The 288,358-nt window shown below is 39.9% G+C and overlaps 1 protein-coding gene and 1 pseudogene across 1 annotated transcript; both read left to right on the top strand.

Moving 5' to 3' along the window:
- The first annotated feature begins 11,952 nt into the window (after positions 1-11,952).
- Positions 11,953-31,661, top strand: LOC128066021 (tigger transposable element-derived protein 1-like; annotated as a pseudogene).
- Positions 31,662-77,043: 45,382 nt separating this feature from the next.
- SPEF2 (sperm flagellar 2) lies at positions 77,044-272,354 on the top strand. The gene is made up of 34 exons (XM_052659101.1): positions 77,044-77,107; positions 83,558-83,660; positions 91,920-92,151; positions 94,395-94,535; positions 96,109-96,173; positions 100,395-100,581; positions 112,072-112,260; positions 116,611-116,798; positions 121,945-122,113; positions 139,349-139,568; positions 142,725-142,879; positions 144,841-144,910; positions 146,485-146,546; positions 148,908-149,011; positions 152,395-152,651; positions 157,541-157,649; positions 159,500-159,657; positions 185,357-185,505; positions 191,653-191,780; positions 191,864-192,002; positions 195,494-195,631; positions 201,964-202,115; positions 204,952-205,132; positions 210,971-211,136; positions 219,305-219,433; positions 221,997-222,135; positions 225,443-225,672; positions 238,526-238,632; positions 239,731-239,913; positions 246,642-246,734; positions 253,670-253,849; positions 264,318-264,557; positions 264,747-264,869; positions 272,265-272,354. Exons 1-34 carry the CDS (start codon positions 77,044-77,046, stop codon positions 272,352-272,354), a joined length of 5,040 nt encoding a protein of 1,679 aa, XP_052515061.1.
- The last annotated feature ends 16,004 nt before the right edge of the window (positions 272,355-288,358 follow it).

The raw sequence follows: 288,358 nt of genomic DNA, 5'->3' as shown, positions 1-288,358 counted from the left end.
TTTCTATTACAGTACTCAAACCCCATGGATAGGAAGGTGATTTTTTAGGTGAAAAAATGCAATATTAAAAGGATTCATTTTTTATGGAAATAGTCAACGTTTTTAAGAAAAAACTAAAAACACCCTGTTTATGTATTGAAACACGAAATTCCTCCAATGTCAGAGATAAAATAGGATTGTTTTTGCTTAGTTCTTGTGCAGAGGCTTTTAATCCATACCATACCCACCCCTTTAAGTATCAAGGACCTGTCTTTTGTCCTGGGCTATTGTTCTCATGGGGCATGTCTCCAGCAGTACAGCCATGGTCCTTCTGCTGGATGGGCTATAGAAGACATGCAGGCAGCCATTGGGTTGGAAGGCCCTCACACAAAGAGTTTTAAAGACAATGGACATGACTCCTTTGCATAGGAGCTTCTGCCAGGCTCCGTTTCCCTTATATCCCCGACCACCTCCAAATTCACGATGTGCATCCCCCAAAGCCCCTCATGGAAACTCCCAGAGATGAGGCACGATTCTCTTCTCCTTCTAACCACTTCTGTGGCAAAAATTCTCCTCTAAGACTTCCCTTTTGATTCTTGGAAGCACAGTGTGGAATAAAAATGATTACTGTTGATAACTTTGCTTTTTCTGTATATTTATGCTGCAACATTTGTTCCCCTCAAAGCTATGGGTAGGGGTGTGTCTCAGACTGACCAGGAAAAGATTGGAAAGGTCAGGAGAAAAGGAAAATCTCTAAGATTAGTATTTCAAGACCTCTTCCCACTACACTCAGGAAAAACAAACCAAAAAAAAAAAAGCAAATCTGCAGACTCATGCTGTTCATATTTGTGCTTCAGCTGCAAGACTTTGTTTTGAATCAGGGCTTCATTTCAGCTAGGAAACCTGGTGGGAACTCTTCCTACCCCCTTCTATTGTTAAAAGTTCTAATTTTGAGGTTGTTTTGCTCCAGTGTGTATGTGTCTGCTCTTATAAGCCAACTCAAATTCCTTTGGAAAGCAAACATAGTATAAATAATGGAAGAAGTAATGAAAATCTGGTCTCAGGGCATTATGTCCTAAGGCAAAACTTTGCAAAGTTGCAAATAAACTTGTGCTCTAAAATACCAATTCTTTAAATATGAATTATTTTACTTATTTAATGGAGTGTTAAGCTTTGGAATCTGATTTTTTGAGATCTTTCCAGTGCAACTATTTTTCATTTATATGACAATGTTCTCCTCATCAGTAAAACAGGAAGAGTAATAATTTCCCTCTGATAAGGTAGTTGTAAACTTAGATAAGCTATATGTCAAGAGTTTGCTATCTTGCCTGGAACTTAATAAAAGCCAAGTGAATGCTAACTGTGGCCAGTATTGCTGTCATTGTGAGTTATTGACAAATCTGTTCAAAAAAATATTTAAAAGAGCTGCAGAGATACATGCAGATCATAACATGTAGTAATTAGAAGGCAGTGAAAAAGACTAAGAATATAGGTAATTATGATAGTCTAGGCTGATTATTCCTTTGTTATTTTGATTGTATCTTTAATAGCTGTCTCTGTCATTGGAATTATAGTCAATTTTCAAATAATATTTAACATTTTTGAGTTATTAAGAGGATGGCTTTTTGCTTTCTCATATCTACTAATAGTCTAAATAAAGGTTTCTCAAAATGTTTGGAAATAAATAGGCATTATTACATAGATTCTGACACACACATATGTGCACACACACACACACACATATGGCATAAATATTACCATGTCCTGGGCACTAGTGGTCACAAGCAGCAAATTTATAGTATCTCTCTAAGGAAGAGCCCATGTCATCTTCTAGAGAAAAGATGCATATACTAACCTGCACACTGATTTACTTAAATGACCAGAAAGCATCATATAAATGAAGCTACTGGAGAGATTTTTAGGAAATTCAGATTCCTGAGCCTAGGACAAAGCTATTGAGTCAGACTCTTCCAAGATGGAAGTAATCACAAGATTTTTCATAACCTGGCCTCTCCTGTTAGAATAAATAATAATATTTACTATAATAAGAGGTGTACTGTTGGTCACAACCAGAGGCACCTTATAATTCAATCATAGGGAAGCAATAAGAAGAATCCCATTAGAATTGGGTGCCAGAGAAATGGTTGTGATAGGCTAGAAAAAGCAAGGAAATTGATTAGAACTGCTAAAGTTAAGGTTGGAAAAGGAATAGGATTGATGAAGTATTCCTTCTTGAATCCGCAAGGAGGAACTATACATATGATAGATCCTGCTCTCCAGTAAACTTTGCTCTTCACACATAATTTCAGGGGGGGAAAAATGAACTTTATTTTGAATGTAATCATTTTGTATGTAAAATTGACAGAGAGAGATGTTTAGCTGATTCAATCATTCTGAATATCTATCTTGTGATCCTGGAGAATCCTTCCCCCAAAATTGACCTCACTTTTATTCAGCTAAAACTTAACCCACACCCTCTTGCCCAAGGTCAGATGCACAGCTGACATAAAATAAATTTAGACCCTCATCTTTCTCTCAAATTTTTCTCTAACTCTAAATCAAACATAAAGGAAAGGACAAGAAATCATTTTCACCAGAGTGAAAGCATCACACCCTTCTGCTTGCTAACAAGAATATTCTTCATCCCAAGTGTCTTCATAAATCACTGTCTTAAAGAAGAGAGAAAATTATACAGGACCTTTCTCTTCAGTGATAATATTTTTTAAATCTTTTTTTTTTTTTTTTTTAAGCTTAATGACTATGGGCACTGGGAGCAGCTGCTTAGACTAATAATCTATCCACCTTATTGTTAATTTTAAAATTGCAGTTTCTCCTTTAGTCATATTTTAAACAATTAATTTCTACCTGTTGAAAAGCAATTCTACTATTTGCCTTGTGTCTTTTCTTGGAAATTGATTATATATTTGTATTGCTTTGAGGCAATTGATATAGACTGAAGTTCCCATTTGTTTGTATCCAGCATTACACTTCATGGCATCTCTTGCTACTAGTGTATTGATTCCATTATCTCATAAAGGTTATTTTAATGTCTTAATGTATTTAGCTGTTCTCTCCCTTTTTTCTGAGATTCAAGAGGAAATGATTTTAATTTCCAAGAGCATAATTGACAATAATACTGGGCATTTCACAGAGTTTGCTTTTTCACCACAATTCTTACTAATTTTATCAATAAATATTGAATGCTTGCTCTGTGCAAATGTTCTAAGTGCATTATCTCACTTATTCCTCATCATAACTCTCTTATGTGGGTGGTAGTATTGGCCCTATTTTACAGATGAGTGCAATGAGGTATGCAGGAATGTTAAACCACCCACTCAGAGTCACACAGTTTAATAGATGCAGACAGGGGACTTGAACCCACATCTAGATGACTGTAGAGCTGACTTTATATTACCTTGCCTGTTTACTATCATTGTGCAGTAGTTTTAGTTTTGTAAATTCTGTATTTATAATAGCCTGAATTATGTTCCACAGGGACATCAGGTTCTAATCCCTGGAACCTGTAAACGTGACCTTACTTGGAAAAAGAGTCTTTGCAGATGTAATTAAAGAATTTTGAGAGAATGAGATTATCCTAGTTATCCAAAAGGGCCCTAAAAACAATCACAAGTACCCTTATGAAAGGGAAGCAGAGGGAAATAGACAAAATCAGAAGAGGAGGAGGAAATATGGAAACGGAGGCATGTATTGGAGTCATAAGGTCTAAAACCAAAGAATGCCAGAAGCCATAGAAAACTAATAAATATTTAAGAAATCGTGTGTTACTTCTTTGTTAATTCTATCAACAGAAGAGGGAAGGTACCTTGGTAATGATAACCTTACCTGCTAAACAGTCTGATATTTTTTCAAGTTGGCTCCATACTTCCATATTTTCCTTCATTATTTTAATGTTATTTATGGCTGTGCTGGATCTTTGTTGCTATGCATGGGCTTTCTCTAGTTGCAGTGACCGAGGGCTGTCCCTAGTTGTGGTACAAGGGCTTTGCACTGCTCAGGCCTCTCTTGTTGCAGAGCGCAGGCTCTAGAGTGAGGGCTCAGTAGCTGTAGCGCACAGGTTTAGCTGCCTGTGGCATGTGGAATTTTTTCCAGACCAGGGATTGAACCCGTGTCCCCCGCCTGATTTGGCAAGCGGATTCCCAACCATTGGACCTCCATGGACGTCCCTCCCTTCATTAGTTTAAAACAAAAGTAAGGTATACACATGGAACAGTGAAAATGTATAACTCTAGAGAGTAGATATGAAAAAGAAAATTAAAACTGAAGTCATTAATTCTTAACTCTTCATTTCATTTTTAACTCCTATCTAAAGCACATTTGATCAGCATATACCCAGAGCTTACTCTATTTTATGTCCTTGGAGCTGCTATTTCTTTCTTGGCCATGCTCTGATGATGCAGGATGGTCTAGTGCCTGAGAAGCAACCCAACTTGGAAGTTCCCTCGAAGTTCCCTGCAGTTGTGACTATGGGGAATTTACCGCCCCCCCACCCCCCACCCCCCACCCTTCCATCACCGGTGTCATACTGGCAGCCTCTTTAAGAGCTTCTTGATGAAAAAATGCATTCCCTAAAAGTTTAGCTTCCTACTTTTCTGAATTCTTGTGGGAGAAACTGGAGAAGGAAAAGCATCAGAATAGCTTCCTGTTACTGATCATCTCTTCCCTTTTTCCTCCTCTAACTTGCCAGCATCAGGATAAAGTTTTTACTTCCTTATGTGAAAAAAAAAATCTGCATCCATCAGTTATTTCTTTTAGTTTGATTTCATATTCCAATTACCTTATGAAACAATTCATACTTAAAAATATCTTGGGTGATATCAAGAACCATTTTCTAAAAGAGTTTAAAAATTGTTTTAAAATTTAAATAGAAAATTTAATATGTTTAAACATAAAACATGATTATTTTGTTACTATTTGCATTTCTTTTCCTGACTTTTGTCTTCTTGTTCTTACTCTTATTTAGTATCACCAAATTTCTACTCTAAATTTTCTCATCTGCCTAGGAAAAGACAAATAGCTTCTTAATATTCCAGCTCTTTCTAATCCATTCATAAGTATAAATGTACTGAAGCCATCAATTGTTATGAGTTGAATGTGTTCTCTCCCCAAAAGTATGTTCAAATCCTTATCCTTACTTTCTCAAAAACGTGCCTGATTTAGAGACAGGGTCTTTACAGAAGTAATTAAGTTTTGTTTATTTATTTATTTTTTATTGCATCATGTGGCATATGGGACCTTAGTTCCCCGACCCAAGATCAAGTCCAACTCTGAGTGGGAGCTTGGAGTTCTAAACACTGGAGCACCAGTATAGTCCTAGAATTAATCAAGTTGCAATAAAAGGTCATTAAAGTGGTCTCTAATCCCATATGACTGCTGTCTTTATTAAGAGAGAAATTTGGACACAGAGACAAACACCACACAGAGGAATAAAAATATGAAGATACACAGGTTGGTGATGAAACTGAATTTGTGGGTCGAGAAGCCCAGGAATGCTTCAGGTTACCCACAAGTACCAGAAGCTGGAGAAAGCAAAGAAGGATTGTTCGCTAGGGCCATCAGAGGGAACACAGCCTTGCCAAAACCTTGATTTTGGATGTCTGGCCTCTAGAATTATGAGACAATAATGTACTGTTGTTTTGAAACATTCTGTTTCTTTGGTGGGAAACTAATATACTGATAAATTTTTAAAAACCAATAACTAAAGATAGAAGTATAATAAATTCTGCAAACTAACACAAAAAGTATAAAGCAATTATCTTCGATAGAAAAATAAGTATCATATATTCTAATTTTTCATGTTTTTAAGAATGACAGTCTATATTAAATATCACCATCACAAAGGACCATGTGGAGTCAGAGAAATTGAGAAGAAACAATTGTGGAAATCAATCATTTCAATCCAGCATGGTTGCCTATGTCCCAAGATGTCTTACAGTTAACCACTCTATTAAAAAACAGTTCCATGATCTCAGAATTTTGCCTTTGTGAGGAATCTCAGAGATCATCTTGTAATTTTTGCAGGGATCCCTTGTGACTCACTAAGCTATACCACCTTGATGGAGCCTTCCTTAACCTTGGGAGAACTGACCCCACCACCATTTCTGACATCATGATTCCCTTGTGAAGATCCATTTATCTCAGCCCTTCTCACACTGTGTTTACAATTATTTGTTTCTGCTTCTTTCTTGTCCACTCATTCCTTGGTTTCTAAAGGCTATGAATTGACACAGAGTAGCTATTCCATACATATTTTTGGAAGAACAGAATTAACTGTAGTCTATAGGGCTTCCCTGGTGGCGCAGAGGTTACAGCATCTGCCTGCAATGTGGAGACCTGGGTTTGATTCCTGGGTTGGGAAGATCCCCTGGAGAAGAAAATGGCAACCCACTCCAGTACTCTTGCCTGGAGAATCCCATGGATGGAGGAGCCTGGTGGGCTACAGTCCACGGGGTTGCAAAGAGTCGGACATGACTGAGCGACTTCACTTCACTTCATAGATGTCAACAGACTCACAAAGCCACTGTAATCTGTAATAGTCTCCATTTGCTTCTTTGACAAACACAGTGGCATAATTCAGCACAAAGCTATTGTCTTACTGTTACTGCGGTCAGAAATCCAAAATCAGTTCTAATAGGTTCAAATTGCAGCACAAACAGGGCTGTTCTCTCTGGTGGATCTGAGAGGAGAGTTTGGTTTCTTGCCTTACTCAGCTTCTAGTGACTGCCTATCTTCCTTGGCTGGTTTCCCTATATTCCACCATCAAAGGCAGCAGTGTAGGGTTTTCCAATCTCTCTCTCAGACCTCTCTCCTCGCCTGACTCTGATCTTCCATCATTCCTCTTATAAGAGTCTTTGTGTTTATAGTGGGCTTGCCCACATGATCCAGATAATCCATCTCAAGATCCTTTTCCTAATCATGTCCACAAAGTCTCGTTTGCCATGAGACGAAACATATTCACAGGTTACAGGGATTACAAGATGGACATTTTTAGGGGGAGCATTATTTGCCTGCAATAGTCAAACCACCTCTTCTGGACTCTCCTTTGGTTTTTCTTGCCCCTTACAGTAAATACTCTGATGGCAACTGCATAGCATCTTCAGCCCAAGTTTATCCTCATGAATCTTCAGACTTCCATGGTAAAATGTTAAATGTCTCTACAGACACCATAAACACTGGGCTTCCCAAACTGAACTCATCTCTGCTTGTCATTTTTATCTTTTATTGAATATTGGCTAATCAGGGGAGGCAGAAGTCACTAGCTAGGAAGCTTTGGGACAAGCTTTACTTGTCTCTTTTTTTTAACATTTTAGTTTATTTATTTATTTTTTATTATTATTATTATTTTACTTTACAATGTTGTATTGGTTTTGCCACACATCAACATGAATCCGCCACGGGTGTACATGTGTTCCCAATCCTGAATCCCCATCCCACCTCCCTCCCGACACCATCCCTCCGGGTCATCCCAGTGCACCAGCCCCAAACATCCTGCACCCTGCATAGAACCCAGACTGGTGATTTGTTTCTTATATGATATTATACATGTTTCAATGCCATTCTCCCAAATCATTCCACCCTCTCCCTCTCCCACAGAGTCCAAAAGACTGTTCTATACATCTGTGTCTCTTTTGCTGTCTTGCATACAGGGTTATTGTTACCATCTTTCTAAATTCCATATATATGTGTTAGTATACTGTATTGGTGTTTTTCTTTCTGGCTTACTTCACTCTGTATAATTGGCTCCAGTTTCATCCAGCTCATTAGACCTGATTCAAATGTATTCTTTTTAATGGCTGAGTACTACTCTATTGTGTATATGTACCACAGCTTTCTTATCCATTCACCTGCTGATGGACATCTAGATTGCTTCCATGTCCTGGCTATTATAAACAGTGCTGTGATGAACACTGGGGTACACGTGTCTCTTTCAATTCTGGTTTCCTCGGTGTGTATGCCCAGCAGTGGGATTGTTCTCCATAGTGGCTGTACTAGTTTGCATTCCCACCAACAGTGTAAGACGGTTCCCTTTTCTCCGCACCCTCTCCAGCATTTATTGCTTGTAGACTTTTGGATCGCAGCCATTCTGACTGGCGTGAAATGGTATCTCCTCTTTTCACTTAACCCCACTCTAGTCAATTGCCATGTGTTGCTGATTTAACTTCCAAGTTGTGCCTCAAAATCTTTCTCTCATTACTCTTCATGCTATGTCATAAGTCAGTCTCTCATCAGTTAAAATCTGGGCAATAAAATTTCTTGTGTCTGCCTAGCTCTGGTCATGTCCTCTGTAATCCATTCTCCTATCTGCAACAATGGGCTTATTTCATAGCTGTATCTGACGCATTTAAAACTTTTTCTGCAAAACCAATACAGTATAGTAAAGTACAATTTAAAAAAAATAACTAAAAAAATAAATAAATAAAATAAAATAAAACTTTTTCTGGCTTCTCATCAGTTATAGAGTCACCACAAGCTCTTTCGCTTGGCACTGAAAGCCTTCCATGACGTGACTCCACTCTACCTGTCTGAACTCGTTTCCCTTCACCCTTCACCTCAAGGTGGAATCAACTCCTTGGATCCAGTTTTGCTCCAGGTTTTCCCATTGGATGAGACTGAAGCCCTTTCCTGACTGAGAACACATTCTTGCTCAGCTGTTTTCTACCCCCTCATTCTGCTTCCTTTGTTCTTGCTCTCCAGGTATGTATGGTCAGTACATACCTTTCATAAGAATCCACATCTCAGGGTCTTCCTTAGGGAACTCGGCCTAAAATACAATCTCATTCATCCCAGAAAATCCCTTCCCTCACCTCCCCCTGACTTTCCTTCTGCCTCATCAGCTTCAATGTCATCACATAATCATGTCTAGACTGATAAGGGAAATAACAATATTGAAATTACCTTTACCCATTATCTGAGATGGAGTTATTTACGGGAAGCAATCATTCAAACTACTGCAAATATCAATGGATGTGATCAGCTCTGTAGGACGATTTTATTCTTCCCATAGTTTACTCAGCATGGGGCACTAGTGAGTCATTTTCTGTGTTGGTTCCACCACCCTGAATCTGAAATTGCAGGAAACTGTGATGAGGATACATTATTTTATTTAAGTGAAAAAGCTCTTGGTAATCTTAGAGAAACAGTATTTTTCCAGCTTGTCTAACTCTCAGGCAATTCCAATGCCCTAAGTCTCTAAAGTAATTTTTAAATTTTTAATGGGAGAACATTACTTCTTTTGGAGATGACTCTACTAAAGAATAATACCACATATCATGATTTCCACTGCACAATGACACAGAGTTGACAAAGGAAGCTTCATTTCTTTGCAGAGCATAACTCTGCTAGGAAATGCTGTGAGAGTTAACAACCAGCCCTGTCCTGAAATCAAAAGGTCAGGACAAAACATAAAAATCAAAGTGGTTCAGTCTATTATGAACAAAAACTCATGTGAAATAAGTTTTTCCAGACATCCACGACATCACCAGGAACAATAAAAATTATCTGCTGTTTCAATTTGTGAAGATGTTAGGAAATTGGAGCAAATGGGGTGAAAATGGGGGTGGTTTCTTCCCTAATGTTCTCTGAATTACCTCTTCCTATTTTCTATGCTCCCTCCTTGGGGTAAAACTCTATACTTTCTCTTTTCTCACTGTAAGAAAATGGTGAAATGAAAAAAGAATTGAGTTGACATCCAGGAAGACAAAATATTTATTATCTGGAAAAACAAAATATACAGCCCATACTCTTTTTTGCTTTTAATTTTCTAGCTCTTAAAATGGAGTTTTGGGAGTTTTATTTTGTGTTGCTGCTTTTTTAGGAGCAAGCATGAAGATGAATGTGAGTATTAGAAAAGTAAAACAAATGCCTTACAAGGAGGAAGCAGCTAAATCAAATACTGGCTGGTGTGTCATTATTTTAGAGAAAGGAAAAGAAACTCTGTAAGATTTAGGGTCCTTAGGCTATATGTATATGTATGATTGATTCATTTTGCTGTGCAGTAGAAGCTAACAAAACATTATAAATCAACTATACTCCAATAAAAAGCAATTTAAAAATAAATATATAAAAATGAGTTTATTTATATGGCTTGTTCATGTGTCACTCTGTTTTGAGGGAGATTCATTCTTATGTTTTCAATAAATATGTTTACCTGTGGATTTGTTCCCTAAGATACAAGAAAAGTGATTCTTCTCATTCCTTTTGTATGAAACATTTATTGATGATGCTAACTAAGCTTTAAATTGAATAAAGGTCATCTCTTTAAAAAAAAAAAAGTAAGGTCTTTGATGGTGACAGTAACCTAATAGAGATATTTTTCTAACATAGGAGGCCTCACAATGAGGGAAAAACATAAAGTCCTGTAGGAGGCTAGGAATTTGAATCTGTTTTCTGCCTTATTTTTTGCTCATTAGGTGACTTTTGGCAAGTCATTTAGCCTCTCTGATTTGAAATTTCTTACTTTATGCCACCCCCACATATGTCATTTTGGTATAGTGAGTATTTTTTTTCATAATATAAATTTATTTTAATTGGAGGCTAATTACTTTACAATATTGTATTGGTTTTGTCATACATCAACGTGAATCCATGGGTGTACACGTGTTTCCCATCCTGAACCCCCCTGCCACCTCCCTCCCCATACCATCCCTCTGGGTCATCCCAGTGCACCAGCCCCGAGCATCTTGTATCATGCATCAAACCTGGACTGGCGATTTGTTTCACATATGATATTATACATGTTTCAAGGCCATTCTCCCAAATCGTCCCACCCTCGCCCTCTCCCACAGAGTCCAAAAGACTTCTATATATCTGTGTCTCTTTTTAATTAGTTACTTAAGAAACAGCTGGTTCAAGAGGAACATTCTGACTCTCTTCTTTCTCCCTGAAAACAAGAAGTAACTCTCTCATGTGAAAGGTAAGCTTCTCTGCACCAGAAGGGTTAAAGTCATCTTTATCACCAAAAATAGGGAATTTAAGGCCAAGTAGGCTATACAAAAAAAACCTGTTAGTCCTTAACAAATTTACTACCCCAAGTCCAAACTTATTTGTCCCGCCAATGTTTCACAAATTTATTGTTTTAAAGATATAAAACTTGCCTACTTTGGTTACTTCTTTGAGTCTCTCTCTTTTTTTTTTTTGGTAAGGCTCCCATATATACAGAATTAAATTTGTTTTTCTCCTGTTAATCTGTCTTATGGCAATTTAATCACAGGCATACCTCATCCTGGAAGAAGGCAATGGCAACCCACTCCAGTACTCTTGCCTGGCAAATCCCATGGATGGAAGAGCCTGGTAGGCTGCAGTTCATGGGGTCACTAAGAGTTGGACATGACTGAATGGCTTCACTTTCAATTTCCACTTTCCACTCTCCTGCATTGGAGATGGAAATGGCAACCCACTCCAGTGTTCTTGCCTGGAGACTCCCAGGGACAGGGGAGACTGGTGGGCTTCCGTCTATGGGGTCACACAGAGTCGGACACGACTGAAGCAACTTAGCAGCAGCAGCAGCAGCAGCATACCTCATTCTGTGGTTCTTTGCTTTATTGCATTTTGTAAATATTGGCTTGTCTTTACAGACTGAATATTTATGGCAACCCTATATCCAGCAAGTCTATGACACTATTATTTCAACAACATTTACTCACTTCTTATCATTGTGACATAGTTTGGTAATTCTCACACTATTTCAAACTTTTTCATAATTATTATAATTTTTGAGGTGATCTGTGATTAATCAACCCCAGGAACCAACCTTGGCTTGTTTACTATTTGAAGTTGCTATTGTAATTGTTTTCGGGTACCATGAAATGTACGCATAAAAGATGGCAAATAATAAGCATTATGTGTATTCTTACTGTTTCACTGACCAGCCAGTTCCCCATCTCTTTACCTCTCCTCAGGCCTCCCTATTCCTTGAGACAGAGCAATATTGAAATCAGTCCAGTTAAAAACCCTATAATGACCTCTAGGTGTTTAAGTAAAAGGACGAGTTATATGTCTCTCACTTTAAATCAAAAGCTAGAAATGATTAAGTGCAAAGAGGAAAGCACGCTGAAAACTGAGATAGGCCGAGTGCTAGCCATCTTGTACCATACGCTTAGTCATGTTGTGGATGGAAAAGAAACGTTCTTGAGGAAAATTAAAAGTGCTACTCCAGTGAACATGTGAATGACAAGAAAGGAAACAGTCTTATTGCTGATACACTGATATTATCTGAAGAGAAGATCAAATCAGCCACAATATCTCTTAAACCAAGGCCTAGGCCAGAACAAGGTCCTCTCTTCAATTTTATGAAGACTGCTAAAGATAAGGCAGCTGCAGAAGAAAAGTTTAATGCTAGTAAAGATTGGTTCCTGGAGTTGAAGGAAAGAAGCCATCTCCATAATATAAAAATCCAAGGTGAAGCTACAAGTGCTGATGTAGAAGCTACAGCAAGGTATCCAGCAGATCTAGCCAAGATCACTAATGAAGGACGATACTCTAACAACAGATTTTCAATGCAGATGAAACAGTGTTATCCTGAAAGAAGATGCCATCTGGAACTTTAACAGCAAGAGAAAAAAATCAAGCTTCAAAGGACAGGCTAACTCTCTGGTTAGGGGCCAGTGCAGCTGGTGACTTTAAGCTGAAGCCATTGCTTATTTTTATCATTCTAAAAGTCGTAGGGCCTCTAAGAATTATGCTGAATCTGCTATCTGTGTTCTATAAATGGAATGACAAAGCCTGGATGACAGCTCATCTGCTTACAACATAATATGCTGAATGTTTTAAACCCATTGTTGAGAGCTACTGCTCAGAAAAAAAGGCTTCCTTTCAAAATATTAGTGCTCATTGATGGTACATCTGATCACTCAAGAGCTCTGATAGAGATGTACAATAAGATTCATGTTGTTTTCATGCCTGCTAACACAAAACCCATTCTGAAGCCCATGGATCAAAGAGTCATTTAGACTTCCAAGTTTTATTTTTCAAAACATACATTTTATAAGGCTTTATCTGCCATCACTTCATGGGAAATAGATGGGAAACAGTGGAAACAGTGTCAGAATTTGTTTTGGGGGGTTCCAAAATCACTGTAGATGGTGACTGCAGCCATGAAATTAAAAGATGCTTACTCCTTGGAAGGAAAGTTATGACCAACCTAGATAGCATACTAAAAAGCAGAGACATTGCTTTGCCAATAAAGGTCCATCTAGTAAAGGCTATGGGTTTTCCAGTGGTCATGTATGGATATGAGAGTTGGATTGTGAAGAAAGCTGAGCACTGAAGAATTGATGCTTTTGAACTGTGGTGTTGGAGAAGACTCTTGAGAGTCCCTTGGACTGCAAGGAGATCCAATCAGTCCATTCTAAAGGAGACCAGTCCTGGGTGTTCATTGGAAGGATTGATGCTGAAGCTGAAACTCCAATACTTTGGCCACCTCATGCGAACAGTTGACTCACTGGAAAAGACCCTGATGTTGGGAGGGATTGGGGGCAGGAGGAGAAGGGGATGACCGAGGATGAGATGGCTAGATGGCATCACCTACTCAGTGGACATGAGTTTGAGTGAACTCCAGGAGTTGGTGATGGACAGGGAGGCCTGGTGCGCTGCAATTCATGGGGTCACAAAGAGTCGGACATGACTGAGTGAATGAATTGAACTGAACTGAACTGATCTGGATGGGCAAAGGCAATTGAAAACCTTTTGAAAAGGATCCACCATTCTTGATGCCAGAAGAACATGCATGGTTCATGGGAATAGGTAAAAATATCAACATTAACAGGAGTTTGAATAATTTGATTCCAATACTCATGGATGACTTTGAGGAGTTCAAGACTTCAGTAGAGGAAATAAATATAGAGAAAGCAGGGGAAACCGCTAGACCATTGAGGTATGACCTAAATCAAATCCCTTATGATTATACAGTGGAAGTGAGAAATAAACTTAAGGGCCTAGATCTCATAGATAGAGTGCCTGATGAACTGTGGAATGAGGTTTGTGACATTGTACAGGAGACAGGGATCAAGACTATCCCCATGGAAAAGAAATGCAAAAAAGCAAAATGGCTGTCTGGGGAAGCCTTACAAATAGTTGTGAAAAGAAGAGAAGCAAAAAGCCAAGGAGAAAAGGAAAGATATAAGCATCTGAATGCAGAGTTCCAAAGAATAGCAAGAAGAGATAAGAAAGCCTTCTTCAGCGATCAATGCAAAGAAATAGAGGAAAACAACAGAATGGGAAAGACTAGAGATCTCTTCAAGAAACTAGATACCAAGGGAACATTTCATGAAAAGATGGGCTCGATAAAGGACAGAAATGGTATGGACCTAACAGAAGCAGAAGATATTAAGAAGAGATGGCAAGAATACACAGAAGAACTGTACAAAAAGGATCTTCATGACCCAGATAATCACGATGATATGATCACTCATCTAGAGCCAGACATCCTGGAATGTGAAGTCAAGTGGACCTTAGGAAGCATCACTACGAACAAAGCTAGTGGAGGTGATGGAATTCCAGTAGAGCTATTTCAAATCCTGAGAGATGATGCTGTGAAAGTGCTGCACTCAATATGCCAGCACATTTGGAAAACTCAGCAGTGGCCACAGGACTGGAAAAGGTCAGTTTTCATTCCAATCCCAAAGAAAGGCAATGCCAAAGAATACTCAAACTACCACACAATTGCACTCATCTCACACGCCAGTTAAGTAATGCTCAAAATTATCCAAGCCAGGCTTCAGCAATACGTGAATCGTGAACTTCCTGATGTTCAAGCTGGTTTTAGAAAAGGCAGAGGAACCAGAGATAAAATTGCCAACATCCGCTGGATCATGGAAAAAGCAACATAGTTCCAGAAAAACATTTATTTCTGCTTTATTGACTATGACAAAGTCTTTGACTGTGTGGATCACAATAAACTGTGGACAATTCTGAAAGAGATGGGAATACCAGCCCACCTGACCTGCCTCTTGAGAAACCTATATGCAGGTCAGGAAGCAACAGTTAGAACTAGACATGGAACAACAGACTGGTTCCAAACAGGAAAACGAGTACGTCAAGGCTGTATATTATCAGCCTGCTTATTTAACTTATATGCAGAGCACATCATGAGAAACGCTGGACTGGATGAAACACAAGCTGGAATCAAGATTGCCAGGAGAAATATCAATAACCTCAGATATGCAGATGACACCACCCTTATGGCAGAAAGTGAAGAGGAACTAAAAAGCCTCTTGATGAAAGTGAAAGAGGAGAGTGAAAAAGTTGGCTTAAAGCTCAACATTCAGAAAACTAAGATCATGGCATCTGGTCCCATCACTCCATGGGAAATAGATGGGGAAATAGTGGAAACAGTGTCAGACTTTTTGGGGGGGGGGGCTCCAAAATCACTGCAGATGGTGACTGCAGCCATGAAATTAAAAGACGCTTACTCCTTGGAAGAAAAGTTATGACCAACCTAGATAGCATATTCAAAAGCAGAGACATTACTTTGCTGACTACAGTCCGTTTAGTCAAGGCTATGATTTTTCCTGTGGTCATGTATGGATGTGAGAGTTGGACTGTGAAGAAGGCTGAGGGCCAAAGAATTGATGCTTTTGAAATGTGGTGTTGGAGAAGACTCTTGAGAGTCCCTTGGACTGCAAGGAGATCCAACCATTCCATTCTGAAGGAGATCAGCCCTGGGATTTCTTTGGAAGGAATGATGCTAAAGCTGAAACTCCAGTACTTTGGCCACCTCATGCGAAGAGTTGACTCATTGGAAAAGACTCTGATTCTGGGAGGGATTGGGGGCAGGAGGAGAAGGGGACGACCGAGGATGAGATGGCTGGATGGCATCAGACTCGATGGATGCAAGTCTGGCTGAACTCCGGGAGTTGGTGATGGACCGGGAGGCCTGGCGTGCTGTGATTCATGGGGTCGCAAAGAGTCGGACATGACTGAGTGACTGAACTGAACTGAAAAGCAGCAGAACTAGAAGTTCTGAAGATGTGACTGAATGGCTATAATCTCATGATAAATCTTCAATGGATGAGGAGTTAGATTTTATGGATGAGTGAAGAAAGCGATTTCATGAGATGAAATCTTCTAGTGAAGGTGCTGTGATAATTGTTGAAATGACAAAGAAAATAGATTTAGAATATTACATCAACTTAGTTCATGAAGCAGCAGCAGAGTTTGAGATGACTGACTCCAATTCTGACAGAAGTTCTAATGTGGATAAAATGCTATCAAACTGTACTGCATCTTACAGAGACATCCGTCATGAAAAGGAAGAATCAATCAATGCTGCAAATTCATTGTTGTCTTATGTTAAAAAATTGCCACAACCACCTCAGTCTTTCTTTAGCAGCCTCCTCCCTCATTAGTCAGTAGCCATCAACATTGAGGCAAGACCCTCCACCAACAGAAAGATTATGACTTGCCCAAGGTTCAGATGATGGTTGGCATTTTTTAGTGATAAACTGTACTTAATTAAGGTATATACACTGTTTTTCAGACATAATATTATTGCACATTTAATAGAATACAGTATAGGGTAAATATAACCTATGTATCCATTGGGAAACCAAACAATTTGTGACTCCCTTTATTGCAATATTTGCTTTATTGGAGGTAGTCTGGAACAGAACCTGCATATCACCAAGGTATGCCTATAACTGGTCAGTCAAATAACCTAGAAGAAAAGAAAGAATACATTTTCTATGCCTGGAAAATATTGAGATAATAATAATCCTGATGTTAATTATAACAATGGTGACATTTACTAAGCACATGACACCTGCTGTGTGAAATGTTACACATATATCTCATATTCTTTTCTCAAAACCTTTGATACAGATATTCCAATTCCCATTTCATAGAACTAGTATATCTATTAAGAGGAATTTGTCCCACAGGAAACCTAATCCAACTGACTTTTACAATAGGAAGAATTGATTATTTTCCATAATAAGAAGTCTCAAACTCTGTTGATGCAGGAACTCAAGAAGTCAGCAGGGGCCATGGTATTGGCACAACTTCCTTCTTCCATCCTTGGCATGTGAATTTTGACTATTCTCACTTGACTTTCTTCCCACAAGATGGTTCCCAGTCTTCTAGAAATCAGTCTCTTACAGTGGTAAACAGTAACAAGAGGGGTTATTATGGCCAGGAAAATGTCCTCACAATTCTCCCAGACTTTCTTTATATCTTGTTGACCAGAAATGGGTAAAATATACATCTTCAAAACAATCTTCAGCAAGAGGTATGAAATTATTTTGATCTCTTCAGAACAACTTAATTGATCTTTGGAACAAAGGAGAAGCTCAGCCACTTCTAAAGAATAGAGCTTGAAAACAGCTGAGCAGAATTAGGGGCAGGGCCCTGGTAGATGGCCGAGCATCCTGACACATGAACAAACAGAAATTCATGTATGGCAAAAGCAATAGAATGTTGTAAAGTAATTAGCCTCCAATTAAAATAAATAAATTTAAATTTTTTAAAAAAAAAGGAAAAAAAATAAAGATAGGCATAAGATTAAATATATATATATATATATATATCAGACCAGTTCAGTCACTCAGTCATGTCCAACTCTTTGTGATCCATGGACTGCAGCACACCAGGCTTTCCTGTCTATCATCAATCTGGGAGGTTGCTCAAACTCATATCTGTCAAGTCGGAGATGCCATCTAACCATCTCATCCTCTGTCATCCCCTTCTCCTCCTGCTTTCAGTCTTTTCCATCATCAGCTTCTTTTCCAATGAGTCAGTTCTTCACATCAAGTGGCCAAAGTACTGGAGTTTCAGCTTCATCATCAGTCCATCCAATGAAGAGTCAGGATTGATTTCCTTTAGGATGGACTGGTTGGATCTCCTTGCAGTCCAAGGGACTCTCAAGTCTTCTCCAACACCACAGTTCAAAAGCATCAAAGCTTTGGCGCTCAGTTTTCTTTATAGTTCAACTCTCACATCCATACATGACTACTGCAAAAAAAAAAAAAAATAGCTTTAACTAGATGGACCTTTGTTGTCAAAGTCATGTCTCTGCTTTTTAATATGCTGTCTAGGTTCATCATAACTTTTCTTCCAAGGAGCAAACGTCTTTTAATTTTATGGTGGCAGTCACCATCCACAGTGATTTTGGAGCCCAAGAAAATAAAGACTCTGTTTCCATTGCTTCCCCATCTATTTGCCAGAAAATAATGGGACCAGATGCATGATCTTTGTTTTTTGAATGTTAAATTTTAAGCCAGCTTTTTCATTCTCCTCTTTCACTTTCATCAAGAAGCTCTTTAGTTCCTCTTCGCTTTCTGCCATAAGGGCGGTGTAATTTGCATATCTGAAGTTATTGATATTTCTCCCTGCAATCTTGATTCCAGCTTGTGCTTCATTCAGCCTGGCACTTCACATGATGTACTCTGCATAAAAGTTAAATAAGCAGGGTGACAATATACAGCCTTGACATACTCCTTTCCCAACTTGGAACCAGTCCATTGTTCCATGTCTGGTTCTGACTGTTGTTTCATGACCTGCATACAATTTGCTCAGGAGACGGGTAAGGTGGCCTGGTATTTCCAGCTCTTGAAGAATTTTTCACAGTTTGTTGTGATCCACACAGTCAAAGGCTTTAGCATAATCACTAAGCAGAAGTAGATGCTTTTCTGGAATTCTCTTGCTTTTATGATGATCCAACAGAAGTTGCAATTTGATCCTTGGTTTCTCTGACTTCTCTAAAACCAGCTTGAACATCTGGAAGTTCTCAGTTCATGTACTGCTGAAGCCTAGCTTGGAGAATTTTGAGCATTACTTTGCTAGCGTGTGAGATGAGTACAACTGTGTGATAGTTTGAACATTCTTTGGGAATTCTTTTTGGGATTAGAATGAAAACTGACCTTTTCCAGTCCTGTGGCCACTGCTGAGTTTTCCAAATTTATTGACATATTGAGTGCAGCACTTTCACAGCATCATCTTTTAGGATTTGAAATAACTCAACTAGAATAGCTCACCTCCACTAACTTTGTTCATAATGTTGCCTCCTAAGGCCCACTTGACTTTGCACTCCTGGATATCTGGTGCTAGGTGAGTGATCACACCATTGTGGTTGTTTGGGTCATTAAGTTCTTCTGTGTATTTTTGCCACCTCTTTAAAATCTCCCACTTCTGTCAAGTCCATACCATTTCTGCCCTTTATTGTGCCCATCTTTGCATGAAATGTTCCCTTGGGATTTCTAATTTTGTTGGAGATCTCTAGTCTTTGGCATTCTATTGTATTCATCTATTTTTTGGCATTGATCACTGAGGAAATCTTTCCTATCTCTCCTTGCTATTCTTTGGAACTCTGCATTCAGATGGGTATATCTAACCCTAACCCTTGTCTCCTTTGCCTTTTGCTTCTCTTCTTTTATCAGCTATTTATAAGGCCTCCTCAGAAAACCACTTGCATTTTTGCATTTATTTTCTGGGGGATGCTTTTGATCACTGACCCCGTACAATGCCACAAACCTACGTCCAGAGCTCTTCAGGCACCCTATCAGATCTAATCCCTTGAATTTATTTGTCATTTCCACTGCATAATCATAAAGGATTTGATTTAGGTCATACCTGAATGGTCTAGTGGTTTTCCCTACTTTCTGCAATTTAAGTCTAAATTTGGCAATAAGGAGTTTATGATCTTGAGCCACAGTCAGCTCCCAGTCTTGCTTTTGCTGACTGTATAGAGCTTTTCCGTCTTTGGCTGCAAAGAATATAATCAATCTGATTTTAGTATTAACCATCTGGTGATTTCCATGTGTAGAGTAATCTCTTGTTTGTTGGAAGAGGGTGTTTGCTGTAACCAGTGTATTTTCTTGGCAAAACTCTTTTATCCTTTGCCCTGCTTCATTCTGTACTCCAAGGCCAAATTTGCCTGTTACTCCAGATATCTCTTGACTTCCTACTTTTGCATTCCAGTCCCCTGTGATAAAAAGGACATCTTTTTTGGCTGTTAATTCTAGAAGGTCTTGTAAGTCCTCATAGAACCATTGAACTTCAGCTTCTTTGGCATTAGTGCTTGGGGCATAGACTTGGATTACTGTGATATTGAATGGTTTTCCATGTCATTTTTGAGCCTGCACCCAAGAACTGCATTTCAGACTCTTTCATTGACTTTGAGGGCTACTCCATTTCTTCTAAGGGGTTCTTTCCCACAATAGTAGATATAACAGACATCTGAATTAAAATCACCCATTCTGGTCCATTTTAGTTCACTGATTCCTAAAATGTCAATGTTATCTCTTGCCATCTCCTGTTTGACCACTTCCAATTTGCCTTGATTCATGGACCTAACATTCCAGGTTCCTATGCAATAATGTTCTTTACAGCATCAGACTTTGCTTCCGTCACCAGTCATATCCACAGCTGGGCATTGTTTTTGCTTTGGCTCAATCTCTTCATTCTTTATAGAGTTATTTCTTAAAACCAAATAATAGCTTTGCCCATAGTCAGAGCCAGTTAATGGCAGAGTCAGGATTTAAACCTGGCTCTAAAAACATACATTCTAATATTTTCTGAAATTCATCCCTGAAGTCCTAGTGTATCTTGTTTCCAATTTAAAATTTGTTACAGAAAGTCTAAATCAATTCCAAGGTACATGCTGAGAAGTCCTATGCACCAGAAATGCAGACAAGCTGAATTTCATTTGCCCCATCTTCTTAGACTCTTGGCTTTCTCCCATCTCAGCCCCTAACTCTGCATTAGAAAAAATAGGGTGGGTATATATGTATACATGTAGCTGATTCATTTCATGGTATAGCAAAGAATAACACGACATTACAAATATTGTAAGAATCATCTACAGAAAAAATAAATACAGCATGCCAAATACTGGAAAATTTTTTAATAAAAAATTGTGATGCTTCGCCAAAAACCAACCAAACAAAACACAGGTAATATCATTGGCCATATTCCCCTTTCCCTCAAATTTTCTGTGCAAACATCAGCAAGCATGATGCATCCACCTCTAATTTGTGATAGGAATCCAAGAGAGGTATTCAAATCACCCTCTAGGGCACACTTTCTGTGAATCAAGATGCCACTCAACCACTTCACTCACATGAGAGGCAGCCCTATTGACAAACGTGAATGATATGATTACTGAAGACAAATGCCCCCTCTTCCAGGTAAAGATGTTCCTTCTTTGAACATGCTATGAGCAGAATCAAGTCATAGACATGTTGAAGAATAAAGTGGTTTGATGAGTGCTCATTGAAAAACCAAAGCACAAAAAAGGTTTTCAAGGAAGAGTTAGAAAGTTGAAAGATCCTACGAGCAGAGGTGGGACTATGAGTAATCAAAGCTGGGCAAATAAAGTTGTTTCCTTAAAAGAGAAAGAAAAATATGTTTCCCCACAGTATGACTTAACTAGTATTTGCTCACTTGTAGCAGTTAACATAACAACGTGGTATGTATTTCATCAAATACCAAAGAACTCTGAGTTGGAGACACATAGGCAAAATATTTTTAGAGATTATCATTTGTATTGTAAATATCAGGGAACAGCATGAATTTATGAATTGAATTGTTTTTGCATTCTACTACATCATTACCTGCATTTAAAAAAATTTGTTTTATGGGTAGTCATATTCAAAAACAAGTGAGTTAGCATCTAAATTTAAGATAACTGTAAATGGAAATCTTCTTTATTTTCGCATGTTCAATACCTTGCCGCCTATACTTTGAGTTCATTCTGTAACTCTAGCTCTGACTCACTGATATAAAAATGGTGTCTTAATTGTGTAAATCTTTTCCCCAATTTTTTTGTGCTGCAATTGCCAGTAGTTAACAATCATGCCACCTTGTTATAAGTTATGCTTCTGGGAGTTCCTTTGCCTTCTAACTAGTTCGAGGTCCCACAGGGCAATGCCTTTGTTTGTAACTCATCCCCTGTGGTGATACAGTCCAATTTTTCCCAGGGCCTCTCCTGGGCAATGCAGCAGGATTGTTCATGAGGAAATCAATACTCCTCCCCAAACAGCAGGAATACTCTAAGTGCTTATTAGTCGTTCCCATGTAGTATAAATCCAGAATATCTGTCCAGGTTCAAGAAGAGGTTCAGAAATAAGGTTCTTCTTAATTAGAGATGTCTGATCCTCTCAATCATAACAAATATGTGTCTAAACTCATGTCAAAATCCTTCTCTTCTGTTGTGAGATTCCTAAATAAAGAGCTTATGTCATGAGACTAAACTGCCACTGATGGAACACTTTCAGGGTCCCACACTTTCAGGCATGAGTCATTTTCTGCTAAAAGTTGTATTTCCTTTGCTTTTCATCATTAATTAAACCTGTGTTTATGTTTGAGCTGCTACAACTTCTCAGCTGACAATATTAAAATGAAGCAGTATGGTTATCAAGTGACATTATTATTTTCTTAAACAAAACTTGACAAAAAGAAGCATAATTTAAGCTCATTGTTCACTTAGGAGGTAGATACAGTTACAGAAGACTCAGAATATATTTTTACAAAGTGTACAGAAGAGTAGCTTTACATCTTATAAATGAGCTGACTTACTCTTGTGTGAGTGAATGCTCAGTCCTGTCCAACTCCTTACAACCCCGTGGACTGAAGTCCACCAGGCTCCTCTATTTATGGAATTTTCCAGGAAATAATACTGGAGCAGGTTGCCAATTTCTCTTCCAAGGGATGTTCCCAACCCAGGGATGGAACCCATGTCTCTTGCCCCTCCTACATTGGCAGGTGGATTTTTACCACTGTGCCACCTGGGAAGTTTGGTACCTATTATTCCATAATAGTTGAATAAACTTTAATCTGATAATTTGAGGTGATTCAGTCTCTGCTAAAGTCATTTTTTAAATGAATATTTAAAGTCCTTGTGAAGCTTATTCAAAGTTTAGACTCATTATGAAGACTATTGTTGCCTCTCTCATGAAGAGACCCTTCTGCCTTTTCATGAGATGGAGTCTAGGTACAGAGAGAACTGTCAATTGTCTGCTCCAGAGAAAGTGTCTCTTCTCGGCTGTCTCTAGCTGGTCCTTGGGCTCTGGCCTCTGTCCCTGCTAGAGATGCTGCTCAAGTCTCTTTGGCTCATATTCTGCTCTCAGCCCAAGATAGAATTGTGATGACTATTGCTTCTGGGAAGCTAAGCCATCGCTCCCTACTGCCTGGGCTTCCTATCTTCCTCCCTTGAACTTCAGATATTCAGCTGCACTAGACTTTGGCCTCTCTACTCCCTAGCCTTACTATCTCTCTATACTTCTCTAACTCCCCTGACCATCCCTGAGCTTCCCCTCCTCACCTCGTGTCGTTCCAACCACCTTGATTTAATTCTGAATCACTTTCTACATCCTTTCTTCCCTCTTTCTCCCTGCCCCAGAGAGGTCCCACAGGAGAACTTTCTGAATCTGTTCCACACCTTACTGGAACTAAGGGGAAGCAGGTGGAGGCTGCTGCAGGTCCTCCCATGCCTCAACACAACACATATCTATGACATCACAGCAGCTGTGCCTCGCCTGTACCTGGCTGTTACTGACAAGGCACTCACTGGGGACTGGATAATACGAGTGTTGTGGACCAGTGGAGTGAAAGCCATCTGTCTTAGACTCAAGAAACATTGAAAGAAGAGGTCATAGTGCATTTAGGAAGGAACCTCCTTTCCTTAGCTTCTTGACTAGAAAGAGGTCTCCTCTAGAATCACATTCCTGGCCTCTCTGCCTCATCACTCCTTCCCAGAAAATGAGGAGTTGATCTGATGCTGAACTATGGAAAGAACACAGATGAAGTGCCATATTCCTTTCCCCCTCTCTGCAGCTTCTGACCTGCAGAACATACTGGTTTTTCTCTGTCCTCTTTAGGTAAAGGGGGCAGCCCTTGCCAGAGAGGCATACACTTGTCCCATCCAGTGACTGGGTGTCAGCCTAGTGAGGTAGAGAAATATCAGCCTATAACTAGAGGACCTAAACTGTGTTCTCCCATATTCATTTTGTCATCAATCTCAATTTCTCTAAATCTTGTTTCTCTCTCAATTTGGACCTCAACTGGAACAGGAAACAAGGTATTATTTAATAGTTGCCTCAAATTCCTGTAAAGACAGCATCTCAATAACTTTTGCTGTATAGGCAGCAAAGCCATATGGCGGTGGAAGGAAGAGAAATGTGGGATCAAGAGGGTTTTTTTTTCCTTTTTTTAATGAGAGTTACAACAGTGTATTTGTATGTAATAGGGTGATCCTATAGTAAGGAACAAATAATAGAAGATGCAGGAGGGGTGATAATTGCAGGACCAAGCCCTTCACTAGATGAAAGGAATACATGGCATCCAGGACCCTAGAAAAGCGATTGCCCTGAGATGAGAGGGAATGGTCGCCCATGGAAACACAAAGGAAAGCAGAAAACAGGTTCAGATATAATTCATGGTCTGGGGAGGAACCGGAAGTTATCTTCCTATTGTTTCCGTTTTCTCAGTGAGATGAAAGAGCAAGGTCATCTACTATTACAATATGGACCAGACTGTAAATATTCGGAGAGCTTCATTGATTCTATCAGCAGTAATTCAGTTTCACCCAATGTCCATGTAATTTCTTCAACTTTTAACTAAATACAAAGCTTCTTACCACTGTATGGATTCTCCTATTGTGTTTTTTTCGTTTGTTTTTTTTTACCGTAAATGACTTTAAATTCTTCTTAAATGTACAAAACCAATACAGTATCGTAAAATAAAATAAAGTAAAAATGAAAGAAAAAAAATGTAGAATGGGTAAATAATTAAACAGACGGAAATCAGTAAGTGGGTAAATAAAGTAAATGCATGCTGATTGTAAAATATCATAACCATGCTTCCCCATAAGAAAATTGCATTAAACTATATAACAAGGAAGAAATTCTGTCTTGTGTTTCCCTGGGTGGAATTTTGAGAGCAGTATACTCTTGTTTGCTAACAGCTTAGGTTCCAAGACAAACTATCCATCTTTTCAGCATCCTGACACTGCCTCAGAGGGGCTATTTAAAATATTACAATACATCTTCAATAAATATTTTGCAGTGATAAGCTTTTTCTTTTCATCTTGATGAGGAGAGACTCAGACATGGGGTAACCAAGAAGCTTACCTTGTGTTTTATATATAAAACAGGAAAAAGAATTTTGAAAGAAATCAAAGACATTAGTCAAATTTATGAGACTGGTTAAAAATATGTATGAAATGATTGGAGTCTTTAACGTTTCATTCAGTTACAGTTTAATTCAAGAAGACTAAGCTGTAACCTAAAACTACCCTGTCACTTAAGCAACAAAATTTAATTTCAAATTAGAAATTCCTTTTTCTATGCATTAGAAGCCAATGTAATTTAGTAGTTGAAAAGAGTTGGCTTGTTTGCACAAAAATAAATGTTAATGTTCTTGGGAAAACACATTCCTTGGAACAGACTACAGAACAATATCATATTTTAAAAAGTCTTCTGCACAGTAGGCAACAGTACTTCTATTCTCTCATTCGTCAGTCTTTGCTTACCTTTTAGGTAATCTTCTTTAGAGTCTGTACCTAGCTTTTTCATTGGTCCAGGTGCCCAAAGTTGTTACCTTCCTTCTACAGTCTAGTCTTAGCAACAGCAACAACGTCCTTCTCCTCTCCTTCTCCTCCTGCCTTCAGTCTTTCCCAGCATCAGGGTCTTTTCTAAAGAGTCAGTTCTTCACATCAGGTGGCCAAAGTGTTGAAGTTTCAGCTTCGGCATCAGTCCTTCCAATGAACATTCAGGACTGATTTACTTTAGGATTCACTGGTTTGATCTCCTTGCTGCCCAAAGGACTCTCAAGAGTCTTCTTTAACACAATTGAAAAGCATCAATTCTAAGGCGCTCAGCTTTGTTTATGGTCCAACTCTCACATCCATACAAGACGACTGGAAAAATCAGAGCCTTTACTAGACGGACGTTTGTCAGCAAAGTAATTTCTCTGCTTTTTAATATGCTGCCTAAGTTCGTCATAGTTTTTCTTCCAAGGATCAAGGGGCTTTTAATTTCATGGCTGCAGTCACCACCTGCAGTGATTTTGGAGCCCACAAAAATAAAGTCTATCACTGTTTCCATTGTTTCCTAATCCATTTGCCATGAAGTGATGGGACCAGATGCCCTGATCTTTGTTTTTTTGAATGTTGGGTTTTAAGCCAGCTTTTTCACTCTCCTCTTTCACCTTCATCAAGAAGCTCTTTAGTTCCTCTTCACTTTCTGCCATAAGGGTGGTGTCATCGGCATATCTGAGGTTATTGATATTTCTCCCAGCAATCAATCAGCAATCTAAAACCCACTTTCTAGAATGTTCACAAGAACCTCTCTCAGAAAAGATACAACAATCATGGAAGCATTTGTTTTAGAGATTTTTTAAGCTATATACTCCTCATAGATTGAGTAATTTTTTCCACTGGGCTCGTTGGAAGAATATAATCATTTTTCTCCCTGCTACTCTGTTTACAGGTATACAAGGTAGTGAAGTTCTTGGAAAGATTGAAAAGATTGCTTTATTAACATTGATTTCCAGGAGAAATTTTTTCCATCTGGTCTTTTGAACCAGGGATATTATTTTCCACTAGATGTGTTTAGTATAAGTGGTCAAATAGTGTCATGTTATTTTTCTGTTTTAGCTTTGTTTTTAGTTGAAATATTTAGTTTAAATATTCATGTCTTTTAACAGCATAGCTTTGATAGAACCCATTTTCCCCAGAAAGAAGTCCTAGAAGCAGAAAATGTCATCCATAAATTGTGATGTAGTCATCTCTTATGAACCGGAATCTATGTTTTGGTCTGATAAAGAAAGAAGAAATCTTTTCACTTGAAAATATATCTAGTCTTGACAGGCATACTTAAGCAATTGTCTGTGATTTTTTTCCCACATTTTTATTTTCCAGGAAAACTTCAGCTTTGTCTTGATTTGTTTGGTTTGAAATTATGTAGCCACACTTTACCCCAGTCAGTCAAAAAAACAAAAATTGTTTCAAGCTAGGCAGAAAAGTACTATAATAGTTGTTTTTACCATCAATGTTAGGTTTAAATAACATTCACAAACAAAAACCAACAAAAAAAGTGGGGGAAGATTGAAAGAATTTATTCTCCATCATTTCTGGCCCAGTGCTTCTCAAATATTAACATACATATAGATTATTTGGAAAACTTGAACAGGTCTTGAATGGGGCTGAATATTTTGCATTTTCAAAAGCTTCCTGGAGATGACCATGTCATTGGTTAACAGACCACATTTGGAACATCCGAGGGGTAGATTGACTTAGCAAGAATTTGATTTGACTGGGATGGAAATATTAGGAAATAGAGTTGGCAGAGACTCATTCCCTAATTAGATGGACTGCCAAGAGCAACACAGTTTAAGGAATTTAAAAATCTTAAAGTTTTCAATTTTAAAAAGTCAATTAATGTTTATTAATGATAAAACATATGGAAATATCCACATATGGGAATATTGTGTGGTTTTATAAGTTTTCATGAGACTAATTAGGTGACATATAAAGTATTACATTCACTCATAATTGCAGTTAAAGGCATGATACAAAATAATTCAACATATTAGTAGAATTAAGAAAGAAAATCCATTTTCCTGAGAATAAAAACAAAGCTGATAACAATGGCTTTGATTTATATTGAAAATAAGGGCATTTAAATGCTATATTAACTATAATAAATTTTGGCAAGTTTTTGAATCAATGATTATAATTTTATAGACTTAGAAATAAGGATTTTATCTTTATACATACTTTCTTTAAAATATATATTCTACCAAGATGTTGTTGTTATTGTTGTTCAGTTGCTAAGTCATGTCCAACTCTTTGCGAACCCCAGGACTGCAATACACTAGGCTTATCTGTCCTCTGCTATCTCTGGGAATTTGTTCAGATTCATATCCATTGAGTTAGTGATGCTATCTAACCATCTCATCCTCTGCCTCCCCCTTCTCCTTTTACCTTCAGTCCTACCCAGCATCAGGTAAAGCATCATTCTAGAAAGATATAAAAAAGAGCATAATAAGAGAAACAAAGCAAACAAAAAACACCTCAAACACATTATTAACATTTTGGTATCTCTTTCCATACTTAAAAATAAAATCAACATATGGTTTTTAAAAATTCAAAATTTTATTTTACTGATGCATGATTATTTTGCTACTCATCACCATTAACATTTTTCTACATGTTTAGTAGTTTTATATGTAGTTTAATCTTTAGCAGTTATTTCACAATTTCTTCAATAATTCCTATGTAAGTTGCCTTTACCCTACTATTTTGTAACACTACAATTAACATTTTAAATGTTCATTTTACACATGCTATCTATTTTTTCTTAGGAAAAACTTTTGTGATTGGTATAACTAATTAAAATGTTGTGAATTTTTCTAGTGTCCTTGCATGCATCATTTCAGAAAGACAATGACAAACTGCTCTCCTGAAATGTACAAAATTTTACTCCCACCAGTTCACTCCCCTGAAGAAGGAAATGGCAACCAACTCCAGTATTCTGGCCTGGAGAATCCAATGGATAGAGAAACCTGGCAGGCTACAGTCCATGGGGTCACAAGAGTCAGACATGACTTGGCGTCTAAACCACCAGTTCACTCACTATGTTAACCTCTGCCAATTTGTCATTTGATAAATGAGACTTCTCATGCTGGCAAAGTTACTGCGAAAAAGCCATTCTCATACACAGTTAATGGAAGAGCAAATCAAAACAATATTCCTGGAAAACAATTTTTAACTGAGTGTTAAGGGCCTTGAGAATGCCCATACTCTTTGACCTATTTCTGAGAATTTATCCTAAAGCAACAACTCAAGTATGAAGAAATAATTGTACATGAGAATGTTTACCCGTTTATTTTTTTAATAGCAATATTTTGTAAACATAATACTTCTCTTAAAAATAAAGAAATTATGTAAATTATGGTATTGCAGTTGTTGTTCAGTCACTAAATCATGTCTGACTTTTTGCGAACCCCTTGGACTGAAGCTCTGTCCTCCAATATCCCCTGGAATTTGTTCAATTCATGTCCATTGAGTCCGTGATGTTTTCCAAACATCTCACTCTCTACCACCCCGCTTCTTTTGCCTTCAATTTTTTCCAGCGTCAGTGGCTTTTCCAAGGAGTCAGCTCTTTGCATTAGGTTGCCAAAATACTGGAGCTTCAGGTTCAGCATCAGTCCTTCCAATGAGTATTCAGGACTGATTCCTTTAGAACTGACTGGCCTGATCTTGCAGTTCAAGGGATTCTCAAGAGTCTTCTCCAGCACCCCAATTTGAAAGCATCAGTTCTTTGGCACTCAGCCTTCTTTATGGAACAACTCTCACATCCATACATGACTACTGGAGAAAAATCATAGTTTTGATTATGTGGACCTTTGTTGGCAAAAGTAATGTCTCTGCTTTTTAATATGCTGTCTATGTTGGTCATAACTTTCCTTCCAAGGAGCAAGTATCTTTTAATTTCATGGCTGCAGTCACCATCTGCAGTGGTTTTGGAGCCTGAGGAAATAAAATCTGTCACTGCTTCCAATTTTTCCCCTTCTATTTGCCATGAAGTGATGGGACAAGATGCCATGATCTTCACTTTTTGAATGTTAAGTTTTAAGCCAACTTTTTCACTCTCCTCTTTCACCTTCATCAAAAGGCTCTTTAGTTCCTCTTCACTTTTTGCCATTAGAATGATATCATCTTCATATTTGAAGTTGTTGATATTTTTCAGGGCAATCTTGATTCCAGATTGTGATACAACCAGCTCAGCATTTCACATGATCTACTCTGCATAGAAGTTAAATTAGTAGGTGACAATATACTGCCCTGTCATACTCCTTTGCCAGCGGAATCAGTCTATATTGTTCTATGTACGGTTCTAATTGCTGCTTCTTGGCCCTCATACAGGTTTCTCAGGAGACAAGTAAGGTGGTTTAGGGTTTAGTATTCCCATCTCTGTAAGAATTTTCCACAGTTTGCTGTGATCTACACAGTCAAAAGCTTTGGCATAGTCAATGAAAAAGAGTAGATGTTTTTCTGGAAGTCCTTTGCTTTATCCATGATCCAGTAGATGTTGGCAATTTGATCTCTGGTTCCTCTGTCTTTGCTAAATCCAGCTTGTACATCTGGAACTTCTCAGTTCATGTACTGTTAAACCCTTGCTTGAAGAATTTTGAGCATAACTTTACTTAATAGCATGAGAAACGAGTACAATTTTATGGTAGTTTGAACATTCTTTGGAATTGCCATTCTTTGGGATTGGAATGAAAACTGAAGTTTTGTTTTCTTTTTTAGGTCCAACTGATTTTTTATTTTTTATTTATTTTTTAATAAAAATTTTAAGTATAAATTTATTTATTTTAATTGGATGCTAATTACTTTGCAATATTACATTGGTTTTGTCATACATTGACATGAATCCAGCACAGGTGTACATGTATTCCCCATCCTGAACCGCCCTCCCACCTCCCTCTCCATCCAGTCCCTCTGGGTCATCCCAGTGCACCAGGCCAGAGCATCCTGTACGATGCATCAAACCTGAACTGGCAATTCATTTCACATATGATCCAGATTGCTGGGAGAAATAGCAATAACCTCAGAAATGCAGATGACACCACCCTTATGGCAGAAAGTGAAGAGGAACTAAAAAGCCTCTTGATGAAAGTGAAAGTGGAGCCTGCCACACAGTAGAGGATGGGCAAGTCACTGGACTGGTTTCCCCTGTGTCTTTTCTTACTCTTTTCTGGCTGAATTCCCATCTGGGGTGTGGAGGCTTGCCATGTCTACTTACTTGCCCTGGCTTTTAAGATCTACACGAGAGGGAGCCCAAGGTGGGGCACCCCCTGCTATTCAAGAGGATACCAGTGGCCTAATGTACATGGTGTAAGTTCCTGTCTTGGAACTTTATTGGTTTTCCACATAAACCAAGTTATTCAGCCTCTTTTCTCTACTAATTTTCCTACTATATTATTTCTTCCTAATCTCTTTTATATTTCTAAATAAATAAGTTTTTCCTCACCATGCTGTCCCCGCTTCTAATTACCCTGGATCCACCGGGGCAGGACCCCAGCAACTGGTGCCCGGAACAGGCTATTCAAAGGTAGGTCTCCCCCAGTGTGCAGTTTTCGGGATGGCTAGGACCCCACTCAGGGTGTTGCGGACACCCCTGCATAAGATAGGTAGGGAAAGAGGGGTGGGAAGTTTTGGGTTGAAAGAAACCGACGGGTTGAAAGAAACCCCCCCTTAGTGAAGGGTAGATGGGTTGAAAGAAGCCCCCCTTGGCAAGGGTAAAAACCTTGACAAAGCAGACTTTCCACATGTTGAAAAGAAAACCCCCTTGGCTAAAGTAAAACCTTGACAAGGCAGACTTTTCTATAAATCTTAATTTTCTGACACAGGTAACAATGAGTCAAAAGAATGACGACTCTTTATAGAAGTAATTTTGCAACTGTTAAACGAAAGATAAATTAAAGATAAAAAGGCTAGTGTTCAATTTCTTTAAAAATTTGTATAAGAGCAATGTCCTTGGTTTCCAGAAAAGGACACTGTTAATTTAGATATTTGGGTGAAGCGAGGAAAACAGCTAAAAACTTACTATACTTTGTATGAGCCAGAAAAAGTTCCTGTAAATGCTTTTTCTCTGTGGAATATGATTAAAAATGTTCTGGACCCCCCCGTCATGAGGCTGTTAGATAGACTATGGGAGAGGCTATAGCGGTAGATGGTAGTGGGTCTCCACCTTCTATGCAGATCATATTTTCTGCCATTGACAAAGAAAAGGAGTGAGACTTCCTCCCGAGGAAGGAGAGTGCTTACAGGACGCTGCAGCCGAGCACCCTCCCCCTCTACGCAAACCTTTAAAAATTTATCCAACATTTTCTGATTTAAGACAACCAACCACCACCTCTGCTTGAGCCTCCCCAGGGCTTAAGAACTCCCCACTTTACATCCAAAGCCTCCCAGAACATTGCCTAAGGTTGAAAGATAGGCAGAATTTAAAAAACAAAAACAAAACCAAAAAAAAACAACAACAAAAAAAGAGCTTTTAAAACAGAGCCTGCTCCTTACAAAAAATCTCAGGAGGGCTTCACCCAAACAAAACAAAACAAAACAAAACAAAAAAAAAAAGGAGAGAGAGAGAAAAAGGAAAACAGAAAAGAGAAAAAGAAAGAAAAATAATCATAATAAAAAGGATTTTACAAATATAAAATGTTTCTTTTGTGGCCAAATGGAACATTTTTGCAGGCAATGTCCTGCTAAACAGAGACAACAAGCCATGCCAATTAACCCCAGGAGCTCAGGACTAGACCTCAGCTCCACAGCAACAATATTAACCCCTGATGTGCCGGTTACTCCGATTCCAACGGGAGTGGCTAGCCCCCTGCCTGAGGACAGTGTAAGACTTGTGCTAGGGAGTGGCTAGCCCCCTGCCTGAGGACATTGTAAGACTTGTGCTAGGGCATAGCTCGCTTTCTTTTCAAAAAATTTTGCTGGTGTCTGGTGTAGTAGATGCTGATTATACTGAGGAAATTAAAGTTTTGATCTTGCCGCCTGCTAAATCTGCAAATTAATAAAGGTTAAGGAATAACACAGCTTTTGCTTTTACTTTATTATCAGACAAAAAAAACCTTGACTTATCAAGCTAGGGGCCCCAGAGGATTTAAATCTAGTGATCTAGCTTTTTGGGTGCAGAAAATTACAGCTTCTAGGCCTTTAAAAGATTTTTTAATTCAAGGAAATAAAATATCAGGGTTGTTAGACACTAGAACAGATGTTTCTTGCATTGCTGGGAAAGACTGGCCAGCTCCTGGCCAACACATACTACTGAAAATGAGTTGGTGGGATTAGAGAAAGTGGTATGCAGGATGGGAATGCTGTAGAGGAAAAGGTGAGAGAGAGTTTAAAACCTTGGTGAGTAGTGAGTTCCCCATTGCTGGAGGTATTCAATCAAAGATTAGATGGTTACTTGTCACCTAAAAAGATATAGACCAGATTTAGGTTACAAAAGGATAATTGGAAAAGCTCATAAAGATGTTGTGCAACACCTCGTTACTTGCTTCTTATATTTAGGTCTGCCAAAAGTTTTAAAACTGATAATGCCCCTTTGAAGCTGCAAAGAGATTGTTTACTAACTTTAAATGATTTCCAGAAATTATTAGGGGGTATTAATTGGATACACCCACATTTAAAACTGACTAATGCAGATTTAAAGCTTTTGTTTGATTGCTTAAAAAGCGATCCTAATCCCAGTTCTAAGAAAAAGTTGACTAGTGAGACAGAGTTGGCTTTTGTTAAAATAGATGAGGCTTTAATGATCAGTTAATTAGGATTAATATTACCAAAAGATGAGATTAAATTATTCTTCCCGCAAAACAAGATGCTTGTGATAAGAAGGCCCATTGGTTCCATCTACCAGTGACCCCAAGAAAAATAGTTTTATCTTATCCCAACTTGGTGGCACAATTAATTATAAAAGGAAGAAAAAGAAGTGTGGAACTTTTTAGGAAAAAAGTAACAAATATATTAATTCCATCCAATAAGGATCAATTGCAAGTCTTTTACAAAATAGTGATGATTGGCAAGTTGCCCTGATAGATTTCAGGGGTCAACTTTTGTTTCATTTGCCCTCAAGCCCCCACAGTAGTTAAAAGTTCAAAAATGTTAGATTGGCAATTTGAGGATACCTGTGAAACTTTCCTAACTCTATGTAGTTCCTTCGCTCCCCTTTACCCTATGGGGAAGGGACGTGCTGTCTCAAATAGGAGTTGCTCAGAGAAAGGTTTTCTCAATTTCTTAGTTGTCAATAGGCAGTACAATTAACAATACTTCATATATTGTTATAAATACATAATATAAATATACTTGCCTAATTACAGTTTGCCTAATTGGGTATGGGTATAAATAAAATATAATAAAGAATATACCTAATTTTGTTTATAAATCTATACTCAATTAATTGGTATATAAATTAGTATGTATATTATATATATACATATTAGATATATAGTGTATAATTATATTATATATATAATATATGTATTGCAGTAATATAATATGTATGTGTCTGATATTGATTGGTAGAGATTGGTGTGCTGTGGTGATATATGTTATATATACTGTATAATTATATTGTGTGTGTGACATATGTTATTACAGTGCATTGGTTTATGTTGGTTGGTATTAGTTTTGTGCATGTTGTATTGGTGCAATATATATTAATTAATATGTTAATTATAAAGATTAATTCAAGTATATTGACATATATATTATATGTCAATGAGTTTATACTTGTTGCCGTACATAAATACATATATAAATACGTTATTTAGGTATATCTGTATACCTAAACGAGATAAAGAGGTTATACATTTATTATTTAAATTTATACAGAGACCTAAACTAAACATTAGACCTAAATTAACATATCCCTAAAATCATGTTGTTAAAACACAAATTTTAAAAATTTTAAAAATTAAATTGACAATTGCAACGTTTCGTCATTGGTGTTCAGAGCAACAAAATGCAAAGCTGTTGGTAAAGTGGAAGGACCTCCTCTTTGGACAATGGAAAGGTCTTGACCCATTAACTAGTGGTTGAGGAGGTGCTTATATTTTTTCCACAGGATGCGGATTCATCAATTTGGATCCCGGACAGGCTGATTCGTCATGCCACAGTCCCCCAGGCACCTGATTCCTTCACTGCCGCGACCACGTAAAACAAAAAGGGAACTCCTCTCCTGCTGCCACCGCAGGAAACAGCTGCATGCTGGGAGCCGTGGGCGGGGCCAGCCTGACTGACCGAGGGGACCCAGTGTGCCGCGCTCGCAGCCGGTAGCAGCTCCAGCCTCCATCTGCAAAACTATGGGATAGACGGTTGATGGGGAGAGGAGATATATGGGAACTGTATACTATTTGCTCAATTTTTTGTCTCGCTTGGCCGCCGCTAGACCCAACGCAGTTCAGCGGAGGGTGGGGTGAGGACCGCCGCGTGCGCCGGCAGGAGAGGCAAGATAAACATCCCAGCAGGACTGTCAGCTGCTGCAGCACAAACTCCGACCAGAAAATGACTCTATTTACTCTATTTTGGCTTGTTTATCCTCTCCTTATGTTTTTCTTTTCACCAGTGATTCTGGAAAACTTAATGTACAAATGGACCTAATGTAAAATCTTGTGAACAATGTATGCTTTCATCTTGCTTAACTCCTCAATATAATGTTTGTTCTTTTGTGGTGTTAAAACGTCCACCCTATCTTATGGTGCCTGTAACTGTAACTACTTATTGGTATGATAATTATGGCCTTGCTGTGATAAAACAACTACAAGATTTAATGCTATCAGGACGATTTGTGGGCTTACTAATCTTAGGGAATTCAGCTTTAATAACAACAACTGTTACTGTTATTGTTACTGTGGAAGCAATATCATTGACTCAACAAGTGCAAATGCCCAATATGTTGAAAAATCATATGTTAGGCATTTGGAATAGCTCAGATATTAGTTTAGACTTAGGGAAACTTCATAATCAGATACAGACCATGGAACACTCCCGATTAGATTTTACTGCTGCAGGAGAAGCCAATGACTTTTTCCATACATTCTCTAACTTCATTTCTGGAAAGACTATTCTGTCTACTATTCTTAGCTATACTGCTGTGGGTGCTCTAATCTTGCTCCTCATAATCATCTTCCTTGTATTGTCAGGAATCTTTGGCAGAGCATTCAGAGGCTCGCAACTGAGCTGCCTCTGGCTGTTTTAAGAAATAAAAAAGGGGAGAGATGCCGGGAGCCTGCGTGAGGAATCCCACCTGTGCCAAAGGTCATGAGGAAGAAAGCCCAACAAAACGCAAAGGCATGATCTGGCTTCAGGGGTTCCCTCTGGGTTTTCCTGAACATCTACCCCCCAAAACCAGAGTCTGCCTGCTTTATTGTACTGTGCTTTCCACTCTCCTGACATTCTCTAGAAAAAGTTAACTCAAAGCTTCAGTTAACAGTCTCCTGCATATAAAAAGTAGGTCCTGGTTTAAACCCTTTTGATGGCTTTCTAACTTACCTAACCGGTCTGCCCAGACTTTTTACAACTTGTGAATTGTTTACAGCCCCCCAACCATGAGAGGCACAAAGCTTAAAGCATCTTAAAGATACAGAGCCTTTTCTAAAGAGCTAAAAATTATATTGGTGATGGGTTTCACTGTTGAGTCAATGATTGCTGCCAGGCCTCCATTATCTTTATCTTTTAGGCACATGGAGGATATTAATCAATGTAATTGGGATATAGGAAAAGGAATATAGTAGTTTTGATGTTAGCAACACTAGACTTTTGAGTTAATTACTTTTCTCTTTGTTATAAATCACTGTACTTCTTTCATTGTTATAAATTGCTGTGTCCTTGCTATATAAGAATGTAACTTTATTTAGTGCTTTCTGAGAATGGCACCAGACTTTGCGAAGAACAACACTTTTAAGACAAATAAGTCTTCTGGTTGACAAACCCTTATCAGAAAAGGGCCGTAAAATGTTAATTGGCCTTCTGGCCAGAAGATGATGTAAATCACCTAAGACTTGTGTATACGACTAAGTATGCAGACAGAAAGCCTGGTCTCGATAAGAGTCAGGGCTGCTGATGCTGCATAATTTTGTATTATCCATTGATCTCTATGTACAACCAAAAAGTATAAAAAGCCTGCCACACAATAGAGGATGGGCAAGTCACTGGACTGGTTTCCCCTGTGTCTTTTCTTACTCTATTTTCTGGCTGAATTCCCATTTGGGGTGTGGAGGCTTGCCATGTCTACTTACTTGCCCTGGCTTTTAAGATCTACACGAGAGGGAGCCCAAGGTGGGGCACCCCCTGCTATTCAAGAGGACACCAGTGGCCTAACATACATGGTGCAAGTTCCTTGTCTTGGGACTTTATTGGTTTTCCACATAAACCAAGTTATTCAGCCTCTTTTCTCTACTAATTTTCCTACTATATTATTTCTTCCTAATCTCTTTTATATTTCTAAATAAATAAGTTTTTCCTCGCCACGCTGTCCCCGCTTCGAATTACCCTGGATCCACTGGGGCAGGACCCCGGCAACCACCCTTATGGCAGAAAGGGAAAAGGAACTACAAAGCCTCTTGATGAAAGTGAAAGAGAAGAGCAAAAAAGCTGGCTTTAAAGCTCAACATTTAGAAAACAAAAGTCATGGCATCTGGTCCCATCACTTCATGGGAAATAGATGGGGAAACAGTGGAAACAGTCACGGACTTTACTTTTTGGGCTCCAAAATCACTGCAGATGGTGATTGCAGCTATGAAATTAAAGATGCTTACTCCTTGGAAGGAAAGTTATGACCAACCTAGATAGCATATTGGAAAGCAGAGACATTACTTTGCCAATAAAGGTCCAACTAGTCAAGGCTATGGTTTTTCCAGTGGCCATGTATGGATGTGAGAGTTGGACTGTGAAGAAAGCTGAGCACCAAAGAACTGATGCTTTTGAACTGTGGCGTTGGAGAAGACTCTTGAGAGTCCCTTGGACTGTAAGGAGATCCAACCAGTCCATTCTAAAGGAGATCAGTCCTGGGTTTTCTTTGGAAGGAATGATGCTAAAGTTGAAACTCCAGTACTTTGGCTAACTCACGCAAAGAGTTGACTCATTGGAAAAGATTCTGATGCTGGAGGGGATTGGGGGCAGGAGGAGAAGGGGACGACAGAGGATGAGATGGCTGGATGGCATCACCAACTCAATGGATGTGAGTTTGAGTGAACTTCAGGTGGTGGACAGGGAGGCCTGGCATGCTGCAGTTCATGGGTCCCAAAGAGTCAGACACGACTGATAGACTGAACTGAACTGATGATAATATACATGTTTCAATGCCATTCTCCCAAATCATCCCACCCTCGCCCTCTCCCACAGAGTCCAAAAGACTGTTCTATACATCTGTGTCTCTTTTGCTGTCTCACATATAGGGTTATTGTTACCATCTTTCTAAATTCCATAATTATGCATCATTATACTGTATTGGTGTTTTTCTTTCTGGCTTACTTCACTCTGTATAATAGGCTCCAGTTTCATCCACCTCATTAAAACTGATTCAAATGCATTCTTTTTAATGGCTGAGTAATACTCCATTGTATATATGTACCACAGCTTTCTTATCCATTCATCTGCTGATGGACATCTAGGTTGCTTCCATGTCCTGGCTATTATAAACAGTGCTGTGATGAACACTGGGGTACACGTGTCTCTTAATTCTGGTTTCCTTTGTGTGTATGCCCAGAAGTGGGATTGCTGGGTCCTATGGCAGTTCTATTTCCAGTTTTTTAAAGAATCTCCACACTGTTCTCCACAGTGGCTGTACTAGTTTGCATTCCCACCAACAGTGTAAGAGGGTTCCCTTTTCTCCACACCCTCTCCAGCATTTATTGTTTATAGTCTTTTGGATAGCAACCATTCTGACTGGTATGAAATGGTACCTCATTGTGGTTTTTATTTGCATTTCTCTGATAAGGTGTGACGTTGAGCATCTTTTCATGTTTGTTAGCCATCTGTATGTCTTCTTTTGAGAAATGTCTATTTAGTTCTTTGCCCATTTTTTGAATGGGTCGTTTATTTTTCTGGAATTGAGCTGCATGAGTTGCTTGTATATTTTTGAGATTAGTTGTTTGTCAGTTGCTTCATTTTCTATTATTTTCTCCCATTCTGAAGGCTGTCTTTTCACCTTGCTTATATTTTCCTTTGTTGTGCAGAAGCTTTTAATTTTAATTAGGTCCCATTGGTTTATTTTTGCTTTTATTTCCAGTTTCCTGGGAGGTGGGTCATAGAGGATCCTGCTGTGATTTATGTCGGAGAGTGTTTTGCCTATGTTCTCCTCTAGGAGTCTTATAGTTTCTGGTCTTATGTTTAGATATTTAATCCATTTTGAGTTTATTTTTTGTATCGTGTTAAAAAGTGTTCTAGTTTCATTCTTTTACAAGTAGTTGACCGGTTTTCCCAGCACCACTTGTCAAAGAGATTGTCTTTTCTCCATTGTATATTCTTGCCTCCTTTCTCAAAGATAAGGTGTCCATGAGGTGAAGTCGCTCAGTCATGTTGACTCTTTGTGACCCCATAGACTGTAGCCTACCAGGCTCTTCCATCCATGGGATTTTCCAGGCAAGAGTACTGGAGTGGGTTGCCATTTCATTCTCCAGAGGATCTTCCCAACCCAGGGATCGAACCCAGGTCTCCCACATTGTAGGCAGACGCTTTACCATCTGAGCCACCAGGGAAGCCTGTCCATAGGTGCGTGGATTCATCTCTGGGCTTTCTATTTTGTTCCATTGATCTATATTTCTGTTTTTGTGCCAGTACCATTCTGTCTTGATGATTGTGGCTTTGTAGTAGAGCCTGAAGTCAGGCAGGTTGATTACTCCAGTTCCATTCTTCTTTCTCAAGATTGCTTTGGCTATTCGAAGTTTTTTGTATTTCCATACAAATTGTGAAATTATTTGTTCTAGCTCTGTGAAAAATACCGTTGGTAGCTTGATAGGAATTGCATTGAATCTATAGATTGCTTTGGGTAGTATACTTATTTTCACTATATTGATTCTTCTGATCCATGAACACGGTATATTTCTCCATCTATTAGTGTCCTCTTTGATTTCTTTCACCAGTGTTTTATAGTTTTCTATATAACAGTCTTTTGTTTCTTCAGGTAGATATATTCCTGTATTTTATTCTTTTCATTGCAATGGTGAATGGAATTGTTTCCTTAATTTCTCTTTCTATTTTCTCATTATCAGTGTATAGGAATACAAGGGATTTCTGTGTGTTGATTTTATATCCTGCAACTTTACTATATTCATTGATTAGCTCTAGTAATTTTCTGGTGGCGTCTTTAGGGTTTTCTATGTAGAGGATCATGTCATCTGCAAACAGTGAGAGTTTTACTTCTTTTCCAATTTGGATTCCTTTTATTTCTTTTTCTGCTCTGATTGCTGTGGCAAAAACTTCCAAAATAGTAGTGGTGAGAGTGGGCACCCTTGTCTTGTTCCTGACTTTAGGGGAAAGGCTTTCAATTTTTCACCATTGAGGATAATGTTTGCTGTGGGTTTGTCATATATAGCTTTTATTATGTTGAGGTATGTTCCTTCTATTCCTACCTTCTGGAGGGTTTTTATGGATGCTTAATTTTGTCAAAGGCTTTCTCTGCATCTATTGAGATTATCATATGGCTTTTATTTTTCAATTTGTTAATGTGATGTATTACATTGATTGATTTGTGGATATTGAAGAATCCTTGCATCCCTGGGATAAAGCCCACTTGGTCATGGGGTATGATCTTTTTAATGTGTTGTTGGATTCTGATTGCTAGAATTTTGTTAAGGACTTTTGCATCTATGTTCATCAGTGATATCGGCCTGTAGTTTTCTTTTTTTGTGGCATCTTTGTCAGGTTTTGGTATTAGGGTGATGGTGGCCTCATAGAATCAGTTTGGAAGTTTACCTTCCTCTGCAATTTTCTGGAAGAGTTTGAGTAGGATAGGTGTTAGCTCTTCTCTAAATTTTCAGTAGAATTCAGCTGTGAAGCCATCTGGATCTGGTCTTTTGTTTGCTGGAAGTTTTCTGATTATAATTTCAATTTCCGTGCTTGTGATGGGTCTGTTAAGATTTTCTATTTCTTCCTGGTTCAGTTTTGGAAAGTTGTACTTTTCTAAGACTTTGTCCATTTCTTCCACGTTGTCCATTTTATTGGCATATAATTGCTGATAGTAGTCTCTTATGATCCTTTATATTTCTGTGTTTTCTGTTGTGATCTCTCTATTTTCATTTCTAGTTTTATTGATTTGATTTTTCTCCCTTTGTTTCTTGATGAGTCTAGCTAATGGTTTGTCAATTTTATCTATCCTCTCAAAGAACCAGCTTTTGGCTTTGAATTTTGCTATGGTCTCTTTTGTTTCTTTTGCATTTATTTCTGCCCTAATTTTTAAGATTTCTTTCCATCTACTAACACTGGGGTTTTTCATTTCTTCCTTTTCTAATTGCTTTAGGTGTAGGGTTAGGTTATTTATTTGACTTTTTTCTTGTTTCTTGAGGTATGCCTGTATTGCTATGAACCTTCCCCTTAGCATTGCTTTTACAGTGTCCTACAGGTTTCGAGTTGTTGTGTTTTCATTTTCATTCATTTCTATGCACATTTTGATTTCTTTTTTGATTTCTTCTGTGATTTTTTTGGTTATTCAGCAGTGTGTTGTTCAGCCTCCATATGTTGGAATTTTTAATAGTTTTTCTCCTGCAACTGAGATCTAATCTTACTGCATTGTGGTCAGAAAAGATGCTTGGAATGACTTCAATTTTTTTGAATTTACCAAAGCTAGATTTATGGCCCAGGATGTGATCTATCCTGGAGAAGGTTCCATGTGCACTTGAGAAAAAGGTGAAATTCATTGTTTTGGGATGAAATGTCCTATAGATATCAATTAGGTCTAACTGTTCTATTGTATCATTTAAAGTTTGTGTTTCCTTGTTAATTTTCTGTTTAGTTGATTTATCCATAAGTGTGAGTGGAGTATTAAAGTCTCCCACTATTATTGTGTTATTGTTAATTTCCCCTTTCATACTTGTTAGCATTTGTCTTACATATTGTGGTGCTCCTCTGTTGGGTGCATATATATTTATAATTTTTATATCTTTTTCTTGGACTGAACCTTTGATCATTATGTAGTGTCCTTCTTTGTCTCTTTCACAGCCTTTGTTTTAAAGTCTATTTTATCTGATATGAGTATTGCTATTCCTGCTTTCTTTTGGTCTCTATTTAAGTGGAATATCTTTTTCCAGCCCTTCACTTTCAGTCTGTATGTGTCCCTTGTTTTAAGGTGTGTCTCTTACAGCCAAAATATATAGGGGTCTTGTTTTTGTATCCATTCAGCCAGTCTTTGTCTTTTGGTTGGGCCATTCAACCCATTTACACTTAAGGTAATTATTGATAAGTATGATCTCATTGCCATTTACTTTATTGTTTTGGGTTTGAGTTTATACACCCTTTCTGTGTTTCTTGTCTAGAGAAGATCCTTTAGAATTTGTTGGAGAGCTGGTTTGGTGGTGTTGAATTCTCTCTGCTTTTGCTTGCCTGTAAAGCTTTTGATTTCTCCTTCACATTTGAATGAGATCCTTGCTGGGTACAGTAATCTGGGCTGTAGGTTATTTTCTTTCATCACTTTAAGTATGTCCTGCCATTCCCTTCTGGCCTGAAGAGTTTCTATTGGAAAATCAGCTGTTACCCTTATGGAAATCCCCTTGTGTGCTATTTGTTGTTTTTCCCTTCCTGCTTTTAATATTTGTTCTTTGTGTTTGATTTTTTTTAATTTGATTAATATGTGTCTTGAGGTGTTTCGCCTTGAGTTTATCCTGTTTGGGACTCTCTGGGTTTCTTGGACTTGGGTGATTATTTCCTTCCCCATTTTAGGGAAGTTTTCAACTATTATCTCCTCAAGTATTTTCTCCTGGTCTTTTTTTTTTGTCTTCTTCTTCTGGGACTCCTATGATTCAAATGTTGGGGCGTTTAACATTGTCCCAGAGGTCTCTGAGATTGTCCTCATTTCTTTTAATTTGTCTTTCTTTTTTCCTCTCTGGTTCATTTATTTCTACCATTCTATCTTCTACTTCACTAATCTTATCTTCTGCCTCCATTGTTCTACTATTTGTTGCCTCCAGAGTGTTTTTGATCTTATTTATTGCATTATTCATTATATATCGACTATTTTTATTTCTTCTGGGTCCTTGTTAAACCTTTCTTGCATCTTCTCAGTCCTTGTCTCCAGGCTATTTATCTGTAATTTCATTTTGTTTTCAAGACTTTGGATCATTTTCACTATCATTATTCAGAATTCTTTATCAGGTAGATTCCCTATCTCTTCCTCTTTTGTTTGGTTTGGTGGGCATTTATCCTGTTCCTTTACCTGCTGGGTATTTCTCTGCCTCTTCATCTTGTTTATATTGCTGTGTTTGGGGTGGCCTTTCTGTATTCTGGCAGTTTGTGGAATTCTCTTTATTGTGGAGTTTCCTCACTGTGGGTGGGGTTGGACGGGTGGCTTGTTAAGGTTTTCTGATTAGGGAAGCTTGTGTTGGTGTTCTGGTGGGTGGAGCTGGATTTCATCTCTCTGGAGCGCAATGAAGTGTCCAGTAATGAGTTATGAGATATCGATGGGTTTTGAGTGACTTTGGGAAGCCTGTATATTGAAGCTCAGGGGTATGTTCCTGTGTTGCTGGAGAATTTGTATGGTATGTCTTGCTCTGGAACTTATTGGCCTTTGGGTGGAGCTTGGTTTCAGTGTAGGTATGGAGGCGTTTGATGAGCTGCTATGGATTAATGTTCCCTGGAGTCAGGAGTTCTCTGGTGTTCTCGGGATTTAGACTTAAGCCTCCTGCCTCTGGTTTTCAGTCTTATTCTTACAGTAGCCTCAAAGACTTCTCCATCTGTCACTTCCAAGGTGGTTCCCTCTGTTTTAGCTTCTTCCATTTCCTGGTCTCTATAGTGTCTGCCCTGACACAAGGGGGTGATGTTGGACACTTTTTTAGGCTCACTTTCTCAGTCGCGCTGTGGGGAGGGAGGAATGCTGCAAACAAATAACACTGGTGTGTGCTCGCAGTGTCTCAGCCACACTGGGTTTGCCCTAACCCCACCCCCATGGCATGTGTGCTTTCCCAGTCTACACTGCTCAGGATCTAGGTTGCTCTGCTGGGAACTGTCTGAGGCCAGCCCTGGGTTGTATGCACTTCCCAGGTCTAAGCCGCTCAGGTTCAGGTACTCGGGTAGTCCTCAGAGGTGCAGACTCGGTTGGGCCTGCGTTTTGTGCACTTCCCAGGTCTAAGCAGGTCAGGTGACTAGGTGTTTGGCGAGTGTGGTTGCTGCGACTTATCGCCTCCCCCGTCCCTGCCACTCAGTTTTCTGGGTGTACAACCGGTGCAGCTTCTCAGGTGGATGTTGACCATCCAGAATCCCAAGAAGTCTTGGTTAGCAATGAAGCCTGCTTGCAGTTTGGTAGATGATGCCTCTCTGGGGCCGTGATTGTCCCCTTCCGGCTCTGGCTGCCCTCACCTGCCTGCTTTTGGTGGGGGATGGGCCGGCCTGCACCTGGCTAGCTCTAGTCAGTCCTTTGTTCTATGAGCGGGCCTGGCGGTGTCTTATGTTAGGGCTTTTCCAGGGGTAGCTATCCCACCCACTGGTTTGCTATCTCAAGTTAGTTCCCTCAGATTGCCCTTGGGGCATTCAGGCCCAGTCCTTACTCTAAGCAATGCAGCCCGCACCTCCCTGCCCAGCCCCCGCTTGCTAGTCATGGATGCTAGCATCTGCGCTGCTGCTGGGAGTTACCGCTGGGCACGTAATCTGAGGGTTTAAATTATTTATTTATTTTTCCTCCTGGTTATGTTGCCCTTTGTGATTCCAAGGCTCACCACAGACTCGCCAGTGAGAGTGTTTCCTGGTGTTTGGAAACCTCTCTTTTATAAGATTCCCTTCTTGGGATGGATCTCTGTCCCTACGTCTTTTGTCTCTCTTTTTATCTTTTATATTTTTTCCTACCTCCTTTCGAAGACAATGGGCTGCTTTGCTGGGTGCCTGATGTCCTCTGCTGGCATTTAGAAGATGTTTCGTGGAATTTACTCAGGGTTCAAATGTTTATTTTGATGAATTTGTGGGGGAGAAAGTGGTCTCCCCGTCCTATTCCTCTGCCATCTTAGGACTGCCCCCCTAAAACTGATATTTTCTAGTCATGTGGCTGGCCACTGCTGAGTTTTCCAAATTTGCTGACATATTGAGTGCAGCACTTTATCATCATCTTTTAGAATTTTAAATACCACAGCTGGAATTCCATCATCCCCACTAGTTTTGTATATGGTATTATTTTCTCTGGCCCATTTTACTTCACACTCCAGGATGTCTGGATGTAGGTGAGTGACCACACCACCATAATTATTGGGTCATTAAGTTCCTTTTTGTATAGTTGTTCTGTGTATTCTTGCCCCCTTTTATTAATCTTTTCTGCTTCTTTTAGGTCCTTAACATTTCTGTGCTTTATCATGCACATCCTTGCATGAAATATTCTCTTGGTACCTCCAATTTCCTTGAAGAGATCTCTAGTTTTTCCCATTCTACTGTTTCCTCTATTTCTTTGCATTATTCATTAAAGAAGACCTTCCTTATCTCTCTTTGCTATTCTCTATAATTCTGCATTCGGTGAGGTATGTTTCCCTTTCTCTCTTGCCTTTCAACTTCTCTTCTTTACTCACTTCAGTTCAGTTCAGTTCAATCGCTCAGTCATGTCTGACTCTTTGTGACCCCATGAATTGCAGCATGCCAGGCCTCCCTGTCCATCACCATCTCCCGGAGTTCACTCAGACTCATGTTCATCAAGTCGGTGATGCCATCCAGCCACCTCATCCTCTGTCGTCCCCTTCTTCTCCTGCCCCCAATCCCTCCCAGCATCAGGGTCTTTTCCAGTGAGTCAACTCTTCACATGAGGTGGCCAAAGTATTGGAGTTTCAACTTTAGCATCATTCCTTCCAAAGAACACCCAGGGCTGATCTCCTTTAGAATGGACTGGTTTGATCTCCTTGCAGTCCAAGGGACTCTCAAGGGTTTTCTCCAACACCACAGTTCAAACACATCAATTCTTCAGCACTCAGCTTTCTTCACAGTCCAACTCTCACTTCCATACATGACTACTGGAAAAACCATAGCCTTGACTAGACGGAACTTAGTTGGCAAAGTAATGTCTCTGCTTTTGAATATGCTATCTAGATTGGTCATAACTTTCCTTCCAAGGAGTAAGCATCTTTTAATTTCATGGGTGCAGTCACCATCTGCAGTGATTTTGGAGCCCCCCAAAATAAAGTCTGTGACTGTTTCCACTGTTTCCCCATCTATTTCCCATGAAGTGATGGGACCAGATGCCATGATCTTTGTTTTCTGAATGTTGAGGTTTAAGCCAACTTTTTCACTCTCCTCTTTCACTTTCATCAAAAGACATTTTAGAGGTTTTAGTCATTTTGGTCAATGACTCCTGTACAATGTTATGAACTTCTATCCATAGTTCTTCAGGCACTCTTTTAGATCTAATCCCTTGAATCTATTCATCACTTCCACTGTATAATCATAAGGAATTTGATTTAGTTCATACCTTAATGTCCTACTTTCTTCAATTTAAGCCCAAATTTTGCAATAAGAAGCTCATGATCTGAGCCACAGTCAGCTCCAGATGTTGTTTTTTCCAACTATATAGAGCTTCTCCACCTTTGGTTGCAAAGAATAGACTCAATCTGATTTCGGTATTGACCATCTGGTGATGTCCATGTATAGAGCTGTCTCTTGAGTAGTTGAAAGAGAGTGTTTTCTATGATTTGTGTGTTCTCTTGGCAAAGCTGTGTTAGCCTTTGTCCTGCTTCATTTTGTACTCCAAGGCCAAACTTGCCTATTACTCCAAGCATCTCTTGATTTCCTACTTTTGCATTCCAATTCCCTGTGATGAAAAGGGCATCTTCCTTTGGTGTTGGTTCTAGGTCTTGTAAGCCTTCACAGAACCATTCAGTTTCAGCTTTTTTGGCATCTGTGGTTGGGACATAAACTTGGATTGCTTGGTGTTGAATGGTTTTGCCTTAGAAATGAACCAAGATCATTCTGTCATTTATGAGATTGTACCCAAGTACTGCATTTCATGCTCTTTTCTTAACAACGAGGGCTACTCCATTTCTTCCAAGGGATTTTTGCCCAGAGTAGTAGATATAATGGCCATCTGAATTAAATTTGCCTATTCCCGTCCATTTTAGTTCACTGATTCCTAAAATGTTGATGTTCACTCTTGCCATCTCCTGTTTGACCACTTCCAATTTACTTTGATTCATGGACCTAACATTCTAGGTTCCTATACAATATTGTTGTTTACAGCATCAGACTTTACTTTCACCACCAATATCTCCACAACTGAGGATTATTTTTGCTTCAGGCCAGCTGCTTCATTGTTTCTGGAGCTATTATGGCATATGTACTACAATTATTAAGCGAAGATTTTAAATGTGTTTACAAAAAGTTTGAAGTACGCATAGAAACATACTTGGTAGAAGGAAGTATAACCAGATCATTAACGAGTGGCCCCCTGTGAATAATGAAATTCACATTGCACAACACAAGAAAGTGCCATTTACATAAAATCAATGTAAGTGTCTCCCCTTGGAGCTGTACAGTGAAATACTGGTGCAATGATTGAACTTTTTATTCTCTATGACTAGTGAACGTAGGTCAACTTCTGGCTGACATGAAAGGATACTCAAAGGGAATGTTGATAATAAAGACACAAAAAGACTAACAGCCAGAGAAGATGTTTATTGAATGCCCCAAAATTAAAGAGATGAACATTAGTACCAGTGGTGTTCTGCCAGATTCTGGGAAACAAAATACAGAATCAGAGAAATAGTGCTCTACTGCTGAGTGGTTTCACTACTTATTAATACTAAGAGTAATTAATACTATAGAATAATGGAACTAGTGTGATATTTCAGACCTCATATTCAGCTTGACCTCTAAGACTGTATTTAATCTGATCATAGAAAATCTAGTCTGGTCAATTCAAATAGATTTTGCCTCCATTATTTCAGGTATAAACTTAGTGAAGTCAGGTCTGCCTCCTTTAGTCCCCTTTGGCCCTCTTCTCCCTGGAAGACTCCTCTGCTGTTGTGCATGTGCTTTCTTGCTATCACTGGGAGAGAGGTTTCTGGTGCAAGGTCATCAGCATCTGTCTCAGCTGGTCTCCTCCAGTGAGTCTCAGTACATATGCTGTAACAGCTCCTTCCCTCTCTGCTCTCCAGGAACCAGTCTGTGAAGAACTGTGTTTTCCTCAACTTCGGGAGACCACTTCCCACTGCAGCCCACTTCAGCCACCTCCTTCCAAGTCACAGAAGTTGGAAAGAAATTTGTTCATTTTTCTGCTCTTTTTTGGGCTGTGCATATTGTGGGTAGGGTCTCAACACTCTCTTCCTGTACATTTTATGCTTCCATTTTTCTTCTATGGCTGCTGCAGCATGCTTGGATGTGAGGGAACAGGTTGGAGTGGAAGGAGGCTAACTCCGAGAAGTTTGGAATTTTTGTGGGCCTCACAAAAGAAGTGAGATACTTTCAGATCACAGATTCCCAAACCCATGCAATATTTTATCATTTACCTTTCTCACACACAGTGATTCAATACCAGGCAAGAGAAAGAGGGGCAGGATACAGGGACTATCTTGCTTGTGTTCCCTTATTCATCCCCTTTAAGCCACCAAGCTAGGAATGCCTCCTTCTGGTCTGTGGTGGAAAGATTATCTGGCATCTCATCTATCTTCTTTCCAATCTACTACCCGTGGCCAAGGTACAAATACTGCACATATATCTATATGTAGTTCAAAGTCAAGACTTTTGACTTGCAAGGATCTGAGATATAAATACACACACACAGATATATACTCACGCACATACACATATATGTGTTCTGTGCTTAGTTGCTCTGTCATGTCCAACTCTTTATGACCCCATGGACTATAGTTTGCCAGGCTCCTTTGTCCATGGGGACTCTCCGTGCAAGAATACTGGAGTGGGTTGCTATGCCCTCCTCCAGGGGACCTTCCCAACCCAGGAATCAAACTGGGGTCTCCTGCATGGCAGGTGGATTGTTTACTGTCTGAGCCACTAGGGAAGCTACACAAACACACACACACACATACACATTATACATATATACACATATATATGCATAAGTGTATATATACACATATGTGTGTGTGTTATTTGCTCAGTTGTGTTCAACTCTTTGTGACTCCATGGACTGTAGCTCACCAGACTCCTTTGTCCATGGAATTTTCCAGGCAAGAATACTGGAGTGGATAGCCAGTCCCTTTTCCAGGAGGTCGTCCCAACCCAGGGATTGAGCCCAGATTTCCTGCATAGCAGGTTGATTCTTTACCATCTGAGCCACCAGGAAAGCCGTATACACACATATGTGCACATGTATATATATGCATATACAGATATATACTCATATATTGCATATGTTCAGTTCAGTTCATTTCAGTTCAGTCGCTCAGTCGTGTCCGACTCTCTGTGATCCCATGAATCGCAGCACGCCAGGCCTCCCTGTCCATCACCAACTCCCAGAGTTCACTCAGACTCACGTCCATCGAGTCAATGATGTCATCCAGCCATCGCATCCTCTGTCATCCCCTTCTCCTTCTGCCCCTAATCCCTCCCAGCATCAGAGTCTTTTCCAGTGAGTCAGCTATTCGCATGAGGTGGACAAAGTACTGGAGTTTCAGCTTTAGTATCATCCCTTCCAAAGAAATCCCAGGGCAGATCTCCTTCAGAGTGGACTGGTTGGATCTCCTTGCAGTCCAAGGGACTCTCAAGAGTCTTCTCCAACACCACACTTCAAAAGCATCAATTCTTCGGCGCTCAGCCTTCTTCACAGTCCAACTCTCACATCCACACATAGCCTTGACTATATGGACCTCTTTTGGCAAAGTAATGTCTCTGCTTTTGAATATGCTATCTAGGTTGGTCAAAACTTTTCTTCCAGGGAGTAAGCATCTTTTAATTTCATGGCTGCAATCACCATCTGCAGTGATTTTGGAGCCCCCCAAAAATAAATTCTGACACTGTTTCCACTGTCTCCCCATCTATTTCCCATGAAGTGATGGGACCAGATGCCATGATCTTCGTTTTCTGAATGTTGAGCTTTAAGCCAACTTTTTCACTCTCCTCTTTCACTTTCATCAAGAGGCTTTTTAGTTCCTCTTCACTTTCTGCCATAAGGGTGGTGTCATCTGCATATCTGAGGTGATTGATATTTCTCCCAGCGATCTTGATTCCAGCTTGTGTTTCTTCCAGTCCAGCGTTTCTCATGATGTGCTCTGCATATAAGTTAAATAAGCAGGCTGACAATATACAGCCTTGACATACTCCTTTTCCTATTTGCAATCAGTCTGTTGTTCCATGTCCAGTTCTAACTGTTGCTTCCTGACCTGCATACAGACTCCTCAAGAGGCAGTCAGGTGGTCTGGTATTCCCATCTCTTTCACAATTTTCCAATTTATTGTGATCCACAAAGTCAAAGGCTTTGTCATAGTCAATAAAGCAGAAATACATGTTTTTCTGGAACTCTGTTGCTTTTTCCATGATCCATCAGATGTTGGCAATTTTATCTCTGGTTCCTCTGCCTTTTCTAAAACCAGCTTGAACATCAGGAAGTTCATGGTTCACGTATTGCTGAAGTCTGGCTTGGAGAATTTTGAGCATTACTTTATTAGCATGTGAGATGAGTGCAACTGTGTGGTAGTTTGAGCATTCTTTGGCATTGCCTTTCTTTGGGATTGGAATGAAAACTGATCTTTTCCAGTCCTGTGGCCACTGCTGAGTTTTCCAAATTTGCTGGCATATTGAGTGCAGCACTTTTACAGCATCATCTTTCAGGATTTGAAACAGCTCAACTGAATTCCATCACCTCCACTAGCTTTGTTCGTAGTGATGCTTTCTAAGGCCCACTTGACTTCCCATTCCAGGATGTCTGGCTCTAGATGAGTGATCACACCATCATGATTATCCGGGTCGTGAAGATCTTTTTGTACAGTTCTTCTGTGTATTCTTGCCATCTCTTCTTAATATCTTCTGCTTCTGTTAGGTCCATACCATTTCTGTCCTTGATCGAGCCCATCTTTGCATGTAATGTTCCCTTGGTATCTCTAATTTTCTTGAAGAGATCTCTAGTCTTTTCCATTCTGTTGTTTTCCTCTATTTCTTTGCATTGATCGCTGAAGAAGGCTTTCTTATCTCTTCTTGCTATTCTTTGGAACTCTGCATTGCATATGTATTGGACCATAAAGAGAGCTGAGCACTGAAGAATTGATATTTTTGAACTGTGGTGTTGGAGAAGATTCTTGAGAGTCCATTGGACTTCAAGGAGATCAAACCAGTCAATCCTAAAGGAAATCAATCCTAAATATTCATTGGAAGGGCTGATGCTGAAGCTGAAGCTCCAATACTTTGGCCACCTGATGTGAAAAACTGACCCATTGAAAAAGACCTTGAAGCTGGGAAAGATTGAAGACAGAAGGAGAAGGGGACAACAGAGGATGAGATGGTTGGATGGCATCAATGACTCAACAGACATGAGTTTGAGCAAGTCCTGGGAGTTGGTGATAGGGAAGACACATGCTGCAGTCCATGGGGTTGCAAAGAGTTGGACATGACTGTGTGACTAAACTGAACTGAATTACATCTGTGTACATATGCATATATGTGTATGTATACATACATATGTGCATGTGTGTGTATATACATATGAATGTGTGTGTGTGTGTATATATATATATATATATATGTTAGACCCTTGCATGTCAAAAACCTTGGCTTTGAACTACTGTTACTGAACCAAACTTGGATCTGCTTGCCCCCTGCTCAGAAGAGCCAGTCTATTGACATGGTTGTGACGAGGGAAGTTACAGTGTTTATTTCAAGACATCAAGCAAGGAGGAATGGGAAGGTCAAGCTCAAACACCTGAACTCCCCAGTGACTTTTAAGAAAGGGTTTTTACAGGCAACATTTTGGATGAAGGTTGCAGTTGGTGGACTTTCTTCTGATTGGCTGGTGGTGAGGTTAAGATGTAACAGGGTGATATTTCAGTAACCCTAATCATCAAGCTTCTGGTTCCAATCTGGAGTCTACATACTTATGGTCAACATGTAGTCATCCTCCACCTGGGTAGTGGTGGGGGAGGATCTTAGTTTCTGCAGAACAACTCAAAGACGTGGGTCAGACATCTTTCGTACACAACTTGAGGAATTAGGATTCTGTTTTATTGCTGTGTGTTAATGCTCAGTTGTGTCTGAGTCTTTGTGACCGCATGGATTGTAGCCTGCCAGGTTCCTCTGTCCATGGGATTCTCCAGGCAAGAATACTGGAGTGCATTTCCATTCCCTTCTCCAGGGGATCTTCCCAACCCAGGTATCGAACCCAGGTCTCTGGCATTGCAGGCAGACTTTTTACCGTCTGAGCCATTAGGGAAGATTTACTGCTGAACTGTTGCTTAATCAATCATTCCTTTCCTGGCTTGACTACTTGTCCATTGTTTCTGCATTTTCTCATTTCCCTAATTAGTAATTCCCTAAGTCTGATCTTTGGAAGTCAGCTAAGGCCTAGGAGACTAATATTTCTTTCTACAAACACAAAATGTAAGACACAAAGATATTGTGTACTAGGAAGTCTCCATTGGGCCCTTCTCAATTTCTATCCCCTCTTTTCTTTGATATTTGTCAATCCTGAGGGGAATAGGAATGAAACAAGAAAGGAAATAATGTTTTGGATAGAGAAGCTAATCATAAACTCAGCAGAGGAACTCAATTTTATGAGGATGGTTTCACTGCTACTGAACCTGAAGACAAGAATTTGATTCTTTAGGTCTCACTGCATACATGCAAATCTTCTCCTCAATTATCCTCATGGTTGTCTCGGGGAATCCTATTTTCCAGGCCTAGGTAAAGTTCAACACTGTCAACCAGTTCCAAAACAGAGCCATAGATTAGGCACCCAATAAAATGTTTGTTGAATAAATGAATGAATACCCCTCAGGAAAGGCAAGGAGACAAGTAAAAGAGCAACCAATGAATAGAAGGAAATGGAAAAAACTTATTCACCCCAGAAATCTTTATCAAAGATTCTTCTAAAAACAGAAACTAACTATCCTCAGATGTTACAAATTCATTATTGAACTCTCTAGAAAAGTTTTCTCATAAAAGAATCAGGGGCATGCCCATAACCCACATAATCCTTGCATTTCTTATGTTTAAATCCAGAGGTTGCTGAAAAATTTACACATACAAAATACTTCACAAATTCTCAGCGGAAATGTCACCTTAAAAGTACAAGTATTCAATTCAAGTGAATCTCCCAACAAAAGCAAATATACATATTTAACTTTTCCTACTGTTCTTTATATTCTACTTTCAAAATTTCATTGACAGTATTTAATTGTTGGACAAAGAGAGTTTGGGGTTTTTGCAAAGTAGGTCAAGCGCAGAATTCCTGAACAAGAACACAATTGTTTTAACTATTTAATTTTCATTGGAGTTTAGTTGCTTTACAATATTGTGTTCATTTCTACTGTACAGCAAAGTGAATTGGCTCTATGTATACACCCCCTTTCTCCTGAATTTCCTTCCCATTTAGGTCACCACAGAGCACTGAGTAGAGTTCCCTACCCAAACAGTAGTTTATTAGTTATCTTTTATACATAGTATTAATAGTGAATATTTGTCAGTCCTCATCTCCCAATTCATCCGACCCCACCCTTCTTCTTGTGGTATCCATACGTTTGTTCTCTATATTTGTGTTTCTATTTCTTATTGTAAATAAGATCATCTATACTAAGTATTTTCAGATTCCACGTATATGTGTTAATATAGGATATTTATTTCACATTGTTCTTAGAGAGGAATAGAAGAAAGACAAGCCACTTCCTGCTATTGCATACAAAGCCTCAGCATTTCTTCATGTAATACCACTGAGAAGAACTTGTCTTGAAACTTCCGAAAGACTGTGCTCCTCCACTTTGTTCCTAGAAGAAGAGTGCCCATTATAATCATTACCTGTTAATGGGACATTTACAGGTATCTGGATCCTTAGTACTGGAAGTGTGTGTACTAGAAAGTTAATCTTTCTCTAAAAGTTTACCCCTGCTATTCCGGAGTTACATGATAAGCTTAAAGATGTTTGCAGGAGGAAACAGACAGAACAGGCTCCATCTTGAAATCAGGACTCCATCTTGCGCCAGACTGTAGACTCTGAGTGATATGCCCAGTATCTATGGAAATGACATACCAGCTGGAAAACCAGACTCCCCAGATGGAAAAGTCCCAGGGCTCGTACCTCGGCTCTCCTGTCGCCTAAAAGAATATCCTAATCATCTGTGTAACTGAATAGAATCATAAATTCTATTATGCTTATTGGGATATGACCACAGGCCTATTGATAATTGTCCACTGTTAACTACCTATGCTTAAGGCATACGAATCACGGGTTAACTTTGATTGTATCTTTCTTTTCCTTTGTTCAGACTAGTTTCAGAGAATTTGGGTAGGTGGGTTTGGGCATGTACACTTCGTGTGTATAAGGTTTTCACAAAAACTGGTCCAGGTCCTTGGCTAAGAGGAGACTCTGCCTTGGGCCCGCCAGTGTAATAAACTGCATTCCGCTATCTGCATTGTCCTTCTGAGTGAGTTTGTTTCCCAGAATGCTTGGCTACAACATGGTGACTTGATCTTGAACTTGAGTGGAAAAGCAATAGGCACTTTTGCTTGGAGAATAATTCCTCCTACCTTAACTATCTAAATCTTCAAAGAAACAAAAGAGTATCCATCGCAAATCTGGAGTTTTGCTATTGTGACATTTTTAATTATAGGAAACTAAATTGTGTCTGATGTTAAAATATGAATTCCATTATTTACTTCTGAATACACAGTGGTTACAGATCTTTGTTTGAAATGATATGTAAATAACTATATGTGCCAAACTGAGAATTATACATTTAACAAGACCCTATTTTTGAACAAGAGTAGTTAAATAAATAGCACACTTAATTAAAATTTAACTATTGTATAAAACAATAAGGGTGTTTTCAAAAGCATTTGGATTACTTAATGAAATTAGAACAGATTAATATAAATACCAGAGTAAATCAAAGTTTCCTTTTTTTAAATTTAATTAAATTCCCCTGGAAAAGAAATGTGGCATGACTTTTTAAAAAGTCTCTTCTTTGGACTTCAGAATATTTCAAATACATTTTTCAGCACATTGGGACAGAATTTGGAAATGATATAGTAGCAGAAAATGCTGTGATGTGCATGATTTGAACATGCTGCCATCAAGCCGTGGTGGCAATTTTTTATAACTGGAAGAGTGATGTTTGGGTTCAGAGGGTTGTGTCTCTTCCCCTGCAGTCCTTCACACCAAGCTCAATCTCTGTGAAACATTTCTCATGAAAGTATATTGGGAGCAACACGTTTTCCCCCCAGCCCCTCCCCTCTCATTTGGGCTTCTCCAGTGGCTCAGTGGCAAAGAATCCATCTGCAAGGCTGGAGACATAGGAGACTTGGGTTAGATCCCTGGGTCAGGAAGATCCCCTGGAGGAGAGCATGGCAACTCACTCCAGTATTCTTGCCTGGAGAATCCCATGGACAAAGGAGTCTGACAGGCTACAGTCTGTAGAGTCACAAAGAAACAGACTTGATTGAAACAACTGAGTACATCTCTATCATGTAAAGTCTCTTTGGTTCCTTGGGCTTTGATGATTCGCTGTTGGGTCTGTCCATATCCAATCATTCTAACCCCAGAGACTGCTGTCTGTTTTCCCTACTTAGCAATTCATTCTGATCTGTGGAGCCACCTCCCACCCCCTCAGTCATGTTATATTTGCTTCATAGCCTAGGCCCTTGCTTTTTCCTGGCGTTTAACCTGGCCAGCTCTGGTTTCACTTATTTGCTAACCCAATAATTATAGGGAACCCACTGTGGTCCAGACACTGCTAAACATTTATCAAGTAGTCACAAATATTATCATCATGATAGCAACCCCAAGGTAGAGCTGCTATTGTTATTAACCCCATATTATAGACAAAGAAATTTAGTAACTTGAAAGACTAGGATTCAACCTCCAAAGCCTATACTACTATTCCATCAAGGACTGAATGACAGGGCAACATGTTCTGAACAGTAATCTTAAACCATATACACAGATGCCACATATATGACAACCCAGACATTTAAGATACACAGATGCGTGGGACATTAAGCAAATATCGTCTTTTAAGATAAGCAGTAAGAATGCATTGCAGAAGGAAATGGCAACCCACTCCAATGTTCTTGCCTGGAGAATCCCAGGGATGGGGGAGCCTGGTGGGCTGCCGTCTAGGGGGTCGCACAGAGTCGGACAAGACTGAAGTGACTTAGCAGCAGCAGCAGCAGCAGCAGCAGCAAGAATACGTTATTCAGCATTGAAAATCTAGAATCTAGCTTGATGACTTTCCCATTTATCCTTACTTAACTCTCCCTTCATTTTATTCATCCCTGGCTATGTTACTGTTGTTGTTCACTCGCTCAGTCATGTCTGACTCTTTGCAACCCCATGGACTGCAGCACAACAGGTTTCCATGTCCTTTACCATCTCCCAGAGTTTGCTCAAACTCATGTCCACTGAGTTGGTGATGCCGTCCAACCACCTTGTCCTCTGTTGTCCCCTTCTCTTCCTGCCCTCTATCTTTCCCAGCATCAGGGTCCTTTCAAATGAGTTGACTCTTCACCTCAGGTGGCCAAAGTATTGGAGTTTCAGTATCAGTTGTCCTAATGAATATTCACTGTTGTTTCACCCACTAGGCATGTAGGATCCTAGTTCCCCAAACCCGTGCCCCCTGCAGTGGAAGTGTGGAGTCTTAACAACTGGACCACCAAGGAAGTCCCTCATACATGATTTGAATTAAAGAGTTTATTTGTCACTTACATTGAGTCTAAACAATTATGGAGGTTGAGAGAGATTTTCCAAGTGCTTTATCCTCTTCTTTGGGGTTAGTTCAACATTTAAGTGCCTCTTGTCCTTTTCTCTAGATTTTAGATTCATTTGTTTTCTAATTTTCCTCTTTGCTACCAAAGGAAATACTTACTGCAGTAGTTGTCAAATTTTTGATTTCAAGAGCTCTTAAACTTTGTAAAGAATTTTTGCTCATGTGGATTAGTATCTATCAATATTTACTAACTTTGAAATTAAAATGCAAATTTAAAGTAGTACATAATATACATTAGTTATGAACATGCATCAAAATATATTAAATACATTATATATAATAAATATATACATAAATTATATTAGTTTAATTGAAGCATGCTTATATAAGGATGTAAATAAATACATTAAAATTATGTATAATACATACATTAATATATAATAACAAACCCTTGACATATTAACAAAAATAATGTGTTTATGAAAAATATGTGATCAAAGCCAGAAATATTTTGTAGGAAGAGTGGCATTATTTTGTATCAATGTAAATGTTTTTAACCTCTGGTTTGATAGAAGACAGCAAGATTCTCCTGTCTGCTTCCATATTCCAACTGTTGTGGCATCATTTATTATGTGCTCAGTCGCTCAGACGTGTCTGAGTCTTTGCGGCCCCATGGATTGTAGCTTGCCAGGCTCCTCTGACTAAGGAATTTGCCAGGCAAGAGTAGTGGGGCAGTTTGTCATGTCCTAATACAGGGGATCTTCCAGACCCAGGGACTGAGCCCACCTCTCCTGGTGGGCTCAATCCCTGGCAGGTGGATTCTTTACCACTGCACCACCTGGGACGCCCCATTACATGTCATATAGCTATGGAAAACTCCACTGTACACTCACGAGAGGACAAGTGAGAAAGAGGAAAGTAACGTCTTACTTAGAACTACTAGGAAAATCATTTTGATGCCCCTGGAAGGGTCTCTGACAACACTTTGAGAACCATTGGTTTACAGAGAACAGATATTGGTTTACAAGAGAACAGAGGGGAGAAAAAGTAGGTTCCCTCGTGTCCTGTTCCCAACTGTCAATTCATCTTTTTTACAGCATGGCAAAAGGGAAGGAGCAAGAAATAGTGAAGGAAGATTTCTCTCCATTGTGAGCAAAAATGCACTGTGAAATTTTCTCTAACTTTGAAAACTAATTTTATTTTATTCTTCTTCTATGAAAAATAAAACAGCCTGCCTTACTATTTTTTCAGACCAGAATCTCCTTAAGTGAACATGACACTGATTTAACAAGACAATTGTCATTCGCTTTGCCCTCGGAGCACTTAAGAGCAACTTGGAACTTCTATTAATGTAATGTGCCTTGGAAGAGAGTTATATATTTTACTGAAAATGTTGTAAAGAGGGGAGAGTTTGGATTTTAATGCTGAGAATTTAGTTATGAACTAACTGTGACCACACAAAGGAAATGATAGTAGCAAGTGAGTCATCTTTACTACAAATTTTTCACTGCTACCATTACCACCACCACCACTGCTACTACTGGCCATAATAATAATGTTGTGTCCCGTGTAACATAACTCACTGTTTCAGTTTCCAGGCTCCCGGGCAGACACTAGTGGTTCACATGATAACAACACTATATATGCTATTTTTTAGGCAAAGTGTTGCCTCCACAAAGGCCCTGGAAAAGCAGAATCCCAGAAGAGCTAGGTGTGACTTTTTCTCCAAATTCTTCATTTCACATTAAATAAATAATTAAGGTCCAGAAGAGCAAAGTGAACCACAAGTAAAACAATATCTAGTCTTTTCTATGAAAAGAACTAGAAGATAGACCTCTAAACCTTAAGTAGATAAAATACGTTTCCATTACCTCCTTACACTTAAACAACTATAATAATTCACAGTCACAGAGACCTTTTTATAGCTATGCACACTTCAAATTTGATCAGATCTATTTTTAAAAATAATTTTTATCCTAGCACATTAGTTTGTTCTTTTTTAAAAAATAACTTATTTCTAATCTCCAATTTCTTGAGAAAGGCTTAGACTCATTGATTTCCAAACTTTTTATCTTCTAAGGTATTTATTTTAGGCAACAAACTTTCTGGTAAATATTACTGTAGTTACATCCCACAGTTTTTATATGTAGTTCTTTAAGTGCTGCTCAGTTTCAAATATTTTGTAATTTGTGTTGTGATTTTGTTTCTGATGCATTGATTGGCTCAGATGGTAAAGACTCCATCTGCAGTGCAGGAGACCTGGATTCAATCCCTTGATTGGGAAGATCCCCTGGAGGAGGGCATGGCAACCCATTCCAGTATTTTTGCCTGGAGAATCCCCATGGACAGAGGAGTCTGGCAGGCTACAGTACATGGGGTCACAAAGAGTCGGACATGACTGAGCAACAAAGCACATGGACATGGACTGGTTACTTTCCAAGTACGTATTTTGTGGGAAAAGAGTTTATTTTGTTTGTGGTTTTGTTTGTTTTTAATCACCCAAAGTTCATAGTTTACATTAGGGTTCACTTTTTGTGTTGTATCGTCTCTGTTCTCACATCTGTTCAGTCTCTCAGTCATGTCTGACTCTTTGAGGCCCCATGGACTGTAACCCACCAAGCTCCTCTGCCCATGGAATTTTCCATGCAAGAATACTGGAGTGGAGTTCCATTTCCTCTTCCAGGGGATCTTTGCCAACCAGGGATCAAAACTGAATCTCTGTAGTCTCCTGCATGGGCAGGTGGGTTCTTTACCCTAGCGCCACGTGGGAAGGAGTTTTGATAAATGCATAATGTTGTGTATCCACCATCATAGTATCAGTATTTTCACTACCTCCAAAATCCTCTGTGCTCCATTTATTCATCTTTCCCTCCCCTCAAACCCTGGCATCCACTCATCTTTATACTTTCTCCATAGTTTTGCCTATTCCAAAATGTCCTATAGTTGGATCATATTATGTTTTAGTGCCTTTCATTTGGTTTTATGTTATTTTTTTATTTCAGTTCTAGCACCACACAGGTTGTATAAATGAAAGTCTGATACATACAATTGTCCTAAAGCTTAGGAGTTTTTTGGTTGTTGGTTTGTTTGGTTTTGGATGACTTTGCCCATATCACCAAATCTCTGAAAGATGAAAAATATGCAAAAATCAAGTTAGTTTTCTCAGCATTTCTCTGAGGTGGTAGGTGAAATCTTTTAGCCATGAGGGAGTACTTTGAGGTGACTGAATTTATGTCAAGGATTCAGATTCTGTTCTTCCATTTTGCAGAAGTTTTAGAATGCTAAATTTGGTTAAACTAACTTATCTCTGGGTTCTATGTTGCCAGTAAGTTTGTAAGTTTGGAGAGGAATGCATGGTCAGTTGGTACATTCACAAAGAAACAGTGAGGAGTTGCAAGGATTAATATTACATAAAAATTCAATTCCTTAGCATTTTTTGGTGATAATAATTACATGATTGATGTTTTTAGCAAAAGAAAATTGCCATATCAGATTTTCTATCTTTGGCCGTCTCCCTCATTAGCTATTTCCATAACATGAGTAAGGCATCTAAGAAAAATACCAAGTCAACAATCAAATTGTAATTGGGTTAATTTTAAAAATACAGCTTTTTCTCCATTCAGTTCTTGACTTTTCCCTCTCTTGCCACATGTTGCACACTTGTCTATAATGAGGAAGACATATATTACATCATTCATCTTTGAATTTTCCTGCCTATTCCCTGACAGAAGGTTCTTTTGGCTCCTTACCTTCCCCACACATCATGCAGTCATTCATGATTGTTTAAAGTGGATACCAATTCTGGGAGTCCTAATATTATATTTTGGGCTTCCTAGATTGTGCTAGTGGTAAAGAATCCACCTGCCAATGCAGGAGATGCAAGAGATGCAGGTTCTTGCATCTCTTGGGTTGGAACAACCCCCTGGAGGAGGAAATGGCAAACAGCTCCAGTATTCTTGGCTAGAAAATTCCATAGACAGAGGAGCCTGGTGGGTTACAGTCCATGGGGCCACAGGGAGTTGGACACAACTGAGCAACTAAGCACAATGTTATATTTTATTGAGAGTTTGTTTGATTTTTCCCTTATATAGCATCTCTTGACCCCAGACTTACTTTTATGTAAATCTTGCAAGGGATAAATTTTGTCTGTACTTTTCCTTCTTTCTTTCATCAGTCCCCCCTTCCATTTCCAGGTTTACTACCCCTTTCATTATATTATACATCATTATACAACTTCCTGCATCTTGTTTTCTGCTAATCTCTTTCAAGACATTCACATAAAACTACAGTGTAAGTGGAATAAGATATAAGATGTGATCCCTCAAGTTTCCAATGGCCTTTGGATTAAAAGAGGGCTCCTGATTTCTAAAAATTTCAAATACTCAAAGAAAAGCAGTGTTTAGAGTTATATGATGGAACATTGGACTTATATTTTAACAAGCTTTTTACATAATCTCAGTCTATTCTTTGCTTCCAGATACTCATGTATTTTCCACATGTACTAGAAATGAGCAGAGTGTTTTCTTATCTTTCCACTTTTTATGCAAGGTTTTATACACACACACACACACACACACACACACACACACACACATATATATATATATATATATATATATATATATATATATATATATGTAAACACATCCAAGAATATAATATGGAAATTACTAGGAGCTAGCATAAAGAAGCAAGGATAGAATCCATTCTTTGCATGTGCCATCCTGATACAGAATCTTTCCAGTTTTGACTGCCAAATTATTTAAATTCACATGTACTAGACTTGTCTTCATGAATCTTGTGTCAGAATAAAAATTGAACCTTGACTAATGAAATAATGCTATTTTCAAAGCAGTGGAACTTAATATAATTATTGGTCACCATTTCATCACAATTCTAGCATACATTATAATCATTAATTTCCTGATGCTCTTAAAATCCTGCTTTGTCTTTGGAGACACCCTAAGTAACTTTAATGGTTATTATTTGGTAAACCAGTAGGAATTTAATATAAAAGAGATCCATCTGGTAGATATATCAAATTAACTACTTGAACACTGAGTTCCCATTTTCAAAAACTAATTCAGTTCAGTTCAGTTCAGTCACTCAGTTGTGTCCGACTCTTTGTGACCCCATGAATCACAGCACACCAGGTCTCGCTGTCCATCACCATCTCCCGGAGTTCACTCAGACTCACGTCCATCAAGTCAGTGATGCCATCCAGCCATCTCATCCTCGTTCGTCCCCTTTTCCTCCTGCTCCCAATCCCTTCCAGCATCAGAATCATTTCCAATGAGTCAACTCTTCGCATGAGGTGGACAAAGTACTGGAGTTTCAGCTTTAGCATCATTCCTTCCAAAGAAATCCCAGGGCAGATCTCCTTCAGAATGGACTGGTTGGATCTCCTTGCAGTCCAAGGGACTCTCAAGAGTCTTCTCCAACACCACAGTTCAAAAGCATCAATTCTTTGGCCCTCAGCCTTCTTCACAGGCCCACTCTCACATCCATACATGACCACAGGAAAAACCATAGCCTTGACTAGATGGACCTTAGTCGGCAAAGTAATGTCTCTGCTTTTGAATATGCTATCTAGGTTGGTCATAACTTTTCTTCCAAGGAGTAAACATCTTTTAATTTCATGGCTGCAATCACTATCGGTAGTGATTTTGGAGCCCCAAAAAATAAAGTCTGACACTGTTTCCACTGTTTCCCCATCTATTTCCCATAAAGTGATGGGACCAGATGCCATGATCTTGGTTTTCTGAATGTTGAGCTTTAAGCCAACTTTTTCACTCTCCTCTTTCACTTTCATCAAGAGGCTTTTGAGTTCCTCTTCACTTTCTGCCATAAGGGTGGTGTCGTCTGCATATCTGAGGTTACTGATATTTCTCCCGGCAATCTTGATTCCAGCTTGTGTTTCTTCCAGTCCAGCGTGTCTCATGATGTACTCTGCATATAAGTTAAATCAGCAGGGTGACAATATTCAGTCTTGACGTACTCGCTTTCCCTATTTGGAACCAGTCTGTTGTTCCATGTCCATTTCTGACTGCTGCTTCCTGAACTGCATACAGATTTCTCAAGAGGCAGGTCAGGTGGGCTGGTATTCCCATCTCTTTCAGAATTGTCCACAGTTTATTGTGATCCACACAGTCAAAGGCTTTGGCATAGTCAACAAAGCAGAAATAGATGTTTTTCTGGAACTCTCTTGCTTCTTCCATGATCCAGCAGATGTTGGCAATTTGATCTCTGGTTCCTCTGCCTTTTCTAAAACCAGCTTGAACATCAGGGAGTTCACGGTTCACGAATTGCTGAAGCCTGGCTTGGATAATTTTGAGCATTACTTTACTAGCGTGTGAGATGAGTGCAACTGTGTGGTAGTTTGAGCATTGTTTGGCATTGCCTTTCTTTGGGATTGGAATGAAAACTGATCTTTTCCAGTCCTGTGGCCACTGCTGAGTTTTCCAAATTTGCTGGCATAGTAGGCATAAAAAATCAATTTCTTAACAAATATGGATGCATTTTCATTATAATTTCATCACTGTTGACTTCCTCACATTTGAGTGGTTTGGAATAAATAAAGTTTTTGAAGACCTGCTATTAACTTGGTGAAATACAGTAGATGATAGCTAAGTAAGAAAATTGAAGTTAATTTCATGCTTCATTTAAATGTCTGGATCTCTTTGGTCTGACTCTTGCCAGTGTTCTCAGACTTTTGGAGGATTTGACAATTTAATCACATGCTTAGAACACATATGTAAGAATATGGCATGGAAATTGCTAGTAGCCATAGCAAGTACAGGTCTTACTTAGGATTGGACTTCCTGCTGCAATTCAAAATAGCATGATTTAAAGCCTCCAGTTTAGTACTATAAGAATTCAGTTGTCTCCCAAGGAGTGCATAATCTGAAAGCCATTTTTTTCTTCTTAGGGGTTTGACTTGCTATAGGCAATTGTCTCCTACAATGAGGAATTCTCAGTAGAGTTTGTGGCTGTGGTGTCGATAAAGTCTATAGAAGACCTTCAAATTCTATGAGAGCTTGTAGTCTTCAGGTAGCCTAAAAAATATCCCCACCCAACATTTAACCGTGTATTTATTCTTTTGGAAGACATAGAAAGATACTTAATACTCCAAAAAGAAAAACAAAAAGAAACTGACTAAGGCTGAAAAAAGTATCCACAGATAATTTTCCATTAACACGTACACACACACACACACACACACACCCCATCTCACAGGTCTTGAACATTCCAACGTGGAAAGGTTGCAAACATCATGGAGATTAAGGATCCACGTTCAAGAGGTACCTAAGTGTCAGGTTCTGGAACAGAGTTTTGGTAACAGTAGGAACAATCTATAAAGACATTCACAAGTCTCTGATGACATACTGTGGGCTTTTCATAAAGTCTATTCAGTTTAATGTATGGTTCTTCATTCTAAAATTTTCTGATTTCTATTTCTTTCTTTGTAAAATATTCTTTCTCATGTGAAATAATGGCCAGAAAAGATATGGTATTTGTTTTTATGTTCTTACTTGAAAAAAAAAACAAAAACAAAAAAGAAAATTGGCAACATTACATTGTTTTCCAAATTTTCTTTTGAAATATTACCAGTTGGTAAAATCCATGAGTCTGGAAATTGCAATCACACTTGGAGCATAGAGCACACATCCTTCCTTCATTCTTGCTAAATAAAAGGGAATTGTCATTCTGGTTTTATAAACCATTACAAAGAAATTAGTTTTATGTTATTTCTCTGTCAATTCAGATAAGTTCCTTCCACAAAAACAAAAGCAAACAAGATAAAAATAAATAATCAAGAGGGAAGTAACAACAATATAGTTATATTTTATTTCATGAAGTGCACATATGACTGAAATTCTGCTATCATATTTCTTTCCTTCTATATTCTATAGGAAATCCCATATTTGGCATTGTTATTTCCTTTGATATAAAAATATTACATAATTCAATAAACTTTTCTCTAGTAATCTAGGAAAATGATTATGAAATTTTTGGTAACATATTTGAAAAGGTACCAATAAAAAATGTGATTAGATGAAGTTTGAAAAAACAATGAAAGTTCAATTGTGGAGAACCTAATGCATCATGATGACAATATAGATTCACAGTGGGAAGAAAAATTAAAAGTAATTTTCTCCATGTGATTTTTGAAGTCATCAGAGTCAACCTAATGTATACCACCCCTATTTCTAGTTGTATTACTGTGTAATCAGCTTTCAATGAATGCTTCCTTTCAAATCGTTTTATAAATATCAGTTATATTAATTTGATTGCTATGGTGTTTTTCAAGTTTTCTATATCCTTAAAGAAAATTTTTTCTACTTCATCAATTGTTAAGGGTAAAGTTTTAAAGTCTCAACTATAATTGTATATATTTTTCATTTTAATTTTATATAATTTTGATTTTCCTTTAGTTCTGCCAGTTTTTGCTTTTATTATTAGGGGGTATGACAAATAAGATTAAATATATTTGTATATATATAATTTTATTGGAGTATAGTTGATTTACAATGTTGTGTTACTTTCAGGTGTACAGCAAAGTGAATTATACATATAGCTACATTTTTTTGATTCATGTCCCATATAGCTCATTACAGAATATAGAGTTAAGTCCCCTGTGCTATACAGTAGGTCCTTTGTGTTGTTGGTTTAGTCACTAAGTCGTGTCTGACTCTTCATGGGTCCATGGACTGTAGCCCACCAGGCTCCTCTGTCCATGGTATCTCCCAGGTAAGAATACAGTGGGTTGCCATTTCCTCCTCCAGGGATGTTCCCTACCCAGGGATGAAATCTGTGTCTCCTGCTTTGGCAAGCAGACTCTTTACCACTGAGCCACCAGGGAAACCCACAGTAGGTCCTTATTAGTTATCTATTTTATATATAGTAGTGCATATATATCAAAGCAGGCAATGGCAACCCACTCCAGTACTCTTGCCTGGAAAATCTCACTGGCGGAGAAGCCTGGTAGGCTGCAGTCCATGGAGTCGCTAAGAGTTGGACACGACTGAGCAACTTCACTTTGACACTTCACTTTCATGCACTGGAGAAGGAAATGGCAACCCCCTCCAGTGTTCTTGCATGGAGAATCCCAGGGATGGGGGAACCTGGTGGGCTGCCATCTATGGGGTCACACAGAGTTGGACATGACTGAAGCGACTTAGCAGCAGCAGCAGCAGCAGCAGCAGCAGCAGTGTATATATGTCAATCCCAATCTTCAAATTATTCTTCCCCTCTTTTCCCCACTGTTAGCTATAAGCTTGTTTTCTACGTCTTTGACTCTGCCTGTTTTGTAAATTAGTTCATTTGTACCATTTTTTTAAGATCCTACATATAAGCGATATCATATGACATTTGGCTTTGTCCAACTTACTTCACTCAATGTGACAATCCCTAAGTCCATCCATGTTGCTGCAAATGGCATTACTTCATTCTTTTTATGGCTGAGTAACATTCCATTGCATCTATGTATCACATCAATATCCACTCCTCTGTTGGTGTATATTTAGGTTGCTTCCATGTTTTGGCTATTGTAAATAATACTGCAATGAACAACAGGATGCCTATATTTTCAAATTATGGCTTTCTCTGCATATATGCCTGGAATGGGATAGCTGGTTATATGCTAGATCTATATCTAGTTTTTCAAGGACCCTCCATACTGTTCTCCATAATCATTGTACCAATTTACATTTCTACTAACAGCATAGGAGGGTTGCCTTTTCTCCATACCCTCTCCGGCATTTATTATTTGTAGATGTTATAATGATGGCCGTTCTGACTGGTGTGGGGTAATATCTCATTGTAGTTTTGATTTACATTTCTCTAATATTTAGTGATGTTGACTATGTTTTCATGTGCTTTTTGGCCATCTCTATGTCTTCCTTGGAGAAATGTATATTTATTTGATCACATTCAGCAAAACTAAAAAGGTTTACTAGTAATATTTTACTTTTTTCTGAGTAAGGAAAAAGTAAAACAGGAATTCACAACCCTAAATTTAAGATACTAAAGGGTGGTTTGGCTTCTCTGAAAACTTCAGTATGTAAGAAATTAAAGCAAGAATTCTGATAAATGAACTTCGGTTTATCTTAGTCTTAGAACATATGACTCACTTTTTCTCATAAGGTACCTAGTTTTTTGTCTCACTTTGTTTTCTTTGTAATTTGATTTTGTTTCAAATCTGATTGCTCTCTAAGATTGAAATTTTGAATGTTTGCTTAAGAAAGCCAATCAATATATAAGACAAATCATGTGGGCCTGGAAAATATGACACATTAAAGAAAAGGTTATATCTGCTTCAATAGAAAAGACTTCAAGAATTTTGAAACAGAATTAAACTTTAACAGCATTACTGCTATTTGACACAAATAATATGAACCTAAATCAATATTTGTTTGAAAATGTGTTGAGAAAGACTTGTAGAAGATTGCCAAACTGAGTTGTTGGCCAAGCTGTGGGTAGTTGGAAAGAGGTAGGTGTCTCGGATGGAAGTTGAAAGGAAAGCGCTTATTTTGAGCTTTCAAAAGAGAGAAGGAATTAGGGAGATGGAGAGAATAGCAGGTTTTGTGAAGGTGGTAACTGATGAGCTGAGTCCTCAATTAAAGATTGGCTAAGATAGACAGATGTTCTTTTTTTTTTTTTCGCTAAAAGAAGATGCAGAGATGAGAAAAGTGGATATAGTAAAGAAATGTGTGCAAGCTGTGCGAAGGGAATTTGTGGCTCATAGTTAAGTTTGCATTTAGGCTACATTGTAAATAGCCTCCAGTGGGGTCTTTATCCTCCAGGACAGTGACTCCAAAAATGTTGCCACCCTCATTTCACATTAACCCTCCTTCATGAAATGCCCTCTGATATTTTCTATTCTGTTTTATTCTTCACTGTTTCATTTATAAACAATTCTAGCATGATCCATCATAGAAATTACATATTCTTTTAAGAAGTCAGGGAAGAAGGACTTCCCTGATGGCTCAGATGGTAAAGCATCTGTCTACAATGTGAGAGACCTGGGTTCGATCCCTGGGTTTGGAAGATTCCCTGGAGAAGGAAATGGCAACCCACTCCAGTACTCTTGCCTTGAAAATCCCATGGAGGGAGGAGCTTGGTGCAGGCTGCTATCTATGGGGTCGCAAAGAGTTGGGCACGACTGAAGGACTTCACTTTCTTTCTTTCTTAAGAAGTCAAAATGCACAGTCTGTAAATGCTGCTCTAGTTAAATTAATGGAAGTGTCTGAGTTGAAAAATAGGGAAGGGATATGAACGTGACTGGTTGCAGAGAGTGACTAGAGGGGAAGGGACAGGGATTTCTAGCTTGGCTGCTTATTGTGGACGCTGGGGAAATATTTGTTGAGTTAATTAATATAAAGTGAGCAAGGACATTGCAAAACTGGCTGAGGAGAAGGAATGAGAGAATGATCTTAAGGTGATGAGAGAGAAATGAAGAAACACATGCAACACACACATAGAAGACCATGTAAGATTTTCTAAAAATCCTTCAGTATGTATGGACTTATGTATATATAAACATTGAATTAGTCATTAATAAAACCAAAGCAGATTTAGGAAACAAATGTCTCAAAAACTTCTTGAAATGCTATAAACAAGTCCAAACTATCCAAAACTAAGTCAACTAGCCATGTAATGGAAAAATCTATATAGCTTTCGGAGAAAAGGAAAGAAATGCTTACTGTCTACTGTAACCCAGACATTAATATGTGCAATTTCTCATTTAATTCTCACAAGTCTGTCAAACAAATATTGATGTCCTTTTTCTACAGATAAGGAACTGAGCCTCAGGGGTTAAGTAGTTATTCCAAAGTCAAAGAGCCCATCAGATCATAGCAGTTATCTGGGGCCAGGCATTGTTCTTCAGTTGCTCAGTCATGTCCGACTCTTTGCAACCCCATGGATTGCAGCACAACACCAGGCTTCCCTGTCCTTCACCATCTCCTGGAGTTTGCTCAAACTCATGCCCATCGAGTCAGTGATGCCATTCAACCATCTCATCCTCTGTCGTCCCCTTCTCCTCCTGTCTTCAATCTTTCCCAGCATCAGGATCTTTTTCAATGAGTCAGCTCTTCACTGGGGCCAGATGTATCTGGTTTCAAAGCTTGGGCTTTATTGATAGTGTAAAATTATATTCTGAAAAAATGCTACACTTCTTTTTTAAAAAAAAGAAAAGGTGTATTTCATTTCAGTACACAGCAGCACTTTTCAACCCAACTTGGGGTGTCAAAATAACTCTTTATAATCCATACTTCACTATTTACAAAGGAGAAATAAGGATTTATAAAGAATGTTTTAAAAAATAAATTTTCAATTAAGTTTTAAACTGGCTGTAATAGTTGCAATTAAATGCAAGCTACAGATACCCTAAAATTTTCAATTAAAAAACAATCAGGGTGCCATCTCAAGAACAGATGGGAAACTGTCCATTTTTTAAAAATCATCTCCTCTCTCAACTGATTACACATGCAGAAACCAACTCATAAATCATATTAATGAAAAATAACAACATAAGCAGTGCTACACACCTTATCCAGAGCTAGGATTTCAATGGAAATTCAATTGATTGAATGGTAAAATTGGAATACTAACTAAGCTAGCAATTTCAAGAAAAAACACACAGTAAAAGGCATGTGTTTCAATAATAGCTCAAATTTTTTCATTAATATTTTAATGTCAAATCATTTTCAAGTTGGATACTTTAGGAACTGAAACATGCTTTTTTTTGGTGAAAAGAAAAAACTTTGCCTTAATTTTGTATCTCTTCCTCATTTATCTAAATTCTGTATATAAACTTCTTTTCCAAAATATTGAATTGGCAGATTGTTGTTTGGAGCTGGGTTCCAAAGACAAACACTACAAATCACTGAAACAAAACAATAAGCAACAACCAAACAGCTCCTATAGATGGCACAGAAATATTTTGCTCTGATGTGGGAATAATAGCATATATCTGAGAAAACTGTATGCAGGTCAGGAAGCAACAGTTAGAACTGGACATGAAACAACAGACTGGTTCCAAATAGGAAAAGGAGTACATCAAGGCTGTATATTGTCACCCTGCTTATTTAACTTATATGCAGCGTACATCATGAGAAACGCTGGGCCGGAAGAAGCACAAGTGGAATCAAGATTGCTGGGAGAAATATAAAGTGAGCAAGAAATATAAAGTGAGCAAGGACATTGCAAAACTGGCTGAGGAGAAGGAATGAGAGAATGATCTTAAGGTGATGAGAGAGAAATGAAGAAACGCATGCAACACACACATAGAAGACCACGTAAGATTTTCTAAAAATCCTTCACTATGTATGGACTTATGTATATATAAACATTGAATTAGTCATTAATAAAACCAAAGCAAATTTAGGAAACAAATGTCTCAAAAACTTCTTGAAATGCTATAAACAAGTCCAAACTATTCAAGATATTGGATATGCAGATGACACCACCCTTATGGCAGAAAGTGAAGAGGAACTAAAAAGCCTCTTGATGAAAGTGAAAGAGGAGAGTGAAAAAGTTGGCTTAAAGCTCACCATTCAGAAAACGAAGATCATGGCATCTGTTCCCATCACTTCATGGGAAATATATGGGGAAATAGTGGAAACAGTGTCAGACTTTATTTTTTTGGGCTCCAAAATCACTGCAGATGGTGATTGTAGCCATGAAATTAAAAGATGCTTACTCTTTGGAAGGAAAGTTATGACCAACTTAGATAACATATTCAAAAGCAGAGATATTACTTTGCCAACAAAAGTCCAACTAGCCAAGGCTATGGTTTCTCCAGTGGTCACATAGAGATGTGAGAGTTGGATTGTGAAGAAAGCTGAGCGCTGAAGAATTGATGCTTTTGAATTGTGATGTTGGAGAAGACTCTTGAGAGTCCCTTGGACTGCAAGGGGATCCAACCAGTCCATCCTAAAGGAGATCAGTCCTGGGTGTTCATTGGAAGGACTGATACTGAAGCTGAAACTCCAATACTTTGGCCACCTCATGTGATGAGTTGACTCATTGGAAAAGACTCTGATGCTGGGAGGGATTGGGGGCAGGAGGAGAAGGGGATGACAGAGGGTGAGGTGGCTGGATGGCATCACCGACTCAATGGGCATGAATCTGAGTGAACTCTGGGAGTTGCTGATGGACAGGGAGGCCTGGTGTGCTGTGATTCATGGGGTCGCAAAGAGTCGGACACGACTGAGCGATTGAAATGAGCTGAACTGAACTGATGGATGCTTTATGAGCTCAGACATTTTATTCTGGTGCAGCTGTGGAATTTGATGTGCCTTCATCTACATCCTTCCCCACAAGCAATTTTCTCAGCAATCTAGAAAACAGTAGTTTCTATCCCCCAGGCTCTACAGACTGAAATTAAAGCTTGGAACTTCTTAATAAATGAGTAACACTAGTCTTCAATTTAAATGTACAACTGGGATGACTAGTCTTGGAGGTCATTTCTAGGCAGATATTCATCTTTCAGAAGAATTTTCAGGGATGACATATTTCTCATGTTTAAGGGTTTATTAGATACATCCCCCAAGCTAAACAGGCTATTCAGAATATAACCTTTTAAATGTGGATGACTCTAATATGATGCATATCAAGTGTATCAGGCTTCAATTCTGTTGGCAATAAATCTCCCTCAGAATTCCGTTTGTAGTTATGCCTGCTGTGTTGGGTGTGAGAAACTCATAAGATGAGAGATTTCAATGTTAAGTAAAGCCAGCAGTGATATGATACTAACCTTTTATCCAATCAGGACACACAGATCAATTTCAGATTAACTTTAAGAGAATTTCACCTCTTAGGACATTACTGTCATCATTCTCACAGTTTGAAATAATTTGATGAATTCAAGCTTTGGGGGGGGGGCGGAAATTACTTATGTTTGTGACACACACACACACACACACACATAGGTACACACATATGTATACTATTATATATGTTGGCTTCCCTGGTGACTCAGACAGTAAAGAATCCGCCTGCAATGCAGGAGACCTGGGTTCAATCCCTGGGTTGGCAAGATCCCCTGGAGGAGGGCATGGCAACCCACTCCATTATTCTTGAGTGGAGAATCCCCATGGACAGAGGAGCTTGGTGGGCTACAGTCCATGGGGGTCACAAAGAGTCAGACTCAACTGAGTGACTAAGCACATTATATATATAAATAATTTTTCCATTATTCCATCTAAACTTTTAGAAATTATTAAAGGAGAATGTTTTTTTCTGTTGTTAAAGACCATAAGAAAGACTTTATTGAAGGGACTACTGCAATGGGGTTTTGCAATAGTGGATAGAGATAGGGCTCAATTCAGAATATAATAAGGAAAAGTGGGGATTTACAGCCAAGGAGTGCATTTGAGGTCTTTGGATGGACAACTACTACAAGGAAACATCAGAGTTAAAGACTAAACTGACTAGACAGGATATTTGCTGAAAACAGTCCAGAATGATCAGGTATTAAGGGTGAGGGACAGGGAACTAGATCAGATATGGAGGGTGGAGGGTTTTCACTAAACTCACCCAGCAGAATTTTTGCCAAAATTTGACAAAGGAGCCAAGGACAAAGTTCAAGGTAGGACCTCAGGGAGAAGAGGGCTCAAAGGAGTCTGACTCAGATTTGGTCAAGGTGAGAGTCTTTCCCAAAATACAATTTAAAATAATACCTGGAAGGGGAAAAAAAAAAAAAAAACTGACTAGAAAAGAAGTTCATTAAATACTCACCTGTCAAAACAATATAAAGATATGAATTACCCTAAGTGTCAGTTCTGTCACCACCACCAATAAAAATTATAGAAAGCTTGCTACAGGTCAGGACCTCTACCAGTTCTGGAACTAAAAGTTGTATAAGACCTATTCAGTCCCTGTCTGGGTAGCCCATCATTTCAGTTCAGTTCAGTCGCTCAGTCATGTCCAACTCTTTGTGACCCCATGAATCGCAGTATGCCAGGCCTTCCTGTCCATCACCAACTCCCAGAGTTCACTCAAACTCATATCCATTGAGTCAGTGATGCCATCCAGCCATCTCATCCTCTGTCGTCCCCTTCTCCTCCTGCCCCCAGTCTTTTCCAATGAGTCAACTCTTTGCATGAGCTGGCCAAAGAATTGGAGTTTCAGCTTTAGCATCAGTCCTTACAATGAACATCCAGGACTGATCTTTAGAATGGACTGGTTGGATCTCCTTGCAGTCCAAGGGACTCTCAAGAGTCTTCTCCAACACCACAGTTCAAAAGCATCAATTCTTCAGCGCTCAGCTTTCTTCACAGTCCAACTCTCACATCCACACATGACCACTGGAAGAACCACAGCCTTGACTAGAAGGACCTTTGTTGGCAAAGTAATATCTCTGCTTTTGAATATGCTATCTAGGTTAGTCATAACTTTCCTTCCAAGGAGTAAGCATCTTTTAATTTCATGGCTGCATATAATACAGCAATTAAAACTGGCAATTTGTAGGTTAAAGACAAAACTGAGGTCACTGGAGCAGGGGCTTCCATAAGTTTCTTTAGGAGGCAAACAGGAAGAAGAAAATTCCCCTTCATCAAGATTCTTCCTTTTGAGAGGCTCCCTTGCCTCTCCTCCTCCACACACCAACCCGGCTACCATCTCCTGGCTGTTCTGTTAATAGCGCTTCACCGCCTTCCCCCAGCCCTCCCAAGCCCACCGGGCCTGCACACATCTCGGTCTTACCTACCAGCAGGGGGCAAGCCACGATTTTCTGTCCTGCTGGGCTGAGCTCTGGCACCCCTCTTCTCCCAGCCTTTCCCCTAGCTCCGGCCTGAAGACGCTTCCTTAGCAACGGGTCGCCCTTGGCAACAGGAGGACGCGGACAGGCAGGCGGGCTAGGTTTCCCGCGCGTTCCTGGCACCTGCCTGCGGTGGGACATACAGGCCAAACCATGTCGGAAATCCTGTGCCAGTGGCTCAACCAGGAATTGAAGGTGTCCCAGACCGTGAGTGAGTGACACAGCCTGGGGCGAGCGGACCGGGGGCGAACGGGGCGCGGAGTCTGGGGCGCGGAGAGCTGATGGAGTCTGGCGGGGCAGGCTTAGCTGCCGCCTCTGCCTCACCTCAGCCACCGTGGAGCCTGGCTTCTCCACTCCAACGCTCGGCTCTGAGTTACCCATCATCGCGGTGGTCCCAGCCCCGAGGGTTCTGACCTACCACTGTTCTGAGGCTTTAGGGAGGGCGCCCTTGCTCCAATGGAAAGAAGAACTTTCTGGACTCTAGTCTAGCCCTGACATTGCTCCTTTCACACTCTCAGAAGCGTGGTGTGCTGGCAAACCAGCGAAAGGTGAATCCTGAAAGCCAGCTACCTCACTACTAGTTGTGTGCCCCAGGACAAGTTACAATACCTTCTCCTTCTCCCATTGTGTTCCCTCCAATATAAAGGGCTGTGTGTGAAATTGAGTTAATGCAGAATATATTAACATTTACAAATTTCAGCAGTTCTAACTCAATATGTGCACATTCGCTACTTCTGACCACTTTTCACTCTTCCCAAAGCTGACTTCTTCACCAACCTGACTTTATCCCAGCCATAAAGTTGTCATCCAAATTTCCTAAATCCCACAACCACAGACGCAGTTTTACATGCTGACAACTTTTGTGACAACCAAGTAATTCCAGAATAGCACTATACCCCATTCAACTTCTTTTTGTTGTTTCTTAAACAAGAGTTCATTTTCCAACTGGCATGGTTTTGCTCAAAGCAAGAGGTTTTCAGGCCAAATCATTTCAATCTGTTTTTCCCAGAAGCATTCTTGCATAATGTCAACTTGCTTCCAGAGGGGCAGTAATGCCAACTCAATCTTGTCATTCACAGTATTTGCTCAACCAGTAGTGTTTCTGCAGCTGTGAAGTATTTGTTACCAGTGTTAGGATCTTTAAATTTGGAGCATTTGCAGTCGCCTTTGGAGAAGGAAATGGCAACCCACTCAATATTCTTTCCTGGAGAATTCCATGGACAGAGGAGCCTGGCAGGCTATAGTCCAGGGAGTCGCAAAGTTGAACACAAACTGAGTGACTATCATTCACTCCAGTTGCCTTTCTTTTTTTTTTTCTTAATATCCTAAAATCTTATTTTTTAATTTTTTATTATTTTTTAAATATAAATTTATTTATTTTAATTGGAGGTTAATTACTTTACAATATTGTATTGGTTTTGCCAGTTGCCTTTGTTGAGGCATAAACCCAGACTTTTTCTTTGCCAAACTGCCACCCACACACAGTAAGTTTTTTCCCAGGATTCCGTGATCATCCCAGGTGTCTCTGACTGTTCCTTATCGAAAATATGATGCTTATCTCAGGATGGTGTTAGCATTTTTCTTTTCTTATTTCTTTCTCACCATAGGAGCCAAAATGTAGTATCATGGCCTTAAGTTATACTCTTATTAAGAAAAGCAGTTACAGATTGCTGAGTTTACTTTGGTTCATTTACTTGATTAATAAAAGCCATATTCTTTGCTCAAGTCCACAAAACTCTGTTGCATATTCAAACACTTTTGAGAAAAGTAAATAAAATTTACAAGAAATCTAAAAACAGTAATATGCCATTATAATTGTAATCAGTTTGGGGAGTTTGGGTTTTGAAAGGAGGAGAAAGAATTACTTCATTCCCTGAGGGTTAAAAGACTGGAGATTTTATTTATTTTCTGGCCCCGCCTAGAGGCATGCAGAAACTGAGTTTTTTGACCAGGGATTGAACCCCTACTCTCTGCAGTAGAGGTGCTGAGTTTTTACCACTGGACCACCAGGGAAGTCCCAAGACTGAAGAGTTTTAAAGAATTTAAATAACATAAACTATAAATGGAAAATTTCTGATGTCTGCTTTCCCCAAGTATAAAGCTGGAAGCTGTTGGCAGAGACAGCTAATATATTCTGCATCCCATTCACTAGTAATACATATTCATTTCTTGATCCCAACTGCTAAGAGGAGTCAAAGGAGAGAGACACAATTCTTGAGATTACCTAAATCCATGTTGTAAAAGGCTTTTCAGACTATAGGGAACACACTCAACTGTGTTTGGAAACAGACAAGATAAGATCTGTGTGTCTAAGAAGCATACTGCCAGTTGATTTCTGTCATTAGATAAGCCATTCTGTGGTGTAAAATGGAAGACTTAAAATAGTTTATAGGAACTCTCTTGGAAGAACCATAAGTAGATGCAAATTCTGGGGAAAATAAGTGGGCAATTTCTGGATAAGTGTCCTGTTAAGAGCAAGGATTTGGAGGCCAGACTGTTTAGGTTAAAAGCACTTATGCACACTTAACTAGCTAGTGTTTGTGAGCAATTTATTTACCTAAATTTAATAATACTCAAAATAGGGGTAATAATAATACTTCATCAAATAGTGTTACGATTAAATGAGATAATAAATGCAAAACATTTAAAACAGTCCCTGACACACAGTAAATGCTAAATCTTACTTTTTAGAAACTATCATACAAAAATAAAATCACCAATGTGTAAGGACATTTGAACAAGGATGTTTATTGCCACATGGATTGTAGGGGCAAAAAGAAAAAAAAAATGGAGACAATATGAATTTGCTTCAAAAATAGAATACTTGGGTAAATGATCCTGTATTTATGCTATGGATTATCATGCAGTTGTTAGAACAAATGAGTTAGTTACTCTAACTTTTGACCTAAAATGAGCTCATGTAATTTTGTCAAGTGAAAAACAAAATTAAAACTTACTGGAACCAATATAATACCATTTTGCATGAGGTTGTGTGAGAGAAAAGTGTGGAGAGGCATATACTGGACTGTTGACATATACATGACTCTTAATCTTTGTGGAAGCATATAAGCCAGTGTACCCTGGGAAAGGAGATGATACATCTGTGTTATTTGATGTTTTGCTTGTATTGCCTTCATAATTTGAAAGTAAAATTCAGTATAGCCTTCAAATGCAAAATCAAAAAAAGAAGATCAAATGTCACATGACAATGTAGGGGGAAAAGAGGCTTAACACTTTAATTGAAATATAGTAAGCATCTTAAAGTATTGCTGGGACAGGGGAGTACAAAGAGTTATTTTCTCAAATGAAGTTTATACATGGAATAATAATAATAATAATAAAAGGTAGTCTTTGTTGAGAACTTAGATTCTTATGCCAGACCCTGTGCTAAGCCTTTTACATAGGTTTTCATATTTGAGATTTTAAAAAATACTAAGAGGCATTATCTCCATTGAACAGATGTATGAAAGAGGCTGCGAAAGCTTGGTGATTTGTTCTAAGTCACCTATCTAATAAGTCCTAGAACTAGAATTTGGAGCTAGATCTTTGACGAGTGCTCTTAGGATTTATTATACATTTGATTTTATGCTTAGGGAATTTACTATTTAAAAATTAACCCTCCCAAAGATATTCATTTGAGCTCCTTCTAAGGAGGATTATTGTTCAGTTGAAGTCGCAAGAAGTACAGAAATTCAACCAGATGGTTAAATGGTTAAATGGAAATGGTGGAGTTATTAGTATTTGTTTAGAAGTAGTTCAGTCCATATGTTGCTTCCTGAGACAAAGCAAACAGAATGAGAATGCCAAGTGAACGCATTGCTGCCTCAGTGAGACTCAATAATGGTTTAGTCATTAGAGAGGCAGGTAAAGCTGATTGATTTCTGGATTATTTTGAAAAGTAGAAATCAATTTGGATAAAGCATCTCATATTGAATTTTGTGTTGCCTGGACTACCCTGAATATCAGCAGTAAAGAAAATGAATTCCAATGATCCTCAGTTAAGAACAGTCTCCTTCTACTTAATGAGGTTTCTGGGAGTCACCAGAGGTTTGATTAGTCTCAACATATGAAGATTCAGCTCTATGTTACTAAAGCTAAGGATCTCCAGTGAGTTAAGTTTAACTAGACCATTTGTCCTGGAAAATAATGCTTAGATGTATGTTAATGAAATGTCTTAAAATACTAAAAGTTGTTCAATAGAAAATAATTCAAGCAATTATTTTTGTAGTAAAAAATAAGCAATACAGAATAATGTTACTAAGAGATTTGCTGTAAAAGTCTTTACAGACTCTCAGTTATTTTCAAGCCTAACCATTGCCTCTGTTTTACAAAATGCTTATAAATTCACTGTAAGAGGAAGTTGGCATCAGAATGTCATAATTAAACATTCTCTACAAATGTAGAGCATTCAAATTCCATGTACTGTATACATCAGATTCTTTGTAAAAATTGATATACAAGCAGTCCATATTCTTTTGGATTCTGGGTGGGGTCATATTGAAAATTGTAGATACCTTATTATAGGTATTTTTGTTTCAATAGTCTCAGACATCGTTATCACAAGTAACAAAGAATCAATAAATAGAAAACGGAGTTGAAAAATTTAGTTATCTCTAAAGTCCTGATTTTCTAATATCTGAACTAGAAACAGTAATCTTTAGTCACAATTTTATACCCTGAGAGATAATAATAATAATTACTGTATATTTGGGAGGTATCAAATGATATTGCAAGTGGAAAATATCTACCACAGTGCCTATCATCTATCTAGGTCTAGATAATATTATTTCAACAACTTTTGTGTCTCTCACTTTAGAAGAATACCTATTATGATGCCTGCCACATAATAGGCACCTAGTAAATATTTTATTATATGAGGATGCATGAGTGAGGCAAAAGTAAGGTAAAGTATTGTTTTTAGCCGAACTTGATGGATTTGTTCATCTCAGGAAGGTCATCCTAGGTACTTTGATCCTCACTTTTGTGATTTCAGAAACTCTGCTTTATTACTTTAAGCAACTTCTTAGGAATTGTGACATGCTAACAGACAGTACATTCTGATGATTTTATAAGCCACAGTACCAATGCTTCTTGCAGAAAAGGACACCAGAATAACCTATTCTGGTAATGGAAGTGGGGATAACAAAGCAAGGAGGGAAAAACAGTAGCAACCACTCACATCGGTCAGAATAGGGGGGTGACATTTGGTCATTTTTTGTGTTTTGGGCAATACTATTTCACTCCGAGTTCAGACATGTTTATAGGGGGGTTTTGTTTTTGTCTTAGTCCATCAGGGTCACTGGGTAACCTTTTCTGATCTTGGTGTGCTGTGAAATTGATTATGGCCAGCAGGAGAAGGCCAAAGTCTAACCGTGAGAGCTGGACCAGCTTCTAGGAACACCAGCACTTAATGGGGTCAGGCCAGTGCCCGGCCACCACCAGCAGCTTTTCTATCTCTCAAATGAAAGTAAATTTGTCTGGTTTTTTAAATGTTGTTGATAACCTGAGCTAGGTCTTTGCTCTTCTAGTAAAAGAGGAACAAAGGTCACTTGCATAGAATGTGTAGGTCTATAGGCCCTCATCTACAATCCCCACATCCCCAGATCTCTTTAGTTATTTGGTAGCAAAAGTTGACCACAAATGCTGTGAGGCTATGTTCAGTCATTATTTCTTTTCCTCAAATGGTTTGCTGTAAAAATCAACTACATTTGATTATATGTGCTTCTCCAGACTGGGGAGAGTGTTATCGCTTATCTGGACCCAAGAGTAGGTCTGTATCTGACTTTAAGGACAGGGTCAAATATTTGCTATCTAAATTTTAAGTTATCTTTAAATAAGGATCTTTGTACTATAGTCATTGCATGTGTGAGTGCATGCATGCGTGCTAAGTCACTTCAGTCATGTCCAACTCTTTGTTATCCTATGGACCGTAGGCCACCAGTCTCCTCTGTCCATGCGATTCTCCAGGCAAGAATACTGGATTGGGTTGCCATGCCCTCCTTCAGGGGATCTTTCTGACCCAGGCTTTGAAGCTTTGGCTCTGGCATCTCCTTTATTGGCAGGCAGGTTCTTTACCACTAACACCACGTGGGAAGCCCTGTACTATTGTCATTGAGGATCTATTACTGAGCTTATGAATTGTGTAATTGATATAACATGTTATCTTAAATTAGGAAGCAGTACCTGGTGGCTCAGATGGTAAAGAATCTGCCTCCACTACAGACCCAGGTTTGATCCTTTAGAGAAGGGAATGGCTACCCACTCCAGTATTCTTGCCTGGAGAATCCCATGAACAGAGGAGCTGAGCAGGCTACAGTCCATTGGGTCGCAAAGAATTGGACGTGACTGAGCAGCTAACACTTTCAGTAATAATAAAAGTGATCACTGAGCACTTATTATAGGCCAGGAATTATGCTAAGCACTTTACATTATCTCATTTAATTAAACCAACTGTCAGGAGGTAGAACCCATCACTCTCCCTCTTTTAAAGAGAAGAAACTGAGGCTGTGTAACCATCCAAAGTCCAGGGTCTTATAAATGGTGCAAGAGTCAAACCAGAGAATATTTCTCTCTCCAGAGCCTGTGCTGACTGCATTACCATCTGGAATGTAGAAGGCTTATCTTCTTTTGTCTTTTCTCCAGCTGGCTCAGGTGAAAAGCACATAGACTCTTTGCCCTCCATCCCAGAAAATTCACAAAAGCTCACATCAAAGATTTCTGCAACTGAAAGCTTTAGTGAATGGGATCAGACCTGTGGCTTGGAAGACTGGAGGTGTGGCTGAGTTGTTACTGAACAACGTTTTTCCAGTTGTAGATCATTTCAGAGCTCAGGGAGAAGATTGTTACTGAGCTCCTATGGTTCATTTCTTTCCCACATTCTTCATTGTTCCTTATCCTGGAGTCAATCTACCTTTTCTTTCCCTTAGGTAATTCCAGTCATGAGTGCAAATTAACTTGTAGAGATCACCATCATTAGTTGTGGTATTCCGGAACATTTACTGGGAAGGAAAATTTGATAAACCAAAAAGAAAAAAATCTTTCCCTTGTGTTTTCTTTTTTCCTTACTGTTTTTCTCCCCTCACCTCTCTCCATTTCTCTTTCTCTCTCTGGCTTCTTATCTTCCTTCTCATACCTTTTAATCTACATATTCCTGGATTATCTGCTTTTTCTTCATCTAATTTCTTGCACGAATCCCTTTTTCTCTCCATTTTTTTCTATGTGTTTTCCCTCTGTTGTTTTTGCTGCTTCCTATAGCTTTTCTCTGATTGTTTTCTTCTGTGTTCCTGTAGCACAGGAAAAAAAGAAAAAAGAAAAACTGAAAGTGTCTAATGCACACAGAGCTCCAAACACATTTTCAAACTTATTTATAGTAACCTACTTGACAATGAAATAATGTGTTTGCTATTCTTCTTTGACCTTTATAGCCAAAATGCCTCTATTTTATCTATATCAGAATAGCCTTGTTAAGAAGTCCTGCCATTTCAAAGGAAGTAGATTATGATTTTATTTTTCTCCTGACCTTTTTGTAGCTACGAGTTTGCTACAGACCATTTGCCTGATGACTGTGATGGATTAGGATACAGTTATTCCCCAGTTACTCACAGGTTAGATTTCAGGTCTTTTGTCAACAGGAGCAACAGGCAAAAATGCGAAATCCAGAGAGAGTGGGAGAACGAGATCACCAGATATAGCAGCAGCTCCTGAATGCAAGGTAGTAGTCTTTAGATTTTTAATAGGATTCTATAGTCTGACAATGACTATATGTCCAATGGCACTTCAGAAAACTAAGAATACTGGTGGGCTGCAGTCCATGGGGTCACTACGAGTCGGACATGACTGAGCGACTTCACTTTCACTTTTCACTTTCATGCATTGGAGAAGGAAATGGCAACCCACTCCAGTGTTCTTGCCTGGAGAATCCCAGGGACGGGGGAGCCTGGTGGGCTGCCGTCTATGGGGTCGCACAGAGTCGGACACGACTGAAGCCACTTAGCAGCAGCAGCAGCAGCAGACAGAGAAAAAAGGGAAAGAAGCCGAACAGAGAAAACAACAGACAGAAGAGGTGCAAGGCACAGCCAGAGCAGCCCAGATAACACAGCAAGGACAGTGGTGGAAACCGAAAAGCAGGGAACAGCTTTGGAGGTCAGCAGTGGTGGGTTCTGAGGAAAGGGGAAAGCAACAGTGACTCAGCAGGAGGACAAGGCACACCTCTGCCTTTAGGGGCAGAAGGAGCTCTTTGGAATTCAGTTGCTGCAAAGACTACTGGTGTATGATGCTGGAAAAGGAAAGGAATATTAGTCTCATGGTCTAGCCAGGTCCTCTGTCCATGGAATTCTCCAGGCAAGAGTACTGGAGTGGGTTGCCATTCCCTTCTCCAGGGGATCTTCCTGACCCAGGGATCGAACCCAAGTCTCCTGCATTACAGGCAGAGTCTTTATCAACTGAGCTACTAGGGAAGCCCCATGATGCTGGAAGGCAGAGTCAATAGATTCTACTGCTAGATAGTTTAGGAGCTCACCCTGAGTAAACAGAATCAATGAGAACTGTTGACATCTATTTAAGCTAATTTATATTGATTTAACCTAAGAACTGGGGTATTAAATTATAAAATACTTTGAGAGCAGATAATAGGGAAGCTTTGGGCAAAATTGTGAGCTAGTGTCAGATATGCAGGAGCCGTATGATGATGTAAAGTCTTCTGAGTAAGGTCTCTCCCCTCAGCTCCCTGCAGTCACACACCAAGCACCAGCTCGACGAATCGTGAAATCATTCTAACTTCTTTTGCAGTTAGCCACCTTGTTGATAGTCAAATAGATAAAAGAGGATAATTCCGTATGAATGAGTTTGTGATACTGTGATAATGTATAACATTTTATAGATATTTAATATTGCAGTTGCCTAAAGGACTCTGATAGAAACACACTGAAGATTTTTGGAGGATTTTTAAATCCTTTGAGAGCTGATGACTTTGTCTTATGATAATGTATTATGTATCAACTTCAAATATCATTCTTGAATACCAAGTAACCCTATACCCTTCAAAAGAAAAATATAAGTTACCCCAAACTAAGGACATTTTTAAAGAAAGCAAATTCTGTTTTATACTTAATTTTTTTTCCTGCACTCATCATTATGTGCATACTTTGTGGCAGGCATGGTACCAAGAAATTCTCATATATTGCCTCTAATCTTTAAAATAGCTCACCAAGATAGATATAGATAGGATGGGACAGAAATTCAGGAAGGTTAAGCAGCTTGTCAGAGGTTGCACAGCTAGTATAAGGCAGAGACAAGATTTCAGCATAGGTATCTCTAGCTCCAAAACCTGTCTTCCTCTGGGCCATCTCCATCATTGTACAGGACACCAGCTACATTGGAGTAAACCACAGAACCACCAATGTAAATCTTTTTTTATAATATGCTGCTGCTGCTGCTAAGTCGTGTCAGTCATGTCCTACTCTGTGCGACCCCATTTGGGCTGTACTGGATCTTCGTTGCTCCACAGGCTTTTCTGTAGTTGTGGTGAGCTTGGGCTACTCTAGTTGTGGTGTGCAGGCATCTCATTGAAGTGGCTTCTCTTATTGCATAATACAGGCTCTAGGACACACAGGCTTCAATAGTTGAGGCCCATGGGCTCAGTAGTTGCAGCTCCCAGGCTCTGGAGCACGAGCTCAGTAGTTGTGGTGCATGGGCTTAGTTGCTCCGAGATATGTCGGCTTCCTGGATCAGGGATCGAATCCATGTCTCCTGCGTCGGCTGGTGCATTCTTTACCACTGAGGCAGCAGGGAAGCCCAAGGAAAACCTTGATTATGTTCAGTAGGCTTTATTTAAGAAGGTGCAGATGATTTTTCTAAAATTTCCATTGCATAAAGGTTAAAATTAAGTTTTGAGGTTTAAAGAAGTTGGATTGTACCTCACTTGGTCAAGAATATGAAATCATCCACAGGTTGTATTGATAATGGAAGTATTAAAGTATAATTTTATAAAATATACCGAAGATTTGTTTTTAGATCGAAGGTTATTTATTTTGTTGGTTGTGTTTTGTTTGGTTTGATCAGAAGTTGTCTTTTCTTTCAAAATATCATATGTTATCAAGTACTGATCCACATTTATTCAGGGACCTTTATAAGATACCTACTGTTAAAATTCAGTATTTTCATCTGATTATTAAAAGATATTTTTAGAACTATTTTGATGGCATTCTGAGTTCAAGTTAAATTATGGGATTTTACTCTGTATGTACATACTGAAAATATATAAGCTCTGTGTAAAGCATTATATTTATTTTTTTATCTCTGTGTTTTAAAAATCAGGTCCCAAGTCATTTGCAAAGGCATTTTCCAGTGGCTATCTAATTGGAGAAGTTTTGCACAAGTTTGCACTTCAGGATGATTTTGCAGACTTTTCAGAAAGCAGGTTAGTGAGATTATTCTTTATTTTTAAAAAAGGTCAATTCCTTTGGCATTTGGATGGATTTAGCCTCCAAAGTTAACATTAAGGAATCATTTATCACAAGATTCCTTCCAGACCTAAACCAGGCAAGCACACCATCGGTATGAAAATTGCCCCTTCCTCACATATACATACATCATTCTCCCAGGACTACAAAGGAGAAAAAGTTACAGGTTGTTACAAGACCTCATCTCTAGATGGGCCCCATTTTAATGTCTTCCATAATCCTGCACTCCTGTGTTTAATCAGATTTGTGAAACGTTTGCTCCTCATTTCTCCAAAAGTTCTTTCTCCCCATTTCTTTTCATCTCTCTTCTCTTTTTGGGACTCCTATTATGTGTATGTTGGTATACTTGACAGTATCACACAGGTCTTGGGAGCTTTGTTGATTTTTAAAAACTAAACTTTTTATTTTAGAACAATTTTAGGTTTACAGAAAAGTTGCAAAGATAGTACAGAGAGTTCCCATGTTGTTCACACCCAGTTTTCCCTACTGTTGTCATCTTATATAGGTATGGTACATTTTGTACCAAAGATTTGTTATAATTCTTATCTAATGTCTTTTTGGTTCTAATATCTTATCAGGATATCATTTCCTCAGACTTTCCTTGTTTTTGATAATCTTTACAGTTTTGAAAAATTAAAAACTGGTCAAGTATTTTGATATTGTTCCTCAGTTGGGATTAGTCTGAAATTTTCTCTCATGATTAGAATGTGTTTGTGTGTTTTGGGATTCTGTTCATTTTTCTTCATTCTTTTTCCTTTTTGTTGCCCCTGTGAATAGTTTCAATTGATCGATCTTTAGGTTTACTGCTTCTTTCTTCTGCCAACTCAAATGTCCTGTTGAGCTATTCCAGTGACTTTTTACATCTCAGTTATTATACTTTTTAATTGTAGAATTCCACTTGGTTCTCATTTTTATAATTTCTATTTCCTTATTGATATTCTATTTTTTGTTGAGATGTTGTTCTCATACTTTCTTTTATAATTTTTAAAAAGTGAATTATTTTAGTTTTTAACACTTATAATAGCCAGCTTAAGGTCTTTGTCTAACAAATTAAACATCTGGGCTTCCTCAGAGAGTTTCTACTGACCTTTTCCCCCTAGGTATGGACAGTGTTTCCTATTTCTCTATATGTCTCATAATTGTTGAAAACAGACATCTAAAATAGTGCAGTGAGGTAACACAGATTATTCCACCTTCCCAGGGTTTGTTGTTGTTGCTCTGCTACTACTTTTTGTTTAATGACTCTCTTGGACTAATTTTCAAAAATCTGTATTCCCTGTTGTGTATAGCACCTGAAGACTCTTCTTGGTTAGCTTAGTGAACAGAGCTCAGCAAATAAATGGAGATATTTTAAAATATCTTGAACTGATAAATCTTCCTTGGCTGAGATGCTGAGTTTGTTGAGGTATATCTTCAGTGCTTTCACAGTTTACAACTCTGCCTTAGCCTTTACTTCCTGCTTGTACAGGAGCTTAAGGTCAGCCAAAAGTGAGAGATTTGGACCTCCTCCTTTCTTTCCTGGGTATCCAAACATTCCTACACATGCATATGGTCCTCTTGATCCCCAGGAATGTCTCAGAGCTTTTCAAAGTTCCCAGTGGATATTTCATTCTTATATCTTCCTTTTAAATTTTTGGGCAGCTCTTGTTTGCAGCAGTGGTGTTACTGCCTTAGGTGGTGGTGGTGGTTCAATCACTAAGTTATGTCTGACTCTTTGTGAGCCCATGTATTGTAGCCTGCCAGGCTCCTCTGTCCATGTGATTCTCCAGGCAAGAATACTGGAGTGGGTTGCCATTTGGAAAACCTTATTTCCAGGGTATTAGTAGAAAGCAATCAGTGGCAATTGTTTAAGATCACAGCTACCTAAGGCAGTGATTGAGCTCTAAATTATGTTAAATAATGACAGTGTTCTGAGGATAGGATTTCTTGAGGAGTTTCAAACCTGTCTGCCTTCTCAGATGGCTGTTAGGCTGCTGGTTTTCACTTCAAGGCTACTGATTTTCAAGAGCTGGGAAGAAGGAAATGGGAATAGGGCAAGTTAAAATGACTAAAAGCTCTGTGTTCTTACTGAGATTAAGGTTTTTTTCTTGAATAAATTTTCTTTATACTGTTACATGCCTTTGGCTAATTGCTAGAGTTATGAAGAAGTTAATTTTGTCGGTTTTATTATTGTCTTTTGGAGGAATAGATTTTTGGAGGTCCTTACTCTGCCATTCATGACATCCTGCTCCATATCCATAGTGCTTTAACCTGATATTTCTCACTCGAGTATTTCTTAGTTTTTGGCTCCTTGGGATGGTAGACCTCCATTGAGCATTACCTACATTGCAAGAGTTTAAGGGAAAGAAGTCTAGTACCTCCATTCTAGAGGTGAGTCATTCTTTCACAAGCCAGATTATGCTAGTTGTGCAGGTAATAATAGTGTAATTCAAGAGAAGCCATGGATTGTAAATATATTTTTATACCAAGTTAGCCTCTTTTGCTAATCCCTGACAATTTCTTAAGCTTCTAGGGTACTAGGTAACATTCTAGTGCATATCCTACTCTTATGTCTCACATCTCCTCCTCAAGAACAAGGTATACACTGTCCTTCACTGCTTAGCCCAAGCTGCCTCCTCTGCTTGATCTTCTAGCCTTGTGCCCACTCTGCTTCTACCTAAATCTCCTCCCTTCCAGTAGAAGCCAGGATCAGCCTCTAAGGTGTAAGATTTCCAGGGTAGGTAAGTCAGTATACATTCCTTTCTTTTCTCTTTTTTGCTTTCTCACAAGTTCTCATATGCACAGGTTGATTTGTGATGATCTCCGTGTAACCAGGTTTCCAATCCATTTTTGGTGCCATTGCTTATTGTCCCTTCATGAAAGTTATAAACTTTTCTTGTACAGTTACTTGGTATAATATTGGTCACTTTGTTGTCAGTTTCTTTGTTTGTATCTCTTTCAGTTGCACATTGTACCTTCAGGGGATTTTGTAGTTGTAGTACGAATTATTTTTCTCTGCGTCCCCAGGGCTATCATGGGCCTGGCGCATGTTTAGCTTTCAGTAAATGTTTTTTGAATTAATGAATGGCTGTATATTCTGATAAGTCCTGCATTAAGCCCCTTGTTTGAACTTCTCCACAGGCAGATAGAACTCTACACCCACATCTTTAGGTGTGGTTTCCCCCATCAGCTTAAAAAGCTTTAGGTATTCCAGTTTCTGTTTCTCAAGTCTTCTCTTACAAAATGCTTCCCTTGTGACCCTCATCCACCCTTTCCAGTCATATTTTCCACCAGTTTGTAGCTCTGACATAAGCTACTTTGGTCCACAAATATGTCATGTGCTTTTGTTATGCCTTGAACATCTGTATATCATTCTCTGTTCACTTTGACCTTGAGAAACTTACTCATCCTAAAGATCCAGCTAAAAATCCACCCTGTTCTAAACTCTTTGTTTTCTCCCCAGCAGATTTAATTTCCTTTTCCTCTTTGTTTTTTGTTTTTTTCTGTTTGTCTCAACAACACTTCAGACATGCCTTTTTTATTACTTTAAGTTATATTTTTTATTTATATGTCAGTTCATATCAGAGTTACTACCACCTGAAGGAGCTCAAACCATATATGATAAGTGAATATATGAATGTTTGTGTCTTAACTACTTGGCAAAGATGCTCAAAGTTGCAGAGTATGTTTATTCTTTGTGCTCCAGGCATTGTCCCTGACCCACTGCAGGCACACCATCATGTTTCTCTATTTGAATAAAAATGACTGACTTCAGAAAGTGTATCTGGTTCTGAATTAGGTATGGAAAACTTAAAAGAACCATACTAATCAGATCATTCGTGCAGTATTTCATGTGTACTGAGTTGGCTCTTGTTAGCAAGACCATGGAAGGCCTTTGCATGAAATAGAAATAGGGACCCATATGAATGGAGGTAATCATAAAGACACAATCTTAGTGAATAGGAAAGCCCTTGTGCAAAAAGGTCTTAGTAAATAGGAAAGCCTGTGTGTAAAAAACAGAAAGCCCCATTTTGGATGAAGCTGCCTCATGCCAAGGTCCTAGACTTAGCAAGCTGAGCCCAGGGTAGATTTCACACCTCTCTTGCCTCTTCATAGGTATGTGCCCTGAGTATCATCCTGTGTTGCAGCCCTGCCCTTCACTCACTGCAAAGGATCATATTTCTTAACATGGGGAGATGGATCTATTTGTCTTAACAACCAAGTACTATCTAGCTTTAGCTCCTAGGACAACCCACTGTTTTTCTAGGGCACATGATATTCTAAAGAAGACAAGAATCAGTAAATCCATACATCTGAGCTTTGTATTAGCGTATTCAGTGGGGAAAAGGACCCTTCTTTGTAAAGCCTAGTTTTTAAACAGCTGTCTAGTGCCAGAGCTCATGATTTGGGGATTTTTGTGTAATACTTTTGGTTTCTTTAGTTTAAAATGTAAACAGTAAACTAAATCTGCATTGCACATAACTTGAAGTTAACTTGCTTTGGGAATTACTTCATCCTAAGAACAACTCATCTAACTCTGAAAGAATTCTGTTTTAGGATATCTGTAGTCCAACTCAGAGGGTGAGAAATGAGCAGATTAGTTAAAAAAATAAAAAGTAAAGGAGCATGGATATCCCTATCCTAATGACCTTTTGAGTTGTATTCCCTCACAAGGTGTCAAGGAGGAGAAGAGACAGGTAATCCCTTAGCAGATAAGGACTGCAGCTAGAGAGGGAGAAGGCATTTCCCAGAACACATACCTTATCCCCTCAAGGGTCATCATTTACATCATATGCTCTGTCTCCAGAGCAAAAATGTCCCAGTGGTTTCTCTAGGTTTAAAAACAAACTGTTGATTATCATGGTATACTGATTGAGCATACATTATAACAAGAGTGGACTTCCGTCCATTTGCATACCAGTTATATTCCCAAAATTTTGGTTGGATATTTAGAATATATATTATTAAAAACTTCCAGAAAGAAGTGCTATTACACCTGGACGCTTCGGCCAGACCATAAAAGCCATTTTGAAGTCTACTGTGTCACTGAACCCTGTAGTATTAGCAGGCTACACTGCATTCTGGAGGTTTTGTAAAACAAGTAAGAGGAAGGGTAGTGTGCTTTACTTTCATTGGGCACACGGCTAAATTTTGATAAAATTTGGAAATGAATGGTGTTTGCTTTTGGATTTTCCTTCCCAAATTATGGTGCCTCTGATATCTGAAGCCTAAGCTTATGTCACAGGCAAAACCTTGAAAAGGTGTCCCTTGGGCTATATCTTTGCAAATAAATGTAGTGGAGAAAACATACAAACTCCAAAGATAAGAAGGACATGAAAAGATGAACTGTGATGAAAGATCAAAAGTGGGTGTCAGGTGCCCATCCAAGGAATGTGAACACAAGTCATTGACCTGACCATCCTCTTTCACAATTGCACTCTTCAAAACATGGTCTATATAGTACCCTAATCATTTTAAGCCAATGCTTGTTATCTCAAACTGTAGGTCATTTGTGGGAAAACAAATTGAAACACTGGACATGACATGAGAAGACCTAAAAAAGTGTTTTACTTTTGTTGTTGATGAGATTGCCTTTTAGCATTCCTTATCTCTTCTCATTCCTTCAAAATCTGTTTATCTTTTATCGATTTAAAATACTTTATTCAAAGTTTGGCCAGTGTGGCATGCCATGCTAAATATACTTGACCAAATAGAGGAAATGGGACACTGAGTTACACCACATGACTGGAAAAGGGATTCGGTGTCTTCTGTCAATGCACTTGTTGCTTTGGCCTTCCTATGGCACTGGCTTCTTTATTTATATTTATAAATCATTCCTTTATTTTCCCAACCCCACCTCCTTTGCAGTTAGTAGGCACTTTTAGGCTAGATTTTTAGAAGACTGACAAATTCCCCCAAATTGCATACACATTTTGTGTATATGCATGGATGTGTGTTTTCTTTTCTGGGGAAAATGTTTCATATTTCTCATCATATTTCCAAAGGATATTATATGTGATTGAAAAAAAAATGTTTAGAATCACTGCTTGAGAACTATCTCTTGAGAAATAATATACTAGAAACAGTATGACAGTATATAAAGTTTGTGCTAAGTGCTATTTACAATAGCTAGGACATGCAAGCAACCTAGATGTCTGTTGACAGATGAATGGATAAATAAGTTATGATACATATATATATATATACATAATGGAATATTACTCAGCTATAGAAAAGAATGCATTTGAGTCGATTCTAATGAGGTGGATGAACCTAGAGCCTGTTATACAAAATGGTGGGTTAGTTGCTAAGTTGTGTCCGACTCTTGGGATCCCCTGGACTGTAGCCCTCCAGGCTCTTCTGTCCGTGGTATTCTCTAAGCAAGAATACTGGAGTGGGTTGCTAGTTCCTTCACCAGGGATACAAAGTGAAGTAAGGCAGAAATAAAAAGGCAAATATCATATATTAATGCATATATATGGAATCTAGACCTGGAGAAGGGAATGGAAACCTACTCCAGTATTCTTGCCTGGAGAGTTCCATGGACAGAGAAGCCTGGTGGCCTACAGTCCATGAGGTCTCAAAGAGTTGGACATAACTGAGCAACTAACAGACAGACAGACAGACAGACAGACACACACACACACACACACACACACACACAGACACATGTGCGCATGTACAGAATCTAGAAAGATACTGATGAACCTATCTACAGAGCAGCAACAGAGATGCAGACATAAAGAACAGACTTTTGGACATAGTGGGGGAGAGAGAAGGTGGGATAATCTGAAAGAGTAGCACTGAAGTATATACATTACCATATGTGAAGTAGATAGCCAGTAAGAATTTGCTGTGTGACACAGGGAACCCAAAGCCGATGCTTTGTGACAACCTAGAGGGCTGGGATGCAGAGGGAGGTGGGAGGGGGGTTTTAGAGGGAAAGGACATATGTATACCTATGGCTGTTTCTTGTTGATGTATGGCAGATACCATCACAATATTGTAAAGTTATTATCCTCCAATTAAAAATAAAATAAAATTTAAAAAGTTTAAGTGCTAAGTGATCTCTTTCAGCTTCTGAAAATTCAACAGAGGTCATTGTATCTTCCCCAAATAGTTTTATAGTCTAAAATGAAGTTATTGAGTGAGTAACCCTATAATGTTAGAAATTCTGCCAACTCCCTCTGTTCTAAGGTATCCTCTTTTGTCAGGGAGAAGATGGGACTTTGACTTATATTCAAGTATATTCAGTATATTTTGTTTTCCATCAAAGAATGTCACTGATGTTTGAAAGTTAAAGTAAAGAGAAAATGGGCCAGTGGATAAAATTGACATTTGCATCCAGTTTGAACATAAGAGAGGCACAAAAGTTGAAAATGCATCTAACATCTTTTTGCTTTTATTCTACTGCTGTATTCATAGGCTTATTGATGGCCCTTAGTCATTTGAGATCTTTATTACAACAGTTGCATTAGTTTATCACTACTTATTATGCTTGTTTTCCTGCTATGAACTGCTGAAGGACAGGGTGTCTTATTCATCTTTGTAAGACCTTAATAATTTTATAAACATTTATTAAATTCAATAAGTTATTGGTATAGTTGAGAGAGTAAATTAATGATGAATTAGTGAGTTCTTCTAAAATGTGAGCCTCCTTTGATAATAGATGATTCAACAAAAAATATATTTTAGAAAGTCTTTAGTGATTTTTGAAGAAGTAATATACACTATACAGTGATGATCTCATGATTCATCTAGTTGTATGGCTAATATTGTTTAACTATTTCTGACAATACCTGAGAGGATAATGATGAGAGTCGTCACTTTCAGTCATCACTGAAAATAAGGTTATCTTCAGGTGATATGAATTAAAGAAATGGATATTTAAAGTGCAGTGTTGTCTTCTGAGTAAAATATTTTTCAAAACTATAGCTAAGTTTTTCCATTTCAAAGAAGGCATTTAGGTATGTTATTGTACTGACTTCCTGTAGAAATTCTAGTATCTATTTGAGTAGAAGAGTATATGAAATTAACAAGTTTTACTTTAACCATTCAGGAGAAATAAATGCATGGAGCTAGGGCAATAGACAAAATCTCAACCTGTCTAGAGGATTAAGTGGTTTTTGCAAGGACTGATACATTTAAAAGAACATGGTATTTGGTTATGAAAATCCTCTGATATTTGTTGTTTGCTTTTAACTCAGTGTCATTATGTGAAATATTTTAATGCCTAGGATTTCCAGTGCCAAACTTAACAATTTTTCTCGCTTGGAGCCCACACTTCACCTTTTGGGTGTGCAATTTGATCAGAATGTGGCCCACAATATCATCACAGAGAAGCCTGGGGCTGCCACGAAACTCTTATATCAGTTGTACATTGCTCTCCAGAGGAAAAAGAAAGGTGTTCAGACTAGAGTGGAAATGAGCACAAAAGTTCAAAACATGAAAAGCGAGGCTTTCCGAGATGTAAGTATATAAAGAAAAATTATAAATATATCAGAATATAAAGCTTGCTGAAGAGACACGGCAAAGATGTTGCATTTTCAAAGAAGCCCCTTAGAGCATGTATGTCCCTGATTATGTTATTGGCCCTATTCAGGTTTTATATTTTCTTTCCATTTATTCATTTTTGATGCCTCCCTCCATCCTATCCACTAATCGCCAGTAACTTATCAAATTCTGTTTGTTCCTAATTCCTTGTGCTTCTTAGGCCTGCTCTTTTTCTTCTATACACCTGTCGTATCCACTCAGATCTCCTGCTGCAACCTATGAATGAATCTCTGATCTTCAGGCTTGTTTCCTAGAGTTTAATCAACTGCTAGGAGAATCTACCCTCGATTCCACTTTTGTTGGCTGCTTCTTCTCAGAAACCTGCTATTTTACAAATATGTTGTGTTTTGTTAGTTGCTCAGCTGTGTCCAACTCTTTGCAACCCCCATGGACTGTAGCCTGCCAAGCTCTTCTATCCATAGAATTCTCCAGGCAAGAATACTGGAGTGTGTTGCCATTTCCTTCTCCAGAGGAGCTTCTTGACCCGGGGATTGAACCTAGGTCTCCTGCATTGCCGGCAGATTCTTTACCATCTGAGCCACCCGGGAAGCTATTCTACAAATATCTTGCCCCTTGATTTGACTAGCATTCAAATTTTTTCACTAAACAGTCTCAACCTGTCTTTCTGTATCTTTTCATAACCCTCAGCATTGTCTTTCTTCTGTTATTACACTGGAAGCCTGTCATTGAATAGGACTTATTTATTTCTGCTCTTCCCTCTCTCCTACCCAAGCTCACTCTCCTCGTTCTCCTCTCTCCTCTTCCCCTAAACTTCCCTCCATCTACTCTGCAACCTTCTCAGTGCACATAAACTCTTTCTGGGGAACTCCTAGGACACAGATAATTCTCATTCTTTGGTGTTAACCACCTCTTGCTGATATTATTGACTTTCATTATTTACCTGTCATATGACCTCACAAGATTTTTAGTTACTCCCATTCAAAAACTTTGCCTGGTACAATGCTTTGAACATTGAAAATACTCATTAAATGTCCTTTGATTATTATTTTTAATTGAAGTATAGTTGCTTTACACTGCTGTGTCAGTTTCTGCTGTACAACTAAGTGAATCAGCCATACATTTAAATATATCCCCTCTTTTTTGGATTTCCTTCCCATTTAGGTCACCACAAAGCACCAAGTAGAATTCTGTGTGCTATGCAGTAGGTTCATAGTGGTGTATATATGTCAACTGCAGTCTCTCAATTCATTCGTATGTTTGTTCTGAACGTCCGTGTGTCTATTTCTGCTTTGCAAATAAGATCATCTTTACCATTTTTCGAGACTCCACATATATGCGTTAACATTTTTTCTCTTTCTGACTTACTTTACTATGTATGACAGTCTCCAGGTCCATTTAAGTCTCTGCAGATGACACAATTTTGTTCTTTTTTATGACTGAGTAATATTTCATTGTATATATTGATACATAACACATCTTCTTTATCCAGTCCTTTGTTGAAGGACATTTTGGTTGCTTCCATGAACTGGCTGTTGTAAATAGTGCTGCCGTGAACACTGGAGTGCGTGCCTTTCTCTGGGTCATGCCCAGCAGTAGGATTGCTGCATCATATGGTAGTCCTATTTTAGTGTTTTAAGGAGCCTCCATATTTTTCTCCATAGTGGCTGTACCAATTTACATTCCCACCAACAGTGTAAGAAGGTTTCCTTTTCTCCACACCCTCTCCAGCATTTATTGTTTTGAGACTTTCTGATTATGGCCCTTCTGACTGTTGTGAGGTGATAAACTTCATTGTAGTTTTGATTTGCATTTCTCTAATAATTAGTGATGTTGAGAGCCCTCCTAGACACCGTGTCCTGGATTAAATTTTTTCTTCCCATGATTAGGCAGGTCATGAAGGTGGAACTGGGAAAGAATTACATTCATTTTTCATATTGGGGATACCTTTATTAGCCTTTTAGTATCACCACCCATAGTGAAAATAGACAAATTCTATCTGCATAATTTAGGGACTCCCAAACAGTGTTTCAGTCTCATACTTTTCAGAATTAGTTATTTTGATACTTCTTTCCTAATATTACCTAGTCCATCAGTTAATGCTGAGTTTAGAAAATTTGAATGGAAAATTTACATATCTGTGTACCTGTGAGTGTATTACATTGCATATTATTCTAAACTTATATATATGGAATATTTAGCAACGCTTGAGCAAAAGACGACAAAATGAAATCATGGCCAAAATCCAAGCAGCTATCATACAGATTCCTAAACCCACATCAAATCGTACTCTGAAAACATTTGACGCCCAAAAATTAATGAAAAAGAAAAAAGAGGCAGAGGTAAGTGATAATCCTTTAACATTGTGTTCTGTTTATCTTAATGAAAGGATGATCTTTTCCTAAGAGAGAAACTTCCCTGAACTTCCTACTTCCTTTTCAAATTACGTCTGGCATTGTCCCTACTCATTTAAAACACCTGCACTGCATGCATGTCCAATCCATCTTATTCCATTATTTAAACTGTTTAGAAACAGAGAATATAGCTTTAGGATATGGGTGACAAACTGCTGTTAAATGAAATTACCTGTGTGGACTCTTGTGTGGTGGATTCTGTGATCACTAACAAACTGTGCCAGAGTGGGTGCTGTTGTGATGGGTCATGACACCCATGCATACAACAGGGGCCAGTCTAGGTACCCAGAATACCAGGTATGTGCCATTACTACTATTTGCTTTTCTCGGATACTTCCTTCCCATGTTTCACTGTCTTTCTATGAGTCCTAGAAATGTTAAGCAATTTGCTTGCTCTCATTATATTTAGATTTAATATATACTATTGATAAATATTTTATTACTTACAATTATCAGTCATCCATACAGGATACAATCTCATTATATTTCATAGGGGAGCAGTACTATCTGTACATTTTGATACTAATTCCTGGAAGCTATACTTCATGCTGCTATAATGATTGTTATTGATATTCTCCCCTTTAACTTAAGAAAATAGCTACCATTTATTCATCATCTGCTATATGTCAGGGTGTGGGCTGGGCACTTCACATTGTCTTGAATTTGTAAACAACTCTCTAAGTATGGTATTGCTTTCCCCATTTTTTGGATAAGGAAACTGAGGCTCAGAAAACTGGCGTGTTTTACCCCAGTTCACAATGCTGATAAAGCAAAGATTGGCAGGTCACTCTGATGTCTAAATCCATTGCATTTGATTTTAACGCATTTATTTTTTAATATTAAAATCCTATAGTTAGAGTCTAAAAATATTACCCACAGAGGCTTTTTTCTGACCCCATTTTAATAAAAATATTTCTTATGTTTCCTTGACTTGATTAAAGTTTATGAAAAAGGATTTGCAGTAGGCAGATCAGCTAAAATTAATTTTCCAACAGCAAATTCATAGTGCATATAGGAGTACACAAGAAGTGTTTAAAACACCCAAGATAATTTTTGAAGAAATATTTATATCCAAAAAATGCTTCAGTTCAGTTCAGTCGCTCAGTTGTATCTGACTCTTTGCGACCTCATGACCACAGCAAGCCAGGCCTTCCTGTCCATCAACAACTCCTGGAATTATTCTCATTTAAAATAATTGTAATTAAAAATGCACATCCTAACTTTTTGATAATCTTTTTTCTTATTAAATGCCTTTTGATGTACTGTCAGAGCTAGAATCGTGAACTGAATAATTCAGATTAGGCAATTTTCACCTTCTTTTAGGTACCTTTAGCCTATACTAAAAGTAACAAATTAGAATAGAATAATATTCTAGAATATTTAGAAATCCTAACTAGCTTGAATTATTAGTACATATCACTTTTATAAATTTGAATGAAAGTGATAAATGAAAAAGATTCAATATATTTAGAGGTAAAAAATTAATGAATTTTCTTTAAAGGATGTGGCCAATGAAATTAAGAAGTTTGAAGCATTAATAAAAAAGGATCTCCAGGCAAAAGAAAGGTGAGATAAAATTATTTTAATAATCAAAAATTTGATTTTCTTTAAAAAAGTTCATTTTACTTTAACTTTTGAATATTTAGAAACAGTTTACCTGAAGTAGCTATTCCAAGGATGTTTTCACTTTGTAGAGTCTTCATTGAGAGAGTATATTAAGGAAGATAAATGAGATAAAATTCAGATTAGTTGTTCATTAACAATTTTGTAAATATCAAGAAGGCAAGTGGCTATCAAGTTATTATTCATTTACATTTTTTACTGTACTGCCTTTATTAGACTCTAGTTGCTCTCACCTTGCATCCTCAGCATTTAGCACAGGGACCAGCAATAAAGAACTGCTGAATGAGTGCTGACAAAATATCACAAAGAGTTTCAGTGGGTTCTTTACAGAAAGCTCCTGGTTAATGGGCTTCTTTTGCCTAAAGATAAAGATCTTCTCCCCTTTTGTTTCCTATCAAGGGTCACTGACTCACAGAAAACAACTAATGAGGGACTGTGCATATAGAAGCAGCTTGAATTCCTCTGCATTTTTTCATGGAAACTATCCAAAGTCTACTCATTTACATTTTATAGAATAGGAAATAAATCTCTATTAAGGAAGAAAAATAGACACAAATTATATACTTCAGTTCCATATTAATATTTCTGAAGAAAGGGAATAGGGTCAAATGAAGTGGAATAAGATTAAGCTGAAAGAAGAAATGGTGAGGAAGTCAGGTGTGAATGAAAATGAAGCAGAATGAAGAATGTATGTGTTAACTGTCTTTCCTCCTTCCTTCTGCAGAAACTCCTGATGCCCTACACTAAGCCCTGCTCATGTTTATCTGTGCTTCCCTGACTCCTAAAATAACCACAGCCCAAGCCCACTCTCCCCTGCAGCTACCATCTGAACCCCAGCACACCCTCCCTGACCTTGGCCCATGAAATCATTCCATTTCTTTCAACTCTTTCACTCATCTCTCCAGTCTCATGCTCTGGAGTGACGAACGGATGGTTTCTTCCAAAATGACCATCTTAAAATATTGAAAAACTTTCAGTGAATGGCATTCTCTGTAGCTCTACCTTCCACTCCTTTCTTGGGACCCCTTGATTTCCACACAGTTAACAACCAGGATTAACACCAAGCATGCCAACATCTTCCACTCCCTACATCAGCATCTATTTGGATTAATTAATGTCATCACCATGTCAGTGGTTAAATATTTGAAAGATCATACCCACACAAACTTTCACTCTGATCTTCACTGCTTTCCCAGCCTGTTCTGAATTTAGACCTCTAAGGTAGCTTTGAAACCTGGAAACCAGAGGGGTTGAATTAGATGGGTGTATTCTTCTCTCTGGAGAAGGCAATGGCACCCCACTCCAGTACTCATGCCTGGAAAATCCCATGGACGGAGGAGCCTGGTGGGCTGCAGTCCATGGGGTCACTAAGAGTCGGACATGACGGAGCGACTTCACTTTCACTTTTCACTTTCATGCATTGGAGAAGGAAATGGCAACCCACTCCAGTGTTCTTGCCTGGAGAATCCCAGGGACAGGGGAGCCTGCTGGGCTGCCGTCTATGGGGTCGCACAGAGTCAGACATGACTGAAGGGACGCAGCAGCAGCAGTAGCAGCATTCTTCTCTCTCTTGTAACAGAAATTAGAATGTAAGCAGCCAAGGGTATGTGTTGTTGCCCCAAGGTTATCAAGGACTGAATCTTCCCTTTCGTTCCACTGTCCTGAAATGCGGCTTTTGTCTTTAGAGTCACATTCACAATGTCAGATAGCTTCTAGGCCCCTGGCCATTTGACCCATGTTCCAGTATCAGAAAGGAGGATAGGCAAAAAGTGCATGCTAATTTGCTTCAGTCATGTCCACTCTTTGCAGCACCATGGACTGCACCCCGCCAGGCTCCTCTGTCCATGGGATTCTCCAGGCAAGAATACTGGATTGGGTGGCCATGTCCTCCTCCAGGGGATCTTTCTGATCCAGGGATTGAACCCACATCTCATTATGTTTCTTGCATTGACGGGTGGATTCTTTACCACTAACACCACCTGGGAAGCCCCAGGCATAAAGTGGGTATCTCCAATCTAAAATAGTTCTTTATACCAGCCTTCCCAGAATGCCCACGTAACAATTCTGCATATACCTTATTGGCCAGAATTCAGTTACATGGCATAATCTAGCAGAATGGGAGACTGGGAACTGTAGTCTTCATCTGAGTATGTTGTTTCCCTGAATAAAACGGGCTCTGCTTTGAAAGAAAAGGGAGGGAAATAGCAGTGTCTGTCTCAAGTCCTTTCTCTGCAGAAACCCCCACTTGGTCTTGCCAGAGATTTATCACCAGGGCCCTTGAGATATGGACACACTCACTTCTCAAAGCAGAAGGATAGGGCCTGGGGTCCCTGGAGTCCCTGGACCAGTCACCTCTGATTGTGAGCAGCCCCAGCAGTGACTCCAAATCCCTTCCAGTACGCTTCACAAAGGGCATTTCCTCTGATGGACCCCCAGATAAAAAAATGCTGGGAGGCACTGGCTTAGAGCAAACTTTTAAAGAAACAAAAAAGCTATGGTACAATATGGCCTTTCTTAATCCCTGTTATTGACCACTACTTCTTTAGTTCATTCTGAATCCTTAGCTTAGAATCAAGCATGTTCTGGACTCTTTCAGAAATTTCACACTACTTGATGGCAGAAAGCACTAAAATCATCTTTTAGGGTGACCTAAGGAGCAATTTCTGCAGCTGCCCCTTTCAAAGCCTGCTCCCAAAACATTTTCTCCTGGATGTCACTTCAAAGTCTGTCATTTCTTTTGTGAAAGGATGAAGTGAATGCTCAGTGAGAGCAATGCAAGAACGACCATTGCTGCTTTTCCCCCACATATACTCTTTATTTTTTAAAACAAATAGTAAATGCCACCTGCTCTTTTGTCCTTTGTTTCTTTTCTGAGGCTGTTGGCTGCTGTAACTTGACATTTGGATTCATAGATTTACATTAGTTTCCTTCTAACAACTGCTTTTTAACACACACACATGAATTTGACCAAGGTTCCTATCACTAATAATTCACACTGATACAATTACTAACTCTATGGAGGCTTGGCAAACAGATATAAAGTAAACATAATTATTGCCCTCAAGAAACCCACATCTCATAAAATGAATATTTACTCAAGAAAATATCATGTAACTTTCTTCAGGCCTTGATTGGCATAAGACAGAAGATGGGTGTATGTATGTATGGTTGGATAGACTGATTGATGAACAAAGGAGAATCAATATCTTAAGTATATTGGTAGCAGCCAAACACAATGTTAAGGGAGACCTATTAACCCATGCTCAATGTAAGGCAGACCTTTAAACACCACACTCAAGTAAAAATATAATAATAATTTTGATGAAGGATCTAAAAAAGTTATGCTACACTTTCATAAATTAATATTAATTTCATAAATTAATATTCATAAGTATTAATTATACTAAATCTTAGTAAATAAAGTTACAATTTGTCTTTGATCTTCCTGAGGCTTTGCTAGCTACACAATTTCTGCTGAATGACTCTCAGTTGACAGAATACAATCAAAGGTTGAGCCCCTGCTGATAAAATAACCAGAATTTCAATGTGTAATTTTTTTAAATTGTATTATACTTGCAATGCTTCTTAGCATATGATTTGAAATTTAGCAAACATCATCTACATGTCAGTACTGTGAGGCATGGGTACATAGAAAAGTAAAATAGTAAACTTTTCTTCTGTGCTCAGACTTCAGCTGGAAGCAGCAAATATAGAAATAATGAACTATAATAAAATATGATCTGTGCCATAAATATGTGATTATTACATAGAACTAATTATAATTTAAGAATTTTGATTCAACTATGTAAATGGGTTTGCTCTTTGATTTAATAAAACTGTATATACTCAGATTAGGAAAGAACATGTGTGATTATTACTTTGTTAAACATGAATTAACTATGCTTTCATAAAAACACTTCTGTCTATATGAGAATTGATGACTGTTTAATCCCTGAATACCATAATAATGTTTCCCTGTCTTTTGAATAACATTATAAGTTATATTTTAAATAGAACACCGAAGTTCTAATATCTGCTTTAATGCTTGTATTAATAAATGAGCACCTAAGGGAGCCGTCCTCTGAGGTCTTCCTCTATAGTCACAAGTAGTGGTGTGTGACTGAGTTGTATTTTCAAATCTAAATAAAAACTATTGTCCTTTAGTGCATCCAAGACTTCTCTAGATACAGCAGGCCAGACAACCACTGATTTGTTAAACACTTATTCAGATGATGACTACATTAAAAAAATCCAAAAACGCCTTGAAGAAGATGCTTTTGCACGAGAGCAAAGGGAGAAAAGACGGCGGAGACTCTTAATGGATCAGTTAATAGCTCATGAAGCCCAAGAGGTAAGATGTTTCGTTATTGATTAAATAAAAGTGCTGGAAATTTTTACAAAATATAGTCTTTTATACACTCTTATGTATATCTTCTGTATGTATCATGTGCTACTCTGAATCAGTGTTTCATCTTTACACCATGACAGCAAATACACTCAGGAAAAAAACTACATCAAACACTTACCAAAGAATCTAAAATCTGATGATGCTTATACAACATTGTGAATTTATTTAATTGTACACTGAATTGTACATTTGAAAATGGTTGAATTGGTAAATTTTATATTACATATATTTTACCACAGTAAAAAAATGCTGACAAAATAGGAATCTAAAAGTTATGGCAACCATGTATATCTGTTGTTACTTCTAGAGGGAGAAGAGAACTTTTTGTCCCAGGTTTACTGAGGTATAATTGACCAATAAAAATTGTATGTATTTAAAGTATATAATTGTGTTTTGATATATGTATGCATTGTGAAATGATTACCATAATCAAACTAATTAGCACACCCATCACCTTAACAACAACAAAAAAATAAGTTACCATTTGTGTGTGTGTGTTTGGTGAAAATACTTAAGATCTACTTTTGTAAGTTCAACTTTTTTAGATTCCACATTTAGTAAGATTATGTAATATTTGTCTCTCTATGTCTGGCTTATTTTTCTTGGCGTAATGTTCTCCAGGTTTAAACATATTATCACAGATGATAAGATTTTCTTCTTTTTTAAGATTGATCATATTCTATATATGCATGCATGTGTACTAAGTCGCTTCATTCGTGTCTGACTCTTTGTGACCCTATGGACCATAGCCACAGTGAGTTGTCATGTCCTCCTCCAGGGGATCTTCCCAACCTAGGGATTGAATCCACATCTCTTATGCCTCCTGCATTGGCAGGCAGGTTCTCACCACTAGCACCACCTGGAAAGCTCATTCTAGATATAAATATATACATATATATATATATTTATGTGTGTATATATATATATATAATATTTATATAGAGAGAAAATGTGACATGCATATCTGTACTCACTTAAGTGTCCATTGATCCACCAATGGACACTTAGATTGTTTCTGTATCATGGTCATTGTGAATAGTGCTGCAGTGAACATAGGGTTGCAAACATCTCTTTAAGATACTAATTTCATCTCCTTTCATTTCCATTGGATATATACCCAGAAGTAGGATTTCAGGGTCATATGATAATTCTATTTTTAATTTTTAAAGGAAGCACTATATTATTTTCCACAGTGGCTGTACCAGTTTACATTCCCACCAACAGTTTACAAGGGTTCCATTTTCATTACTGCCTTGCCAGCACTTGTTATCTCATTTTTGTTTTATGTTTTTTGATAATAGCTATTCTAACAGAAATTTGCAACAGTGCCCAATTGTGGATATGACTGGTGATGAAAGTAAAGTCCGATGCTGTAAGGAACAACATTGCATAGGATCCTGGAATGTTAGGTCCATAAATCAAGATATATTAGAAGTGTTCAAGCAAGAGATGGCAAGAGTGATCATCGACATTTCAAGAATCAGTGAACTCAAACATACTGGAATGGGTGAATTTAATACATATGACCATTATATCTACTACTGTGAGCAAGAATCCCTTAGAAGAAACGGAGTAGCCCTCATAGTCAAAAAAAGAGTCCGAAATGCAGTACTTCGGTGCAAACTCAAAATAGACAGCATGATCTCTGTTCGTTTCCAAGGCAAACCATTCAACATCACAGTAATGCAAGTCTATACCTCAACCAGAAGAAGCTGAACAGTTCTATGAAGAGCTACAAGACCTTCTAGAACTAACACCAAAAAAAGATGTCCTTTTCATCATGGAGGAATGGAATGCCAACGTAGGAAAAGAGATACCTGGAGTAACAGGCAAAATTGGCCTTGGAGTGCATAATGAAGCAGAGAAAAGGCTAACAGAGTTTTGCCAAGGGAAAGCACTGATCATAGCAAACACCCTCTTCCAACAACACAAGGGAAGACTATACACTTGGACATCACCCTATGTTCAATACCGAAATCAGATTGATTATATTCTTTGAAGCCAAAAATGGAGAAGCTGTGTACAGTCAGCAAAAACAAGGCTGGGAGTTGACTGTGCTTCAGATCATGAACTCCTTATTGCCAAATACAGACTTATTTTGAAATAGAGAAAATCACTAGGTCATTCAAGTATCACCTAAATCAAATCCATTATGATTATACAGTGGAAGTGGCAAATAGATTCAAGGGATTAGATCTTATAGAGTGCCTGAAGAACTATGGACAGAGGTTCATGACATTGTACAGGAGGCAGTGATCAAGACCATCCCCAAGAAAAAGAAATGCAAAAAGGAAAAATAGTTGTCTGAGGAGGCATTAAAATAGCTGAGAAAAGAAGAGAAGCTAAAGGCAAAGGAGGAAAGGAAAGATATATCCATTTGAATGCAGAGTTCCAAAGAATAGAAAGGAAACATAAGAAAGCCTTCCTAAGTGATCAGTGCAAAGAAAGAGAGGAAAACAATAGAATGGGGAAGACTAAAGATCCCTTCAAGAAAATTAGAGATACCAAGGGAACGTTTCATGCAAAGATGGGCACAGTAAAATTGGACAGAAATGGTATGGACCTAACAAAAGCAGAAGATATTAGGAAGAGGTGGCAACAATACACAGAAGAACTATACGAAAAAGACCTTCATGACCCAGATAACCACTATGGTGTGATCACTCACCTAGAGCCAGACATTCTGGAATATGAAGTCAAGTGGGCCTTAGGAAACATGACTACAAACAAAGCTGGTGGAAATGATGGCATTCCAGTTGAGCTATTTCAAATCCTGAAAGATGATGCTGTGAAAGTGCTGCACTCAATATGCCAGCAAATTTGGAAAACTCAGCAGCGGCCACAGGACTGGAAAAGGTCAGTTTTCATTCCAATTCCAAAGAAAGGCAATGCCAAAGAATGTGCAAAGTACTGCACAATTCCACTCATCTGACACACTAGTAAACTAATGCTCAAAATTCTCCAAGCCAGGCTTCAGCAATACTTGAACCGTGAACTTCCAGATGTTCAAGCTGGTTTTAGAAAAGGCAGAGGAACCAGAGATCAAATTGCCAACATCTGCTGGATCATTGAAAAAGCAAGAGAGTTCCAGAAAAACATCTATTTCTGCTTTATTGACTATGCCAAAGCCTTTGACTGTGTGGATCACAATAAACTGTGGAAAATTCTGAAAGAGATGGGAATACCAGACCACCTAACCTGCCTCTTGAGAAACCTATATGCAGGTCAGGAAGCAACAGTTAGAACTGGACATGGAACAACAGACTGGTTCCAAATAGGAAAAGGAGTGCATCAAGGCTGTATATTGTCACTCTGCTTATTTAACTTCTATGCAGAGTACATCAGGAGAAACGCTGGGCTGGAAGAAGCACAAGCTAGAAACAAGATTGCCGGGAGAAATATCAATAACCTCAGATATGCAGATGACACTACCCTTATGGCAGAAAGTGAAGAGGAACTCAAAAGCCTCTTGATGAAAGTAAAAGAGGAGAATGAAAAAGTTGGCTTTAAGCTCAACATTCAGAAAACAAAGATCATGGCATCTGGTCCTATCACTTCATGGGAAATAGATGGGGAAACAGTGGAAACAGTGTCAGACTTTATATTTTTGGGCTCCAAAATCACTGCAGATGGTGATTGCAGCCATGAAACTAAAAGATGCTTACTCCTTGGAAGGAAAGTTATGACCAGCCTAGAGAGCTTAAAAAGCAGAGACATACTTTGCTGACTAAGGTCCATCTAGTCAAGGCTATGATTTTTCCAGTGGTCATGTATGGATGTGAGAGTTGGACTGTGATGAAAGCTGAGTGCCAAAAGATTGATACTTTTGAACTGTGGTGTTGGAGAAGACTCTTGAGAGTCCCTTGGAGTGCAAGGAAATCCAACCAGTGCATCCTAAAGGAGATCAGTCCTGGGTGTTCATTGGAAGGACTGATGCTAAAGCTGAAACTCAATACTTTGGCCACCTCATGCAAAGAGTTGACTCATTGCAAAAAACCCTGATGCTGGGAGGGATTGGGGACAGGAAGAGAAGGGGACAACAGAGGATGAGATGGCTGGATGGCATCACCACCTCTATGGACATGAGTTTGAGTGAACTCCAGGAGTTGGTGATGGACATGGAGGCCTGGTGTGCTGTGATTCATGGGGTCGCAAAGATTCAGGGACGACTGAGCAACTGAACTGAACTGAACTCTGAACTGAAGATCACTGCAGATGGTGACTACAGCCATGAAATTAAAAGACCCTTGCTCCTTGGAAGAAAAGCTATGATAAATATAGATAGCATATGAAAAAGCAGAGACATTACTTTACTCCCAGAGGTCTGTCTGGTCAAAGCTGTGGTTTTTGCAGTCGTCGTGTATGGATGTGAGAGTTGGACTATGGAGAATGCAGAGCACAGAAGAATTGATGCTTTTGAAGTGTGGTTTTGGAGAAGACTCTTGAGAGTCCCTTGGACTGCAAGGAGATCCAACCAGTGCATCCTAAAGGAAATCAGTCCTGAATATTCATTGGAAGGACTGATGCGAAGCTGAAACTCCAGTACTTTGGCCATCTGATGTGACGAACTGACTCCTTGTAAAAGACCCTGATGCTGGGAAAGATTGAAGGCAAGAAGAGAGGGGGATGAGAGAGGATGAGATGGTTGGATGGCATCACTGAGTTGATGGACATGAATTTGAGCAAGCTCCAGGCATTGGTGAAGGACAGGGAAGCCTGGTGTGCTGCAGTCCTTTGGGTTGCAAAGAGTTAGACACGACCTGGCAACTAAACTGAAGTTATTCTCACAGATGGTTTTGATTTGCATTTTCTGATGATTAGGAATGTTGATCACTTTTCCGTATATCTGTTGGCCATTTGTCTTCTTTTGAGAAATGTCTTTTCAGGTCCTTTGGCCATTTTTAAATCCGGCCATTTGGTTTTTGGCTAGCGAGTTGTTTGAGTTCCTTGTATATTTTGGATATTAGCCAACATGTATGGTTTGCAAATAGTAATCTCCCCTATCTTGTAGGTTGCCTCTTCACTCTTTTAATTGCCTACTTTGCTGTGCAAAGTTTTTTTTTTTTTTTAGATCCAAATCCATATATCTATTTTTAGTTTTGTTGCCTGTGCTTTTAGGGTCAGATTAAAAAATTAATTGCCTAGACCAATGTCAGGGTGTGTTTTTCCCTATATTATGCTTCTGTTAGTTTTATAGTTTTTGATCTTATATGTAAGTCTCTAATCCATTTTGAATTGATTTTTATACATGGTATGAAATGAGGGTATAGTACCGTTCTATTGCATGTGGATATCCAGTTTTCCCAGAACCATGTGTTATAGAGACATCCTTCCTCCATTGTAACCTTGGCACCCTTACTGAAAGGCAATTGACTGCACATATGTGGATTTATTTCCAGGCTCTTTATTCTATTCCATTTTTATATAGTTCTGTTTTTATTTCAGTACCATACTCTTTTGAGTACTGAAGCTCTGTAATTTATTTTGAAATCAGGAAGCTTGATATTCTTCTTACTCAAGACTGGTTTGGCTCTTTGGAGTCTTTTCTGGCTCCAAATGAATGTTAGGATTGTTTTTTGTATTTCTGTGAAAAATGCCATTGGAATTTGGTTAGGAATTGCATTGTATCTGTAGATCACTTTAGGTATTATGAACATTTCAACGTTATTAGTTCTTCAAATCCATGAGCAACTTTTTCATTTATTTATATCTTCTTCATCAATACAAACAAAGCTAGTGGAGGTGATGGAATTCCAGTTGAGCTATTTCAAATCCTGAAAGATGATGCTGTGAAAGTGCTGCACTCAATATGCCAGCAAATTTGGAAAACTCAGCAGCGGCCACAGGACTGGAAAAGGTCAGTTTTCATTCCAATTCCAAAGAAAGGCAATGCCAAAGAATGCTCAAACTACCGCACAATTGCACTCATCTCACATGCTAGTAATGTTCAAAATTCTCCAAGCCAGGCTTCAGCAATACTTGAACCTTGAACTTCCAGATGTTCAGGCTGGTTTTAGAAGAGGCAGAGGAACCAGAGATCAAATTGCCAACATCTGCTGGATCATTGAAAAAGCAAGAGAGTTCCAGAAAAATATCTATTTCTGCTTTATTGACTATGCCAAAGCCTTTGACTGTGTGGATCACAATAAACTGTGGAAATTCTTCAAGAGAAGGGAATACCAGACAACCTGACCTGCCTCTTGAGAAACCTATATGCAGCTCAGGAAGCAACAGTTAGAACTGGACATGGAACAACAGACTGGTTCCAAATAGGAAAAGGAGTGTGTCAAGGCTGTATATTGTCACCCTGCTTATGAAACTTATATGCATACTACATCATGCAAAATGTCAGGCTGGAAGAAGCACAAGCTGGAAACAAGATTGCCGGGAGAAATATCAATAACCTCAGATATGCAGATGACACCACCCTTATGGCAGAAAGTGAAGAGGAACTCAAAAGCCTCTTGATGAAAGTGAAAGAGGAGAGTGAAAAAGTTGGCTTAAAGCTCAACATTCAGAAAACGAAGATCATGGCATCTGGTCCTATCACTTCATGGGAAATAGATGGGGAAACAGTGGAAACAGTGTCAGATTTTATTTTTGGGGGCTCCAAAATCACTGCAGATGATGATTGCAGCCATGAAATTAAAAGACGCTTACTCCTTGGAATAAAGATTACGACCAACCTAAATAGCATATTCAAAAGCAGAGACATTACTTTGCTGGCTAAGGTCCATCTAGTCAAGGCTATGGAAAAGTTATGACCAACCTAGATATCATATTCAAAAGCAGAGACATCACTTTGCCGACTAAGGTCCGTCTAGTCAAGGCTATGGTTTTTCCTGTGGTCATGTATGGATGTGAGAGTTGGACTGTGAAGAAGGCTGAGTGCTGAAGAATTGATGCTTTTGAACTGTGGTGTTGGAGAAGACTCTTGAGAGTCCCTTGGACTGCAAGGAGATCCAACCAGTCCATTCTGAAGGAGATCAACCCTGGGATTTCTTTGGAAGAAATGATGCTAAAGCTAAAACTCCAGTACTTTGTCTATCTCATGTGAAGATTTGACTCATTGGAAAAGACCCTGATGCTGGGAGGGATTGGGGGCAGAAGGAGAAGGGGACGACCGAGGATGAGATGGCTGGATGGCATCACTGACTCTATGGACATGAGTTTGAGTGAACTCCGGGAGTTGGTGATGGACAGGGAGGCCTGGCATGCTGCGATTCATGGGATCGCAAAGAGTCGGACACGACTGAGTGACTGAACTGAACTGAACTAGGTGATTTGATTCAGCTATGGATTGAGAATCACTGATCAACTCTTACATTGAACACATATTTACTGGATCTCTTCTATGCTCTGGGAACTTGTCCTAGGCCTAGGATACAACAGTGAACAAGAATAAGAAAAAACCTGCTCTCACAGAGCTTGCTGTTTGAGGGGGATGTGTAAACAACCAACTACATTGGAGTGTGGAGGTGCAATGAAAGTGAGGAGAGGGAAGTCCAGCTCTGTCCTGCCTCAGAGACTTTTTCTAGAGTAGGAGAGCACAGAAGCATGAGGGAGGGTTGAAGTTAGACAGTTGAAGGTGGTGGTGGTTCTGGGTATAGTGTGAGGAGTTAGTTTCCAGCAGAAGTAGAGATGGTGGAAGGTAAAGTGTGTCTTCAGAGAGAATATTGCATGGATGGCTCAGGGCTTTTAGCAAATTAAATGTTATCTGGCAGGAGTCCCCAGAGGCCAAGCCATCAGAGGCCTTATAAGCTGCAAAGAGGGAAACAGGATACTTTATCCTGAGTGCAAAGGGGAACAAGAGTGACAAGGCCAGTCTGGCTTCACTTTTAAAAATAGATGGCAGGAGGGATGACCAAGTTATAGCTGTTTCTGTAATCCAGGTAAGGAATTATTCCAGTTTACATTTAGGGTAGAGGCAGTAGTGAGGGACAGGAGTGGCTTCAGGAGTTATTTGAGAAGTAAAATCGATGAGAATAACTGACTCATTAGACATGGAGGAGTGAAAAGTGGGATGAGAAGCCAGTGCCTGGCGTGGGCAGCCGAGTGCGTGGAGGAATCATTAGCTATGATACAGAAGATGGTAGAAAGAACAGACGGGGAGCAAGGTGATTCAGATTGTGAATGTAAGTAGGACAAATCTGTGGGTCTGAAATATGAAAGACCATTTGAAGGCACTTCTTTTATTCACCTAATTACATCTGATCCACTCAGTGGTATTCTGTTACCTTAAGAGAAATCCAGGCTTCCTATACATATGAAGAAGTAATACTGCTTATCCAGTATCAGAGTCACTCTGATAGTGTCACTCCTTTCTTAGTGAAAAATTCAAAGAATAACTCTGCCATCTCTTTGTGCTGAAAGGTAATTTCTTACTTTGAATTCACATTTATTAATATTTTTACTCAGCCACCTTGATAGTCACTCTTTTCATTAGATGAATTACAGGTTATGAAAATCAGATGATTAAAAGGTAGATTTTAAAATAACTACCTATTTCACATTTCATTAACGAGCAGTGAGATTTTGAACACATTTTCATTTATATTATAAAACAGCTGTGTGTTGGCTGCTAGGTTTTTTCTTTCTACTTTTTTGCTTGTAATTCAGGACTGACATTTACTTAGAAAGTGTTACTTAGAGATGTTACTTAGAAAACTGGGTGAATAAATGCTTTCTGGCTTCCGTCACTTTCTACCAGAATGTTCACAGCTTCGATTTTTTTCAGTCTCTAGCTAGAGATCTGTTCAGGGATCTAGCAACCTAAGGGACAATGAAGAAAGTTGGTTCTCTGACTAATATTTCCACTAAAGGAACTCCATCTCTGCGCTGCCTCTTCTCTGTGTTTGGTGAAGCCACTATGCTCCAAGAGAGCTACTTGGACATATTTAGAGAATTAAAGCAATGATATTCATCAGAGTTAGCTCCTAGCTCCAACTCATGGGAAAGGCAGAGGTCTTGACAATCAAACTGAGCATGTTTTGGATTGTGTATCTGTATAAATCTTCCCCAAATATAATTATATATAGTTAAAAGAGAAATGTGACTTCTATTATTTTGTCTTATTCATTGCAGATGTAGACTATTTCATGTACATTATGGGTTAAACAGACTTCTGTAGGCTTCCCTGAACACCTAAGCATAACATATATTCTTTCTGTGAGAAAATGTGTCCCACATTCTAATGAAATTTTGAGGAAAAGTCTATTTCTAAAACATTAACTACTTGTACAATGGAACAAAAAAAATCTTCCTTTCCACTCAACTTTTTAGTACAAGTCCTGATACGTTGATGGTTCTTCATACTGAAGCTTTATATGTGTAACATTGACTCAGCCATTCAACAGTAATTTTCCTTTCTTTTATAATCACAATATGTTGTCATCTAAGCAATAGCCAAGACCTATCTGACCAGCTCAGTTCTTATAAGGATCAGAATGACCAGCTCTCATCTCAACAACCAAATTGCCTTGCCATATAAATACAGCCAAATATATTCCACATTAAGTATAGAATTCGCTTGGAATAATAAATCAAGGCTATACTTTTAATAAATATGGCTATGACTATGCTATCAAAAACCACCCTCAAATGTGGTAGGTAACTTGGGCAGGGATCAGCTGTGTGCCTTCTGCTGATCTTACCTGTCCTGTCTCAGAGGCTGGCTGAGGCTGGCTGACTTGGGAGAGTTTCATCAGTTCCAACTGAGAAGGTTGGTATCTCTCCATCTATGGTTTCTCATTTTCTAACTAAGCAAAAAATGTGTTAACAGTGACAGAGGAGAATTAATTCTCACAGGAGAATTAATTCAGACCCCAAGTGTTTTGTTTCATTTTATTTTGTGTTCACTAATGTCCCATTGGCCAGTTCAAGTCAGAGGCCACCCCCTACCCATTTAAGAAGTGGAGAAATAGATTCTACTTTTTGATGGGAATATCTGCAAGGCTTGCATCCACTGCAAGGCTGTGGATGAAGAAAGCTGAAGAACCTATGGTCATTTTTACATTCTGCCTCACCTCCACTGGCAACACAGGCAACAAATGATTAATGTTAAAACTTCTAGAATGTTATAACTAGATGAAACCAGTTTCAAAGTTGTTCATGAGTTTATTTTTTATTTGATATGTTACTAATGGAAAAAAAGTTTTATGTTTATTTTCAATTGAACTTTTATTTAATCTGCATTTTTATATAGTTCCCAAGTTCAAGTTTTGCTACTTTCCATAGAGTGTTGTTGTTTGTATCTTGATTCTGAAAATATATAGAGTATTTCTCCCTCAATCTGAAACAGTGTTGTTAGTGATGCCCAATTTTATTCCTAAACAACTGGATTGAAAGTGAAAGAGTTAGTGGCTCAGTTGTGTCTGACTCTTTGTGATCCCATGGATTGCACCCACCAGGCTCCTCTGTCCATGAAATTCTCCAGACAAGAATACTGGAGTGGGTCGCCATTCCCTTCTCCAGGGGAATCTTCCCAACCCAGGGATTGAACCCAGGTCTCCTGCTTTACAGGCAGATTCTTTACCATCTAGTGTTAAATAGACAACTCCAACATGTAGATGTTCTTCCAAGTCTTCCCCCTGGGGAAGTTTAATTACCTCCTTCTTCCACACGGTGTCTCTGTTTAGACAGATTGAGAGAATTTAGAGGTGCCTTGGAGACCATCTTCTACCCAAACCCCTCATTTCACCTGTCAAGAAATAATCCCTGAAAATCCAAGTTACTTGCCCAAGGCCGCACAGCCAATCAGTGGTAGAGATGGAGCTACAGTGGCCAGGGCCTCCGATTGCCAGTTTAATGCTTCTTCCACTGTTAATGCTTGTTCCCCTTCTTTCTCTTAAGATAGCCAAGGGATGAGTGCATCCAGTTTCTCTCTCAGGTTACAACCACTCTCGAATTTTCTAAGGTAAACTGTAGGTCATTTCCTCTTAGCCTCTTCTCCAGTCTCCCCATCCTAGCACATAGAAATTGAGATGGCCCTGCTGGGAACTTATCAGATCTGCCATTCTCAGCCAGACAATATCTGCATTTGTCTTTACTGCTAGTATTTATATTGAGTGCATACAGCACAATTCCAAGTTTCTGAAAAGATACTTATAATTTGAGAGTTACCCTTTGTTTATAAAACCTTGAAAACAATTACCTAAATTATTTTTGATCAGATTTTAAAGGAAGTAATCATTCATTTAAGATGACTGAGTTGCAAGACCATATGCTTCTGGTTATACAACCTTTGGTGGAAATTTTCATTTTTATAGCTTGAATTTTTTGCCATGTTTGACTTGAAATCGAATGGCAAAAACTGATGCAGGTGAATACTATGCCTTTTACACATGATGTATGTGTAAGCTTCTCAGCTCAGTGGGCTGAGCAAAAGTGGACATGGCCCTGACAAATGACTGGCTCTTGCAATGGTGTTTCCAGGAGGCTTATCGGGAGGAGCAGTTGATCAACCGGCTGATGCGACAGTCCCAGCAGGAACGCAGGATCGCTGTGCAGCTCATGCACGTTAGGCACGAGAAGGAAGTTTTATGGCAAAACAGAATTTTCAGAGAAAAACAATATGAGGAAAGACGGCTTAAAGACTTCCAGGATGCTCTTGATCGAGAAGCGGTAAACAATACCCTCCTTAGCAATCCTTCTAAGGTTTCTTTTGATCCTTTCTACCGCATCAAGGTAAACAGGGCTCCATTTAGGTGCCAATCATTTCATGAGTCAGTTTTTTTATATGATCTCTCTGTTATCTCCCTGTTTTTAATTTTGTACAGCTACACCAATGGTGCACATAAAATCCTCATACTATACTCTCTCCCTTCAGTCTTGGTTCTTCAAATATTTCACACTCACCACCAGTCCTTGTATCCACGTCTCTCTGATCTTTTTGGTTGTTTGAAGGTCTCCAGTAGATTCTTCAAGAATTGCTCATGGGAATACTATTCCCTGAGTGCTTGTGTATTGATAACAATCAATATGTGCCTTTTATACGAGTCAGTTTTGCCCTGTATATATATTTTCTTCCCTTGGCTATCTTAAACATGTTATTCCATTTTCTTCAGGTATAAAGTGTTGCTGTCCAAAAGAAAAAAAAAAGATAATCTAAGTTTCATGTTTTTTAGATGCATAAAGGATTTTTTTTTCTTTAAAATCCTCTAAGTTTACTGGGATGTTATTAGTGTTCATTATTCTAGGTGAATACTGTTCTCAGGAAATGGGAGCATTTTCAAGCTGTCTCCTTTTTATAAGATACCATGAGTCTTTAATAAGCAATACCTTGCTTTCTGGTAAAACAAGATTTCCCATGCCCATATTGTAGTCTTTTTTCCTCAGAACTAGAACAAGCCATTTTTACAGGGGACCCTGGTTCATTGTAGTTGAGAATGGTTACAGAGCCAAGATATGGGTGCCAGGTATGCTCTTGGCCAACATGATATCATTGTGTTGAGGTTCTATATAGCTCTGAAAGTCAAAGTATCTAATCTTTTAGTTATTTGATATATTAGCATCTTCCTTATTTTTATATGTATTAGTTTTAATAACCAAAATATATTTATATTATCAAGGTGTTTATATGGATCACTTCTTATCTTTTTCCTATTGAGGTTGTTTCAAATGTATACAATCCATTAATCCAGATTTGATTGAAGAAGTGTAAAACTCACATGGGAAGCATTTTAGATAGCTTGTCTTTACTGTCATAAACTATTCATAAAACCAGGCTGTGCAGAAGAGAAAACCTTACAGAAAATAGGAAGGTAATGCTTTATGTATAAATCAATATAAATATGCTTTATAAACCATGCTGATCATGGTTTCCACTGTGATATTTCATGAAAATGAATTGTAGCTTGTGTCAAAATTAGGCAATTTTGAGAAATACCATTCGGAAAGTACTATATTCCCCAGAGTCAAGAAACTCACCAGTGCTTTTGCCTTTGTAGAACAGATATAGCCAAAACGTTAGGAGGAGGGTAGGGAGCCATATCCCCTGTATTAGATCTGCATAATCTCAAGTGTCTTCAAGGGGTGAATTATCTGGAGGATTGTTTCTTTTCTCCTCTTTGACAAGAGTAAACTTGAATGGATTCTGTGCCATTTGCTTACATGAGAAATAAGTGCCTATTTACTAAATATATTTTTTTCACAAGCCTAGTTAATTCTGTGCAGAATAGCAAAGCCCTAGTCTCATGGAGCAGGACTGCTCTCACTGTGGTGAGCAGCATGACCTGTTCTCTCCTTACCTGGCTTGAACTCACTGCAGAGGATTGAGACACTCGGTCTCCCAGAGCCTCAGTGGTCAGAATTGTGAAGCTCTGAATCTCCTGAAAAAAAAAAAAAAAAAAGAAGTCACATCCCTTTCTCTTACGTGATTACTTTTTCCCAAAGCTGAGGTATCTGCCTCCACAGCACCCTTCCCTCTGAGATAACTTGTTTTCACAGTTTGAATGTATTACCTTCTGCAGTAGGAGTAGCGGGTGCCTAAGTAGGGAGTGGGGAGGAAAGGAAGACAGAGAGAGAGAACTTCATGTTTCTCATCAGGGGTTGGTTTTGTTTTTAAGTTAAATATGCTGATCTCTTTTTTGAAGGCACCTGGGCATCAATTCTATTTTAATTAAAACGATTCCTGGTTTCAAATTTCAGTGCCACCTGCTATTATTATCAATAATTCTTTGCAATAGTGTTTACCACTTGTGAGTATTCACTTTGAGTCCAGCACTGAGTTGTGTTCATCTCATGCATTATCATTCTCACAGCCTCATTGGCAGTGGACACTGCTCGTGTCTACATATCACACGTCAGGAAAATGAAACTTAAAAAGCTCAAAGTTGCACAGCTTGGTGGAGAAGCAAGAGCACAGTGGCTCTCAGAGTCTAGGCTCATCACCACTGAGATTTACTGCCTCCCACAGATTTCCTTTCTCCTTTTTCCTTCTTCCTTTATTTGGGGCTGCAACCCACTTTGCTGTGATGGGACCGGAAATTGTGGTGGGTTTAGCATGGGGGAGGAGAAAGGGGTAGAAATAGCAGACTCTGAAGCTAAAAAAGAAGGAAGGAAGGCCTGGAAGGAAAGAGAGAGTGAGGAGAGGGGAAGGGAGGGAGGAGAACTGAGAGGAAGCTGCTTTGGTCCTGCAGAAGGAATTCCTGGGCTCCCAAGGTTTGAGTTCATAGCATCCTAAATATTCCGCATGCCTTCCAGGCTCTTTGTAGTATCAATAATCCCACCTCACAACCCATTTCACTGGCTCTCTCCATAAAGTCTCATCTGAGTGCTCCTAGACTCTCAGATTTCTTTTCCCTTCACACTTTGAGAAGCATGCTGTAAGCATACTTACACTTAAACCAGGTGCTTTCTCCATGACAACAGGGCCTACGAAGCAATACAGCAACAATAGCAAGTACTAGTGTAATTCCTGGACCTGCCAAATGTTCAGAATCTACCTTAGAGGTCACCTAAGCTAACTCCTTTCCCAGCAAAGATAAAGCAAACTAACAAAATAAAGCAGCAACAACAAAACAAATGAAGCTTCCCTTTGATTCAGTGGACAGTAGCAGCCCATTGTCATGTATTTCGCCCCTTGTGACTGAGATATTTGCTCTCACAGTTAATTTCTGTTCATGCTAAGTCTTTATACCATCCCGGCCTCCCAGTGAAGAGATGGAGATGTAGGAGCTTTCAGCCTGGCCCAGGTCCCGTAGCTAGTGGGGCTTCCCAGGTGGTGCAGTGGTAAAGAACCTGCCTGCCAATTCAGGAGATGCTGAAGGCTTGGGTTTGATTCCTGGGTTGAGAAGATCACTTGGGGTAGGAAATGACAACCCACCCCAATATTCTGGCCTGGAAAATCCCATGGACAGAGAAGCCTGGCAGGCTACAATCCAGCAGCTGAGCACACATGCCATGCCTGCAGCTAGGACTTGAGTCGTGTACAAACTGAGGCTTGAATTCAACCACAGCTCCTCTAGGCCCACATTAACCACCATTGTACATTCATTGGGTTGCCTTGGGAGGTAGGTTACATTGGGAGGCAGGTCTTGTTTCTGGAGCATGTCAGCACATGATTGAATTTCTCAAGGAGTTGGTATAACTATTTGAAAACATTTGGTTGTGCCAAGTTTGGCCTTTTACTTGGTGTAAGGAAAGTGTTCCCTAAACAAAATAAGAGTGCAAACCAAGCAGAGAGTGATGTCAAACCATTTAAATATTTTCTTACTTTCTATATAAATACATGTCTTTATGAATTTATCAATTTATTAAGGCTGTAACAGCAGAAGGCTTCATTGTTTACATTTACACATTTGTTGGCAAATGTGTGATATTCTCAAGCCAGAATAATCAGGGAATTTCCAAAATATTTTCTAAGTATAAATCAGTATTCCAGAAGTCTCCTGCTAAAAGACATAGGGCATTAGCCAGAGTAGATATGTTAGATTAATTGGTCTTCTGAGATGGGCACAAAGGGGCCAGCTATGCTTGGTGCCCTGCACAACTTGCCTGTTGCTCTGTGACCCCCAACTCTGTTTGCAGCCCATGAACTCAGGACTTCTTGAATACTTCAGGTCTAATTTATCATTAATCCATGCAGCACACTTCTCTCTGCACTAGGTTTTGCTGATAACATAAGCTAAGGGTGAACTATTTCTAATATTGTCTTTACCATAATACTTAGTACTTAATGTATTAAGGAGAAAGTGCTGTCTTATGATTTATCATTTTCCTGATATGAAAGGAGGTTACATTCTATTTAGAGATTTTCTTTTTTTTTTAGCTATTGAAACGATGACATTATTTTTACCTGAATCACTGTCCGGTTATGGTGATTTATGGGAGAGGAGTTTGGGGGAAAATGGATACATGTATGACGGAGTTCCTTTGCTGTTCATCTGAAACTGTCACAACACTGTGACAACATTATTGGCTATACCCCAGTACAAAATCAAATCTCTAAAATATATGTCTTTTCCTTCTCAGGCTTTAGCCAGACAAGCCAAGATTGATTTTGAAGAACAAGCCCTCAGAGATAAGGAAATTCATGAGCAGATTGCCATAGAAAGAGCTCAAGCTCGTTACAAAAAGCATTATTCAATATGTGCAGAAATTTTGGATCAGATACTTGATCTGTCCACTAAGGTGGCAGACTATCGATTGTTGACAAATAAGTAAGTGGTTTTTTTTTTTATAGTTAATACAATAGAGACACCAAAAAAATTGAGAAAAGAGTAAGATTGTGGCACTAAATTGATGAGTAAAGAGAGACAGTGATTATTCTTGAAAGACTTAGAAGTGGGGTCCAGAATACCTTGATTACAGACTCATTTCACCCAGTTACTAGCCTGATTTAATTTGTATTTATGCCTTTTAACATTTAAACCTTGTGTCTAAATTCTCTATAATTTACAAAGATGACTATAATAATTTATTTAAAATATTAGGAGCTTCCTAGAAGACTGGAATTACTTAAATTTTTTTGTTTTACTAATCAAAATCACTTTTCATTGCACATTCTTTCTAAAAGGAGTCAATCTATTTGTAAGGAAACATTTAACAGTACAGAAAATATTAAGAATACACTGTTGCCAAAATCAGAACAAAGGATAGGACTTCCCAGTTGTCTAGTGGTGAGGATTCTGGGCTTTCACTGGCGTGGTCTGGATTAAATCCCTGCTTGGCGAACTGAGGTCCTGCAAGCCATTCAGCACTGCCAGATAAAGTAGAAACTTAAAAACAAGGAATACGTTGAAATGCCAATTCCTGCAACTGAGCTGCAAATTTTATCTGTGCTTCCAGGTGGAGAAAGCAAAAAGAGCAACACGGTTTGTCATATGATGTCTCATTTCCATTTCTAGCTCTTTACAGAATACATCACTCTTCTTGGTTCTCAGTTTAGAATAATGGTTTTCTCTTGTGGCCCCAGCTAAGATACAATAAGTAGTGTAGTGTATCTGTGGAGAATTATCTCAGCAACAGCTTTTAAGCAAATATGACATCTGGCTTCAGAGACCAGTTTCTTGTGATGTCCTTTGCTGGAAGCTGAAAGGGAGTGATAACATTGCAGTTCTCAGCAAAAGCAAAAGGATAAGGCACTCCACTTAAGTCTGTACACTTTTGATGTTATCCAGACTGAGATCTTCTTGAAAACCCACAGTGAAAAGAATGAAGGCCCCATGATATTCAGGGTCAATAGAAGATGGGGAGATAATCCCATCACCTCTGGACTTGACAGGAACTTTCTCCACTGCTTTCACCCTGACAGCCATGTTTCTGACATCAGTTCAGCTCAGTTGCTCCTTATCCGACTCTGCGATGCCATGAACTGCAGCACGCCAGGCTTCCCAGTCCATCACCGACTCTGGGAACTTGCTCAAACTCATGTCCATTGAGTCGGTGATGCCATCCAACCATCTCATCCTCTGTTGTCCCCTTCTCCTCCTGCCTTCAATCTTTCCCAGCATCAGGGTCTTTTCCAGTGAGTCAGTTCTTCGCAGCAGGTGGCCAAAGTATTCAAGCATCAGCATTGGTCCTTCCAATGAATATTCAGGACCGATTTCTTTAGGATTGACTGATTTGATCTCCCTGCAGTCCAAGGGACTCTCAAGAGTCTTCTCTAACACCACAGTTCAAAAGTATGTTTCTGACATAATACTGTATAAAAACTACTAACTGAAATAACATGATGATGAGGACATTTTGAAGATAAAACTATAATGGTACAAGATTGAGAAAAGAAAAATAAGACTAAAAATTGAAATGAATTAAGGAGTAAATGTTTAAAAATACTTTTTCCTGTTAATATAAATTCAAAATTTTGAAATTAGAATAAACTGATGAAGAAGTAATCTACAAAAAGGTTGAAAAGGAAAGGTGATACAATGCATTATAATGATAAAAAATAGAGTAATAAGATAAAAATAGAGTAATAGAATAAAAAACAGAAAATAGTAGATATAAATATAAAAACATAAAAAAAATAATTTGGAGTGGGGGAAGTACAGCTTGATTCCCCTAAGTAAAATCTCATAATTCAAAATTGAAACATAAACAGAAATCTTGTTCTACTGTGGGGAAATGGAGTGGATGCCCCTTTCCCTATTTCTCCCGCTAAGTACAGTGAAAAACCCTGGACGTTGTGAATGAAACAAGCATAAGAAGGCTCTGAAGATGGAAGGAAGAAGTGGGACTGGCTGATGACCTCAGGACTCTGTGATGAGCTTCCTCAGTTCTTTCTGTTTTTGCCTCACACATCCCAGATTGGAACTGAATATTCTGGAAACAGAGATACTAATGGTGTAGACAAAAAATAAGCCCGACAAGAACCTGCTGTCTCTAGTCGGTTAAGGAGCAGCCTAGCAAGATGAAAAACTTTCAGACGATAACCAGTCTTTTCTAACTATCAAATGCAGGAAAAATGTAGCCCCACTTCCACCTCGGCCAGCAAAGGCGAGGAGGGAGCCTGTCTTCCACCCTCACAAGACTGTAACAAGGGACCCCATCACCCCCACCAGGGTACCATCCCAGAGGCCAGGTAGGAAGCATGGACTTCCACCCCCACCAGGCAGGACCGACCACTGCTCCCTCCCCATGAGGGTCATGTTAGAGGAGCCAAGGGAGGGTCAGGACCTTCACCATTGCCCGGTGGTCACAAGGCCACCCCCACTGTGGTAGAGACCTTGTGAGGGGACAGAACTGCCACCTCCTTCATCAGCAACAAAGATGCCCTTCCCTCTGGTGATGAGGAAGTCCACATGGGGACCTCTGTCCTCACCTGTCAGTAACATGATGGCCCCTTCTCCTTCCCTTCCTCAAGCAATGTCAGAAAAAATCAACTAGAACAGAAGGCTTATATATGATCCAGAGTGTCACAGCATAATCCAAAAATGTGCAGACTTCAGTAAAAAGAAAAGCCATACATCATACCAAAAGCCAGGGAGAGCTCAAACTGAATGTGAAAACGAAATATATAGAATGAAATTTCCAGAGGTATTAATAGCATAAGTTTTTAAGGGGCCTTTACTTTGAAATTTTGTGTCTAAAAAAGGCAATATAGAAATGCTCATATACGGGTTGAATTGTTCCCCTGCCCCAGAAAGCTATATTAAAAGTTCTACCCGCCCCATACCCCAGAGTGTAACATTGTTTGGAAATAGTCTTCACTGATTATTTAAGATCAGGTCATACCCATGGAAGGTGGGGCCCTTATTAACGATGCCTGGTGTCCTTATAAGAAACAGAAAAGATGCACATAGAGAGAACACCTTGTGATCACATCAAGGGAGAATCACACAGCTGCCAGTCAGAGAATGCCAGAGGTCCCCTGACACCCCTGGTAGAGCCTGGAAAGGAGACTGTGAGAAAAGGGTTTCTCACACGCCTGCTCCACGAACGCCTCTGTTGGGTGAGGCTGTGGAGATAGTCTCAGCCATGCTGGCTGGGGGCCAGCATGAAAGGAGCTAGACGTTAATCACCTGTCCTAGGGGCAACGTTGAGTTTTCTCTTCACCCGTAAAAGGATTATTTCTGTGTCAAATAGGTGACCTAAAAATCCCCTTACAGAGCACAAACTTAGCTAGTAAGGTGAGGACTTCCTGTGTGTATTGTTTTTGACTATCATAGTATTTTATAGAGTCATATACTAGTCTGACTTCTGTTCCTCTCTAAATCCTGCTTTGTGAAAATTAATATTGAGAGAACATTGATTATATGAAGTCATTTTTATTTTAATGCAAAATACACAAAATTTTAAAATTCCAGGAGCATTAATATCAAACGTTGAAGGGGTCATTTGCTTTGAAATGTTAAGTGTCTTTTACTTGCAAGTGAATACAGTGTTTAAGCAAATATGTTAAGATCTTTTTACTCTCTACTATTGACTGTCAAGATAACGTTATTTTCTCTGTACTTTCCTAAAGAAGATGTTATCAACATTTTTTTTTCCCAAGAACACAGGGATATTCTTGGTATTAGCCTTCTTACATCAACTGACTTTTGTTAGGACTTCTTAACAAAATTATCAATATTCAGATAAGAGAGTATTGATTCAGTAATTGCCACATTAAGTTTTTGACAATATAAAAGTTGTTAATCATTTACTTCAACACAGGAGCCCATGCCATTTTAAAAATTCATGTTAGAATTTTTCTATGCTTGAGTATATTAGTTATAAACTTCATATCTCTGCAATATCTAATAAATATAAATATTTTATTAGTGGAAAACAAAATATATTATATTTGAAGTTTGCATTTAATGAAAAACTACTGTTGTGGAGAAAAATACATAAAATAAAATTTACCATTTTAACCTTTTTCAAGTGACTTTCAAACCGTTTAAAGTTTACTGGCATTGGGTACAGTCACACTGTTGTGCAACCATTCCCTCCATCCATCTCCAGAACTTTTTCATCATCCCAAACTGAAGTGATGTACCCATTACATAAGTCCCCATTCCCCTTCCCTCCAGCCCCTTGTAACCTCTGTTCTGTTCTCTGTTTCTATGAATCTGTCTATTTTAGGTACCTCATATAAGTAAAATCATATTTGTCCTTTTGTATCTGGCTTATTTCATTTTAGTATGATGTCTTCAAGGTTTATGCATGTTGTAGCATGTCTCACAATGAAATACAGCTCTTTAGGTTGTAATTTCAAGCTAGGTTGTAATTTCAATTTCCACTATTTTTAGAGAAATGGATCTGAGTTATGTTAGGCTCTTTCCTTCCTTTGCACATTTTGTTCCTCTTGGAACTGTTTTTTGATTACTCTGTCCTGACTGCCTCCAAGTCATTCATCTAACTTAAATAGAAAAAGTACTGAAAAATAATTGCAAAGGCTACCAGATGTTCAGTGACAATAAAAGCCACCATACATTAGATTTTTCTGTTACAAATTACTTGCAAATATGCAAACTAGTTGTCATATTAAAGGGGCCTTGGAAAATATTCTGTCTATTCTGCATAAGAGGACACTGATATTGGAACAGTTAAATGATATTCAAAGCTTGCACAGCCATTTAGTATCACAGCTGGAAATCAAAGAAACTAAGTTTTATGATTAGTGGTCATTATTTTTAGATATAGTGTGCTTTTAGTGCACAGTCAAAGCAAGTTTGACTTTAGGTAACATTCATTCATTCATACTACTAAGTTTCAGCCATTTTACTGGCTGTTAGGAATGTCATAGTAAGTGGAACTTCTGGCCTCAAATAGCAGAGTCTGGGGAATGAACATGGTAATAGAAAGGCTAAGATTTAAGATGTGTGTTTAACTAACCATTGCTTTATCTAAACCTTTTTTTTTCTTTCTTTGTTGCTGTAGCCTGATCCCATATAAGTTGATGCATGATTGGAAGGAACTGTTTTTCCATGGAAAACCCATATATGAGCAAGCCTCTCTTAGACATTTACCAACTAAGCTCTCTGCAGAACACCTTGTAGAACTGGAGAAAAGGAACTTGCTAGATAACAATGATTATGAAGAATATAAGGTACCTATCAATGTGGAATAATTAAAGAGCATGCAACGTAATAAATGCCATTGCTTTATATTAATTTGTGATATTATTTCTTTTCATCTCTATTAAATAAAATGGGGTGTTTTGTGTTCTATTTTGCCTTAGTTTAATTTGTATTTATAGTAATAACTTAAATGGCTAGCCTATTCATAATTCATTATCTGTTACTTCCAGTAATATTGGAGAGTGGTCTGAAATAAAATTAAGCATAATACAATAGGTGGATTTCAGAATTTTGAAGTTTTTAATTTATTTGTTAGCAGTTTTCTTTGAGTGAGCTATCTACCTTTGCTTCAAAACCCCTGGTCAAATGGGTTTTCCTAGTAATTTATCTACATAGCATATTGCTTTTAGAGGAAAATAAAAGGGGAGAAGATCTGAGGTTTTGAGTGATACAGATGCATTTTTATTCAATAATTTGATTCAGTGTTGTTTTTTTTTAATATGGGTGCCAGCTGTGCTTCTTAAAAGAGCCCCTGAAAGACCACTGGGATAAACCAGACTGAGATCTTATTATTGGCACTGCCAACTGCTAACTGTGAGGCCTGTAGTGCTAAGAGTCTTGATTTCATATCTGATATATGAAATGGGGATAACAATATGACTACCTTATTGTGTTGTTGTGAAACTTATTTAAGACAATATGTGTTAAACACTTAGCCAAGTGCAATACATGTTGGATGCAAATAATATGTACTAATTTCTTTCCTGACCACCCTGCCCTCCCTATCCTACTTCATCTCACCTTTAGCAGGAAAGATGTGAAATGAATAGCTATGGGATAGAAGTTCTGGGTAGATCATCAGCAATGGAATGGCAAATGAGGCTTTTTATTCTTAAAAATATGATTGAACGGGTTTTAGAAGGGTAGTAAGTACAATATGAAAAAAAGATAAGTTGACCCAATCATTTTCTGATACTTAGCAAATACTCAATGTTTATTGAAAGAAGGCACAAATAAAATTAATGAGTGACAATAAACAGGGCAAAGTGTAAAATAGCACTAATATGAAAATATTAAAAGAAGATAAGCTTTTTATAAAAAGATAAGAGAGATTTTGTTGTTATTATGAGAAACTAAATGTATATCATATTTTAATTGGATAAGTCTATATATACATCTCACTAAAATAATTATTAAGGATTGATCAGAACCTTATAGGATATATGTTCATATTTATTTGCATGGTCATAGAATATTCTAGATCTAGTATGTCAACTTAAAGTACAATGCTGCCTAATAAAATTCTTTGACATTGTGAAGGTATTCTTTGACATGTGAAGGTATTTGTTTCCATTGTAGATTCAAAGTCATTTTATTTGACAGATTTTGCTGACTCATGAAATACTTGTTTCTGAATTATTTCTTAACCAGATCTATCTTGTTGCTTTCATAAATCAGGAGACCTGGTAGTCTGCAGCTTAGCAAAGACTTGTCTTTTTAACTTTTTTTCTTGTTTGGGAAATTGTTACCACAGGAACATGCTTGTCTTAGCCACATCCTGAAGTAGCTGGTATGTTTCTTTTGCAGCAAATTATAAACATTTTCTAGGAGTATGTGAATGTCTGATAATGCTATGTATTTTATTTCTGGATTTGGCTGTTGTCCTGGAAGTGAATATTACCTTAGGATATCTGATACGTGTTATATGCTGTGTTCCTTTTGACTTTGCGATAGAAACTATACCATATACGGGTGTTAACGGATTTACTGTAAACAGTCCTTTATTATTCCCTATTATTAGAACTTTCATTTCTTCAGATACTTGTTAAATGTTTTGCATTTAAGTAAATAATAAATGTCTTAACTTTGAAAATACATTATCTGGCTTAAATCAGTTCAGTTCAGTTCACTTCAGTTCAGCTGCTCGGTCACGTCTGACTCTTTGCGACCCTATGGACTGCAGCACTCCAGGCTTCCTTATCCATCACCAACTCCCAGAGCTTGCTCAAACTCATGTCCATCAAGTCAGTGATGCCATCCAACCATCTTATCCTCTGGCTCAAATAGTCTTTCACAAGAGACAGGGGATCAACACATGTGGCTTAATAAACATGGAACAGTTTTAGCAAAGTGCTAACTTTGCTCAAAATTTTTAATCCTTCAGCCAAATACATAGCTTAAAAATTGATCTTCAAAAAGTTTACATTCGTAGCATATTTTATTAGTGCCTATATCCACCATCCATCCATCCAATACCTTGGCCACCTAATTCGAAGAGCCAGCTTATTGGAAAAGATCCTGAGGCTGGGAAAGATGGAGTGCAGGAGGAGAAGGAGGTGACAGAGGATGAGATGGTTGGATGGTATCACCAACTCAATGGACATGAGTCTGAGCAAATTCTGGGATATTGTGAAGGACAGGGAAGTCTGGCATGCTGTAGTCCATGAGGTTTCAAAGAATCAGACACAACTAGCAACTGAACAGCAGTATCTACCATCTGTACAGAACTGATGCTTCCTGGTTTTGAGATCATACTTTTAAAACTTGGTTAGAGGAAGCAATCATGTTTTCTTTTTTAATTTTTAATTATTTTAATTAGAATATAATTGCTTTACAATGTTGTGATAGTTTCTGTTGTACAATAAAGTGAATCAGCCACACACATATGTACATATCCCCTCTTCCTTGGATTTTCTTCCCATTTAGGTCACCACAGAGCATCAAATAGAGTTTCCTGTGCTATATAGTAGGTTCTCATTGGTTATCTATTTTATACATTGTACTGCATGTATGTCAATCCCAGTCTCCCAATCCATCCCATCCTACCTTTTCCCTTCAGTATCAGTATCAGTTCAGTCACTCAATCATGTCCGACTCTTTGTGACCCCATGGACTGCAGTGTGCCAGGCTTCCCTGTCCATCACCAACTCCTGGAGCTTGCTCAAACTCATGTCCATCAAGTTGGTGATGCCATTCAACCATCTCATCCAGGTCAGAATTTTGTATGATGTGCTCTGCATATAAATTAAATAAGCAGAGTGACAATATACAGCCTTTAACATATTCCTTTCCCGATTTTGAACCAGTTCATTAGAATTTTCCAGTCTGTTGTGATACACAGTCAAAGGCTTTAGCATAGTCAATGAAGCAGACGTTTTTCTGGAATTCTCTTGCTTTTTCTATGATCCAACAAGATGTTGTCGATTTGATCTCTGGTTCTTCTGCCTTTTCTAAATCCAGCTTGTCCATCTGGAAGTTCTCAGTTCATGTACTATTGAAGTCTAGCTTGAAGGACTTTGAGCATTACCTTGCTAGCATGTGAAATTTTAAAAATTTTAAATATTGCACCTAGAAACTAACATAAAAACAATTTTTTGCTCATGTCCATGTCATATATAGCCACCAAAAATTTGACTCCTTTTTCCTCACATTATTTCCCAATCATCATATTCTTTTCTTAGAATGGCTACATGTGAGAGAACTCTGGACCAGGAATGGTGTGGCCAACAATATAATTTATCTCTCCTAAGAGGGAGGCAGAAGCCTCCTTATGGAGCCATACCCTGCTGGGATTCCCAAGCAACCACTACAGGATAAGAGTTGTTTAGTGGAGAATGGGGAGGAGTCCAAAATCCTATGGACCATGAACAACAGGCTAAGCCAAGAGCCCAACTGCCCCAGTTCAATTGACAGCATGGCTCCCACACAGCAGCCACTAGTTCTCAGTTATTCAGTGGACTCCTGTTGGCAAACCCCAAGCTCCCCCAAATGCAAATCCCTTCCATGCTCCTTACTGGCAAAAGACTCACAGGTCCATAGTATTTCATTTTAACATAAGCTGCTTATTAGCAATTAGCTACTGAATGAGTTTGAGTTACTATAACTGGGTATTCAAACTAAATTTAGCTCATGGCCACGGTTTCCTGTTGATGCAGATATTTCTAAGAAGTCCCTACCACAAAGCACTTGGAAATTTGAGGGCTCTACTGTGCATGCCCAGGAGCAAGGTGTAATTGGAATTCCTACAATTTGGAGGGAGGATATTTTGTGTCCAGCACATCATCCCTGTTGTCTGATGCTGGTCATAGTTTTTCATTGCTGTTATTTTTGTTTTCAATGAAAATTGCTATTTAATGATCTCTTAAGTTTGCTGTAGTTGTTAGGTTAACCCTATAATGTGTGTTGTGATGAATGTTTTTATCAGCAACACTTTGACTCGTGATTTACATTAACTAGACTTTAAGATGTAGCTGTATATGTTAGGGTTTAACATTCATGTTTTTGTCACTACTGCAGATGTATCCCCAAATTTATTTATATAATAGAACTTATTATCACTGGATTTATTTTCCCACATGGAAATAGGGTTGTGGGACTAAATGAGCCATGGGGGGGTCTATCTTCCTATATAAGTCTCATCTGACTTATTTGACCCAAAGGCACTATCCGAATACTAACTTCTTCTTACTCTTCAACTCCAGCCTTTGTTGTTGATCCAGTGGCTCTTTAGATTTGACATTTGACAGTGGACTCTCCAGCCTAGCTCTTCTGTGGCTTTCTGACTTCCCAGTGAACAACCCAGATTTTTATGGTTTAGTATTTAATCAGGCTTCCCTGATAGCTCAGTTGGTAGAGAATTCTCCTGCAATACATAAGAGCCCAGTTCAATTCCTGGGTTGGGAAGATCCACTGGGAAAGGGATAGGCTACCCACTCCAGTACTCTTGGGCTTCCCTTGTGGCTCAGCTGGTAAAGAATCCACCTGCAATGTGGGAAACCTGGATTCAATCCCTCGGTTGGGAAGATCCCCTAGAGAAGGGAAAGGCTACTCACTCCAGTATTCTGGCCTGGAGAATTCCATGAACTGTATAGTCCATGGGGTCATAAAGAGTAGAAACCGCCTGAGTGACTTTGTTCTCTGTGGGCTGAATATCAGTTTGAAGCCTGTGTTACTCAGGAAGTGTTGCTGGATAACTGACTGAAGCAAAGTGATCGATTTTAGTAGATGAGTCTTAAGGTCATGTGAAGAGATCCTTTTTTTTTTTAAATTGTGGTTGCTGTGTTGTTTGAGTGTGTGTGTTTAAAGATATCCATTGTATTAGCTCAGGCTACCAAAAGAAAATACTGTAGGCTTGGTGGATTCAACAATAGGGATTTATTTCTCATAGTTCTGGGAAATCCAAGACCAAAGTCCCAGTTGATTTGATTTCCCAGTGAGAACTCTCTTTCTGAATTTCTGACAGCCACCTTCTTGTCATGTTCTCACATAAAGGAGGCAGAAAGAGAACTTTGATCTCTCTTCCTCTTCTTCTTCTTCTTCTTAAAAGGATCCTAATTCCATCACGGAGCCTCCACCCTTATCAGTTCAGTTCAGTCACTTAGTCATGTCCGACTCTTTGCGACCCCATGAATTGCAGCATGCCAACTCCTGTTCATCACCAACACCCGGAGTTCACTCAAACTCATGTCCATCAAGTCGGTGATGCCATCCAGCCATCTCATACTCTGTCGTCCCCTTCTCCTCCTGCCCCCAATCCCTCCCAGCATCAGGGTCTTTTCCAATGAGTCAACTCTTCGCATGAGGCGGCCAAAGTATTGGAGTTTCAGCTTCAGCATCAGTCCTTTCAATGAACACCCAGGACTGGTCTCCTTTAGGATGGACTGGTTGGATCTCCTTGCAGTCCAAGGAACTCTCAAGAGTCTTCTCCAGCACCACACTTCAAAAGCATCAATTTTCAGCGCTCAGCTTTCTTTACAGTCCAACTCTCACAACCGTACATGACCACGGGAAAAACCATAGCCTTGACTAGATGGACCTTTGTTGGCAGAGTAATGTCTCTGGTTTTTAATATGCTCCCTAGGTTGGTCATAACTTTCCTTCCAAGGAGTAAGTGTCTTTTAATTTCATGGCTGCAATCACCATCTGCAGTGATTTTGGAGCCCCCAAAAATAAAGTCTGACACTGTTTCCACTGTTTCCCCATCTATTTCCCATGAAGTGATGGGACCAGATGCCATGATCTTCGTTTTCTGAATGGTGAGCTTTAAGCCAACTTTTTCACTCTCCTCTTTAACCTCATCTAAACCTAACTGCCACCCAAAGGCCCACCTCCAAATACCATTACAGTGGAGAGACACAACATATGAATTTTGGAGAGACAGAATTCAGTCCATTACATATGTGTTTATTCAAGACACTTATAAAATGTCTCAAAGCTCAGATTTACTAGTCAAGTAACGAATCCCTGGTTTCAAATGAAATTGTTTCATGGCCTCTTCTTTGCCTTTCTGGGAAAGAAATCTTAACTTAATGACTTACCTTCTGACTATGAATTTATGATGGTTTTATCTTTTAGTTTCAAACATGCAAGAATATATGTGACTGTTAAGTAGGTAGAGTAAGTAGTTGCTTATATGATGGGAGTGGAGATTTTCTGCTGGGGCATTATGCTTTAACAATTCTGCCAGCCATTGTACCTGATGCCCCATATTATCATGTGTGCTGAAGACAAGGATGGATGCATCAGAGGAACCTGCTAAAATATAAACATTTCCCAAAATAGATAACCAGAATCATGATCAGCCTCTAAAATAGGAGCCAAGAAGGAAGCTTGGTACTGAACAGAATGTTCTCATGTTTGCTATATGCATTTCATAGCTGTAATGTTCTTCTGTCTTTGCTTAGATTTTTGCCTCCAACTCCCTAAGTGAAGTGTAAGTTGCTCAGTCATGTCCGACTCCTTGCAACCCCATATACTGTACAGTCCGTGGAATTCTCCAGGCCAGAATACTGGAGTGGGTAGCCTTCCCCTTCTCCAGTGGATCTTCCTGACCCAGGAATCAAACCTGGGTCTCCTGCATTGCAGGAACATTGTTTACCAACTTAGCTATCAAGAAAGCCCAACTCCCTAAATTTCTCCTCAAACGGTAAGGCTTTCTAGGCTAGGCATCATCATGTAGCTGTGTCCTGGTAGAATCACCATTATGCCCTAGAATACTCATTAATGGCCATCAAGTGTACTGATACTCACAAAGCAAAACATCATTTTATTAGTTTTCAAAAGTATACCTATTGATGGCTTAGCCCCAAGAATGCCTTCTGACTATTGTGGGCTAAGAACTTCAGATGACTGGAGTAGGCTTGGCCAGAAGTCCAGCACTGTGCCTGTGGGGTATGTGTCTTATGTAATGGAAGGGAAGCTTGGGTCACTGGTAGAGTGAAAAGAAAGTGAAGTCGCTCAGTCGTGTCCGACTCTTTGCGACCCCATGAACTGTAACCTACCAGGCTCCTCAGTCCATGGGATTTTCCAGGCAAGAATACTGGAGTGGGTTGCCATTTCCTCCTCCAGGGGATCTTCCCAACCTAGGGATCGAACCTGGGTCTCCTGCATTGTAGGCAGATGCTTTAATGTCTGAGCTACTACTGGTAGAGTATTTAGCTTCAAATTACTAGAACTGAAAACAAACTAAGTTCATTGGAAAACCATGGTAAGAGCAGTTGAATTCAGGTAACAAGATCAAGACATTAGACCAGAATGGAGAAATGATTTGCAAAATTAAAGAATTGGTACCTAGATAGAAGTAGAATGGAAAAAGGAGTAAGAAGGACATAACCAGAAAGAAGAGCCCTGGGTGACTGATATGAAGTTCACCATTCATTGTTATTTGCTCTGGATCACATAGAATAGAGAGAATCTAATTCTGCCACTGGCTCCTCATCTAGAACCAGCCAAGACAAGGTGGTGAAAATCTTCCCTAGGCTTCCTGATTTTCTTGTTCATCCTTTGTTACTCTGACAACTATAGGATCCAGCTTCTGTACCACAAGTCCAACTTCTCTTCAATCAACTGCTCAGACTTCCCACCAAATATTTTAGAGATAGCTCTAGGGATCTGGTAGATAAATATGGCAGGAACACAGTGAGGTTCAGTTCAGTCACTCAGCTGTGTCCGACTCTTTGTGACCCCATGAATCGCAGCATGCCAGGCCTCCCTGTCCATCACCAACTCCCGGAGTTCACTCAGACTCACGTCCATCGAGTCCATGATGCCATCCAGCCATCTCATCCTCTGTCGTCCCCTTCTCCTCCTGCCCCCAATCCCTCCCAGCATCAGAGTCTTTTCCAATAGGTCAACTCTTCGCATGAGATGGCCAAAGTACTGGAGTTTCAGTTTTAGCATCATTCCTTCCAAAGAAATCCCAGGGCTGATCTCCTTCAGAATGGACTGGTGGGATCTCCTTGCAGTCCAAGGGACTCTCAAGAGTCTTCTCCAACACCACAGTTCAAAAGCATCAATTCTTGGGTCCTCAGCCTTCTTCACAGTCCAGCTCTCACATCCATACATGACTACGGGAAAAACCATAGCCTAGACGGACCTTAGTCGGCAAAGTAATGTCTCTGCTTTTGAATATGCTATCTAGGTTGGTCATAACTTTTCTTCCAAGGAGTAAGCATCTTTTAATTTCATAGGGTTAGTAACCTCAAAAAACTTTAATGGATCCAAGAAAGTCTTTGACTTTTGGTGTTGGGCAGATGTGTTGGGCTGAGGAATAGAGAAACTTCCATCCAAATGATGCCCTACTCTACCACTCCTATCCAGTACCAGAGTCTGTCAGCCATATCATTGAGTACACTGACCCTACAGTAGTCTTTCATACGTTTGTCAATGCCATTCCTAAGCTATTTTGGAGCATTGTATACCTCTTTGGTGGCTCAGATGGTAAAGAATCTGCTTACAGTGCAGAAGACCTGAGTTTGATCTGGGTCAGGAAGATTCCCTGGAGAAGGGAATGGCAATCCACTCTAGTATTCATGCCTGGGAAATCCCATGGACAGAAGAGCCTGGCAGGCTACAGTCCATGGAGTCGCAAATAGTCAGACACACCTAAGCGACTAGCACTTTCACTTTCACACCTCTTTGAGATATCAGCGTTTAGTAGTGAAACAAGAAAACAGAGTGACTGTGGGCATTATTATGAGAGAAGGTATGCTGTTTGGAAAAACCGTGTGAATTTTGCAGTGACAAGATTAGAGCAAGTCATAGTGTCTCCATGCTTGTGACATTTGAGAAATTCTAACCAAGCCTGTCTGACTGTCCCTGGCTGGTCAATGGCAACAGATGGGTGAATTCCAATGTAGAGGCCTCTGGAAAAGTTCTTTCTATGGTCTGCAAGACCATAGATATTAGTAAAATAGCGATCTGGAGGGAGACTGCCACCTCCCTGATGATGAACAGAGCATAGTTTGAGCATCTAAGGAATGAAGATTACTGTTTTCATGAGGATAGTCACCACCACCAGAATTGTTTGTGGCACAAGGAGAGATCTGATATAAAGTCCATTGTGATGCCGCCCCAAAGGCGCTTGGACTTCAGGAGAAATGAAGTAACTTTATTCTTATTTTGTTTTAGACTCAGGCAACTGAGCTTTGAAAAGTGCTAGGCTAGCTACACAGCTGCTGCAGCTCCCAGGGTGTCACATTCAATGCCTTGGAGGGCCATGTGGCTTGCCAGGACACAGAATGAACCAGTAGTGGGAGCCTGTCATTTCGGGGCAAATAAGGTGTTCTTTCCATGATCTCAGTGGGTCACTTTGCGTATGTGGAGTCAGACTGCTAAGCAGAATCTCCTGCCTGCTGTTTGCATCTGATTTGTCCTTGGGTTTCAGTAAAACTGAAATGTGTTTGGAACAGGGGATCTCTTAGAGTGGCTTCATCTCAGTTACCCCTGGTAATCAAATCTGAAGACAAAGTATCGGCCCAGTGATTCCAGCTGCATGACTTACAAGTAATTGGTAGCTCAGAGTTTTGGAAAAAGAAGCCTGCTGTGACTCACAACTGCTGAGCTTGCTGAATTTCTAAACTTGTCAGAAGGTAGAGTTATTGGATTGCATAGGGAGGTGTCATGTGGGCTTGTAGGCTTTGTCACTTTGTTGATGACTGACCATAGCCAATTTGAATTTTCCTCCTTCCCTCCCATCTACAGCCATATCACCCTAAATGCGCTCAATCTTGTCTGAATTTTCCTCCAAAAATAACCACAAGGTACATGGATGTTTTTGTCCTGGTCTTCTTTTGTGACAGGCTAGAAGTAAACATATCTGTTTCCATAGTATAATATCAGAGAAGACTGGGGAAGACTGCCTGTGGGACAGAAGTGAGCAGGCTTCTGAGTGAAAGCCATTATAGGATCAGAACCAGTTCTTCATATATCTTAATGAGCCAGAATTAACCATGAGATCAACTGATAGAAAGGCACTGGCTATTCACAGTGCTGCTTCTAGCCTGAACAGTCTTCAGCTGAGCAGAGCAGGTGAAGCTGTGATAACATCTGCTTTTCCTTTGTTACCATGGGCGACACTTGCACTTCCTGGCCACAGATAAGATGTGGTCCAGACTGAGCAATCTAGCTTAGAGGGATGTGGTGGCATACCTTCTCCCCAGAGGTGCACCTACCATGCCAACGTCAGTCAGTGAGAGCTGCCCAGCACCATGCCCCTGCCTCATCTGGAAGTCAAGGGCCAGTCTGTCTGGCAGGAAGGCGTAGCCAGACATCTGACCAGACTCTGACCTGACTGCAGGTCAGGTGACCTTAGAAAGGCTTCCAGTCTCACTCAGCCAGCTCATCTTTTCAGGTTGTTCTGAGTTCTTCTTGGAACTGGGTGTTGATACAGAGCCTGTTCCATGACAGCTCTTGGAAGAGAGGTCAGGATTGAGCTGCCCATCACCTAACTGGACCTCTTTCCTTCCTCCTTGTTAGAGGCAAAAGAGCATAGCATCCATTTTTCCATCAATCTTTCCCATTTTTGATAAGAACCTGCCTCTCAAACAGTTCCCACACAGTAGTCAAGCCCTATAGGGTTCCCAGTTTACATAAGCTGAATTTCCCATCTGGCAGAATACCCAACCACCCATTCTTCTTCTGAGAACCGGGGGTGGTTATAAGGAACTTTAAAGTCTGAATTACAAACATAAGCAGTTCCTCCAGATTCCCTCAGGGTTTGGGGGTGGTTGGAGGAGAAAGTCTGGGAAAGCAAGGCAAAGGACAGAGGCTCCAAAAAGCTACGAGCTTGTACCTTAGTAACTTCCCTGTGGAATTTGGTGTCTTCCTGAGTGCCAAATCCTCCAAGCATAGTAACTGGAATGCAGCTCCTAGACTTTCCATGTTGCCATAATAATAGATGTGCTTCTATGATATTTGATTCCCTCTGGTAGGAGACAGGACAGACCTGAACAGAAGGTCAGCCATGAGAACTAGCTCCAGGGCTCATTGAATTCTCAGAGCTGGAACAAAGGTGGTCAAGATAATTTACCTGAAGTAGTCAGAAAGAGGAAGAGACAAAGGTGGGACCAAGCCAAGTCCTTTGAGCAGGCCAATGATCAAAGCTGAGACTGGGTAAGAACCAGACTAGAGAATGGAGATGAAGCCAGCAGATTGGTAGCTAGGCAAGCCAGGACTCAGATGAAAGGCTTGGAAGTTAATTGCCACAAACAGAACTAGAATATCTGCCAGTCATGTGGAATACCCTGGGTCAATGTAATCTGTGAGACCCAAGACAAATATCCAGTTAGGAAAATGAAACTAACCGGATCATGATAGCTTGGCATAGAGCAGACCTTACCTATTCATTCAGTCAGGCTGCTCCTTACCCCCTCAGCACCCTGTAAAAATCTCTGGCAGAACTTCTTACAAAGTCCCATTTTATAAATTCTTTATAATTCAGTACATTTTAACTGAGATGCTTCCTGCTGCCATGAAAAAAGATGCCTTGGTTTAATGGAGAGCTCTTTGAAAAGCATACTACAAGCTGTTACTTCTAGACCTGCTTCCAGGGTTAGCTAGTTTCATACACTGTGGATTCTTGTTAACTTCCATCTGTGAGGGTGATTCTTGCTGATCTTATCCTAGATTTTAGGTTGGCTTGTGTCTATCTTATTTGGAGAACTAAGTCATCCTTGTACTTAATCAAAATTAATAAGAGGCAATGTCCATGTATTCACTCATTTATTTAGTTCACATATATTGAGCCTATATTTGATTGATTCACTCATTCATTCAATAAATATTGAATGCCTATTAGGTTCCAGCATGGTTCTGGGAATTGGGAGTGAAAAAAAGAGCCTTCAGAAACAAAGTCTCTTTAGCTCATTGCCATTGTCCTTAAACCAGTCATCTTTATTCTGGCCTAATTGCCCTCTTTTTTCAGTTTTCCTTTTCCCTCATCATGTTCTTATTCCAACCTGACACATCTCCCTTTACTTACCCTTTATCTTTAGTCTTATTAGGAATTTCACAACTGTATTTTTAAGGTGATGCTGTAAAATATGTTCTACCAAATACTCAATCTGTCCATCTCCACTGGTCCTCTGCCTGACCTAAGCCTTCAGTTCTCTTCGTGGTCAACATTCTATCCCATTGTGTTTGACCACATTCTACAACTAACCAGTGAGGGAAGAGGGCTTTATTCTGACCCCTTTGTGAGGACGCATGCCTTTCTGATTACAGTGTACTTCTTGTTGGGCAAAAATATGGCTGCTGTCTCCCTTAAGGGTATTACCATGTGTGCTTCCAGCAGCAACAAGAGAACTTCTACTAATAGTTAAGCATTCAAAGTCAGTGGTCACACAAGCCTTTCACTCAACCTTTATAACAACCCTGTGAAATAGATATCATTATCATACAAAGATGAAGGAATTGACAAGAGTGTAAAGCACTGAGTGCTCATTCAGTCATGTTCGGCTGTTTATAACCACATGGACTATAGCCCATGAGGCTTCTCTGTCCATGGAGTTTCCCAAGCAAGAATACTGGAGTGGGTTGCCATGCCTCCTCCAGGGGATCTTCCCGAACCAAGGATTGAACCATATCTCTTTCATCTCTTGCATTAGCAAGTGGATTCTTTACCACTGCACCCCCTAGGAAGTCCTCATAAGTTATTAATAAGTGCTTTAATATCCCTGGTTAGGCAACAAACCTGTATGTCTTTCCTCTTTAAGTACATATTTTTATCTGTACAGTTCTGTTTATGCTTCAACTTTAGAACCATTTGTGATATCTTGAAGGAAAAATAAATAAATAGCACTATCACTTTTGTTTCATTACATTAAATCAGATTACTTTGGAGAAGAATTAAGTGGCATATAATTTTGGACTTTTTTGAACTTCCCTTTATTCAAGTCATTTTTCTTACACTCTTCAGTAGAAATGCAAGACTATGCTTAGGTTATATTTTTCTCACCAATTCCAATGATTTTTGTCAAAGTTTCTAAATGCAATTTAAAAAGTTGACTTATGCCAAGTAAGCAGAAAAAATATCCAAAATATGTTAGGTAGTTCAGTGACTCAGTAGGTTCAATTCAAGAACCATGCTCAAGGTTAAACTTCCAAGGAAAATTACCGGAACCATCACAGCCAGATCTGATGAGAAGACTATCACCAGCACAGAGCACTGGAAATTCAGGTTGCAGCAGCTACCTCTGCACCAGGAACTCAACTGCTAATTCTAGCAGCGCTACTACTTTTTCTATTTTTTTAAAAAATTTGCTTGATTTACAATATTGATTTACAATTGTTGGTTTACAATGGTGTATTAACTTCTGCTGTCCAGCAAAATGATTCAGTTATAAATATATGTGCATTCCTTTTCATATTCTTTTCCATTATGCTTTATCACAGGCTATTGATTAGAGTTTCCTGTGCTATACAATAGGACCTTATTAGTTATCCATCCTGTATATACTAGTTTACATCTGCTAAATCTGCTAACCCTAAACTGCCAATCCTTCCTTCCCTCTCTTGCCTCCCCCTTGGCAACCTCAAGTCTGTTCTCTGTGTCTGTGAATCTGCTTTGTAGATATGTTAAGTTTTCTACTTCTTTCTTTATCTTATTTGCATTGGCTAGAACTTCCAGAATTGTAAAGTAAAATAAAGTAAAAAAAAAAGAAAGAAAGAAAAATGTGTTGTTCACTTTGGCTCACCATTACATATTGGTAAGATATGTAAAAAATGTTAGGCCAATCATACTCAGTTTGTAGCATACTAAGAAATTTGTTTAATTTTTTTTCTCATCAGAAATGAATTTTGAATTGATCAGATGCTTCTTGGTCAAAATGATCGTATGCTTGTATTTTAACCTATTAATGTGATATATGATAGGTTTTCTCATTTTTAACCTTCCTTATATTCATGAAGGAACTCGTATTCAGTCATGTAATATAAAGGTTTTGAGCACATGTTCTGCAGTCTGTCTGCCTGAGTCCTTACTAAGCTCTGCCATTACCATTTATTGTGACTATGAACTTCCCAGGTGGCACTATAGGTAAAGAACATGCCTGCTAATGCAGGAGACATGAGACTCAGGTTTGATCCCTGAGTCAGGAAAATCCCCTAAAGAAGGGAATGGCAACCCACTGCAATATTCTTGCCTAGAAAAATCTCATGGACAAGGATCCTGGTGGGCTACAGTCCATGGGATCACAGAGTCAGACATGACGGAGTATATGAGCACACACACACATAGACAAATATAACTTAGTTTCTATAATTCTCAGGGTTTTCTTCTGCAAAACTGGCAAGATAATTATACTTATGTGGAAAAAGCAAGAGAGTTCCAGAAAAACATCTATTTCTGCTTTATTGACTATGCCAAAGCCTTTGACTGTGTGGATCACAATAAACTGTGGAAGATTCTGAGAGAGATGGGAATACCAGACCATCTGACCTGCCTCTTGAGAAATCTGTATGCAGGTCAGGAAGCAACAGTTAGAACTGGACATGGAACAACAGGCTGGTTCCAAATAGGAAAAGGAGTACGTCAAGGCTGTATATTGTCACCCTGCTTATTTAACTTATATGCAGAGCACATCATGAGAAATGCTGGGCTGGAAGAAACACAAGCTGGAATCAAGATTGCTGGGAGAAATATCAATCATCTCAGATATGCAGATGACACCACCCTTATGGCAGAAAGTGAAGAGGAACTAAAAAGCCTCTTGATGAAAGTGAAAGAGGAGAGTGAAAAAGTTGGCTTAAAGTTCAACATTTAGAAAATGAAGCTCATGGCATCTGGTCCCATCACTTCATGGGAAATAGATGGAGAAACAGTGGAAATAGTGTCAGACTTTATTTTTGGGGGCTCCAAAATCACTGCAGATGGTGATTGCAGCCATGAAATTAAAAGACACTTACTCCTTGGAAGAAAAGTTATGACCAACCTAGATAGCATATTCAAAAGCAGAGACTTTACTTTGCTGACTAAGGTCCGTCTAGGCTATGGTTTTTCCAGTAGTCATGTATGGATGTGAGAGCTGGACTGTGAAGAAGGCTGCGTGCCGAAGAATTGATGCTTTTGAACTGTGGTGTTGGAGAAGACTCTTGAGAGTCCCTTGGACTGCAAGGAGATCCCACCAGTCCATTCTGAAGGAGATCAGCCCTGGGATTTCTTTGGAAGGAATGATGCTAAAACTGAAACTCCAGTACTTTGGCCACCTCATGCGAAGAGTTGACCTATTGGAAAAGATTTTGATGTTGGGAGGGATTAGGGGCAGGAGGAGAAGGGGACGACAGAGGATGAGATGGCTGGATGGCATCACTGACTCGATGGACGTGAGTCTGAGTGAACTCCGGGAGATGGTGATGGACAGGGAGGCCTGGCGTGCTGCGATTCATGGGGTCACAAAGGGTTGGATACGACTGAGCAACTGAACTGAACTGAACTGAAGAGTTGTATGAGAATCATTAGAAATAATTCATGAAAACAGCAGTATATGGTATATACTGAATGTGTAGTAAATGTCAATTAATATAATTGTTTTGTCTTAATATAGGCTGATTGTTGTCAGTATTTTATGCATGATTCTTGCGGTATATTTCCAAATGAGATTGGTTTGTTATTTTCTTTTTTGGATGCTGTTTTTGTCAATGATCTTTGACACCTTTTTAGTATCAGTGTTACATTAGTCTCGCCAAGCAAACTGGAAAGCTATCTTCTTCCATATTTCAGAAGACTTTAAATAACATTTAAATTTCTGTTTGAGAAATGAAAAATTTTCTTTTTCTTTTTCTGTTAGTAGTATCATCAAGTTTCCCAGACACAGTTCTTCAATAATGTTTTTCTTTCTTTCATGCCTTTCATATTTACAAATATTCATTTTAAATTAATTTTAATTATTTGTACTTTCTTAAAATATCATTTTACCATTTGTTAATAAATTCAAATTTGTCATAGTAGAGTTGTATATAATATTTTCTTAAAGATTTTTAAGTCTCCTTAAAATCTGTTGTTACTGCCTTTCCTATGTTAAAAAAAATTGATACTTGCTATACTTCACCCTTGTGCATAACTGGTTGCAATTTCATTATGATTAATATGAATAAGTTCTAGAATTATATCAATAAAAATATCTTAATAGTATTGCTCTCTAATTTATCAATCTCCATTATCATGAGTTTCTTCCTCCATGTTCTTTTCTGGTTATATAAAAAAAATTTTTTTTCCTATTTTCAACCTTAGTTCACTTTCCTTCTTTTTATTTTAGATCAAAGCATTTTAAGCTAAATGACTATGAGTTTTCCTCTAACTACAGCTTGATTTCATCTCATATTTTAAAATAAATCTATCATTTTAATATTTTTCTCAGTCTGTCATTTACAAATGTTTACAGTTTTAATTTTTCATTAAGAATCATTCAGAAAGCCAATCTTTACTTACTAAAAATAAAATTTATTTCTAGTTTTAGTGCACAGAAGTCAGAGAATGTGAACTGTATAGTTGATGTTTTGCCTTTGTTTTACTTTTCCTCTAATTGTTTGATCATTTAAGCCAGAAACTTAAAGAAACTGGAAGACAAATCTAGGAAACTTAGAGGACAACATATTGGTCATGAAAATTCTCTTTTATCTATCTTCAAAATATTTAAAAATAGTTTAGTATTTGCATACAGTAGCCAAATAACTCTTACTGTCTTTTATCTATCTACTGATAGCATCAATTTAAGTGTGTTAATACTCAACTTGCATTGCAATTTGTCTCAACTCAATATGTCTACTTTTATAAAGTGTTAAGTATTTTAGAATTTATTTTTTATTTCTATATGGGAAGCTTATTTTTCACTAATATGAAAGTATTATGTTATTATTCATCTATGTAATATAACTATTTAAAGTACTGATTCACTTTTGTTTGTTATCATTTGTATTTATTTTCAATTTCCTACATGCTTAAATTCCACTTTTAAGAATATTTCTGTTTTGTTTTATTATTTTTATAGAACATGGTTGGAGAATGGGCCTTACCAGAAGAAATGGTTGAAAACTTACCACCCTCCAACAATTGCATATTGGGCCATGTAATTCACAGACTAATTGAAAGTTCTCTTCCTCCTCAAGTTGAATCTACAGTACCTGAGTTACCTTCATTTGCTATAAAAGGATGCTTGTTGGGGAAAACCTTTAGTGGAAAAACTACTGCTCTAAAGGCTCTAGAGAAAAGTAAAATTTCTTTTCTATTTTTTTCCTTTATTGATTTCTATTTACAGTGAATATAGCTGCAAATGGCTCTGTCTGTAGAAAACATACATGAAAATCTGCTAATATATTTGGAAGTTCTAGCATTAAGAATATTGTAATAAAGTGATCACATAACTTATTGTCCAAAGCAGACACTTTTAAGAATATAGAGTCATGAATCAGAACTGTCCCAAGGAAACCTGGATCTATGAGCTTGCTATATAATGATGATGTATAGTATAAAGGGAAATAATATCTTAAACCTTTCATCATAGAGTTTACTTACTTTTCCAATAGATGAAATAGGAAAATAACAACTTGTCACATATAGAAAAGATATAGACTTAAAATTGTAACTGTTTTCATCCTTCACATCAATTTAGTTCTTTCTCTTTCAAGAACTTTTGGCTTTTTCTCTAGAAGTTCTTTCAATTAGAAGTGAAATCACAGATTTCCATCTATTTAATAATTTTTCTTTAATAATACTTGTCTATTACTGTTGTTAATAAGTGAGTATTATCAAAGAAAAGCTAATTAAATAGAATATGCCAACAAATTTGGAAAACTCAGCAATGGGCACGGGACTTGAAAAGGTCAATTTTCATTCCAATCCCAAAGAAAGGCACTGCCAAAGAATGTTCAAACTACCTCACAGTTGCACTTATTTCACATGTTAGCAAAGTAATGCTCAAAATTTTCCAAGCTAGGCTTCAACAGTACATGAACCAAGAACTTCCAGATATTCAAGCTAGATTTAGAAAAGGCAGATGAACCAGAGATCAAATTGGCAATATCCGTTGGATCATAGAAAAAGCAAGAGAATTCCAAAAAAACCTTTTCTTCTGCTTCACTGACTATTCTAAAGCATTTGACTGTGTGGATCACAACAAACTGTGGAAAAATCTTCGAGATGGGACTACCAGACCACCTTACCTGCTTCCAGAGAAATCTGTATGCAGGTCCAGAAACAACAGTTAGAATCAGACATGGAACAATGAACTGGTTCCAAATTGGGAAAGGAGTATGTCAAGGCTGTATATTGTCACCCTGCTTATTTAACTTATATGCAGAGTACATCATGCAAAATGCTGGCTGGATGAAGCACAAGTTGGAATCAAGATTGCTGGGAGAAATAGCAATAACCTCAGATATGCAGATGACACCACCCTTATGGTAGAAAGCAAAGAGGAGCTAAAGAGTCTGTTGATGAAAGTAAAAGAGGAGAGTGAAAAACATAGCTTAAAGCTCAACACTCAAAAAACTAAGATTATGGCATCTGGTCCCATCACTTCATGGCAAGTAGATGGAGAAACAATGGAAACAGTGACAGACTTTATTTTCTTGGGCTCCAAAATCACTGCAGATGGTGACTGCAGCCTTAAAATTTAAAGACACTTGCTCCTTGAAAGAAAAGTTATAACAAACCTAGACAGCATATTTAAAAAGCAGAGATATCACTTTGCTGACAGAGGTCTGTATAGTCAATGCTATGGTTTTTCCAGTACTCATGTATGGATATGAGAGGTGGACTATAAAGAAAACTGAGTGCAGAAGAACTGATGCTTTTGAACTATGGTGTTGGAAGAGACTCTTGAGAGTCCCTTGGACTGCAGGGAGATCAAACCAGTTAATCCTAATAGAAATCAGTCCTAGATATTCATTGGAAGGACTGATGCTGAAGCTGAAGCTCCAATAGTTAGGCCACCTGATGCAAAGAGCTGACTCATTGGAAAAGACCCTGATGCTGGGAAAGATTAAAGGCGGGAGAAGAAGAGAAAGACAGAGGGTGAGATGGCTGGATGGCATCATCGACTCAATGGACATGAGTTTGAGCAAGCTCCAGGAGACGGTGAAGGACAGGGAAGCCTGGCGTGCTGCATGCATGGGGTTGCAAAGAGTCGGACATGACTGAGCAGCTGAACAACGATTACTGTTTTACTAGAAAATTCAAAAATTTTACTAAAATCAGCCTGTATTAAGACTGGTAGGTCATTATTGAGATGTTAAATAGACCTGTTTAAAGCCTGACAAAATTCAATGAGATACCACGCCACCCCCAATAAGATGCGTATAATTTTTTAGGAAATGGAAAATATGTGTTGGTGAGGATATAGAGAAGTTGGAACTCTCATACATTGCTTTTGAGAATGTTAAAATGCTGTAACCACTATGGAAAATAGTTGGTGATTCCTTGATAAGTTAAATAATTGCTATATGACCACAGCGATCCCACCACTGGTGTATACTCTAAAGCGCAGAAAACAGGTGGTCCAAAAAAATATATCCCTTGTACAGGAATATTCATAGCGGCATTATTAATGATAGAGAAAAGGTGGAAACAACCCAAATGTTCATCACCAATGAATCATTAACAAAATGTGGTATATCCATACTATGGAATACTACTCAGTCATAAAAGGAGTGAAGTACTCTTATGTGCTACAACATAGATGGACTTTGAAAACATCATAGTAAGTGAAAGAAGTCAGATACAAAAGACCATATATTGTTTGATTCCTTGGATATAAAATGTCTAGAATAGGCAAATCTCCAGACAGAAAGCAGTTTGTTCTTGGGGGCAAGGGTAGGGAGATAGAAATGACTGCTTAATTGATGCAGGGTTTCCTTTGGGGTGACCAAAATTTCTGGAAAAAAGATATCAGTAATGATTGAACAACATTGTAGATGACTGTAATATTAAATTGTATCTTTTAGAATGGTTAAAATGGGTCATTTTACATCGTGTGAATTTTTGTTGTTGTGTAGTTGCCAAGCTGTGTCCAACTTTTTTGCGATCCCATGGACTGTAGCCTGCCAGTTTTCTCTGTCCATAGGATTTTCCAGGCAAAATTACTTGAGTGGGTTGCCATTTCCTTCTCCAGGGGATCTTCCCAACTCAGAAATCGAACCCACACCTCCTGAGTCTGCTGCGTCGGCAGGCAGACTCTTTTACCACTGAGCCACCAGAGAAGCCCCGTATGAATTTTACCACAGTATTTAAAAAAAGAAATCTTGACCCAAAAAAGCATTTCTAGGAGACCCTAAACAGAATCTTCTAAGTTTGAAGCCAGCACTGAAGAACAATGATTCAATTTCCTAAATGAAAAGCTATTCATAAAATAATCTTTTGTATTTTAGGCTTTCCTATTCAGGTACTTTCTATTGACACTCTTGTTCAAGAAGCTATCCAAGCATTTCATGACAATGAAAGTATCAGTGGGGCCCATGGACTTCAGAAAGCACCTGAAGAAAAGGTTTTACCAGTTAGGCGAAAGAGTGGTAAAGAAAACCAGGCAAGTGTGGCTTTAGTTTTCTTCTCTGCACTTCGTACATTAGAGATTTCCAACTGGCTGGCATCTAAGAGCTCCTCTAGACCAGAGATTGGCAGAGTTTTCTGTAAAAGTTCAGACGGTAAATATTTTAAGTTTTATGGGCCCAGAGGCAACATCAAGGATATATTACATGGGTACTTACATAACAAGAGAGAAAATTTCAACCCCCATCCCTACTGCCCTAATACATACAAACACACACATATCATTACCTAGGTGGGCCATCCAGTATGGTGGGCCAGACTTGAGCTCAGGCATTCTCCTGAAGAAAGAGCCACTGGTTGGTAAGGGGGTTCATTCAGTCGCTAAGTCGTGTCCAACTCTTTGCAACCCCGTGGACTACAACATGCCAGTTTCCTCTGTCCTCTGCTATTTCCTGGAGTTTGCTCAAATTCATGTCCATTTGTAAGGTAAGGGGGTGGAAGGCTAAACTGTAAGGGCTTGGAGAGGGGTGAGATGTTGGCATTTTGGGAAAGTTCACGAAGTGATCAGCTCTCAGAGTAGAATTCCACTATGGAAAGCTTGGCAGTGACCAGCAGCAAGTCCCCATCTTCTAGATGCAGCCCAGTGCCGGTCCTGGGCAGCAGCCAAGGAAGGTGTTGGATAGGAGCAGACAGATGGCAAGGGGGATGCTTTGCAGTGCTATCCCCTGGAGAGATGCTTATGGACTGTGTATAAACAACCAGCCTATTTTGCCCCAGGGATCATAGTTTGCAGACCTCTGATTAGACTAATATATCTCAGTTTTGGGGGTGGCTGGTAGGGGAAGATCTCTTATGGTTTACTTGCATTACTGTTTCCATCAGTGTTGCGTCTTGCTTATTATGTAAAGATTCTAGGGCAGGAACTTGGAGAGTATGGCCCCACGTTGAGAATTATGATGTGATCTTGTTATTGTTCATTCGCTAAGTCATGTCTGACTCTTTGTGACCTCATGGACTACAGCATGCCAGGCTTCCCTGTCCTTAACCATCTCCCAGCATTTGCTCAAACTCAAATCCATTGAGTTGATGATGCCATCCAGCCATCTCATCCTCTGTTGTCCCCTTCTCCTGCCTTCAATCTTTCCCAGTATCAGGGTCTTTTCCAATGAGTTGGCTCTTTGCCATCAGGTGGCCAAACTATCAGAGCTTCAGTTTCAGCATCAGTCCTTTCAGTGAATATTCAGACTTGATTTCCTTTAGGATTAACTGGTTTGAACTCCTTGCTGTCCAAGGGAGTCTCAAGAGTCTTCTCCAGCGCCAGATATAGTCTAATCTGCTCTTTTAAAGGGAAACAATAGCAGTTCTAAACATGAATTGATTCGTTTGGCATCAGAGGCTTGTTGATGGTTAGGCTTTGAGGAATCCCAGATTCTAAATCCACTATTCTTTTCCCTACCTTATGCTGTCTCTAAATAAATTAACAGAGACTCTAATCCAGGTCATTTGCATGAGCTGCAAGGAAAATACCATTTAACCATGATTCTGAAAATAACTGGGAGGGTTTTTCTTCATTGTGGGCTGCCTCTTCTTCTGTGTTGTGGTACTCTGTATTCTAACTGATGAGGTAATAGATAATGTACATATTTTTTCTTTATTTCCATTATGGCTATGACTGACCCCTCTAGGTCTGATCTTTCTAAGGTGGTTTTCCACAAACTCTACCTCTTTCTCAGCTCCCATTATCCTTTCCAAATGGCAGTTGTATATTTTACATAGAAACTGAAGACCAGCTGAAAGACAGATTATACCACGGGTTACTATGTGTTTCTCTAACTACAATTATCATCAGATTGTGTTCATTTCTAGAACTCATTCAGTTCTTCCTAATATCATTAATGTTTTAGATTAATGAGTCTATGGTTGTAAACCTTACTTATAGAAGTAAAATCAAGAATGTTATTAAAATCTGACAATGTTAGAATCTCTCCGTGTGTGCAGGCATGTACTTCCTCCCCAAAGGACGTGCAAGATGAAGCACTACCAGAAAGAGAAGATAAAACCAGACTTGGTAAGTAAGATAGCAAAATAAATCATCCATCATTTACATAAGTGAGACTAATAGTAGGAGCACATGGATGTGAGCACAAACAAACTTTCAGGACAAGAGAGGAGAGATGGGGAGGGTTACACAGTTGTCTAAGTGGTCACAAGACAGAGAGAACAAGATCAACACAGCTGTCCCTAACCACTGTCTGCCACTGGCAATAAGAGATGACAATTTCAAAGGAATCTTTTCACATCCCTTCAAGTAGTTGCTCAGTTTTGTTGTGGTTTTGAAAACAGCCAGGCTAAATCATCGTCACTCTTCCTGGCTTTGCAGAGAGACAGTAGTTACTGTTTCTTCTCACCTATGCAGGTGGGTGTGTACCACTGTGCTGTCTGCACGCAGCTGCTTTTGTTCACTGTGGTGAGGGAGGCTGTGGCTCTGTCTCATCCACCCACCTCAACAGTGGTTCCTCAGATATTATAAAAGTTAATGTTTATTCTCAGCCTTGTGCAAAGCAAATAGAACCAAGCTTTTCAAACCCAACAAAACATTATCTTCCTTGGGATCTGGGCTTCAGTCCTACAGATCCTTGGTAAAACCATTGAAGAAAAACAATTTTAAATCTGGACTATGTTTTCTATTTGTGCTAGTTAAGGCTTTACCATATTTAATCATTGCATAAAATTTGGTTCCTCCTGTCCCATCACCACTGGAGAAGGAAATGGCAACGCACTCCAGTATTCTTGTCTGGAGAATCCCATGGACAGAGGAGCCTGGTTGTCTACAGTCCATGGGGTTGCAAAGAGTTGGACACGACTGAGTGACTAAGCATAGTACCATCACCTTAATGGCCATCAACCTTGGACAACATGCACGTTTATTATGAGCAGGCAGTTCTGCCAGAGAGGCCAAGTTTCCTGTCTTTTAAAAAAATATAAGCTGTCCCTTGTTTCAGTTATTTGTTTGTTACATGATAATTCTAATTGATTTTTAAACTATCGTTAAGTATTTTATGGCATTCCATTATGAAAGTCCAGTAACTTATAAAAAGACTTTGAAAACTAATTTTTTACATACAATTGGACTAAACTCTTCTGACTTCTAGAATTTTCCACCTTCAGACATGTTTATTACCTATAATTTGATAGCCCAGGAAAGTAATGTGAACGTGAAAATCACTTAGTCGTGTCCAGCTCTTTGCGACCTCATGGACTGTAGCCTGCCAGGCTCCTCTGTCTGTGGGATTCTCCAGGGAAGAATACAGGAAAAGTAAAGATACAGTTAACTAATTATATTTTTGACTTGTTTTCCAAGAAGAGAAACTGTGCTAAAGTATTTCTAATGACATTGTTATGAGTGAGCCACACTGGAAGAAAACAAGTAGAAAACATGGAGCCACACAGTGGCCAGGATTTAATGTTGTGAAATGAAGGTAGATGCCACGCTGGGCTGCTGCTTTCACTTCCTTCCTCTGCGTATCTCAGACACAGCTGAGTCCAATAACCCGCAGGTCCAAAACCACAGATGGTCAAATACTAACATGGCTGTTAGTTGTCAGTACTGGAGTACGTTCTCATCACTTTTTCCATTCCTAGATACCGATGCTAGAAAAGCAGCAAAAGCTGAAGAAGTCGTAGCGAGTGATAGTTTCTCTGAAGTAAGTACTATAATCTAATTTTGGCTACTAGCATATTGAAATGTGTTGTGATTTATAGCCTTTCTGTAGCATTTTCATCTTCATATGAAATAGCAATGTGCTCCTCTTTGGCTTAAACCTGATGATGAAATACTAAGCCTGAGTTTATTTGATATTTTTCATATCTTTAATATAGTTTGTATCTAAAGCAGTGGAAATTGCTTTCAGTTGTGCCCGGTAAGAAAGTAAACACATGCTTTTAAAAATTTTAGACTTATACCAAATTTATATTAATGTGTTTTTCTTTACCACTTAATTTATTATTTTTATTTCTTTCACAATCTCTTTATCTTTAAATTTTTTCCAGGATTTACCCTTAGACTTATTGGTGACTATGCAGAATTTTTCACTAATCCCTGAAAAAATGTTTACAACAATTTGCCAACTATTGCTCTCAATGAAAACTAATATTTCCATATATAGGATTGCTTTACTGTATATGGAAATATAATGGTCAAATAGAATGGTCACATTAATCAAGCGGGATTTTATTAAATATAATTAAAGTAAATAAATAAAAGTATATCTTTTAATTTATTGTTTTTTCCCCCAAGGAAATAAATTTTATAATATTTTAGATTTCAAAACTGCTTTAAGATAGAAAAAGTTTTGGAAGAATATACACCAAGCTATAAACATAATGACATATACGGAGAAAAATGAGTTTGGACAAAATGATGAAAAGGGGCTTATAATTTTTTCTCTGTATTTTTGAAATATAAATTAGCATAAAGGCTAAATATACTTTAATATTTACATTTATTGAGTTACAAATCTCCTGCATTCCATATTCAATTCAGTTCTAAGGGCATACTTTGTTCCATGTATTGTTGTAATCTGAGGGGGGAGTGTATATCAGTGAACAAAAGTGAGAGGGTTCCCAAGCTTTAAGGAATTAACAGTCTAAAAGAGAGGGACCATAAACTCATATGTAAATGAATTTATATGAACAGAAAAGAAAAGGAAAAGTAGAGTAAGGGAGATCACTTTGAGAGAGTGAGGTTTAAACAGATTGAAAGAAGATTGACAGAATCACCACTGGCTCTGGGGAACCATTTCAGGTTGCCAGAAGAGCTGAATGATGGCCTTGAGGCAGAAAGGTGCTTGTGCAGCAAGGCAGGGGAAGAGAAGCGAGGAGGTTAGAGAGATGAGCAGGAAGGGAGAGGAATCAGGTCAGCCAGGGTCATGGAGGCCATAATGAGGACATTGAGAGTACAGGGGAGCCTTTGCAGGGTTTAAATAGAGACTTCCCCGATGGCTCAGCAGGTAAAGAATCTGCCTGCAATGCAGGAGACACAAGAGACATGGTTTCAGTCCCTATATTGGAAAGGGACTGGAATAGGAAACAGCAACCCATTCCAGTATTCTTGCCTCGGAAATTCCATGGACAGAGGAGCCTGGTGGGCTACAGTCCATGCGGTTGCAAAGAGTTGAGCACACTAGCACATAGTATCATTTGACTCATAAAATGCCCACTCTAGTGGCTGAGTTCAGAATAGACGCTTGGGATGTTCTGTTCATATAACAATATAAATGCTGGAAAAAATAGAAAAGCTAATTATCTGAGGGCCAAAATCAGGTATCAAAAAAGCAAACAGTATTATTCAGCCATAGAAAAGAATGAAATAATGCCATTTGCAACAACATGGGAAGACCTAGAGATTATCATAATAGGTGAGGTAAGTCAGAGAAAGACAAATATTATATTTTATCAAATGAATTTATATATAAAACAGAAACAACTTGCAGACTTAGAAAACAAACTTATGGTTGCCAGAGAGGAAGATAGGGGAGGGATAATGTGGGAGTATGGGATTAGCAGATGTATGCTACTGTATATAAAGTAAACAACAAAGATTTACTGTGTAGAATAGAGAACTATATTTAACATCTTATAATAAACTATAACGGAAAAGGCAGAAATATATCAGATTTGACCATTGATAGAAGAGAACTTCAGTGGGCAAAAGTCAGGCTTGCACAGGTCACCCCAGGAGGCATGTTCCCTCTTCGTGGCATGAGTGACTAGAACTCAAGCCAAAAGCCCCAATCTTTTTGATTTAACATATTAGAGGATGAAATCTGGGGATGCCAGAGCAGCTAAGAATTAAAGAGGAAGATCTTGTAAAGGAGGGAGCTAGAGGAGGAATTCTCAAATCTGTATATACATTTTCCTTAACTGCTTGCTGGATTCCAGAATTGTACTAAAGGATCAATGTATTCACCAGAGGACATGACCATTTAATTTTTTTTCCACTCCAGATATTTAGAATCTAACTTTTAAATGAGCTCTTCCCTACCATTCCTTGTTTATTTTCACAGCTCACTGTGCGTGCTCAGCTTGGTGCAAAATCAGAAATGCTGCTGAAGAAAGGAAAGAGCATATCTGATATATTGCTAGTCAGCATCATGGTAAATGCCATTAAGTATGTATCTATGGACCACAATTTCTTTCTTATGTCTATTTAATATATTAGCAGGTAGAGCTTTATAAAGAATAATGTAGAAGTCATTTTAATTTTTAATATATAATGAATACATACAGAAAGAAAAAGATGTATTTTGTGATTTTCATGTCTGTATTTCACTTTCCTCCCTTTTTCAAACTTGATTTCACTCACCCAGACCGGAATTCAAGTTAGGTTCTATTCTCTTTTTTTTCGGCTGTGCTGAGTCTTCCTTGTGATTCTTGGTCTTAGTTACCCCAGGGTATGTGAGATCTTAGTTCCCTGAACAGGGATGGAACCCATGTGTCCTGCATTGGGAGGCAGATTCTCAACCACTGGACCATCAGGGAAGTCCCAAGTTCTATTCTGTATGGGGAATTCAAGGAGAAATTAGACAATTGGAAAAGCCACAGGACAGGTTTGGGAGAGGAGAAACCCTCACTATATGGCTTTGGGCCAAAGTGCTTCCTCATTTTGTGTTTCTGGAGGAGAGAGTGACCCCAGGGGTCCAAAGGCCAGGCAGCACAAGGTAGGAAGGCAAGGAGAAAGTAGAGGTTGCACAGGCAAGGAATAGCATATGCATAGCACAGAGGTGATGTGTGATAGGGTAAAGAAAAAATTTTAATAGGCTATAATTTTATGATTCCTCCTTTCTAAGAAAAAAAGGATTCTCGTCAGTCCTCCTTTACAATTGAGAAAAGAGAGAAATTTCAAAAAGCCATAGGGTCTCAGTTAATTAATTCATGCAATAAAGAAATGAGGCAGAGCAGGATGGAAAAAGAAATAAAAAAGGCTCTTGTGAAAGACCTTTGCAGAGCATCAAGTGGGTGAGGGGTTGGGGGCTGTGCTGCTTGGGAAACATTATGACCGAGAGAATGAGGACAGGAGGCTTTGGAGAATTTTTCCTGGGCATCTGCAATGGACTCTCCCTTTCGAGTTTCCGTAAGAGGCTTCATTCAGGGTTTAAGTTGCCTCTCAGTGGTGATATATCTTGGACTGATTGCTTTTTTGAAGAAACTTGGCCACAGTTGGCCATTCCCAAAGCTGGAAGGGATCTCATTCTAACAGTTGCAGCATTTTTCAAAAACTGAAATAAAACATGTTTTAGCCATGGCATTCATCATTCAAAGAAAATTGTGAATGAAGAGCATCAGCTCTAAAATGGATCTTAGCTTTGGTTTCCATGGAGTTGGACTGTCTACACCCCACCCTCACAACTCTGCTACCTCCTCATTACCACCCTCCCCTCTGCCCCTGAGACACGTTCAGAGAACTGCCATTAGCCTGAGAGCCTTCCATTTAGTCCGAGTGTATCCTTCTTCGATGAGGAAAGGAAGGCATGGCAGTTCAGTTGGGCAGTCCAGTCACATGTCTGGTTAGTGGCAGAGCCAAAGCAGAAGTCTCCTCATTCCCTGTCATCTGGTGTCCTCATACTATGGCCTGACAAGCATGGCCTTGGCCACCTCCTCCCCTTGAAGTAACTCCTGAGACAGGAGGTGGGAGAAGTTTCCTCAGATCTGGTAAAATGCTCAAGAAGTTTCTTCTCCTCAGACTGAGGCCAATAAATGAACAATCCCATTCTCTGCAGAATGCTTACCATGCTCTGAAAAAGCCATAAAAGCAAAAAGCAGGCTTTCCTTGCCCTTCATAGCCTAATAGGAGTAATAGAAGCAGTGACCTGAAGGCAGCTTAATACTGTGGAAAGATCACTCGATTTGGGGTCACTTGCAGTTTTGTGACTTTGAACAAGTAATTAATTAAAGCTCTCTGAACTTGAGTTTTCCCATTCCTTCTTTGCCACACTGTCACCAAAACACACTGGCACCAAAACACACCTCCAAACCTTTAGAAAGGGAATTCTAAGTATTTAAATGAGTTATAATGGAGAAAGAAATGAAATTATAATTTTTCACCCAAAAGTCAAAGTCTTAATTTTACATAATTTAAGGATTTTGCAAGAGCAAACTTGAAGTTGTGTTCCAATTTAAAGAACTAAAATACCAGTTTGTGGAGCACCTATTCTCTTTAAAGGATATGACACTGAATGCAAAAACTGAAGAAGTGATCCTTACATTTCAGCAACTTAGAATTTAATTGAGATAAAGAAGATTCACTTGAATTTTTCTAAGTCAAGAAACGTAAGAGTTAACCAATTGTGTGAGGAAGTGAACAAGAATCCAAAGGAGTTCAAAGCAGGCTGTTATGACGCCATGCTGGATTGGGTGGGGTAGGAAGAACCTTCCAGGTTGGCGATGTGAGTTCCCACCATATGCTAAATTCTGTGCTGAGTTCTTAAAATGTGTTATTTCAGTTCATCCTCACCAGCATCCTGTGAGGTATGTTATGTTATCCTGCTGCATAAAGGAGGAAATTAATGTTCTAAAGAGGAACACCCTATGACCGCAGCTAGAAAGTACTATTTATATTCATGTAACAGTGAGGAGTTGGAGAAGACTCTTGAGAGTCCCTTGGACTGCAAGGAGATCCAACCAGTCCATTCTGAAGGAGATCAGCCCTGGGATTTCTTTGGAAGGAATGATGCTAAATCTGAAACTCCAGTACTTTGGCCACCTCATGCGAAGAGTTGACTCATTGGAAAAGACTTTGATGCTGGGAGGGATTGGGAGCAGGAGAAGAAGGGGACGACCGAGGATGAGATGGCTGGATGGCATCACCGACTCAATGGACGTGAGTCTGAGTGAACTCCAGGAGTTGGTGATGGACAGGGAGGCCTGGCATGCTGTGATTCATGGGGTCGCAAAGAGTCGGACATGACTGAGCGACTGAACTGAACTGAGCTGAACAGTGAGGAGATTGGTGTGTTCAAAGTGAATGGTTCAAAATTATGAGAGAGAAGTTATAGGGGAGCAAGTTGTGGCTAGTTCATTTTAAACACCACGTTGTGGCTTCTGGAATAGATTTGGAGGGCAGCAGGGATCCACAGAGGGATTTTGAGCAAGGTAGTGTTTGTGGTACAATAGAAAGCCTAATATCTGTGTGTGCATGCTAAGTTGCTCCAGTCATGTCCAACTCTTTGCAACCCTATGGACTGTAGCCCACCAGGCTCCTCTGTCTGGGATTCTCCAGGCAAATACTGGAGTAGGTTGCCATGCCCTCCTCCAGGTAACTTTCCCAACCCAGGGAAGGAACCCAAGTCTCCTGTGGCTCCTGCATTGGCAGGCAGATGCTTTACCATCAGCACCACCAGCAAGCCCAATTTTGGCTGTAAAGAAGTAAAATTTATGCAGAAAGAGGTTACTATGGGGTTGAAAGAAAGACAAAGGCAAGATTCATTGTGTTATTATTTCTAAAGGGATTTGTATCTATCAAACTATTAATTATTTGTCCTTTCTTTAATTTAGTCAGATACCTATGTATAAAGGCTGGATCCTGGATGGCTTTCCAATGACATTAAACCAAGCAAAGCTTCTGGAGGAAGCACTCACAGGCTACAACAGAAACCTCATAGAACTGGAGGGAAAGAAATCACAAACATCCACATTAGCTGTTGACCCTACAGCTTCCAAAGAAGTGCCTCTTCCCCCTTCTGCATTTGATTTTGTCATGTTATTAGACATTTCAGATAATTCCTCACTGAATCGCATGAATGACATCATGGGTAAGCTGGACACCTTTCTAAAAATGTCTTTTTATGTAATTCAGAGTTCTTTACTTTTCTCTGAAATGGTGAGTATTCCCGTTTACAATTGTAAATGGATAATAAAGAATCCATTTCAGACTTCCAAAGAATTACCTAGCACAGCTTAGTTGCCTCCTGCTCTGTCTGAATTCAACACTCTAGCCCAAACCTGAAGCTAGTAGAGAATTCCATGGTGACCGCAACCATCTCATTCAACCCTTCCATCAACTTGGCAGCTCCCCTGGCCCTGAGGTGCCCTCTTTGAGACTTGAATGAATGAAGGAGCTTCTCATGGCTACTTAGTATATCTTGGTGTGTTACTCTAGTGAACCACATTGGGGCTACAAGCAAGGATTGCTAACATCCTTCCCTTGGATTGTGTATTAACTGAGGAGCAATTATCAGTTGACTGAAGTCCTTACATCATGAGGTCAAATAGTCTTGCCAAGATTCATGGTTTAACTACTTTCCATTGTTGAGATGAAAATATCACTTTATTCCATAAATTAAGTAGTTTTGAATAAAAGCACACATTCTTAGCTTTGCAAGTTATTAGGCATTTGACCTTTGGAAAGCTAATTCTTTCTTTCTTCTAAACCTCCATCTCACAATATATATAATAGAATGGCTCATTGCATTATTACTGGATAATTCAAGGAAAACTGTTTCATTACTCACAACACTTCTGATACCAAAGGTGTATGGGTTTTCCATACCACCCAGTTCTTCAGTTCTTAATAAACACCAAGTGGGTGTCCTAGAATTTAATTCAATCCTAGCAGTAACTTCCCAGAGTTGTCACAGATTTTCACAGTTGGCTCAGTCCCACAAGACTTCTTCCCACTTCAGATGTATGCCTCAATGCAGTGAATCCCCAGGTTACCCACGCTTCTGTCTGACTTGACTATAAATTAGGGGTTTCCATGACCCCTCCTCAGGTCTGATAGATTATCTATAATTATCTGTAATGACTCACAGAACTCAGGGAAGCACTCTACTTACTATTACTATTTTGTTGTAAAGACTGACATAAAAGATACAAATGAACAGCCAGTTGAAGGGGTACACAGGGCAGAGTCTGGAAGAATTCCAAGCTCAGGCCTTTCCCCCGTGGAGCCTGGTGTGTGACACACGCCTGGCACATGGATGCATTCACCAACCCACAAGCTCTCTGAACCCCTTCTTTAGAGTTTTTATGGGAGTTCCATTATGTAGGTATGACTGACTATATAATTGAGCATCGGTGATCAGCCTCTAGCCTCTAGCCTCTTCCCATCCCTAGAAACCAGGGGATAGGACTGAAAGTTCTACTCTGTGGTCAGCTGGTTGCTCAGGCAGAAGGGCTCCACCCTCCCAAGAGTCACCTCTTTGGCATAAACTCAGATGAGGTTGAAAGAGGCTTATTATGAATAATAATAATATAAAAACCCTCCTCTTACCACTATAGGAAATTACAAGGGTTTTCAAAGCTCTGTGTCAGGAGACAAAATCCAAATATACATTTCTTATTGTCTCACATATATTAAATGAGATAAATGTTAAACACTTAGTATAGAATCTGGTACATGCATCAGGAACAATAGTAGCAAGACATCAGGAAACACATCAGGAAAAACAGTGGAAGACTTTGAAATGAACAAAAGATTATTGGATATTCTTTCAATAGAAGACTGAGTATTGTCTATGGGACCCCTTGGAGTATTTGGTTTCATAGGATTCTGTACCTTTCACTGGCTTAACTCATCTCTTCTAGAACCATAAATTGTAGAAAATTGATGGTAATTCAAATTATTCTTGTCCATAGACATACAAATGAATTTTATTCAATTAAGATAGTTAATTTCTACATGCTGAAAAAGATAATTTCAAGTATGACATTGTTCTATACATAGTAACCAGTTTTTTCATCTATTACCATCTATTTTATCATTCCTGTCTGTGAATATGTCTCTTATTCAAATTTTCATTTGAACTAGTTGTAATATCTTGCTGATTCCCTCATTAATTAAAGAATTAGATGATGTTATTGTACATTGTATATGTACAATATGTTTGCTGTTACAGCTAATATAATGACATTTGTGGCTAAGAGAGACTTAGGGAATCATTTCCTCCTATATTTATAGGTGGACATTTAAAGCATGAGCACTTGACTCTTCCTTATTTTGAGTTTGTATAATTTTGAGATCTTCCTTTCACTGTTTATTTAAATAAAAGGACAAAACCATTAGATACTACTTCAGCTCTTGAGCACAGTACTTTATATTGAATGCTGTCTATCAAATTCCAAAAGGGAGAATTTACTTCTCTCCGTACAAAGAAGTAGGGGCTGTACTGACAGTAGTGATGATTGTTCAGCTAACTTCCTATTCTTGTTCAAGGATATCTGAGGATAGGTGAAGAATACTGCCAATCCATGGCTGTTTATTGGCAGAACAGAGCCTACAACTCAAAGCAATCCAACTTGCTTTCAAGATATGATAAGGGCTGAGAATGTTTATTTCCTGATCTTGGTGCTATTTATCCTATTTTCAGTTTGGGAAGCCACTGAGCTGTATATTCACGTATGCATGCTTTCAGGAAGGTATAGTTCAATAAGCAGTTTGAAAATTCAAAAAGAAATTCAGAACTTGGAGTGAGATAACTGGAATCAAATGCTTTTTCTTTCACTTATAAACTATACCATTTGGGGCCAATTTGAGAATCACAATCCTACTTTACAAGTTTTGTTGTGGATATAAAATAATGTACTACAGTCTTCCCTTAATATTCACAGGGGATTAATTCCAGAACCCATTTGGATACCAAGAGGAGGGCATGGCAACCCACTCCCGTATTCCTGCCTGGAGAATTCCCATGGACAGAGGAGTCTGGCAGGCTACGGTCCATGGGATTGCAAACAGACACAACTGAGTGACCAAAATCCAAGGATGCACAAGTCCCTTATATAAAATGATATGAGACTTGCATATAACCTATACACATCCTCCTGTATACTTTAAATCGTCTCTAGATTACTTATAATACCTAATACAATGTGACTGCTATATAGTTGCCACACCTGGAAAAATATAGTTTTGCTTTTGGACCCTTTCTGGAATTATTATTCCAAATATTTTCAATCTGTTGTTGGTTGACTCTACTGATATGGAGGGCTGACTGTATGTGTAAAAACATTTAAGAACTGTGTGCTAAATTTTACCTATAAATCAAGTAAGACAAAGACTGAAACATTTCCATTGGGTTGATGTCTTTGATAACCAGAAGGAGAGCTGTTTCAATGGAGTGGGGGACAGGAAAGGATGGATTGCTATGGAACGGAATGTGAATGGGGGTGGGGAGGTGGAGAGTGTGAGTAAAGATACCTCTCAAGAAACTTGTCTCTGAACAAAAGGAAAGAACTATGGAAACAGGATATTTTTATCATTATTGTTTTAGTATTCCTTTTCTCTCTCCCTCTGTGTCTCTTTCTCATCTCTGTCTCTCTCCCCCTCACACCCTGTTTTAGGAAAGGGTACACTTATATGAAAGAGCTCAGCTGATTTTTGAGCCAGATAGTCAGTGAGGTTACAAGTCAAAAAGAGAGATGGATATCATCTAAGGCTGATGCAGCAGAAAGATATAAACTGAAGTTGTCAGATGAGGGAGAGAAGTTGAAATGTTCAACCGTGTAACTCAGGTTTGCTAAAATAATAAAATCAAGTCAGGATAGTGCTTGTCAATTTGGGGGAAATGATGTACAAATTTAGGGGGATGGCTCATACAGATTCATCAACTATAAAGGAGTGCTGGCAAGACAAATGATAAGGGTATAGATCATTAATATTGTAGAGATGGGGCCATTCCAGAGGTGGAGCCCTTCAAGGTGATCAAAAAATCCAAGATGTGGCCATGTTAGTGAAGTGGAGAGAAGAGGAAGGGGCCAAAGCCTGGGTGCAATTGGGGAAGAGAAGAATGCTGATACATGTTCTGAAGTCCTTGACAAAATAAGCTATTGACCATGGGATGGTTCATGATAGTTCCCATAGTCTTTTTCCATCGCTCATTGTCGTCAGCATCTTTGGGTTTTCTGAATAACCTAAAAGCATATTCTGTTTTCTGAACTAATTTCCTCTTTTTCTATCATGAATATAGATGGAGGACAATTGATTGCTGTATCCTGTGAGGGGCCTTCATCTTTTTGAGTGCTATTAATTTGCTCTTCAGTGTTCTCTTGCATTAACTGAGTAATCTAGTTCCTTTTAATCTAGTTCAAGGCTTTCTTTCCCTCTTTATGATTTTCCATCTATACTGAATTCATAAGTATTCTGGCCATTGTTTCTTAATCCTTGCTAGGACTCAATCAGAGGAGCTGAAATTGGTTTTGGCTTCAGTCTCCTGTGATATGTTCCTTTCTGTCTCTTCTACAGGGAAAAATCATAGAGTCTAGAAAGATAAATTATTGTGTTCTAATATAATATTGACAAATAACTTGCATATTTGACTTTATGGCTACCCTGTTATTTCATTCTTAATTTTTACATCATGGTGTTGATTTTCTAATTGCTTCCTTGTTTGTTATTTATGACAAACCATCATTTTTCAGTACCTTCTCTTCACGGTCAATCCCAAGATGTTCTACCTTGAAACTAGAGCTCCTCTTAAATGTTGTATTTTACCTCCTTCTCCTAATTTCTAAGGGAAATTTGAATTCTGACCCCCAAACTATACTTTACTTTTTCAATATTTTGTTAAACATTTTAATTAATATTGAGCCAAAGAGGAGGACCATATTCATTTGGCTTTTTTGTATCAGTATATTTTGGCAGTGCTACTGCAACTTTGACTGGTGTGGCAGATTGTCTAATTAAGTAATTTCAATATCATAGCTGAAGCATTTTCAAGTGAAGCCCCTCATGAAGATATCAATCAGCGTGTAGCTGCTAAACACAAAGATACAGATGAGGACCAGAATTTAAGAGATCAAATACAGCACAGGTTAGTTTAAAACTCATTGTCTTCTTGTTTCTTGCCCTGTGAACAAACTGGCAACTAGTCAATTTAGAATCATCAGATCTAGGGGGAAGATGTATTTCCTAGCGTTCACTGTTTTATAGGTAAAACAAAACTAAGTAGCTTTGATATTGAGTGAAATATTTATGTGCTAGCTTTTATATTCAGAGTATAAGTCATCAAAGTCACAGAAAAAAAGAATTAAATCAAGCAACATTTCCCTTTATGGCTACATGAACTTACAGGTTCATTAGAGGGAATCCTAATTCACCCCCCTTTCAACAAATGCCAATAAAGATCTTGGAATTCGAAAGATCTAGGCATCAGAGTATAGAGTATAGTTCTAAAACTAAAATGAAATAATGCATAATAAGCATTCTTTTGGTTGTGTGCAGTTTGCTCATTGGAAAAGAAAAATTAGACAAAGTTAAACAATGTTTTGAAAACTTGAGAACTCTGAAAACATGAGTTGAGGCAACAAAGAGGAATTTGATTCATGAGGCCTGTCTACTCTCAGAGGACAAAACTCATTCCACGAGTATGTTTGAGTAAAGCAAATTTGCATGGACAGAGGAGTCTGGCAGGCTACAGTCCATGGGGTCACAAGAGTCAGGCATGACTTAGTGACTGACTAAACCACCACCACCATCGACACTTACTCAAGGGTTTCTTGAACTTCTCTAACTATGAAAAAGTAGATAACCTATGTGGCTCAGGCTATAGCTGCCAGCAGAAGGGCACTCAGTCTACTATGAGTACAGGTGATGTTTCCTTAGAACTTCATTTAGAAAACTAAACCCACATCAAAGGTTTCCTGAAATGGTAGAATTTCCAAATCTACTCTTACTCTTTCCTATACCTCAAAACATATGGCTAGTTGGCATTAAATGATGTCTTCTTTATTTTTATTTTTTTTACACTTCAATAATCATTTTATTAGTTACAGAAGAATCTCTACTAGTATTTACATAGTGCAAAAAAGCTGTTATTACCCTCTAAAATGTGATATAACAATCATCCTTCATACAGCAAAAGAACAAGATGAAAATCCCTTCATGTTATAATTCATAATAATTTTGCTAGCCTTTAATTAGAGCATTACAATTAAGACATTAAATTATAAATTCATGTGGTATATTTAGAAATTAAATTAGAAAATAATACAAATCCTTTTAAAGTGTGATGTGCCAACAAAGTTTAAATTTTTATCATTAATTAGGATTCAGATTTCAGATTAGGCAAACAATTTGGTTGATTCTGGGAAGTGTGTTAAGTTTGGAAGGAACAAGATAGGAGGAAGATAATAAATTACTTCATGAAAAATTTTTAAAAATCAAAAAAAGATAAAGTAAACAGATAAGTTAATGTTCTACCTTGTTGGCACAACATACAGAAAATACTTAAATAACAGGTTTATTTTTAAGCAAACAGTAGTGAACTCCACATTCATTTTTTCAACTCTAACATAAAACTGTTCAATCCTAACACATTGTTGCTTTAATATATGTAGAAAGAAGTATTACTGTTTGTAAAGCTGCTGTTTGCTTAAAAATGATGTCTTCTTTAAAGTGGATGTATTTCATTGCCTGTGGACTTCTTAAAGTTGCTTTTTTCATGTATGTTGGCAGCTGTTTTTTTCATCATGTACATCAGATAAATCATGCTTAATGTTACTCCAACATTTCAATCAGTATGTGATATTCATATGTGATGTGATATATATTATATATTCAGTATGTGATAGTCATATATTCAGTATGTGATAGTCATATATTCAGTATGTGATATTCATATAATTCATGATATTATATTCATATAATATTTGGGTTTTGCAGAATTGTAGGCTTCCTGGACAACTGGCCTTCGTTGGAGCAGTGGTTTACAGAGCCAGAAAACATTTTAATAAAAATCAATGCTGAAGTAGATAAACAGTCATTGTTCCAAAAAGTAAAGGAAATGATTATGACTGAAATAATTAAAAAAGAAAATAAAGGTAATTACAATTCTTTTATAATTTTGAGTTTATGTAACAAAAATGTAATGTGTGGTTTTGATGAGCTTAGGAAGAAATGAAATGTTACCCTTTTGTTTATCAGTCAGTTATCACTGACAACTGTAATTTCTTGGTATAATAAAAAGTGGTCAAAATTATCAATATCACAAAGGTTCTAAAACTGCCTTGGTAGAATGCTTTCTTCCATCCCCAGATTAGTGACCTAACTACTACGATTTATCAGTGAACTGACACTGAAATAGTGCAGAAGTGTAAGCTGCAATCACCTTGGGAAGCCAGGAGTTCAAATTTAGAAAGACAAGCTTCCACATCTAAATGTCCACGCCCCCAAAACATCCATGTGAAACTTTCAGACAAAGCAAATATATTATATAAAAGGCTTAACATGTTATTTTGACAGTCAGAAATTAGGCTAAGAGGAGGAAGGTAACCACTAGAGTTGAGATTGAAAAGCAAAAACAAATTGAATCTAGGCTATAGCTTCAACAAGTCTGACCCAGACTTGCCTGAGAGTGTCGAGGAGTCTCCAGCAGAGGCATGGGTCAGTGGTGGCCTGCTGCTGGGTTGAGGGCAGTGAGTATAGCAGTACATGCATGGGATCTTTTGAAGGAGGTCACCATTATCTGCATTACCTCCACCATAGTTTGGCCCCAGGTAAATAGCAGGGAGGGAACACAGCTCCACCCATCAACAGAAAATTGGATTAATGATTTACTGAGCATGGCCTCCCCCATCAAAACAAGACCCAGTTTCCCCCTCAGTTTGTCTCTTCCATGAGGAAGCTTCCATAAGCCTCATATCCTTCTCCATCAAAGGGCAGACAGACTGAAAACCACAATAACAGAAAACTAACCAATTGATCACATGGACTACAGTCTTGTCTAACTCAATGAAACTATGAGCCATGCCGTGAAGGGCCACCCAAGATGAATGGGTCATGATGGAAAGTTATGACAAAAAGTGGTCCACAGAGAAGGGAATGGTAAACCACTTCAGAACCTCATGAACAATATGAAAAGGCAAAAAGATAGGACACTGAAAGATGAACTCCCCAGGTCAGTACATGCCCAATATGCTACTGGAGATCAGTGGAGAAATAACTCCAAAAAGAATGAAGAGATGGAGTGAAAGCAAAAACAAAACCCAGCTGAGGATGTGACTGGTGATGGAAGCAAGGTCTGATGCTGTAAAGAGCAATATTGCATGGGAACTGGGATTGTTATGTGCATGTATCAAGGGAAACTGGAAGTGGTCAAACAGGAGATGGCAAGAGTGAATGTCAACATTTTAGGAATCAACAAACTAAAATGGACTGGAATGGGTGGATTTAAATCAGATTACCATTATGTCTACGACTGTGGCAAGAATCCCTTAGAAGAAATGGAATAGCCGTCATAGTCAACAAAAGATTCCAAAATACAGTACTTGGATGCCATCTCAAAAATGACAGAATGATCTCTGTTCATTTCCAAGGCAAACCATTTAATATCACAGTAATCCAAGTCTATGCCCTGACCAGTAATGCTGAAGAAGCTGAAGTTGAACGATTCTATGAAGACCTACAAGACCTTCTAGAACTAACACCCCAAAAAGATGTCCTTTTCATTATAGGGGACTGGAATGCTAAAGTAGGAACTCAAGAAACATCTGGAGAAACAGGCAACTTTGGCCATGGTGTACAGAATGAAGCAGGGAAAAAGCTAACAGAGTTTTACCAAGAGAACACACTGGTCACAGCAAACACCCTCTTCCAACAACACAAGAGAGGACTCTACACGTGGACATCACCAGATGGTCAATGCCGAAATCAGATTGATTATATTCTTTGCAGCCAAAGATGGAGAAGCTCTATGCAGTAAGCAAAAACAAGACCAGGACCTGACTGTGGCTCAGATCATGAACTCCTTATTGCCAAATTCAGACTTAAATTGAAGAAAGTAGGGAAAATGACTAGGCCATTCAGGTATGACCTAAATCAAATCCCTTACAATTATAGAGTGGAAATGAGAAATAGATTCAAGGGATTAGATCTGATAGACAGAGTACCTGATGAACTATGGACAGAGGTTCGTGACATTGTACAGGAGACAGGGATCAACACCATCCCCAAGAAAAAGAAATGCAAAGAAGCAAAATGGCTGTCTGAGGAGGCCTTACAAATAGCTGTGAAAAGAAGAGAAGCGAAAAGCCAAGGAAAAAAGGAAAGATATACCGATTTGAATGCAGAGTTCCAAAGAATAGCAAGGAGAGATAAGAAAGACTTCCTCAGTGATCAGTGCAAAGAAATAGAGGAAAACAATAGAGTGGGAAAGAATAGAGATCTCTTCAAGAAAATAAGAGATACCAAGGGGACATTTCATGCAAAGATGGGCTCAATAAAAGACAGAAATGGTATGGACATAACAGAAGCAGAAGATATTAAGAAGAGGTGATAAGAATACACAGAAGAACTATACAAAAAAGATCTTCATGACCCAGATAATCATGATGGTGTGATCACTCACCTAGAGCAAGACATCCTGGAATGTGAAGTCAAGTGGGCCTTAGAAAGCATCACGATGAACAAAGCTAGTGGAGGTGATGGAATTCCAGTGGAGCTATTTCAAATTTTGAAAGATGATGCTGTTAAAGTTCTGCACTCAATATGCCAGCAAATATGGAAGACTCAGCAGTGGCCATGGGACCAGAAAAGGTCAGTTATCATTCCAATCCCAAAGAAAGGCAATGCCAAGGAATGCTCAAACTACCTCACAATTGCACTCATCTCACTTGCTAGTAAAGTAATGCTCAAAATTCTCCAAGCCAGGCTTCAACAGTATGTAAACCATGAACTTCCAGATATTCAAATTGGTTTTAGAAAAGGCAGAGGAACCAGAGATCAAATTGCCAACATCCCCTGGATCATCGAAAAAGCAAGAGAGTTTCAGAAAAACATCTATTTCTGCTTTATTGACTATGCCAAAGCCTTTGATTGTGTGGATCACAACAAACTGTGGAAAATTCTGAAAGAGATGGGAATACCAGATCACCTGACCTGCCTCTTGAGAACTCTGCATGCAAGTCAGGAAGCAATAGTTAGAACGGGAAATGGAACAACAGACTGGTTGCAAATCAGGAAACGAGTTCGTCAAGGCTGTATATTGTCACCCTGCTTATTTAACTTATATGCAGAGTACATCATGCAAAATGCTGGGCTGGATGAGACACAAAGGGGAATCAAGATTGCCTGGAGAAATATCCATAACCTCAGATATGCAGGTGACACCACCCTATGGCAGAAAGGGAAGAAAAAGTAAAGGGCCTTTTGATGAAAGTGAAAGAGGAGAGTGAAAAAGTTGGCTTAAAGCTCAACATTCAGAAAACTAAGATCATGGCATCTGGTCCTATCACTTCATGGCAAATAGATAGGGAAACAGTTTTTATTTTGGGAGGGGGACAGACTTTATTTGGGGGGGGGGGGCTCCAAAATCACTGCAGATGGTGACTGCAGCCATGAAATTAAAAGACACTTATTCCTTGGAAGAAAAGTTTTGACCAATCTAGACAGCATATTAAGAAGCAGAGACATTACTTTGCCAACAAAGGTCCATCTAGGCAAGGCTATGGTTTTTCCAGTAGTCATGTATGGATGTGACAGTTGGACTGTAAAAAAAGCTGAGTGCCAAAGAATTGATGCTTTTGAACTGTGGTTGGAGAAGACTCTTGAGAGTCCCTTGGACATCAAGGAGATAGAACCAATTTGTCTTAAAGGAAATCAGTCCTGAATATTCATTGGAAGGACAGATGCTGAAGCTGAAACTCCAATCCTTTGGCCACCTTATGCGAAGAACTGACTCATTGGAAAAGACCCTGATGCTGGGAAAGATTGAAGGCGAGAGGAGAAGGGGACAGCAGAGGATTAGATTGTTGGATGGCATCACCAACTGAATTGACATGAGTTTGAGTAGGTTCCAGGAGTTGGTGATGGACAGGGAGGCCTGGCGTGCTGCAGTCCATGGGGTTGCAAAGAGTCAGACATGACTGAGCAACTGAACTGAACTGAACTGTAGCTTCAAACATCTACAAATTTGAATCAGTGTTTTTACCAGCTATCAGACTCACTTCAAAATTCTCCTAAAGGTTTTATATTCCAGTCACTTATTACGTGAACAGAATCCACTGCCACTTATTTAAGATTTACATTCCAATCCATTAATCATTTTTAACAAATATTTTGGTCATTAAAATAATAAATATTTTCCAGTGCTCTGTACTTAACATCCTGATTAAGTTAAAAACAAATAATAAAAGGATATGGTACTTCTATGAATAGTCTGCTGTTTTAAAATAATCATAATATACTGTTAAGTGGGAAAAATCAGGTTATATTTAAATTGTCCCTTTTTTGTTTTTAAAAGTATATCTATTATTAAATTTGAGCTTGCCAGGTGGATCAGTGGTAAAGAATCTGTCTATGCAGGAGACATGAGTTCTATCCCTGGGTTGGGAAGATTCCCTGGAGGCAACCCCCTCCAGTATTCCTGCTTGGCAAATCCCATGGACAGAGGAGCATGGTGGGCTACAGTCCATGGGGTCGCAAAAGAGTCAGACATAACTAAGCGATTAAAACTACAGCAACAATTATTTAATGCATGTGCACAGAAAATAGTGACAGTATCAGTTCAGTTCAGTCGCTCAGTCGTGTCTGACTCTTTGTGACCCCATAAATCGCAGCATGCCAGGCCTCCCTGTCCATCACCAGCTCTACTCAAACTCATGTCCATCAAGTCAGTGACGCCATCCAGCCATCTCATCCTCTGTTGTTGCCTTCTCCTCCTGCCCCCAATCCCTCTCAGCATCAGAGTCTTTTCCAATGAGTCAACTCTTCTCATGAGGTGGCCATAGTATTGGAATTTCAGCTTCACCATCAGTCCTTCCAATGAACACCCAGGACTGATCTCCTTTAGGATGGACTGGTTGGATCTCCTTGCAGTCCAAGGGACTCTCAAGAGTCTTCTCCAACAGCACAGTATATATATATATATGTATATATAAAATTCAACTCAATAAATCTGAAGCTCTAACTGGCTTTATTCAACTATTCCTGACCAAACAATGTCCCATCTAACAACTAGAAGACACTCTGCAGGGAAGTAAAAAGTAGAAGTTTTCATAGACATGAGGGTGGAACAGGGAAGTCTTTAGCAAAAGGGGAAAAAAATGGTTATTTTGGGCCAGGACATCTTTTAGGGGAAGGGAACTGCAGGGGTCTTTGCCATGCAGATTGACTCTTCTTCTTTGATAAAGAGGGGAGGTGATATAGAGAGGGCTCCCATGACAGATCATCTCATTGGTGTGAACCAGAAAATTCCAAACTGATTGATTAAAATTATACTTCTGAGGAAGGTAGAAACTGCAACTGAGGCAGGTAGTATAGGTTTGGTATCATGGACTTTACTTATGTAGCACAAGTGATGCCATTTGGGGCTTATGGTTTTCTCTTTAACAATAATACAGTCTTTGATGAGGAGGGAAGAAGGAGGACAAAGAGAATTAACAAGAAATTTCTCTTTCAGCTTATTTGTCTACATTGTTGAGATTTTAAAGGCAGTAATTATAGATTACTTTCATAATCAGAAAAGATATTAATTTCCAGTTTGAAAAAAATCCAATAAAACAAATCCTCCTTATCTTGCCAAGTTGAAAAGAATGATCTGAGGGCAATGGGAGAAATAGCCATACAAGGGTTTAGGTGTTCACTTCCATTGGTACAGGGGTAAAGTCGTGGCCATTTCCAGGGTGGAGCACTGGGAAGTCAGGGAGGGTGGGAAGGGCACACTGGGTAAGGTAAGCTTGAATCCAGAAGGGCAAAGGGCCCTGACAATTACAGGAGCCTAGACAATCCAGAAACACCCCCTCAGGACCCCAGAGCTGTCTCCTCTGCCTGGAACTCACACTCCCTCAATCTCTTCAAGTCTTTGCTCAATTGCCACCTCCTCAGTGGGTCTACCCTGCAAAGCAAGCCATTTAAACAAACTGTAAAAGCTGCCTCACAGCACTGCTGATGCCCTGCCCTCTGCTCTACGTACTTTCCCTAAAACGCTTACCACCTTCCAGCTTCTTATGTGACTTACTTTATTCATCATGTTTATGGTTTGCAAGCTTCACAAGGCAGTGATCTTTCTCTTTTGTTTCACTTTTGTATCTCTGGCAGCCACAACTGTGCCTAGCATTGTTTATATTACTATTATTTACAGTGTTGGTATAGTTTTACCTGTTGACAGTATTCGCTTGCATGCATGCTCAGTCCCTTCAGTCGTGTCCAACTCTTTGCGAACCTATGGACCATAGCTTACCAGGCTCCTCTGTCCCTGGGATTCTTCTGGCAAGAATACTGAGTGGGTTTCCATGCCCACCTCCAGGGGAGGTTCCCCACCCAGGGATTGAGCCTGTCTTTTATGTCTCCTACATTGGCAGATGGGTTCTTTACCACCAGTGCCACCTGGGAAGCCCACAGTATTGGCATAGTTTTATCTTATTGTTATAAGGCTTCCTTTCCTTCAAGGCACAACTGAGATTGAATAACTAGCTAGTGCATGAATGGATGAATTTTGTTAAGCCTTATTTGAGTACTGAGCACCATTCTAAATGCTTTATATGTATTTACCCCTAGAAGTTGGTGCCGCATGCATTTCTGTTCCCTTCTATGTCCTCCCGATCCCCACCTCTTCTGTCATATTGCCCTTCACCTTCTCTTTAGGCTTTTTTCACCTCATCTATCCACTAGAAAATTTGACTTAATATTTTACTTTCCTATCCCAGTATATTAGCTAATTCTAGATTGTTAGTTTTAAAGTCGGCACCCTCTCAGCAAGTCTTCTACCTGCTACAGATACACACACACACACACACACACACACACACACACACACACACACGTCATCACCATCTCCATCAGAGTCAGGGGAAATGGTATTTCTAACCAGACAGAGATGATGTCAGATGTCAGCTTCAAGGACTGGATAATTTAAAACATGAATTTAGCCTTAATTCAGTGAGAGCAATTTTATATTAAGTTAGGTTTATCTTAGTTTATGTGAAATAGTAGGTGCCTGGAGCTGCTAATAAAGATCCACTCTTATCCTGTTTGAAGTGAAAAAGAAATTAGAAGAAAAGGAAGTTGAGAGAAAAGAAGAAGTTTCCCTGAGTGAGAAGACATCCCCTCCTCCTCCTCCCCCTCCGGAACCAGAGAAAGAGAAGGAAGTCCACCTTCTACAGGAGCGGTCCAAAACTCCTGCTGCGAAAGGAAAGCAAGCATCAGGTGATTGACAGAGTGATTGCTAACCCTGTCTACCAGTTTCTCGTTTTCACTTAGAAAGGAATTGTAAACGATAGTACCAGTCCATTTATCTATCAGTAGAGTCAGGCTTTGAACAGCATCCGTCATGTGAAAGGATGCTGTCTGCTCAGATGAAGTGGAGAGGCAGCAGTAGCTGAGAGCACGGCTATCCCAAAGTGCAAGTACCTGACCGTGTGGGGTCTCTCCGTGTGGGCATCCTCATGTCCAGATCTACTGATTAGAATAAGACCACGGATGAGAGAAGGGGAGGCACAGAGAGAATAATCATAAGGAGCACAGAGCAGATCAAGGGGATAGACTTCTGTTTGTTGGAGTGGTAAAGCTGAGTTTATGAAGACTGAGACCTCCTTACCAAAATGAGAACATAACCAGTTGCCCACAGAATAAGGGAACAAATCAACAGCATCCATTAGAGACTAGAATATATATGTAACTGTTATTCTTTTGTGCTTTGCAATTATAAAAGGCTAGAAACAAGCTCCCGACATCTCAGTAAACTTGTATCTTTACAACATATAGCATACAGGATAGTTTATATAGAGAATATTTTTTAGCTTAAGTTCTTTCTGTATCCTTAACCACTATGGACCATGAAATGGTAGAATATATAATGACAGAAGTGAAATGCTCAACTGTTGAAATGTATGATACTGGGAGCATGACAGGATCAACTTAGTGCTGTGTATATGAAACAAACGTGACTTTAGTTTCTGGTTTCGGCTTTGTAAGTGGTCAACTGTGCAGTTATACAAGTCTACCTAGGTTTGCTTGTTATCATGTCATGACTGCATTTCTAAAGGCTATAATCTTTCTTCTTCATTGAGATCGGAGGTGGCCCTGATTTTTCAAAATTAAGTCTACTTATAGTAAACAAATAAATTTGAAAATTTTAATAACATTTATTATGGTCTACTAAAGACCATTATATTCCACAAAATGGGACTTAACTAAAGACAAAATACACAAAAATGTTTTTATCATATGACAGTAAAGCACAAAGCATTTAATTAAACATACCTACTTTTTCCCTTTAAAAAACAAAGCAGAGGTCTGGAGGACTAATGGAAACCTTAAAAATGCTATTTAACTGGGAAAGACAATTTCCACAGAGGCTCAGGGGGGTCTGGCATTGTCCACCCAGGCCTCAAACCCAAGACCATGGCCTTCCCTCCCTTTCTTCACCTCAGTCTCATGACCAGGAGTATCTATGTACTGGAGCCATTCCCTGAAACCAGTCTCTAGCAGTCTTTTAAGTTTCTTAAGTTTGCTTGTGAATTTAAAATTGTATAGTTGAATACTGTGCATTTGGAGGAATAATAAAGCTGTTGTTGCTTCAAAGAGTGGTTGTATCTGTCTTCTTCTTCCAGCAAGGGCAGGAGTACTGCCTGAGCTTTTAAAATGCACAGAAGGGTTCACCCCCAGAGGCCTAATTACAGCCTTCCAACGGTAAGGCATCACTGTGAGATCTCAGTGCTAGTAAATGCGGATGGGGCCACAGCGTAGGCCACATTGCCCTTACAGCTTAGGGAAGCTGGGATAAGCAGTTTTATGGAGGGAAGTTCCCAGCAGGTTTATTTATATTTATATTTAAAAATGTAGTGTTTTTCAAGAGAATGCATTTTCAGAACTGAAAGCCAGAGGCTTCTGAACAAGCCCAAAGCAAACATCCAATTACAATTTTCTTTAAAAGTTGAGAAGAAAAGAGAAATTATTTACTAAAAAAAAAAAAAAAAAAAAAGCCAAAGTGGAAATGGGGTAAAAAAGGAAGCATTGTACACTGAGTACTAAAGGTCATTTTGCTCAAATACAGTTCTACAATGGAAACAGTGAGAGACTATTTTGGGGGGGCTCCAAAATCACTGCAGATGGTGACTACAGCCATAAAATTAAAAGACACTTGCTCCTTGGAAGAAAAGCTATGACCAACCTAGACAGCATATTAAAAAGCAGAGACATTACTTTGCCAACAAAGGTCTGTTTAGTCAAAGCTATGGTTTTTCCAGTAGACATGTATGGATGTGAGAGTTGAACTATAAAGAAAGCTGAATGCCCCAAAATTGATGCTTTTGAGCTGTGGTTGGAGAAGATTCTTGAGAGTCCTTTGAACTGCAAAGAGATAGAACCAGTTCATCCTAAAGGAAATCAGTCCTGAATATTCACTGGAAGGACTGATGCTGAAGCTGAAACTCCAATACTTTGGCCGTTGACTCTTTGGAAAAGACCTTCATGCTGGGAAAGACTGAAGGCAGGAGGAGAAGGGGATGATAGAGGATGAGATGGTTGGATGGCATCACCAACTCAATGGACAGGAGTTTGAGTAAGTTCCAGGAGTTGGTGATGGACAGGAAAGCCTGGCGTACTGCAGTCCACGGGGTCCCAAAGAGTCAGACATGACTGAGTGACTGAACTGAACTGAACTGACAATTCTACACTGTGTATGGGTTTGTTGACCTGAAATGAATAGAGTGTCAAATATTTCTCCAGTAAAAGTGGGTTTATTCAGGATTAGCAGGGAATGATAATGCAGGGTCTGCAACTATGGCAAGCCCTATATAAGTCCTCGTATGACAAGGGAAGGAGAATGCTTCTATGGAGGGAAAAGGAAGTTGGAAGGTCCATAGTGCCCCAAGAGTCCATGGCTTTTCATTAGCTAAATCCATCAGGAAAGAAGAGGAATCATTCTTCCTCCTGTTGGGTAATACTATCCTCTTAGGGCCAAAGGTCTCCCCCTTTTGGTTTCTCAACTCTGTTTAATTGTGATTTCCTTTTTTTTTAATTGTGATTTCTGTTTATTAAATTTTTACAGTTCTGAATTTTTAGAACTTCACAATTTTGTTCCATTAAAGGGTTTATTATCGTCCACTATCAAATGTCAGAATGTAATTTAAAACTAAAGTTCTGAGTGTGACAAAGCATGGTAGTGCAATCCATGCCGCTAAGAGTATATTTGGAGATTTCAGAATACATTTTGGAAATAATTTTTTCAAATAGGCAGAATTCATGCTACTCCCAGGAGAAATTAGACTTGCTCACAGGATTTTCTACATTCAGCATCTCAGGTGTCCCTATTTTCACCCCCTTTTCTGTTACCTTCTGCTAAAGTTTGGAGCTAAAATGTTGGTTACCCAGAGTATTGTTATTAAAGGTACTAAGAGGTTATCTTACAAATAGCTGTGAAAAGAAGAGAAGTGAAAAGCAAAGGAGAAAAGGAAAGATATAAGCATCTGAATGCAGAGTTCCGAAGAATAGCAAGAAGAGATAAGAAAGCCTTCTTCAGCGATCAATACAAAGAAATAGAGGAAAACAACAGAATGGGAAAGGCTAGAGATCTCTTCAAGAAAATTAGAGATACCAAGGGAACATTTCATGCAAAGATGGGCTCAATAAAGGACAGAAATGGTATGGACCTAACAGAAGCAGAAAATATTAAGAAGAGGTGGCAAGAATACACAGAAGAACTTCACGACCTGGATAATCACGATGGTGTGATCACTCATCTAGAGCCAGACATCCTGGAATGTGAAGTCAAGTGGGCCTTAGAAAGCATCACTATGAACAAAGCTAGTGGAGGTGATGGAATTCCAGTGGAGCTATTTCAAATCCTGAAAGATGAATCTGTGAAAGTGCTGCACTCAATATGCCAGCAGTGGCCACAGGAGTGGAAAAGGTCAGTTTTCATTCCAGTTCCAAAGAAAGGCAATGCCAAAGAATGCTCAAACTATCGAACAACTGCACTCATCTCACACGCTAGTAAAGTAATGCTCAAAATTCTCCAAGCCAGGCTTCAACAATATGTGAACCATGAACTTCCTGATGTTCAAGCTGGTTTTAGAAAAGGCAGAGGAACCAGAGTTCAAATTGCCAACATCCGATGGATCATCAAAAACGCAAGAGAGTTCCAAGAAGACATCTATTTCTGCTTTATTGACTATGCCAAAGCCTTTGATTGTGTGGATCACAATCAACTGTGGACAATTCTGAAAGAGATGGGAATACCAGACCACCTGACCTGCCTCTTGAGAAATCTGTATGCAGATCAGGAAGCAACAGTTAGAACTAGACATGGAACAACAGACTGGTTCCAAATAGGAAAAGGAGTACGTCAAGGCTGTATATTGTCACCCTGCTTATTTAACTTCTATGCAGAGTACATCATGAGAAACACTGGACTGGAAGAAACACAGGCTGGAATCAAGATTGCCGGGAGAAATACCCATAACCTCAGATATGCAGATGACACCACCCTTATGGCAGAAAGTGAAGAGGAACTAAAAAGCCTCTTGATGAAAGTGAAAGAGGAGAGTGAAAAAGTTGGCTTAAAGCTCAACATTCAGAAAATGAAGATCATGGCGTCTGTTCCCATCACTTCATGGGAAATAGATGGGGAGACAGTGGAAACAGTGTCAGACTTTATTTTGGGGGGCTCCAAAATCACTGCAGATGGTGACTGCAGCCATGAGATTAAAAGACGCTTACTCCTTGGAGGAAAAGTTATGACCAACCTAAATAGCATATTCAAAAGCAGAGACATTACTTTGCCAACTAAGGTCTTTAAGTCAAGGCTGTGGTTTTTCCAGTGATCACGTATGGGTGTGAGAGTTGGACTGTGAAGAAGGCTGAGCACTGAAGAATTGATGCTTTTGAACTGTGGTGTTGGAGAAGACTCTTGAAAGTCCTTTGAACTGCAAGGAGATCCAACTGGTCCATTCTGAAGGAGATCAGCCCTGGGATTTCTTTGGAAGGAATGATGCTAACACTGAAACTCCAGTACTTTGACCACCTCATGCCAAGAGTTGACTCATTGGAAAAGACTCTGATGCTGGGAGGGATTGGGGGCAGGAGGAGAAGGGGACGACAGAGGATGAGATGGCTGGATGGCATCACGGACTCGATGGACGTGAGTCTGAGTGAACACTGGGAGATGGTGATGGACAGGGAGGCCTGGTGTGCTGCGATTCATGGGGTCGCAAAGAGTCGGACACGACTGAGCGACTGAACTGAACTGAACTGAACTGAAGAGGTTATCTAGACTTTTTTTATTAACCTTACCTCTAAAAAGAAAACCTAATTCAAACCTTCGGATTTATTTATTTATGAATGAGTTTGGTGTTTAACTATTTAACTCTTGGATGTTTAAAAGTCCTTTTATAGAGATTAACAAAAGAGGTTGTCTTATTTTATGAAATCTTTTTTTTTTTTTGGAGCTGATATATTTAAACATAAGTGATATGTTATGCATTTACACGTTCTTATAACTGTCACTTCTAAATACGAAGAATAGGTCAGACAAACTCTCTCACAGACATTTAAATTGCCCCATATGTGCATCCTTATGACGAGGGGGAACAAACTGTAACCTAGGACAAACGGAGAAAGATGACTGAACTTGTTTCATGAATTACGTGGGATGTAGTGATTTTTTTCAAAGACCAAATTATTATTTGGGAAATCTTATTAACCTCCAGGTCATCAGTTTCCCATTTCCCCATTTCCAGCATATCTTTTAATTAGATTCCAGGGAATCCAATGTATATACTCCCAAACAATCCTTTGTATTACAAGTTACAGTCAAGGCACAATGGAATGTAAAAGTCACAAGGCAACCAAGTATGGGGTCAAGAGAACTTCAAGAATGTGCCATATCAAAACAATGTGTTTATTTAACTCTCCTTCAGAGTGTTTTGGCATCATTCTTATTATAGATCCAGTCATCTTATTGTATAACAATCATTTCAGTGAACTATCTCCAAATACTAATAGAGCCATCTGCCTCAAATTTACTTGTGACTAACTTTTAAAACTCTGCATGTATGTTGCATTAAAGAGTTTATAATCAAACTCACTGACAAACCTAGACAGTGTGTTAAAAAGCAAAGACATCACTTTGCTGACAAAGGTCTGTATGGTTAAATCTATAGTCTTTCCAATGGTCACATACTGTTGTGAGAGCTGGACCATAAAGAAGGCAGAACACCGAAGAACTGATGCTTTCGAACTATGGTGCTGGACAAGACTGTTGAGAGTCCCTTGAACAGCAAGGAGATCATACCAGTCAATCTTAAAAGAAATCAACCCTGAATACTCACTGGAAGGATTGATGCTGAAGTTGAATCTCCAATACTTTGGGCACCTGATCGGAAATGCTGACTCATTGGAAAAGACCCTGATGCTGGGAGAGATTGAAAGCAGAAGGAGAAGAGGGTGACAGAGGATGAGATGGTTGGATGACATCACCAACAGAATGGACATGAATTTGGACAAACTCTGAGAAATGATGAGGGATGGGGAAGCCTGGTGTGCTGCAGTCCATGGGGTCAAAGAGTCGGACGTGACTTAGCAACTGAACAACAACAATCAAATTCTCTACCAAATGCTGATGTTAAACTTAGGACTCAACTTCTCAATGTCACAAAATAGAATAGTCCTATCAGGGTTGTCATTCAAGAATTTTCAATCCATAGTCTAACTTCAGATTAATTCTAACTCACAGTAAACGTCTGAGCCATTTTAGGCAGTTCACAAATATAGCTATTTTGAGAAATCACATTTGATTGCTTACAAATCATAACCTAGCTACCAGAAAAAATCATAAATGATATTTATGTGTTAAATTTTGTTTAGAACCCCTGCATGGTAATCGAGAACCTCTTCAGGAAGGAAAAGGGAAGAAAAGTGAAACTTCACTCAAAAGAAAAGGTACAGATTAAGATAAATATGATTAAATATAATCCTGCATTTTATAACTCTCAGTGAAAATAATGATATTTATGTAGTAATGTACATTCTTTCAGGCACTTGTAAATCATAAACCCTTGCCAAAGAAAACCTCAGTCTTTCTGTAACATGGCTCTTAGCAAAGGTCCTGCTGAGGAAAGTGATGCTTGTGAGGAATAATTTAGCAAATATGCAAGAGTACTGGAGTGGGGTGCCATTGCTTTCTCTGATATCTAAGATACAAAATATTCAATCATCATAGATATTATAAAGGTTATCCTTGGGCTAAGTTATGCCATCAGAAAACTACATGCTGAACTATATTTTCTTGGAAAGCTTCCATGAAATTGCTTTCACTGATAAGTTCTTTGATATAAAGCCCTCAACACAACAGCAGTGGAGATGAAACTTTCATTATACTAATAATAACCTGGTATTTCATTTTCTGAAGGGATAGTATGCCCATTACATCATTCACTGGCCTCTGTGTAAAATCCTAGGTGGGAAATTTCATTCAGAAGAAAGGGACTGGAAAATTTTTCTTCCTCTACATGGCTAAATAATTAGTACCTCTAAATGATAGCACTGCCTTTTCTATACTGGCTGTCTAGAAATAAAAACCAAATTAGCATCTAATTTTAGTTTCTAAGCAAGGACCTATATCCTGGAGTCTGCTTTCTAATTCCTCTCTTTGCTTTGACCTCCTAATTTAGTTTGTATTTTTCCTGATCTAGTTTCATTTATTTTCTATCTTAACTGTTTCTGTGAAATAAGGGGGATAAAATTTTGTAAATAATTGATAGTTGGCAGAAGAAACGCCAGGCTCTTAAAAGCATATTAGTTACATTGTATGTTGAAGCCACCGGACTTCCCAGGTGGCTCAATGATAAAGAATCCTCCTGCCAACACAGGAGACACAGGTTCGATCCCTGGGTTGGGAAGATCCCGTGGAAAAGAAAATGGAAACCTGCTCCAGTATTTTTGCCTGGTAGACTATAGTCCATGGGGTTGCAAAAGAGTCTATCATGACTTAGTGACTAAACAACAATAGTGTTGAAGCTGCTACATGCGTGCCTGCTCAGTCTTTAAGTTGTGTCTGACTCTTTGCAACTCCATGGGCTGTAACCCTACAGGCTTCTTTGTCCATGGAATTTCTCAGGCAAGACTACTGGAGGGAGTTACCATTTTCTTCTTCAGCGAATCTGGTCAGCCTAGGAATCGAACCCACATCTCCTGCATTGGCAGGTGAATGCTTTACCACTGAGCCACCAGGAAAGCCCTGGAGCTGCTACCGCAACAAATCAAAGGTTGAAATGCAGTCATGGACGCATGCAGTTGACTTCTGCGGAGTACATGCTCGGGGGCTGTCATGATGCACTACTGCTTAATTTTTCATTACAGATTGCCAGTGCAATAGCAGCCCAAGAATGTGCAATGTTCACAAAATGATGGGCTTAAAAGAGTTTCTATTTTGGCATTCAAAAATGCATACCCATAATTCTCAAAGCATCTCACCCTTTTCTGATTATATAACCTGATAGGTTTATGTAACTAGTCATTGTTGAGTTAACATTGGTGAGATTAAAAATTTAGCTAGAATTCTGGCTATAATTTATGATATGCTTTCTCTCACCTGTTTACAGATAGGAGAATAGTTTTCACATTTACGTTATGAATCCCTTACTTTCTCATTGTGGTCAGCAAAAGCAAATGAAGGATCTGCACCAAATCATCAAAAATAGAAATCAAATACACTTATGCATTGTTGTGGTTTTTCAGTCGCTCAGTCATGTCCAACTTTTTGTGATCCCAAGGACTGCAGCACACCAGGCTTCCCTGTCCTTCACTACCTCTCAGGGTTTGCTCAAACTCATGTCCATTGAGTCAGTGATGCTATCCAACCATCTTATCCTCTGTCATCCCCTTCTCTTCCTGCCCTCATTCTTTGCCAGCATCAGGGTCTTTTCCAATGAATGGGCTCTTCACATCAAGTGGCCAAAGTATTGGAGCCTCAGCTTCAGCATCAGTCCTTCCAATGAATATTCAGGGTCAATTTCCTTTAGGATTGACTGGTTTGATCTCCTTGCAGTCCAAGGGACTCTCAAGAGTCTTCTTCAGCACCACAATTTGAAAGCATAAATTTTTAGGTCGTCAGCCTTCCTGATGGTCCAACTCTCACATCCATACATGACTACTGGAAAAGTAATGGCTTTGACTATACAGACTTTTGTCAGCTGTCGGTGAAGTAATGTCTCTGCTCTTTAATATGCTGTCAAGGTTTGTCATAACTTTCCTTCCAAGGAGCAAGAATCTTTTAATTTTATGGCTGCAGCCACCATCGACAGTCATCTTGGAGCCCAAGAAAATAAAATCTGTCACTGTTTCCACTTTTTTCCTTCTATTTGCTATGAAGTGATAGGACCAGATGCCAGTATCCTAGTTTTTTGAATGTTGAGTTTTAAGCTAGCTTTTTCATTCTCCTCTGTCTCCCTCATCAAAAGATTCTTTAGCTCCTCTTCACTTTCTGCCATTGGAGTGGTATCATCTGCATATCTGAGGTTGATAATTCTCCTGGGAATCTTGATTCTCGCTTGTAATTCATCCAGCCCAGCATTTCGCATGATGTACTCTGCATATAAGTTAAATAAGCAGGGTGACATTATACAACCTTGACATACTTCTTTCCCAATTTTGAATTAGTCCTTTGTTACATGTCTGGTTCTAACTGTTGCTTCTTGACCTGTATACAGGTTTCTCTGGAGACAGGTAAGGTGCTCTGGTTTTCACATCCCTTTAAGAATTTTCCACAGTTTGTTGTGATCCACACAGTCAAAAGCTTTAGTGTAGTCAATGAAGCAGTAGATGTTTTTCTGAAATTCCTTTGTTTTCTCTATGATCTAACAAACGTTGGCAATTGATTTCTGGTTCCTCTGCCATTTCTAAACTCAGCTTGTACATCTGGAAGTCCTCTGTTCACATACTGCTGAAGCCTAGCTTGAAGGATCTTGAGCATTACCTTGCTAGTGTGTGAGATGAGCACAACTGTACGGTAGCTTGAAAATTCTTTGACATTGCTTTTCTTTGGAATTAAAATGAAAAATTACCTTTTCCAGTCCTGTCCAAATCAAGTTAGACCTAATAATGCACATGCTTTGAGAGCATCTTTAGGTAAAAGTAGACTCAAAAGAACGATAAGCAAATACAACTTCACCCAGCAAAATATATATTCATTTAAATCATGCAGTTTGCTCAGTTTAAGTAAATTCAAGAACTCTTTTTTCTTTTATTTTACTAGTCTGTTTCTATTTCCATAAACATAGTTTCTACTGTATTGAATAATATTTGAAATAGATGAACTCTTGATCAAGATTTAGAAGTCTTTCTTCTATGTAGAAGTACTGTTGTTTTGGCATGTATAACAGAATTTACTTCATTAAGAACAAGTCTTAGTAATGTTAATTCTTTATATTTGGAACTAATACCTTTGGGAGGCGAATACTATTAATTGGTTAACTGCTTACTTCACAAGCTATTTGATACCAATTAATTATATGGAAAGCATGGCTTGAGGAGCCACCTCCTTTTTCCTTCCTTCAAACTTATCCTTGTTTCCTATCGTTGGCATCTTTGACTCATCTTTATTTTTCTCTGCATATTAGATCAATCCCTACCCTTCTCCCTGCTAATCTTGACACTGAAATGCCATTTGCAATTGTATTTATGGTATTCTTTTTTTTTTTTTACTTTATTTTACTTTACAATACTGTATTGGTTTTGCCATAAATCAACATGAATCCACCACGGGTGTACATGAGTTCCCAATCCTGAACCCCCCTCCCACCTCCCTCCCCATGCCATCTCTCTGGGTCATCCCGGTGCACCAGCCCCAAGCATCCTGTATCCTGCATCGAACCTAGACTGGCGATTCATTTCTTATATGATATTATACATGTTTCAATACCATTCTCCCAAATCATCCCACCCTCTCCCTCTCCCACAGAGTCCAAAAGACTGTTCTATACATCTGTGTCTCTTTTGCTATCTTGCATACAGGGTTATTGTTACCATCTTTCTAAATTCTATATATATGCGTTAGTATACTGTATTGGTGTTTTTCTTTCTGGCTTACTTCACTCTGTATAATCGGCTCCAGTTTCCTCCACCTCACTAGAACTGATTCAAATGTATTCTTTTTAATGGCTGAGTAATGCTCCTTTGTGTATATGTACCACAGCTTTCTTATCCATTCATCTGCTGATGGACATCTAGGTTGCTTCCATGTCCTGGCTATTATAAACAGTGCTGTGATGAACATTGGGGTACATGTGTCTTTTTCAATTCTGGTTTTCTTGGTGTGTATGCCGAGCAGTGGGATTGCTGGGTCATAAGGCAGTTCTCTTTCCAGTTTTTTAAGGAATATCCACTGTTCTCCATAATGGCTGTACTAGCTTACATTCCCACCAACAGTATAAGAGGGTTCCCTTTTCACCACACCCTCTCCAGCATTTATTGCTTGTAGACTTTTGGATCACAACCATTCTGACTAGTGTGAAATGGTACCTCATTGTGGTTTTGATTTGCATTTCTCTGATAATGAGTGATGTTGAGCATCTTTTCATGTGTTTGTTAGCCATCTGTATGTCTTCTTTGGAGAAATGTCTGTTTAGTTCTTTGGCCCATTTTTTGATTGGGTCATTTATTTTTCTGGAATTGAGCTGCATGAGTTGCTTGTTTATTTTTGAGATTAGTTGTTTGTCAGTTGTTTCATTTGCTATTATTTTCTCCCATTCTGAGTGCTGTCTTTTCACCTTGCTTACAGTTTCCTTTGTTGTGCAGAAGCTTTTAATTTTAATTAGATCCCATTTGTTTATTTTAACTTTTATTTCCAGTATTCTGGGAGGTGGGTCATAGAGGATCCTGCTGTAATTTATGTTGGAGAGTGTTTTGCCTATGTTCTCTGTATTTATGGTATTCTTAAAGAATTTATTAACTTCAACCATTTGCCATGGCTCTATTTTATTCCTTCATAAAATAAGGACTTTTCTACTCTGTGACCTTACCTAGGAGGTATTACATAAGGGCTAATTGAAGAATTTTCCTTAATCAACCAATTTCAGAAAAATACTGTGTTCAGTTCAGTTCAGTTCAGTCACTCAGTCATGTCCAACTCTTTGCGACCCCATGAATCTCAGCACGCCAGGCCTCCCTGTCCATCACCAACTCCCGGAGTTCACTCAGACTCAAGTCCATCAAGTTGGTGATGCCATCCAGCCATCTCATCCTCTGTCATCCCCTCTCCTCCTGCCCCCAATCCCTCCCAGCATCAAAGTCTTTTCCAATGAGCCCCCTCTTCGCATGAGGTGGCCAGAGTACTGGAGTTTCAGCTTTAGCATCATTCCTTCCAAAGAAATCCCAGGGCTGATCTTCAGAATGAACTGGTTGGATCTCTTTGCAGTCCAAGGGACTTTACTCTCCACAGAGACAGATGTTGATATAGATATGTATGTCCTGTGATCATCTATCTCTAAGGCAGTGGGAGGCACACTATGTAATATCCCAAAACATTGTGACTGCAGAACTCTCTCGGAGGAGTATCTGCTGGGACTAAAAAGTGAAAGTGTTTGTTGCTCAGTCATATCTGCCTCTTTGAGACCCCATGGACTGTAGCCCACCAAGCTCCTTTGTCCAAAGGATTCTCCAAGCAAGAATACTGGAATGGGTTGCCATTTCCTTCTCCAGGTGATCTTCCCGACCCAAGGATCGAACCTGGGTCTCTGGTATTGCAGGCAGATTCTTTACCATCTGAGCCACTGGGGAAGCCTCCACTGGGACTAGAGTTCTATAAATAAATGCTTGGAAATCTCGTCCTCTTTAGTTCTGCCAACCTTCCCATCTGTTAATATTGGGACTGTTCCAGTGCTAGCCTTCTGATTTAACTCATCGTTTAGGTGCTACCAAGCCACTTAGCCATAAATATTTTGTCAATGTTATAAACATTAATGACATTTTATTGTAAAGATATGGAAGAACAGAGGAAAATAAGATGAAAGTGAAATGGAATTGAAATCCCTAGATCATCTATTAACACAGTGGTTCTTTAAGTTCAGTCCTAGATCAGTAGCATCTGCATCACCTGGGAACTCTTTAGAACAACAGATACTTGGTCCCACCCCAGACCTACTGAATCTGAAACTCCTGGAGGGGCCAAGCAATTTGTGTTTTAAAAAGCCCTCTAGGGAATTCCGGTGCTCACTAAAGTTGAAGAACTACCATGTTGATGCCAAAGACTTATTGCTCTATTTTAGCCATTGGAATATCAGACACCTTCTGTTATTTCTAATGTATTATATATAATGTGACCTGGTTCCCAAAATGTTTAAGGTGGATTACAATTTACAAAACAGCATGTGTTTAACAATACTTTGAAACAGAAGTAAAAAGCCCTAAGCTTTTCTAGGATTAATTTCTAAAATACTCTTTTTTAATCACCTGGGACCTTAAACAGGGAACAGTATGTGGTACCACATACAAGATCTTAATAGGTTTTAGAATAAATGCAAAACATGTTAGGTTTTATCTGAAAGTTGATGCCACACATTAGAAAGTTGATGATTAATTTACAATTGTGGTTCAAATGGCAAAATTCAACATTCTCCTTTTACAATATAATTCATAATAATTATAACAAACTACCTCTTGTAGAATGCCTACCATATGCCAGGCACTGTGCAAGATCATTTTTATGTATAATCTCACTAAATTCTCACAACCACCTGTGAAGTAGCAATGATCATTTCCTTCAAAGATGAGGAAATTGAGAGTCAAAATAAATAAGGTAATATAGAGAAGGGAAAGTCAGAGTCTCTTCACACTTTGGAGAATGCAATCTACACTCCATATTAACTCTCCACAGTGTCAGAACTTCCTTGGATTTTTCCTTAACACCATCATCTAATTTAAATGAATTAAATAATATTATATATACTCTATTATCTAGCCTTTCAATGAATTGATTTCTCAGACTATAACTTTTAATAGATTTTTCACCACAAGCAGAAAAATGAAATTGTAATAATTATAATGCAATGTAAATAGAACAGTCTTAAAATCAATTTATGAGCCAAGTAAATAGTGTTAAAAGGACAACTCTAAAACTTGCAGATTTCTAAATGTCAGCCTAATGAACACTTCTGAACATGAATTACATCAATAAACACTAAAGACAATCAAATATAATAGTCAAATGCAGGAGTCAGCCTGCCTGGACTGAGATTCTAGCTCTGCCTGTTTACCATCTAAGTGGCATCCAAGTGACTAAGGGCAGACAACTTGACCTTGGCTTGTCTCAGTTCCCTCGTGTGTAAAATGAGGTCATAAAAGTACTTCCCTGTGGCCATTGCAGGGAATCAGTAAATATACAAAAAAAAACAGGATCCAGCTCAGAGTGCATGGGACTAAATAAACGTGGGATATAATTATTGATTCCAGATCAGGTTATTAAAGACTGTGGGAAGAAATGCGAACCCTATGCAAAGTTGACTTAAGGAGTTCCCAGTGTTTATCACTGATTATAATTATACTGAAATCAGGTCCTAGAAGTGACCCCAAATAACCAGTCCTCATTACCTTACAGTAGTCTACATTCCACATCTCCAGCTCCACACAATATGCCAGTAAATCTGGAAAACTCAGCAGTGGCCACAGGACCAGTGGTCAGTTTTCATTACAATCCCAAAGAAAGGCAATGCCAAAGAATTTTTTAACTACCACACAGTTGCACTTATCCCACACGCTAGCAAAGTAATGCTCAAAATTCTCCAAGCCAGGCTTCGACAGTATGTGTACCGTGAACTTCCAGATGTTCAAGCTGGATTTAGGAAAGGCAGAGGAGCCAGAGATCAAATTGCCAACATCCGCTGGATCATCGAAAAAGCAAGAGAGTTCCAGAAAAACATCTATTTCTGCTTTATTGACTATGCCAAAGCATTTGACTGTGTGGAAAATTCTGAAAGAGATGGGAATACCAGACCACCTGACCTGCCTCTTGAGACTCCGTACGCAGGTCAGGAAGCAACAGTTAGAACTGTACATGGAACAACAGACTGGTTCCAAATCGGGAAAGGTGTACGTCAAGGCTGTATATTGACACCTTGCTTATTTAACTTATATGCAGAGTACATCATGAGAAACACTGGGCTAGAAGAAGCATAAAGTGGAATCAAGATTTCCAGGAGAATTATCAATAACCTCAGATATGTGGATGACACCACTCTTATGGCAGAAAGTGAAGAAGAACTAAAGAACCTCTTGAAGAAAGTGAAAGAGGAGAGTGAAAATGTTGGCTTAAATCTCAACATTCAGAAAACTAAGGTCATGGCATCTGGTCCCATCACTTCATGGGAAATAGATGGGGAAACAGTGGAAACAGTGAAAGACTTTATTTTTGGGGGGGCTCCAAAATCACTGCACATGGTAACTATGGCCATAAAATTAAAAGATGCACTTGCTGCTTGAAAGAAAAGCTATAACCAACCTAGATAGCATATTAAAAAGCAGAGACATTTCTTTGCTGACAAACGTCCATCTAGTCAAGGCTATGGTTTTTCCTGTAGTCATGTGTGGATGTGAGAGTTGGACTATAAAGAAAGCTAAGCTCCAAAGAATTGATGCTTTTGAACCATGGTGTTAGAGAAGACTCTTGAGAATCCCTTGGACTGCAAGAACATCCAACCAGTCCATCCTAAAGGAAATCAGTCCTGAATATTCATTGGAAGGATTGATGCTGAAGCTGAAACTCCAATCCTTTGGCCACGTGATATGAAGAACCAACTCATTGGAAAAGACCCTGATGCTGGGAAAGATTGAAGGCAGGAGGAGCACGGGATGACAGAGGATGAGATGGTTAGATGGCATCACCAATGCAATGGACATGAGTTTGAGTAAGCTCCGGAAGTTGATGATGGACAGGGAAGCCTGCTGTGCTACAGTCCATGGGGTCTCGGAGTCGGACAAGACTGAGCGACTAAACTGAACTGAACTGAGCTCCACACAGAGTAACAACATGAATTCTAGGACACCAAGGAGAGAAAATTCTTCCAAAATAGCTTCTCAGTAGTGATTTAGAGAATAATCTGCTTCATGATCCATATCTGGCTCCTTACCTAACACTGATGCCCTTCTCTTCCTGGCCACGTTGCTTCAGAGCTAAAATTTTCATTTATCCAAGGCATACTGAGTCTCTACTTCAGTTGCCAACGTTTGCAGCCCAGGCAACTATTAGCACTATCTGTTAACAATGAAATGTTTTCTTGCTGAAGCTGTCGCTATTAACCAGTCTTCTAGTTTCTACCCAGTGAGGTTCTTAATTAAATCAGATTCTACTAGGGCATGTTTTAAGACTGAAAGGTAATAAAAATGCCTTTCTTTAAAAAAAAAATCAGACTTTTTACATTTTATCCTCCTTGAACTCACTGAATAGTGAGTTCTTATCCTCCTTAACTCACTGAAGAGTGCCAACTTAATGTGAAAGTGTTCCAGTTTTCTTAAATTCCTTTCTTCAATTGATTAAGTTTTTTTCTTACCTTTCCTGAGCTCCTAGTATGTTATTATTGTTGCTCAAAACTGTTGCTCTACTGTGTCAACTTTGACCATTTATTCACAGATAAAATCATTAAATAAATCCCATGTTCACATTATAAAATTTTGTCTTTCTTTTATACCTCATTTATCTACTTGTTCTCACTCCATGGGCTTCTGCATGATACAGTTAGATGCTAATAACTGGACTAAAAACTGCTAAAATCTACCTTTACTTTGTACTAAGAACAGATTACCCTTCAAACTTCTCATGCAAGAAGCATGGCTGCCCTGAGGACTCAATAATTCAACCTCCAATGAAAGCAAATATCTTAGAAATGGAAACCTTCACATGGTCACATAAGTAATACTTTAAAAGGACTGCCTTTTGTAAATTTAATATGTTGAATGATTTTGTTCAAATGTGATATCTATTTTCACTCTCTTTGCCAATAGATACATTTTAATTCATTCACATCTTTTCCTCTTAGCATTTTGATTGTTTAAAACAATTAGATAAAATTTAAATAAGATCAAAGCACAGTGGTTCAAAAATACTTCCTGGCTTTCTTAGTTTTCACTGAATGATCATGATATGTAAGAAAAGAAGAAAAAGAAACTCATTCCAATCTCATAATTACAAAGTTATCCTTAGAAATTCTCCTTAGAAAAATTCATCTTAAAAGTAGTAGTGTTATCACATATTTTACCAGAAACTCAGGTCAGAGAATTAAAAAATTATCATATAGAAAAATTTCTCAAATTATGAACATTTTTGGTTACTACCTGAATAAAGATGTTCTTAAATTTTTCTAATGTAAAATAAAATCTGGATACAACTTTAAACTTGTAGATAGCAGTACTGTTTTTAGCACTGAACTGTCTGCAGTACATAATTGACAATTTCTCCTCTACTTATAATCCATAATTTTTAACTAGTATAAAAATGGAAGATGTATTTACTTTCCTAAACAGTATATCATTAAATAATATTCACTAAAGAAATATATTTTGGGGAAAGAAAGTGCTGCAAATTCTATAGGCATCTATAAACTGCGTCTAAAATCTTAACAACGAATTTGAAAGTAAGTGAAATTTAAACTGAATGAATTCCTAAATTATAACTTTGATCCTTTAAGGAAATATAGATGCTTTCTGAGTTAAGGTAGTTTCATCAGTCATAAGATCTTTCAGACCACATGGGTACCACTTCACTGGCCTGAATTCCCCCTTGATGTTCTCAGATAGTGCATGCCCTTTCTGGATTCTGAGCTGAAATTCTCTTTCTGCTCCTCCAACCTCCTTTTCTTCCTCCTTGTCTTCCTTCCCCTCTCTTTCCCTTCTCACTCTTCCTCTCCCCTCTTCTTCCCTCCCGTCTCCCCACCTCCTTATGCCTTAATTCATCCAGGCTTTTGGCTCAGAGTTTGCCTTCATCCATACAACCTGACTATAGTAAGAAATATAGTTTCCCTGATTAGAAACCCTCTGTCTGATCCAGGGAATATGGAACTATTCAAGAGCTACAATACCTCTTCTCCCCTCCACCCCTCACTGACTCCAGCTGACTCATAATAGCATCCTCTCTCCTGGCAATTTCTCCTGGGTTTCAGTAAACAAGAGCACTGCTCCTGTTGTGACTACGCTCTTTCTTTTTCAGGGTGATAGTTCAATTTGCCAGTTTTTTGCAATAGTAAATTGCACTTTTCTCTGGAATCTAAAGTTTGTAAAAACCATGTGTTCATTGTGGAAGCAAGGACAGAGATGAAAATGAAGTATCAAGTTGCTTTCCACAGCTAACTGGACAAGAGAAGTACAGTATTGAAAAAAAAAAAAAAACAACCTGCTGTTGGTATCATTGGTACATTTAGGGGCTGAGAGATTTTTTAGAGAATGAGATTTTTTTTTTTGATTTGATAAGGCTGCCCAAAGTTGCTTAAAGAGCAGTTAATGAATTGCATGAAGCTCATGGCAATCATAAATTTAATCCTCCACCAGAATCTGTCCCCATCCATATCCTTGTAATGGCATGATTTAATATGCATGTTGAAGGTTCTCCTAGAGGAAAATCGGTAGGAGGGAAGATTCCACTCAAAAAATCACCTGCCGAGTCTACAGATGTTTCACCGGTCCCGGTAGTGCCAGCCCCATCGAAGCCCGGATCAGAAGAGTGGGTGTATGTAAATGAACCAATTCCTGAGGTATGACAGTTTAAACTCAAACTAGTAGAATCTCTTCTTTCTCCTCTTTATAGTAAGATTCACATTGCACCATCCAAAAGTCCTTTCTTGGCTGATAATATATGTATTTATCAAAAAAGCAGAGATGATTGAGAATACTCAGTGAACCACATTCCATGTTTTTCTCTGCACCCTCGAGTTTCTGAGTCATGCTTTGAGCGACTAGTGAGTGATGCAATCAGGAGAGTAAATGGTCTCTGTGAGGACCAATTTTCTCCCCAAGGAGGAGCAAAAATGCACTTTTCTGGAAGGACAGTTTCCCCAGAACACAGACCCAGCAAATTACAGCCCTCCAACCCAGCTCTCATGCCCACATCATAATGCTTTCATATGAAGTTTAACCCCTGAGTTTTCAGAAATAGAAGGAAAATTTTGAAGCTAACTCAACTCATAAATGAATAGGGAGCTGCCTGGCCTGACCTCCTTAATAAATGGGTACCCTAGGGTCCGGCAAGGGGATGTCCATCTGAGCCCTGAAGCTTCATTTCATTCTTCATTCTCTGACAGCTGCAAAGCCCAGTTGTCACCTTGGCAAATTGGGCTGCTTTTTAAATGATTACTACTGATTTTTACTGGAGTATAGTTGTTATGCAATGCTATATTATTTTCTGCTGTATAGCAAAGTGAATCAGCTATGTGTTTACATATATCCCCTCTTTTGGGGATTTCCTTCCCATTTAGGTCAGCACAGAACACTGAGTAGATGGGCTCCTTTAATAGATAGGTCATCTTGGGAAAATCACACAGAATGGCCTTTCTTTTAAGACTTTTTGAAAGACTTAGTCCCTGTCTTCTTAATTTCAGTCCTCCGTGGTATTTGACTCTTATGAGCTCTCAGCCCTGACAATCTGTGCCAGACACTTGAGACCCAGTCATGAGTTGCAGTTATTATTGAGCATTCCTAGGGAAACATCTTCTTTATCTCTCCAATTAGATAATAAACCTTTTGGAGGAGGATAGAAGGATGTGAAATAATTCACTACATTCAATACAGAGTCAAACACAGTGACAACTGCGTTAGAGATTCTTTACGGAGCTCTGAAGAGTTAATTAATTAGCATTGATGGGGAGATTAGAACAGGAAATATTAAAAAATGAAAACTTTATATGATATCAATATAGATGTGTATAATTAATATCACTCAGCCAAATAGTAGCCACTTTGAAAACTAAATATATTCAAAAACTGTCATAGAAGCGGTATACAGAAGTGGTTGATGGGAAGGAGATAAAATTAAAATGATATTATTGGGTGGGAGTTGGACAGTGAGAAACAAAAATAGTGAAATCTAATCCTTAACTCCAAACCTTGATGCCCTTGAGAGAAATAAATTCATAGAGGACAAGAGGGAACTAAAAGGAGTACAAAATAAACATTTACACTGAGATAAGACGCAAGCTTCCCTTGTATTAGATCTTCTAGTCAGGATCCTGGCAGAAAGCAGATGATAATTTAAAGACAACTGAACAAAGGCTGATTTATATATATATATAAAGAGTCAGATATGATTGAAGCGACATAGCACTTACATATATATATATACATATATATATATATAAGTGCTATGTCGTGCTATGCACTTCAATCATAAGTGCTATGTCACTTCAATCATATCTGACTCTTTCGTGACCTTATGGGTTGCTGCCCGCCAGGCTCCTCTGTCCATGGAATTTTCCAAACAAGAATACTGGAGTGGCTTGCCATGCCCTACTCCAGGGGATCTTTCTGACCCAAGGATCGAACCCTCATCACCTGCATCACAGGTGGATTTTTCACTCATTGAGCCATCGGAAAGCCCGTATATATGTTTGTATGTATATGTGTGTGTGTGTGTGTGTGTGTGTGTGTGTGTGTGAAAGAAAAAGTGAAAGTGAAAGTCATGTCTGACTCTTTGCAACCCCATGGACTATACAGTTCATGGAATTCTGCAGGCCAGAATACTGGAGTGGGTAGCCATTCCCTTCTCCAGGGGATCTTCCCAACCCAAGGATCGAACCCAGGTCTCCCACGCTGCAGGCGAATTCTTTACCAGCTGAGCCACCAGAGAAGCCCAAGAATTCTAGAGTGGGTACCCTGTCCCTTCTTCAGGGGATCTTCTTGACCCAGGAATTGAACTGGGGTTTCCTGTATTGCAGGTGGATTCTTTACCAACTGAGCTACCAGGGAAGCTCATACGTGTGTGTGTGTGTGTGTGTGTGTGTGTGTGTGTGTGTGTTCAATAAATACGGAAATCTACAAGGGTTAGATTGTTACCCCCAATGGGAGATATTACTGCTCCTAGGCCTGAGAAGGTGAGGACAGGAGCACAGGTGAAGACCTCAAGAAGACCTGTGCACAGAGAGAACCACCTGCCAGGGACTGTGGCCTTCCCAGAGGATGCAGCCCCCTGCAGCGAGCAGAGAGGAGCAGGGAAACACTTAACCAGACCTCACACCCTTTCTGTTTTCATAGTTCCTGCCCAGGAGGAGGAAGGCAAGGGAGGTTCCTGAAATAATTTACGTGAGTCGGCCTCCCAGGGCACCAAGCAGGGTGAAGCATGAAGGATGGGGAGTCAGTCTGTAGGGACGACAGAAGGATATACAGCCCAGACCTCTAGTTACCTAAGTGACACCATGGAGAGTACTCCTTTTGCTGCGACCAGAAGTAGCCTAGAACCTGGAAACAAAGCAGGCCACATGCTCTTCCTCTACTCCTTTTCCACTCTAAGCTTCTCACATGTGAGCTGCAGAGCTTACCTGCAAACAGAGAGAAAAGACAGATACCCAGTTAAAAAATTTGAGTTTCAGATAGTCAATGAAATAGATACATATGTGCATAATCAATGATTTATATATATGTGTGTGTGTGTGTGTGTGTGTGTGTTCATCCTATACTTTATCAGGTAAACCTAGTTCCAGGCCTTCCAGGAACCCCAGATGTACTTCAATAGGCATGTGGAAAGACACAGAGACAGAGAGTTATTGTTTTCACATCTAGCTCTTGCAGGTGCAGGCAGCAACCAAGTTTGAGGGGAACCTGGGTCCTTCCCCCTTTGCCAGCCACAAGGAAGGTGCCAAGAAAACCAAGGAGGCAGTGGAGTGAGGGGTCTTTGCTTTCTAGCTTCTCAGGCTTGGAGGATACTTGCCTTGGCTATCCAATTTCCTATTATGCTTCAGTCAATGAAGAGAAAACTATTTAATTGGAAAGGATAGGTCTTAGTATCTAGTCGCGGCACATAACCTCAAGTCCTTAGACCCAGAAAATCACATCCCAGAGAATTAAAGAAACTATGGATAGACATCAGTAACTCACAGAAATCATGGAAGATACAGTATAATCTGGAAGATCAGATATGGACAAAGGCCTAAATGTTTGATTAAAGGCAGATGAGATTTAATAGCATGTCTTCCCACAATGCAGGCAGATTCTTTATCATCTGAGCCACAAGGAAAGCCCAAGACCAGTGATTCAGAGATTAATCCCTGACAAAATGTAAAAGAAAATTATTAAACACATGCCTTCTGAGCACTTATAACAAACAAAATAAGCACACAAACCTCAGATAGGTTCATTAAGCCTGAGTCCTGCTGAACTGGCCCTTTCCTTTTCTCTGATAGCAAGGTTGGGTTGGTGGGTCAGGGAAGGACCATAAACATAGTATATTTTGAATTCAAAATAGTATTTGACAATTTCTTATGAAGTTTTTGTAGATAAATGAGAGCAGGGAGCAGGTTATTAGTTCAGTGAGGTCCATTCCAGGGTGGTAACTCTCCACGTCCTGAGTGTTAATGTCTTGAAGTCACTAGGAAGGAGTTTCGGTGTGTGCATGCATGGGTGCATGCTCAGTCATGTCCGACTCTTTTGTGACCCTGTGGACTATAGCCTGCCAGGCTCCTCTGTCCATGGGATTTTCCAGGCAAGAATACTGGAGTGGGATGCTGTTTCTTCTCCAGGGGATCTTCCCGACCCAGAGATAGAACCCACATCTCCTGTATCGGTAGATGGATTCTTTACCCCTGAGGCACCTGGGAATTCTGAGGTTTAGTAGTGGACTTATGTAAAATGGTCTTAAGCACCACTCTGGATACCATATCTTTTAAGAGAGATTATTTTAAAAAACTGGAAACCAGAAGGGAATCAATGTAGGAGAAAGGTGTTAAAATGATATGAGAGAAGCATTGAAAGAACTGTAAATGTTTAATTTAGATAAATGAAATACTAAAGTATGATTGAACATAGAATCATACCTGGAAGGAGAGGTAAATCAGAAGTTTGAGTTGAACACATACACACTATTATATATAAGATAGATAACCATAAAGGGCCTACTGTATAGCACGGGGAACTCTACTCAATATTCTGTGATAACCTATTTGAAAAAAGAATCTAAAAAAGAATGAAGATACATATATGTATAACTGAATCACTTTGCTATACTTGTGAAACTAACACAACATTGTAAATCAACTATACTCCAATAAAATATTGAAAGTGTTAGTCACTCAATCATGTCTGACTCTGCGATTCCATGGACTGTACCCCTCCAAGCTTCTCTGCCCACGGGTTTCTCCAGGCAAGAATCCTGGAGTGGTAGCCATTCCCTTCTCCAGGGGATCTTCCTGACCAAGGAGTTGAACCCCAGTGTTCTGCATTACATGCAGATTCTTTGCCGCCTGAGCCACCAGGAAAGCCCCAATAAAATATTAATAAAATTAAATTAAATAGAACTAGATTGAGCCATCCAGTCTCCTTAAAATTTAACTGATGATGAATTGGGTTTAATTAAGTCTACTTACACCAATATCAACGTTTGTTAAGTACCTGTTATTTGCAAATGCTCTATCAGATGCCAGGAATACAAAAATAAGCAAGTTTCATCCTGAATGACAGCCTACATCTCCCCTCTCACATCTTCAAATATTTAACAGGCTGTCACAGGGAAGACAGTATGAATGTAGCCTGTCCTCTGAAAGGCACAGCTAGGGCTTATAAGTAGAAACTACAGGAAGGCGAATAATATAGGAAGAACTTTCCACTAACGCAAGTTGTGTGATGCTGGAGCGGGGTTGCTTTGAAGTCAATGAGGTCCACAGGAAAATTGGATAATCTATCCCTGGATCTCTTGTCATTTCTCAGTTGGAGAGGAAATTAGCCCAAATGACCTCCAAGGTCCCTATGTGTGTGTTCCCTGACTAATAAATGCATAGCCAATAAGAGAATAACCACTACAGAAAGTTTGTACTAAATATAATAAATATCTTCAATTTTATTTCTTCTTTCATTATCTCTTGGTTTTGATGGTTGATTTGCCTCATTAAATATAACATAAAAGAAACTTTCTGAGTTTCATGGTATGCTTTACAGCAAATGTGAAACCTCAAGGGGGAATTCAGAGGAATAACTCATCCATCACTGTGACATGAGCCCTTAGATGTTCTCCAACTTAGGCAAGATAAGATGTCTGTGCTCATTCAATCCATTAATTCGATAAATATTTCTTGTGCACCTAACATGCCCCAGATGCTGTGCTAATTATAGGAAAAACTGTCCAGTGGTGAATAAGATAGCCATTCTTCCTGGTTTTATGAGATTGCTGTTTTAGAGGTGAATATAGACAAATAACATAAGCAGTTACAACTAATGCCATCAGTGCTCTAAAGGGAGAAGTACAGGGTGCTCAAGTGGGACATCCGAACTTCAGAGGATGAAGGATGACCCTATACACTTGTGGGTTCAGGGAAGGATTTCTGGAAACAAACATGTCTGAGCTGAGACACGAAGAATGGTTTGAAATAGGAGTTAGCTGGGGGAGGAGCTAGAAGTTGCATAGAGATCATTTAAGTAGCCACAGTTGCCTCTTTTTTAAAAATATTTATTTATTTGGCTGTCCTGGCTCTCAGTTGCTGCATGCTGGATCTTTTAGTTACTGCATGTGAAACCTAGTTCCCTGACCAGGGATCGAACCCAGGCCCCCTGCATTGGGAGTGTGGAGTCATAGCCTCTGGACCACCAGGGAAGTCCCAGTACAGTTGCATCTTGATCTCCCACTTAGTAGTGCCCTTTGACTCGATTACGCAGAAGCATTTTACCCTTTGAAATTATGATTTTTATGCTTTGTCATTTAACAGGAAATACCATCATTTTTAGTACCATACTGGAAATTGATAGAAAATTCCTATATAAATTCCATCAAAACAGTACTCAGGGAGTTGAGAGAAGGCCAGCATAGCATACTTGCTTACTTATATGATATTAGGTAAGTAAAGTTCCCACAGTTCCAGTCATGTAGTTTATAGTGAGGACGTGTAAGCTCTGTCTCATTCCCCTAATGCCTTACAGAACAGGCTTCCAGCAGTTTCTGAAGCGTCCAGACCACAAGCAAGACTTCGTGTCTCAGTGGCAGGCGGATTTCAACTCCCTTCCTGACGACCTGTGGGATGATGAGGAAACAAAGGCTGAGCTGCACCAAAGAGTGAATGTAAGGGAATCTGACCCACGGGGCCCAGGTCTCCACACTATCAAACCTCCCACTGCAAAAGCCTCATTTACCCCCTCATTACTTTCATGAGGTGTGAGGATGAGGCGGGAAATGGTTCGAACACCAACCTGCCGACTTTCAAGAGCAATGGCTCTTCAGCACTTTGAATTCAGAGTGAGAATCCAATGGTCCATGCTTCTGGAAGGAGGAGCCAAGGCCAGGGATTTAAGACCATTCCAGCCTCTATTTATTTTGTACACTGTTAACCACTTTGTCAGGTCATGTAAGCATGTCTAACTCTGGTTTTAAGTATGTGCCTGTCTTGGATGCAGTTAAATCATTGGTTGATGTCAATGAGAAGGGGAATGAAGGAACATTCCAGAAAGCCTGAAGTGTTGCTTCTATTGAATAGATCCCTCGAGGGAAGCTACCAAATCTTATACATTTTTGTATCTCCAGCAAGCACGGTGCCTGGTACTTGGTCAACAGGCAGATTTTCATAAATTCATAAATAGAGTATACATTTAAGTATATATTTATCTATATTACCCTGATGCTTTAGAAAAGATCCTCTGATGTGTAAGAAGCCTGATTTTGATTTCTTACCATTTCCTGTCTCTTACCTTTTCCTGTTTGGGTAATTCTTTCCCTTGCCACAACTGAAGCCCGCCAGGCTCCTCTGTCCATGGGCTTTCCCAGGCAAGAATACTGAAGTGGGTTGCCATTCTGTTCTCCAGAGGATCTTCCCAACCCAGGAATCAAACCAAGTCTCCTGCATTGCAGGAAGATTCTTTACCATCTGGGCCACCAGGAAAGCCCTAACTATAGGCTACTAGTGGTCAGATCTGATTATAGTCTCAATGTTTGTTTGTACAACAACAACAAATTGCCAAGCTCTACCCCATGACCCATTCATCTGCTCTGTTAATATTTATAGAACGTCTACCAGGGTCTCAGCACTGTTCCAGGGGCTAGGGATTGAATAGTGGGAAAAAAGCCTGTGACGTCAGGATGTTTATATTCTGGGGGCCAGAATGCAAAGAATAAGCAATAAACACATAAATGTACAGTGAGTATATCACTGATAAAACCCAGGTGAAGGACAAAGAGCATGGAGGAAAAAACACTGATGTACTATTTAGTATCCAGTGGTTGTGTAACAGCCCACTCTGAGAAGGTGATATTTGAGCAAACTCAGGAAAGGAGAGAGTGAATGAACCAGGCAGATCTGGGAAGGAAGAGTGTATTAGGCAGAGAGAAAAGCAAAGACACTAGAGGAGGAGGGTGCTTGGTGTGTTTAAGAGGCATTGGGAAACCAACTGGGAGCCATTGAAGTTAAGTGAAGGCATGACAGTAACCTGGATGAGCAGGGTGCTGGTAGGTTCTATCAAGCAGGTATGGAACTAACAAATGCCCTAGTACTGAAGCATTTTACCTGTTCTTAATCCTAAAACATCTGCCTTTTCTGTTTCCTACCTATTCACAAAGCCGACCCTCCTATCAACTCTTGCCACAGATCAATCAGATGATTGCTAGTAGAATGAGAAGGTTTTAGGACTTAAAATATCTTATGAGCATTTTCCCCCTAATTCCTGAAGTACCATTTGTTTATTGTACACAAATTAGATACTTAAAACAAACAAAATTTTAAAATGACAAATCCATAATCCTATTTGCCAGTAGTTAACCTCTTTTTTGGAGTAACAGTCCTTGTTCTTGGCTTATTTCATTTCAATCCTAAGAAGTTAATGATGAGGCTCTGCTATCGTGTTATCATTACCTTACCATTAGAAAACCAAACTATGGAGATAACAGTACTTGCTAAGGCCTCCAAGTGAGTCCAAAACAGAATGAGAGCTAGAAACAAGTCCCCTGTTTCCTCTGCTGTCTTTTTAAAAATGTATAAATGTGTGGGGAGTACAAGCCAGTCCTCGCTGAATGTCTGATATAGCATTTGTGGAAAGACCCCAGAAACACCCAGATCAGCTCTAAATAATAGTGTATTCTTCTGCCATTAGCACACAGCTATAAAAATGGCAGTAATCTTTTCATTTCACATGAAGCCCCCACAAGATAACAAACCAAAATGCTAAGTGTTCCATAAACACAAAATCACATAAATAAAACCCTCTGTAGATACTGGAATAAAACTTGCTCTTGAATTCCTGACTTCACCACGTTGAAACCATCGGCAAGTGATTTAACCACTCTGGGCATCCAATTTCTCATCAGGAACTTCTCTCTTGGTTATTGTGGGGATGAATGAGGTAATCAATGTCAGGCATTAAACACAATGCCCAAGGCACAGTTAATATTCAATAAATTATTAAGGTTATGAAAGCTGTCAAGTTTTATTGGACTATATATTTTTTCTTAATGGGATTTTTATTAAACAGATATTGTATTGCTATGAATTTCTATGATAGTGTTTATAATTGAGAAATTATTATGTGCTGAATACTGTGCTAAGTGCTTTGTGCAAGCTAAGTCACTTCAGTTGTATCCAACTCTTTGCAACTCCATGCTACAGCCCTCCAGACTCCTCTGTCCATGGAATTCTCCAGGCCAAGAATACTGGAGTGAGTCGCCATACCCTCCTCCAGGGATCTCCGCAACCCAGGGATCAAAGTGCTTTATAGGCTTAGGCTGACTATAGCACATCCAAAGGGTAAACAATATCCCCATTTCACAGGTCAAGTAACTGAGCCCTAATCTAGTGGTACGTCTTGCTCAAGCCCACAGGTTCATATCCTGACTCCACCACTTGCTCATAGGGTGACTTTAGGAAAAAACCTCTCTGTGGCTGACTCAGATCTTCACCTGCAAAAGGAAGATAATAAGAGTACCTAAGTTTGTTGGGAGGCATTCAGTGAGTCAATATAAGTTCACTGACTTTTATTCTGATGCAGTGACACACACAGAAAGGTATTATCATCACTATTGCTCAGGATCTAGTAAATGGCAGAGATGGGATCTTTAAAAGATTCTATTTTACTGCTAACTCTGCAGCACAAAGCTTATCTTCAGACAGCCCCATTAAGTTCAAACACCATTTCTTGATGAATGACATGTTCCACCCATGATTCATTAACAAGCCTATGTATTCCCTTGGATTGCACAGAGCTGCAGATTTCTTCCATCAACAATACACCATTTCCTCAAAAATTCCCTGAGAGGTCTTGTTTCAACCAAACAAGTCTTGTGAGGAAGGATTAGAATACAGAAACCATAGCCCCCCATGAAGAAAGTGAACTGCAGTGGGTTTGAACATGGGTACAGGGTATGCTGACGGGGGTCTTAGAAAGTGAGGACCTGACAGAGTAGAAGCAAAATAAAGATTTGTTGAGCAAAAGGATAAAATACATGAATGCATTAGATCTAAATCTTCTTCAGGCACATTTTTAAGACAGGCAAAGGATTTTAGTTTCATTACACGGAGGTCAGCCAAGCTGCAATTCTGAAGCCTCACAGCGTTGCTTCTCTGTGTTCAGGATTTACGGGACCGCCTGTGGGACATTTGCGATGCCCGCAAGGAAGAAGCAGAGCAGGAGCGTCTGGACATCATTAACGAGAGCTGGTTGCAGGACTCGATGGGAATTGCCATGAACCATTTCTTCTCACTGATGCAGGTAAGAGTGGCTGGTCAGAATGACACAGACTCTGCCCTCTATGGCCACAGCCCTCCTGTTAACCACCCCTCTGGGAATGTAAAGGGCCGTTTGGAGCTCATTTCACTCAGAGCACCTGACCCAGTCTTGAGCCCCAACTTGTCAAAGAATTCAGCTGAAATAAACCATTTCAAGCAAACACCAGAACTGGGAACATCTCAAGCGACATCTCACCAGTTGTTTCCAGGTGGCCTGGAGCTGTGGAGGGAACAGCAGAGATGGTGTCTGTCCTGGGTCACTACCTCGCCCCCTGCAGCAGATACACGAAGCCTTGCTGCAGAACATGGGCAGGATCAGTCTCAGCAGGCCCTTGATTCCCAAAAAACATTTGTGTTCAGATTGGCAACACAGACCATTCATAAGAACAACCTAATTAACTTGCTTTTGTAACCCATTGAAATAATGAATCGTGCTGGACCAGCTAATGAGGCAGACGTTGATTTTATCCCAAGAAATTCGTCAACAATAGGGGAGAGAGCACAGATCAAGTCTGGAGATCCAGCTCTCCCAAGAAGAAGAGCTGGAGTGTTTCTAAGAGCTGGAGCAGGGTGGGGTGTCATGAGCAACCTGTGTTTCTCAACTGGCCTCACCTAAAGGAAAAGTAAACTTTCTCCTCTCTTCTTGATGCAAGTAGTTTTACAGCTTGGAGCAGGATGTCTTCCTAAGTCAGCTCCTCTCCTCCCAGAGGACAGGGACCTGGGGCTGCTTCTTTCATTTCATATGCTGCCATCTCAAAGAGGTGGTTCCCAGGTCCTTGACAGAGACAGTTCTGGTTCCTAGAACCTGAGGGAAGATCTGAAGATATTTACATCTCAAAGTGACAGAGAATGGGCTTACAAAGACAAATTTCCTAAAGTAAATACTCTCAGACAAGGAAGATCAGGAGCCTGGAGTTAGGGAGAAACCTGTCTATAATCTCTTCACACTGAGGGGAATATGAACGGTATCTTGTGTCTACAGGAGTATTCTTTCCTAAGAAATAGCAGTGAGGATACAGTGGGAAAGGCCTTGAACTGGTTAGTTTATAGGAGAAGTTATTGCCGGAGATGAGGATAGTTAGCTGAGGCTGGCCAGAGCTGTGCACAGGAGGTGTTCAGTAAATATTTGTTCAACAAGTGACTTTGAAGGCGAGGACTTCCAGCACTCCAAGAGACAATTGTGGACCACTGGAAGCAGAAGCCTAAGAGACAGGAGCTGCCTCCCTGATTGCTGGCTCTGGGATGCAGGAGAGAGCCACAAGACATGGGTTGTGCTGAGTATGAAGGCGAGACATCAAGCAGCCTAAACCCACTGGGGTGACACCCCTGGGGCACCACTTTGGGTAAACAGATATTGAATGTTGGTAAACATGTGTCAAAAGCTTAGGGTAGAAATAACAGAAATCCAATAGTGAAGGGAAAGGAATTAGAGAATTTTTGTAAATCCCAAGAAGTCCAAAGAATATGCACCTCTTGTGAAAATGGCACAACTCTTACACCCCACAATACCTGCCTTTCAGACTCTCCCTGAGATACAGAATCTACATCTAAAACCAACTGGGGGGTGGGGGGGGGGAAGAGGGTAAAGGAAAGGACAGCAAATAAAGGCTGCTGCTAAGTTGCTTCAGTCATGTCTGACTCTGTGTGACCCCATAGATGGAAGCCCACCAGGCTCACCCATCCCTGAATTCTCCAGGCAAGAACACTGGAGTGGGTTGCCATTTCCTTCTCCAACGCATGAAAGTGAAAAGTGAAAGTGAAGTCGCTCAGTCGTGTCCAACTCCAAGCGACCCCATGGACTGCAGCCTACCAGGCTCCTCCGTCCATGGGATTTTCCAGGCAAGAGTACTGGAGTGGACTGCCATTGTCTTCTCCAAATAAAGGCTAATATGTATTAAATTCTTAATCTGTATGTGCCAGACACAGTTCTAACGATTCTTCACGTGCAATACATTAAACCTTCATAGGAACCCTAGGCTGTACATTCTATTTTAATGCTCATTTCACAGATGAGGAAACCGAGGCAAACAAAGATGAAGTAATTTGACCAATGCCACACGCCAATCAAGAGAGAACTGGGATTTGGACTCAGGGAGTCTAACTCCTGGGCCAATACCTCTGACCACTGATTTGTCATCAGTGTTTCCATAGTTAAAGGCTAGCCAATAGAACAGAAAAGGCCTTATTCTGCATGGATTGACAGAATCCTATAAAAAAGGAAAAAAACAAAGTTGTAAACTACAGGAGAGCAGTAGATTTCAGTTCAATAAGTAAAAAAAGAGCCTAATGATTGGAACTGTCCATCAGATAACAGACTTTGCAGGCCCTTAAGCTGCTGGTCCAGAAGCCCATAAGCAGAATCTTGTGCATATTTGTGAAGGGGAGAAAAATCTTTGTGAAAGTTGTCAAGGGTTTATGGCTAGGTAAGTGTTTCCCAAGGTGGATTCTGTAAAACACTACTCCTACAAGATGTTTTACAAAACAAGGACTTGATGATTCAAAAGACTTTGGGAAGGGCTATGTACTCTACCCTTCCTTCTTGCTGGGACATTAACAAAAATATTGACATATTATTATTATCAAGATGCCCTGCAATATAGAAACTCTTTGAGTGTGCTAACCCAGGATTTCTGAAACTGATGTTGCAAAGTTTTTCTTTGTTTTATTCCCAATCTGGTGCTCATTAATGGTCTATAAGACAAGACTTACATGGCAAATAGATGGGGAATCAATGGAAACAGTAAGAAACTTTATTTTTGGGGGGGCTCCAAAATCACTGCACATGGTAACTATGGCCATGAAATTAAAAGACTCTTGCTGCTTTGAAGAAAATCTATGACCAAACTAGACAGCCTATTAAAAAGCAGAGACATTACTTTGTGGACAAAGGTCTGTCTAGTCAAAGCTATGGTTTTTCCAGTAGTCATGTACGGATGTGAGAGTTGGACTATAAGGAAAGCTGAGCACTGAAGAATTGATGCTTTTGAAGTGTGGTGTTGGAGAAGACTCTTGAGAGTCCCTTGGACTGCAAGGACATACAACCAGTCCATCCTAAAGGAAATCAGTCCTGAATATTCACTGGAAGGACTGATGCTGAAACGGAAACTCCAATACTTCGGCCACTTGTTTCGAAGAACTGACTCATTGGAAAAGACCCTGATGCTGGGAAAGATTGAAGGCAGGAGGAGAAGGGGATGACAGAAGCTGAGATCATTAAATGGCATCACCAAGTCGATGGACATGAGTTTGAGCAAGCTCCGGGAGTTGGTGATGGACAGGGAAGCCTGGCGTGCTGCAGTACACAGGGTTGCAAAGAGTCGGACATGACTGAGCAACTGAACTGAATTGAAGACATGGTTTGTACAAAGCAAATTTTAGAAAATGCTATGCAAGGTGATTTCTAAGATCGCTTTCAAAACTGAGATTCTATGAAGACAGAAACAATGAGAATGCATGATTTACTAGCTATCACAAGTGTGAAAAGAATCTTAATTCTGCTTATATGGGTATTGTGGATGTACAATGGCATCTTATTCATAGTTAGCTGTATAATTAGTCAAATTATGTCCCAAAAAAAGAAATTAATGTTTTATATAAAATAATATAACAGAGTTAGTCTGAGGCATGGATACCAGCACTGTCTGAAATACCAATTATATAAAATAGGACCTACTAATCTTAATCATAATTAAAGAGTTCAGTTCTCTATGTTAAGGAGGGAATAATTTCCTGATTTCTAAATATATTTAACAAATAATGCTAATTTGGTAAGCATTATTAAACCGTAATGCTTATAGTTTAACAATTTTTATAGCCTCACAATACTTCAGTTCCCCAAATTTATTTGTCAATATCCAATTTGTACAAATTGGGTTTATTAATACATTTGCATGCCACACACTGTAAATGTGATATCCTGAAGATTCTCTTGAGTATCAGTTCAGTTCAGTTCAGTTGCTCGGTCATGTCCAACTCTTTGTGACCTTGTGGACTGCAGCACACCAGGTTTCCCTGTCCATCAACACATCCCAGAGCTTGCTCAAACTCATGTCCATCGAGTCAGTGATGCCATCAAACCATCTCATCCTCTGTTATCCCCTTCTCCTCCTGCCTTCAATCTTTCCCAGCATCAAAGTCTTTTCCAATGAGTCAGCAGCCAAAGTATTGGAGTTTCAGCTTCAGCATCAGTCCTTCCAATGAATATTCAGGACTGATTTCCTTTAGGATGGACTGGTTTGATCTCCTTGCTGTCCAAGGGACTCTCAAGAGTCTTCTCCAACACCACACATTAAAAGCATCAATTCTTTGGCACTCAGCTTTCTTTATAGTCCAACTCTCACATCCATACATGACCTCTGGAAAAACCATAGCTTTGACTAGACAAACCTTTGTCAGCAAAGTAATATCTCTGTTTTTTAATATGCTCTCTGGGTTGGTCATAGCTTTTCTTCATATCTTATCATATCTTAAGATAATATATAAATGGTAATTTTATTTACAGTATAGAATTAACCAAAGGAATTTCTTCCTATTTCAGTTATTTAGCTAGAAAAGTTTAATACTGCAGAGAGCAGCTTTTTAAGATCAGTTTGGCCCCTCCATTCCTATATCAAAAACAAATCTATTGAAACCATCCTTGTCTTTTGTTGTAGACTACAATGCAAAGCAGACACTTATTTTTTCCAAACTCAGTATGGCAGTACAAGACTGTTCCTTGATGTTTTCTTACATAAATGACAACATTACTTGCTTGCTGAGTATAGGGACCCCTTTATAAATATTCTGCCATGCTCCCCTCTCCATGGGACTCTCCAGGCAAAAATACTGGAGTGGGTAGCCATTCCCTTCTCCACGGGATCTTCCCCACCCAAGGATCAATCCAGAATCTCCCACATAGCAGGCAGACTCTAACATCTGAGCCACCAGGGAAGCCCCTATAAATATCCTGAGTTAGGTTCAGCAAAGAGCTTTGAACACCAGGTGATTTTTGTTCTTTTTAGAAAAGATGCTTTCTATAATTAACTAACTGTTGTGGAATACATCTGTATAAGAGCTTCCATCTTGAGAGTCCCTTGGACTGCAAGGAGATCAAACCAGTCAATCCTAATGGAAATCAGTCCTGAATATTCATTGGAAGGACTGATGCTGAAGCTGAAGCTCCAAAACTTTGGCCACCTGATGCAAAGAACTGACTTATTGGAAAAGACCCTGATGCTGAGAAAGAGTGAAGGCAGGAGGAGAAGGGGATGACATAGAATGAGATGGTTGGATGGTCTCACTGACTTGATGGATATGAGTTTGAGCAAGCTCTGGGAGTTGGTGATGGTCAGGGAAGCCTGGCGTGCTACAGTCAACGGGGTCACAAATAGTCAGACCTGACTGAGCAACTGAACTGAACTGAACTGGTTTAAGTAGCCCTACTAATAAAAGCAGAGAATGAAGGTCATGGTTAAACCACCAGAGAGAAGCACCTATGATATGCCAACTGATCTGACATCTGATAGGAGAGTAGGTTGGAAAACTCATGGTCTGTTTGTGGAATTGACAGTGTGTGGAATCTCACTGCACATACATGTCACAATTACCACAAACGGAAACAACCTGCTGGGAGGGAGTCACTCAGGAATAACTGATGCTCCTCCATTTCCTGTCCCTCAAGATGCCTACTGGCAAAGTTAGCAGAGGCATTTCGTTTTGACCTTGGAGGAGTGACCTCCCTTCTGTTCATGTTGAGCAGGAATGGAAACTGTGAGAAAAAAAGACTATTCATTATCACTTCACCTCACCATTAGTTAGTTCTCCACAGCTACATTTCATAGTCCTACAGGACCAATACCTAGTCTTATTTTGTGTTTCAGTTCTTTTATAGCAGTATATGTATTTATATTATGTATTTTGTGTGTACTTTTAGTATTTACCAAGTCAACTAATGTGTTATGTATGATGAAACACATTCAAATGTTTGTTAATGTATTGCTTGGTTGAATATATGGCACAAAGAATTCCTAATGTCAAAATAATGACTAATATGTGCTATTTCAGACATCATACTATCTTTTGTAACATTATTAAGAGGAATGGAAACGTCATCTTGTTAAGTGGACTCCTAATCAATAAGTACAGAGAATGCAAACTTACCAACTTTCTTTAATTTTTATGAAATCTTATATAAACACTTAAAACCACTTCTCTTAGTTTCTAGAAAGCTGATTTCAACCTACTGTTTTTAAATAGTGTTTACAGAGCTTATATGGAAAATATGTACAGATTATCTTATTCTGTCTTGGGTATTAACATTCATATTTGCTATTAAAGGCAGAACTGAACCGTTTCCAAGATACGAAGAGATTCCTGCAAGATTATTACAGGGCCATGGAATGTAAAATTCCGATGGATGACACTAAGAGATTCACTCGAGTCCCACTGGTCCGACTGGACAGTAGAGATATTTTGGAAAGCCAGCTTAGGTAAGGTAGACTACCATGTTGCACTGTAATTAGTCTGAGCATAAAGCTTTGTGATTTTAAATTGAATACCATTATAAAACCACACTCCTATATCTGCTAATCCAAAATCAAAAAAAAAGGTCTGAAAACTGAATTTCTTTTCTAACTTTGACAAAGACTATTGATATGCATTATTTATTCTACTTATCTACTCACTGATTACTCATTTTTGCTGCAGAGATATAGTGTGGTTTGTAACAGAGTGCTTCTACCAGACTGCTGGGGATGATAGGGAATATATAGTATATACAAATTCTGAATTCTGAAACACTTTTGACCAAAGACTTTCTGGTAAGGGATCATGACCCTCTACCACTTTTACGAAAGGTCCCATGCTGTTCTGTGTGTATGGGTGTGTCTGTGTGTGACATCATGTAAATGAAACTGCAAAGCATTATGTATCTTCTTTTACAGTATAGGAAACTGAGAAACAGTAAAGATTCAAACTTATGTGGTTATGTCTTTGTGAGACTAAAACTTCTTAGTGATCTAACATCAGAGTCCCACCAGCATGAAAATAAACTTGGTGGTAAGGGTAGAATAAAGATTACATTTTTAGCCAATTACTAGTTATATGTAAGTAAATTAAAACAACTTATTTGGAAAAGTCACCCCCAACTCTCATAAGCCTTGGTTTCATTATCTGTAGAAGTAGGGTGGTTATGAAGACTGCAGAAAATGAAATCCTCAGAACATATAGCACCATGTCTGAGAGTCAGAAAACTTGAGACCTAGTCCCAGTGACTCTCGATAAGTGGTAACTATTATCTTTATTGCATAATATGACAATGAACTATTCTTCCTCACATGCACTGTTTTAATTGTGAGTATCTCTTGTTTTATGCTCCCTTATGCCATCAAGAATTTGAAATGGCCTGAGCACAACAGGATTCCACAGTGATCTGAGGCCCATTTCTCTGTAGACCTCTTCCATCTAGTCCCATCATGTCCCTGTCAGGACCACGCGTAAGCAAGAAAACACAAAAAGGAAACTCTGTACCCTCTTTTTGACTCAAATACAATATCAATGTTTTAACTCAGCCAGTGCAGAAAGAGAACATTGCAATTAAAAACAATAAGAAAATTTCCAAAGTGATATGAACCATCAAGTCATCAAAAGAGGCCAAGTTTCAGTGTCCCCAGTAGCAGTGCATTCTGTTCTTAGCACAAAATAGCAAGTCAGGCATAATGGGGAAGCTGTTAATGTTGGTTAGTAGAATGAGATGGGCAAAAGAACAGCCAGTTCTTATTTTCTACAAAAGTACTCTGCACCAATCTCAACCTCAAGTCACTGCTGTAAGTAACTCCTGGAACTCTCAGCCAATAGATGTGTCAACTGGCCAGCCAACCAGTCAACCAGTCTCTTTAACGTGTGTAGGGAAATGAGCACAGCATCAAGCATTTTCACATAGTTTGTCTATTTTATTCCTCCAGCAACCTAATAGTAATAATAATGGTATTAACTAATAATAAAGAATGTATAATAATAATAATAATAATAATATTATTATTATATTTGTATTCTTCCAAGAGGAATGGAGCCTCAGAAAGTCAAGTGACATGCCCCAGTTAATATCTACTGAAATATCTACTGATAGTGAGAGAACTGGCTAGACCAGAATTTTTCTCAGTAGATGAATTCTAAACCCAAATTCCTTTTTTAAATGATATGCTGCTACTGCAGTCCTCCAAAGCAAGGTGTTCAGAATTGTCTGTTGCCCCATCTTAAATGTCTAGAGATAATCACACAACCTTTACCTTAACTGATTAGGCACATGAATCTAATATGTCTCAGTGACTGAGACTGAGCATTACTTGATTATTAAAGTGTCAACTGGCCTTATGGGTAGGTGGGTACTGAGTCATAAACACATGGCCTCCATAGGTACTGTGTACTGTCAAAATTCCAAACATTGTGATAATCAAAGAGCCAGCTTCAGAAAACCTCATCTGAAGCTTCAAAACATGACCAAGCCAGTGATTTGTAAAAATTCACAGCCAGCTTTCTGCATCACTGCTCCATTCCCCAGCAACTTGAGTCTGCCAAGCTAAATGCTTGCTCTTCTCAAGTTTTAGCCAAGGCATCCTGGGAGCTCCTTTCTGCCCAAGCTGAAAGCCCTTCCTATGTTCCATCACTGAGCAGGATCCCAGTCACAGTAAGCATTCTGATCTGTGGATCACTGCCTGCAGTTGGCCTCTGAGATCCTGGGATCCTTCAGGGATTGGACATTCCCGGGGGCAGCTCCAATATGGTTGAGAGCAGGGGGAAAGCTTAACTCTGTGTTCTCACAGCACTTTGCAAAACAGTTCATTATCCATTCTCAAAGTTGGGGGAGGGATGCTGGTACTCTCAAACCTCAGTGAGATACCCCTTGCAGACCTCACATCTATTATAATATATCCCACTTTTCACTGTTCATTTCCAGAAGCCAAGTGCTAGCCATATTAAAGAAGTGATGCTCAAATCTATTTGGTTCTCTTTTTCATGACTGATTTATTCCTTGTCAGAAGTTTATATCCCAGATAAATTCCAAAATTGAGTTTCTTCATAAAATTGCCTTCCTCATAATTACCAAGAATTAGTCCTAAAGATTATGCTTTAACATTACTTGTCTCTAGTTTCCTCTTGTTAATAAGAGTCTCTGGATCATAAAAATTTGAATACAGCCTTTCATAGTCTTTTCTCCATCTAAAGGGTTCTTCTTAGAACAAGAGAACAAAATTTTCCGAATAGCATGGCCACAAAAATAGAATTCTGTTAAAGTCTTTATATTTCTTTTTTGTTGATTTTCCCAAGAATTCCCCTGGTTCCTCGAAGATCCATTTCTCCAGAGTCAGCTCTATCCAAACCAAAAGCAAAAAGCATCCTGAAGGGCAAGATCGATTACACGCTGGAAAGTGTAGAGCTAAACTTTGAGACCGATGAGAAGATGGTGATGGATACGTGGCAGCAGTCTTCTTTGGCAATATCTCACATGGTAAGCCATGCCAGTTATTACATTTTCTTTTAATAACACCCATTCATTGAATTCCAAAATTGGTAATATGCTATGAATGTAAAGTTTACACAGTGTTCACAATATACATTTATATCTCTCAGAAGTTTCTTTTTTTTTTTTTCTAAAAGAAATAAGAGAAACAGAGAGGCCAACTTTGCCATTTAAGAATGGGACCCAATAGGGCCAGATTTTTAAAGTCAGGAATTTAGCCTACACTTTCTTTAAGTCTTAGTACTACCGTCATTACCAACCAATTGGTTGTCTGTTTCCCAAAGCCCAAACCTTCTGTGATCATATGCTCTTCCAATCCTTGTAGCAGTAATTGTCTCTCCTACTCTTGACTCTTATTGTCTAGGTTATTGTTTATAATTTTTATCTCATTAATGTTTTCCTGAATCCTTAACAATTCTAAAACTTTCTGTATCTGCTACACCTAGCATAATGCCCACATCTAACACAATATTAAGTCCTCAGTACGTTCTTGAGATGCTTCTGCTGCTATGCTGGTGACACTGATGTTTATATAAATGATGGTGGCAGTGGCAATGAGCTGTAGCCTGCAAAGACCACAACTACCAAGCACCAGAGAGTAGGAAGCCAGATATAGAAGTTCTAAAAAGAGAAGTTGATTAATTATTTTTCTTCGTTTAACTGAACATGAACATAATTTACAAGTCTTATGCATCCCACTAAAATTACCTAGGAAAATAAGTTTTAAAATATTAGATTCTCAGAGAGTATCATACAGCACCAAGAGCCCTGGCCATACCTCTTGGTTAAGCTGTGTGATCTCAGGAAAATCACTTAACCTCTCTGAGTCTTCAGTTCCTTATCTGTAACATGAGAGACATTGTACCTAGCCTTTCTTGAATGATTGAAAAGGTCCAATGAAATAATGAATATGAAAGTTTTTTGGAAACTAAATATAATAGATCATTATGTTAAGAAATTTGTTTAAAACTGTACCACTTTGCTGTCAGACTTCTGAAAACCATACAGAAAGCACAGGAGGAAGGATTGTTTAGTAATTAATATTCCCAATAATTACATTTGAATCCTGATTTATGACTTAACCCAGGTCTCCCGCATTGCAGGCAGATTCTTTACTAGCTGAGCTACAAGGGAAGCCCAAGAATACTGGAGTGGGTAGCCTATCCCTTCTCCAGCAGACCTTCCTGACCCAGGAATCGAACTGGGGTCTCCTGCATTGCAGGTGGATTCTTTACCAACTGAGTTATTAGGGAAGCCCTTTATATTCCTAGTAGACTTCCAAATAATTTTGACATTAAATAACCTTAAGAGAACTTTCCCTGCTGGCTCAGACAATAAAGAATCCACCTGCAATGCAGAAGACCTAGGCTCGATCCCTGGGTTGGGAAGATCCCCTGGAGAAGGGAATGGCCATGCACTCCAGTATTCTTGCCTGGAGAATTCCATGGATGGAGGAGTCTGGATCCTGACAGTCCATGGGGTCACAACAAGTCAGACACAACTGAGCAACTAACACACACAAGCGAACTTTGAGTTTCAAATAAGAAAGCCTTGATTCAATGAAGTGATGCAGGGAGAACAGGACCAGCTGAGATCAGGGCAATTGAAATGACAGCACTTTGGCCTGGGCTTTTTCTGTACACAGCAGCTTTACCAAGAGCTATCCACTTAGTATGTTATGTTAATTTTTAGCAGAACTTTCTTCTAATTAGCAGGTATGCAATGATTTCAAAGAAACTAGTCATGTTTAACGCCCACTGTGTCAAAGCATTATTTCTAGAGTTTCTTCAGTCTTACAAGCTAGATTACTAGGTGTACTGTGAATTATGCTAATTTTTGAAAGAGACCCAGAAGTGTTTGAGGGAAGTGGACTAGAAAAATGCAGGTAATGATAATCACCGTCACCATTATCACAAGGCTGTTTACAGAGGAGAAAAATCCAATTTTAAAGGAAATTGCTAACTTATTGTGCCTTGCAAGAACGGATTCAAAAACAAATTGCTTGCAATTTAGGTGAGTATGTTAACAGTTTTACCAAGAATTTGAAAGTACAGTATATATCATGAAATTCATTTTTATCAAAAAAGCATCTGACTAAAAAGCATGCACGCACACCAAAAAAGCTGCCTTGCTCTTTGAAACCTTTCTGCATCCCTCCGAGGTTCCACTAATACCGAAAGAGCTGTGGGTGCATGTGTGTGCTCAGTCGCTCAGTCGTGTCCAACTCTTCATGACCCCATGGACTGTAGCCCACCAGGCTTCTCTGTCTATGGAATTTTCCAGGCAAGAATGCTGGAGCGAGCTGCCTTTTCCTATTCCAGGGGATCTTCCTGACCCAGGGATCAAACCCGCATCTCTTACGGCTCCTGCATTAGCAGATGGATTCTTGACCACTGCGCCAGAAGCTGTGGATATATTCTGTAGTATATGGTTATGACCCAAAGGGATGGTACGGGGAGGGAGGAGAGACGGGGGTTCAGGATGGGGAACACATGTATACCTGTAGCAGATTCATGTTGATGTATGGCAAAACCAATACAATATTGTAAAGTAATTAACCTCCAAATAAAATAAATAAATTTATATTTAAAAAAAAAAACAAAGTGCAGGCAGCTCATAACTAAAAAAAAAGAAAGAAATCCTGTCAATCAGTAAGCCTTTCCTGGGCATCTTCTATGAGTATTAACACAGATGCTAAAAGCTATGGATAAAACTAAGACACAGGGCTGGCTTAGCTTTTGGGAACTCTCAGCCCATTTCAAGATTGGAGATGAGCATTAATAGTCATAGAACAGCTGAAGGCTTCCTTGGAGGCTCAGATGGTAAAGAGTCTGCCTGCAATGTGGAAGACCCAGTTTTGATCCCTGGGTCAGGAAGATTCCCTGGAGAAGTAAATGGAAACCCACTCTAGTATTCTTGCCTGGAAAATCCCATGGAGAGAGAAGCCTGGCAGGCTACAGTTCTGGGGTTGCAAAGAGTCAGACACAACTAAGTGACTAACACGCAGAACAGTTGAGGACAGTTACATGCTGGGCCACAGTTGTGAAGCTTGGTGGGATTCTGCAGCAGGGATCTGGAGAGCACAGGAATTGGCTGGTCAATATTGCCCACAAGACAGCAAACTTCTTTGAAGGTAAACATTAGATTGTGCCTTTTTCCTCTTTCTGTTCACCTCTATCCAACTTCCCTTTTCTCCTCCAGGCCCCTAACCCAATTCTCCCTAGAAATATCATCAGTCTTGGACACAGTGAGAACATTATAAACAAACTCCGTGGACCTCCATTTCCTCACCAGTTGCCTTACTGAGATTTTTAAGTTTTCAGCCATCTGTTGCTACCGCCCCCATAGTGTGTGGGGCACACACCGTGTGTGTGTGAAAGGGAGAAAGAAAACCTTGAAAACCTTGTCTCAGCTTTCGTTTCTCAGTTTGATACCCATAAATGCCCTTCACCTCTCCAGTAGCCATTGGACACATTTTAGCAGGTCTAGTCTTTCTTTTATAATTTATTTTATTTTTAATTTTTATTTTACCTTGGATCATAGTTGATTAACAATGTTGTGTTAGTTTCAGGTGTGCAGAAAGTTATACATATATACATTTCTCTTCTTTTCCAGTGGTTTCCCTGGTGGCTTGGATGGTAAGGCTTCCCTCCTAGCTCAGTTGGTAAAGACTCTGCCTGCAGTGCAGGAGACCTGGGTTCGATTTCTGGATCGGGAAGATCCCCTGGAGAAGGAAATGTCAACCCACTCCAGTATTCTTGCCTGGAGAATCCCATCGACAGAGAAACCTTGCAGGCTACAGTCCATGGGGTCGCAAGAGTCAGACACGACTGAGTGACTTTCACTACTACCCACTCCAGTATTCTTGCCTGAAGAATTCCATGGTCAGAGGAGCCTGGTGGCCTATAGTTCATGGGGTCACAAAGAGTCAGACATAACTGAACTACTAACACATATACTTTTTCAAATTCAATCCCACTCCTGGGCATATATCAGGAAAATAACATGGTTTGAAAGTTGCGGTCTTTCTAACTGCAGGCACAGCCACAGCTGCACAAGCCCCAAGACAAGGTTTTCCTGAGGCCCACAGAGCAGGGAGAGGGAGGGGTCCCAGCAGCAGCTCACCCCACCCCATTTGTCAGCTGTTGTGTTGTGACCACACGGTTAATCTCTTACACCAGGAAACCTGTGAGAGTGAAAGGAGGAGGGTACAGATATGGAGAGAAGCTCAAAGTCTCCCAGATAAAGGAACTTAAGAACCAGCAATGTGGTTAGTCGTCCTCCATGAACACCGTACATTCCTGGGGTGATGTCTAGTGTTAGAATAGAATGGGAACCCAGGATTCAAGTGTCGGTGAGCCCAGTTAATACAGAGCATGGACTCCCAAAACTTGACTGAAGAACAAGACAGATTCTCACTAACTTTATGTACAAAGCACAGACATACATAAAGTACACAGGCAGGTACACTTCTGCAGTATTCAGATTTCATGGAGGGGAATGTAATTAGGAGAAATGGACATAAAAACAATCAACAACAAAAAACAAACAAACAAAAGATTGAGAAACACTGATTTAGGGGAATGCCCCATATTGAAAGCCAAGAGATAACAGGAACTTGGAAGAATCAGTTCAGTTCAGTTCAGTCACTCAGTCATGTCCAACTCTTTGTGATCTCACGGACTGCAGGATGCCAGGCTTCCCTGTCCATCACCAACTCTCAGAGCTTGCTCAAACTCACATCTATCAAGTCGGTGATGCCATCCAACCATCTCATCCTCTGTCATCCCCTTCTCCTCCCACCTTCAATCTTTCCCAGCATCAGGGTCTTTTCCAGTGAGTCTGTTCTTCGCATCAGGTGGCCAGAGGATTGGAGTTTCAGCTTCAGCATTAGTCCTTCCAATGAATATTCAGGACTGATTTCCTTTAGAATGGACTGGTTTGATCCAGTCCAAGGGACTCTCAAGAGTCTTCTCCAACACCACAGTTCAGAAGCATTAATTTTTCAGCACTCAGCTTTCACATCCATACATGACTACTGGAAAAACCATAGCTTTGACTAGATAGACCTTTGTTGGCAAAGTAATGTCTCTGCTTTTTAATATGCTGTTTAGGTTAGCCATAGCTTTTCTTCCAAGGAGCAAATGTCTTTTAATTTCATGGCTATAGTCACCATCTGGAGTAATTTTGAAGCTCAGAAAATAAAGTCTCTCACTGTTTCCATTGTTTCCCCACTATTTGCCATGAAGTGATGGGACCGGTGCCATGATCTTTTTCTGAATGTTGAGTTTTAAGCCAACTTTTTCACTTTCATCAAGAGACTCTTTAGGTCTTCTTCGCTTTCTCCTATAAGGGTGGTGTCATCTGCCTATCTGAGGTTATTGATATTTCTCCCAGCAATCTTGATTCCAGCTTGTACTTCATCCAGCCTGGCATTCCATGTAATGTACTCTGCATATAAGTTAAATAACTTGGAAGAATAGCGAGCATTCAATCCATAGGTCTGAAATTGAGAAAGAAATGCTTGCATGACTCTGAAGCTTTCCAGGTTTGGAGGCAGGAATGAGGAAACAGAAAGACACATCGCAGGCAGGGCTTGAGAAAGTGAGTGGCTGCCACACAGATGGCCTCAGAAAGCAACATTTTGGGACAGAGACAGGTTTCCATTTAAGTGAAACATCAAAGTGTGTTCTGTAAAGACTCAGTATATGGCATGGTTGTTTCAGTAAAAGGCGGTTTCGATGACATTGGGTGATGACTCAGTCCAAATAGTTATCATTTTTCATAAATGTTGCACTAACTGAAGTGTTCCTTTTATACAACCAGGTGGCTGCTGAAATTCATCAGAGGCTCATGGAAGAAGAAAAAGAAAACCAGCCAGCAGAAACAAAAGAAAAACTTCCTCAGGCAGCTGCAAATAAAAAAGTGAAAAAGGAGCCTCCGCCACCGCCACCACCAGCCAAGAAAAAGAAAGAGGACAAAAAAGGAAAAGGTATTCACAGCTTTAGCATCCAGAACCATGGATGCTTAACCTCTCCTTGGTGGAAAATAAGCACTTAACCAGGCACATGAGCTTCTGAGCTACTAGAATGCTGTTCATTAGGTTTTATTTAGAGACTCAGGAATCTGTAAGCTCGAATGTTAGCTGGCAAACATTCTCCATGCCAGCCCCTTTTAAGTTGTTTATCCACATAACCAAGTGTATCTAGGGGGAAATAAATCTCAAAGACATGTGAAAAGAACCCCAAGATGACACTGTACAATCTGAAAAGTATGTGCAAGGGGACTGACAGTAGCTGCCTTAATCAAGAGAGGGTTACAAGCAACAGGTGGTAGTTTAGTCACTCAGTCGTGTCCAACTTTTCTATGACCCCATGGACCATCGTAGCCCTCCAGGCTCCTATGTCCATGGGATTTTCCAGGCAAAAATATTGGAGTGGATTGCCATTTCCTTCTCCAGGGGATCTTCCCGACCCAGGGATGGAACCAGCATCTCTTGCATCTCCTGTATTACAGGCGATTCTTTCCTGCTGAACCACCAGGGAAGCCCAAAAGCTAATTCTGTGTGTGTAAATTTCAGGCTTGAAGTGAAAGTGAGAAAGTGTTAGTCACTCAGTTGTGCCTGACTCTTTGCGACCATATGGACTGTAGCCTGCCAGGCTCCTCTGTCATGGGATTCTCCAAGCAAGAATACTGGAATGAGTTGCCATGCCCTTAGGTTTAATTCAGATCTCAGGTTTAACTTAACCTCCTAGAGGCCTCCTCCTGCCTAAAACTCTTTAACATAGAGTAAAAAGAGGAAAGAAAACTTAAGTTGGGAGACACCTCCAATAACCTTGGGGATGAGCTCCACCACAGATATATTCTGCCCTCTGAATGTTCCCGCTTGTACATTTCTGAAGTGACTTAAGACCAGAGAGAAAGAGAGGGAAGCATATGAGCAGAAGTCCCTCCACTGATCAGTTGCTCCTGTGTTTGTTAAGTCCCCACCATGCAGAACACAATGAAGATGAGTCCAAGGGACCCAATGGCGAACTTACATAAAAAATCAGAAACGTGGTCCCTGCCCTGACAGAACTGTAGTCTAAGGCAGAGACAGACATGTGACCAACCATTATTCTTTATGTGGAGGTACAGGTCCCTGGGGTCACCATGGGGTTGCAAAGAGTCGGACATGACTGAGCAACTGAACTGAATAGGTCCCTGGAGAGCACAGTCACCTCACTCCATCTGAGGAAATAGGAAGTGCTTCCTGGGTGGAGTCCATCCAGGTATCTAGAGTGGGAGTTACAACAAAGCCCTGAGGGTGGGGGAGGCATGAGGTGATGGTCACTGGAACAGAGGAAAGAGTAGCACTACAATTAAGAACCTGTGACCCTCATTTGTCTCAAATGGTAAATTTGAGACAAACCCTCCAGGGTTTCGTCTGGGCTAAATAACATAAAGGAAATAATCAGCATTTGAAGGAAATGATTCAATTTACTTTAATGGAATAGTTAGTTGGGTCAAATTTCCTAATTTTACAGATGCTAATACAGAAACCCAGAGAGATTAGGGCTCTTTCATCTGTATACTTATATCCACTACTGCAAATAAGATGCAACACATCTAATTACAATTTCTTTGTTAATATTTGTCTTCTTCCCAAAATTTGAACCCCCTGAGATCAGACATTCAGGAAAGATTTATTGAACTAAGAAGAACTGTATAAGCTGGGCTTGCAGCTAGAATCAAACTGCCATTTCTTATGGGTGGGTACATTCTCAGGCAAACACTGACAAATCCTTATTTTCTAATTCTCATAGACTATCTCTGAAGTACTTGCAGTTAAGTACTAGTTAAAAAACGATGAAGGGGGGGGGGTGTTCCTAAGATGGTGGAAGAATAGGATGGGGAGACCACTTTCTCCCCCACAAATTCACCGAAAGATCATTTGAACACTGAGCAAATTCCACCAAACAACTTCTGAACGGTGGTGGAGGACACCAGCCACGCAGAAAGGCAGCCCATTGTCTTTGAAAGGAGATGTTTTATCATCAGTGGGGTATGGATGGAGAAGTCTTGAGGCTACTGTAAGAATAAGACTGAAAACCAGAGGCAGGAGGCTTAAATTCAAAACTTGAGGACACCAGAAAACTCCTGACTCCAGGGAACATTAATTGACAAGAGCTCATCCAAAAGCCTCCATACCTACACTGAAACCAAGCTCCACTCAAGAGCCAACAAGGTTCAGAGCAAGACATACCAAGCTAATTCTCCAACAGTGCAGGAACATAACCCTAAGCATTAAAATACAGGTGGCCAAAAAGTCACACCAAACCCATAGACACCTCAAAACTCACTACTGGACACTTCATTACACTCCAGAGAGAAGAGATCCAGCTCCACCCACCAGAACACCGACACAAGCTTCCCTAACCAGGACCTTGACAAGCCATTCGTCCAACCCCACCCACATGGAGGAACCTCTTCAATGAAGAGGACCCAAACTTTCAACATACAGAAAGGCTACCCCAAACACAGCAATCTAAACAAGATGAAAAGGCAGAGAAATATTCAGCAGGTAAAGGAACATGATGAATGCCCACCAAACCAAACAAAAGAGGAGGAGATAGGGAGTCTACCTGGAAAATAATTCAGAATAATGATAGTAAAAATGATGCAAAATCTTGAAAACAAAATGAAGTTACAGATAAATAGTCTGGAGTCAAGGATTGAGAAGATGCAAGAAATGTTTAACAAGGACCTAGAAGAAATAAAAGAGTCAATCAATAATGAATAACACAATAACTGAGATCAAAAACACTCTGGAGGGAACCAACAGTAGAATAACTGAGGCAGAAGATAGGATAAGTGAGGTGGAAGATATAATGGGGGAAATAAATGAAGCAGAGAGGAAAAAAGAATTAAAAGAAATGAGGACAACCTCAGAGACCTCCGGGACAATGTCAAACACCCCAACATTTGAACCATAGGAGTCCCAGAAGAAGACAAAAAGAAAAGCCATGAGAAAATACTTGAAGAGATAATAGTTGAAAAGTTCCCTAAAATGGGGAAGGAAATAATCACCCAAGTCCAAGAAACCCAGAGAGTCCCAAACAGGATAAACCCAAGGTGAAAAACCCCAAGACACATATTAATCAAATTAACAAAGATCAAACACAAAGAACAAATATTAAAAGCAGGAAGGGAAAAACAACAAATAACACACAAGGGGATTCCCATAAGGATAACAGCTGATCTTTCAAAAGAAACTCTTCAGGCCATAAGGGAATGGCAGGACATACTTAAAGTGATGAAAGAAAAATCTACAATCCAGATTACTGTACCCAGAAAGGATCTCATTCAAATATGATGGAGAGATCAAAAGCTTTACAGACAAGCAAAAGCTGAGAATTCAGCACCAACAAACAAGCTCTTCAACAAATGCTAAAGGATCTTCTCTAGACAGGAAAGACAAAAAAGGTGTATAAACTCGAACCCAAAACAACAAAGTAAATGGCAGTAGGATCATACTTATCAATAATTACCTTAAATGTAAATGGGTTGAATGCCCCAACCAAAAGACAAAGACTGGCTGAATGAATACAAAAACAAGACCCCTATATATGCTGTCTACAAGAGACTTACCTCAGAACAAGGAACACATACAGACTGAAAGGCTGTACAGGCTGAAGGGCTGGAAAAAGATATTTCACACAAATGGAGACCAAAATAAAGCAGAAGTAGCAATACTCATATCAGATAAAATAGATTTTGAAATAGAGGCTGTGAAAAGAGACAAAGAAGGACACTACATAATGATCAAAGGATCAATCCAAAAAGAAGACATAACAATTACAAATATATATCCACCCAATATATGAGCACCACAATATGTAAGGCAAATGCTAACAAGTATGAAAGTGGAAATTAACAGTAACAGTAATAGTGGGAGAATTTAATACCCCACTCACACCTATGGATAGATCAACTAAACAGAAAATTAGCACAAAAACAAAAACTTTGAATGATACAATGAACCAGTTAGACCTAATTGATATCTATAGGACATTTCACCACAAAACAATGAATTTAACCTTTTTCTCAAGTGCACACGAACATTCTCCAGGATAGATCACATCCTGGGCCATAAATCAGGCCTTGGTAAGTTCAAAAAAAATTGACATCATTCCAGGAATGTTTTCTGATTACATTGTGGTAAGATTAGATGTCAACACAGGAAAAAAAAACTATTAAAAATGCAAACATATGGAGGCTAAACAACATGCTTCTGAATAACCAACAAATTACAGAAGAAATAAAAAAGGAAATCAAAATATGCATAGAAACGAATGAAAATGAAAACACAACAACCCAACATCTATGGGATTCAGTAAAAGCAGTGCTAAGGGGAAGGTTCATAGCAATACAAACTTACCTCAAGAAACAAGAGAAAAATCATATAAATAACCTAACCCTACACCTAACACAACTAGAAAAAGAAGAAATGAAGAATCCCAGGGTTAGTAGAAGGAAAAAATATATAAAAATTAGAGCAGAAATAAATGAAAAAGAAACAAAGGAGACTATAGCAAAAATCAGCAAAGCTAAAAGCTGATTCTTTGAGAAGATAAATAAAATAGACAAACCATTAGCCAGACTCATCAAGAAAAAAGGGAAAAGAATCAAATCAACAAAATTAGAAATGAAAATGGAGAAATCACAACAGACAACACAGAAATACAAAGGATGATAAGAGACTACTATCAGCAACTATATGCCAATAAAATAGACAACCTAGAGGAAATGGATGAATTCTTAGAAAACTATAACTTTCCAAAACTGAACCAGGAAGAAATAGAAAATAGAAAATCAAAACATGGAAATCAAAACTGTAATCAGAAATCTTCCAGAAAACAAAAGCCTGGGACCAGATGGCTTCACTGCTGAATTCTACCAAAAATTTAGAGAAGAGCTAACACCTATCCTACTCAAACTCTTCCAGAAAATTGCACATGAAGGCAAACTTCCAAACTCATTCTATGAGGCCACCATCACCCTAATACCAAACCCAGACAAAGATGCGACAAAAAAAGCAAACTACAGGCCAATATCACTGATGAACATAGATGCAAAAATCCTTAACAAATTTCTAGCAAACAGAATCCAACAACATATTAAAAAGATCATACATCATGACCAAGTGGGCTTTGTCCCAGGGATACAAGGATTCTTCAGTACCCGCAAATCAATCAGTGTGATACACCACGTTAACAAATTAAAAGATAAAAACTATATGATTATCTCAATAGATGCAAAGAAAGCCTTTGACAAAATTCAACATCCATTTATGATAAAAACCCTCCAGAAGCAGGAATAGAAGGAACGTACCTCAACAAAATAAAAGCCATATATAATAAACCCACAGCAAGCATTATCCTCAATGGTGAAAAATTGAAAACATTTCCCCTAAAGTCAGGAACAAGACAAGGGTGCCCACTCTCACCACTACTATTCAACACAGTTTTGGAAGTTTTAGCCACAACAATCAGAGCAGAAAAAGAAATAAAAGGAATCTAGATTGGAAAATAAGAAGTAAAACTCTCACTGTTTGCAGATGACGTGATCCTCTACATAGAAAACCCTAAAGACTCCACCAGAAAATTACTAGAGCTAATCAATGAATGTAGTAAAGTTTCAGGATATAAAATTAACACACAGAAATCCCTTTCATTCCTATACACTAACAATGAGAAAACAGAAAGAAATTAAGGAAACAATTCCATTCAGCATTGCAACAAAAATAATAAAATACTTAGGAATAAATCTACCTAAAGAAACAAACGACCTATATATAGAAAACTATAAAACACTGATGAAAGAAATCAAAGATGATACAAATAGATGGAGAAATATACCATGTTCATGGATCAGAAGAATGAATATAGTGGAAAATAAGTATACTACACAAAGCAATCTATAGATTCAATGCAATCCCTATCAAGCTACCAATGATATTTTTCAGAGAACTAGAACAAATAATGTCACAATTTTTATGGAAATACAAAAAACCTCGAATAGCCAAAGCAATCTTGAGAAAGAAGAATGGAACTGGATGAATCAACCTGCCTGACTTCAGACTATACTACAAAGCTACAGTCATCAAGACAGTATGGTACTGGCACAAAGACAGAAATATAGATCAATGGAACAAAATAGAAAGCCCAGAGATAAATCCACACACCTATGGACACCTTATCTTTGACAAAGGAGGCAAGAATATACAATGGAGAAAAGACAGTCTCTTTAACAAGTGGTGCTGGGAAAACTGGTCAACCACTTGTAAAAGAATGAAACTAGAACACTTTCTAACACCATACACAAAAATAAACTCAAAATGGATTAAAGATCTAAATGTAAGACCAGAAACTATAAAACTCTAGAGGAAAACATAGGAAAAACACTTTCTGACATAAATCACAGCAGGATCCTCTATGACCCACCTCCCAGAATAATGGAAATAAAAGCAAAAATAAACAAATGGGAGCTAATTAAACTTAAAAGCTTGTGCACAACAAGGGAAACTATAAGCAAGGTGAAAAGACAGCCTTCGGCATGGGAGAAAATAATTGCAAACAAAGCAACTGACAAAGAATTAACCTCAAAAATATACAAGCAGCTCCTGCAGCTCAATTCCAGAAAAATAAATGACCCAATCAAAAAATGGGCCAAAGAACTAAATAGACATTTCTCTAAAGAAGACATATAGATGGCTAACAAACATATGAAAAGATGCTCAACATCACTCATTATCAGAGAAATGCAAATCAAAACCACAATGAGGTACCATCTCATGCTGGTCAGAATGGCTGCTATCAAAAAGTCTACAAACAATAAATGCTGGAGAGAGTGTGGAGAAAAGGAACCCTCTTATACTGTTGGTGGGAATGCAAACTAGTACAGCCACTATGGAGAACAGTGTGGAGATTCCTTAAAAAACTGGGAATAGAAATGCCATATGACCCAGCAATCCCACTGCTGGGCATGCACAGCCAGGAAACTAGAATTGAAAGAGACACATGTACCCCAATGTTCATCTCAGAACTGTTTGCAATAGCTGGGACATGGAAGCAACCTAGAAGTCTATCAGCAGATGAATGGATAAGAAAGCTGTGGTACATATACACAATGGAATATTACTCAGCCATTAAAAAGAAGGCATTTGAATCAGTTCCAATGAGGTGAATGAAACTGGAGCCTACTATACAGAGTGAAGTAAGTCAGAAAGCAAAACACCAATAGAGCATATTAACACATATATATGGAATTTAGAAAGATGGTAAAGATGACCCTATATGTGAGACAGCAAAAGAGACACAGATATAAAGTACAATCTTTTGGACTCTGTGGGAGAAGGCAAGGGTGGGATAATTTGAGAATATAGCATTGAAACATGTATATTATCATACGTGAAACAGATCGCCAGTCCAAGTTTGATGCATGAGACTGGGTGCTCAGGGCTGGTGCACTGGGATGACCCTGAGGGATGGGATGAGGAGGGAGGTGGGAAGGGGGTACAGGATGGGAACACATGTACACGTGTACATGGCTGATTCATGTCAATGTATGGCAAAAACCACTATAATATTGTAAAGTAATTAGCTTCCAATTAAAATAATTAAATTTTTTTAATGAAGTGAATTATGAATTCTTGACCATAGGCTACATTTCCACTGTATCTGCATGAGGCTGTTCTCTGGTCTTTCTTGATGAGAACCTGGGGAACACTGGCCAGGGCAAGTATCCTTTGAAGACTGTTGTTTCTCCAGGTGGCCAGCACAATCTTGGGGTTTGCTAATTTCTGTTCCCAAATTCTAAATGGAACCCTCTTTGGAGTCTGTGACCATGTCTGCACTAACCGCATATCTCATCTTTCCGTGATGCTACGTGAATGGGGCGTTTTTATATGTGTCCAGCCAGATACCACATGGAGAATTCTCAAGGAAGGATTATTAATGCTTCATCACTCACACTGTCTGGCCTGGGGTCTCTCCTTCCCAAATCACTAGACATGTATATTTCTACACACTCCACTTTGTAGGCATTTTATCCAAGACCCGGTGTGTATACTTACTTGTCCATTAGCAGATAACTCAGCATGATTCATTACCCTTTCAGGTAAATCCCCACCTATGGCAGAAGCTGCTCCTGTAGTAGTGCCAGCAGAAGAGGCTGAGGAAGTGGAATTAAAAAATGAACTGAAGCTCAGAATAAAGGAAGAGCATCTTGCTGCCCTGCAATTTGAAGGTAGCAATTGGAAAGAACTAAGATGATATTTTGAGTAGAAAATAGACCAGTAGGCAAGCAGCCCTTGGCTGGCTTTGTGTCTATGAGGCACAAGCAAACTGACTGAAAGGCATAACACTCAGTTGGCTGTTTTCACGTGACCATATGAAAACTAGATCTGACTATTGTATGATTGTCTGCTGGGATCTCAAAAAGGGAATTTGGGAAGCGGTTAGGAGAGCATCAGTTCAGTTCAGTTCAGTCGCTCACTCATGTCCGACTCTCTGCGACCCCATGAATCACAGCATGCCAGGCCTTCCTGTCCATCACCAACTCCCAGAGTTCACTCAAACTCATGTCCATCGAGTCGATGATGCCATCCAGCCATCTCATCCTCTGTCATCCCCTTTTCCTCCTGCCCCCAATCCCTCCCAGCATCAAGGTCTTTTCCCATGAGCCAACTCTTCGCATGAGGTGGCCAAAGTACTGGAGTTTCAGCTTTAGCATCATTCCGTCCAAAGAAATCCCAGGGCTGATCTCCTTCAGAATGGACTGGTTGGATCTCCTTGCAGTCCAAGGGACTCTCAAGAGTCTTCTTCAACACCACAGTTCAAAAGCATCAATTCTTCAGTGCTCAGCTTTCTTCACAGTCCAACACTTACATCCATACATGACCACTGGAAAAACCATAGCCTTGACTAGATGGACCTTTGTTGGCAAAGTAATATCTCTGCTTTTCAATATACTATCTATGTTGGTCATAACTTTCCTTCCAAGGAGTAAGCATCTTTTAATTTCATGGCTGCAATCAGCAGTAATTAAAATCTCAAAGTCAAAAAACAGAAGCAATATTTAGAGTTGGTGTGAATTTACAGGCTGAAAGAAGGCTTAAGGTTATGCTTCTATAATATAATAAGAATAATTTAGGCATCTCATTAGGCAAGTAAACTCTGACTAAAGTTTAACCAGTCCTGAAAGGGAGCTCTTGGGAGTAGACCCCATGGAAGAGTTAGTGACGGATCAATAACATTCAAGGGCCTCCTTCTCTATGGAGAGCAACAATTTTATACGACATAATCTCCTCCTGACTCTTCCAGGTGTTTTATAACACAATTCAAAACAGAATTTGAAAAGATCAAGAAATTGAACCAAAGTATCCTCATTGGAAAGAAGCCATGATCAATATACTAGATGTCAAAACCATAAAAATGCAGCGTTGGATATGCTGGGACCCATTAACTACTCAATGATGATTAGCCACTAAAGATACTTTCCATCCCTTGATTCTCTCCTTTTCTCCCCTCTCTTCATCCTCCTACCCCCTGTTTTATTATTTCCAAGAGTAAAATCTGAAGGATGTTGAACACAGGAAGTCAAGACACATGCCTGTCACATTGCCTGTTCCCACATCTGCTTTCAGTAGCTAAGTATACGTCATCCATCAGTTCATTGCATACGTGGTTCCTAGTGTGGCTGAATTCACATATTTACACAGTAAAGGTTTTCTGAGTTTCTACTATATGCCAGTCCTACAGTAGATGAAAAAAATATACACATATATACACAAACACAAAGCATCAAAAGAAAAAAAATAGAGAGGAACAGAACTGCAAATGATCACTTACAATATATTGTGATACTGGAGCTCGGTGGACAGGACAAAGGGCAAAAGCAGGAAGTCAAGAAAGACTTCCGAGCAGTTGAATTCATGCTTGAGCTGAACAAGAAGAATGTGAGAAATGTGTGCAGGGGACGATGAGGGCACAGATTGGGGAGGGGAACTAGGTGACCCACCGATGGGGAGTAGCTGGGGAGTCTGAGGCACATTCTGGAAACGAGGGATCTGGGAGATGGAGGGTCACATAGGCCCTGTCCAGAAAGTTCTGTTTCCCTTATGGCAACTGGGAGCTAGTAAAGAATTCTGGGCAGAAAGTGCCCAGAAGCATGTGTGCAGGCAGGTGAGATGGGTCACTCTGGGGCGGGTAGATTTGGGTTTGAGGTGGGAAAGGGAACTTAGAGAAAGCAGGATGGAGGTGGTTGCTGTAGTGGAGGCGAGACATAAATCAGTGTCAAAACGTGGCAATAGAAAAAGTAAAGAAGAAGGATTGGACAGATATTTTAGAGGGAAATCACAAACCTCACCATGTGCCCAGAACATCAACGGGCCCTGGGACCATGGGCTTCACCCTCCTCTCACCTGTACTGAAGAACATGGTGTCGCCTTCCCAAGGTTCTAAGAAGAGAGATCAAGAGACTTAGTTAGCCTCTCCCTTTTTGAAATTCGGAAATTATCTATTTCTGTTTTCCCATTCCAATTTATCAAATGGTATATGATAAAGTGCAATTATATGTAAAATTGAATTATAATTTTTTACTTATAATAATAAGTAAACTGTCAAAGGACTCTACCACATGCTGTTTTGTTTCCAAGGTGGATAGGTTATTAATTATCCATGTTAGTATATCAAAGATGTGCCAAAATTTTCACAAACTAAAGCATAATTGGTTCAAAATTGAATTTGGTTCATCAGAAAGTTCATGCCATATAATACATTAAAAACATTTTTATTTCTTTTTTAAATAGAGATAGCTACACAGTTCCGACTTGAACTGATAAAGGTAAAAGCATTGGCTTTCCTGGAAGAGTTAGTAATAAAGGCGGTTGATGTATATAGACTCATGGACAAGTGGCTCGGTGAGAGGTACTTGAATGAAATGGCCAGGTAAAGAACTGCAAGACATTTTAAGTATTTTGAGTATTTACTTTGCTAATGCCTGAAGACCAAAATTGACCAAAAAATGTTAAGACGTTTACAAATGTGAGTTATATTTATAAATAGAAATTTGACCTCCCAGGGACAGCAGAGCCTGGTGGGCTGCCATCTACGGGGTAGCACAGAGTCGGACACGACTGAAGCGACTTAGCAGCAGCAGCAGCAGCAGCAGCAGGAAATCACCTATACGCTTGTGTTGCTTCTTTTTAACCATAGTTAAGTCATGTATCAAAGGGCACTACTGCACATTATTTATGATAGTTTGGTTTTCCCACTGCTCCATGAGGACCTTAGTGTACCAGGTAAGCATATAAGCAATTTAAAATTATTCTTTAGACATGATATAAAATTTCATATCTTTCTAATGCCAGGCTTCTTATTAGTCAGGGCCAGTGAGCGGGAGATGGAGAAGGCATTTACAGGAATGCTTTCCCCATTGGGCTGATTCCCTCGTGACAGCCAGTTTACTTTTCTGTTAGATTCTAAAGGCTTTTTAGATCCTCATTTCTAGTGAGGAACAGAACTGTAGTCTAGAGCAGAAACAGACCTGTGACCGATCATTGTTCTTTATGGGGAGGTACAGGTCCTTAGAGAACATCTCATCCTCTTAATTCTCCCCTGAAAGGTATAAGAAAGCAACTCAGCAGAGCAGAAATGCCCTCAACAGTCAGGAGACCAAGAGATGGGGACTCTCTCCTTGTCCACAAATTACAGCACGCCTAATCACTTCCAACCCCAGAAGCCTCATCTGTAAAAGAAAACACTCCAACCAGGCTCTTCTAGAGGTTTCTGCTAGATTCTGGGCCACACCACAGTTTTCAATAAACATTTACTGATAAGTTGTAAGTCACGGCATACATAGAATACAAACGGCAAGTGTTCTTAGAAGCAACATGAGCCAGCTAGAAGATGGTTATTATGGTTTGTTTTCTCCAGTTCTTGCCTCATTGTGAAAGTTCTGTTGTAAAATCCTCAGCTTCATTGTTTGTATCTAAGTTTCTCTCTCTCTCACACACACACATGCACACACATACCCCTCAGCCTGGTCACCTCATTGCCATAATGCTTAAAATAATTAGTTACTCATAGAACAGTGATGTACAGTGCTGATCTCTGCCTGCCACTTACAAATGAAAGCATATCTTATTCATTCTTAGGGTTCGCAGCGCCCATCCTTGTGGTCACTAAGTGTAAAATGCTGACTTTTATCTGACAGGTGCATATTTCTCAGATGGGTTGTATGTGTGCGTCTCTCTCTGATACCTGAATATGGCCACAAGAAATGAAAACCTAGTACTGTTCAGCTATGCTGTTAGTTTTTGGTTCTTGCAAAAATCCTTCAGTGGCAAGAAAAAATGAATAGGGAGACCTATCGGGTCTCTTTCAACTTCGAATCCCACTTTCGTTCTCCTGGCATTTCTCCTTCAGTTCAGTTCAATACAGTTCAGTCCCTCAGTCATGTCCGACTCTTTGCACTCTACCCTTTTGAGGGTACTCTTCATAACCTTCCACTAGATGGCGCACTTATTTTGATAACCTGGTTCTGGCTGGGTCTCTGCATGCATTTGGCGTCCCTCCTAACCCAGTGCCCCTTCTCTGCCCCACCCTACAAACACCATCAAGCAGAAAGTACCTAGATAATACCTACTATATGGGCACTCACAAATACCTCACTAATACAGTGTACTGGAATTAAATTCAAGATTGTCTTTTGAAAGAAAATGACTAATACGATTTTTTTGTTGTTTATTTTGGTGTTCCTGAGTTATATAAAAGCAGATTAAATATGCACTTTTCTGCCATGTTCAATCTTTATTGCAAGATATAAGATTCTTTCTGTATTACAGTGACATTTTAGTTATTGAATAAAACTTCTCTGGCCTTTAAAGTAGCCTTTAGTTAGATCCATAACTATAATCCCTGCTGCTGCTGCTAAGTCGCTTCAGTTGTGTCCGACTCTGTGCGACAGCAGCCCACTAGGCTTCCCTGTCCCTAGGATTCTCCAGGCAAGAACATTGGAGTGGGTTGCCATTTCCTTCTCCAATGCATGAAAGTGAAAAGTGAAAGTGAAGTTGCTCAGTCGTGTCCGACTCCTAGCGACCTCATGGACTGCAGCCTACCAGGCTCCTCCATCCATGGGATTTTCCAGGCAAGAGTACTGGAGTGGGGTGCCATTGCCTTCTCCGAACTATAATCCCTAAGAAAGCCTAAATCCATGCTCTATGTGATTTCACATTAATAACCATAAGGTATGGAGTTATGTGTTTTGGACTCCCTTGCAAAAATGAGGAAATTGGAGAGCTTAAGTCACTAACTCAAGGACCCAGAGCTGGAGACGATGTACAATGAGAACTCAGCTTCCAGGGTTCTTTCCACCGCACCACAGTCACTCCAAACTGTGGCTGCTTATACCATGTGATTTAGCTGGGAATTACTATTCACCAGGTTTCCCAGATGACTCAGTGGTAAAGAATCCACCTGCAATGCAGGAGATGTGGGTTCAGTGCCTAGGTCAGAAAGATTCCCTGGAGAAGGTAGTGGCAACCCACATCAGTATTCTTGCCTGGAGAATCCCATGGACAGAGGAGCCTGGTGGGCTACAGTTCATTGTGTCACAAAAGAGTCAGACACAACTAAACAATACCAACAACGTTATTCTCCATAAACATAGGAAAGCAATTTCAACGGGCTTTGTCAGAGTCCATTCTGTCAAATGGGTCTTAGATAACATCAAACTCCTTGATATAAAGTTGGAGAAAAGCCATTCTTCTTGAAATCCATTATCAACTTTAATTCACTTTACATACAACTTGTCCTCATTCCAAATAAATGTGTTATACTAATAGTCATATTTTACAGGTTTTCTGTCATATAACCTTATTCTGGTCCATAATTAGAATGAAATACCTCTCTTGACATAATCTTGCCTAATACTAATAAAATCATTTTAGTGGAATCTCTTTTTGTTCAGTTTTGTATAAAATGTGGGGCTAAAAAAAAAAATAAAATAAAATGTGAGACTATTAGCCCTGTAATGAGCATGTATTTTACTTCTAATCTATGTTTATTTATTTTTATCCTACCATTGTACAAATGGACTTGAGGATAAATTAGAATTTTTAAACATGCAGACTGAATTTTCTAACTTAGCTATATTTTCTAATGTGTTAACTCTTTGTGTATGTCTAAGAAGAAAACACTATTAATCTGATAGTATTTTCAATGAGGATAAACCTATTCATGTTTCTATTTTCAGTGTGGAAAAACTAACTGGGGTAGCTCGCTATCACATTGAAACATCAACCAAAATTCAGAATGAACTTTATTTAGACCAAGAAGACTTCTTCATTAATGGCGATATCAAAGTCTTTCCAGATCCACCTCCTCCAGTACGCCCTCCACCTGTGGAAAAGGAGGAAAACGGCACCCTGACCATCGAGCAGCTTAACAACCTCCGGGATCAGTTCTTAGATATAGCGCCCAAAGGTAGGAAAAGTGATTATTGTGAAAAGAGGACAAAAAAAAAAAGCTTGAGGTTAACCAGGAAGGCAATCACCTGTCCACAAGTAAAACAGCCTTCTGGGGTCGTGTGGTGCTGAAAGGAGCCCTTGCTTCATTCTAATTTATCTAGTATTTGCTTCATACAACATAGATCTGAATTAAACAGAACAAAACAGTGTCTAACACTTTGGCGGTACGGTGACTCTCATCCCTGGTAATTCTCCTCTCCGGCTCTCCCTGCCCCTGGCTAGCCATTTGGCAAACTTGAGCACTACTTCATCTGGCAGTTGAGAGGCAGCCTTCATGCATCCTTCAAGTTTAAGTTTCATTGGGAATTTACTGGGATTATGAGCTATGTTTCTATCTCCCCCAACTGGTCTAGGGAGGCAGACCAGGGAGTAGAGGATTTCCCATTTATGCATGCCTTTTCCTTCCATGTTCTGTAGACCAAGAGCAGAACCTTTGTGAGCACATACTTGCTTAATCAATTGATGAATTAATCTGTTCACATGTAAATGGACACATTATTTTCTGCACACAAATTCTTGATTTCCTTCACATTTTATTATTATGACTCTGTAACACCTACACAGGCTTATTTTTTTTTTTAAGTTTTGGATGTTTCTACTTATAGATATTCAGCAGTGAGTGCCGTCAACTGACAGCACACGTAATTCAGACAGAACATGAAGGATCATCATCTCCGTTTTATGGGTCAGGATACTGAGTGGCAGAGCAGTTGAGAACTTGCCTATGGTCACATAGCCCTCAGGACACTTCAGGTTCAAAGGTCTTGTCCCTTCTCGCTGAACCAAGTTGCCTCACATAAAGAGGCTTGTCTTCCAACTTACTGTCTCCTACTTACTGGAAAATCATTTGCTTTTCCCTAGAGAATAGTCAGCTGACCTTTGTCCATTACTAACACAATTTTACTTTCATAATAGTTGGTTGTACTTCACTTATTTTTTTCAGTATCCCCAGAAAACCACATTAGATCTCATTAGTCAAGAGAGTATTGCTTTACTTTAAGCCTAAAGACTTCCTTGCTAAGCCCAGTGGGTGAAATAGATGTAACCACTGTATCCCTGGGTAGTCCCCTACCCTGGGAAGTGTCACCTCATCTAATCAGCTTGAGTGGGTCTACACCTCCAGGATATAAGAGGACAGCAACTCAGGTTGGCAGCATTTGAGCAGGGAGCAGAAGGCCCCAAAATATGGCCATCAGCAGCTACAGAAAAAAAAAAAATCTCAATTTTATAGAGCCAGCACATGAAATCCCTTCAGTCCTTCAGTCAGGCAGATTCCAGCCTCTTTGCCATTGTGTGGGCTTACAATGTCTTTTTATTACATATTTCCTTCTTCAAAGTTGCTTTCACTTTTCATTTTATCCAGATAATTGTTTATATATAAAATAAGACAGAGCTACAAAAATTCAAATATGAAATATAATTTGCTTTAATCCTAAACGAGGGTGACTGGAAGCAGATCAAAATTTAAAGTTTTGGGGGATATTTGAGTAGGTGGAAAATTATCAACCACTCATAGTCCCTTTCAGAAGAGACTTCACATTTATAATGATAGCCATAAAACATTCTTGCATCAAGCCTCAAAGTCAAGAGTTTGCATTTCAACTGAAAGTTTAAAAATAAATTACGGGGACTTCTCTAGTGGTCCAGTGGCTTAGACTGTGCACTTTCACTACAGGGGGCACTGGTTCAATCCCTGGTCCACTCCTGCTGCAAGGAGTGGCAAAAAAGTAAAAAAAAATGAATAAATTACAAATATCAGTTATAACCTGACTTGTGTATGTCTTAGATTAACTCTAGAAACTGGACCAAAAGATATCAACTGATTCACCGTCTATTTTCAGAGTATGGTAGGATACAACAGTTCTCAAAGTATGGTAGGAAGAGGAAGGAAGGGAGAAGAAAGAAAGGGAGGTAGAGGAGGAAGGAGATAGTTATATATAATATATGAAAGTGATGTCGCTCAGTTGTGTCCGACTCTTTGCAATCCCATGGACTGTAGTCTACCAGGCTTCTCTGTCCATGGGATTTTCCAGGCAAGAGTACTGGAGTGGGTTGCCATTTCCTTCTCCAATATAATATTGTACATATGTATATATATATATGTAGATGTAAAAGGAAAACCACTTGCCCTAGGGACTTAGAGCATAATTTGAAAAGGCATCCAAAGAAGAAGAAAATATAAACTTCTATTTAGGTTCTTTCCAAAACAAAATCTGAACTTGATCAAAACAAAACAAAAAAAAGTGCTCAAGAATGCAAACAAGGGAGAATCAGTGTGCAAAGAAGTTGGTCAGGGAAACTGCAGAAAAACAGCTTGGAGGGAGGAACTGAAAGAAATAAAGAGTGACTAGATGGCAAGGATACAGAGGATATTTAAAGTTGGGGGAACAGTCACCAGAAACCATGGAGCTATGAGGCTTGAGTACAGATGCTCATGAAAAGGTCAGGGACTTCTCTGCTTCTCCTTCCCCAGTTGTGTGAACTGCAGGAAAACAGATACAGAGACCAACTCTTTCTGTGGAACCACCTCTACCACCTGTGCTGGAGAATTATCCAGATTTAAGAATGACAGTTGTAATTGACACAGAATTGACAAAGCTATATAATACCATGGGATTTGGAGATCTCAATGGTTCAAAATGAGTTACGGTCTATCAGCAAAAAGTTTAAACCCTTTCTTTGTTATTAGCTCAGTCATACTATCTGAAAAAATATATGTTACATATGGCACTTTTTAAGTTCATGTGAAACACTTAGCATAGAGTCGGGTGGTCTACAACAGAAATAATATTCATTGTTGTCATTTTGCTCATGTATAAAATGTAAGACAAAATAATAATAATCATTCTATTTCCTGTATCCCAGAGTCACAGAATTAGAGGTTCTCTGATGACATCTTAGAAGTTAATTACCACTCACCCTTTCTCCCAGTTCCTTTGACCCCCAAAACATCCTCTGACTTAAGTCTTTCTTCTTCATTCTTGTGATTATTAATAGATACACATCCATCTGTCTTTTACGTGAAGTTTTTGTTGTATTCCTTTCAAGAATTAGAAAATCTTTTAGGATACCTCTCATGGTACTTACCCTAAAAATCTACAGTTTCAAAAGACCATCTTAATTGAAGTGATAACCATTTTGAAAATATAGAACAACTGGCTGAAAGTAGTAGCTTTCTAAATGTGGACTCCTACAAAACTTCCTGCTTCAACTTGAAAATTGCTGTTATATCTAAGCCAAGAAATGTGAGCATTTTCTTATACTATCTCATATAGTCCAATGCAACCTATTATATCTAAGATGCATGCATCAAGCTCACTAAAATATATTAAAATATAATGAATAGATGAATCTTTTCTAGGAAAAAAACATACATATTTGCATGTAACAATCATTATGTTACTAGGCCCGTAGTAAGAGTATTTTAGCAAATTTACAAGGGCTATCAATGTCATTAAGTTACACTTTGTTACTTTTAATTATACTACATAAATAAAAGTATTGAGTGAAATGATAATCTTTCATTAAAACAAGTGACTGAATAAATACTTGTGAATAACTAGTATCAAAATATTAATAGAAAGAACTAAAGCTTAAAGAGTTTTTACTGAGTACTGGTTATCCACATGAAAATTAAGTCATTAAGATAGTGCTTACTGAAGATAACGGAAAATTGAAAGTATGTCATATACTGTCATGCTTTTATTCAGCCCTGCTTTCCTCATCAAATTCTGCCTGTGTCATATTTCTAAATCTCCTTTGATAAAGGCAGCAATTAGACATAAAATACCATTTGTTGATTGTCACAAATATGCCAGAAAAAAAAAGATCTTATATGTGATAATCATACAAAGTTATGAAAAATATAATTAAAGGACTTGTCATGCTAGTATTTTTATTCCCACCCAACAAAGATCCAACAAAGATCTATACTTAAAATTTTAGGAGCAGCTTAAGTCAGTAAGAGAGCCTGAATCTTCAGGACCTTCTTTCCACTGCCTGTCCCAAGGATCATTCCCATGAGCATACTCCCAGCACAGAATGGATTTTGTGGGTATTTTCTGAATTATGACAGTAGTCAATATTGGAATGGTGTCGAGCCCTATGTGTCAGCCCCTACTCGAGCATCTCCACATTAATTCACTTCTTACCCATGGCTGGATGAGGAAGAAGACCCATCCATGGGTAAGAAGAGTCAGACAGCTCTTTCCAACTCCCCCTCTTGTCAAATGACTGTAATATGATCTTGAGCAAATTATTTAACCTCTTTTTGTCACACTTTCCTCATCTGAAAAATGGGATATTTCACTGTTATGAGCATTAAAGTAATTAATGTTTGTAAAGTGCTTTAAAAGTGTCTGGCACACTAAATGTGTAATTCAGATGTGATATAAGCCATTATCTCTTAATTATATAATTACAGTAATGTTATATTCTTATGTAATATGTAACATTATGCAATATGGATACAAACTCTGCTTGTTATTATGCAAAATGTGAGCTCCGGTATCCTGAAGGTGCACATGCCCTAAGAGGTAGCTGCAGAGCTTTCCTGGTGGTTCACCAGGTAAAGAATACATATGCAATCCAAGAGACACAGGAGATGCAGGTTCAACTCCCCAGATCCCCTGGAGAAGGGTATGGCAACCCACTCCAGATTTCTTGCCTGGAGAATCTCATGGACAGAGGAGCCTGGCAGGCTACAGTCCATTGGGTCACAGAATCAGACACAACTAATTGACAAAACACATAGGAACACAGGGTTATCTTAGAACGATTTCAGAAAAAAAAAAAAAAAAAGAAAATTCACAACACCGGGTGGAACTGAACCATGAGGTATGCAGCTCCCTGGGGACTGTAAGCCTCCAAACCAAAAACATTCAGCTATGTACCGAGTAAGCTCTGGGTAGTTACATCCTGTCCAAACATCAAGTGCCAAGCATATCAGAAAGAGAGTCTTTCTCCAATGCAAGCAATTTGGAGTCTGTTGAAGCTAGAACACTTAAACAATGTTCCAATGTCCCCACTTAAGCCATAAGGACTCCTTTTCTTTGTAAGCTCATCAGTACTCGATGTAATATCTTATAGAGATTCAGTTCATAGTTACTTTGATTTTTGCTCAGAGGCTATCCAGAGAAAACACTATTCAGCAAATTTTGTACCCTCAACTCCTTCTTCAAGAGAGGCAGTGCTTAGTTTTTCAAGGCCTGCAACTTTGTTCTAAAAAATGACAAGTGTCCCTCTCAACACCCACTTGGAGACCCTGGGAGTCAATGATTGGTCTCAGAGACGGGGCACAAATTCAGGAAGTTTAGGCTGTAGTGGCCAAGCTATATCACCCAGCTCCGTGGTTTTTACAAGAATCCAAGGAGGAAGTAGTTGTTGCTCCTGTGTGGGTCAGCAAAGGGTACAGTCCATGGGAAACTTCTGGACAGAAGCTTCCAGGAAGAGAAGCAGGAGCAGAGTCTTCTAGGAACAGGAGAAAATGGAATTAACACTGAGATTTTGAAGTTGCATGACCTATTTAGGGAATGGGCAACAGACCAGCCAGGAAATGAGGGCCACAAAGAGCTTGTGGTCAAGCTGTGAAATCTTAAGACTGTGTGATCAGTCATTCAGGCGTGTCTGGCTCTTTGCAATCACATGGGCCATAGCCCACCAGGGATTTCCCAGGCAAGAATACTGGAGTGGATTGCCATTTTATCCTCCAGGGGATCTTCCCAACCCTCATTTCCTGTACTGGCAGGCGGATTTTTTACCACTGCACCTCCTGGGAAGCCCACGTGAAGCCTCAGGCTGCCCCCAAAGGCCACAATGGAGAGAATTATCAAACACATTTAGAGCCAAAGGATGTGGAGATTGGATTGGAGGGAGGATAAGACTGTGTCTGAGAACAGCAGACACTACTGTCTCCCTAGAAAGCCTCAGCTAACCTAGAGGCAAGAGTAAGGGCACCTGGTGATGCCCTGGAAGGAGTAACTAGACAGTTGTGTGGGTTTTCCCAGGCTTCATGTCTTTGAGAAAATGCTAGAACTATGACACCACACTTTGCAGGTAAATAAGCTCCCTATTTTGATCTGAAAAGTAAATCAGTCTGACATTTACTCAAATCAAGAAATACAGAAAATTTTCTTAGAAAAGTGGAGAAGGAAATGGCTACCCACTCCAGTATTCTTGCCTGAAGAATTTCATGGACAGAGGAGCCTAGTGGGCTTCAGTCCATGGGGTCAAAAGAATCAGAGACAACTGAGCGACTAACACTTTCACGCTTCTTAGAAAAGGTAAAAGGATTGATGTTATTAACAGGAATATCTAAGCAGGTGGCAAGTCCTGGAGATTAGGGCAAGAAGGAGTGTGGCATTCAGGAGCCCTGTGTGTCTCTCAGCCTGGAAACTCCTTCCACTTGCTCGGGTCACATCACAGAAATGCAGTAGTAAATCTAGAAGCCTTTGGACCTGGTAGAATAGTCTGTGGGCACAGTTCCAGGTGTCTCTTCAGGGGGAATGTAGTCTCATGAAGCCAGAGAATTACATGAGGCCAGTGATAAAGTATGTGCTTAGAATTCAAGATAGAATTTCTGGAAAATCTGGCCAGCAAGCTAAAGATATAAAAACTAGCTAAATTAGTAGTGAAAGTTAAAGTCTTTTCATTCAACAACCAGAGTCTGCTTTTTTCATGCAGCTGTTCATGTATTCACCAACTCTCACGTGTATAGAGCAGGCAGCCAGCATGGAGCTGAGGGTCTAGTGTGGAAAGCTTGAAAGTTACCCAACCTGCACGAAAGATAGTGGAGTCAGTGGGTCCCAGCTATAAGGAGACTAGGTTTAAATGAAAACAGGAAAATTTAGGATCTAAAAATAAATAAATAAATAAGGATTTGTTTTAACAACAACTGCAAAAGGATTGGTTAAAAGGCAAAATATAAATTAGAGGCCAATAAAGTAAGAGGCAGAAGCAGACTGACACAAGTGCAAAGGTTTTCAATTTAAAGATGTTAAGAGACATGAGATCCAAAAGATCAATTAGGAAAGATTTGTTTTCTTGAACATCTCCCTAGTGCTCAGCAGTCATCTGGCACGTGACAAAGCACAGAAGAAGGGTGGTTCTGTCTGTTGAGGAGGGAAAGCCTAGGACCCTAAACCCTTAAATTGAAGCAAACACTCAGTGTGTGTGTCAACATGAGTCATTTTAGTATGAAGTCACACAAGCACATGTTCCAGGTTTCATTGTGCTGTGAAATAGGACAATGTAATCTCATGACCAGGAGTTTCACAGAAGTTGTAGGAGGAGAGAGAGATGTTGGTCTAGGCTCTCTGCCTTTAGGAAGAAACGTATTTTAGGAGTTTTGTGTGATTTTAATTATTTTGTCCTTCTGTCCAGATAAATACATATTCCTCTCTCTGGCAGATAAATGAGTGTCAGAAATTAGACCTTAAGGGAAAGGAAAAAGATGAGGCACAGCTCCTTTGCAAAGTAATCTAGGAAGGATGCCCTCCCCTTTTTTTTATAGATCTAAATGTAGAATCTAAACTATATAACTTCTTTTAGTATCAGTAAATGTTTAAATTGTATTTTTAATTGGAAGATAATAGTTTTACAGTGTTGTGTTGGCTTCTGCTGTACAATAAGGTGAATCAGCTATAAGGATACACATATCCCCTCCCTCTTGAGCTTCCCTTCCACACCCACCCTCCCTTCGCTCAACCCTCCTCCAGGTCATCACAGAGCACTGAACTGGGCTCCCTGTGCTCTACAAGAGCTTCCCACTAGGACCCCCTATTTGTAGCAACCAACCAATGCCAGAGAAGGTAGGGCTGAGGCGGGAGGGGAGAGGTGTCCAAAGCAAACCCTGCAGAGGCAAGGCCCTACGTGTCCTGTGATTCCTGTGTTTTCACCCAGAGAAGGCAATTAACAGCAAAAGACCGTGCCCCTCTCCTGCCTGGAGAAACAGTTTTAGGGAGAAGGAGACCATAGCACACTTTGCCCACAGGAGGAACCTGTAATATGAAGTGTGTAACAGTGGGGGGCTAGGTAAGACCACCTGCTAGCTAACCCCAACTCCACCGTGGATGGCCACTGTGACCCTGGACAAGTTAATTTCTGTGCCTTAGGTTTTTTAATCCACAAACTGGCTATCAGTACTAGTAACTGACCCACTTTCTTAACTATATAAAATAGGGATACTGGGTGATGACAAGTAAATGATACAAAGCCCTTGGAGCACTCCCAAAATGCCTAGTAAGGGGTAAGCCCTCCCTAGGATTGTTCTAGAAATATTAAGTTCGGAGTGGGCGACGGGAATTAAAATTGCCAGTAGGCATCAGAAATTACTTAAAATAACAACATGGAGTTATTTTAAAGGCAGGGATCCTCCAGACAATGTGAGTGGATTCACCAAGCAGCAGAAAAGTCCTCGGAAGCTTGACCATTACCTCCCAAAGAGGAACAATCAATTTTTGAAAATTTGGCTTAAAAAATACCCTTGGCTTGTGTACGATGAGATACTAAATCTTATGTTCTGCGGCCTGTGTCGTAAACATGGAGTGTCATCAAAGGGAAATCAGGTCAGTTTTTTTTTTGGCACGGATAACTTCAGGACTGAATTTCTCAACGCGCATCATCTGAGCGAGGCTCACGCCAAGGCGTCCCTCATGGAAGCCACGAGTGGTTCTCCAGGGAGCAGAGCTACCACGGAGCTGATGGTGAGGACCATGAGCAAGGTGACCCTCGGCAGGGTGGAGAACCTGTTCCGGTCCTGCCACGCCATCGCCAAGACTGGACGTCCCCTCAAAGACTTCCTCTGGATGTGTTCGCTGGACGATATGAAGGGAGTTGATATCGGCCCGGTGTTCAGAACCAGTAAATCGGCCAGAACTTTTACCTACTTTATTGCTGAAGTGGAACGGAGAACTCTAAGAAAGAAGTTAGAAAAAAGTCAGTTCTTCTCCCTCCTCAGCGATGGGATTGCAGACAGTTCAGCTGAGGAAGCTGAACTCGTATATGTGCAGTTTGCACGCGCAGGGAGAGTGCACTGCCAAATCGTCGGGGTACAGACCGTGGAGAAGAAGGAGCCCCGGGCGATAAAACGTGCCATCGAGAAAACTCTGGAGAGAAATCTTCAACTTCGACTGTCGAACCAAGACTGGGCAAAGAAACTGGTGGGTTTCGGAAGTGATGGAGCCCCGGGTTCAGAGGGAGAAAACGGCAGCGCAGTGGCCCGGCTTTTAAGGGAAATCCAGCCAGGTGTGCTGCCTGTTTACTGCTTTGCCCATCACCTCGAACTGTCTTACCAGGCAGTGTTTCGGAGCGTTCCCCTCTACAGCCGTGTGAAAGACCTTCTTCATAGCATGTACCGCTTCTATCACGATTCTCCTGCTCACAGGAGTGCTCTGGTGACTGCTTTCAAGGGCCTCCACCTTCAACCTGCGATGCCCTCTCAAGTCAGAGGCCGGAGGTGGCTTCAGGGATTGCAGGCTGCCCTCCAGAACTTTCTCAAGGGATATCCAGCAATTGTCCAGCAGCTGCAGTCAGTAAGTAATTTTGAAATATGGTACTATTTCAGATTTTCAGAATTTAAAAAAAAAATACTTTTATTGAGCAATTTGAGATAATTTTGAGAAAGATAAACCACTATTTTATTCCCAACCTGTGTTGCAGACAGAAGAAAGCAGAAGCAACAGCAGTCATCAGAAAGCGGAAGAACTCCTGGAGTCTCTCCTCCAGGCAGACATTGTCAAATTTGTCCACTTCTTGGTGGATGTCGTCAATGTGCTTAGCATACTGTCCCACGTCAATCAGAACGGAAATTCCTCAATTGCTGATGTATTTGCCACCTTAGAGTCAACACTGGAAATGCTCCAAATTTATCAGACAAGGTGAGGAGTCCGGGGTGATCTGAGAGTCTATCAAAACCAGACAGCTACTTGGGAAACCATTTGCCAGGTAATCGTCTCTTGGGGCAAATTATTTTTTCCCCTCCTAGACCAGGGCCGAAAGAACGTGAGGTGGATTCGGTCACACACTTTCATGGTAACTGCCTTGGAGGAAAGGGGAACATTTCTGACGTGAGAAACATTGTTTTAACACATCTTATCAAGAGGCTGCGAGGCTGTTTCAGAGATGCCAACCAAGATGTGGTGAAGGCAACCACGATTGGAAGCTTTAAACTGTGGCCAGCAAAAATAAATCAAGGTAACCCAGGAGCACTGGCTCTGATTCTGTTGTTCTTTGATCGCCTGTACACGTGTCTGTCAGATATGTGACCTTTTCTTTGGCATATCGATTGCAGAATTTGGAGAAAAAGAGGTGGCCATCCTGATTGCACATTATGAACCAGTATTAGAGGCAGCCAAGGTGAAAATTGACCAAGTAGACACAGAATGGAGCATGTTGAAATTGGAGATCTACTCTAGGTAAGCATAAGTAACCTAGTTGATTTATAAATATTGGGGTAAAACTTAGGAGTCTCCATCTTTCACATTTTTCATTTTTTTTCTCCTAGATTTCAGAACATTCGCAAACTGACCTGGGATTTTGTGAATTCTGTTTATTTACACAAGTATCCAAACATCCTGACACTCATTGACCTCGTGCTGAGCCTGCCTGCAAGTTCAGCTGAGGCAGGACGTGGCTTTAGTCAGATGAAGCGCATCAGGTCCCAAATGCATGCCAAAGTCAAGGCTGACAACATGACAGATCTCCTGATAATTCAGTTGAATTCTCCAGACATTAACAACTTTGACCCTAGGAAAGCCATTCGTTTATGGAATACAAGAACACAATCCTCAACTGAGGACACAAGACCTAACTCAGACTGCTCATCAAACTCAGAAAGCCTTAGTGAAAGTGATGAGTAATGTGATAAATATCGACCTCATCATTGATCCTAGCAAAAAGAACTGTTTTCAAAACCCTGAAATTTAAAAGTCACCAGTCTTCACATCAAACACAAAAGGCATTTGGCATCATCCAGACATACAAAGCAAAAATCTAAAGATTGATTTTCCTATAACATTCTAAATCTAGTTCTATATTCACACATTCTTTCACACTCTTTGGGTGAAGTGTATACTTCTAAGCAATGATACTATCTTGATGTCATCTTTCTGAGAGTTATTGCTAAGGGTAACCGTACTATAATTATGACCAAGAGTGCCTTTAGGCCTGGCTTACAATAAACTGTTTTTCCAGGATAATTATAATGGATGGCTGCATTAGATAAATAACTTAGGGCCAATTGGTTTTTTAATCTGTAAACAAAATTTGTAAGCTTATCTATTTCCATTACTGCATTATATATGTGAAAGTCACATTATTATATGCCTTGGTCATTTAAGAAACAAGGCCAAAGATCAAAATAGTTTTTGCATTTCACACTAAAGTCCCCAGATAAATAATCCTTATGTGAACTGAAAGTATTTTCTTAGAACACTTTGCTTGTGCCATTGGTATTAGAGACAGTGGAACTATTTCACAAATCTACCAGAAATTTTAAATACTTTGAGCCTCTTCATGGTTTCAATTGAGTTTATTTCTGGTTTCATTTTAAGGAAGATGAATGATTTATTTCTAACTTATCTGGAAACCAGTGTAGTATCATACAAAGCTCATTTTACCAAAAATTCCAGTACCTGGGGAAGTTATTCTCATTTCTTTAAAATTGGATATTCAGGTTTGGTCAAAAAGGATAGAGAATTTGTTTCTAAACAACCTGCTGAATGGCCAGTCACATCAAAGAAAGAAATATTCTGCTCTTGCTACACAGAAAATTACCTTCCAGATCTGAACCTTGTGTATTTTATTTGAAACATTGAAATTTTTAAATGATTACTACATTTTCCCAAGGTTAGAGGAAATTATTAATAAAGTTCATGTTGGACTTGACAAATGCTAAAAACTTAGACATAGGAAGAAAAATGTGAGACTCTATACCTATTTCACTCTTTTTATTCCTAAACAAAGAAAAATAGCTGTCACCTGAATACATGTAGGAGTGTCTCCTGGCTCTAGAAGTTACCTCTGCTATGGGAGTTAGACATATTTTAAGCAGATACACTTATTTTTGCTTTCCTACTTCTTTTTCAATGCATGTGCATGCAATTTGAAATAAGCAACAGACTAAACAAGTATAGTAAAGTAGATTCATGTTTAAGAGCAAAAGCCTTCAAAAATTTCAAAGTGACCTTTTATAAAATATATCAGAGTGTTTGAGCCAATTAGATAACTTAAATTAGCACTTCCAACCCAGTAATTTAGTAATTCAAATATCCCTAAATCTAACCCAAACAAATATATTCTGATCTAAAAGAAGCAAAATGAGGATAAATGTGTTATTTTGATCACAGTGGTGATATGCATGCGTTTGAAACATCTTTATCCCATATTTGCCAAAATGTTGTACTCTAGTGCCCTACTGTTGAATAACAGGAATATTACTGTAAACAATAATAGTATTCATTTTAATAATATAAATAATAATAGGAATAATGAACTATTTTTAATTCAATCAATCTATTCTGAATAAAAGGTCAAAGAAGACTCCAAATCAAAATATAAAGTCTCAGCATTTTACCCAGTCTGGAATGAGTTATTACTAAGCCAAAAAAGACATGTTGACTTAGATGAGAAACAACCATGAAAGAGAATCGGGAAATTGATTAATATTTTTATATTTTCAAAATGTCTAATGTTTCTCTATAGGTTGAAGTTTTAAATAAAATGATTATACAAATATTCATTATTTATTCCATTTTTAGCAAAATAAACAGATCATATAATAACACCAAAAAATATTTATCCTTGTATTGTAGGTATAATAGGAAATAAAGCATTTGCTGACATTCTGCTGGATTTGGTAACTCTGAACCTTGGAACAAACAACTTTCCTACTAGTTGGATGAACCTCACTCAACCGGAAGTAAGCTTCAATTTTGTTTGGGTTTCAAGCCTTGAGAATTATCTTCTTTGATTGATAAGTCAATAGTTTTAAAATAACCAGTCTATTCACAGCATCTGACATTTAGCAGAAACTGAAGTCACTCAGTTGTGTCCAAGTCTTTGTGACCCCATGGATTGTAGCCTACCAGGCTTCTCTGTCCATGAGATTTTCCAGGCAAGAGTACTGGAGTGGGTTGCCATTGCCTTCTCCAGGGGATCTTCTCAATCCAGGAATCAAACCCAGGTCTCCTGCATCGTAGGCAGCCGATAAATAAACAAATGAAAGAACTTCAAGTTAAGACACGTAGTATGTTCATACACAGTATTTGAAAACAAGTGATGATGTTCACAGTCAGTGAAACCTTACGGAGACTGTGAGGGTCAGCCAATGAGTTTGTACCTATTATTACCTGATGGAGTGATCCTAACAAGTAACAGTAGATGATTCAGGCTTGCTTTAATCATATTCTGCTCCTTAAGAAAACAAGATGGTTAAAGAATATTTCCCTACAAGCTGTTGAGCCCTCCCACATTCATATCATCTTTATTCCTCCTCTGTTGGAAAGGTACAAAGTGTTCTGTGGTCACAAACGTTAATTCCTTGTGTGCATGCATCTGTGCTAAGTCACTTCAATCGTGTCTGACTCTTTGTGACCCAATGAACTGCAGCCTGAGAGGCTCCTCTGTCCATGGGATTCTCCAGGCAAGAATGCTGGAGTGGGTTGCCATGCCCTCCTCCAGGGTTCTTCCCAACTCAGGGATCAGACCTACATCTCTTGCGTCTCCTGCATTGGCAGGCGATTTCTTTACCACTAGTGCCACCTGGGAAATCCAATTCCTTGTATAACAGTAAGCAAAACCCACAAACGTCAAGGAAGCAAAAATGGAAACACTCTCTAGGTTCTGTCTGGCATGGATTGCTTGGTAGAACCTGAGGGAACAAGTCAGCTCTGACTATATTAACCAAGCTAAAAATTTTGCTTTCTTTGCCAGAACCTCTCACTATGAAATGCAAGCAGGTGGAATGTCACAAGAGAATCCTACAAATATCCCAATGGCATTTCCTGTTTTCTTCTAGTTGCAGGAGTTAGCATCTTTGTTGGTAACAAACTCGGAGTCCGTGGACTGGCGGAAATTCTTGTTAGTAGTAGCGCTGCCTTGGCCCATCCCCCTGGAGGAGGAGCTTCTGGAGACCCTGCAGAGGTTCAAGGCCCTGGATGCGGAGCAGCTGGGCACCGTCACTTATGAACAGTATAAGCAGGTCACTCCCAGCCCCTGGTGGCACTAATCCTATCAGAGTACTTATGACCTAAGAAGTGTATTACTCCCTGATCTCACCGTGCCAGGTCTCATGGCCCATGTTTAGGCTCCCAGAGGCAGCACAGGTACTGCCCAGGTCCTAGGCAGAAGTCTGCTCCCACCTACCCCCACTTCACCCCCTGGGAAAAGGAGGGCCTGAAAAAGGCCAAACTGCTTGCAGAGCTAAGGGCTCTTAAAGAAATCACAGCAAACTTCATTGTCCTCCTCCCAAGCTCTTAACCTTGGCTTTTTATCAGACTCGCCTGCAGAGATTTTAATCAGCCCAATGCCCAATACCCAATATTTTGCAAGTCACAACAACAGTTACAGTAAACACAGACAGGGAAAGGACAGGTTTGTTTTTTTTCCCTTTGATCATGAGCATGCTGAATGATGAGATGGTTTTTGACAAGTTGACTTTGAAATGTCTGTGGGAAATGCAGGCAGAAATGTCCCATCTGATATGGCAGATGCAGAAGTCAGTCACTATCATGCAGGCAAATGTTGAAGTTATGAATGGATGAGATCACCCGAGGGAAGTGTGTAAATTGATGGGTAATCCAGTAACATGGTACCTGGCCAATGGATTTGCAGATAGGATGTAACTGTGACCCTCGCCAGAACAATTTGAAGAGAGCACAGAATCTAGATTGCAGAGGACTGATGGAATAAGTTGTTCTTTAGGAAGTGAAGATAAGACAGTCGATTCATCTTTTGAGAAGTTTGAGTAAGAAGAGAGTGAGTTAGAATGAAACACCGTAACTAAGAAGGGTGTAAGTGACTTAGTTTGTGTCTGCTAATGGAATTCAAGGTTTCTCTAAAGTGGCAAAGAATCTGCCTACCAATGCAGGAGACACGGGGTTCAATCCCTGAATCAGGAAGATCCCCTGGAGAAGGAAATGGCAACCCACTCCAGTATTCTTGCCTGGAAATCCCATGGATGGAGGAGCCTAGCGGGTTACAGTTCATGGGATTGCAAAAGAGTCAGACACAGCTGAGCAACTGAACAACAGCAAAGAAATTTATCTTAGTGCCCACCACTTCACAAAGCTGGTAGACACGAAAGGTTCATAAGGGGCTGATTTTGAATCAGGTGATAATCTCTCAGTGCCTGTATCTCCCGTGTATTTCACCGTTGAAAGACCACATCTCTTGCTACTTCTCTTTTCTTCCTCAATTAATGGATGACGTGCTCATAGACAACCCTGACATTCCCACACTCAGGCAGCTGAGCCAGAGGAAACAGCACTGACACACTGAAGAAGGTCTTCAAGGCCGATGAAGAAAGACATGTAACTGACTGGGCCGACTTACTTCCCAAGCAATTTGTGAATTCTTTCACTGTCCTGGACCTGGACTTACAACCTCGAAAGACAATTTTGTGTAAAAACACAAACAGCAGAGCAAAACTTGTTGGCTTAAGATTTTAACAAGTGTGCAGTCACGAAAATACCAACCTTCACTCTTTGCAGTATGTGCCAGTGAATACAGGATATCCAGTTAAACATCTTTTTGCACAAACATGAGATGAACATAAAGTGTTGGTAATTTGTACCAGCAAGCGCTGAGCAAAACCAGAAAGCTCCTTCACCAAAGGTGTGAATTTCTTAGAGAAAGTTCACTGCTGCATGAAACAGAAACTCAAATATACATATCAGAACACCACCTGGGTTTGGGGAGCAGTTGATTTCTGAGCTCTTCCCTCTCCCCTCGCCCACCCAGTGCCCACTCCTCAGAAAGCCCATGACAAAGGAGCCACTGGAGAGCCCTACTTGACTTCACACGACTTACGTATTCCCAGCACTTGCCAGATCACACCATACAGAGTTCTTTTATGGGAATGTCAAAACAGCTCCTTCAGCAATATGTTATCATTTGTGGAAAATGTCACCTTAGAATAGACAAATAGTACAATTGCATTGCTGAGATGAACTTCTCTGTGGGTGAGGGGGGGTGAAGAGGCTCTTTACTCTGCTTTTTATTTTTTTTTCTTTTCTTGACTAATTGCGCGTTCACCACAACCGCCACTTGAGAATGTGTTGACTTCCCCAGCTTCTAAAATGGAATAAGACACAGGGCTTGTGAAGCGGCTCTGACTGTGTACCTGGGCTGAGCCACGCGAGCGTGAAAGTGCCTTGCCTCTGCTCCCAGCCCTCAGGCAGCTGTGACATGCTGGCCTCTGTCATGTGTGGGTGTCTAGTCACACTCACGCTGAATTCTTTGATGGTGAACTCTCTCGACTCACCTTCTGTCAGTGAGAATGCATGTTATCACAGGCTTAATGAGTCAGATGTTCTAGGATCCAAACAGCACAGCACTTATTCTCTAAGGAAAAGTAAACCTCAAATTCCTTGGCCATATTTTATCAAGAGAGTACAAAGGGACATTTCCTCATTTCAAAGAGAAAGCCCCTGATTATCCAGCGGGGCAGGATGTGGTTGACTTAACCCTGCTTGATCAATTTAAACCCAACCCTAAAGTTCACGTGTACCATTTTACATAGCAAAGTTTTCTTGGGCAACTTTTTAAAAAGTACAAGTTTCTCTAAGTTCTTTCTTCTGTGGCACTCTTGTTGTGTGAAATGCTTTGAAACAGCTTCCTAATTTTTAAAATACATCTATTATATTTTTTCATGTGACTGAATGTATTCTTGGTTTTAAGACTCAGGGGAAATTCCTATGTGTTAAAACAACTGGATATGGAATTGACAGTAGAGAAATTGGGGATGAAAATGAATCCTTCTTTTAACATTTCCTCTTTATTGCTGGTTTTCAGCAGTTTGATTATTGTGTCCCTCAGTGTGGTTTTCTTCACATTTGTTTTGCTTGGGGTTCACTGAGCTTCTTGAATCTGTGGGTTTGTAGTTTTTGTCAAGTTTGGAAATTTTTCAGAAGTTTTTTTTTCTTCATACTCCCCCACTACCATTTTCAAAGTCCAATCACGTGTGTCCCAAAGTTGCTGATCCTGGTTTCATTTTTTTTTTTTCAATTTTTTTCTCTCTGATTCTATTTTGTATTCATTTCTACTGCTCCATTTTTCCCATTCACTGATTGTTTCCTTTGTAGCACCAAATCTGTGATTAATACAATCCAGTGTTTAAGTTGGATCTTTCTTATATCCTTCATTTCTCTCTTCATCATATGCATTTTCCCCTCTATCTCCTTGAACAAATGAAATTTATTTAGAAGAGCTAAATGAACATCCTTGTCTGTTCATTCTATTATCTATGTATTGCTGTGTTTGTTCCTATTGATTGATGTTTCTTCTGACAGTGGGTTATATTTTCTGGCTTTTTTGAATGCCTTTGTATGGAATGCAACATGTTACAAATTTTATATGGCTGAGCACCCAATTTTATATGCCTTTAAATATTATTGGGCATGCAATAATGTTATGTGCAATCAGTTTTAACCTTTCAAAGTTACATTAAGATTGGTAAGGGTGGGTCTAAAACAGCCTTTTATCGTAGGGCTAATTGGGCCCTGGTTTCCCAGGTGGCTCAGCGATAAAGAATCTGCATGCCAGTGTAGTAGACACAGGTTTGATCCCTGGGTTGGGAAGATCCCCTGGAGGATGATATGGCTACTCACTCCAGTATTCTTGCCTGGAGAACCCCATCAACAGAGGAGCCTGGCAGGCTATATAGTCCATGGGGTCGCAAAAGAGTCAGACACAACTGAACCACCAAATAACAACATTCTGGCCCCACTACTCAGGCAATATCTCCTAGGGACACTACCCAATACCTTGTGCATCAGAAGGTCCTTCCCTGCCTGGTGGTCACATTTTCCCTGGTAGTAATATAGTCCCAGCCCTATGTAAGTTTTAGGAATTGTTAAGCTTACTCCCTCCCTGTGATATGTTCTCCCACTGCTGGTATTTTCCATACACATCTGCACAAGTCAGCTCTCAGCCGAGACTTGGAAGATCTTTCTGCACATCTCTAGGGCTCACCTTCTCTTTCCACACCTCTAGTTTTTTGCCCTGGAAATTCTATTAATAGTCATCATAGTGGTTAGTGTTGTCAGTGGCTCAGTCGTCTCCGACTCTGCAACCCCATGGACTGCAGCCTGCCAGGGTACTCTGTCCATGGAATTCTCTAGGCAATAATGCTGGAGTGGGTTGCCATTCCCTTCTCCCAGGGGTCTTCCCAACCCAGGAATTGATCCCAGGTCTCTTGCATTGCAGGCAGATTCTTTACTGTCTGAGACACCAGAGAAGCCCAATAGTCATGATGGTGGCGGTCGTTTGGTGGCAGTTGCTAAATCGTGTCTGACTCTTGTGTCCCCATGGACTGTAGTGCACCAGGTTCCTCTGTCCATAGGATTCTCCAGGCAAGAATACTGGAGTGAGTTGCCATTTCCTTCTCCAGGGGATCTTCCCAACCTAGGGATGGAACCCGGGTCTCCTACACTGCAGGCAGCTTCTTTACCAACTGAGCTACCAGTGAAGCTACACTTCCTTCAAATCCAAGTCTATCTTCTCAGCCCAGCAGGACATCCCAGTTCGATTTAGATGCCTCCCCTGGCTCTGTAGCCTGAACCATAGTTGGGCTCCTCATTGTTCTCCTTATTGCAGGAATCACCATCCTGTGTTGCCTATTGTCCAATGTCTGAAATAATTGTGTTACATATATGTATATATGTGTGTATATTTGTATATATATGTCATTTTTCTTATTTTTTTAGGCAGGAGGGGTAATTCTGAGCTTTGTCACTCCATCATGTCCCAAAGCATGAATGTTAACTGTGCTCCTATCTCTCTATTCTCCATAGAGTGGTGAAGTGAAGGTGAAAGTGTTAGTTACTCAGTCATGTCTGACTCTTTTTGACTCCATGGACTGTAACCCGCCAGGCTCCTCTGTCCATGGAATTCTCCAAGCAAGAATACTGAAGTGGGTTGCCATGCCCTTCTCCAGGGGATCTTCCTGACCCAGGGATTGAACTCAGGTCTGCCACATTACAGGCAGTTCCTTTACCATCCAAGCCACCAGGGAAGCCCCCATGGAGTGATACTTACTGTCAACAGTTTAGTCACTGGGCAGAGCCAAGCACTTATATTCAAAACTTGAGCCCATGCTGGACCCTCGCTTCTCCTGGATCTTCTCCCTCACACACTTATGCTTGGCCAGAATCTCCCACCCAGCACTCCTCTGTTCTAAATGAAAACTCAGTCTCCACCTCTGGAGGCTGCATCCTCTTAATAAGCTACCCAGTGCCACTCCAGCTTTCTCTCCCAGCACAGGTAATTCTCGGAAGGAAAGAAGGCCCAGAGCATAGGCCAGAATCAAGTTAGACCTGCCAATGGTTCTTGGCAGTAGGCAATGCCAAGGGTAGGTTGTCAGTGTGGAAGACAGCAAGGGAGCAAGACCTAGGAACAAAAGGAAGTACTTGCCATATGGAAGCTTGGCAAGACACATCCTTTGAACCCAAGGAATTAATACCTGTTTAATAGCAAATTAATACCTGTTTAATAGCAAATATGAATGAGGCAGCCCAAAATGTACTGAATGCCCAAATGTGTGATACAAACAAGTCAAATTGGAGTTTAGAGGAGAGAACAAAGATGAGAGGACCTCTCTGAGGAGGTGTAATTTAAGCTGGATCTGGAAAGATAAGCAGGCTGACATTGGTGGACACGTAATCACCTGGAGGAGGAGTGATGTGAGCAAAACAGCAAGAAAAGGAAATGGTTTTGAGTAGAGGCTGACATGACAAGAGTCAAGTTTAGGGAAAATTGATATGGTCAAATGGTCTGAGTTGAAACAAACAAGAGGGAGACTGGAAATGAAGACAGCTCGAAGGCTGCTGGAGCAGCTCATGATGGAGGCAATAGGGCTCTACACCAGCATGGGAGCAGTGGGGTGGGGGAAAGAGGGAGAGGGGCAAGGCATCCCCAGATGGCAATCAAGGGTTTTGGTAATTAGTGTCAGACACGGGCTGAGGACAAGTGCTGTCTTTTCAAAATCGGTCCTTGAGCTCTTGAGTCAGTGAGTCACTCGCTCAGCCAAGATTTCCAACACCAACAACATGCCCCAGCAGGACACTAGGCTCCAAGACATATATAAACACAGACAGGACGCGTGCAATGTGATGGAGGACACAGACACCAGCAGAGTGTGCTTAGTCCCTCAGTCGTGTCCAACTCTTTGCAACCCCATGGACTGTAGCTTGCCAGGCTCCTCGGTTCATAGGATTCTCCAGGCAAGAATACTGGAGGGGGTTGCCATGCCCTCCTCCAGGGGATCTTCCTCACCCGGGGATCGAACCCAGGTCTCCTGCATTGCAGGTTAATTCTTTATTGTCTGAGCCATGATATTGCTGTGCAATCCACATCCAGGGTGAGGACCTCCAAGCTTCATTGCACACTCCAACAGTTACAGCATAGTCATAGTGTACCTGGTGCCCTGGTCTGTGGGTTTTCATTAACAAGTCATTCATGTGTACTACTGCACTAATGCATTCTATACATTATCAATTTAAAACAATTATTACAAAAGAATGAGATCTCATACATGTGAATGGAATTTCTAGAATTTGCTTCAGCACCCCCATGGCTTCTGCAGCTTACTTTGTGGACCTCTGCTCTAGACATCTTGCAAAGATCAGTTCAACCTCTGTGGCTGTGAGGGCAGCAATTACATCTCAGCATAACTTTAATGATTCTTATTTTTGGTTTTTTTTTGTGTAGACTGGCCTGTGGTTTACAGGAGATGAAGATATCAAAATTCCAGAAAATCCTCTTGAACCCCTGCCATTCAATAGGCAGGAGCATCTTATAGAGGTAATTACTGAGGTCTTTTTAAAAAAGTATATGTGGCACCATATCACGGTAACATTGATCAACTGTGTAATTAGTCTTAGACTCCATCCCCACCCCCTGTTTCTTTAATGTATTCCCAAAGTGCAGAGTTTAATATTCACCCACATGATACTAGTGGTTAAGAATCTGCCTGCCAATGCAGGAGACACAAGAGACTCAGGTTCAATCCCTGGGTCGGGAAGATCCCCTGTAGAAGGAAATGCCCAACCCATTCCAGTATTCTTGACTGGAAAATTCCATGGACAGAGGAGCCTGGTGGGCTACAGTCCATGGGGTCACAAAGAGTCAAACAAGACCGAGCAACTGAGTCCAAGGCAGCAGTACAGAGGAGTCTGGAGAGGAGGAGGCAGGGATCAAAATTTTAAACAGTCCTCCTGTTAACTCCCGTGTGATCTTGGACAGTATCCTTAAGCTCTCTGGGCTTCACTTTTCTCATCTAGCAAATCAGCTGTTATTGAGCATATTCTTCACTAAAGGTCCTTACAATTGTAAAAGCTTTGGATAAGAACTGCCTTTTACTAATATATGCCTTTGTTCATTTCTCTTTGATTTTGACTAACTCATGTAACATTCCAAGAGTTTGCATACCCACCAGATTATTATTATCATCAAAAATATCATCATCATTATTGGGTTGGCCAAAAAATTCATTTGGGCTTTTCATATCATGTTATGGTAAAGCCTAAACGAACACTTTGGCCGTTAACTTCTATCATTAACTTCTATACCTCAGGCCACAATAGTATATAAGATCTTAAAATCTGAAAACTATTCTGACTTCAATATAAATGTTAAAAATATGAAACTATATCCAACACAATCAAGTTCGATAAGATATGAGAAACATTGAATGGTAGGTTTAGACATGACAGCAAGCTATGTGTATTGATTAATCAATTCAGCCAGCCATTAGTGTAAAATTGCAATGCAAAATTGAACATGACTTGTTGTAACATGAAAGTGAGCAGTTCTCTTCCATTGGATGCATATTTCAAGCATCTCTGCTAGATGCTAGCAGGAGAGCAGGTGAAAGGAAAGGGTCAGGGAGTTACCAAAAAAGTTCAAAACATGAGGCTGGCAGTTGTGGGGCAGCTTTTTGTTTTGGTTGTTGTTGATTGTTTTATAACCCGAGGACTTAGTTCAATTCTCCTGTAAAGCTTTGGAAAGCATATCTATATATAAATAGGTTCTTCATTCTGTGGGAAGAGGCCAGTAGTCTGAATAGAATGTCAAGTACAAAGCACTTTCCTTTTCTGTGAGAAGTTGTTAGAAATGTCCATCACAGCAAAGCCTTTCAGTTGCTCACAGAGCTGCTGAAAGCAGGAGACAGCCTATGCTGGTCAGCCCTGAGGACTGCAAGGCAGGGAAGCCAGAGAGGCCTCTGGGTGCCAAGGAGGAATATGGCTCCCATCTGCTGCTACCCAAACTGCTGGAACAAAGTGTGTGGGGGAGGGTAGAGGCAGGACCACAAAGTCTGAAAAAGATGTGCTCTATGGAGCAGATTCACTGGAAAAGACCCTGATGCTGGGAAAGATTGTGGGCAGGAGGAAAAAGGGGCAAAGAGGATGAGATGGTTAAAGAGCATCACTTACTCAATAGAGAGTGAGTCTGAGCAAACTTGGTGAAGGACAGGCAAGCCTGGCATGCTGCAGTCCATGCGGTCGCAAAGAATCAGACATGACTTAGCAGCCGAACAATAATGGGGCAAAGGATGGCTGACAGATGTGTATGAGAGTGTGTGTGTAGTGTCCAGAGGACAGAAGGGAGTGGAATTTTCCATGCCTCTCTGTCCCACAGACTGGATGCTCAACATTACATAAATCTCAACACCCTTCAACTAGGACTAAAAGCACAGATGCCATGGCTGACAAGCTGTGAGGTCTTGATGGAGTTACCTAACCTCTCTGCCGTGGTTTTATTTTCATCCTTTGCTGCTGGGGTTGTTGTACAGCATGAGTTCAGATGTGTGGTCCTTTCGGAACAGTGATTGGCACACAGTACGCCCTATGTAAGTGTCAACTAAACAGAAGCTAACCACACTAACCCTACATGGTGAAACAACGCTTAATGGTTAACATCCTAAAGAAGTTGCACAAAGGGAAAACATAAAACAAAATAATAAATTTACTTTTTGGCCATTATTAGAATAGTAAAGACCAAATTGGGGGAAAACACCATAAAGAGGAATTCTAAGGGTCAGGATCCCTGGGCTGTGTTCCAATTCTGCCAGGAATCACTGTAGGACCTTGAACTGTAGGTTCTTTCACCTGCCAAGGCCTCTGCATCCTCTTAAGAGGGCTTAAGAAGAGGGCTTGACCTACAGTCTAGGGCCACACCCAGCTCTCCTGCTTTGTCACCTGTATTCTCTATGATCCAGGACTGACAGGGCTCCTGGAGATAGGTCATTATCACTGTTAATGAGTTCGGATGAGTCCCAGGCACTGGGGAAAAGGTCTCTTTACATCCGAGAAAGGATCCTTGAGGCAGGCCTGTGTTGCAGTCACATCCTTGTCTCCTGACAGTGACAGTGCACTTCCTTATAACTGATGAGGCTCAGCCACGTCCTGGCTCCCTAGCTGGCCACACAATACCAAGTGTTTTAACAAATCTACAGGGATATCCTGAGAAAAGGCAATTTAATTCATCTACTCAAATTCACACATTTTTTGGTCATAATCTCTTCTCCACATCTTCCATCATGAGAAGCTGATGATCTCACTAAAGCTGATGGCTCACCACAGTGAGCTCTAGGTCTTGTTTTTGCTGACTGTATACAGCTTCTCCATCTTTGGCTACAAAGAATGTAATCAATCTGTTTTTGGACATCGGATGATGTCCATGTGTAGAGCTGTCTCTTGAGTTGTTGAAAGAGGGTGTTTGCTATGACCAGTGCATTCTTTTGGCAAAACTCTGTTAGCCTTTGGCCTACTACATTTTGTACTCCAAGGCCAAACTTATCTGTTGCTCCAAATATCTCTTGACTTTCTATTTTTGTATTCCAATCCCCTCTGATGAAAAAGACATTTTTTTTAATGTTAGTTCTAGAAGGTCTTGTAGGTCTTCATAGAATCCAGTTAACTTCAGCTTCTTCAGCATCAGTGATTGGGGCATAGACTTGGATTACTGTGATGTTGAATGGTTTGCCTTGGAAATGAACTGAGATCATTCTGTCATTTTTGAGATTGCACCCAAGTACTGCATTAGGAACTCTTTTGTTGATTATGAGTGCAGCTCCATTTCTTCTAAGGGATTCTTGCCTACAGTAGTAGATATAATGATCATCTGAATTAAATTCATCCATTCCCATCCATTTTAGTTCACTGACTCCTAAAATGTCGATGTTCACTCTTGCCATTTCTGTTTGACCACTTCCAGTTTACCTTGGAATTTACAATTGACTTAACATTCCAGTTTCCTATGCAATATCATAGTTTACAGCATCACTTTTTTTCACCACCCAACACATCCATAACTGGGCGTCATTTCCACTTTGGTGCAGCCTCTTCATTCTTTCTGAAGCTATTTCTCCTCTCTTCCCCAGGAGCATGTTGGACACCTACCGACCTGGTGCAAGGGCTGGTTTCATTTTCTGGTGCCATTTCTTTTGCCTTTTCCTACTGTTTATGGGGTTCAGAAATACTGAAGTAGTCTTCCATTTCCCCCTACAGTGGACCTTGGACTATTACCATTTGTTGAAGCCAGGCTTGTGTTTTGAAATACTATCTATTTGCTAACAAATCCCAAGAGTCTTATTTTGACCCCCAACCTGTCTCCCAAACATGAGACTCCTAAACAGAGCTGCTTATTGGACCTCTCCACGTGGATGTTCTAGTAGACATTTCAAACTTACTGCATCCGAGTCTGAGTCCTGACCCCCATCTCCCCACCCTACTGCCCTGCCCTCACCCAGAGCCCACTCCCTCTTGGTCAGTGGACATTCTGACCTTTCTATTGGTCAGGCCAAAACCCTAGAGTCATCCCCAGTTCTTTTCCTTTTTTTCTTTCCAAACTCTCACAGCCGATCCTTTAGGAAGCCTTGGTAGTTCTACCATCAAAACCCAGGGTTGATTGGTTCCAGGACTGGCTGTTGGCAGAATTATCCTGTAGGACTGAGAACTGCAGCTCCGAGAGGCTGCCTATTGTTCCCTGCCACATGGCCTTTTTACAGTGTGAGATTTGCTTCTTCACCAGCAGGAGAGCATCTCACTGGCTTCAAATCTCTAGTCTCTTCCTTAAGACCTTCCTTAAAAAGAGTCCTTTTTAAAAAACACCTCACATGATTAAATCAGGACCCAAGTTTGGGGTCTCTTTTGATTAACTCAAAACCCACTGATTAAGTACCTTAATTGTCTGCAGAATCTCTTTGCCTTCATTCCTGGGAATGACTTTCTCATCACATTTAAGATCCCTCACACTCAAGGGGAAGGGGTTATACAAGATATTTATTCAAGGGAGTACTCCAAGGGGCAGGAAACTTCAAAGCCTTCTTAGAATTCTTCCCATAAAAACATTTTAAATGATCTTAAGAATATAGCAGGCCTTACCTTTTTTACATGTTTCATCCACTGATTTAAAATCAAGCCTGTGTAGTTAGAGAAGGAGTTCACATATCAGTTCACTTTATTTTTTCACATCTTCCTTCAATATATCATATTCAGCCTCTTTGTTAATAAAAATAATGTGTTGCACCTACATAGCATTTTCAAGAGCATTTCAGTGGAAATAATACTGAAGGTCAAGAATTCATATGAAAGAAATGGAAGATAAGTATGAAAGGACAATGCCATGGTTATCTATCTGTGTCAACACCCTTCTACCCCATGTCCTGCTGGAAATCCCTGAGGACTTCCAATGACAAGTGGGAAGAGGAAATAAATACAAGGTCCTGAAGGAACCCAAAAGCTGGATCATGACTCTTGAAAAATCTAAGGCTGCCTGACCATCTGAGCCTGGCTCTGTGCCTGCTTACAGCAAATACTCAGTAAACTTATGATTAAGATAGGACTGAATGATTGAGCTTGCAGAGCCCATTGACCTCAAAAATTCTTTTCTGCTTCATAGCATAACTTTAGTTTATGCTATGAAGTTTAGTTTGTGTTATGCTTTAGACTTCAGTGTTTTCCTATTAAAGTTATTTTTATTTAAATTTGGATTAGATTTGTCAAATATCAGGAATTTATTTTACCAATTCATCATGGATGTATAATTGAATTTGCTAATAGTTGTAAGGATTGCTAGTAATAAAGAATGACATGATGTGTGCAACAGATAGCTAGTGGGAAGCTGCTGTGTAGTATAGGGAGCTCAGCTTGGTGCTCTGTGATGACCTAGAGGAGTGGGATGGAGGGGTCGGAGGGAGGCTCAAGAGAGAGGGCATACAGCTGACTCACATTGTTGAACAGAAGAAACAACACAAAGTTGTAAAGCAATTATACTCCAATTAAAAAAAATTTTTTTAAAGAATGACATGCTATCTCTAGATCTAGATTCTTGCTTCTCAAAGTGTAAGTCAGAACCAGCAGTTTTGGAATCACCTAGGGGCTGGCTAAACATAAAGAAACTTAGGCCATCTACTAAACATCCAGAAAAGAAAGAAAGAAAATGTGAAAGTCGCTCAATTGTGTCCGACTCTTTGTGACCCAGAATACTGGAGTGGGTAGCATTTCCCTTCTCCAAGGGATCTTCCCAGCCCAGGGATCAAACCCAGTTCTCCCACATTGCAGGCAGATTCTTTCCCAACTGAGCCATAAGGGAAGCCCAAGAATACTGGAGTAGGTAGCCTATCCTTTCTCCAGGGTATCTTCCCGACCCAGGAATCGAACGGGGGTCTCCCACAAACATCCAGAACCATCTACTTAATTAGAGTCTACATTTTTAAAAGGTTACTAAGCACACATGTTTGAGAAGAGCCAGCTGCTTCCCAGAACAGAAGTCCCTAGATATTTAAGTGTGGCCTGTGTGTCCCAGGGTTTGGCCTGGGCTTTGCCAGGCCCCAGAGGATGATATTAGATCCCCAAGCACCAACTCTGCTGTCAAATGCATGAGACAATGCGTCTAGAACTGACTAGAAGCTCAGTCATTCAGGATGTGGGAGAGACTTGCTGAAAAAGCTGGTATTCATTGATAAGCACACTCTTCCTCTGTGAGAGTCCTCACTGGAAGGAGTCGCATTGCATCAACAGGTTAGGGAGTTCAGAGTCAAGTGGCTGAAACAAGGAGGCTAATGGCTGGAGTCCCAGTGGCTCTGGGCATTGTGCCCTCCCTTCTCCCACTTCCCACAGAGAGGGATGTACCAGAAGCTTCATGATTGGAAGTCAGGGCCAGTGTGTCAGGATGGAGTTGAGGATGGACAGAAAGGTCCTTGCTCTCTTTTTCTACCTAATACGCACCACTTTAATCAGCACATGCCTCTTGTCTGTCTCTTCAAGCCCATGGACTGTAGCTCACCGGGCTCCTCTATCCATGGGATTCTCCAGGCAAGAATAGTGGAGTGGGTTGCCATCTCCCACTCCAGGGGATCTTCCTGACCCAGGGATCAAACCTTCATCTCTTGTGTCTCCTGTATATACATACACACACACACACACACACACACACACACACACACACACGAATATTTGTCTTCCTCTTTCTGACTTACTTCATTCTGTCTAATAGGCTCTAGGTTCACCCACCTCATTAGAACATCAGAATTTTTAGAGCCCTACTTTTTTTAAAAAAATATTTAGCTTACTTTTCAGTTAATACCATTCATTACATGTTAGTTTTAATAATTCAGTCCTCAGAAAATGACCTTATTCCAAAACTCCTGGAGAGATTCTTCATTGTCTGTGCATCCACTGTCTACCCGATGGTTTGCATTTTCCCTCTGGCTGAAATTCTTTTTTGTGTGACAGTTTTTCTTTAGGTTGTTTGCTGACTGCGAGAAGGTTCCACCCCAGCTTGACTACACACAGATGCTGCTTTATTTTGCTTGCCATCCAGACAGTACAGAAGGGGTCTACAGGGCCCTCAGCGTAGCCATTGGGACTCACGTCTTCCAGCCAATTGAAATGCCTCATCCTGTTGCAGCAAAGGTAATTGTGTTCCAGAAATGGACTAGCGTTGGGGTCTGGAGGGGATCCCAGAAGATTCTGAACTTTTCCTCACACAATGCTTTACTAGGTCTTGGATAGACTTGGCCATACTCAGTTGAATTAGATCTTGGGGCCAACTCTGAAAAAAAAAAAATGCTTTGGTAGTGAAATCCAAAATTTGCTCAAAGTTTCTTGGTGGAACCAAAATTGCTCTGTCAGGGACAGTCTTTATTTTGCATGAAGTGCTAATCCTGATAAATGAGAATGAACTGGGTATTAATCCAGGCTGTTTGTCACACTATGTGGAAATTCTATGTAAAACAAGTTCAACCTTCGAACATATACCACAGATTTGTAACACTTGATAGAGTTTTAGGCCCAAACTTGGCCACCTAAGATGCATGGGCAATCTTTGTGTCACCTGCCTCCAGGGACAGAAAACCTTAATGTGCAGTAAAACCTCACAACCCACCATAGATTTATAAAGGGTTAACATTCCCTGACTTTGGTGGGGGGCAGGGTGGATAGAAAAGTCTCAGAACAGAGGACTGACTTATGAGGTGCCTGCTGGTCTGACTTTTTAGTCTGCAGCAGACCTTGTGAGGTGAGCTGTGGCCCTCATAGTGGAACGCTTTCCTCTGTTCTTCTTTGTGGACACGGAGGGCAGAGGGCTACTATGTGTCCAGACTCCTCAGATTTCCCAGCCACAGTTCTTTTCCTTTCACAGAAAAAATACGCTGGGTTCTCTGAGTGAAAATGGGAAGCTCCTGTGATAGCTTTCACATCCCAAAAGACATAGATAGACCCTCTCATCTCCAAATGTCAGCCCTGGGCAAATGGCCAGGAGGAACTCCTACCCCTTCTATCAGAACCAGGCTGAGGCTGGACTATTGTCTAGGAAGCTGACAGCTCAGGGCTCTTCACCCCAATGCTCTGTCAATGGAGCATTAACACTGACTCAATAACACAAAGTTCGGCAACGAGTTGTTATTCCCACTCGAGAATGCTGTCTTCTTAGACCATAGGAGGACCACTTACATTTTCCCAAATAAATGACAAGCCAGATGTAGTCTGCCTTCACTTGGGACTCCTTTTGCCACTTTCCCAGGGCTTCCCAGGTGACGCTAGTGATACAGACTCTGCCTGCCAATGTAGGAGACATAAGAGACAGAGATGCTGCAGGTTTGATCCCTGGGTTGATGCTGTGGAGGAGGAAATGGCAAGCCACTCCAGTATTTTTGTCTGTGAAATCCCATGGACAGAGGAGTCTGGCAGGCTACAGTCCATGGGGTCACAAAGAGTTGGACATGACTGAAATGACTTAGCACGTGCACACACACAGGGATGTCTCTGCATTTCTGTATGGATTGGGCCTCCTTCACCCATCTCTGGCATGGATCATGACCTGCCTTGAGGTCTCTATGAAATGTCTGTCCTCTAGGAGACCTTCCCTGACCTGCAGTGGTGGCAGCACCCTGCCTGTGTTCCCATAGCTCCCTGCACTTCTTCCCTCACAGTAACCCTCACAGACAATTGCTTTATGTGGTCAGCTTCCATTCTGCCCTGGTGGTCAGGGAAGGGCCATCTCTCTTGTTCTGCATCCCCAAACCTGCATTCCTGAACCTGAATTACTGCTATAGAGCTCAGTAAATACATTTCATTGAGTGGAACAATCAGTTAACTCACTATTAGCTTTGTAAATTATACCCTTTGTGTAGTCCTGTGATCTACAAGGGTTACAAATCCAGTTGCCCATACCCATACAGGGCTTCCCTGGTGGCTCAGACTGTAAAGAATTTCCCTGCAATGCAGGAGACCCAGGTTCAATTCCTAGGTCAGGAAGGTCCCCTGGAGAAGGAAATGGCTACCCACTCTTCTTGCCTGGAAGATCTCATGGACAGAGGAGACAACTGAGTGACTGACACTTCGCTTTCACCATACAAGAAAGAATGGGAGGACGAGGGAATGATGGCCCAAACATGGAGGGAACACAGAATAAAAGACAGATTAGCATGAGGCCTTACTGATCCAAAGAGAGGTCTGTGCCTTCTTTTTTGCCCCCTCTGTGTCTTTGCTCTTGCCGTTCCCTCCACCTGGAGCACCTGCCAGCTCATCTGGTTCAAGAGGTTCAAGGCCTCTCCAGTATTCGAGGCCTATTTCCTACACCAGCTCATTCATGAAGCTCCCCCTGACACACTGACCACTCCCTCACCTGGGCCCCATTTATATCCAGATCCTCTCTGGCAAGACTGAGAACCATCCCACATACCCAGGCATTTATTCAATTACTTATCCAGCACCTTGGTGACTTTGGAACTACCCTTGACCTGGGGATAAGGCAAGTAAAGTGAAGGCTAAATCAAATGGTGATGAATGCCACAGATGAAAAAGAAGATAGGGAAAAATACAGGAGTTTGGGAAGGAGTTGCCGTGTTGAATAGGGTCTTCACAGAAGGTGTCTCTGTGCAAAGACATATAGGCAAAGGCCCAGAGAGGTAAGCGAGAGAGCCTTGCAGATAGACCTCTGGAGGAAGAGCATTTAAATGAAGACTTCAATGGATGCAAAAGACCTCATGTGGGGCCATGCCTGGTGCATCCCAAAGAACCTCAAGTCAGCACTTGCAGAGCACTGAGCTGGAGGAGAGCAGCAGGAAAGGACAGTGATGAGGAGAGGACTCTGAGGGTCCCTGAAGGACCTTGGCTTTGGCTGTGCCAAGAGATGAGATGAGAAGGCACTGGAGCAGGGTCATTTCATTTGAAATGGATGCCCATATAGAACAGACTGTAGGGAGCACAGGAGGGAAGCAAGACTAGTAATGCAAGCAGGGAGTGGTTTATCTATTGACTCCTACTTCTGTTATTTCCACTGTGCACTGGAGACAACTTGTTACCCCTCTTTGCGTCCTCTAAAGTAGCAAGTGCTCAGCAATGCACATAACAAGTTCTCCATGTGTGTTGGTAAAAGGGAAGAAAGAGAAGAAGAGAGAAGGAAGGGGTGGACTCCCATCTCTGAAGCAGAGAGGAGGAGAGCAGACATTCAAGAGGCAGAAAAAATAGCAGATTTGGAGGCTGCACTGCTGCTGCTAAGTCGCATCAGTCGTGTCCGACTCTGTGCGACCCCATAGACGGCAGCCCACCAGGCTCCTCCATCTCTGGGATTCTCCAGGCAAGAATACTGGAGTGGGTTGCCATTTCCTTCTCCCGGAGGCTGCACTGAGTCACCAGAAAAACCAGGAAAAGGCAGCCTATGCTAGAAGAGTTGCCATAGCAACAGACAGCTGTCTGGATGGGTAGCACCCAGGCCAGCTACCACCAGCACTGTAAGAGGCTGCATCCCTTCTGGCCTTGACCCCAGAGCTAGTGCTCGCCCAGGAAGCAGCTCCCTGGGTTACTTCTCTTAAGAACTCTTTTAAAGTCCAAGGACACTGTGCAACAATTCTCCCACAACCGCTGCACAGCAGCAAAGAAACCAGGGTGGGGGCAGGTCTGTCACATGCCACATGCACAGGCATGCTCCTGGCTGGGAGTGAAGCATAGGAGCCTTTGGCATACAGGACCCATCGCCTCCCCCATTCTTGCCTCCTCCTAGCTCTCACCATCCTGCCTCCAATTATCCTGCTGCCTCTCTGTGCCCTTTCCAACTGTGTTCTGGTTTCCTGGGCAACCTGATCCCAGGAAGTTAAAATGAGCCTGCTCAGAAACAATGCCTGTAACAGGTTAACAGTTCTGTGTTTACTCCCAAGACATTTAATCAGATCTCAGTTTTTGCTTTCCAAATAAACAACTGGAAATCTCCCTGATGTTTCATTCTTCCTCACTGTATTCTTCCTTACACGCTGGCTTAGTCAGTGTGGCACAGACCTCCTGTTTATATCCACAGCTTCTTTGGGTAGTTTAAAGAAGCTCGAGAGCCAAGCACTCATGACCAGGCACTAGTTAATGTGAAACATCAAAGAAGTTGATGTTTGTTCATCCTGGCCTGTGGGATTCGGGGTTATGATATTGGAATTTAGTAAATTGTGAGCTTGAACTGCCCACGTTTTGAGAGTCTTGTTAAAGCATCTTGACAGGTGGGTTGAGGCCTTGGGGTTCAAATAACTTAAACGTTCCTCCCATTCTGCTCTTTGATGCTTTGTTTACATTAGTCTGGAGGACTGACCTTCTGTTCTGCTTCTGAGATGTGGGGAACTAAACAGATTGAATGGTAGAAGTTCACACTCAGGCACCATTCTGAAGACATGTTGCTGGGAGTCCTCAAGGGCTGCCTCTGAGAGTGTGACAAAGTGCTTGCCAGCCCCACAATCTGCCTGTTGCTTAGAAGATAATGTGACTCACACAGAGTTTTGATGCCTCTAATAATTGCTCATTCAGAAGCCCTGGCTTTTCTCCAAACCAGCATGCCTGGTTTTGTCCATACATCCATATCCACAATTGCGGTCTGTTGGAGAGCACCTCTCCTGTGCACGCCCTGAAGTCCTGCCAGGAGACTGAGCTGGCTCCTTGGGTTCTCATCTTGGCCGCCCTTCACTCCCTCCCTTCCCACTGAACCACTAAATCTATTCTGTCCAACCCCTTAAAGAGCAAAATTAGCAAATGCTTATAAAGTATCCTCTGACCTAATAAGACCTAATGACATAATGCCATTTGAAAAACATTCTTCATTCAAATGTTTAATTTGTTATCTTTGGGCTAAAATTTTTAAAAATCCATTTATCCCATGATGATAATATCAAGCCTTTGAGAATTTGGGCCCTCTCTAGTTCCAGAAATGATGAAGAGAGACCAGATTCTTGCTCTTTAATTTTGGTATCGCCTGCTCATCCATCCCAATTCATCATGTGCTCACCTACAGTTTCTGTCTGAATAGAAATTCACTCATTCTTCATACTATCAGCAAGACATTCTATGTCTCAACACGGTTCTTTTCACCACACTCAATGTTCCGTCTCTTCAAGGGATTATTGATGGGAAGCCAGTGTGATGATTCCCAAGCTTCCTGTTGCTGTTGCTGCTGCTAAGTCACTTCAGTGGTGCCCGACTCTGTGCGACCCCTTAGACGGCAGCCCACCAGGCTCCCCTGTCCCTGGGATTCTCCAGGCAAGAATACTGGAGTGGGTTGCCATTTCCTTCTCCAGTGCATGAAAGTGAAAAGTGAAAGTCAAGTCACTCAGTCGTGTCTGACTCCAGCGACCCCACGGACTGCAGCCCACCAGGCTCCTCCATCCATGGAATTTTCCAGGCTAGAGTGCTGGAGTGGGGTGCCATTGCCTTCTCTGCCAAAGCTTCCTAGGTAGAGACAAAAAAGTCAGTTTCACATTTCTGCCAAGTAAATCAATATTACAGTTGCTTAAAATGGAGAAGAAGCTAATTGGATAGGTAGACAGATAGATAAACAAGGAAGACTAAATAGATAGATATATTCAGTTCCAAGAACTTCAAGATCAGATTATATTTCCAATTTAGCAAAGGATACAGAAACTCAACTAAAGCAAGGTGACCACACAGAACTAGGCCAAATGCAACCTATCTCCGTTGCACCACCCTGTGCCTCTACACATCCTTCAGAGGGGCTTACGATGACCAGAGGCTTAATTCTGTGCCCTGGTATAGTCTTTTTACACATGGGACTTCAGTGGCTATTTGGAAAGAACTTGTATGATCTATGCACTTAATGCTTCTACTGAATTGAGTATGTGCAGGCAATGGCACACTCTTCTAATTTTAAACCTAAATTAGCATTTTTCCTTCCTCAGAATAAAGGAGAACCAGCCCTCAGGTGTTCTATGACATCGGGCCAGTCAACATTCTGAAAACACTCATTTTTTCATGGCAAGATGCCAGGAGCCAGCATGGGAAATCCCACCCGTGGCAAAGGTCATGAGGAAGGGGGCCTGACAAAATGCAAAGGTGGAATCAGGCCTCAGGGGTCCCCCCTGGATTTTCTCAAGCATCTATCCCCAGAACCAAAAATCTGTCTTCCTTACTGTATTATGCCTTTCACCAACTCCTCTGACATTAACAGGGGGCTGTCCCTCCACCACCTTTTTCTGGAAAAAGTTAATTTAGAGCTTTTAGATAATAAATCTCCTGGGCATAATAAGAGTGTTTCAATCCAAAAACCCCTCTGATGGCTTTCTAGCCTGCCTGACAGGTTTGTCTGGACTCTTTCAGCTGCACATGTGATTGTTTGCAGCCTCCCAATGGTGAGAGGCACAGGAAGCTTAAAACATCCTAGGAATGTAGGGACTTCCAAGGAGTCAAAATCATTAGAATAGGACTGATTAAGGGTTTCATTGTTGAGCCAATACTTGCTGCCAAGTTTTCATATCTTTTATTTGTTGATATAGTTGGTATATAGAAAAAAACAAGTAACAACATAGATCTTTGAGTTAAGTACCTTCTTTGTTATAACCCACTGCACCTTTGCTCTACAGGAATGTAACTTTTGTGCTTTGAGAGTGATACAGATTAAAGAAAAACACTTCAGGGGAAATGAGATTAACATTCATTAAGGAAGAGAGCCATAAAGTGTTAATAGGCCTCTTGGCCAGAAGATAATGTAAATCACCTGAGACCTTTTGTATACGGAAAGACAAGAGAAAGAAAGCCTGGTATCGATAAGGGTCAGGACTGCTGCCCCTACATGACTCTGTATCTTCCATTATATAAAACTTAGGGTATATAAGTACCTTTTAAAAATAAAGTTACAGGGTTTTTGCACAAGCTTGGCCTCCCCCGTGTCGACTCTCTCTCTCTTTCTCCCTCTCCCTCCCTCTCTTTTTCAGGCTGATCCCTTGGAACACAGAGGCTCACTGTGTCTACTTATTTGCCTGGGCTTTTTAAGACCCACGCGAGAGGGAGCCCAAGGTGGGACACCCTCTGTTATTCAAGCGGGAGCCTGTGGCCTAACGTAAACGGTGCAAGTTTCTTGTCTTGAGACTTTATTAGCTTTCCGTGTAAACCAAGGAATATCAGTCTCTTTTATCCTCTATTTTTTCACTACATTATTCTCTTCTAATCTCTCTTTAAATTTCTAATTAATCTTTCTTCGCCAACTCCATCCCCACTTCAAATTCCCTGGATCCACTGGGGCTGGACCCCAACAGCAAATCATTGAATATCTATCACTTCATCATCAGAAACACACAACACATTTATTGCAGTAAATATTATAAATGCAAATCTACTGCAGAGAACTTGCAAAGGACAAAATAAAAAGTAAATCACCTGTTTGACCAATCAGAGGTAGTAACTACTGTCAGTTCTTTAATGTATCAGTTTCTCTTCTTTTTCATTAATAAGTATTAGATATATAAGGAAATGAGGACCCTGGTGTATTTTGCTGGGAGCCAGCACGGGAGATCCCACCCATGACAAGGTCATGCGGAGAGGCCTGATGGGCAAGGCAAGTCAGGCTTCAGGGGTACCCCCTGGGTTTTCCTGAACATCTACCCCCAAAAACCAGAGTCTGCCTGCCTTATTGTACTGTGCTTTCCACTCTTCTGCCTCTAAAAGGAATTAACTTAGGGCTCCAGTTAACAGTCTCCTGCATATAAAAAGAATGTCTTGGTTTAAACCCCTTTGATGGCTTTCTAACTTATCTGACTGGTCTGCCCTGACTTTACAACTTGTGTATTGTTTACAGCCCCCAACTGTGAGAGGCACGAAGCTCAAAACATCTCAAAGATATAGAGCCTTTTAGAGCTAAGAATTAGTTTGGTGAAGGGTTCCATTGTTAAGTTAATATTTGCCACCAGGCCTCCATAGCCTTTATCTTTTAGGCACCTGGGAGGATATTAATCAATGTAATCAGGATGCAGAAATAGGAATATAGTAGTTTTGATGTTAGCAGCACTAGACTTTTGAGTTAATTAATTTTCTCTTTGTTATGAATCACTGTACTCCTTTTTCCTTGTTATAAATTGTTGTATCCTTGCTATGTAAGAATGTAACTTTATTTAGTGCTTTCTGAGAGTGGCACCAGACTTTGGGAAGAACAACACTATTACCCTTATCAGAAAAGGGCCATAAAATGTTAATTGGCCTTCTGGCCAGAAGATGATGTAAATCACCTAAGACTTATGTATACAACTAGGTATGCAGAGAGAAAGCCTGGTCTCGATAAGAGACAGGGCAGTTGACACTGCATAATTTTGTATTATCCATTGATCTCTATGTAAAATCAAAAGTATATAAGACAATAGAGGATGGGCCAGTCACTGGACTGGTTTCCCCAGTGTCTTCTTTACTCTATTTTCAGTCTGAATTCCCATCTTGGGCGTGGAGGCTCACCATGTCTACTTACTTGCCCTGGCTTCTAAGATCCATGAGAGAGGGAGCCCAAGGTGGGGCACCCTCCTCTATTCAAACAGGCGCTGGTGGCCTAATGTAGATGGTGCAAATCTCTTATCCTGAGGTTTTATTAGCTTTCCCCGTAAACCAAGTTATTCAGCCTCTTTTCTCCACTAAATTTTCCTGCTACACTATTCTTTCCTAATCTCTCTTTTATATTTCTAAATAAATATGTTTTTCCTCACCATGCCATCCCCACTTCGAATTACCCTGGATCCACCGGGGCTCGACCCCGGCAGTATTTATTATTTGTGTTTTGTTCCCTTTTGCACTTATCCCATGAGTGTTTTTTCACTGTCATTTTCACTATCATTCTAAGCTAAAATGCACACAGCAGCACAGCATTCCATCATTCCAATGATACTATCATTGATAGTATCATTCCAATGATACTATCATTGATGTCACCATTCCCTGTTGTTGGAATCATAGGTTTTCTATTTTTGCGGTAAGTAACACAAAATGAACATCCACATACAAAAGTCTTGGTGCACATGAATATTTCTTTAGAATCAGTTCGTAGATCAGTAATTACGGGGTCAAAAGGTAGGCGATACTTTTCAGGCTTTTGATACATAAGAAAGTACATCAGAAACAATTTACTCTTTCCCATGCTCGGAATGCCAGCATCTAAATTCATGGCTCTTGGCCAAGTTTCAAAGAGCAGCAATATGAATCCCAATCTGTCTGTATTCAATCTGTTTTCTATTTTACTTTCTGAGTGCTTCATTGAGTTTAACATCCAGTATCCAAACAAAGGCCCCAAAGTTTCTCAGAATCTATCAAACTTGAGAAATTAACCTGCCACAACCTCTAGACTGCAGGCAGTTTCCAAAGCAAATCCTGTCAAAAATCTAGATTCATGTGTAAAAGTTTGACAGAAGTCACACAATTCATTTCAGTGCTTTTTTATTGAGTAATACAGTGTATCTGGGGCTTCCCAGGGGGCACTAGTGGTAAAGACCCTGCCTGTAGGAGAGAGGTGGTTTCTATCCCTGGATGGAGAAGATCGCCTAGAGAAGGAAATGGCAGCTCACCCCAGTATTCTTGCCTGGAGAATCCCATGGACAGGGGAGCCTGGTGGGCTGCAGTCCATAGGGTCACCAAGAATGGAGCATAACTGACGGGACTTAGTACAAGTGCATACAGTATATCTGAAATAGTGATAAGCAAAAGCATGTGTGAAAGTAAATAAAACTCACCCCACACTAAGGCCTCTGTCAAGTACCAGCAGAATTGGTCTAGAATTTTGACATGATTTCCAGTGCGGCCAGCATAGTCTACTTCTTTTCTTTTTATTCTTTTTACTTTATTATTTTTTATTGAAGTATAATTGATCTACAGTGCTGTGTTAGTTTCAGGTGTACAGCAAAGTGATTCAGCTATACATACATATTTTTCAGATTCATTTCAGATTCATTTCCCTCATAGGTTATTACAAAGTATTGAGTATACAGTAAGACATTCGTTATCTATTTTATAGATATATTCGTGTGTATATGTTAATTACAAACTCCTAATTTATCCCTCTCCTACCCTTCCCAGTTGGTAACCACTTTTGCTTCTTCTTGCTGTTGTTTCTGATTTGAGAAGGAAGAAACACTTGTCTTATTGTCTAGCATATTCTATCTTTAGACTTTGTTTAGCTAGTCTGTGGTTGTTGCTCAGTCACTAAGTCGTGTTCAGCTCTCTGCAACCTCACGGACTGAAGCACACCAGTGGGCATTACCATCGCGAGGCATAAAAAGTTCGGGACAAAATTGATGTTTTCTAAATATCTCTATTCAGAGAAGGCAATGGCATCCCACTCCAGTACTCTTGCCTGGAAAATCCCATGGACGGAAAAGCCTGGTAGGCTACAGTCCACAGGGTCGTGAAGAGTTAGACACGACTGAGCGACCTCACTTTCACTTTTCATTTACATGCATTGGAGAAGGAAATGGCAACCCACTCCAGTGTTCTTGCCTGGAGAATCCCAGGGACGGCAGAGCCTGGTGGGCTGTCGTCTATGGGGTCGCACAGAGTCAGACACGATTGAAGTGACTTAGCAGTAGCAGCAGCAGTAAATATCTCTATTACTGGAAAGACTTCATCTTCTCTTTATTTAATTGCACAGACCTCTTCCTTTACTGATATGAGTCCCATTGAGGGATATCCTGAACTCGAGGACAACTTTATGAGTGAGGAAAGAGAATTACAAGAGGACGGGGAGGAAAAGGAAGAAGAAATCCCTGAAAATGCAAATACGGAAATGATTTCCATGCAAACATTACTCCAAGTGTTCCGAGGAGGAAATGAAGTACTGGACGCTAACAGATTTGCCAGCCACCGAAAGATAGAGAACATTTATTTAGAGGTTGGTTGGATTCTTTCATTAAAGAGACAACCTATACCCAAGAAAATTTCCATCAATTTTGAGTGTATGGTCATAGAATTTCTCCTGAAAGGCCTCAACATGTAGAAATTATGATGATTCCTTTAGTAAATCATTTTTAATATCATCAGGATCATAGATTTAATTAACTTATTTTTGTATCTTTTTAAGAACTTCATAAAAGTGTTTCAGGACCTAGGTTCCAAGAACCTCAAGCCAATTGAAGTTGCTGTTCTTCTGAAGCATCCTTTTATTCAAGACCTGATTTCAAGTTATCCAGACTATAAGATCCCTGTGAGTATTACCCAAAGATCCTAATACAGTCTTTTTTAAAATTGTCATTATAATTTTATTTTATTTTTATTGGAGGATAATTGCTTTATAAATGTTGCATTGTTTTATATATATATATAGTATATATATAAATATATATATATGTATATCCCTTCCCTTGTGAGCCTCCCTCCCCCATCGCATCCCACCCCTCTAAGTCATCAGACAGCACCAGGCTGGGCTGTCTGTTATATAATAGCTTCCCACTGGCTATCTATTCTACATATGATATGCATATCTACACATGCATATGTCAATGCCACTCTCTCAATTTATCCCACCGTCTCCTTCCCCCACTGTGTCTGCAAGTCCATTCTCTACGTCTGCGTCTCCCTATCTTCCCTGTAAATAGGTTCATCAGGACTGTTTTTCTTGATTGTCTTAACGTGATTGAATTCAGGTTCAGGGCTTGGTGGGATAAAACTATTGTGGAGGAAAAGAAGGAGGGAAGAAGCTGGACTAGGCTAGACCAGGGTCTCAGGAAGCTAAGCTGGTAACAGCATCCAGCCAAAAGGCCAGCCCTCAATAGCGCAAGGGCAGTGAGTTCAGGCAGAGTAGAAGTGACTGTCAGTACACGGGTACCATGATAGTTAGCACTACCAGTATATGCGTAATATGATTAGTACCACCAATAGGCCCGCCAATACTAGGGATAATACCATAGAGCTGCCCCACCAGGACTCTGAGGCCTTGAGTCTACCACAGAAGGCTGGAGGTAAATGGCAGTAAAAGCTGGATGGGTGGCTATATTCATGTTCTGCATTATTCCAGCCATCGAATGACCCTGGCCTATGATTGAAGAGCATGGGGAATAGAATCCCCCTGCCCAAGAGAACAAAGGAGACCCTGATCCCCAGCCAAGTGCTGATTTATTCACCAAACTCTCATCACATACACATTGTTGCTGTAACTCATCTGGTGACCGCGCTTCTGAAAGAAGGGATAAGGGTTCCATCAGAGAAACTGTTCAGGGTGGGAACACTGAGGACCAAACCCAGAGAGGCTGGACCAAGTCAGCAGAATAAAGGAAGGAAGAGAGGAAGAGCTGGGGCTCAAAGCGCACACCATCACCTCGCACATCAACCACACATGCTGAATGTGCATCCACCTGGCAAGGGCCGGGTCCCCGACAGCAAGGGTTACAGAAGGCTGGGGGTGACCACCTTTCAGAATGTGGCAGGTTGCTACAACCTTCTCACAAGCCTCACACACTTAACAGCATGCAGTCTCCCTATTTGGCTTCTCCTAATGGTTTATTGGACTACAGAGAGTTAGCTGAGTTTTTGATAAAAGTGCTTTCATTTTGATAAGATGCAAGTGATCTAAAGCTGAGCACTGAAGAATTGATGCTTTTGAACTGTGATATTGGAGTAGACTCTTGAGAGTCCCTTGGACTGCAAGGAGATCAAACCAGTCAATCCTAAAGGAAATCGGTCCTGAATATTCATTGGAAGGACTGATGCTAAAGCTGAATTCCCTGATACTTTGGCCACCGGATGTGAAGAGCTGACTCATCAGAAAAGATCCTGATGCTGGGAAAGATTGAAGGCAGGAGGAGAAGGGAATGACAGGCAATGAGATTGTTGGATGTCATTGCCAACTTGATGGACGTGAGTTTGAGCAAGCTCCGGGAGTTGGTGATGGACAGGGAAGCCTGGTGTACTGGAGTCCATGGAGTCACAAAGAGTTGGACATGACTGAGCAACTGAACTGAAATGAAGTGTTTCCTTATCTCTAACCATTGTTGTTGTTGTTGCTTAGTTGCTCAGTCGTGCCCTACTCTTTTGTGACGCCATGGACTGTAGCCCACCAGGCTCCTCTGTCCATGGGATTTCCCAGACAGGAATACTGGAGTGGGTTCCCCCAGAGGATCTTCCCAACCCAGGGATCAAACCCGTGTGTCTCCTGCATTGGCAGATGGTTTCTTTACCACTGAGCCACCAGGGAAGCCGTCTAACCATATCACATCATTATATATCTACATCTAACCATCCTCTTTGTAAAATTATTTTGGTCTCTTTATTTAAACAGGCCCAGAATACTTGGATATGTGGTTGGCAATATTCCAAGTAATTGTACTCATACATCCCACAAACATTTACTCTTCACAATGAAACCCATATGTCACAGGTCCCTTTTCAGCATCTTACACTCCTACTTTCACTCAAAAAAACCAGCTTTCTTCCCCACTTAGGATGAGAATGGGATAAATTAGTGTCACCCTGGATTTAGTGGGAATAGCACACATCAGAACTAGACAAAGGGGTGGAGAGAGGTGGGTGGGTGGGTGCATGGTTGTCACAGGCAGGATGGGGGGCAGTCTGCCACTTGTGGGATCTCCCTGCCTTTTCTGTCCTCTGAGCAACCATCATTCTGTGTGAGGTGGGTTCCAGAAGCCCATCTCTTTAGAGTGCATTTCATCCTACACATTCTGTTTCACATTTCAGGGAACAACCCCCCTATTTTAAACCAGCAAAATAATTTTCAGTTCCCTAGAATAATCTGCAGTAGGATTTACCTTGTCTTATCAACAACAACTAGGACCCTAAAATGATTCCACCATCACTTCTTCCTATTATGGGAGAAGAACTCCCTGCAAAGTCAGGACGATTTGGGAACATTTTTACTCTGACCAGAATGTCTATTACTGACTTTTGCAGAGATGATTCTATCTGGCATGTTCCTGAAGAAAAAACTCCATCAACAGATGGCTGACTGCCTTCAAAGATCAATCCCCTGAAGATGGATTTTGATCCTCAGGGAAAGCTGGAGTCAGCAGGCTTCTTATCACTTTGTGCATTTCTTTTATTTAGGAAGGAGTTTTATCAGCATGCACCCCAGCTGAAATACTCCTGGCATTTTGTTTTTTTTTTTTTTTTTTTTTTTTTTATTTTTTTTTAATTTTAAAATCTTTAATTCTTACATGTGTTCCCAAACATGAACCCCCCTCCCACCTCCCTCCCCATAACATCTCTGTGGGTCATCCCCATGCACCAGCCCCAAGCATGCTGTATCCTGCATCAGACATAGACTAGCGATTCAATTCTTACATGATAGTATACATGATAGAATGCCACTCTCCCATATCATCCCACCCTCTCCCTCTCCCTCTGAGTCCAAAAGTCCGTTATAGACAGCTGCGTCTTTTTCCTGTCTTGCATACAACTCCTGGCATTTTGAATAGCACAGGACCAACTCTGGCATGGCAGAACATCTGACATTCTGAATTGCTGCCCACTATATTCTGGGAGCACCTTGATGCATTGATGACCAAAAAGATCTCTTCACGTTCCCCAAATCCTGCTTGGTGCACAGACCCCTCGGGTTGAGAGCACCTGCCCCCCTCCCCCCACCCTCACCCCACAGCTGGAGCTTGTTCTGACCTCCAGCTTCAGAGTATGAATGTCACCTGACACCCTAATAGTAGAAAGAGAGCTTGTCAGTCTGTCTAGCTGTCCGATGGTTCATTCCTTCATTGCCAAGGGTGCTTCTGCCGAGTCAGCTTCTTCAACCCTCCCCCGTCCTGGTCCTTCATCTCTCCTCCCTGTCATCACTTCACCCTGGAATCTGACAAGAGGACAGTGAACCACCTGCTAGAATCTAGTCAGGGCACCATTCTGACGAGAGTTGAGCCTTTGACCTGAAAAACCTAAATGTGATGCTTGAAAAGGAAAGAGGTTCCCTTTCCAGTAAGATGCTCTACTCTCATTTTTACTAAGCAAATAAAGAAAAAGAAGAAAGGAAAAGAAAAAAATCTCTGAAGACTGTATTACTAACACTCTCATCCTGTCATCAATTTTTTTGCTCCAGATATCCATGTGCAAGTAAATAGATCACATTTTTAAAATGAACTTTAACCACAGTGATGTTGTTTGAAGATCTTTCAAGATAAGTAGAGCAAAAACTAGAGTGTGGTTTTTCAGGTTAAAATGTTGTTTGCTGTTATAAACAGTGGGAAGTAAAGGTTGTCACCCAACAGCTCTGTGTTTACAAGATTCATGTTTGGAACTAGCAAACATTTTAAAATACATATGAAAAAAGCCAGTTTGGGTAATTATTTTGATACATGTTATTTTTTGCTCCTGTGGAGAAGTGGCCTGGCTTTGCGGTTAGGAGAGCAGACTCAGGAGCCATGTTGATTGGGTTCATAGCTACTAACTGTGTGACCTTGGGCAAGTGACCCCATGGTGCCTTGGTTTCCCCATCTATAAAATAGGGTTAATTCTCAAACATGCCTCTCAAGGTCCTTGTACAGATTAAATGACTTAAGCCATACAAAGTGCTTAGCTCCGTGCTTGGCAGATAGAAAGCCCTCACTACATAGTAGGGGCTTCCGTGGTGGCTCAGATGGTAAAGAATCTGCCTGCAATGCAGGAGACCTGGTTTGATTCCTGGGTCAGGAAGATCCCCTGGATCACTCCAGTATTCTTGCCTGGAGAATTCCATGGACAGAGGAGCCTGGCAGGCTATAGCCCATGGGATCGCTAAGAATCAGACACAACTGAGTGACTAACACTACATAGTAATTATTATTACTATTATTATTACTGCTGGCCTGTTGGTGGTTGCAGTGCATAAGAAATATTTCTGAACAGTGCAAAATTTACACAGATGAACTAAAAGCTGGCATTTCATCTGCCAAATTCAGTGTCTGCTCTCTGGAAAGAAAGGAGACTTCCACTGGAGAGTGTCATGATGACAGGGAGTCCAAACCAAAGTCCCAGGAATCCACATGTGGTCAACTGCAACTCAGAAGATCCATGTTTAGTTTTGGATTTTATAGTTATTCAATTCAAGCTCATTTATTTAACTTCTTCTTTCATAGATGTTTATATAGAGAGGTTATTTTCAAAGAAGTTTCCTAAATTCTTAAGAAAATCCTTTGCTTAAATATAACAAGATCATTGACAACACCATCACTGGGTGATTAGTGAAGAAAGTCAATTTCCTCCAATAAGTAGATTTACAAGTGTAAGTGGGCATTGGATTTTCTGCACCAACTCACCAAATGTAGTTTCTTGTTATGCACACATATGCTGCATAAATATGAGTCTCTTTTAACAAAACCTGTACATCCAGCGGATAGGCTTAATATTAAGGGTTCCATTCACTAGGAGATAAAAATAAATCTTTCAGTGTTAAAGTCAGAATGTCACAGGACAATTTCTTAGAAACAAATGAGTCAGGACCTGATTACATGAGGCCAAAGTACCTATAAATATAAATGTACCTAGAAGGGACACAGTCTTCAAGGTATCTGACTTTAAGATACACTCCAACGGCCTCTATTATGTTTATAACAAAATACAATGGCTGCTTCAGTGCTTTGTGTTTTCAAGGCACCCATGCCAAACATTTCTAGACTCTCTCAGCCTTTTCTCCACTAACTGTTACTTAAAATTATGGCCCTTGATTTCAGCCATAAATCTAGCCAAGACTGATTGAAATATCTAGAGCTTATAATTTTCCCCCATGCTATGGAGTGTCAAATAATCACAGGTCAACTCATTCCTTAATCCCCAAGTAAATAGTCACTCGTCAGCAATAGCTGTTAAAAATAATATTCTCTGCAAAGAAGACCTGTCAGTAAGTACTGTGGAGGGTAGGACCAGAAAGGTCAATGGCAAGCAGCTGTTCTTTTTCACTTAACTTGCCCAAGATTGCCCTTCAGCTGTGGGAGATCTATATTTTCAAAGAACAAGCTCCTTCAAGAAAATGATTCACTATGTTTCCTGGCAGTGACTGATACAGCCATGTGGGTGTCACTCAGCAGGGCTCTGTTCAGATGTTGAACTAACTCATGTTTTCATGAGTAAAATGACTACAATTAAATAGAAACTTTTGGAACTCAGCTCTGAAGTAAAGAAACTTATACTCTTAAATAGTTCCCTAAAAAAAAAAAAAAAAACCTGGAAACTGAATAAATGTCATTTTACATTTTCCCCTTATGCTAGCTAGTACCCCTTCTATTCAGAAAACTAAGACCATGCCATCTCATCCCATCACTTCATGGGAAATAGATGGGGAAACAGTGGAAACAGTGTCAGACTTTATTTGGGGGGGCTCCAAAATCACTGCAGATGGTGACTGCAGCCATGAAATTAAAAGACGCTTACTCCTTGGAAGAAAAGTTATGACCAACCTAGATAGTATATTGAAAAGCAGAGACATTACTTTGGCAACAAAGGTCCATCTAGTCAAGTGGTCATGTATGGATGTGAGAGTTGGACTGTGAAGAAAGCTGAGCGCCAAAGAATTGATGCTTTTGAACTGTGATGTTGGAGAAGACTCTTGAGAGTCCTTTGGACTGCAAGGAGATCCAACCAGTCCATCAGTCCTGGGTGTTCATTGGAAGGAATGATGCTAAAGCTGAAACTCCAATACTTTGGCCACCTCATCCGAAGATTTGACTCATTGGAAAAGACCCTGATGCTGGGAGGGATTGGGGGCAGGAGGAGAAGGGGACGACAGAGGATGAGATGGCTGGATGGCATCACCAACTCGATGGACATGAGTTTGACTGAACTCCAGCGGTTGGTAATGGATGGAGAGGCCTGGCGTGCTGCGATTCATGGGGTTGCAAAGAGTAGGACATGACTGAGTGACTGAACTGAACTGAACTGAACCCCTTCTATTAATACATTGTGATAATATCTTAAATTTATTTTATAAACATCTGTGATTTAAAATGCAGCATAGTTGGATATTTTAATTGGATAAAAAACAGATCATTCTATCCCTAATATTAAAAGATAAAACAGAAAGGGGATAATTCCCCACCTCAAAATAATCTGCTGTTCTAAAATTCTACAAATCTGTAAACATGATTAATTTAGCATTAGAATTTTCCTTTAATAGAAGATGAATATTGTTTTTTATTGATTAATAGGGAAATAATGTTTTGTCTTGCCCATTTTGTGCCAAACTCGCTGTAATTGCCAGAGAAGGAAATGGCAACCCATTCCAGTATTTTTGCCTGGAGAATTCCATGGACAGAAGAGCCTGGTGGGCTACAGCCCAGGAGATCACAAAGGAGTCAGACATGACTTAGCAACTAAACAAGAACTGTGTAATTGCTTTTACAAATGTTATCTAATTATTCTAATATGACAACTCTATTATTAGATCTTACTAGATGGGGAAATGAAGTCTCTAAGATCTTTGATATCTTTCCATTGGCAAAATTAATAAGTTGCAAGGCAGGATTCGCACTAAATAGAGAACAATTTTTTCAAAGGAAAAAATAAAAACTCACTGTTTAATCCTGCCACATATTGAAAGCCCATATTATTAATAATCATTACTTCTAATTCATTTATTAAGAGTTGTAACTTCTCTTTGAATCTCTTCTCTTAGGATGTTAAGATAATTCTCCAAAGGAGTGAGCATGTACAAGGAAGTGATGAAGAGAGGTCTCCTTCAAGACTTACAGAGGAAAAGAAATGAAGGCACGGGAGCAGCAATGAATCTTCCAAACAACTCATGTGAACATGGTGTTTGTTGTATACATTGTCACTGTAAGTGAAGAAATGGCCCCTACCAGCCTAGGAGGGGCACTGTAAAGGGAGTCTTCCTTCCTTAATTCAAAGAATATTCTGTAATAAACCTTAAATTTCTGAGCCAAAATCCAAAGTAAGAAGGAATGCATTTTGAAGTGATTCTGAAAACAGAAGACACCAAAACAATATTTTCAAAAATAAACAAGCACATACATCATGATGTGTCCCTGTGAGAAGTATCTGCATTAGCCAGATACTTTAAAAATTCTCCCAAAGCTCAAATCAGGGCAGCATGGCTTCATACAGTTTGTATTAATAGTTCTTGCTCTGTAAAATCCCAAGGTGTGTCTCACCAGTCACGGAGAAGGCTGTTGTCTCAGCTTCTGGTATAGTCATGATCTTGTTATCTATTCATAGTCCTTTATTAATAGAATATGTGTCTTGTAGAGATTGATGTACGATGATAGCTCTTTACTTGTGTAAATTAGTGAATCTAATTCAGTGATATTTATCTCAAGAAAGTGATTTTGTTTTGTTGTATTTTTTAGCTTTTTATTTTATCAATATATAGCCATTAACAATGTTGTGACAGTTTCAGATGGACAGCAAAGGGACTCAGCCATACACACACGTATCTATTATCTCCCAAAGTCCCCTCCTATCCAGGCTGCCACATCAAGCAGTGTTCCCTGTGCCATACAGTAGGACCATGTTGGTTATCCATTAAGCATAGCAGTGTGTACATATCCATCCCAAACTCCCTATCTCTTCCCCTCTGGCAACCATAAGTTCATTCTCTAAGTCAGCGAGTCTGTTTCTGTCTTATAAATAAGTTCATTTGTATAATTTCTTTTAGATTCCACATATAAGGAGTGTCATACAGTATTTCTCCTCCTCTGTCTGACTTACTTCACTCAGTGTGACAAGCTCTAGGTCCATCCATATTTCTGCAAAGTGAACAACAATGCTCTTTTCAGTGGCTGTGCCTCTTTGAAACCCTTCTGGGTCCCCTCACTGGCTACTTCTTCTGAGAATCTTTGCTGGACCTCACACACACCTCTTCTATTCAGCCCCTAAGAGTTGAAGGCCCCAGCACTCAGCCTTCTCTATCCACAGTCAATTCCTGGAAGACTCATACTTTTCCAAGACTTTATGAGGCCAAAGTTGAAATTTCTATTCCCATCTTCTTTCCCTGAAATCCAAACTTCTCTCTTGCTGTGGACTTGATTACCACCTGGATGGTTTATCATCATCACAGACTCAACATATCCAAGCCAAGGAGAGGGAGCCTTCAAGTCACCCCATTTCTCTAGCCTTCTATTAAAGTCCCATGTTGTGCAGAGGTTCATCCAGGTTCTCACCTGGATCTTACCCCTTGCTGCCTCTCTGATCTCATTTCCCACTGTTCTCCCCGCAGCTCACTCTTCATAAGCAACAAGTATACGTTATTTTGGAACAGAGGACGCATGCCTGACTCAGGGCCTTTGCACTTGCTTTTCTCTCTGCCTGGAGTGATTTTCTCCCAAATATCATCATGGCCTGACCCCAGTTTCCTTCAGGCCTTTATTCAAATGACACTTTGTCAATAAGGCCTTCCCTCAACACATAATACAAAATAGAAATAACCTACCATCCCCATACATCTCAAACCCACTTTAATTTTTTTTCCCTTGCACTTATCAACAACTGATAAATTGTACATTTACTCTCATTTGTCTATCACTCCACTAGGTTTAAGTTCCATGAAATCAGGGATGTTGTGAATTTTCTTTATTGCTATGCTCCCGAACCTAAGACTAAAAGCACAGCCAACGTTAAGTTGCATTAGAATACACTTGTGCAAAATGTGTAGGCAGATCACATCTTGATTGGTCACTAAAACAATGAGTGACCCAAAGATGATTTCAATTATCAGTGGGAATGGTATTCTATTTCTGGAGAGTGATGTGTTGCCTAAATCTGCTTCTTGTCAGTTCCATTCCCAGAACTTTTGCCTTCAGGATTATGGGGGTGGGGTGGTGATACAGAAGCTTGGGAGGTGGAGAGGAAACCCAGCTAAGATTTCACAATTTCAATTTAGTTGGTTCAAGTGTAGTTCTAGTTATTCTAGAGAAGGAAATGGAAGAGTATCTGCAGATAGGATTCAAACAAAAAACATATTGTGATAAGGATGCAGGCAGTCAACTAATCCACTTTTATTAAAGATTGAACTAGACAAGACAACATTATATTGCAATGGAAAGAAATGAAAAGCAGAGACAATGGCTCTGTAGGAATTCCTTGTTTATTTCCTTATAATTTCTTGCTGTAATAGTGTTCTTGCCCAGTGTGAAGGAGGAAATGGCAGAATTCCCCTCCTGAGGCCCATTATCTCATCTAAACAGTGGGAGAGCAACCCCCACAAAGGTCTCTCAGGTTGGCATTTGCCACCAGGTGAGACTCCGATCATCATCAGGATTGGGTGGACCTGGGGGAGGAAGATGACCCAGAGATGAAAGTAAACAGAGCTCTTGCCTTGTGCAGGTTCCAGAGCAGGCAAGGGCAGAACTTCACACTCAAACCAGAGGCTGCATGGGATTCTGCCAGAGAAAGAAAAAATGTTCTAGGAGTTCATCTCCCCAAGGGCCTTTCATGCCTCATAATTCTAGTGAATACCCAGCCATCTTCAAACCAGCTGGTATCGCTTTTGCCTTCCACATCACCATGTCCCCCAGGAATTGCTTTCCTGAGATGTCTCTGAAGTCTCTGATCTGGGTTGCTCTCTTCTGGATACACCACCACGGCATCCCTCTTAATGCACCCCAGAGGGTCAAAGCCGTTGTGTATGGATGTGCACACACACACACACACACACACACACACACACACACACCAGGAGTCTGTGATGACCGAAAGAAACTGATGACTTATATTAAATTTACAAGTAATGAAAACTTCTAAGTCCTCGTTTCATGTGCTTTAGTTTAACCCACCTTTTCACCTATCTTAACAGAGCCCACATTGAAAAAAAAAACCAAAAACTAAAGTACAGGTATTTTCACATAACCCTATTAAATTCATCTCTAACATATGCTCTTGTATTCTGTTGTCAAGGTGTTAGAAGACAGTTTCCAATGTAATCCTACCATATAGTACAAGGATATTGTCCACTTAAAAGGTGACATAACGTGTCCTGGTCTCAGGACCCTGAGGCAGAAAGGCTCTTCACTCTCCCTCCTGGGAAACTCATGGTTTTTTGTCTGCCCTCTCCCATGATGAACCTGTGCTCCCCTGCAAGTCCTCATCTAATTCAAAACTATAGAGTTCATTTGATTTTAAATCTCCCAAAGGAGGCTATCCATTTCAGGACTCTGGACATTCAACCTAAACACCAGTCTTGAAAAGCCAGCCTTCAAGAAGCCATCTGTCACATGATGAACAGCTGAGCCAAACTTTCTACCAGGCAATGGTTCTGATGTACATCAGTGCACTTTTGCTGTAAGTTAGATGACAAAATCCAGGGATCACCCATTTTAAAACTGTCTAAAAAAATAATGTTATAGCATTTTCTATGAAAAGGAAGGGAAGCTGATGCTGTTCTCTTCTAAAATAAATAGTGCACTAGTGATGTCTTAGTGAAGAGATCAGCTGGGCAAAAGATGGCAAAGGAAACAGAATGACTGTTAACCTACTGTACAAGCATAAAATGCCTCCTTCACCACTTCCATTGGTTTCCACACATTTAACATGAATGATGGCAGACAGAAGCTGGGGAAGTCCGCTACTTAACCATAGTTTCTCTTCTCTTTCTTCCCCTGACTGGATACCTTCCTCTTTCTTGCCTAGCTGTCCATGTCCACTTATTTCAAAGATACATTTCCTTCTCTTTACAAAAATTGGTATTTTAGATTAATTAATGGGAAAAACATGAAAGGGGGCTACCATTTCTCACAAATTGTAGATCAAGGAGGTATCAGCATGGGCTGCCTGAAAGAGCTACTTCCAGGATCATTTCCTGCCAACATAAGACTGGCCTCCTTGGATGTTCATGCCACCCAGGCCCACCTTCTCTCCATCCTCATCCAACTCAGCCACCAAACTGTCACCCTCTTCAGTACCTGCATTTATACTATCTCCTCTTTTTTGGCACTAAATAATACTCTGTCCTCTAACTCTTGCTTCTATGAGATGAATCTGAATCTTATCCTGGTTGCTCTCCTCTGCATAACATTGTGGCATTTTACAGGGTTATCCATGACATCTTCGTGATATCCTTGGGAACAAGGTAAACAAATAAGGACTGAATGACAAGTGAATGTGTAATGGCGGAGTGAGTTTAATGAACACAGAATTCATAACATGAATTATTCATTTTCCCTCTCCCTCGGTGGACTAGGACTAGTTAGATATAGGAGAAACTGACCATGTCTGTCTTACTTCTGTGATACAAACCATCAACAAAGAAATCCAAAGAGAGAGAGAATTCATATGAATTATAATTGTGGTTGACACAGTGTTTGAAGAAATTTGAGTTAAATAATGCTTAATAAGCTTCCTTGATGGCTCAGTGGGTGAAGAATCTGCCTAAAATACAGGAGATGTGAGTTTGATCCCTGGGTCAGGAAACTCCCCTGGAGAAGGAAATGGCAACCCACTCCAGTATTCTTGCCTGAAAAATCCCATGGACAGTGTAGCCCGGCAGGCTATAGTCCAAAGAGTTGCAAAGAGTAGGACGTGGCTGAGCATACCCACATACACTCATGCTTAATAAGAAAAATAGGAGCCAATAACAAAGTTAGAAGATCAATAATGGTAACAATAAATAATAAGAGCTAATACTATTGAAATTTTCTGTGAGTCAGGCACAGTGATGAATGCTTTACAGGCATTATCTCATTTAGTCTTATAACTGTGAAGTAAGTACTCTTTTAAGATGGACATTTATACATAATGAAAATGACAGCTAGAAAGATCATATAACTTTCCCAAAGTCACAAGCTTGTAAATTATAGACATAGATTAGGAACCCAATATGAACCCCCAAAGCCATTGTCTTACCTAGTTTGCTCAACTGGAGTACAAATAGCCAATTGCACAAGCCCAAATAGAGGAAGTATGACTTATCAGTGTTTAAAAATAAAAAGCAGAAGGTTTTTAGTCAAAGTAAATTGAATCTAATTTGCTGTGTGATGAGTCCCCCGAATAATCTGGTGTCCACACAGCATCAGTGGTAGGAAGGCAGATGCTGATTTTCCTCTGATCAGAGCTGGTTAGACCTCACCTGCAATTCTGTGTGCAGTTTGTAGACACACACTTTAATATATTCACCATTTATTTATGCAGAGGAACTGATACATATGCTCAGAAGGGAGGAAATTCAAAGCCCTATAGCTTTAGCCTAAAGTAGAAAAGCTTCCAATGTAAGGGATAAAGGAGCCATCTCCAAACTATTTGAAAAGATGTCCAGCTGAGGTGGCTTTTCTGTGGTCCCCAAGGATGAACCAATACTAGTGGCAGATTTCAGCTGACCATGAGAAACTACAAGCTCCGTATTACAAGAAGTGTTGACAGATGAAGGGTACCAAGAAGCAGGGAAGTTGGCGGCTATGACAGGAACTTAGAATTTGACCCCTTTGACCTACCCTGACTGCAGTTCTCTTTCTACTGAATCAGGTCCTCAGCTCTACTACCCCAGCTTCCATCTCCCAGAAGGATGATTCCCATTCTCAGAACTGGGGCTCCATCCTTCCCTTCTCATTCTCCTCCCCCTACCTATCACTTCTTACAAACATCTCTCCTTTCCGTTCAATGCCCACTCACCACCCTATTTCAAAATCCCTCCGAATCCTTCTTCTAGACTCTGGAAATAGCACTCATTTGACCCCCTATTTTCATATCTTCTCCCAAAGCCTCCATCGTTCAATCCAAACCCAGCCTCTACATTTTTCCCCAAATAATCTTTCTGAATCTTTACTTAAGCATGTCTCATTTTTGCTTTAAAACCTTCCCCCTGACTCCTTGCTTGCTTGCTAAGTTGCTTCAGTCGTGTCCAACTCTGTGCAACCCCATAGATGGCAGCCCACCAGGCTCCCCCATCCCTGGGATTCTCCAGGCAAGAACACTGGAGTGGGTTTCCATTTCCTTCTCCAATGCATGAAAGTGAAAAGTGAAAGTGAAGTTGCTCAGTCGTGTCTGACTCTTAGCAACCCCATGGACTGCGGCCCACCAGGCTCCTCCGTGAATGGGATTTTCCAGGCAAGTGTGTTGGAGTGGGGTGCCATCGCCTTCTCCACCTTGACTCCTTACTATCAAATAAATTCCACATTTCTTAGGATGCTATTCAGAGTCTGATTCTATCTCTCTATGCTTTTCATCTTTTTCTACTCAATTTTACACAGCTTCCCTCAACGTGATTTCTCATACTTATTAATATGAGATAATAAATATTAGATACTCAATAAATATGAAATGGATTAATGAATGAAGAGGAATGTCTCCTTTAACAGAAATCCTAGCAAGTGGAGAGTAACTTTTTACAGTAAAGATATTCCCATAATCTTGCTTGGATGCGTGCTCCATCGTGTCTGACTCTTGGCGACCCCATGGACAGTAGCCCACCAGGCTCCTCTCTCCATTGGATTCTCCTCGCAAAAATACTTGACTAGGTTGCCATTTCCTCCACCAGGGTATCTTCTGGACCCAGGGATCGAATTCACATCTCTTGGACCTTCTGCATTGGCATGTGGATTCTGGACCATTGCACCACCTAGGAAGCCCTCCTATAATCTTATATGTTCCATATTCTAGATCTGTGGAGAGAACCAATTTCATCTTGTCAGTATTATTTGTGTGTGTGTTTGTGTGTGTGAAAGGAGGGTCGCTTTCCTCTTCAAGTGGCCCCCTGCAGCTCTGGAGAAAGGAGGCTGCCCGACATCAGGGTACATCTGCTAGAGGCCTAATGACTCTGGAAACTAATGAGAATCAGGACTTCTATTATAATCAGCTCCTTTCAGCACTGGGAGCCTAGTCTAACTCCAAGCACATCAGCCCAGCAACCCCCGCCATCTGGGCTCTTTCAGGCCCCTCCCCCATTCCTACTCCTTTTTTTGTCTAAACAAAAGATTTCCTAAATCTGCTTCCAACACCTTTTGCACCTTATTCTGTCTCCTCTTCTACTTTGCTGGCAAACTGGACTTACTAACAAATTTACATTGCCTGTTGTAACAGCTCCTTCTGCCTCCAAAGTTTTCTCCGCACAGACATAGAGCATCCTCCATTGCTCAAGGCATCACCAGAGAGTCTGTTGCGCCAGGGCTAAACAAATCTACAAGCACACTCCTTGTCAGATTCTCGTCAGCAGGACAGCGTGAAATCTTGTTTTCGAGTGAGCGTCAAAACAAATCTGGAAAAAGATGCCACTAGCGTCTTGTGGCCACAGTTCAAAGCCCCAGAAGGGCCGCACAGGGCTCAAAGCAGCACCCCGAGCTCTTGAGCTCCAAGCACAGGCAGTTGTGTCTTTGCTCACTTCATGCTAACCGCAGGGAGACAGCAACACTGAGCTCCATCTGAAGCAGCTTCACCTGGCTGTGCCCCCACAAACCAGGCTGAAACCACAGCATCCTTGTGCTCTGCGTAGGGCAAACCAAGCCATGCCCTCCCGCGGGCGAGGGCTGAGTCTTCTCCCACCCATGTCACCACCGTTTGAGCCCCTTTCATGGTAAAGCTCCTGTAAATCAAGGAGAGGCTTTGCCACCAGGCTCCTTGCACAAGTGTCTGCAGGAAGAGTGCTCCGAACAGGAAGCCATCTCCTAGCTTCTCACTCTCCAGGAGAACTTCACATCTCCTTTCTGAATGGAGTGACTCTAAATATACGCTGCTCTCATTTCTTTCAGAGGGTGACTTCCTCCAAGCTGATAACCATGTTTCTGAATATTGCATTTTCCTAAGGTAGGTGGAAAGACAGCAAGCTGGTAGTAATAAATACTTCTTGGGTATTTGACATGTGCCAGCCACTCTTCTAAGCACTTTCTAAGAATTAACTCAATTTTCATCTATAGGTAACCTTATAAAATAGATATGTACCTATCCTCATTATAAAACAGGAGAAATAAGAGGCAAAGAGGGTAAGGAGCTCACTGAACTCACATAGCTAAGAGGCTAGGATTCCTACCTGGGAGGGAAGGAATCAGTTTTCTGGGTCTTTGCCCTTAACCCTTGGACCACACCACTTCTCTGCCATGTGTGGGTCGGGTAGAGGCAACACAAAGTATGAACACAGGTGTCAAATTCCCAGTGGTCCCCTCAGCTAAGGACTGGTCTCTTCAACCCTCTGCCCTTTGAGCATCACCTCCCTACAAACAGAACTTGGCCATCAGGGGATTTGGCTTATGAAATCTGACACCATTGACCTAGATACCTGATTTTTTTGTGGCCACTTGGCTTGTCTTACCTGTGTTCGAATTTTCTGTGTCCTTCCCCACCCCACCATTTAGATTCCATATATCTGATCACAGTATCTTTCTATCTGACACTTGACCTGGCCTTGTGTTTTCCACTCATCAGCTAGCCCCGCAGCTCAGCAAGAGGGTGAAAACCCTCTGTCCTGACAAACACTGAGAGCAGAGGGACAGGTCAGTTCAGTTCAGTCACTCAGTTGTGTCTGACTCTTTGCAACTCCATGGACTGCAGCATGCCAAGCTTCCCTGTCCATCACCAACTCCCAGAGCTTGCTCAAACTCATGTCCATGCAGTTGGCGATGCCATCCAACTGCCATCAGAGTGACAGGCAAATCCCCCAAACACACCTCCCTACCTAAACTCCACTGAAGAGGAATCATGATAAGCCAAGCTGCTTCTGTCAGCCTAGTCGCTTAATATAACAGCCCAATGAAGGAGCATGGGCTTTAGAGGAACTTCTCCAATTTTTTCTACTATGTGTTTATGAGATGATTTCACATGACAGTGCAGGGTGTAATCACAAATGCCCGAGGGACTTGGCAGGTATTTAAAAAATACATCAACAGAATTATTTTTAAGTGGCTTCTTAGTCTGCCTTTAATGTTCCTGCTTTTCAAAGACAGTCCAGGATAGATTTCACTTGTCTCTTAATTCTACTACAAGAAAACAGAGCACAAGTACTATGATAAGCATCAGTGAAGTCTCATCCTCAGTGCTGGAGAGTCCACGGAGCACGCTGAGGACTGTCACACCCTAACTGCCTGCCAACCACATGTCACCTGGCTGTGCCATGGGAAGGCAGGAGTTCTGATCCTCATGCAAAATCTCTTGCATTGTAAATATTGACAGTTAATTCAAATAGTTTAAAACATTATGTGGGCCAACTTTGTATAAGCTGAATGATTACCCTCGTGGGCCATGTGTGTGGTCTGTGGCCTCAGCTCTCCACCATCAGGTTTCCTAGAGGCAGTCTCTCCAAGCACATCAGAGGATTGGTTGTGGCAGCAAGCATGGAGATTGCTGCCAAATTCAATGCTTCAGAGTTTCCATTAAACCCTGCACCCAGGGCCACCACTAACTCGTGACAGCACCTTCATCTGACTCTCCACCAGGCACTATGCAGGAGACATTCCTTCCTGTGGCCTGATACAGCTTCATGGCAGGCCTAGTTCAGGGCTAATAGAGCCCAGGCCCCATTCTCTCTCAGCTGGTTGCATTTTCACAGTGTACAAACTGCCCAACCATACACAGCCACCTTGACATGGTCCCACCCAGCTTGTGTGGACACTCCAACCATGTGGATGAAAAGATAAAATAATCTGAAGGAGGAAGACAGTAAGTGACCAAGGTTCTCCAGCTGGTCCTTCTGCAAGTCCTGGGCTACCAGACATTCGACCCTTTGGGAAGCTAGGCATGCATGGCTAGACCAAGATCAGAGGTACAACCCTTTCTGCAGCCCATCTTCTTGTCGCCTGCATCTCCTATCCATGCTAAACATGGAATGGTGGAAGAGAAACATGCATGAGATAGATGAGACTGCGCCTTAAAGAGACCTGGAGGTGGTGAACTAGGGCAGGTCTGAGAAGAAGCATGCAAAGCCTCCAGCCATCTTCCCCAGCATTTGCCCACAAGTTCCTTTGATTAGGGGGTGGTTTAGCCAGGTACTTCTTACCTAACTCTCAACTTCACCTGCAAGACTGAATCTAGATGGAAGAACCAACACCGCTTCCTGTCACCACCCCTCCCCCTATGTCTAGGAACAGACAAGGCTACTGAAGTGGTGATTACTACAACGCAGGTATCAATTGTGATCACACTGTCGTTCCGGAAACCACAGCTTGTGGGTCTCTCCTGAAACTGGCTGCAGACTCTCTTTGTAAGGCACCCCCTTCTTTTCACAGAAATTCCCAAAGACAGACAAGCAGGGTCAGGAGATGTATTCTCCATGCCCACCAAGTCACCCTGTCCCCTTTTATTGTCACCACCTTCACTCTTTGGAGAAAGTAAATAATACTGTATAAAAATAAAACGCACCCTTTGAAAACCTCATTATGAATTTTAGGGGTGCTGTGGCAAAGGTACTCCCCTATTCTCCTCCCATCTTCTGGTTCCTCACCTCCACCCCAGCACCCACACATCCACCCACCAACACCAAACATCCCCACCGCTGAGCTGAACACACAGCAGCAGCTCTGAAGCATCATGGGCCTGGAGGACGGAGCACAGTCTCTTCTCCCTGAGCTTCTCTGTGAGGCAGTGAGGCAGTTCTCTCCCACACAGGATGGAACATCTCCACTTCCATGCTAGAGAGGGCAAGAGAAGTGGCTGAAGCATAGGAAGAACTGGCCTTGCCATGGAGCCCATAACTGAACAGCTGGATGGCCCCCTACCCCAGAAGCTCCTAGAGAATTGAGTAGGTGGCATCTGTTTGGCCATGGAAACCTCTTATTTAGATGCCAAATCCCAGAAAGGTCCTGGAAATAAACCATTGTTTCTCATGGACATAGAGTTTCCACTGGGGATAGAGCAGAAACCCCAACATAAACTTGGGTTTCTGGGAGGCAGAAACCCATTGGTAGAAGATAAAATCCTAAGGCAAAAATGTACCTGGAACATAGAAAGAGCTAGAGAAACTAGATTCAATAACAGTGAAATGGCCATGAACTCAAGACAGAGGGAAATGTAAGGACACGCTAAGAGGGCTGTTTCACAAGAACCCTGGGACACAGGGCCTCCAAGGGAGAATAACACCAAAAGAAGACTAAGTTCTTTGCTCCCATCCAGAAGAAAACCCTGCAGCCTCAACCCCTTCCACTCCCCACACTTGCCAGGGCTCCAATGTCCCAGATACATCTGGAGACAGATGCCTCCTAGGACAAAGGAGATACAGTAAGTCCCCTACCTACGAACCATCAAGTTGCAAACTTTCAAGGATGCAAACTTCTCAAAGATTTGAACATGTGTGCCAGTCCCCTGTAGGCCAGCTGTTGTACTATATGACTATAATTTTAAAGGTACTGTACTCCAAGATTAAATATGTTTTATTTTTTGTGTTTGTTTTCCATGTATGTATTGTTTGTGTGAAAAGTATGATAAACTTATTACAGTACAGAATTATATAGCTGTTAGCTGGGTACCCAGGCTACCTTTGTCAAACTTACAAACAAATTGAACTTACAAACGCACTCTCAGAACAGAATTTGTGCATATGGAGGGGACTCACTGTGAAAGTTGCTCAGTCGTGTCCAACTCTTTGTGACCCCATGGGCTATAGTCCGTTGAATTCTCCAGGCCAGAATACTAGAGTAGGTAGCCTATCCCTTCTCCAGCGGATCTTCCTGACCCAGCAATCAAATTGGGGTCTCCTGCACTGCAGGTAGATTCTGTACCAACTGAGCCATGAGGGAAGCCTTCTGGACTTACTGTCTGCAGAAAAAAAATAAAAGGAAGAAATTCCTGACAAGAGTGGTGATGCTCAGAGGAAGGGGCCAAAGTCAGTGAAAATTAAGAAATGGAAAACTTTTGGTGGCTCACCTGGTTTACTTGTGAGCATATGTGAAAACCACCACCACCCTCCCAAAAGTTCTCCAAAATACCTGGGCAACATTTTCCAGGAGGCTGGTGGTCCTAAGAGAGTAGGTGTATTCAAGGGCCAGAGAACTTTAAATTACCATGCTTATTATAAAGCCAGTTAGACCCACACGGTGGCGACATCTGGAGAAACTAGATTTAAAAGATTGATTTATTTTATTTTATTTTATTTTATTTTACTTTACAGTACTGTATTGGTTTTGCCATACATCAACATGAATCCACCAAGGGTGTACATGTGTTCCCTATCCTGAACCCCCCTCCCACCTCCCTCCCCATACCATCTCTCTGGGTCATCCCAGTGCACCAGCCCCAAGCATCCTGTATCCTGCATCGAACCTAGACTGGCGATTCATTGCTTATATGATAATATACATGTTTCAATGCCACTCTCCCAAATCATCCCACCCTCACGCTCTCCCAAGGAGTCCAAAAGACTGTTCTATGCATCTGTGTCTCTTTTGCTGTCTCGCATACAGGGTTATCGTTACCATCTTTCTAAATTCCATATATATGTATTAGTATACTGTATTGGTGTTTTTCTTTCTGGCTTACTTCACTCTGTATAATCGGCTCCAGTTTCATCCACCTCATTAGAACTGATTCAAATGTATTCTTTTTAATGGCTGAGTAATACTCCATTGTGTATATGTAAACAGACTCTGAAGGTTAAAATAAATCAATCTTTTATTAGATTAGATTGATTTATTTTAACCTTCAGAGTCTGTTTAACACTTCCATATATTTTCACTGTAGCCTGTATAAAACATTTCCCCAAACCACATTACACTGTATATAATGGATCATTGAGGAAAAGGGGGATTCTTGTCACAAGAAGATTCCAAGTACCAAGAGGGCAGTGAGGATGGTCCATTTCTAACCTCCCAAGGTGAAGCTGCCTCCCATTCTCCTTGAAACCTGCAGCCATCCCGGTGTCAGCAGATCCAGTGTGAACTCTAAAACTGAGATGTTCCAAACCAGCTTGCCAGCTCTCTGATTTACAAGAAACCCAAGAATTCTTGTATTTCAAGAAGTTATATCAGTCACAAAGCTTTAAGTGCAATTTTTTCTCGTGGGGGAATTGTATATTATCGCAACATGAACACTGGGATGATGATCACAGTTCAGACTATGGGGAGGTTACAGAAAAAGTTCAAAGGTACCCCCATGACACTGACTCACTCTGTCTGCCCTGTCGAGGTTTCCCTTGTCAGATAAACCCCCACTGACATCATTACATTTTCATATCCTCAAAAAGCAAGTCGTGTGGCTTGGAAAGTTTTTCTTTTCCATCATGCTGTTGAACTGAAGGCCACTAACATGACAAAGTCAGCAGGAGTGTGTGAGGAATAAACATGGAACCACTGGGCAACCATCTCCCTGGAGATTTGTGGGTGGAAAATAGTCGTTAAATTTGTAAGAAGGTGTTCTTAAATATTCTTCATTTAGATAATACATGCACATGGAAAAGTTCAAAGCTGATGAGACTATATGGTGATAAACAAGTTTCCATCTCAGTTCTCTATGCCAGTCCCACAATGCTCCACCCCAAGAGTCAATTACCATTACCAGTTTCTTAATTCTCCTTCCAGAGAAGATATTTCATCAATACAACCCCTGTCAATTTAACACAGATTGCAAGTGATTAAAAACAGAAATTTTCAAATGGTCAAGTATATATGAGTCACCCAGGGATCTTAGTAAAATGCAGATTCTGACTGAGTCAAACTTGAATAGGGCTAAGATTCTGCACTTCTAACAAGTTTTAAGGTAATGCCAAGGCTGCTGGTCCTTGATCACACATTGAATAGCAAGTATTTAAAACATTATATTGACTCTAATATATCCTGGTAAGAAACATGAATTACTTTCTGTAAAGTGATCTGACAACAGTTATTAAAATTAGGAGTATTAGAAGTCTTCAACCCAACAATGCCATTCTGAGGCTCTAGCCAAGAAGGAATAAATTATAAAACAGCAGTCTCTGATATACTTAGAACTTGGTCTTCTTAATTACTTCAAAATTACTTTCATATGAATGTTCAAGAAGCTTTTCTTAGCTCGCTGATGTTTACATGGTACTTTCCAGTTTGGTTGCTTCCAGCAGAAAAAAAAAGAAAACATCATAGTGATGATTGATATGTCAATAATGACCAGAGAGGATGTGATTTGGGAGTCCCAAAATCAATAGCTCTGAAGGGTAGGCTCCATAACTGATTAAATCCCCTTGAAGTCTTCACCAAGTAGTATCATCAGGTTCTCTTCATAGAGCACAGAAGTTGTCACTTATCTGTAAATGCTTTTTTGCAAAGTTTGTTTTCCCCCAAAGAAATAATCACCGAATTAGCAGTATATATCCCACATCATGGCGCAGAATGTGGGGCAGATTACCAAAGTGTGTGAAGTGCATCTAATTTCAGGTCTTTTTATCCTCAGAGCTAAGAAACATTATTTTTTCCTCCCCACCACTTACCCACATCTGAGTGCGATCAGACAGACACCTAAAACAAGCATATGGCAGATCAGCTAGAAAAAGAAAAAAAAAAAAAAAATACGGCCACACTTGCATTTTGTTTTGAAGATTTTCAGATAATATCAAAGATTGTTTCCAAGCCACAGTCCTGGTTTTAGAATCCAGGGCAATGCTTTAACTGTTTCAGAAATGAAGCAACATATAGATTACTAGTCCCTTCATCCTTCCAAAATGCAGAACATATTTTAATTTAATTTCAGTGGCAAAACCATTAAACCTGGACTTCTCTGGTGGTCCAGTGGTTAAGAATCTACCTTCTAATGCAAGAGACATGGGTTCCATCCCTGGTCACCGAACTAAGATCACTCATGCCCTGGGGCAACTAAGCTCATGTGCAGCAACTACTGAGACTGTGCTGCAGCAGAGATTCAATCCAGCCAAAATAAAACAAAGCTTTTTTTTAAATGAAAAACCACTGCTGCTGCTGCTGCTAAGTCACTTCAGTCATGTCCGACTCTGTGTGACCCCATAGTCGGCAGCCCACCAGGCTCCGCTGCCCCTGGGATTCTCCAGGCAAGAACACTGGAGTGGGTTGCCATTTCCAAAAAACCACTACACCTAAACAAATATGTAATCTGATACATTCAGTTATTAGCACCCTAAATGTTTATTCTTATAGCAAATTGAAAAGTACTAAGACACCTAGACATCCAGACATCTAAAACATCTGCTGTCTGCTTTCTTATTTTTCTGAGAAGTTTCCTTCATGAAGTAAAAGATTAGGACAAAAATTGTCTTCCTCGTCTCATTTTTCTTGTCACCTGCATTAACTGTTCTCACAGTAGTGCTGATGGGTAGCATACTGTTTACTTACATATTGTTAAGGCAAGTCTTCGAAAGTTGATGTTCTGAGGGCTTCAGATACCTACCATCGGTAAACATTTAGTCTTCCTTGGCAAACACCTTTGGGGCCTTCCTTCCATCCATGGGAAACGTCATGTAGACAAAGAGTCCCCGTGCTTGTCTGAATGAGATGATGGGGGCCAGCGGCAAGGCAGCTAGAAGAACCATAGTCTCTGACTCATTGTAACTTTCCCTTCCAGCCACATACTGAACTACCCTCATGAGGTAAGTATCTGGGACCACCCCTTCTCACAGAGCATTAGCCTTGATAGATTAGGAAGGCACCAGTGAGACAAAGTCCCACTCTGACTCTTCCCCATCACTTTTAGAACATTAAAGTCAATTGGGAATTCGGAGTTCTAGACCTGTTGCTAGTTCCTGGAAATGCAGCCCAACAGTATTTCAGGGGACAATAGGGTGATCCATGGATTGAGAGGGACAACTCCTGATAGGACATAAGATTTGGCGCATATGAGTCATGTGCTTTTACAACTTGAGTGCCCCTTATCTTACAACTTCATGGCATGGTACATAGTAATCTGTATGAA

This window comes from Budorcas taxicolor, chromosome 20 (assembly GCF_023091745.1).
Source record: "Budorcas taxicolor isolate Tak-1 chromosome 20, Takin1.1, whole genome shotgun sequence".
In the NCBI taxonomy this organism is placed as follows: Eukaryota; Metazoa; Chordata; class Mammalia; order Artiodactyla; family Bovidae; genus Budorcas; species Budorcas taxicolor.
The sequence above is the reverse complement of the archived record's forward strand: the minus strand, read 5'-3'. Positions and strand labels throughout refer to the sequence as shown.

What these genes read in the sequence shown, in the direction of transcription:
- SPEF2 (XM_052659101.1), top strand. Translation starts at nt 77,044, where the DNA reads ATGCCAAGTGAACGCATTGCTGCCTCAGTGAGACTCAATAATGGTTTA. An exon ending in TACTTGAATGAAATGGCCAG is followed by an intron (nt 222,136 to 225,442) that starts GTAAAGAACTGC and finishes TTCTATTTTCAG; the next exon opens with TGTGGAAAAACTAACTGGGG. An exon ending in ATCCAGACTATAAGATCCCT is followed by an intron (nt 264,870 to 272,264) that starts GTGAGTATTACC and finishes CTCTTCTCTTAG; the next exon opens with GATGTTAAGATAATTCTCCA.